Source organism: Sander vitreus, chromosome 18, assembly GCF_031162955.1.
Source record: "Sander vitreus isolate 19-12246 chromosome 18, sanVit1, whole genome shotgun sequence".
Lineage (NCBI taxonomy): Eukaryota > Metazoa > Chordata > Actinopteri > Perciformes > Percidae > Sander > Sander vitreus.
This window is the reverse complement of record NC_135872.1, coordinates 6,946,457-7,234,814: the sequence shown is the minus strand read 5'-3', so window position 1 is coordinate 7,234,814 and position 288,358 is coordinate 6,946,457. Positions and strand designations below refer to the sequence as shown.

General features: G+C 39.7%; 11 protein-coding genes across 32 annotated transcripts in view; 9 read left to right on the top strand and 2 right to left on the bottom strand.

The window, feature by feature from the left end:
* The window catches only part of map3k5 (mitogen-activated protein kinase kinase kinase 5), a 75,635-nt gene extending 5,114 nt beyond the window's left edge, over window positions 1–70,521 (top strand). The window contains exons 2-30 of the mRNA XM_078274447.1: window positions 16,886–17,025; window positions 20,102–20,125; window positions 25,298–25,491; window positions 27,670–27,838; window positions 30,384–30,490; window positions 34,107–34,277; window positions 36,213–36,325; window positions 37,849–38,008; window positions 39,060–39,213; window positions 39,403–39,510; window positions 40,116–40,168; window positions 41,085–41,180; window positions 44,451–44,532; window positions 46,899–47,032; window positions 49,455–49,582; window positions 50,362–50,498; window positions 52,177–52,282; window positions 54,041–54,198; window positions 56,232–56,409; window positions 57,368–57,385; window positions 57,979–58,156; window positions 59,746–59,914; window positions 60,028–60,210; window positions 61,433–61,538; window positions 63,442–63,682; window positions 63,850–63,962; window positions 67,627–67,748; window positions 68,024–68,100; window positions 69,318–70,521. Coding sequence (XP_078130573.1) covers window positions 16,886–17,025; window positions 20,102–20,125; window positions 25,298–25,491; window positions 27,670–27,838; window positions 30,384–30,490; window positions 34,107–34,277; window positions 36,213–36,325; window positions 37,849–38,008; window positions 39,060–39,213; window positions 39,403–39,510; window positions 40,116–40,168; window positions 41,085–41,180; window positions 44,451–44,532; window positions 46,899–47,032; window positions 49,455–49,582; window positions 50,362–50,498; window positions 52,177–52,282; window positions 54,041–54,198; window positions 56,232–56,409; window positions 57,368–57,385; window positions 57,979–58,156; window positions 59,746–59,914; window positions 60,028–60,210; window positions 61,433–61,538; window positions 63,442–63,682; window positions 63,850–63,962; window positions 67,627–67,748; window positions 68,024–68,100; window positions 69,318–69,378 — 3,680 coding nt within the window. The 3' untranslated portion in view covers window positions 69,379–70,521. The remainder of the gene's footprint in view (window positions 1–16,885; window positions 17,026–20,101; window positions 20,126–25,297; window positions 25,492–27,669; window positions 27,839–30,383; window positions 30,491–34,106; window positions 34,278–36,212; window positions 36,326–37,848; window positions 38,009–39,059; window positions 39,214–39,402; window positions 39,511–40,115; window positions 40,169–41,084; window positions 41,181–44,450; window positions 44,533–46,898; window positions 47,033–49,454; window positions 49,583–50,361; window positions 50,499–52,176; window positions 52,283–54,040; window positions 54,199–56,231; window positions 56,410–57,367; window positions 57,386–57,978; window positions 58,157–59,745; window positions 59,915–60,027; window positions 60,211–61,432; window positions 61,539–63,441; window positions 63,683–63,849; window positions 63,963–67,626; window positions 67,749–68,023; window positions 68,101–69,317) is intronic.
* Window positions 70,522–71,146: 625 nt separating this feature from the next.
* On the top strand, window positions 71,147–78,451 carry lrp11 (low density lipoprotein receptor-related protein 11). The gene is made up of 9 exons (XM_078274441.1): window positions 71,147–72,378; window positions 73,376–73,533; window positions 74,222–74,363; window positions 74,684–74,809; window positions 74,991–75,194; window positions 76,161–76,328; window positions 76,419–76,475; window positions 76,578–76,670; window positions 76,766–78,451. Exons 1-9 carry the CDS (start codon window positions 71,811–71,813, stop codon window positions 76,918–76,920), a joined length of 1,671 nt encoding a protein of 556 aa, XP_078130567.1. The 5' UTR covers window positions 71,147–71,810; the 3' UTR covers window positions 76,921–78,451.
* pcmt (protein-L-isoaspartate (D-aspartate) O-methyltransferase) lies at window positions 78,016–85,815 on the bottom strand. Of its 3 annotated transcripts, none has more exons than XM_078274444.1 (8): window positions 85,689–85,815; window positions 82,823–82,927; window positions 82,680–82,711; window positions 81,912–82,016; window positions 81,629–81,749; window positions 79,935–80,020; window positions 79,450–79,676; window positions 78,016–78,931 (listed from the first exon to the last, which is right to left on the bottom strand). In XM_078274444.1, exons 1-7 carry the CDS (start codon window positions 85,741–85,743, stop codon window positions 79,497–79,499), a joined length of 684 nt encoding a protein of 227 aa, XP_078130570.1. In that variant the 5' UTR covers window positions 85,744–85,815; the 3' UTR covers window positions 78,016–78,931; window positions 79,450–79,496. The 3 variants fall into 3 exon arrangements, with proteins under 3 accessions (XP_078130570.1, XP_078130572.1, XP_078130569.1); XM_078274446.1 differs by having other exon boundaries at window positions 79,551–79,676; XM_078274443.1 differs by having other exon boundaries at window positions 79,507–79,676; window positions 85,689–85,814.
* Window positions 85,816–86,118: 303 nt separating this feature from the next.
* On the top strand, window positions 86,119–91,730 carry nup43 (nucleoporin 43). The gene is made up of 8 exons (XM_078274442.1): window positions 86,119–86,356; window positions 86,775–86,897; window positions 87,322–87,399; window positions 88,845–89,007; window positions 89,162–89,297; window positions 89,440–89,591; window positions 89,723–89,839; window positions 91,221–91,730. Exons 1-8 carry the CDS (start codon window positions 86,237–86,239, stop codon window positions 91,448–91,450), a joined length of 1,119 nt encoding a protein of 372 aa, XP_078130568.1. The 5' UTR covers window positions 86,119–86,236; the 3' UTR covers window positions 91,451–91,730.
* An 800-nt stretch (window positions 91,731–92,530) lies between these two features.
* On the top strand, window positions 92,531–102,536 carry lats1 (large tumor suppressor kinase 1). 2 transcript variants are annotated; one of them, XR_013503403.1, is made up of 9 exons: window positions 92,531–92,718; window positions 93,686–94,144; window positions 94,827–94,935; window positions 95,538–96,982; window positions 97,601–98,183; window positions 98,915–99,097; window positions 100,117–100,223; window positions 100,304–102,184; window positions 102,350–102,536. XR_013503403.1 is itself a non-coding variant. In XM_078274353.1 (8 exons), the coding sequence occupies exons 2-8, from the start codon at window positions 93,794–93,796 to the stop codon at window positions 100,814–100,816; spliced, it is 3,291 nt and encodes a 1,096-aa protein (XP_078130479.1). In that variant the 5' UTR covers window positions 92,531–92,718; window positions 93,686–93,793; the 3' UTR covers window positions 100,817–102,536. The 2 variants fall into 2 exon arrangements, 1 of the variants encoding a protein (XP_078130479.1); XM_078274353.1 differs by having other exon boundaries at window positions 100,304–102,536.
* A 4,353-nt stretch (window positions 102,537–106,889) lies between these two features.
* On the top strand, window positions 106,890–123,734 carry rab10 (RAB10, member RAS oncogene family). The gene is made up of 6 exons (XM_078274407.1): window positions 106,890–107,591; window positions 112,571–112,631; window positions 115,939–116,077; window positions 119,506–119,595; window positions 122,532–122,633; window positions 123,477–123,734. The coding sequence occupies exons 1-6, from the start codon at window positions 107,465–107,467 to the stop codon at window positions 123,561–123,563; spliced, it is 606 nt and encodes a 201-aa protein (XP_078130533.1). The 5' UTR covers window positions 106,890–107,464; the 3' UTR covers window positions 123,564–123,734.
* A 5,984-nt stretch (window positions 123,735–129,718) lies between these two features.
* kif3ca (kinesin family member 3Ca) lies at window positions 129,719–154,727 on the top strand. The gene is made up of 8 exons (XM_078275188.1): window positions 129,719–131,764; window positions 145,949–146,050; window positions 146,575–146,697; window positions 148,677–148,795; window positions 149,073–149,189; window positions 149,510–149,618; window positions 150,507–150,652; window positions 151,637–154,727. The coding sequence occupies exons 1-8, from the start codon at window positions 130,361–130,363 to the stop codon at window positions 151,722–151,724; spliced, it is 2,208 nt and encodes a 735-aa protein (XP_078131314.1). The 5' UTR covers window positions 129,719–130,360; the 3' UTR covers window positions 151,725–154,727.
* Window positions 154,728–157,040: 2,313 nt separating this feature from the next.
* On the bottom strand, window positions 157,041–160,270 carry LOC144533070 (toll-like receptor 5). Its single transcript, XM_078274176.1, has 2 exons — window positions 160,037–160,270; window positions 157,041–159,173 (listed from the first exon to the last, which is right to left on the bottom strand). The coding sequence occupies exons 1-2, from the start codon at window positions 160,082–160,084 to the stop codon at window positions 157,305–157,307; spliced, it is 1,917 nt and encodes a 638-aa protein (XP_078130302.1). The 5' UTR covers window positions 160,085–160,270; the 3' UTR covers window positions 157,041–157,304.
* Window positions 160,271–162,959: 2,689 nt separating this feature from the next.
* dtnba (dystrobrevin, beta a) lies at window positions 162,960–192,018 on the top strand. Of its 7 annotated transcripts, none has more exons than XM_078274183.1 (22): window positions 162,960–163,221; window positions 168,252–168,303; window positions 172,916–173,007; window positions 173,134–173,214; window positions 173,602–173,815; window positions 174,036–174,121; window positions 174,439–174,593; window positions 174,820–174,919; window positions 175,055–175,221; window positions 176,847–176,971; window positions 178,321–178,392; window positions 179,135–179,212; window positions 180,589–180,676; window positions 180,895–180,974; window positions 181,335–181,448; window positions 183,601–183,697; window positions 185,283–185,303; window positions 185,588–185,741; window positions 186,671–186,760; window positions 187,049–187,096; window positions 189,414–189,443; window positions 190,547–192,018. In XM_078274183.1, the coding sequence occupies exons 3-21, from the start codon at window positions 172,917–172,919 to the stop codon at window positions 189,416–189,418; spliced, it is 1,866 nt and encodes a 621-aa protein (XP_078130309.1). In that variant the 5' UTR covers window positions 162,960–163,221; window positions 168,252–168,303; window position 172,916; the 3' UTR covers window positions 189,419–189,443; window positions 190,547–192,018. The 7 variants fall into 7 exon arrangements, with proteins under 7 accessions (XP_078130309.1, XP_078130308.1, XP_078130307.1 ...); XM_078274182.1 differs by having other exon boundaries at window positions 190,543–192,018; XM_078274181.1 differs by having other exon boundaries at window positions 162,961–163,221; window positions 180,592–180,676; window positions 189,411–189,443; window positions 190,543–192,018.
* A 5,306-nt stretch (window positions 192,019–197,324) lies between these two features.
* On the top strand, window positions 197,325–254,619 carry dnmt3aa (DNA (cytosine-5-)-methyltransferase 3 alpha a). Of its 12 annotated transcripts, none has more exons than XM_078274231.1 (23): window positions 197,325–197,537; window positions 201,567–201,780; window positions 208,066–208,173; window positions 216,703–216,826; window positions 217,229–217,266; window positions 217,458–217,589; window positions 231,126–231,326; window positions 231,969–232,127; window positions 233,547–233,654; window positions 234,167–234,314; window positions 234,506–234,649; window positions 234,843–234,887; window positions 235,737–235,816; window positions 236,677–236,789; window positions 237,724–237,907; window positions 239,779–239,863; window positions 240,557–240,702; window positions 240,903–240,993; window positions 241,164–241,312; window positions 244,436–244,521; window positions 244,692–244,761; window positions 253,632–253,765; window positions 254,537–254,619. In XM_078274231.1, exons 2-22 carry the CDS (start codon window positions 201,712–201,714, stop codon window positions 253,725–253,727), a joined length of 2,376 nt encoding a protein of 791 aa, XP_078130357.1. In that variant the 5' UTR covers window positions 197,325–197,537; window positions 201,567–201,711; the 3' UTR covers window positions 253,728–253,765; window positions 254,537–254,619. The 12 variants fall into 12 exon arrangements, with proteins under 12 accessions (XP_078130357.1, XP_078130354.1, XP_078130353.1 ...); XM_078274228.1 differs by lacking the exons at window positions 253,632–253,765; window positions 254,537–254,619 and adding exons at window positions 245,414–245,484; window positions 245,730–251,454; XM_078274227.1 differs by lacking the exons at window positions 253,632–253,765; window positions 254,537–254,619 and adding exons at window positions 245,411–245,484; window positions 245,730–251,454.
* LOC144533095 (dihydropyrimidinase-related protein 5-like) lies at window positions 254,601–284,735 on the top strand. 2 transcript variants are annotated; one of them, XR_013503399.1, is made up of 15 exons: window positions 254,601–254,688; window positions 265,267–265,381; window positions 266,847–266,996; window positions 275,422–275,580; window positions 277,475–277,654; window positions 277,912–277,980; window positions 278,563–278,607; window positions 278,687–278,762; window positions 278,859–279,015; window positions 279,135–279,276; window positions 279,673–279,815; window positions 279,932–280,139; window positions 281,595–281,772; window positions 281,865–282,893; window positions 284,415–284,735. XR_013503399.1 is itself a non-coding variant. In XM_078274236.1 (14 exons), the coding sequence occupies exons 2-14, from the start codon at window positions 265,271–265,273 to the stop codon at window positions 281,948–281,950; spliced, it is 1,704 nt and encodes a 567-aa protein (XP_078130362.1). In that variant the 5' UTR covers window positions 254,601–254,688; window positions 265,267–265,270; the 3' UTR covers window positions 281,951–284,734. The 2 variants fall into 2 exon arrangements, 1 of the variants encoding a protein (XP_078130362.1); XM_078274236.1 differs by having other exon boundaries at window positions 281,865–284,734.
* The last annotated feature ends 3,623 nt before the right edge of the window (window positions 284,736–288,358 follow it).

Genomic DNA, 288,358 nt, shown 5'->3' with positions numbered 1-288,358 from the left:
CCGCAGTTTGAACAACCAAGGCAGATTTGAAGCGACTTTTACGTCAATTTACATCGACATTTGTCACAATTATGCCCCGGCGGGAGTCTTGAGGAGATGCGCTGACAGAGATAATCAAAAGTTGCCCTCGACATCCGAAAGTTTTTAATAAACTACATCTCTGTGAAGCTATTCGCAATGCAGTCCCACCACTCTTGGCTTCGGCTCTGCATCCACACAGACCTCTGTAGTGAATTTGCAGCCATTTCCTCCTTAACCTCCCTAACTTTAGTGCAACAGCATGCTGCGTCTGATGTCATTGTTATTGTTCTTTTGCGCAAGTGGGTCAGTTCGAAACCGCAAACGGTTCACACTGGAATCTGATATAGGCCACATTTTAAAAGGTATTGTGAACAGCCAAACAAAAAAATCGGATCTGAGCAAAAAATCCGAATTAAGCATTAAGACTTGTGGTGTGAACGTAGCCAAGTTCCAAGGTCTTGTGAATTACTGGAGGTACAGCCAAGCCAATCAGCAGGCTTTGTAGGTGGTCGTAATAGTGGTGATGTAATATAATGGCGTTCAAACTAATAGGTTAACAAATGTAGATGTAGTCACAGCTAGCTGAGGCTTTTGGAAATTGACTTGCATGTTACATATATTATAACAGCTCTGAAATCAGAACCACACTGTGTATTGAAGGCATTTGTTCAGATGTTTTCTCTGCTGTTGTTTTCCTCATAGGACAATTAATTGTTTTCACTATCTGGTAGACAATAGATCTAGATCCTCCCTTGATCACACAATCTACATTGATAGAGGATCAATTAAAATAATCTGAGGTTTTGATTGATGGCTGTGTGACTTGCAGTGCAACAATGACGTATGTTAAGTGGGCTTGCTCAATGTGTTTCAAATGCCACGCTACTTTGATGTGTTGCGTTTTTTTGACGACATGATGACAAAATGACATTTTATATGCTGATGCATGTTGACATACTGATGCTGATAGAAAGACATCCAGCCAGAGCAATAACAAATCGCTTCTTTCTCCTGAAATATGACAAAAAAAAGATGAGATGGTTGCTAATGCTCTGAGAGTCTTCATGCAACGTATTTAAATTATTTCAAACCAGCACATGTAATTTGTGTGGCAGGGAATCTCTACAGTGTCTGGATATCCAGTTACAATGTTAAAATAAAGCAGTTAATATTCATCAGGGATCAGTTGTACTGAATTGTGCTTTTCCATCTGTATTAGCGGTTTGGGTGTTCGGGATGGCTGGACGATTAATTGGTCCTTTGCTAAGCCACGCCCGAAAACCGCCACAGGCCAATCGTGGCTTAGCGACCATAACTAGGCGCGGGAGGTCTGTCAAGCTTTCGAGCGAGGGAAACATGCTGAAGCGTTGTGCGTAGGGATTGTGCAAATCTGATACCCGGTATCCTAAAAGTTTGGACGGGGTGGTGGAATGTTTTACCTTCCCAAAACCTAAAACCCAAGGGGAGAAATGCCGGCCGTGGATCAAGCAGTGTGGGAGGCCCCATTCACAACTAGCTAAATGTCGACAGGATTAACAAAAAAACCTACGTTTGCTCCAAGGCAAGAACACAACACAGCACAGCATTGCTTGGAAATAATAACTGTTCTTTGTTCATAATGTATATATTTGAACGTAAAATAAGATGATTAAAAGGCAAGACGGAGGCTCACTGACATACTTTTAAAATATGTTTCAGCATTTTGTTAATCGCTAAAAATATAAGCGGGAGAATTTTATCATTGCAAAGTGGTCAGGCTAATGTCTTGTGTTTATTCCATTTGTTTTATGGATAAGCTGTTTGATTTATAATTATTAGATTATTTTCAAATTCCACTTACCCTGCTGTGCATGAACATAGCTATTCCTCAATTTGTGCGTTTCCCATTTGAATGGTCAGCGTATGAGGCGGCTCACATTATGACATGACCTATAGGCTTTAGCTTCAATTTTGATGAAATTATTCTCTAATCAGTTCTCATATTATGTTGTGGATATATCCCTCGATTGCATACTGCAGTCTCTTTTGTCTTGCTCTCTCAGATATTTCACCCGTTCTCCAAAAGTTACTAATTATCTCCTTGGGAATGTCTGACACCGGTGCATACATACTGTAATAGACGTGCCAGGCACGAAAGCTTGTCAGGCATAGCAACAGTAACTGAGGAGGGCGGGGCTTAGCGAAGGGTCAATTTAAGCTGTAGGCTTGTACCAGTGTTGATGTTTTGTGCATTGTTGGACACATGCAGCCACTTTCCTGAAACCGCTTGCGGGACTGACACAAGTCCACAGCGGCCCGCGGCGTGTATGTCCGAGCCTGTCTCCACCGCTGCCACCTGTAGGTTGTCAGATGTGTGTCTGCCTGGTGTACTCTCAGACGGACGATTTACCTCGCTGGTCCTCATCAATATAGTTTCATGTGTCACGTAGCTCTCCACAAGCAGAAAAAAAGAGGACTTAAAACGCAACTTGCTGGTTCAAAGTTAGGACTAACAAGTTAAGAAATGGATTGTATAGCCTCTTTACATTTTTATCATGCAAAAGACGTTTTTTTTTCTTTGTACAAAAAAACAAAACAAAAAAACGCAGTGTCCGTCGTCGAATCACAAAAAAATTTAATTTATCGTTATCGAAGTATAATGTGCAATTAATCGTGATTTTTGATTTTGGGTCATATCGTGCAGCCCTAGTGTTCGGTAATATCTGTGGCATTCAGACCTTTATCTCAGCAGTTGATCATTACGCTGCATTGCTGTGTAATTTACAGAGAGCACAATGGGTTTTTCAACAAGTCCTGAGCACTTTGAAAGCAGCCCCAGGCTGAGTGTTTGCTTACCTACTTGTTTTTGTGCTCGACTCCACCGCTCACTGCTCTGCCAGCAGCTTTTACTTTGTTGTAATATTGAGAAGGCTGAGAGAAGTCCATTGTTGAGCTCTGAGGTGAAGTGGTCAATCCCAGTAAGTGTTCTGAAAAGCAACAACAACATCTCTAAATGCAAAGTCAACATATTTTCTCACAGGTACGGTATAACTGTATTGCCTGCAGTGGCCCCTTAACGGTTCAATTCATCATTATAGATGTAGATTTTGACAGGTTTGAAGCAAAATTCATCTGCATGTCTTCACAAAATAGGCAGTGCTACTTACAGGGCTAGTTGGTGAACTACTGTAACAGGCAAGCTAATGGCAAACAAGCTAGCAAGCTGGGAATATGCTAACACTAGTCTGTCGAAATAGCTTTCAGTCATTTATTTCCAAATGAACGTTAATTTCATTCGATTAGGGTTATTGAAGAGGGGGTGGGGGGAGACTCTCAGTGGACGCTAGCTTGCTAACTGTCGCTTGTTAGCTTAGTCGCTAATGGGAAAATAAGTTCACAAAGTTCTGTGAACAAAACATATTTATACCATCTACTCCTGTCTTATAACTAACTGCAAACCATTTCTTTCTTCTGGAGCGGTTTGTAATCGGACAGTGAAAGGTGGAAGGTTAAATAAAAGTGGATAGAGCAAAACGGCAAAATAAGCTACAACAGCTTCCTCCATTTTGGACTGTCTAGTTTTGTTTCCTTAAAGGGCAACACTATCAAGACAACATGTCATTGGTTAATTGACAGCAATTCAAGTGTCAAAGTTCACTAAAGGTAAACTTGAACTTTAGATTTGTTGTTCTTTGATGTTTTCTAATGTATCTTTTGACAATGTCGCTTTAGTTTAAAATATTCTAACAAGTGTAAAATCTAAATTCTAATCTAGGACACGGATGTAATCCTTGCAGAGCAGGTGAGGGCCTACTATGTTCAGTGTCAACACTGCCGGGAAGCAGCTGACAGCTTCTTATTGAGAGTGTCTCGTGATTCACCAGCATAAGACTGTACACTCAGCTTCCCAACTGGGAGGCCGCGCTGCTCTGAAATCCCATCATTTTGCCCTCTGCTAAATTGTTTATCCTCCCTCCTGTTTACTCTGTATGCTTGGCTGCTGGTCAGAAGCTAGAGAGCACAAGGTCAGAGGGATTTAGCCCACAGGCCACTCGCATGGCGTCTGGGGAAATGTGACTTCACCTCTGAGTAAGAGGTAGACTGTAGGCACAATGTTGGTGAGGAAAAGTTGTTTTCATGCTGATATTTCTCAACAGGAAGCGTAGTGTGCTGTAGAGTCAACATTTGAAAGCTAACAGTTCTTCCTCATTCATTATTGTTGTGAAATCCACATTACAATTGAAGCACGTTGGTGATAAAACACTGTCTCACTCTAGCTCACTGTCATATCACATCAGATTTTTTTGCTTTGACATCTTTGCTTGCTCTGCAGACTAATACCAGTAATCCCCAACACCCCTACTGTATATGCAGTATTTCAACATTAAAAACAGTCTGTTAAGAGGGTGTTCTTCATACACGCTGAACATGTAAGTGCAGTATGCTGTCCGATAAACGCCAGGGTAAAAGGCGTCTTAAGCACTCCTCAGAAAAATGACAGGAGGTGGAGAGGCGGTGTATTAAAGCTTCCCTCTCAGGTCTTATCAAGGGTTCATTTAAGGTGAAAGGCAGCAGGAGCAGGTAGCCAGCGTATTTAGAACACAGTGGAGGGTGAGAGAGTGGCTTGTATATCAGTATCATGATAATGTACCAAAGATCAGTGGGATTACTTGTTGTGTGGTCACTCAGCTGGGAAAAGTATATCTGGAGCAGTAACGTACAAGATAAAAACCTCTTAGGCACAATTCTTTTGATTTTAAAGGAGAACAGTGTAAATAATAGAGCTGAAAAACTACTAGATTGTAGTTTTTTCCTCCTACATACATATAAACCACATTGCTGAATGCAACAAGTTCTCAGTTGAATTATTTACATGCACTCTACAGTATCTAATAAGATTGTAACCAGGTTCCAATTAACAGAGGTGGTGTTATCAATAAGTACAGTACTTTACACTACTCTTCTCACGTACGCAGCTTTAGGCTGGTTTGGTTCAGTGTTTGGATTCTGCACTTGTACCGCAAAGGTCACAAAGTGAAGCTGGTGTAAAACTGTTTGATGAAAGTAAAACATGGGTGGTTGTGGGAAGGAGAAAATGTGTTTAGAACTTACTATAAAAACTACAAGTTAAAGGGTGTTTGTTTAGGGGTTCTGTTAAGTTTATGAACCAGCAGAGAACTTTTTTCGTCTCATACTTACTCTACTGTAGGCTGCCAACACTCTCTGGACATTAACCCAACTTTTGAAGAAATTGGGTAAACTCTGGTCATTTTATGGAGTTATGGCAAATTTTTTTTTTTCCTTTTTTTTTGATAACTTAATGCTGACAGAAAATACCATGTATACATATGCAAATTTAGTTTGTAAGTAATTAAACTTAAATTGATTAATGGTACGTACATGGTTTATGTACTTAACATTGCCTAGCGTGCAAATAATATACAAATACCTTAAAATGGCATTTATGCACAAGCAGATACAGATGTACACAAGACCGAATCCATACACATATGCACATGCATTGTATGCACACATACTTACACATGCAAAAATGTATACATCTAAGTGTTTTCTAACTATATCCCACCCCCTCATTTCCCTGCCTGAGTGATCCACAGCTAGTATTGCATAGCATGCTAATTGGCACTAAACACAAAATGCAGCTGCGGTTGATGGGAATGCCATTAGTTTTGCAGGTATTATTTTGTCAAAAAGAATTAGACAATGATGACACTAGAGGAAAAGTTAAAAGAACACAACAGTCATAAGGTTTCATCATCTGGGAACATGAATACATATCGGTACAAAATTTGGTATCAATCCATATAGTAGATCTTGAGATATTTCACTGGATAAGTCAAAACTTTGACGTGCTGGTATTTCAGTCTGCACCAAAGTGAAGGACGGACCGACAGACAGACCTGTCAACATTGTCATCCCTAGAACCGTGCTAGCGGCACGGCTAAAACTCTTGAGAGTAAAGGTCAAATAAGCACAGCAGTTGCTTAATCCTATCATGTGAAGTAATTGAGTTATGGTCGAAATATTGTTAACTCGGAATCAATGCAAATTCCTGTTTCAGCAAATACTGTAAATCTAGGAGGCAAGTCGGGGCAACAGCAGCACGAGTTTCTCCCAGCGTGTTTGTCAGATGTGGATGAATTCACATTCTGTTCTCAGCTTTTTCCCCCATGGGGCCATGGCACTGCAGTTTGTAAGATCTCACAGTGTGTAAAAAGGCAACAAAGTGGAGCAGAGGTATTAAAAAAAAGGAGAACGGTACAACTGGAAGGTTGTTCTCATTTCCTGCATCATGGTTTTTTCAGGGTCGTTTCTTTAAAGCCCATTTGTGCCTAAAAATAAAGGGAGCATTAATCTCTCTGCTGGGCAGGGCATCTAAACTACAGAATAACTATTGTCTAGCATTTCCCATATTATCCTCTGGGGGAAGAGATGTATTTGGAGACAGAAATGCTCAGTTGAAAGACTTGTATGGTGCTTTTCTTCCATTCCCATAGTTGGGAGAATTCTTCCACTGTCTGTTTATACTTTGTGTGGCATGTTGGCTTCACATGTAGCTGAACCTGACTTGGAATTCATTATAAAGATGTTTGACCACTTCTAGAGACTTCACTTGTCAGTCAGTGACACACATAGTCAATATAGTTTTGCTCCAGTCCTGAATGCATTTTTTGCTACACTTTTCTCTTTTTTTCTAAGTGTTGTAAAGAAGCAAATTTAAAAAGAAAAACAGCAACTGTAAAAGTGTCATTCAGCATTAGTAATGGAGTCTCCCTTAGGGACAAACATTCTGTAGCAGTATTTTAGAAGGTCAAAACTTATATGTTTCGAGTCAACTCTAAAATTCTTATATTTGTGACTTGGGTCCAAGTCAAACTTAAAGGTACCCTGGATTTTTTTTTTTTTTTTGGGGCATTTTAGGCCTTTATTTGAATAGGACAGCTTGCACATGACAGGGGAGAGGGGGGGAGTGACATGTAGCAAAGGCCGCAGGTCGGAGTCAAACCCGCGGCCGCTGCTTCGAGGAGTAAACCTCTATATATGGTCGCCCGCTCCACCAGGTGAGCTACCCAGTCGCCCGTACCCTTGGTATTTTTTTGTCAGCACTAGTGACACTATGGATCAATATTTTGATTATCAAGGCCCTATTTTGTTCAAATCACATGCTCTACTAGCACAGACATGGGGTCAGCACAGATGTGGCTGACATGACAATTTACATGGCAGTAGTCTGGACGACAATTCATTTTGTTAAAAACCGGATAATCGCTGGAACATCCGTTGCTGCCAGATCTTTCCTCTGGATGTTCCTCTCACATTGCAAAAGTCCGTTGGTTTTGGGAAACATCAACAAACTTCCTGCTATGAAGCTATTTGCTGAAAATGGCAAGTTTTAAAGAACTTGGATTGTGCAACAAGGCAGGCCTGTTTGGTTCTTTCGGTGAATGATTAAGATTTACAAAGAATATGTCCACGGCATTTACTATCGAACTGCGACAGAATACACATGGCGATACACTGGTATGTATCCAGCTAATTTAAATAGCTCATGTTACTGTATTGTGTGTACAGTTAACTTTGTTTAATATTGTATGTGCGGGCGCCCGGATAGCTCAGTTGATAGAGCGGGCGCCCATACATAGAGGTTTACTCCTCGATGCAGCGGGCCCAGGTTCGACTTCGACCTGCGGCCCTTTCCAGCTCTCCTGTCAAATAAAGGCCTAAAAATCCCCCCCCCCCCCCAAAAAAATAAATAAATATATAAATATACACACACACACACACACACACACACACACAGTGACACACGTCAAAATCCTTAGAATAGCTTTTAATTCCATAATATCAATGCATTGGGAACACTGCACATTCAATTCCAAATTAAAACTTGACCAAAATTGATCAAGTTTGTGTTATACCTTTTACAGAAAGTGAAGAAAAAGGAGTATTAGTCTCAAGGGTTTGCTTTACTTTGAATCACTGCACTAATATTTAGTTACATAACCATTTATTTCTGAGAACTGCTTCACATCTGTGTTGCATGGAGTCGACCAACTTCTGGCACCTGTGAACAGGTATTCCAGCCCAGGACGATTGAACTACATTCCACAATTCCTCTGCATTACTGGGTTTTGCCTGAGAAACAGCATTTTTGATGTCACCCCACAAGTTTTCTATGGGATTGAGGTCTGGGGATTGGGCTGGCTACTCTATAACATCAATCTTGTTCATCTGGAACCAAGACTTTGCTCGCTTACTAGTGCGTTTTGGGTCATTGTCTTGTTGAAAGACCCATTTCAAAGGCATTTCCTCTTCAGCATAAGGCAACATGACCTCTTCAAGTATTTTGATGTATTGAAACTGATCCATGATCCCTGGTATGCGATAAATAGGCCCAACACCACAGTATGAGAAACATCCCCATGATATGATTTTTGCACCACCATGGTTTACTGTCTTCACAGTGTACTGTGGCTTGAATTCAGTGCATGGGGGTCGTCGGACAAACTGTCTGCGGCACAACATTTGCTTCCTTCCTTCCTTAAATATGGGCCATAACTGACACCTGTTTCTTCACAGAATCAATCACCTCACTAACTGAACACAACACTGCTATTATTTTGAACATGCCCCTTTCAATTACAGATTCAATTACACAGAATGAGCAGCATGCATGTCATGACTGTTGGTTTTCTATGATTTTACAACACGTACTAGTAAATGATTTGCCATGTAGAAATATCACTTCTACCAAAAAATTTGATTTGAGGTTAGTGATGTTGGCCTGATATTATTTTGAACACAACTGTGTGTGTGTGTGTGTGTGTGTGTGTGTGTGTGTGTGTGTGTGTGTGTGTGTGTGTGTGTATATATATGTGTGTGTGTGTGTATGTATATATATATATAATATATATATAATATATATAATATAATTTTTTTTGTATGTGACATTTTTCTTTTGCAAGTTCCTTCGCGAAACCAATTTCCAGATTCGCTGCCGCTGCGTCCGGAGCTTAGCGCTGCCCAACACTATTGTGATTGATTTAAAGAAATGCAAACAACCCAAGCCATGTTTTTGTGTATGTGTTGTAGGGCCAGACCTTACTCCGCAGCGCTTTGGAGATAGGTCTGGCAAGCGAAACTACTGTGGCAGTAACCGGCCAAGAAACCTAGCAGTATACCAGCAAAAGTTCAGTTTCTGGAAATTTGGAAGAAAATTAGCTTTTTCTGATTACTTTTTTTAAGGGGAGGAAAAAAATGTTTCTCTTTTCCAGTGAAGCTTGGAGACAGTAATTCCAGTCTTTTTCTGTCCTCGGTGTGGACCACGCTCTTGGGAAATCCTCCATCTGCACTACTCTGCTCCACTAACACAAGCCTCATTCCCTCCTTCTCTGTTAGCAATAACTGATAAGGGGAAAAACCTCAACAGCAACACGCCGAGGGTTTCACTCACATCTGATTCAGCTGTTTCCTCGCTGGGTCTCCATGGTTCTTATGTGTAATTGATTGTAACAAGTGTTTTATCTACTTACTGTACTTGTCCTCTTCCTACATACTCAAAGACAAATGCAATAAAACTGCAGGCCATTAAAGCTGGCCCCTGAGTGACCAGTGTAAACAGTGCTGTTGCAAAGTAATTGAAGTGCTTTTAGCATCGCAGCACAATGACATTTACACAAAAACAAAAGTGTTTTTTCACAGAAATAAAGGGTTATTAAGTAAGGGCACATACATGCACATGCAAACATTTTATCCTTCCCTTACCCTACGTGTGAAAACAGATTATGCGAAATGTGCTGTGGCCCTGTGTGAGTGGTGGAGTATTAGTACACTGTAAAACATTTTTTAAAATGATCAGCAATGCCACACAAGATGTGACTGGCTGTGTGAATAAATATGCAACCTGTTGTTTTAAATACATAGAACAACATTTAGACAAATTCAAGCTTGCAAGTTAACCTTGATTTTATTTTAACAACAGAGTGACATTAAGATCCTTCTGCGATTATAATATTGAGCAGATCTCCCCCCCCTTCCAAAAAGAGCGCTGAGAAGGATCTATTAGGAGCCAATAGACACCAGGACAAGTCATGCAGCTCTTCACTCTCTTAGCTGCTCATCGCCTTTCGCCTCCATCTCCCTTTCTCTTCTCTCTTTCTCCCCCTCAGAGGCACCGCCGGGCCTGAAGAACCTGCAGCAGCAGGCCGGTAGCTGCTGGAAGCCAAATAGTGTGCAAGAATATTGAATTATTTCCCTCCTCTGCTTTGAGCAGTAGGCGAGGGAATCAATTTAGTTTTGGTCAACAGTAGCTGTTCGAGCCGTAGGAGGTGTAGCGGGATTAACAGGACAGTGCTGTGCATGTTTTCTTTTTCCAATTTGTCTTATCTCTCGTTGGTGTAGATTAGAGATGGCCCGATACCATTTTTTGCTTCCCGATACCGATTCCGATACCTGAACTTGCGTATCGGCCGATACCGAGTACCGATCCGATACCAGTATGTCATATATTTTATTATGTTTTAACAACTGTATACTACTATCCCTGTATGGATGTGATATTATTTCTCTTTCTTTTATTATCCAGTTTGACAGTCAGTTATAACGGAAAAACAACATAAATAAACTACTTTAATGTAGATTATCGGATCGGTGTATAAACTCCAGTACTTCCCGATACCGATACCAGCGTTTTAGGCAGTATCGGAGCGTGAGACTAGAGTATCTCTAGTGTAGATAGACTTGGGTTTACTTTGAAGTGATTTCAACAACAGCTGAGGTGAGCACACGTGATCAGGTGTTTAAAAGTGTGACTGGGTGATGACTCAAGTTACTCTATTGCTACTGGCTTTACACAACCTACTGTCAACACTATGTTGGCAGGTCTGCTGTAACATTGGCATGCACTCAGCTCTGCTGTTGAATTGATAAGCAATCACGACATCTAAATGCTCTCCAGAAAATATTCAGATGCTCTGCTGTTGAATCAGGGAAAATCACAGGCACTGTCTCTATGACATTTCCTGTTTTTGTGCGGTTTGTTCCCGTAAATTCAAGATTGTTGTTCCTAATGTGGCAAGAAGCCCATCATGACTCTGCTGGCAGATCTTAAAACACATTTTAGATGTACTGTGTACTAGAGTAGTGACCTTCTTTTAGTGTATTCATAACACGGTTACGGTGCCTAGAAGTGTGAAGCATTTCCTCCTTTGGTTTGTTTTTTCCTATAATCAAATGTTTGTTAGGATTATGTTCTTTGTCCTTTCAAATGCAATGACGTTTATTAGGATTGAGCATATTATGAACTAACTCAACACCACCCCCCTGCTAAATAAGTTATTTTATTAGCCAATAATCTCTGACCTCAACCACCTCCAATTGGCCAAAACTATGTTTCTGTTAAAGGTCCCATGGCATGAAAATTTCACTTTATGAGGTTTTTTTAACATTAATAGGAGTTCCCCCAGCCTGCCTATGGTCCCCCAGTGGCTAGAAACGGCGATAGATGTAAACCGAGCCCTGTGTATCCTGCTCTGCCTTTGAGAAAATGAAAGCTCAGATGGGCCGATCTGGAATCTTTCTCCTTATGAGCTCATAAGGAGGAAGGTTACCTCCCCTTTCTCTGCTTTGCCCGCCCAGAGAATTTGGCCCGCCCATGAGAGAGAGAGAGACATCATGGCTTGAAAACAAGTGAAGCATGGCAGTTGGTCAAGGCCCCCCATCCCAAGTAAAGCTCATTGTTGGACTGGCTATAGTGGCACAGGTGCATAGCATTGGCTACAGCGACAAAGTATATTAAACCTGTTTCTAGCCCTTTAAACCTATAGTTGTTTGTCCTCTGTTACTAACAGACAAGTTTGCAACTCTATCTTTAAGCACCAAAATTTATTAAGTTATTATAAATTTTAGGGGGGCTGAGATGAAATTTTAGGGGGGCGGAAGACGGAAATCACCGTAACCACTAGCATGGCTAAAAATGACTCAAACAATGAATTGACTATCAAAACGGATACTAATTGATTAATTGACTAACCATCTTAGCTCTCGTTGACAGTGACTCCCTATGTTTGTGATGAGACGAGAAGCTGCTTGCATTACAACTGCTATATAACTGCAATAATTACTTAATAATTTATCAGCTACATGTGCAAAATGTTTTATTTATTCACTGCTGCTACTTATTATTCACACTGTACTTATTAATGTTTGTATTGTATTTATGTTGATACTGTACTTTATGTTGACACTGCACTACAATAGAACTTGTACAATCCATTTGAAACTATCTTTTTAACCTAATCTTATTTGTAACCTAATCTCACTTTACTTATTTATTATTATTTCTTACTGTAGCTGTGTTACTTTATACACTTATTGACTTGCTTTTTTCTCACTTTCTTAATGTGAATGTGAGCAACTGCAACTAAATAATTTCCCTGAGGGGATCAATCAAGTATTTTGATTAAATGATTGATTGATTGATTGATTGATTGATTGATTAAGATCTGGCATGTGTTCCTACTTTCTGGGTTTATAATATTATTGTTCAGTATGTGTGCATCTAGACTGAAACACACAATCCACACTGATGACATAGGCCACCAGTCAGCTCTCAGGGGCTTTATTGTGAGTACAAAGCACTTATGAGCTCTGCACTGATTGCTCCTGGCGAGTCTCCTGTCACTTGTGTCATGCCCTTTTCTTTTCATTGTGTGCACGGCTGTGTTCCTTAATCATCACCTTAGCCCTGCCCTGTGACACCAAACATTTTCCTTGGCTCAGATGGATTCTTGTGAAGCAGGTGAGGTTTCCAAGCAAAGCAATGCAAAATTACGCATTTTTTACGCATTTTAAAAATAAACACAACTGCAACCTTCTTTTTTGGTCAGAAATACAGCTCTGTTTTACCCCACTGCCTTTAAGTGGCCTGTTTGCATTCAAATCTCGCTGAGATGTAATATTGATAGGATTGCCCGCCAGCAGAGAAATGAGACAAGCTTATCTTTTATTCATCAGCCAACCCGTGCTGTCTGGATGTTGACATCCAGCACCTTGTTTGTTTGCAAAAAGTAAGAGCACTGAAGAAGCTAAATACTCAGGATTGTTAAGGTTTGCATTAAGGTTTGGCTTTGTGGACAAATAATTGATCTGCTTAAGGTCTAGTTAACCCCAAAAGAGTCCAAGTGTCCTAATTTTTCCAAGCCAATCAGTCTTGCTTTGGACCCAGGTGATGGCCGAACATTCAATGAACATTGTGTGTGATTGTTGAGATATTAATCGAAATGCTTCATAGATATGGAAGTAACAAGTGTTGTTAAGCAATGGTCAGCGAGTGAGGATTAAGGTGTACTTTACCTCTCCGTCTTATACGTCAGAAAGTGAAACCTAATGTGCACTCAGATAGCAGACATCCTGATGTGAAGATACTGGCTGCTCAAGAGCAAAAAAAACCTCTTGATATTCTGCATCACTGCACAGAGCCGCAGAGCTTAAAATCCCATATATCCTGTCCTCTGCCTGCTTGACAGAAATGGAAATGTTTGAAAAGGCTGATTTCTAAAGCTCATGTGGAGGAAGGGGTTGATGATGAAAACCTGAGGCCAGCAACAAGTACCTGCTTCCTAGATGAATTTACATGTGCTGATGATGAATGCGGGGAGCTGCATGGCCCCTCATCACTGACAAAAGCTCTCCACCGCTGCAACCAGCCAGACTCTGATCGGCGTCTCTCTGCAGTGTTGTGTTGGAATGAATTACAGTGACTGTTTGATGTTAACGGTGCGTTCAATGAGCATTCACATGGTTGCTTAATAGTATTAGAATATCTGAGAGAGAAAGTAGTTTTCACCATGCTGCTGGTGTTGCATCCTAATGAATGTGGAGGCTGTTTGATGAGCACAGAGAGTTATCGGAGCTGTTTTAAAGCTCCATTAATATATTCTTTTGGCCACTTGTGGGCAGGAAACTCTTGCTAACTCATGAGGGAAATATCTAATTCTTGTGCTGCTAAATGCACCATTATGTTTGCCAGATAGTTGCTAACTGTGTATGTCTGTTGTCTGGTGCTGGGGAGGAACAGTGGGTTTTCAGAGTTTTTCTCGCTTAAACAGGTGCCTGATACAGCAGGAAATGATGCGGTGAGAGTGAATCAAAACTTTAAAGTTGCAGGCTGTGCTTCTCTCACGATATATTGTCCCACTGTTTTTTGTTCTGTTGAGCCTAAAATTGACAATAACGGAAATTGGTCAGAAAAGAGCAACCTATCATCTGACTTGCTCGAGTGTGAACGAGTGCTTATTTTAGTGCTAGCTTGAAACGACCCATAAGGGGTAAAAGACACAGCTGGCTGGATCAGCATTTCATCGCTCCTGATCTCCATGTAATGTGTTTGTTGACACAGAGAGGTGGAGGGTTGGGAAACAGATGAAATACCAGGGTGCGGCGTTATCTCTGTGACTCTTTGAGCTACTATGTCATTACTGGAACGCAGCCACCGGACTGATGTGTTTTTGTTGTTATCAGTGTCTCGGGGCGGTTTCAGGGACAGCGTGTACCACCCCACCTCATGTGTGGGCCTCTATAACACTGTCATCCTTATTCTACACCTTTTGTGCGTGTGTTTATTGCCATATCAATGCAAGAATTGAGGGATTTTATGCCGTTGGCAGGGTCAAATGTATTTGTACGTTTATAGTTCAGTTCAACAGCACACATATGAATGAGCTCTTTGGTAACACAGCAGTCTGTTATGTAGGGCTGCTCGATTATTATGTTTACTGTAAAAACAGTCTAAAAATGTAATTTCCCCTTGCGGGATAAATAAAGTGTCTTCTTATGGGAAGAATCATAATCACGGTTATTTTGGTCAATATTAAAATCACGATTATTTAACACAATTACTCACTCACTTTTGGAAATATGTTGCATTTATTGAACTTAAAACAGTGAAATTTCCCGTAATACTTTTCCCGTTTGAACTTTTGTTTTTCATTCAGCACACAAGACAAAATAAGAGTTTATTGCAAAACGTAATATGCAAAATAATAGTTTTTCGCAAATACAATGTTTTTGTGATCTTTAGGAGCCGAAATCATAATCGCGATTACAATTCGATTAATTGCACAGCCCTAGTTTAATGCCACATACATATCATAATGTCATATCAATGCAAGCATTGAGGTATTTTATGCTGTGGGCAATGTCAAATGGTATTTGTACGTTATGGTTCCGTTCAACAGCACACCTATGATTAAGCTCTTTGGTAACACAGCAGTCTGTTATGCTTGTAAAAGCCCTTGGTTCAAGGCTGGGAACTCTCCGCCCCTTCAGCAGAAGCTGTAGTCCCTGCTGGTTTGAGCGACACTATTCATCCAGATCATATGCTTGAGTCCAGCTGGAGCCAGTGTGGTATTGACTGTATTTGTGTTCATAGATAGAGTTGAAAAGATGGGGTCACACCACCTTCCATCAAATCTGTTTTTCAAGAGCGTGCTTCTGAGTTAGATCCACTTGTTTCTCTGACACCAGAGTCTACAGCAGACTGCTGTGAACACCACCTGTAACAACCTGTAGTATGTGATACTGACACACACATGATGTGGCTTTAAATCTGTCCATTAACCTTTTGAGCTCAGTGTCAGTCAAGGTTGGCTCAAATGAAAGCCAGATATCAAGTGTTAGCGAGGTCTCTGATATGATACAGGCTTTACATTATGTAATATAAATTGGACAGTTGCCAGTAATGAGAAGTTTCATTGTTACCAAGTTTAGTATAATTTAGTCTAGAAATGTATTTAATTTCTAATGATATCAAACACTAAAATACACTTTTACTTGACATATTCATTCGACAATTACTGTAATTGGTCAATCAGTTAATTAAAGTTGTATTTTTGTCGGTCGACTAATTGATAAGAGTTAAGCAGCAATGGCACACTTTATACCTGAACTGCTTCTTAAATGGTTTGCTGAATTGTTTAATTATTCAAGCAACAACACTGATACTTTTTTTATTGAATCCACACGAAAATCTGTTGCTGTTTTGTGTTGTCCCGTCCCCCCCCCCAAAAAAAAATCAATTAAACCACACTGTGTATTGTAAATAATTGTGTAAGTGGCAATGACTGTAAAAAATGGTAAGTAGTTAAACAATACAACAAAATGTGTTTACTTTTAGTTTAGAAACATCTAGAGTCCCACCTCCCTTGCCTCACAGTGGTTTGGTCCACAGCTTGGCTTTCTCTATTGACTGTAAAAGGTTTTCTCCCGTTAACGGTACACAGAAGTCCGGTGGGACTCGTGGGAGAGATCGAATTGCGTCAGTAAGTAGACTGGCAAAGAACGTGCTTTCACTAGTTACAGAAAACGAGCGTACTGTAACAAAATTGTCACTCATCTGGCGAGAGCGTTTCCTATGCTGTGACAAAAGTGTTTGAATAAAACATTAAGTTGTTAAACTTTACTATTTAAATGGCCGGCTGGCTTGCTGGTTAGTTAGCTTGCTTCCTAGGAGGCTCAGTTCTCAGTTCAGCATCACATGTAAAAGTGATTTAAAGTGAATAAAATAGTTTTGCCAGCCTTCTTACTGGAGTTCCACATCTACACATATCCTCTACAAGTACAATTGTGGCTGTATTATCTGTGTTTCCCCCCCATCTATTAGATGAAATGTTCGCCCATGCTGCAGCATTCAATGATATCTTAAACAATATTGTGCTACCAACGTTGTGGCAGCAGTTTGGAAAAGGCCCTTTCCTGTTTCAACATGACAATGCCCCTGTGCACAAAGCCAGGTCCTGGAACACTTTTAATCAAAGTATTAAGTTAGAGAGCTACACTGACACCTGTACCTGTCTCTTTCAATCAGACATCGCTGTGGTGGAGATGACGGATGCCTTTCGCCAGCCGTCGCTCTTCTACCACCTGGGAGTCAGAGAGAGCTTCAGCATGGCCAACAACATCATCCTGTACTGCGATACTAACTCCGACTCCCTCCAGTCTCTGCAGGTACAGTAAGCCGTCACCATGAGCAGAAATCAGGACAATCCTGCCGTCATCACTTAAACACGTGAACCAGACAATAACTGTGGTTCACAAAGGTGGTGATTAAAGGCTATATTTAGGAGGAGGCAGGGAGGGACAGGGGATTGACAGAAATGTGATTTGCTGTCAGCGGCACATAAATGCACCAATAATTTGATGGAAGGAAATGCATTTATAAAAACCTTTTTTGAAAGTCAGCGATGGCGTGACGGTGCTTCTGCTCTGCACTTCAGGGATCACCTGTCAGTCAATGTGTCCAGTACTGTGATGTCTTTTTTTTAATATTTTATTTCTTTTTTTAAAGTTATGTATCTATAGGTACTTTATAATATCCACTAAGGAGGATTTAATTCCAGTCCTGATGTTTTCTAGCTGGAAAATTCTGATTTTACAGTTACAGACTTCAATAAAGTTTGGTGGGAAGTTAAGTCACCGCCCCAAAAACAAGTAGACATCAGTCCAGGCGTGGGTCCGGGTTTTGAAGGATTGCTCATCATTGAAATATAATCTACACTACTGCACTTGCAGATTCATATTGAATTTCTAAACATGTTTAATTTTTGAAACAAAAAAGTTTGGGTATTGTGCACTCTGGGTGGAGGTGCTCAACTTGATAACATGAGTAATGATCATCACCAGAATATCATTACTCATGTTATCAAGTTTTTTAGTTTTTTTTTTAGTGGTGGGCCGCCTCCTTTATGTAACAAAGACCACCTCCACTAAATTTATAAAAGATGATACACTGTTATGAAATAAACCACAACCTTCAAGGAAAAGAGCAGAGGCACTGCTCTGTTATAGCAATCTGTAATGGAGAGCGTCACATATTTATTCATATTAAAACATCAGATTGTTACTTTTAACTATGACCCAGAAAAAAATCTCACCCAAGACAAGTTTTGACTGAGTCAGCATACTGTATGACAACAGTGCAAGTCTCTCATAGCTCCCGTGTAACAGAGGAGACGCAGTTCACACTGTCTGACGCCCAAGCTGAACACATGTAAAGCTCCTGCTGTCGGCGACTTGTAGCAGAGGAACACTGAAGCCTTTATTGTAGGTGTTCTGTGTGGTGAGAGGGGTATTATGGCAACACGCGACCACACTGTGCAGTCAACATATAGTACTATACAGCACTTCAGTGCACATTAAATGCAGAAGTCAAGATAAACGTGTCATTAAAAACCTAATGCATAGTCTCAGCTCTATCATTTTTATATTTTTTTATAGTTAAAATTTGATTTTGGCCTGCCCTAATGCGGACTAGTACCTATTAGGAGTTCCTGTGGTTTGCTGTGGTGCCTGCCCGCCTGGCTGGGCATTCAGCTAGCTGCTCCCAACCCTGCCTGAAAAGACCACTTCTCTCTGGTGGTTTCCTCTGATCTCTATCAGGCTGCTAAATTGTTTCAAAGGGAATTCATTAATTAATCTCAGGAATTACTGTATCTTTAAATAGCTTAAATATAAATCAAGATTCTAAAGAGACCATTGTGTACTCCCATGCTGCTCATGCTTCTTTTCACGCTGATTCTTTTTCCTGAAGAATAAAAGTGGTCTCACTGTTCAAGCAGGTACAGTTTATTCTCTAATAAAATAAGACTGGAAGTAAATGATTTTCTTCATATACAAGAAGAAAGCCATTTACTTCCAGTTGGAAGTACTTGTGTGGATATTTTCAGATTTTATTTTAAAGCACAGCCAACATGAAGAAGATATCCTAATTGATTCAGATTGTAACACATCCTAAACGTCATCACAGCAATGCATGAATAGTGAATGTGATAGTGATATTATACAAACACCCATTCATTTTCACCCACCGGCAGATATGAGTAAATCTTTGTACCGTTTAATGTTAGTGAGGTGAAATGACTACTTCCTTCCTTTTTTTTTAGTAGCTTGGCTCATTGATCTGCTTTATTTAGTGTGTGATGAGAGGACTAGCACCAAAATCATCTCTGTCTGTGCTTAAAATGTGTGTGGTGCAAGTATGTGAAATGAAAGCTGGCAATCTCTATAATCCCAGAGTTGGTTCATTTTAAAGCAAATATTGTTTAAAGTGCTCATATTATACTCATTTTCATGTTCATAATTGTATTTAGAGGTTATATCAGAAAAGGTTTACATAGTTTAATTTTCAAAAAACACCATATTTTTTTCCCCCTGTGTGTTGAGCTCTCTGTTTTAGCTACAGAGTGAGGCATCGCTCTTCTGTACCATCTTTGTTAGGAGTCGCACATGCGCAGTAGCTAGGTAAGGACTACTAGCCAGTCAGAAGCAGAGTATGAGGCCGTGCTACGCTAGCAGCTAGGCGAGCATTATAACGTGTTACAGAGTGACGCACGTTAGTCACGGAAGTAAAGGCTGGACTACAACAGAGCTGTTTGGAGCAGTTTGTGAACAGTGTCTCCTGTTGGAGATGGTAAGTTCCTTTCGGGTGGACTTTGGGCTTTTTCACTTTAACGCGTGCACAAAAAAGATATATAACACAATAAAGGAAAGGGAAAAAGCCAAAAAGCACAATATGAGCACTTTAAGAGACGAGTAAAACGGATGCAAAAAGTTACTAATTTACTAAGAACTCGCTTTCAAGTGCTGAATACCTGACTTTCTGCAAGACAAAAGACCTCCGTGTGCTTTAGAGAGCTATAGTAGTCATTTTCATTGTAAGCAAAGCCTCTAGACCTAACAAACAACATTTGCAAAACCTTTTTTTAAATGTTGTGAAACCTACGTTGGTTACAGCTTGTGGTCTTCTCTTATTTGATTGGTGCATGTCTACCCTTCAAGGCGCATTCATGGCACCACTTCATATAGTGTCACAGTTTTTAACCAGAAACATTCATCAGATATTGCACAAGCAGCTGTCTTAATAAAATGTTACCGTCTCGGATATGATGTATGAATTTTAGTGCAACTGATATGTATTCTATTGTTTTATTCAGTAATACAGTGTCCAAAAAAAAAAATTGGACAAAGAAATTGGAGAAATGTTCTTGTGTTATCTCTAATTGTATTTTCTCTTTTCTTCTTTCAGGAGATAATTTGCCAGAAGAACACTGTAAGTGCACAAAGCAATTATTTTTTTCCTCGCCTTTGCCTTTCACACTCTACTCAGCCATTGCTCACACATCACACATCTTATGTGGTGCGGAGAATATGTTTGTTTTTGTTTTTTTTGTTTGTTTTTTTACGTTTAGGGAGCACGGTGTCTAACAGCTTATATTTCTCTCTTTGGCGTTTTATAAAGGTTTTCTCCTTTGCAGTCCACTTTTGTTTAGACGCTGTGATAAATGTTTCACACGGAAATATAAAAAATTAAAACATCTTATCTTCCATTTTCAAGAGGTTTTTTGTTCCTCCAATGACAGCGGTTTCTCATAAGTTACAGTGACTGTAAGTGAGCATGGGCTTCATCTGCATAAAAAGGCTCAAGCATTTTGACACTTTGACTTGCAAAAACGGCAGCATTCAAATGAGGTGCTGCTTTAAAGCGAAGGAAATCCTGTTCTTTGCTCATTCACCCACTGAAACACATTGGGTGAATATATCTTTTTCTTTTTTTAGTAAAGCCAATGCAAGTGTACTATGTTTTCAGTTGGAAATGTGCATTGTTTTACTACTGTGGCGCTGAGTAGTATGTGCTAAATACAACATGTAGAGGACAAAGCCAATAGTGTTGTCATTATAAACCACCTATTACTGTAACCCTGTTACAGTATAGTATAGAAAACAGGGATCCTAAAAAAAGGTATATGATAAATCTAGTAATTTATTTTTTTCAGTTGTTGGCAGTTTAGATTATAAAATTTAAGAGAATGGAAAAAGTACTTCCCTAAACTCAAAATGATGTCTTTAAATTGCCTGTTTTGTCCAACTTAAAAAATAATTGAATTTACAGTGTTATAACAAAAGAAAAGCAGCAAATCCTCCCATTTGAGAAGCTGCAAGTAACAAATGTTCACCATTTCTGCTTGACAGATACCTTAAATGATTAATCCCTTATTGAAATTGATGTTGTTTAATTTTCTAATTGAACAATTGACTAAATCAGCTCTCGAACAGAGATTAAGACAGAAGCAGAAGACTGATTGACGTCCAGGAGTCAATGTTCAGGACTGAGATGAAAGGCTCAGCTCTCCTAAGTGACTTTTCAGAGAGGAAGGCGGTAGCGCTGTGCTGCATGAAACATACTGATCTCCGACAACTCGTACCGTGTGCAGAGAGCTGATTATCACTCACAGTGTGCTCAATGATCTCCCCTATGTGCACTCACTCTTTGTTCTCTCTCTTTCTTGCTCCTATTAAGGCACTTCACTGCCCTCTGCACTGATGCATGTGCTCTTAGCTTGCCCTCTTTGCTGGTAAAAGTGCACTTAAAGTGTAATATCGGCAGAGTTTTTAAACATTTTCCATCCCTTTTGAAGGTATTGTAGCTCTTTTCTCTGCATGTGCAGTGATTAGCACCATTTGTTTTTACATCAGTTTTAATCAATTTCCATTCCAATTGAAGCACTAAACCTTTTCAGTTTAAAATACATTTTGAATATTGTATTAATCATATTTATACAAAAACAAATTCACACGGAAACTTTCCTACCGACTCCGACCTGCGGCCCTTTGCTGCATGTCATTCTCCCTCTCTCTCCCCTTTCATGTCTTCAGCTGTCCTATAAGAAATAAAGGCCTAAAATGCCCAAAAAATAATCTTGAAAACAAATAAAACCTTCTCTGTCAAGTGAACACACAATCCAAAGCATGACACTAGCCTGCTGTAGTCTGCTCTTAACATTACACTCAAACTTTACAATTAGCCCCTAAAATTAGAAACTAATTCATTTCTGTGAGCAACCTAGATTATAATGTATATAGACACTTTTTATTTCTAAGTTAGAGAGAAGGCAGGGACAGGCATGCTAACCCCTGCCCCGCTTATTAACTGTTGCACGGTCTCAAATATTCAGATGTCTACATACATGATATAATGCTAAAAGACATCCCTGGCAAAAAAGTTACCCTCCTCACCAGTTAATGATTCGTGTATAAGACATGTACATAATTAGCTTCATTGTACTTGTGTTGCAGGGTGAAGCTCGGTTGCCTTATCATTATAGTACTGTATTACAGATACAAATGTATTTAAATTGTGATCAGATGCTTACTGTAGAAGAACATATTTGGACAGCAACACAGAGGTTAGATTTGGCCTTGCTGTACTATTTCCTAAAAGTGTGTCACTTTCACATGAGAACGAGACAAGATTTGTTTGGAAAATGTAACACTGTGTAACCAGTTTGGCTGAGGTCGCTGCAGTTTAGACTTCTACAAACCAGATGAGCAAGACACAAAGGTGCTAACCGATAGAAATGTCATCAACACGCAGCTATTTCTGATCCAACTGATTCAGACATTTGCGTTGGTGACAGGTAATGTCTAGATAATTTCAGGTTTGCAGTGCATGTGTGAAAGGGGCTTAGGTTACTACTGAAGCTAATCAGCCGGGCATGCAAACATTTGATAAATACACTCTTTAATGCATTCCTCACTATTTTGCTCTTGTGTTTTTGCTTTTGGCAAGGCTAGAAAAAGACCTAATCTTCCAAAGTCTTGAGATGCTGAGTGAGACTCTCATCAGAGATCCACTTTAACATTTGGAGAAATCCAAAAGCCTGACAGGCCTCCTGTGCTTAGTCACGTTTACACAACCATGATTGGACAATCGCTGTTGTTTGGGGGTGTGGTGTAGCCAACAGTCAGTTGGCCTTTAACTACAGTAAGGCTACTCTGTGCTGATGCAAATGCATTTAATATCGGGTTAATAACTGTTGGAACAGTCATATACTGTAAATTAAGTACTAACATCAAGTTGTAGTCGGCTCTTTGTTTGCCTCTGTGTAGGTGGGAGAGTAGGCATGCAGCTACAACCCTCCTGTAACTGAAAATGGACAGATGGATCATCGACAAAGGCTAACAAGCCAGATGACTCACTCTCTGAACAACTGACTCACTCTAAGTCACATTCACCAGATTCCCCGTGAGCTAGTCCCGTCTCATGCGTTTCACTCGCACTTGTTACCTGTGAGCGACTAGCGGAGGTTAGCTCAGAATGACCTGCAGCCGCTCTGACATATGCATTGGCCTGTAAAAACAAACCTGTCATGCGATCCCCACGAATCTTACACACACGGAGGAGCTAAATATAGCGTCAGGATATGCAACCTGTCTGGTTACACCTAACAGAAATAGGGGTCACATGTTTGTTTATGAAAAGCATGCACCGCTGTTGCACAAGAGGAAGCAGTTTTCTGCAGGTGGCTTTCATTGCTTCATTGCCGCACCTTCCTTTCACTTCCTTTTCTATGGCAGTGAGAGCAGCAGCAGTGCGTTTCCTCTTAAGAGGCTGCATGGAAAGCTAAAACCATGACAGAATATTAAAGCCGTCAGGATGCAGCTGGGTAGCAGCCCATCCACCTTCAGATGCTCTCATGTTCTGTTTCACCTCGCATCTGACATTCTGGGAATAGATCTCCTTGAAAAGACCTCAGCTCTTTCTTGAGAATGTCAATAATGGATTTCCTGCCTCTCTCTCTGTCCTGTCTGCAAACACCACATGCACATGTTTCCTCGTTTATTCAGCAGTGGCAGGCCAACCGAAGCATCACGACCGCTGCTGAGAATAATGTGAAGTTTAAAACAACATAACCCAGATGTCAAAAATTAGAGCTGATTAAACAAAGAAGAACACTTTTAGTGCTACAACTGCAGCTAAAACTGAAACCGACAAAGAAAGGAAATTACTCCTGCATGCCACAGCTGCAGCAAATAACAAGGAAGAGCTTTGCTCTAGGTGAGCAGCTAGGTGAGATTTTCATGAGCGCCATGCTGCAAAGTGGAATATGTAAGTGCACGGCTGTGTTTGTGGTTGCAAGAAAGCAGCTCCTAGTTGGCTGTCAGCACTGGTGCAGATCTCTCGTCCTGGCTGCTGCCTGTTTAGACTGGTCCAGTGAAGACAACGCAACACAAACGCAACACAAACACTATTCTTGAACAGGGGAAAGAACTCCAACTTCCTCCAGGCAATTTGCTTCCTCCCTAAACAATGTCATCTTTTACTTTTACAGTGTCCATAAAATCAGTTGTAAAGACTGTTTCTTAAATAATTTAGATAACGTAACCTTTTAATGACAGTTTGTATTTACTGTAAATGCACACCTTGCTTCTTTAGGATACTTTTAAACTGCTTACGTTACATTATACTCACATAATAGCTCAATATGGCCAATATTAGCTAAACTACAACCACATAAGCTACTTTTAAATAACTGCATAAGCATGTTGTTAGTCTTTAGTCTTTTTGTTATATCACATTATAATTTGCAAATGTACATGTTTAAAAACAACTGCCCACGTGTGCCCAGGGCTTTGGATCAGCATGAGTGTCTTTATTAGTACATGTGCTGTCACAGAATGAGATAGAAACGGTAGTTGAAATTTTTTTTGTCATTCTGTACCTTCTCAACCTTTATGTTTTATGTATTATAATTTATAATGTATTATTATTATTATTATTATTATTATGTGTTTTAAATTATCTCTTGTAGTAATCCTTAATACAGGTTTGTTTGTAATTGGTTGGGAGGGTGGGGGGGTATGTTCTGGTTAAAAAAGGGAAAATATGTATATCTCATCGTACAGTAGTTGTTTTTTTGCAATTCAGTCATTCATTAAAAAAAAAAAACCTTGAAGAAGAAACAGTAGTTGACAAAAAATCAATTTTTTTTAAGCTATTCTGGGGCTTTTGATCGCATCACAAAATCTTCTTCAGCAGATGGAGTTTAAGTATAAGGTAGATCAAGAATGAACTTTTAAACCTGAAATTTTAAGCCAACATGGATGAGAAGTCCATGAACCTTGTGGTGAGACTGTCTTGTCAACTAGAATGTCATCACAGTGTCTACAGTAGGCTAAATACCTTAAGAGGTGAAGATTTAAATGCAGATTTCATAAAAAAGCTACTGAATGTAGTTTTATCCTTTTCCCCTCTTCATTTAATCCAAGTATCAAGTTTGTTGGATTTTCCAAATGATACACCCACAATTGGCTAAAATATTGCTGATGCCTCTTTCACACCAAACCCACAATGTTATACAAAAAGAGTCCTCTGCTGCTTAAATATACTGATATATACTAAATATACTGCTCTTTTGCCAAACAGTGTCTCTTGTATCAACAGACATGCTCAGCCAACTATGCCTTCATCCCGTACATGGTGACGCCTCACAACAAGGTGTACTGCTGTGAGGGCAGCCTGATGAAGGGCCTGACGGAGCTGATGCAGCCCAGCTTCGAGATGCTGTTGGGGCCCATCTGCATGCCGCTGCTCGACCGCTTCATCCAGCTGCTCAAAGTATCACAGGGAAACTCCCAGTAAGTATACTGAAGTGCTGACAGTGAATGGATGGAAACATACTGTACATGTTAAAGCAGATGCCAAAAAGTGTCTGGCTCACTTTTGAGCGAATGTGTACAGTAGTAGGGTTAACGTTAGAGGGTTATTTCCCTGCAATCATGAATGACCATGTTATAGCTTAAAGCAGGGCAGTCACTTTTCAGTTATTGTAAACTGGGAAACACTTTAACATTGAGAACAAAGCAATGGGTTTGGGGATGAGGAAGCAAAAAAAAAACTCTATTTGAAGCTATTTCTGCAAACAACAAGTTCCTCTGAAGGAAATGCTGCAATCACGTGGTGTCTGAATAATCTGAAAAAACAAGTTCCCAACAAAGAACATTCACATTGGGTTAATGGTATATGGTTGTTGCTCATGTAATTTGTAATATGGTATTAGGTTGTAACCTTAGTTAGTTGCTGTCCACGTACAGTGACCTAGATCAGTTAGAGAGGTTTTTTGTTAGCGTTGACCCTGATAACAAGTCGGGTAAAGCAATATTTTAGTGGTTTTAGGCAATGTAATGTTAATGGTTCAGCAACAAGTCTGGGACAAAACCGCTAATATAATGCTTTAAACTGGAAATAAATACTGAAAACGGCTATCAACCTGTTGCTCTGAGCAATACAATACAACACATCTTCTTTGTTGTTCTTTGTAAACGCACCAAAGTCATGACAAAGCATGACATCTTCGTACTGTACATGTGAAATGCCCAAAACGTTTCTGTATATCTTTTAAGCAAAGAGAAAAGGGAAAAGCAATGTTCAACTGTTTTTTTTGTTGTTGTTTTTTTTATAATCACAGAACTGTTTCTCAGCAGAACAAGCCTTTGGTTTTATTATCCCACTCTTCCTATTTTTACTCGCAGTAATTATTTTATGTAGTACATCCCTCAATGTTGACTTGCGTGGTGATCTACTTTTTTTTTTCTTTTCGTTTATTACATGTTACACAGCCTCAGTTGCTGGGGTAATATTTTAGGCATTCCTGCCAACACACGATACAGCAGCCAGTTCTCGCTCAGCTCCAGGAATAGTGACTCAGGTTTTACAGACACGGAAGAAAAACGTGCACTTTGATGAAGCTTTTGTCTCCTGCAGACCAACATGTGAAGTTATAACCAGTGAGCATAGCAAAGAGTTTTCAGCTCAGCCATCCCTGATATCTGAGTAGAATGCATTCTGGACATTGTGTAAACGAGCATGACTTCTATTTATAATAGCTAGCTTATTTATAGAAACCTACTAAGTATACATTAAATGTATTCTCCTTTTATGGCACTGAGACCTGTGCTACCTTTACTTATCTTTACTGTTTGCTGATGCCATGTTTTGGGCTGACATTGGCCTTCAATATCACCTTGATCCAATACAATGGTGAATTGGAGGTTTAATTTCAAGCTAATTATTTTTGCGTCACCATATGCATGCAGATTCCCCCCCATAACCGAACAGAGTAGGATTAGTCACTATAACTACAATAGCTGTTACATGTGATTATGTGATGTGTAATGATGATATGTTGTTGTTGTTGTTGTTGAGGCAAAAGATGATTTGGATAGTTAATTATTTAAATGTTTTAAACAATCTCAGTCCACAATTTTGTCCACTTCTGATATGATTCATTTGATGGTTAGGATGCAGTTTTTTGATTACCTGTTCGTTATATAATTGACACTGGTCATCTGGATAACCTAAATGAATGCAGCATTTTGATTGGATTCCACAGAAATACATATAACATTTTGTTATTTTTACTTTCATATTCTGGGTCTCAGACAATAACAGTATGACAATATATTGCTCACGATTATATTAATTTATTAATAACGCTCGTCTAAACGCGGAATAAAAAGTGAGAACACAACGCCACTTCTGCGTTTTCTCTTCAGATCGTTTCCGTCTAAACATAGCCTGAGACACGCGGAAAATAGCTTGTCTCCCTACAGAACGATCTGAAATGAATAAAAACTCCAATCATGTTAGAATTGCCGCCTCAAGGAGACCCCTAAAATAATTTGATTAGTATGATGTTCAGAAATGCTTATAATTACATATTGTACTAACTTTAAATAATTGAAAACTGGGCTGGTTTTTTAGATGTATTGCTTAATTCCTCCTTCTTTTTTCTTTTTTTACCTTTTCTCTCACAGCCAGTATTTCCGCGAGACCATTCTGAACGAGATCCGTAAGGCTCGGGAGCTGTACACTGGCATGGAGCTGGCTGCCGAGCTGAGCCGCATCCAGCAGCGGCTAGACAACGTGGAGTGCCTTTCGGTCGACATCGTCATCAACCTGCTGCTGACATACAGGGACATCCAGGTACACCTGCTCTGAAGTGTGCTGCCTTCGGAGAAATTAAAAAAAATTAGATCATTAATGACAATTGGTAGTTGTTGCTACCTATTGTTTTACTGAAGAGAATAGGAAGTGGATTTTACTAATTTCAACATGTGCATTTGCCAGAAACAAATCTATTTATACTGATAGAAAAGCTCCCTCTAGAAAAGCTGCCTTTGTGCTGTAAAACAACTCCTTAGTTTTTCCTGCCACCCCAGAGACTGCCCATCCTCTCTATCAGATGCTTCCTCTTGCATTGCTTCATAGAAACCATCGAGATGTCTGGAAATCAGAATGATCTTATAATTGAAAGGTCGTGGGGGGTGGGAGAGGGTGGTTGTTCTTGTTCAAGTGTGTTTGTCTGTTCTGTTGTTTTAAAATGAAAAAAATAAAATAAATTAATCTTTAAATTTAAAGATTATTTATTCTTTAATTAAATTTAATCTTCAAAAATAATTGAAAGGTCGCGAGTTAAAACCCTCACAGATGGAATAGAGGAAAACATGCACAAAAAATGAGGGCACGGTCCTAAATAAGTCTCTAAATTAATATACAACTAACATTTCTTTTCATTATTGAGGAATATGATAATTATTTTTGTGATAAATCGTTTGGCTTACTTAATGTCAGAAAATATAGAAATAAAACCATCACATTCCCCAAGTTGACATTTCTTTTTATGTCCCAAAACAGTCCAAAACTCCAAAATATTATATTTGCAATGATACATGACATGATACAAATCTTCGCATTAGAGAAGCTGTAACCAGTGAATGTTTGTGTTTTTTTGTTTGAAAAATTACCAAACTATTGATAGATTATCAAAGTAGCTGCTGATTTCAAATCTTTATGAGACTTTTGGAGGCCAACACTAACCTCTCAATTGACAAAAATATTCACTTAACCAATTAGGATGCACCTCCAGCTTCAAACCTGGTCATAACCCTGATTTTACACCCTGGAAACATGACTCTTTAGAGAGGAATATGCAGACACTTTCAGCACAACATCCCACAACGTTTCTAGGATAAACTATGAGGGTATATCAGACATTCAGGTAACCACTTCCTAAGTTCAAACAAATTGCCGACTTAGTACAGATGATCTGTGTGTGTTGCTCATTCACCGGACCATGGCAGAGGAAACCACTGTACAAACCTATTGTACTGTCAAAGTGAGAGAGAGGTCACTGCCTCAGCATCAAACTGTCAGCCTCATCCCTTTTCAGGAGTGGCGCTTTCTCAAACGGGCCATCACAGACCACCTGTGAAGAGCTCCAGGCGTAGCTTTTGGTCTGCTCGTCTTAAATCTGCCACTCTTCCCGCTCTTTAGTCTCCACATTGCGATGGCACCCACCGTCCAGATCCTCCCACTCACCATAGGCAGCGCTCAGCCTTATGAATCATTCATTACAACAACAAGCATTAAGGATGTGCTGAATTATTCAACATGCTTTGGGTATAGTGACTATGTAAGGGGCCACTCAATTATTGAAAGGCTTTTGGTGTTAAGGATACAGTTGAGTTATAGAAACTCTCCCTCTGTCCTCAAAGCAGCTCAACACCTTGATGAGTTGGGGTGTGTGTGTGTGTGTGTGTGTGTGTGTGTGTGTGTGTGTGTGTGTGTGTGTGTGTGTGTGTGTGTGTGTGTGTGTGTGTCTGTGTGTGTGTGTGTGTGTGTCTGTGTGTCATTGGTTAGGGCAGGGCAATATATTATATCGACATCGATATATGAGACTAGATATCGTCTTAGATTTGGGATATCGTGATATGACACAAGTGGTCTTTTTCTGGTTTTAGAGGCTGCATTACAGTAAAGTGATGTAATTTTCTGAACTTACTAGACTTTTCTAGTTGCCTTTGCCCACTTAGTCATTGTATCCACATTATTGGAGATAATTTATCAAAACTCATTCTGTTAATATTTTGTGAAAGCATCAATAGTCACACTATACACTACAATATCGCCACAATATCGACATTGAGGTATTTTGTCAAAAATATAATGATATTTGATTTTTTTTCCCATATCGCCCAGCTCAACATTGGTGCAGAGATGCATGGAGAACAGTCCCACAATGCTTAGCAATGACCAGCGGGGCGCTCACGCTATCCGCGCGACCCGTGAGCAGCTTGCTTGTGTTTGTTTGTTGTATGTTTCTTTTATCTTACGTTCTGAGAAGCAGTAACTGAGTTAATCATGAAGGGATCAATTATCCCTTCTGTAATTTGACTTTTAAATCAATAAAATCAATTTTTTATTGATTGCTCTCTAGGGTGTAGGCCTAAATGTAGGCTTGTGTGCTGTTATCTATGTGTGTGTTGTCTGTAGCTGCTCTTAACTAATGTCCCTTGTGGGATTAATAGTTGTTGAAGTGTGTGTGTGTGTGTGTGTGTGTGTGTGTGTGTGTGTGTGTGAGACATTGGTGCAGAGATGCAAGGACAACAGTCCCACAATGCTTAGCACTGACCATGGTGAAAGTGCAACAAGAGCTCATCAGTGTGTTCTTTACTCACTTATCGTCTAGGATTATGAGTCCATCGTGAAGCTGGTGGAGACTCTGGAGAAGCTTCCGACCTTTGACCTCGTGGCTCATCCACATGTGAAGTTCCACTACGCCTTTGCACTGAATCGGTAAGATGGCGAGCATGGCAACGTGCACGAAACAGTGATAGACCCAGTGACACTTTATCATATACCAGCCGACCTGCACATAGACACATGCTCACTGTGATACACACATGTTCAGTTTGACCGATGGGGAAAAAATAATAAAGTTTTAAGTAGGAGTTTTTTAATTGGGTGGAGGTGTTTTGATTTTGTGTCTTTTGGCATGTGAACAATGTTGTTTGACCTATTGACAATCGAACAAAAAGAGAGAGGGAGAATATGCAATTTCATAGCAGCAGTTGAGGTAGAATTTTCTCAAACTCCACTTGAAAGGAAAAAAAACCAAACATTTTTGAAGTTACAAGCAGCAGAAAATTCAGGTTCAGGGCCCCCAAGCTGGAGTGATATTATTTTTATTATATATATATATATATATATATATATATATATATATATATATATATATATATATATATATATATATATATATATATAATATGTGTGTGTATGTGCAGCTACTCTGCTCAGGAAAAAAGGCAGATGTACAACACGGAGAGGTTTTGACTGCCTGTTTCTCACCAGCTGCTTTTCTTGTAAACTTCCTGCGGTTTTCGTTGTGCAACTGCCTCAAACAGCAATAAAGCGTGCTGTTTTTTAATTTGGCAGCAATTGGAAAATGTTTCTGCAGGGTGCCAAGATGCCGCTGTTACTGTCTGGCCCATTACCAGGATGTATTGTCGTGTTTACGAGTTCAAGGCAGCAACGCTGAGACATTTTTGTGAGACAGATTCATATGATGAGTGTTAATGACAGGAGACACTCCCTCACTTTAGTTTAGAACAGGACGCCATGAGTAGAGACAAACAGCTGTGTGTCATCTTACCGAACAGAGTAGGATTAGTCACTATAACTACAATAGCTGTTACATGTGATTATGTGATGTGTAATGATGATATGTTGTTGTTGTTGTTGTTGAGGTAAAAGATGATTTGGATAGTTAATTATTTAAATGTTTTAAACAATCTCAGTCCACAATTTTGTCCACTTCTGATATGATTCATTTGATGGTTAGGATGCAGTTTTTTGATTACCTGTTCATTATATAATTGACACTGGTCATCTGGATAACCTAAATGAATGCAGCATTTTGATTGGATTCCACAGAAATACATATAACATTTTGTTATTTTTACTTTCATATTCTGGGTCTCAGACAATAACAGTATGACAATATATTGCTCAAGATTATGTTAATTTATTTAAACGTCTAAACAAGATTTTTTCATACCATTTATACTATAATAACTACAGTATATCCTTTAATATGTCTGTGTGTATTGGGTCATTTTGGCAATTACCCAATCATTTTTTGGACATACACTTTTTACGATTTATTCGTCAATGGGATGAACTGTCAAATATTGAACTCACTAAATTAGACAAAAGCAAACATTCCCATTTGGTTATTGTGTCAGTTTGTCAATTGATTTTCCAGGAAATGTACTATGTCCTCATTTATATTATTATTGCATTGTAAAAGTATATTCCAGTATTGTAAGCGTCCACCCTGTAGCTTTTCTCTGCCTCTGACCCACTTAGATGCCCTAATAATAACCTCCGTTGCCATAGTAAAAACTACTGGCATTATCTAAGATAATTGTATCCATTTTGCCCTCTCCTAGTGAACAGTAAAACGTTCCCCAATAGAAGCTGTCTTTTCCATTTAAAAAGAGGAAAAAAAGAAAATGTAATTTCTTTGACATTTGACATTTAACCAGTGAAATAACTTTATTGAAGCCTGAATACAAAATCACTGATATTATACAGTAGTGATTGCACGTTCTAAGAGGCTGCACAATAGAGTGATAAGGTAGAAAAATCTTTCTATTCTCAGTTTGAACCTGAATGCATTTTCCACTTCAAGTGGACTTGTAAAAATTCCAATGACTCTTCACCGAGTTCTGACCCAGCAGCATGCAGCCCTCGCCGAGCCCTGAGATTATCAATATTCAGCCTTAACAAACGCTTGATGATTGGTCTGAAGTAGGTGCTCTGCTTCTAAATGAATCTGCCAGGTTGAGGTGCGTGTGTGCTAATTGGCTTTAGCCTCTTGTCTGCAGCAGGGCAGCTTCAGGCATGTGAGCGTTGAACGCTGCTGGGAGCCTGACAGCAGCGAGGGAAGAATCTCCTCCATCCAAAATACCAATCTGCACTCTAAAGAGGAGAAATAGAGAAAATAGAGCGATGCATTAGGAGAGAGCAGGTCTTGTCTCCCTCTGGACCGTCTCCATGGTAATAGCTGTCAGCTCATATGTTTTATTTAACCTTCACGCTCTGGAGAGGAGCCACGCTATGTTTATATCACACATTGTGCCTGTGTGAGACTTAACTTCGCAACACCTCTCATATCTTTCTAAAGTCTGTTTTGATACGTTCATTAACAAAGCCTTATTGAAATTTCATCCCTCAAGAACTAAAACGACCCCCGTGGAATCGAGATTCTGAAGCACTTTGCTGCATAAATTAACATAATAAAGAGGATTAGGACGTAATTATTGAATGCACCTAAGAATATACAGTGCACCATTCATGCTGTTTATACTTCATTTTGTTATGCAAATTGCATTCCTTATGCTATCATGCAGCACTTTAATGTTTTTGCTTTAGTCTCAGCAACAAGTTTTTTTTCTTGTTTCCTCCTGCCAATGGTCGAGTTGCATTGTGGGGAATGTAGACGCCAGGTTTTTTTTTTTTTTTTTAATCGGTGGAATAAAAAAGACGATATCTCTGGTTCCGTTGAATCGATTTTTCCTTTTTAAACTGTCCATCTTGAGTTCAACAGTGCTATCTCATTGTTCACTGTTAAATCAGTGGAGTACTCCATTAAGGTGTTTTATAGCTCCCATTGTTGTTAAACAGGGAGAAGGCATGCCACCTGTTACCCCCTTCATGATTTGTGGAAACGCCTATAGTTTGTGTGATTATCCAAAAATGCAAAGCAATGGAAAGGAGTGTTTACATGACGCATGTTTATCTGTTTTAATGGACTGTGAAAGGTTTAAACCAGCCCTTTGAAATGTATTTGATTTTCTTTTGGAATTAGCCAGTTCTTATATTTTTATCAGTAAACACAGCCAATGTCACATTTTAAAGATTTGGGAGTAATCCACAATTAAGAAATGGACTTCCAAAAGTTTGGGGGACTTTTAAAAGAGATTAAAAAAGGAGGAAGGCCCAAAATTGATTTTAACAGAGGTCAAGATTTCCTGACACCCAAGCTCAAAAACCACAACCTACAATTCCCATAATACAATGAGTCTCAGTGGTGTCAGCTCCCTCCAGAGCATACAACTATTTCCCAGGCTGAGCACTCCACATGTCTGATGTAGAGTGTATTAGCATATATATAAATCGGTGGAGTGCCCCTTTAAAATTAAAATTAAGATGGTGTGATCTCTAACTTTTGATACGCGTTATTAGTCACAAATACCCATGACAGCTTTCCACTGACACATGCCTGGATAGATATTTTCTCAAAGCTGATTAGTTTTTGCTTCATTGCTACTCAGTCCAGTTAAAATATGACAAACTCCAATTTATCTCCGTTTTGACTCTGCACGCTGTGTGTTTGTGAGTGTAGGAGGAACCTGCCGGGCGACAGACAGAAGGCTCTGGACATAATGCTGCCCCTGGTGGAGGGCGAGGAGCAGGTAGCCTCGGACATCTACTGCCTGGTGGGACGGATCTATAAGGACATGTTCCTGGAGTCTCACTTCACTGACACACCGAGCAGAGACAGCGGCACACAATGGTGAGAGAGGATGTCAGGTGGCGCCGCCAAACACTCAGTCACACATAAATATTGTTAGAAGAAATGTTTGGGATGGATGGATGGATGCCTTTTAAAGTGACTCTCTGGATCGTGACACCCCAGTATTAAGAGTTTACTTTGAATGGTTCCATTAATAAATGAACTAAATAGCTGTTATCATAAAGGTAAAACCCTTTTTTTGTGAGAATTACAAGTCTCATTCAAGGACGGGCCACGAGTCTGCAAATGACAGCTCATTACAGCAGTGACAATGCAAAAGGTCGCACAACTTGTTACACCTTTTCAAAGCAAATGTGCAAAAGCATGAGAACAACATGCAGATGTTCCAGTCCTGTCAGCTAAAAATGAAAAGATTGCAAAACGAAGATTATTTAAGAGTTAAGATGAAAAAAAAAAGCAATGATTAAAGTTATACGGTGCTGTTAATAGCTTGAGATGCAAAATGCATTAGTTCTGCCTTGTGTCAGCAGTACAGGCTGCTGGTGGTAGTACCAGTAGTACTTCAAAGGTCAACGTAGGTATTATAAGTAGTAGCAGAGTTTAAAGGTCTTTCTCACATTTTACCAAAGAACCAAAAAGCACATACGATACCTCAACTTTTCTAATTGTACAGTTCCGCATTGCTTCCCTCAACCACTGAATGCGACCGTAGGGTTGTGGGCTTTTCACTTCAACAAAATGAACCTGCTTTCTAGTTTCAAAGGTTGTAGCCCGTCTATTTCATGTATGCATTATGTACATACATACATCTTTATAATTAATCTAGAAGAGTATGAAAGAAAATCATTTTTTCCTTTATTTATGTTTGTCCTTTTTCATTCAGAAACCACTCACAGGATAATATGGCATGTCTTAGAATGCCCCAGCATGCATTGCCTCAAAATTGTAAACTTAGACCCAGACCAAAACATACAGTATGTGAGAGGATAGTTATAGTTTACATTAGTCTCATCTTGAATAAATGTGGCTAATTTTAACTTAGACCGATCTATGCACCTTTAATTGCATGATTGAGTGTCAAGATAAATTAATTCTAATAAAAAAAATAAAAATAAAAAGTATCAAATATCATGAGGAAGCTCAGTGATAAGTTTTTTTTTTCCCCCCCAGTGTTTTTATTAAGGGGCTCAGTACTATAAACTGTTCCTATAATTTATTTATTATGAGCATTCATCCCAATGATATAATCTTACGGATCATCATTGGTGTTGCTGGAAACATGGCAGCCCTTATTTTGGAGAGTGATTTTAAGTTGAGTCCATTTGATGATAAAGGTGGATGTTCACAGCATGAGCGTGCACCTGAAAGACCTGCAGGATCTACTTGCATATGCAGATACATGCAGATGCATGTGGAGGCTTGTTAAATCCAGGCTGTTCTGATTCAAATCAGGTTATTACGTGGTTCTAGCTTGTTCGCCATTTTTGCATGAGTATTGCAGTCATATGAGCATATGGAGGCTAACAGAAGCTGACGGAAGTTGACTTAATAACAGAGCAATAATAATAACACAAGGCTCCATATTGGCTTCATCTGGAAATTGCGCTTAAGATCTCATATCTTAGTCGATTGAATATGCTGCTTGCGTTATCAAGCTCCCATCTGGCTGTTATTTTCAGTTCCATGTCACTGCTTGGCAGAGGTCCCTAATAACATTCACACCCCTTCCCTCAGCACAACAGATTGCTCATTAAATAAATGAAAATGTCTTGTTTTGCGAGGGTACCCTCAGTTGTGGTCTGCCGTTCTGTGGTCCCAACTCAATATGGCTGTAATTGTTTTTTATAACTTGAAGTGTTTCAGGAAGCTGAAGGAGCCCCATGAAGCCATCCGTTACTTCAGAGGTGCTAGGGATTTTGAATGACGCATTTCGTGGAAGTGTTTATTGAAGTCATTACTTTCTTCTCCTCTCAGGTTTAAAAAGGGGTTTGAGTCAGAGCCAACACTACACTCTGGGATCAACTATGCTGTTCTGCTCCTGGCAGCCGGACACCAGTTTGACACATCTTTTGAGCTTCGTAAAGTGGGTGAGTGGGCCCTAGATTGGATATGTCTAATTTCTTTGCAACAGTCCTTTATGATCAGCCGTATCTATCCAGGACATGTATTAGAAAAAGGTAATGAATTACAAGAAGAAAATTCGTATTTTATAATGAGCAACCATCTATGTAATTATTTATGGAACTGCGTTTTAACATCTTTCGGCCCATTGTTTTGGTTTACCGGGTCACAACCATGGCTGTATTATAAGAGCCCTGTTCATTGCTATGAGAGTTGCTTAGTGGCGCATGAAGCCATCATGGAGCCAAAAACTACCCGGCTACTTCCTGTTTAGCGCTCCTCTAACTTGAATGGGGATTAAATGATTTCTTCATGCCTCTCTTCTAGACTTTCCAAATGGTATCTGACCAAATGGATCAAATTCTAAGAGTAAAACGAGTCAGTGTGCGGGGGTTGTGACGCTTGAAAAAAAATCATCCACAGATCTATTGGCCACTCTGTTCAGTTTGCTTCAAAGCCCGGTGCACTCCTTGGGGGCCTGGTTGCAACGCCACTGTTATGGCTCAGTCTCACCTCTCTTATCAACCCAGCGTAAACACCTACGCAGATTCCTATTTACATATCCGGCAGAAATTAGTCGTGTTTCTGTCTGCCTGATTAATGCAAGTCCAGTATTCACTCTCCCTTTAGCTTTGTTTCGGTCTCCAACAACTCAGGAGGGAAATGTCTGTCTCTTAAGTTGCTAACAGCTCCACTATGTTCACTAGCTATTCGCCGAATGTGTGTCTGCTGTTTAGCTTTTTTGCTGAAAATCTGTCTCCTGCAGCTGAAAACAACTCTATGAGAGCCATGAGAGTAAACCGTGAGCTGAGAGAAGCTACATAGCTCCACAGGTGCTGAGGGGAACTGCAGAGTTTGGTGATAATGTTCTGAGTGCATCACTAAAAGTGAACCCTGTCTCATTACAGAGTCATTTGATCCATTGTATTATAAAAACATAAACAACATATATATATATATATATATATATATATACATACATACATACATACATACATACATACACACATACATACATACATACATACATACATACATGTGTATTTCCTCCTGTTACGTCCTTGTTCTTCTGTTTCTGTCCTGATATCTGAGGCACAGAGGAGCTCAGGAATGTGGGAAACAGAGCAAACAGTCCTGGGAAATCCGCCTGCAGCCACACCCTCCGTCCCTCTAGAGTCTAGACCCTGTTTTCCCCCTACGCGTATCTAGCCTCTCCAAATAACTGGTGACTGCAGCAGGACATGTAGCAGCAAAATTCAAAACTGTTTTCACCATTACCTTTAAATTCTTGCAGAGTACAATGACAAAGCAAACCTTTGTATTGCAAGTTGTGGCATGTCCAAGAAGAATATAAACTTGTTCTGAGGCCTTGTTTTGCTCCACTCTTTCCTCAGTTATCTTAAAATCTCAGTTTGCAATGACCTCTGTGGAATATCAAAAATTATCTTCGAATTGTATGAAATACCGTTAACTCTTTTTTGTTTTTCAGGAGTGAAGCTGAGCAGCCTGTTGGGGAAAAAAGGCAGCCTGGACAAACTGCAGAGCTACTGGGACGTGGGCTTCTTTCTGGGTGCCAGCATCCTGGCCTGCGACAACACCAGGGTCATCCAGGCCTCTGAGAAACTCTTCAAACTCAAAGCCCCCATCTGGTGAGAACACGGATACGCCACCCTCAGATTAGCATGCTGAAAAACACATTTTTAGACTGCATCCATCACCAACTGCGCCGGTGTCATCGTGATCTGAAGTGTAGCTCTGCTTTCCCTTGAAACCACATTGGCCATCTGTGGGCATTGTGCAAGCATTTGTTGTATTTTGCATGGGGAACAGAAAATATCACGAGGAACCGACTTTGCTCATTTCAACAGCACCTCTGTCTTTACATGGATTTCGATGAATATATCCGCCTGTTGTCGTGCCATTTTGTGAAGAGTTTAAAATGGGTTGGGATGCAAATAATTTGCTCTGTGGAAAGATCTACTTTTCCTCAACAGGAAACAAATCGTGAAACATGCAGTTTGACAAGATCACTACCTTTTTGTGACAGTGACGTTTCTTCTTACTTAGCCACGGCCAAAACCTTACCAATCCAAAAACTTTGACCTAACCTGCGAGTGTGGAGGTATTGGTGTGTATTAATGGCAAAACAGAAAATGAATCCTTTTAGAAATTAACACTTTTATATGATGAACATTTTAAAATAATGAATACATTCTATTTTCACATAACCCCTACATAGTGGAGGAACAAACTACTAGCAATACGTAATTTCAGACTTTATATCTATTCCCCCCTTTATGAGATTGTATCAGAGGTACAGCACAGTAAACTGTCGGCAGCTCATTTTTTTGCAGTGCTTAAGACCCTGCTGTTATTTATTTGTGTTTGCGCTGTTAAAACTCTTTAAGTTTCCATTAATGTCACAAAGAAAAATGAGCCCCAGCACGGAAACACAGTAATATTGTTTTGTTTGTTTCTGTGATCCTTCTTGATCTATGCTCATGGGTTTAAAACAACATAACACACATGCAAATGATCTGCCAGTAAGTTATTTTGTTTGCAGATGTTTTTTCTGATGAGAAATGGGAATTAATTAAGTTTTGTGTGGGTCTGACATTTGATTACATTACGTTTCATAAAGATTTGGATTCTGATCCTTTTCAGGGCGTATCTTCTTTTACTCTCTCTGCTTGGTTTCAGGTATCTGAGCTCGCTAGTGGAGACAATCTTGATCTACCAACAGTTTAAGAAACCTGGCGTGGAGCAGCCGGCCCCCAAGCAGGAGCTGGTAGACTTCTGGATGGACTTTCTGGTGGAGGCCACCAAGAAAGACGTCTCCTCTGTCCGATTTCCTGTAAGTGACTTCAGCCGAGGAACCAATTAAACGCAAAAGATGCAGCTTCAGGGGCCAATCAGAGGCTGAGATTTATTGGACAGCTCTGAGGTTTAATATGTTGAAACAGAAGGAAACGATTGTACATGCTCAGCAAATTTACAATGGGTAAATAAAGAAAGTAATCCGAAACATGTATCTCTTCTCCAGGTGTTGATATTAGAGCCCACGAAAGTATACCAGCCTTCATATTTGTCCATAAACAAAGACGTGGATGACAACACGGTGTCTATCTGGCATGTTGCTTCTGATGACAAGGTAGGTGTCCATCATTTATATCATCAAATGTAGAGGAAATATGATTTAAAGTCTATTAGTAAACATAGACTACTGTGCAAGGTGAAAATAATCATCATAACATAGCCACAGAAAATGCTTGTTTCTGATTGGTTGGCATACATTGCCATACCTAAAACATGTTTTTTTTTTTTTTATCACGCTGCAGATAACCATAGCATCAATAATGATGCTTGACATTATGCAAATGAGTAAACTTATTAATGACTCATCATGTTTGCCAAAAGAAGTTAACAGACGGATGATGATTGTCAGATTTTCTGTTTGGTTTTTATCTTTGGTTAGATGCTACGCTGCGATAATGGACTTACATAATGCTTCCTGTCATGAAGTTCTTTGTGTGTCTGTCTTGATTGTTTTCTCATATTGTAGTACATTATTGCTTACAGCAGTATATAAATAAAAGCTCTTGCTTATCAGAAATTGATCCCAGTAAACCTGCTACACTGACTTAATGTTTTTATAAAATGCATGTGCAATAACCAACTGCAATCAGTCTGTGTATTGATTGATTTAACCTCTCCCAGAAGCTGTTATGATGTTATTTGTTCTGATCTATCCTGCAGCACAAGGGGATCCATGAGTGGAACTTCAGCGCCACATCAGTACGAGGTGTCAGGTCAGTGTCTGCTGTCTTAAATGACACACTCATATTGAGAGAGAGAGAGAGAGAGAGAGAGAGAGAGAGAGAGAGACAAAAAAACATCTGCATTCACTGCTAACTGTAAACATGTTGTATGTGCATAGGTATCTAAGCATTGCAAAAAAGCCTTTTATCAATTGCACACAACGTGCAGATTTTAGATACTATCACTTCACCTCTCACAGCTCCAAATGGTACCAGAGTGTAGTGTTAATGGGACCATTAATAGCACAGACAGTCTACCATGGACTGTCTTCATGATGTCTTTTCTCTGCATCTCCTTTTCCATGGTCCTCAAAGGAATTCAGTGTCAGATCAGTGGAAGGCTGTGCTTGCATGTTGCTAGGGAACCGACTCATTCTCTGTGCCCACTCAGCTTGCAGACCGTCAGCAGGACACAAAAGCAGCTCTGCGAGCAACAATACGAGCACAAATACAGTTGCTTCGTTGTCTGGCTTGTTCTGCAAGGCAGTTCTGGCCTTGGCACACGAAGAATTGGACAAGCGCTCATCAGCGGATGAAAGTTTCTATTTAGTTGTTGAATTGAAGCTCCTTTGTGCAGAAGTTCAGCATCATTTCATTTGACAATTTGCAAAACAAGTTTTGTGATTGTTCCAGATGCATTGTCCCGAAACAAACTCTCATAATGATAATACTGCATACTTACTGTGCATGTCAATAAGATGCATTGTTATTACATCCTGCAGCATTTGTCACATCTACTCGGGTTTATATTTTGATAGAGTGGCCCTCCGCATGCAATGTCTTTTATTTCATACCCAGAGATTGATGGCGGATGGCATAAGTCAAGTGAAAGACCTCATTCATTCTCTGAGTCATATCTGTTGTAATGGGATCATCGTCCAACTAACTGTGATCTGTTTCTCCTCAGCATCTCCAAGTTTGACGAGCGCAGTGCCTTCCTCTACGTGCTTCACAATTCAGAGGACTTCCAGATCTATTTCTGTACAGAGATGCACTGTAAAAGGTCTGCTCTCTCTCTCTCTCTCTCTCTCTCTCTCTCTCTCTCTCTCTCTCTCTCTCGGTCTGTGTTTGTTTGACATCATTAAGCTCATAAAGGTTGTGTTTTAAACCGTCAGTAGATTAAGTGTTTTAGTATTCTAAATCTTTATTTAATGTGATGATAATGATATAATGATCTTTGCCTGCTACTTTGAAATTCATATTATTGGGTTTTATGAGCCAGTAATGGGAAAATTAGCTTACAATCAGAACACAACTGTCAAGTTGGATACTGTAATGGATACACTTTCAATAAGACGTATGAGTCTACAGCCATGCAAGCAGCTCTGTGAGGCTTTACTCAGGCACAGTGGTGCTGTATTACATTTTACAATGCTAACATATGAATCAAATTGTACGGTACCACGTTCTAGGGCAGTCTTTATTAAGTGTTTTCACTAATGGCTTTATTAATGGTTAAGCTTTATAAATCAGTTAGAAGCCATTTATTAGAAAAATTTTGGGATTTTCAGGTTGTGAAAAATCTCTGTTACTACTCAGCTTCTGGTAAATGGCTGCAGAGGATCAGACCCAAAATACAGCTGTTACCTGTGTCTGTCATTATAAACTCATGCTGGTTAGTTGTTCAAACCCACAGAACTTTATTATAAACTCTAGCGGAGATCCCATTAATCCCATCAAAGTAAGATTTTGAGCAATCTCAATAAAGAATACTGTATATATGATGGAGTAAGATGATTTTCCAGCTTTTAAGGTAATTGGGGGGGGTAAAAGGAGAATATGGCATTGTAAGGGGTGAAGTTACAACATTTAAACCCTTTATAAAGAGTGTCTTATTAGAAAGTGGTACCAATATTACAGTACAGTACTTTTTTTTTGTCTCTGAAGTAACAAATGGCCTTAAAGGTTTAAATCTTATAAGCTAATGACTGATTTCTTAATGTTAATATTGTGCTGTTTTATGTAGTGTATTTTCTGTTTTGTAGTTTTGTTGGCTACCTGCCCAGGGACAACAGATGCAAATTAGCTGCCAGCTAACTGGTGTACCCAATATTCAAAAACTATATTCGAATTGTTCAAATTCACTACGCTCAATTCGGATCTAAAGAGTCAAGTACACACACACACACACACACACACACACACACACACACACACACACAGTACAACTTGGTAGAAATTTAGAAATTAGAGAATTTAGAAAATAGAGTTCAGTGTGTTGCAAAAGAGCACAGAAGCTCTGGGGATCGAACCACCAACACTACGATTAATGAACAACCTGCTCCAACTGCCACTATTACTCACAAGAAACCCAATTATGAGTTTTATTCCCTAAAACCCAGCTGTCATTAAACCAACATTTGATTTATCTGATATATTTTTGATCATAAATATTTCTGTCAGTCTACAAAGACTGTAAAAGCTCTCCCACTGCAGTGAGTGTATCTATACAGTAGTTAGGGCACTCTTGTCAGCTCTGAAAGTAGGTGGCAAGATTCGCACCTCTCCGTCGCCACCAGCACACCTTGTTTCATTTCGACACCGTCGTGTTCCTCGCTAGCTGCTCGGTGAAGTACTGAATGTTCACACTTGTGACTCTCATATCAGACACTCCCGAGCACCAACAGCTACATTATGTGGAGTGTCAGTGAGTCATGCTGTTATGATGCTGCCTTTCTTTAATACAGAGAAACAAGAAGTGACAGTGTGGAAGGGAGGATTAGGAAGGAAGAAATAGGTGGTAAACAATTCTGTATGTTAAATGTGTTTCACTTTGACAATAGGTGCTTTCCGACCGGATAGTACTTGTACTTTTTAGAGGAAAAGTACACTTCTAAGCAGTTCTAAGAACTACTCTCCCCCAAAATCTTTTTTTCCGTTTGCATTCCCACTGGCCAAGTGGCCATAGGGACTGGTAGGAGGGGTAAGGGAGTGACACAAGCAAGGCAACGGTCTTTATAGCATCGTCACTAGACCTTAGCGCCACATACAACAACAAATGATGCTAATACTTTTCCTATATTAAATGCACGTCCATTCTCGTAGTAATTCACGTAATGTTTGGCTCAACACAGACGGGGCTTTATTATACTCGGAACAGACCCCACCTCTGCCTGCTGTGTGTGTGTGTGTGTGTGTGTGTGTGTGTGTGTGTGTGTGTGTGTGTGTGAGACGGCCAGCGAGCCGCAGGACACACTTGTGGAGTTTAACTCTGAAAAGACAGTTAACCACAGGTTCCCGTTAATCTTATGATGGACATGTGTTGTGATATTTAAACAAACGAACCGTCAACGGCAAAATAAAAGCCTCTTATTTACGAGAGCGGTCTGAGAGACCTCCAGCTCACAGCGAGGTGTCTGAGCAAGACTGGCCGAGCGACGAGCTAGAGGCCGGGGCAGGAGCTTGCTGGCTGTCGCCTCACTTCATGGAGCTTCTCAACTCCGAAAACTTTGAAGCAAATTGTCAATTCGGCATCAGTTTTCGCAAGACTGCCTATATTGGAAATCTAAACAGTTAATTTCTCGCCTAAAACGTTGTCAGAAGTGAATTTAATAATGAATAAGATGGTGAAAATTGTTAAAAATGTCCCGTTGTTGGTTGTTGCTCTGTCTGCAAGTTTCCGAGTTGGCAGTGGGCGTGACTTATAAGTTCGACCAATCAAGTACACCTAGGAAAAGGGAAAAGACCCTGCTCTGGAGTAGGAGCTAAAAAAGTACGCTACTGAGGCCAGAGGAACTCCAAAAATCCCCAAATTTTTCCTGTCTGAACACGACGGAAAAATGTTCTAGGAACGTTTAGTTCTAAGAACTGCAAAAATCCCTCCGGTCGGAAAGCCCCTATTATATACAGTGTATATATAAAATAAATTATGCAAAAAAAACACCCATGGCCAAACACCTGAGCCATCATTTCTTCTGTACCTTTTTGTAATGGGGAAATATGCTAAAGACAGGGACATACTTATTCTCTTGTTCTGGTAACATGTGCATTAATGATATAATAATAATAATAATAATAATAATAATAATAATAGATATAATGATATCAGAGTAAGAATCATATCCCTATCATTGGACCCCTGCAATGTCAAAAAACAGGAGTACCAGGCTACGGCCATGAGTCCTACCACTTCTCTTAACTGGTATCGATACCACTCTAAGCAGTACTCCTTTTTTATTTATTTATTTTTTAAATCAACTGTTCAAATACCTATAGACTCCACTGTGTATTTCTATGTTGTGTGTGATCTGTATTTTGGGCTTTTCTTTGGCAGATTCTGCGATATGGTCAACAGCATAGCCGAGGAGGCCTGGAAAGGTCCAGAGGAAGGAGACTGTGACAGCGACGCCTTAGAGGTGAGAGGACTGAAGACTATACTCAGCTATGTTTTTTAAAGTTTGATTATATATATATTTTTTAAATGTCTTTTTATGTTGCTTTAAAATGCATCAAAATGTCCTTCCTATAGTTTTAGTCACTGGTTCACCTGCACCAGAGCTAGTGGCGCACAGTTCCACTACTTTTACGTGCATATATTTACCTTAAAGCCTATGAACACCCACACGGGTGATTTCAGTTATTCTGGCTGATTAGACCTCTGCTCAGGTTGAAGGAGGGCTGGAGCTTTCATGGGAAATTAGTAGGTCACAAATCTTCATCTACCAATAAGATAACGTGTGGGTGTTCAGAGCCTTTTAATTAAGCCTTTCAGTAAAGCATCATACACAACTAATTATCTTATTACATACAGGAATCCTAACATTGTCACCATGAAGGAAATAACATTTTATGGATCTGAAAAGTCACTGGATTTTTCTCCAGCACAGATTGAGCAAAAATGCTAGGGCTGGGACCATATGCTTTTGTCTCGATTCGATTTTTTTTCACGATACAAGGATGCCGATTCAATTTATTGCGGTTTTCATTTATTGCGAGTCTAGAAGTAGTGTGATTTGTTAGTAGTGAGTATTGCAATTTTCTTTCCTTCTTTATCAAAAACAAAAGTTGAATAATACGCTTCTAGAGACAATACACTACCGGTCAAAAGTTTGGGGTCACTTAGAAATTTCCATTCCACTCCATTATAGACAGAATACCAGCTGAGATCAGTTGCATTGTTTTTTTTAACCAGGGCAGCAGTTTTCAGATTACATTATGTGCTTACATAATTGCAAAAGGGTTCTGCAATGTTTTCTCAGTTAGCCTTTTAAAATGATATCCGATTAGTAAACAGAATGTGCATTTGGAACATTGGATGAATGGTTGCTGATAATGGGCAATGTAGATATTGCATTAAAGATCAGCCACTTCTTTCTACAACAGTCGAGATCCCTTTTGCAATTATGTAAGCACATAATGTAATCTGAAAACTGCTTCCCTGGTTAAAAAAAACAATGCAACTGATCTCAGCTGGTATTCTGGCTATGGAGTGGAATGGACATTTCTAAGTGACCCCAAACTTTTGACCGGTAGTGTATCATGAGACATTTCTAAAAACAAATTGTTTTCTAAAAAAGAAAGCACATCACATGTCAGTAAGTCAGTCTGACATTTATTTCATTTGTAAAGAAGTACATAACATGGATTTTCTGCATTTTCTTCTTCCGCTCTGTTCTCGAAAAGAAAATGATCAATTTTAAAAATCACCATACAAAGGATTTTTTTCACTCTTAAAAAAACACATAACCTTTCCTAATGCTACAGTAATGCAACTCTTTTTCAAAGCACGGGTGCCAACGAATGATTAAGTTAAGTTTTGTTTTTGTGCGTTGTTTTGTTACATCCTGCTGGGTATCTGTGGTGCACTTTGCATGCTTTTTAAATGTCACAGGAAATAAGATTTGATTGTGAAGTTTCCATCAAAATAATTGCTGACAGAAAACCGTTAAATAGCTTTGGGCAAGTTCCTTTTTAGTGCCAGTGATCTGACTATTTTTCATACAGAACCAGACACCTGCTGCTGCTTCCCAGCGAAGCCTCTGGAAAAGAAAAGCTAATTACCCAAAAACGTTGCCGCACCCCTTTTTATTGACTCCGTGGCGTGGCACAGATGAAATGTCGAACAGGTTTCTCTCGAGCTAGTTTTATGTCTGTTTGTTGCAGCATAAGCGTCCTCAGCCAAAATGTACCTCTGCTTTTGTCTCTTTGTCTCTCTCTTACCATTTGTAACACAACCTGTCCTAAAACCAGGGTCTTAGCTTCGTGTAAATGATTCTGAAAGAAAAGTAGTTTTATTATAGTATTAGTTTCTTTCTTACTGAGGTTTAATCAGGAATCGACGTAACAGGTTTCATATAATCTGATTACAAAGAAAAGAACATTTGTTAAAGCGAACTAACAGATCAGTAATCAAATTTGTTTGGATTAAAAAATTGGATTTTGGATTTGTCCAACACCAAAAAAAACAGGAGCACAATGCAGTAACTGGATTATGTAACAAGAGAACAATAATCTTGCAAGGAATGGTACAAGTACACAAAAAAACATAGAAGAAAGTAGGTTTACTATTTCCAGATTTACAGGTTTAGGTAATAAAATTCCTTCAATAAAAAAAAAAAAAAACTCAGATTACAGTGTTATATTAGATTAAATTATAGAAGCCAACAAGTAAACATACATTATTTCAATATTTCAGAGAATTTGGTTAACATGAATCTGTAATCACATACTATATATCTATACATACTACTACATGAGCGCTGCATGCTTGCTGTCTCTACAGTACGACTATGAGTACGATGAGCACGGAGAGAGGGTGGTTCTGGGAAAAGGCACATTTGGAGTGGTGTACGCCGGCCGAGACCTCAGCAACCAGGTCCGACTGGCCATCAAAGAAATCCCAGAGAGAGACAGCAGGTGAGAATCTGTCCTGGTTTCTTCTCAGGAAAAGGTTTCCATGTTCCCTAATGATGGTTTCACACTGTAGTTGCAACAGAATCATTATTTTTGTAAGGTATCTGTGAAATTCCAGTGACATAATGTAATCACTCTCATGTACAGTATGAATAGTCTTGAGGTTACTTACAGGCACAAGCATTTAAGTTAGTCTGCCTATTAGTAAGACTTCACCTTACAAGGATATTTGGTATAAATATTCATGGTTCCCTGGGGACAAATTATAATATATTGAATGACCCTGTAACTCTCTATCTTACACCACAAATCTGTCCAAATTTCACCTCAATTTGAACCCAGCGTTTTGGTCTAATAACTAATGGCCAGATTTACTGTACCCTGCAGCAATGGACTGGTGAATAGTGTGAATTGGCAGGAGAAATATGTATTGCGTGGCACAGATACTTGAGTGCATGTAGGTGCGTCCTTGTGCGCATGCACAGTACAAACCGCTCTTAAAACATTCCTCCACAAAGCTCTACAGGGAACCTTCAAAGTAAGTTTCCCATCTTTTGCTATAGTGCCAACATCAGACAAAAATGCCCTATTTAATGCATTTAACCCATCCTAATTAGTTAGGATGGGCCAAATGCAGAGAATACATTTGTCATATGTGTAAATGTACTTGGCAAATAAAAGAAATATTACCATTATAACAAGATATGTCCTTATCTAATTGGCAGATTGCCACGCATTTATGTTCAGACGAGGATAGTCTTTTTTGATTTGAAGCCGGACATACTCATCAGCACTCACCCATACTTGCAAATCTTGTCTTTATTATCCAGCACAAAGATTAAAATTACAGCCTAAATGTAAACACGTGGCTGAGCTGTTAATGCCTCCTCTTGTTCAGCACTGCTGTTGAGCATCATTAAGGAGAAGTGCTGCTTTCCTCTGACTGAGAGTGTGAAGCTCAAATCAGCAGTGTCCCTGGTGGTTTCTGGTTTTTCAGTGTTCTGGAAACCACTTGAGTGACTGGTTAGTGGGGGAGCTGTGAAGGCGAACTCCCACCCTCTGACTTAAATTCCCACAAGTGTCTTTGCTTAAAACGCCTGTCTACTCATAGTTCTACAGTATATACCCACTCATCTCAAATGGCAAGACTCTCTCACAGACCAGATGATTCCACTGCCACACTTTGTTACGCTTATCACCTCAGCAAGTCAGCAGGGTGACTTTTTTGGGGGGTAAATAATTCTGAAGTGGATTGAAAATTCAAGACAGACAGAACGAGAGAGATGGGGTGTGTGATTCATGCAGAGAGCTGAGTGAAAAGAAACTGCTGGTAACCATGTTTTCAAAGCACAGAGATACCTTTTGTTCTGGTCAGATCTCAAGTTTCAGCCTCACTGTTTTTGTTGTTTCTAGTTTATCCTTTAGGCTTTCAGCATGCCATCTACTCTATATCTATCTGTCATTCACTTTAAGGAAAATACACAGTGACAATGGCACCCCCATGAGCATTCTTTCTCTACTGAATAACTTAGAGCATCAATCAATGTATTGTCAGGTTAACATAGTTGGTACATAGTCCAGGTTATTGCTGAAAAAAATTAGTCAATCAACAGAAACATTAATCTGCAACAGATCTTGGTCATTTTATAAGCACAAATAAAATTAAATTGCTTGTCCTACCTTCTTAATGTGATTATTTTCTGGTTTACTTAGACTTGATACTGAGACTATGATAGTGAAACGAATATCTTTCAGTTTCTGACTGTTGGTTGGACAAAAAGACATTTGAAGACGTCACCATGGGTTCCCAGAACTAGTGACGGGTGACTTTTAAAGACTAAATGACTAATCATTTAATGTTCTATGTATTGAGTTCCTACTAATCTAATCTTTCTGTAGGATTTTGGTTGTTTTAGCCATTATAGGTTATTGCTTAATTTTAGCTTTGTTGTAATAGTTAGGCGTTTTTGTAATGTAAGGAAAGTCATGCAATTCATCTAGCTTCAGTGCTTTTATTTTGAAGGACTAATGATGTACAGTAAGTTCACTATACTGGGAAAGGGTTCAATTGTTGAATCAGGAAATTTTAGAATGAAATTAGATTTTTTTTTTTTTCAAATTTTCAACTAAATTTATGACCTAAAATTAAGTTTTTTTTTTTTTTTTTTTTAAATGAATCATTTTGACTGACTCATCAAGAAACTTTCAAGATCCCACCAAATAGGAAATAAAGAACTGTAAAGATCTGTATCTGTAGACACGATAAATGGAGAAAATGAGAGAATACTGTTTATTTTTGGAGTGTTCAGTAAGTTCTCCGGTATTTAACCTTCTTTGTTCTATCAGCATGATATCCGGCATTGGTACTTTTCCAACCATATCTACATACACGACTGTAACATAGTGGGGTTTTTTTTTAATACAGGTACTCTCAGCCACTCCACGAGGAGATCGCTCTTCACAAGCACTTAAAGCACAAGAACATCGTCCAGTACCTTGGTTCAATCAGCGAGAACGGCTTCATAAAGATCTTCATGGAGCAGGTGCCTGGAGGTGAGACATGCTGTTGATGTTCTTATGAAGTGGAAATAGATTGGAATAGATTCAAGTGAGGGATACAAACAACTTGAAGTGTCAGAGAAAATTAGTGAGAGCACAGAATTAAATGAAAGGACAGGATGCTCACCAGGCGGCATATTCCGACTCCCAAGTATCTGTCTTAGAGAAATTCTTCAAGTGGCTGTTATTGCTTATCTGTGTATGTTTTTTCCTTCATCATTTATCCTTTCCTGAAGATAACAAATTAATACATTTGCACTGAACTAAATTGCCTTGGAGTGGATTTTTACAGTTCCAAAAATGTCAAGCAATAACCAAAAAGTTACTTCAAACATCTCACGTCAAACATCTTTTATTTTTTTATTTATCCAGGTAAGTCGATTGAGAACAGATTCTCATTTGCAACGATGACCTGATCACATTCACACAGTTCCACATTCATACCTGGAAGCTGCCCAGTACAACCACAGTCTGATCTGCTGGCCACTGAGCAGCTCCACTGGAGCGGTTGGGGTTAAGGGCCTTGCTCATAGGAAACACATTTAATCCAAAAGAACAATATTTACACTCCTACTATGTGCAACTCATCACCCAAACTGTTTCTGAAATAAATGCATAGAAAATAGTTTTCACATGATTTATCAGAAGTTTCGACATAGATAAAAAAAAATTAAAAAAACTCAGTGACACTCGTGAGTTGCAGAACTGTTCTGCTGATCTCAGGTCAGAGTAAATGTATTGATCGTTGTTGTACTTTGTCCCATGGCGTCCAGGGAGTCTGTCTGCACTGCTGAGGTCCAAGTGGGGCCCTCTGAAAAACAACGAATCCACCATCGGCTTCTACACTCGGCAGATCCTGGAGGGACTCAAATACCTGCACGACAACCAGATAGCACACAGAGACATCAAGGTGACCAAACAAGTTATTGTACAATTCATATTTTGTACCATCATAGGCTTCTTGCAGGTTCAATTCCAGAAAGGCATCATTTAGAGAATTTAGAAATAAAAAACATTTATAATGTTATAATGTGTTTTAAATTCTATGAACCAGGCTGCGTAAGACCTGGGTAGTTAGCATGAGCAGTTAGGGCTACAGTGGCTGAACAGACAGGGAAAAAATAGTGCACCACCTGCAGAAATCTAGACTTTGTCAACAGGAAATCCAAGGGTAAAGATGTCAGCACTGGCCAGAGGCCACACTGTTTGATTGACAGGTTTTTGCTCTGCAAAAACATCATGAGAAGTTAATAAAAACTGAAGATAAACAAAAGACGGACAGACTGCTCGCAACTATGACAGACTAGAGCTTTGTAAGGCAAATACATTGTATGTTTCATTACAAGTAAACTATATCTGCTTTAATTTAAAATGTGTAAGCAAAAGGAAACGTGTACAGAGGAGTAAAATAATTAAAAGAAAATGCAAAAACAAAAGACCAAAAAAGAAAAATGATAAAGCCACGCAGACACAAAACCACAAACACAGACATGCACAGACAGACACACAATAAGTAATGTAAGTAATATAGAGTAACAAATGATAGAAAATGTATAAAGAGTAGAGATTTAAAGGTTTGATACAATACAATATACTTTATTGTCCCCTTAGGGAAATTAGTTTTGGACTCAAAAGCTGCCCACATGAATACATGCCGTGACAGTTATGAACAAACAACACAGCACCAACTGTCACAACAATAAATTGCACATAAAAGTATTGCACACAAAAACATATTGCACCTGTCATGACCTGGCTCAAAGGTATGACAAAAGGTGGAGAAGACACATGTTTGCTCAATTAAATCAAATTTATTTAAATAAACAAAGTGTGAACATGCAATCAGTTTATCAGTAATGTGTGTAGTGTATGGATGTGTGTAGGTATATCAAAGTTAGAACGCAAAAGTCACTAAACCCAAAAGCCAAACAAACCAAGCAACCTTGAGGAGTGAGAGAGGAAGAGGGACTGCCCAGGCTCTCCTATTTATGGACAAGATCATCAGTCCTTATTAGCCAATCCCCAGATCCCAGCAACCAAAGGGACTTAATAGGTCTTAAGGCCTAGGAGCCGTCACACACCTAACACATATTTACCTCACCGCAGAGTAAAACACCCTGAAACTATTGCACAAGTAAGAGTTGGAGTGAGTTAAATGCTTCACTGCTTTTCTCGTGACTCTCTGTGCACAGTCAATTTGATTTGGTGTGCATGCATTCCAAGAGCGTCCCCGCTGCTCAGCGCATTTTAACATTTTCTTTCAACGGTTATACTAACTTCCATGTTTTTTATGTAAAAACCCCTCCCTGATTTATCCCAGTTATAACAAACCAACACTGATAACACTTCCATCACAGACAGTCATTAAGGTCAGTGGCCTCTTCCTCACGCGCCCTCCTGATTCAACAACACGGCCATATAAGCATCATTAGCGGCCCGTAAATGTTAATCACCTTGTTTTGACTGGGATGTCACGCAGTTTGTCACTTTCAAGTATTTGCCTGCACCTCACAATATCTCAATATAATCATGGAATTAGCGAGGGGATTGGTTGTAACAGTTCTCACGGATGTCTTTTCAATCTGCAGGGTGATAATGTTCTCATCAACACCTACAGCGGTGTCCTGAAGATATCAGATTTTGGCACATCAAAGAGGTTGGCTGGGATCAACCCTTGCACAGAGACTTTCACAGGTAGGTTTGCTCTGACCCACTGACTGACAGGCTCAATTACTTCTTGTTCACACAAACCCTCAAGAATGTTTGAAAAGTCCCATTTTAGTGAAACACCAAGAGACCAAACTTTGCTCAGTAGTGGCCAGCTGAGCAGTGACGTAACCCCGTACAGGTAATACTTGTCTTTCAGAGCAGTAATCCAGTAAGTGATATCACTGAGAATACCTGGCTGTTGCTGCATCTGGCAGCTGATTGGAACAAACAGGGAGTTACCCTGAATGGTGGAGCTCTTTCAGGAAACTGGGCTACTCCTTTTTATAGCCCACACCGATTATAAATGCGTCCCTGCCCTGTTTTTAGCTCAGCGTGTACACAAGCTTCTAAAAGCAGCAAACACTGCCCAGCAAGCTATATTTAGAACAAAAGAGTCATTTGAATTGGGAGCTGAAAATGTTACTTTGGACGGGGCTGTGATCAGTTGAAGACAGAGAGGCTTTTTCTTGCTGCTCACACAAGACCATAAGCCCTGTTTAAAGCTCTTGTAACCTGACTAGTCATTTACAATAATTGTGTCATCACTCAGGACAGACATAACTTATAATTGGGCTTAATGTAAGCTTTATTTTTAATTTTTTCATACGCTGTTGATGTCACATTTACTGACTAAAACATTTTGTGGCCTTATAACATGTATTAAAGACACTTTCCTGAGCAGTCATCTGCAATGCCTATTTTACCTTTTAGTGTCATACATGGAGCTGTTAAGTGCAAAAAAGGAGCAAGAGTATATTTATTTTTGCCTCAAGCAGAGAGTTGGACACACTTGCTTCTGCTAATGAGTTATGTAGTTTGCATTGAGATTAGTTTGCTTTTTTACTGCACATTGCTGACAGAGTCGCAGGCCATCATTTATGTATTCATGTATTAATTTACTTATTTATCAGGCTTGTTAGGTGGTTATTTGATCAAAAGAAGGCTGTTGTGGCAGAGATAGGCAGCAGCAAGGCCAGAATTAGATATTATATATAGAATTAATATAAATTGTAACAATCATAACAGATGACGCCTTAAGAACAACCTTAAAGGGATAGTTCAACATTTTGGGAAGCAACACTAATTCACTTATTGAGAGTGAGATAGAAGATAAATAGGAAGCTGTAGCCAGTTGTTTTATCTTGGCATAAAGACTGGTAACTGGGGAAACGGCTTATATGGCAGCTTAAAGAAATACTGTACTTTGACATTTTGGAAATATGCTGATTGCTTTCTTGAGAAGATTGATACCACTCTCTCTTTCTGTCCGTCTAATATCAAGCTGGAGCTAGGAGGCTATTATATATATATATCTCCAAACATCTCCCACAACATCTCTAAAGCTTTTTTAAAAATCCCTACAAAGGCTAAATTATAAAATTGACATTTCGCAGTTTTACTAGGGGTCATGGTCTAGACTATTTATTGGCTTGGAGCAGTTGCCAGGAAACTAGAAGGGACTCCAGGAAGTTATTGGTCTCAGAGCCAGAGCATCTGCAAGAAAGCAAATAAGTGTGTTTCCCAAAATATTGTTAAAGCAAAAGAGATCTGAAAGTACCAACAATGAATTAATAAAACCAACACATCCAGATCCAAATATATCTGATAACTTGACAGCCAAGTGAGACTGCATCGAGTTTCTGCAGGAAATAATTATACACCCTCAAAGTATTTTTAGCAATCCCTGCTCAAACACTGAAACTGTAACTGTCTATGTATTTATGTAAATGTTTATTTGTCCAGGCACATTGCAGTATATGGCTCCTGAAATCATAGACAAGGGTCCCCGGGGATACGGCAAGCCAGCGGACATCTGGTCTCTGGGCTGCACCATCATAGAGATGGCAACTGGAAAACCACCTTTCTATGAACTGGGAGAGCCGCAGGCTGCTATGTTCAAGGTGAGAGACAGTACGGTAATAAATTCCATGCTCCCACTGGGTAATGCGTTTCATTTTAGCAAATGGGTTGAAGAAAGCAGGTCAACATCTGTTTCTGTAGTGAAATCTTCCATAAAGTGTTGGGCAACATGGACAATGAACAGCTGCAGCTCTGACTTTGAAGTATCTTTTTATATATATATATATATATATATTAGGGCTGTCAATCTAATTAATTACATACTCTGTGATTAATTAATCGCATACGTAATTAACGGTGCCCGAACCGATACTTTTTAAGAAAGTAAAAAAAGAAAAGGAAAAAAAAGGGTACTAAACAACAGTTGGTGACATTAAAGAACGGCTTGTTTATTGCTAAGGCTGTCAGCATTGTAACCGTGTTTAATCCAGCTACTAGCTAGCGGTAGGCTAACGTTAGCTGCTGTTGAGTATAGTGTTAACTAACGTCACATGTGTGTGTGTATGTGTGTGTGTGTGTATGTGTGTGTGTGTGTGTATGTATATATAGCGCACCAACCTGTATCAAATAATGCAACGCGGCTCAATTAGTCGCGGTTCGGCTGCGACTCATCTGGAGAGTCAGCGTGTTCCCCATTTCATCACTTGCTCAGACACGTGTTTCTCAAAGCCCAAACTAAAATGAATAAGAGTATTGCAAAGTCATTTATAATTTAAACTTTATTTAACCTCAAGAACTATTAAAAGTACGTAGAGATCATACCTTAAACTTCTAACTAGTTTATTCTTATTTCCAAATGTTTCATATAAGTTTAAAGATAATATTTGTGCACAGCCAGTTCTGCACTAGACCTCCATGATTGGATCAGACATGATTTAATAGGTGTACTGTAAGACAATTAGCTTTTATCAGCCCTCAAACCGACAGTTTGACTGACGCATTCAAATTATGGAAACCTACAGTACATGCAAACCGTCAGAGCCTGGACCTTTAAAATCCACCGTGTTCACTTTGTTCATCACCTAATGCTCACTATATGCTTTTAAGAAAAGTTACTTTCCCGCGGCTAAATGAATAAGAAAAATGCCATCAAATGAAAAAATCAGTGAGTCTGGCGTCTGCACTTATCAGTTCCTTTTTATGGAAACAAAACCAGGGAATCAGCCATTATGCACCTGCACTGCGTCACCACCTGCATGCTGTAACATGATCGAGCTCAGTAGAAACTCCAAATATTGTCTATGCACGAACGCTTGTTTGAACACAAACATGTGTAGCTCATTGAGAGGAACCGTCACAGACTCCCTTATGTTTTGTTTCTTTCCAGTTTCTATGTGCACGGGGCTTTGTATGCACATTTTACACTGTGTATTTGCTTTGGGTGGAAATGTAAAGTGCACTAATGAAACATTATTCTCAGCCATGTGTAGCCCATTAAACACAGTAAAGATGTTTAAGGGTTGTCTGGACAGGATTATAGCACTCCTGTCAAAGCTGTGAATCATGGAATTTTCCATAAGATGTTGTTGAATAAAAAGGGCTGTGAATTCAAACAAAAAGGCGTATGTTACTGCGCAGAATATAACTTCTAGTAAACACAACATAAAAGCAGAAGCTGGGATCTCCTCACATTTTATTGATAAAGATCACAGACATGCAATTACAGTTGTATCACCTCTATCTCGTTCATGTTATGCCCGCACTTTACATGGTGTGTAGAGTTATATATAAAATAGTAAAACAGTGCCTTATATACTCTTCACTCATCCTTGTGGAATGTCTCCAGGGAGGGGCATCTCACTGCTAATCTTAAGCCTACATTCCTCAACAGCAACAGCAGGAATTTCAAGTGTTCTTATTGTCATGAGTCTCGACCTTTTGAGCGTTATTGCCCTGAAGCATAGTTCACTTGGTAAACACTCGCTTTACACTTACTGTAATTTGTCTCCTCAAATCAAATAATTTACCCCGAGAGCAAGACATCTCAAAGAGCTTTTCAGAGGCCATATGATCTCATTTTTATTTATTTTTTTTTTTTTAAACTTGTGTTAAAACGTGTGTCTTTTGTCTGCAGGTGGGCATGTTTAAGATCCACCCAGAGATCCCAGAGTCCATGTCGCCGGAGGCCAAAGCCTTCATCCTGCGCTGCTTTGAGCCCGACCCGGACCGCCGTGCCACCGCCCTCGACCTGCTCACCGATGAGTTCCTCACTGTCACCAGCCGCAAGAAGAAGAGCAAGAGCAACTTCACAGGTCGGTTCAGTTCAGTTTAGTTCAGCAGCTCAGAATGCCTTGTGGATGATTTTCTACTTTATTATTTATTTGGATCTCCATTAGCTTTCATGAAGTTATAGCTAGGTTTCCCGGGGTCCACATAAGGTGATAAAAATAAACGGCATTTGGTTGTACGAACCAAATACGAACATCAAGAAAGTTATGGAATAGTTATAGTTCTAGTTTTTTTTTTTTGCAGAGAGGAGCTCAGCTTAGCATAAAGAAACAGGGGGAAACAGCTAGCCTGGCTCTGTCCAAAGGTAACAAAATCCACCTAATAGCGGCTAATACGTGGAAAAGCTAAACTTTAAAAACTACAGCTCTGGGTTTTACGGCAGATCTATTTATTGGCTGGGAGCAGTGACCTCACCAGACAACTTAACCAACAAGACGCCAAATAAACAAATAGAGGCTAGCTGTTTCCCCCTGTTTCCAGTCTTTATTCAGCTTTATATTTTATTTAACAGTCATGAGTGTGGTATCGATCCCTTTCATCTAACTCTCGGCAACAAACTGAATAAGCGCATTTTCCAAAAATGTTGAACTATTCCTTTAACAGATTTGGCTTATTTAAAGGGTAAATACAAACAATTATAAAAGAAAAAGAAAGCAGTTTCCTACAATTGACCACTTATGGGAAAGCAGACCACATCTAAAGATTGAGAAATGTTATGAAAATGTTTAGACAAATAATGATCAGCCATCAGTCCCCTGCTATACTGTATCTATGGAATAGATATGTGGTTATCATGCAGCCTGAACACACCCTTCCACCGCGCTGCAGTGATGCTATCATGTGTCCTGGCAATAGGACCAAAGATAAAAAACTTGTGCCTCTCTGCATACTTGGAAATGTTATTCTGCCAGTCTTACATGGAAATGTTTTGTTCTCGGTTAACTGCTGACGCATATTTTATGTGTATTTTGTCCACCACAGCTCTGTCTCCGGGGTCTGGTGAGTTACTTTGCTCTCTAAACGTCTTCTTCTTTCAGACATATTTGCCACTACAGGGACTACTTTACAATCTGGATGTCAGTTCTGTGAAACATCTGCCTGCTTCGCTGAGGAGTATCTAGGCTACAGTTTTCTTTTCTTTTTTCTGCAAGTGGATACCTTGTCTAGTCTGGCACGACTCTGCCCTTTCCAAGAACTCAAAATAGACATTGCACACCATGACTTCTTTCTAAATTATTAAATGTCTTCATAATCCCTGTTTCATAATTTATACGCAATGGCTGTAATTTGCTGCCAGATATATCAGCTAGAGCTCTTCTCCCTAAACATGATGCTAGAGTATTATCTGATTTTTCTTTGTGTCTTTTCTGAAAAGGAAGCCAATTTTCCATTAGCGCTTTCACAAATTTCACCCTCTTGACAGCTTTAGCTCTTTTTGTAATGGAAGAACAGCTCCGACTTCCTGATTGGTACAAAAGAGCCTCCTTCTGGCCTGTACAAAGTAAACAGAAAGTAAAACATCTGATTATTAGTGTTTTTAAATGATGCAACAGTCACCTTTTGAGGCTTCTTACGTTCGCCGTGTCCTTCAGAGTACCTGCGCAGTATCTCCCTGCCGGTGCCAGTGGTGGTGGAGGACACCAGCAGCAGCAGTGAGTACGGCTCCGTCTCCCCTGACAACGACCTCAACTCCAATCCTTTCATCTTCAAGCCCAGCGTGAAGTGCTACAGCGAGAGGGATGTCAAGGGGCCCAGGTCCCTCTTCCTCAGGTAGGATCAGGTGTCTTTGTCAAAGTGAATGAGGTCACGGTGGTCTTTTATTTGTAATCATTGGTCATTTTGCTTCACCTCAGATTGACATATTGTTATCTTACTTATTGTAGTATCGATAAATACTTCGCTGATTGTCTAGGTCATGGGTGTCAAACGCACGGCCCGCCAAAGGGTCCAATCAGGCCCACTGGATGACTTTGCAAAGTGGGAATATTGCAGAGAAGTAATTAATTCCAATTCCAAATTTACCACTTTAATCTCAGAGAATATCCAAGTTCTTTTTCTGTAAATTTACGACTTTAATCTTAGAGTTTTTTCTCTGAATACTACCTCTCTCTCCCGGGTCCATAACACTATTTTATTTTCCTACAATTGCCTTAGAACACTGCCGTAGCAGAAGTCACTTGCGTTTGCCAACATCAAGCTGACAAGAAACTCTGGCAGATAAAGTTTCTGATCTCTCTCAAGTGGTTTACTGGTCTGGCCCACTTGAGATCAAATTAGGGGTATGTGGCCCATGAACTAAAATGAGTTTGACACCCCTGGTCTGGATGAAGCCCTTAGCTGAATTTATCCTAATGCAAACACTGTGTTAGTTCCCCACAATGGTGTAAATCAGTGCTCCCCATCCTTTTTAGCTTGTGACCCCTTAAAAACAAAGCAATATTTAATATACCCAAGCAGTGGATATGAATCTAATTTGGGGGAATATTTGGTATGAAAATTATCAAGTTTAAACATATTAAACAATAGTATAATGTTAAAGTTGATATCAGCTGTCAAAAAAAAACATTGGATGCACCTTGACGATTTGTATAAAAGTATAGGAAGACAATCATAATAAAAATGTAACATTATGATAAAATGTAAACATGATCAGTTATGATCAATCAATCAATCAATCACTTTATTTGTCCCAAAGGGCTATTGGTTGCTCAGCTGTGAAACCGAAACAAAAAGCACATAACACATGATAGAAATGGGTGATATAATATAAAACCTTTTTCTAAAATGTTTAAAGCACATTGCACTTTTGCTGCACCCAAAGCAAAGGCATACATTTTACATTTAGTTTTTACATATATTAAGAGCTTTACATGCATATTTGTATACAAACTATGTTCATCTTCAACCGCTTATCCGGGGTCGGGTCGCGGGGGTAGCAGCTCCAGCAGGGGACCCCAAACTTCCCTTTCCTGAGCCACATTAACCAGCTCCGACTGGGGGATCCCGAGGCGTTCCCAGGCCAAGGTGAAGATATAATCCCTCCACCTAGTCCTGGGTCTTCCCCGAGGCCTCCTCCCAGCTGGACGTGCCTGGAACACCTCCCTAGGGAGGCGCCCAGGGGGCATCCTTACCCAAACCACCTCAACTGGCTCCTTTCGACGCAAAGGAGCAGCGGCTCTACTCCGAGTTCCTTACGGATGACTGAGCGTCTAACCCTATCTCTAAGGGAGACGCCAGCCACCCTCCGCCAGCCACCCTCCGCCAGCCACCCTCCTGAGGAAACCCAATTTGGCTCGCTTGTACCCTGTAGCTGTATTAATAAATAAAATAAAATCCGAAATCTTTTCTTTTCTACTCAGCATTCCAGTGGAGAACTTCGAAGACCACAGTGCGCCTCCATCTCCCGATGAAAAAGATTCAGGCTTCTTTATGCTTCGGAAGGACAGCGAGAGACGAGCCACACTGCACCACATCCTGACCGAGGACCGGGACAAGGTGGTGGCCAACCTGTTGGAGGCCCTCACACAGGTCGGTTATGGAAGGCCCCATCAGTCAACAACAGACGGATAAATCAAGAAATGGATACTTCAAATATAAAAATCCTCAACCTTTTATGTCTTCTATCCCCATCTCCCCTGCAGGGCCCTGAGGAAAAGCTGAAACCTCAGCACATCTCCACCCTCGTGGTCAGCCTGGCCGACTTTGTTCGCATGGCGGACAGGAAAATCATCGCCAACACGTTGTCTCAACTCAAGCTGGAGCTGGACTTTGACAGCACAGCCATCAGTCTGCTGCAGGTCGTGCTGTTTGGCTTCCAGGATGCTGTAAGTATTAACAAGATAAATGATTGTTTAGAGCAGTGGTTGTCAACATTCTTTGGGCCAGCCCCCCCTATCCATTATCCAGCAGCATGTCATTCCCCCTCTCTCCCCTTTCATGTCTTCAGCTGTTCTATAAATAAAGGCCTAAAATGCCCAAAAAATGATCTTAAAAAAAAAAAAATTTTAAAAATACACCCTCCTTTCCAAAATATTGCTTCCAGCGCCCCCACCATCATCCTCTCAGCGCCCCCTGGGGGGCTGTACCACACCCGTTGAGAAACACTGGTCTAGAGGGTCAAGAAGGAATTCATTGCAGGAAATCTCAGCTATATTTAATCTTGCATCTAATCCTTATGAATTAAACAGCAAATACTCCACATCTCTCTGCGGCAAACAATCCAATGTTTGACTAGATTTTCTTCAGTTTACCTAAGGATCAGGTTTGCAGCAGTGAAAACACAGGCTGACTTTTAGGCTTTAGTTGTTGCTGAAATTCTCCTCACAAGCTGCTCATTTTCTCCTGCACCTGTAACATGTGATTTCCTGTCTATCATCCTATTCCCTATTTGTAGGCAGAGCTGCTCCCAGCCTCTTCATAAACCATGTGCTCTGAACAATTTGGTATAATTGTTGTTATTTAACATGAGCTGCAGAAAGCAGCAGGATAACCTTTTAGTGAGGCGATAAAAAGGGGAATCTGTCCTAATTGCACATTCTGTAAAAAGATAGTGCTGATCTGCTCTCTCCCTCAGAAATGCAGTTATGTAGATGAAATGACACAAGCAAGTGGTTGTTTTCATATTTGTAAGGAGTGTTGCGTAATCCTGCAAGAAGATGAAGCTCTGATGCCCCCTGTTGGTCATCAGTGCAAACAATTTAGAGAAGGAAAGTCATGCAGCTGGGAAGATTCATAGTTTGGTTTGTCGTGCAATTGTTCAAAAGTACAATAATACATTTTATGTAATATAATGAAATGTGTTAAAATATCAGCAAACATGATGCTTTGTGGACATTTTTGGTCATTGCAGCAGAAGATACGGAGGTAAAAAAAAAGAGCTTTAAAATGAAATATGCAGGAAAATAAGGGAGCATCAACTATGTTAAGTTGAATTTCAAGAATGAAAATTGTGTAGAAAGATTGTGTAAAGAAATGAATATGCCAATAATATCAAATGTATTCAGTATGAAAACGCAGTACTTTAACTATGAAACTTCACGTCGTCAGGTAAACAAAGTGCTGCGAAACCACAACATCAAGCCTCACTGGATGTTCGCTCTGGACAACATCATCCGCAAAGCTGTGCAGACCGCCATCACGATCCTGGTGCCAGGTAACATCATCAGTGTATGGACCAGATCACCTCTAAATAGGTTGTCAGTCCCTCAGGGAAGCACTGACTGTCTGATAAAAATAGAAGCTGTGGTGGGAGTTGGAAGTAATCACAGCTTTTTGTTGAATGACATGTATTTGAGTGGCTGCTGGGGATGTTCAGTGATGACAACTAAAACACTGAAATCAACCACATGAGCACAATAGAGTGTTAGCACTAGTTAGTATCCTGTGTTTAGAAGCCCACTTAACAGAAGAGCATTACTGTAGCTCCAAAGTAAGAATGGGAGAACCTGTAGCTAAGCTCTAAGTGCGACTGATGTGTAACTGAGTCTGGCAGTTTGTGTATTTTTGCAGGGGCTTACACAATGTGATGCACTCACTTGATTAAGACAATTGATGATGATGATGAATCATTTTATTTTGGTTAAAATACATGAAAGAAACAATTATTTACCACAATTTGCCACCATATCTAACCGGGTGGGTGGTGATGGCACAGTGGCTATGACACATTTGCAGTGGATATGACGCATGCCTATGGTGTGGGAGAGCCTGGTTCAATTCCCACTGCGATACAGCAACCATTGTGTCCCTGAGCAAGACACTTAACCCCTAGTTGCTCCAGAGGCGTGTGACCTCTGACATAAATGGCAATTGTAAGTGGCTTTGGATAAAAGCGTCAGCTAAAGGACATGACATGACATGTAATGTAATGTAAAAAGGAGTAGGCTGAAGCCAAGGCTTATTTTTGCCTATCCTATCCCATAATCCCTATATAATCACCCAGAAATTCAACAAAACTAAATGAAACCAAATACTTGAGTACAATCATATAAATACATTTAACAATTTATATTTTATTCAAATTACTTCCTAACCGTTTATTTAGATTTTAAAGCTTTTTTGAAACTCCATAGAGACGTTCACATTTTCATCTCATCATTAAGTTAATTTCATAATTTAACCCCCAAAATTGAAACACATCTATATTTTACATTAGTCCTCACTTTATTTGGTGCCAGAGAATTTAATTAAATACTACATGTCAGCTCAGCAACATAAACAACTTGTAGATTAAGTTAGAATCATGTTTTTGAGGACAAAAAGCTAACATGTTTTGGCGTGTTTGTTTCACAAAGCCCTCATACTGGAAGTCATGATTTTGACTATGAAGTCATATCTTTTCTGAAGTTCAATCATTGAAGGGCTTCACTAACACCAGTTTGTTTCTGATTAAAAGCTGTAATATGCAGTATTTGAATTCCTTTAATGCTACTTGTACTCAATGATAGCATTGTCCTAGCAGTCAAATAGAAGTATTTAGTGTTTGTGCAGGATGAACTGTTCACTGCCTATGATAACATTTATAAAGGCTGCAACTAATAATTAGATTTTATCATCGATTATTATTTATTAATTATATCTCACACACATCATTCATCTTTTAGTCTGTGAAATATCAGAAAAAGTGAAAAAAAAATAATGCTTGTTTTTGTTCTAGCAACAGTCCAAAACCACATAAAATTGAATTTGCAATGACATTTAAAAAAATATAAAAAAAATTTAAGAAAAGCTGCAAATCCTCAAATTTGAGAAGCTGGAACCAGTGAATGTTTATCATCTTAACTTGATAGATAACCTAAACAGTCATTAATTATTCAAATTGATCTCAGTTTTCTGTTGATCGACTAGTTAATCAACTTAAAGCTTTTTGGTTTTAATACTATTAAAGCATATTTATACATACTTGTCTGCCTGGAATCTGATCTCAGTGCGGTGTCAGAATCAATGATACTTTCCATTTGCATAACAAAAACATCATCAAGCCAACTGCATTATATCCGTCATATTGATCATCATTCATTAAATCATTAAAAGTAATGGGTTGTGTCTGTGTTCAGAGCTGAGGCCTCACTTCAGCCTGGCCTCAGAAAGTGACCCGGCCGAGCAGGAGGACGTCGACGACGACACCGAGCTGGAGAGAAACTCCACCCACCAGAGCCGGGCGCCTCTTGCCGCTCACGACGACACCGTGGTCACCTCCGGAGTCAGCACGCTCAGCTCCACCGTGTCACGCGAGTCCCATAATGCACAGCGCTCTGTCAGCATGGAGCTTGGCCGGATGAAGCTGGAGACCAACAGGTAGCCATGAACGTGTACTGTGATTTAGATATGTTCATCAGCCAGAAAGCTTGAAATTTCACAACTTCTTGTTTAGCTTTGAATGCATTTCATTAGTCATTTTATTGATTCAATTCAAAAAGAAATCCTCCTGACGTGTTTCCTCCCTTCAACTTGTTTGGCTCCAGACTGAGGGAGCAGCTGCTGGAGAAAGAGAGAGAGTATCAGGCCATCCTGCAACAAGTGCTGGAGGAGAGAGAGCAGGAGATCAGACTACTGAGGCTGCGATCTGAGCCCGCAGGTCTGGACTTAATCTAATTTACCTTTTCACACTGACTGTTTGCAACACTAGCACCACTTCTGCTGCTACTACCAGTCTGCCTTTACATTTCACAACCAGCTGTGTCTCATTGAGGCGACTCCACTGTCCATTCACAGCTGATCTGTAATCAATACATCAGAATTCCTTTCCACAGAGTAAATAACAGTGCAGAGAAATTCAAGTTTAAGTTGCATCAGACTTTTCCCCCTCCGGCTCAATAAATCATTTATACAAGTTGTGACATGAACAATGCACATGAACACACAGCTTTCTCATCGACTACTAGAGGTGCAAATTGTGTGACTTCCAGTATGAAAACCTTACACACGAGGTGCATCCTGTCTTGCTGCTGTGATATTGCTGCATCATGAAGCAATTATCTCCTTCTGCATAAAAGGTGCTGGTCAAATAATTAGAATATCATGAAAAAGTTGATTTATTTCAGTAATTCCATTCAAAAAGTGAAATTTGTATATTATATTCATTCATCACACACAGTGATATTTCAAATGTTCATTTCTTTTGTGATGATAACTGACAACTAATGAAAATCCCAAATTCAGTATCTCCGAAAATTAGAATATTACTTAAGACCAATACACAAAAAAAAAGATTTTTAGAAATGGTGGCCAACTGAAAAGTATGAACATGAAAAGTATGAGCATGTACAGCACTCAATACTTAGTTGGGGCTCCTTTTGCTTGAATTACTGCAGCAATGCGGCGTGGCATGGAGTCGATCAGTCTGTGGCACTGCTCAGGTGTTATGAGAGCCCAGGTTGCTCTGATAGTGGCCTTCAGCTCTTCTGCATTGTTGGGTCTGGCGCGTCACATCTTCCTCTTCACAATACCCCATAGATTTTCTATAGGGTTAAGGTCAGGCGAGTTTGCTGGCCAATTAAGAACAGGGATACCATGGTCCTTAAACCAGGTACTGGTAGCTTTGGCACTGTGTGTTGGAAAATGAAATCTGCATCTCCATAAAGTTGGTCAGCAACAGGAAGCATGAAGTGCTCTAAAACTTACTGGTAGACGGCTGCGTTGACCCTGGACCTCAGAACACACAGTGGACCAACACCAGCAGATGACATGGCACCCCAAACCATCACTGACTGTGGAAACTTTACACTGGACTTCAAGCAATGTGGATTCTGTGCCTCTCCTCTCTTCCTCCAGACTCTGGGACCTTGATTTCCAAAGGAAATGCAAAATGTACTTTCATCAGAGAAAGTAACTTTGGACCACTCAGCAGCAGTCCAGTCCTTTTTGTCTTTAGCCCAGGCGAGACGCTTCTGACGCTGTGTCTTGTTCAAGAGTGGCTTGACACAAGGAATGCGACAGCTGAAACCCATGTCTTGCATACGTCTGTGCGTGGTGGTTCTTGAAGCACTGACTCCAGCTGCAGTCCACTCTTTGTGAATCTCCCCCACATTTTTGAATGGGTTTCACAATCCTCTCCAGGGTGCGGTTATCCCTATTGCTTCTACACTTTTTTCTACCACAACTTTTCCTTTCCTTCGCCTCTCTATTAATGTGCTTGGACACAGAGCTCTGTGAACAGCCAGCCTCTTTAGCAATGACCTTTTGTGTCTTGCCCTCCTTGTGCAAGGTGTCAATGGTCGTCTTTTGGACAGCTGTCAAGTCAGCAGTCTTCCCCATGATTGTGTAGCCTACAGAACTAGACTGAGAGACCATTTAAAGGCCTTTGCAGGTGTTTTGAGTTCATTAGCTGATTAGAGTGTGGCACTAGGTGTCTTCAATATTGAACCTTGTCACAATATTCAAATTTTCTGAGATACAGAATTTGGGGTTTTCATTAGTTGTCAGTTCTAATCATCAAAATTAAAAGAAATAAACACGTGAAATATCTCAGTCTGTGTGGAATGAATGTATACATTATACAAGTTTCACTTTTTGAATGGAATTACTGAAATAAATCAACTTTTTCATGATATTCTAATTATATGACCAGCACCTGTACATGACCAGCTCTTACTGGATTTGATAATGAACCAAGGTCAGAATTTTAAAATGATAAAAATCTGATACCAATATATCTGTTGTTGTATTAAATTTACATTTTGACCAAGTTATGTTTATTTGCTTGTTTTAAAGGTTGCAATAAAAATGTTTGCAGCAGCAAATTTTACAGGTGAACAACTCAACTAAAGTTGAGCAGTACATTTTACTGGAAGTTAAATTACTATAAATGATAACTATAACTAAAAGCTAAGGTCAAATGCAGATGACATTTATAGCTGCAATTTACTTTGATGCAATTTCTTGCTGCATATCCAACAACATGCACATCAATACAAATGTATTGGTGTTGTAGTGAGGAGGAGCCAAACGCAGAACACCAACTCAGGTGTAGATGATAATGAAAGGGATTTATTGTAAGGGAAAAAGACAAGGAGCATTGAGTATGGCTATAGAGGGTGAGGAGGGAATGGTGTGTGTTGCAGAGATGGCTGAGGGAATAGCTGAGAGAGAGCAGGCAGGCAGATAAAGATGATCCTGAATCACAGGGACAAATCAGGATTAGACAAAGGCACAAAAAAAACCAAATGACGAGGAAATAATCAAGTATACTACATTATTGAGTGACCTGAAACATTAAATTATCACAGTAGCTGATAGAACAATCTGGCACAGGACGAATGAAGAGCCGGGGTTGAAATACTGGAGAGGTGATGAGTTGATTGAAGGCAGCTGAACAGACTGGACATGTGATGTGAAAAAGCTGTAATCAGGAAGAAGCCCGGAGAGTGTTGCCTCGGATTCCTCTGTCAAGTTTATAACTAGTGTTTAGTTTAGCTGCTTAAATGTCCCAGGATATGTGATGTGTGTTTTGTGTGTAAATATAATATATACATTTGTATAGTTCTTTTAATACAAACGTGTAGTGCTTTAGGCAATAAAATATATAAAGGGTAAATTAAAATGTATGACATCTGTACATTCTTGTCACATTCTGCCACATTGGGAATTGAAATAAAAGTAAATAAGTTGTCATGAACACTGTTGTGCTCATCTGACAGAGATCATATAAAATACAGCGCATAACAAAACAATGAACAGCGGATGCAGCTGTGCCGCACGCCATATTTAATTGCCGTTGTTTTAAAATGGCGGCTCCGGGGCGAACTCTAGCTCACCCAGTAAGAGCGTGCCCGACCTGCGGCCCTTTGCTGCGTGTCATCCCCCCCATCTCTCTCCCACCTTTACTGTATATCCACTGTTACCACAAAGGAAGGCAAAAGCCCCAAATAAATAATCTTTCCTCCGAGGCAAGGATGTCTTATTATTTTAAATGCGTGTTGCCTCCTCACGTCTCTTCCTCAACTCCTCCACTCGAATCTCCTGTGGGCGGGACAAAGACGTGAGGAGAGGAATCAGGGATGCACAAACTGGGAATTGGGGAAGGCCCAGAGAGACAGATAGGGATGCACAGGAGACACAAGGGAAAGGGAAAACACAAGAAACACAAGGCACACTTGTAATACGGCAATTTGTGATTAGCCTAAAAATCAGCACTTTGGATGTAATGGTAGAACTATGAATGAGCTTTATGTTGATTATTCAGGTGCTGTTCTTTTTCCTGTGTATGTCTAAAAGAGTCTGTTCGCTATATTTTCTGGCAGACGTCCCCACATCATCAGGTTGCCCCGAGGGACAGAGGAGTCCACCTGCAGGGAGACAGGAAGACTCAGAGATGACCAGCTGGCTGAGGCTTTACGGCGCTGACCAGGATTCCATCGATAGAGTGAGTCCCTGCTTTTACTTATAATTAGCTGGACCTTGTCTATTGGTTAACATCACACAATGACAGCACCATGGTATACAGTACCTGCTTAAATCTTTGAGATATTAGAGCTGGTGTTTGTCGTTCTGTAATTTCCGTATTCCCACAATAAAGACATTTTTTTATAAAGCCCTTTTTAAAACAATGTTCCAACTAGAATAAACCATGAAATAAAAGATAGTAAGTCTTGAACTCATGCAACTGTATCGTTTGTTTCATGCATTTTGTTTCTCCAGATACTGAATGAGGAGTACACGTTGAACGACATCCTCCACGATGTAACAAGAGATGACCTGAAGAGTTTAAGACTGAGGTAGTGAACTTTTTTTTGCCTCTGTTTCACATCTGTTTTCTGTATTTAGTCACTAAAATACATGCTGCAGCTCTCCAAATACAGGAAACACAGAAGTGAAGCTAAGACAACTATCGTTGTTGCATAATGGAGTTTGTACTGATGTATTTTCATGGTTCTTAGGTTTGCACAGGGCAACTCAGCGCTATAGTGGCAGCTTCATTTCTCAGAAATCCTTTAAGGTGACGTTAATAAACAAAACTGTAATTTCCTTCGTCACAAGCTCACAGGTTCTAAAATTGTTTACATGGGTGACAGTTTGGTTCTGGATACAGTTCTAGAAACCTACATGTGGCTCTGCTCAGGAGGTAACACTACATTTAAAATGTAGGACTGGGCACATCTGTAAACATGTTTATTAGCCGACTAATACTACAACAGTTTTCATCTCTTTTTAAATTTCTCTCATTTGTGGCAGCATATCAGCTCGTATCATATTCACATAAGAGACCAAAAAACATTGATACAAACTCCATTACTGTATGTGTAGGTTTGATACATTTCTGCTTTTGGCGCCCCCCAGTGGTTATATAAACAAAAGAAACAACACACAACAGTTATTGACTGTGACATGTTCTCCAGGGATTCTGCAGGCCTTAAAAGTCATAAAAAGCATTGAATACTGTTCCTCCAAAAAAAAAGGCCTTGGTCGGGCGCTTGGTTAGCTCACCTGGTAAAGCGGGCGTCCATATGCAGAGGCTCAGTCCTCGACGCAGCGGCTCAGGGTTCGAGTCTGACCTGCGGCCATTTGCTGCATGTCTTCCCCCTCTCTCTCCCTCCTTTCCGGTCTACAGCTGCCCTCTCTATTAAAGGCTAAAATGCAAAGAAATTGGATTATGTGCACAGAAGGCTGTTCATATCCTTTTTTGTGGAGAAATATTAGCAAACACTGACACCACTGTTAGCTACAGTAGCTATAAGAAGTTAATCAACTCATAAGCCAAGTGTCAATTTTAGCAAAAAATTAAATGAACTTTAATTAGTTGATCATTTTAAATGAATCTACCCATCCATCCAGGAATTAGTGTCATACTACTGCTGGAAAATACTGACAAAAATGTGATATAAACGCTTCTCAGTGTTTCTACTCAGTGTAATTTCTGTTAGGTACACACAAGCGGTAGCAAACAGTAAATTGTATAGTGTAACCTAACAGTCTTTTCTCTTTGTCCTGTCAGAGGCGGGATCCTGTGTAAACTATGGAAGGCCATCGCAGACTACAGGCAGAAGCCAACCTGAGGCCTTAAGTGGCGACAACCACTCAGAAAAGCCAGGTCCTTTGTCCCAACAACTAGTACTCTTTTTTCCTCTGTTTTTACAAGAGCAAGACTTTTAGGAGAGAAACCTGTGTTTGCCGTTGTGTGCACAGAGCAGCTTTCCACCAGCACAAGAAACTCTGACTGGTCTTGTCGGAGCATCTTGATCAATTTTGAAAAAAGGATTTTGGAAAAAACAACTTTGAAAGCAACAACAACTGACAAGTGCAACAAGTTTGGTGGACATTACACAGCTTTTTGTTACAGGTGCGTTAAAAATGACAATTGGTGAGAAAATCTATTGTTTAAATCTTGAATACTGTCAAAACATTTTCTCCTGTCGTTACAAGATGTACAAGGTTACAAGACGTTTACAAAACTGGAGACTGATTGTTTTGTTTTTTTTAATACAAGCCTGAGATACAAAATACTACATTCAAAATCATCTGAACTAATATTTTTATCCTAGCATCTTATCACTACTTTATTTAAATGTGTTTTTAATTTAATTGTTATGGTAATCTAAATGATGTCAGTGCATGCCCTGTTTTTATTGTATTTTGTATCCATACTGAGACTTATTTAAATTGGGTTTTTTTCACATTTCCTTTTATAATACAAATCTACATTTTTATTTTTCAGAAAAGTGTAAATATTGTGTTACGGAATAACATTTATGTACTTTACAAATACAAAGATAGACATAGTTAAATCTCCATGTGGATTGACTGTGTATATAATCAACACATGTGAAACATTTATTGTATAGTATTGTATTTTCTAGTGTCACAAATTATAGGATACAATATTCAGTTGGTATAATTAATATTACATGAAATCATTTGCTCTGTTTTTATTGTTGTACACTGACAGAATTGTGCTTATCCTGCTTGTGTAGACAGATATTTTGTTTGATATCTATGTGTGTAGATATGATCATTCAATCAGATGTTGTCATGAAAAATCTGAAATGCAAGCAAATTCTTATGGAAGAGCCTTGACCTTTTTTTATTTTAAAAACGTTTCAGAAATGGGGAACATAATCATGAGCAGTGTGTCCGTTTTGTTTCATATCAATGATTCAAGATTTATGTCTCATTGTTAAAATAAAATGTTTCATCTTGAACTGTGAAAGAAATGTGTTAGAATATTCTGTTACAAATGTGATTGGATATAGTAAAGTAGATTTGTTTTTTATTGAAAAAAATAGTTTGGTGTGATGGTTATATGAAATGGTTCCTCTACTCATAGAGAGAAAAGTCACAGCTCTACTTGTTATAAAACAATATTGACAATTGTCAAATACGTATACTATTCTCCATAGGTATTTTAAGTTAGATAAATTATGATTTTTACTTTTCAAAAGTGAAAAATGACATTACCTTTAGTAAATGCAAAACTTGGCTCTGCACAACTACAGTAGGCTAGAAAATGATACCTATAAAGGTGTTGTGGTATGAGACGGTCATGTCAAAAAGTAAAACAGAATAAACTGATTAGCAAATAAAGTAGCATAATATAATAAACTATTTCAGAGTAGCGGTAATTCCATTTTTTTGTGAAACTTGCTTTTTATTTCACAACATTTCGTAAGAAATATTGTAGTATTTACATGAGTAATCTCAAGGAGGCAATTCAATGTGCTTTACAGAGTGATACAACTGGTAAAATGAAGTTATGATACAGATACAGGCAGGCAACACACACACACACACACACACACACACACACACACACACACACACAAGCTGCCTCAAAACATTACAGGACAATAAAAAAAAACTAATTAGCTTAGGGCTACAACAAAAACAAACTGAACACAAACTATAGCTAAAGAAATAAAAATGTATCCTGTGTGTGTTGCTGCTGTTCAAACGAATATATAGGTAGTGTGCTTGTTAATAAAAGCAAACGCCAGTAGAAAGTAGAGACAGGGCGGTAAATAGAGCTAACGTTACAGGTGTGTTAGCTTTCCACTTGCCATATTTATCCATCATTGTGACGTCAGTGGTTTCTGCTGAGCAGCCAAACGTTCTGGTCTCGCCTTTATGCTCATCATATATTTTTTGTATAATTTATTTTTGATCTATGTGCTAATGCTGTTTACTTGTATCTTTGGATGTTGATTTTATAAATTAAAAAAAATAAATAAATAAAAAACGTCCTGGTCTCGCGCTCTCGGCCGTCTTCCTCCTCACCATGACAACGACAGATTTCTAGCATCGTCAGTGGACAAGCCGTAATCTCCTTCGCTCATGATTTTGCTAGCTAGAGACGAATATTGTGTAAAATACCGTGTTTTACATGACTATTACAGAGCTATATTTCATGTAGTAAGGCCATCTTTGCGGTGTGGATGCGTCGGAGAACAGCCAGAGGCAGAAGAGGGAGACGCCGTATAACTGCGTGAACAACATGGCTCTTCTTCAGCATCCCCGGCTGCTGTTGCTCGCTTGTGTTGTGCTGTTGAGCGCTGTCCAACGTATCTACACTCGGTCTTTGCCAATATCGGATCTAAAATCCCAAATATCAGGCGTGGAGGAGCTGTTGGAGGAATTCCGCAAGCAGCTCCAGCCGGACCAGACGTACAGGACAGGCGATGTGATTGACTCCTGTGTGGGCGACTTTAACGCTGTCGGGGAGCGCATCATCCGAGCCAAGGCCTCCATCGAGCAAGGGGCCACCTTCCTGTTAGCCCCGGACAGGGTGTACACCTTGAAGGACTGTCTGCACGCCTGCTGCTCCCAGCCTCACTGCACCGTGGCGGTGGTCCAGCAGGACCTGAGGCAGCCCGGGGACAGTCTCAGCTGCTACCTGTTCAACTGCACCTACAGGAATAAAAATGTCTGCTCCTTTGCACCGCAACAGGGCTTCACTACATACAGCCGGACTCTCAACACAACGCAGGGACACCTCCCTGTTACATCCAGCGGTTCAGCCAGGAGGCCCGGGGAAGGACATCCGGATGAGGTGGATACACAAGGTGGGAGATGCTGGCTTAAATCCCAGGCTTACAGACTAAGTTTTACAACAACCTAAATATTTAAAGTATTGCTCTATAGGATTTATCTTGATTTAGATGTTGTTGTTCATGCAATGTGTTGACATTATTAAAATTCCTGCAGGGCCCTTGGTTACACTTGTAGTTACCAATTTGTATTGTTCACTCGTTATGCTGGATAGTTATTAAATGTGTTATGGACAACTGATGAATAATCAATATGGTTACCCTTATAGGTAACATTTTATCCCATTCATAAATATAATAAAAAAATAAAAGCTGGATATATTTAGCATGTATCTGTTGTGTAAGGCCATATTGGAAAGGCTTATGCACTATTTAATTATATGCTTTTATAGAACAGAAATGAACCCCCAACGGTAATTTATGCTCCCGTTTCCTTAAGGTTTGGGCAAAGGTTGGTACCTAAAACTTCAGTGGGTTTAAGAAAACGTGACTGTAGTCTCAGTTTTATATCTCTAGTAAGTAAGATCATCAAATGTGATAGACTGTATACTAACTACTTATCTTTATAAAGCAGACAGGTTGAGTTAATGATTTACCTTTCAGCTTCTAGCTGTGCAAAACTAGACCAGGCCACTGAGACCAGCAGCAGGTCTTTTTATCTCAACCATTTACCAACTGTTTTGATAATCACAAAATCATATAAGCAATTTTTCAAGTTAAAAATACAATTTATTCTCTTGTTTCAGCTTCTCCAAAGTGAGGATTTGTTTTTGTTTTTATATCATTTTAAAGCAAATCTATTCTAGTTTTGGATTGTTTGTCATACAAACCAATATATCTGAAGTCGCTGTTAGCTTTTAAGAAATTGTCTCTGGCATTTTCCCCTATTTTGCGACAATTAGAGACCAAACGATTAACAAGACAGGACAAGAAAGAGTACAATTGAAATGAAGTAGACATGTAGTACACATCCTCTATATTTTCATGGTTTTTCCTGTTCCTGATTGTGCAGATGTGGATGAGCCTCCTCGCAGTGATGCTGGACAGGATGTGGTGATCCAGCTGCCCACAGACTGGGCTGTCCTGGATGGACGGGACAGTGTGGACGACCATGGCATAAACCACTATGAATGGACTCTCATCAAGGGGGATACAGCCATCAATATGAAAGTCAGTGAATGCTCATAGCCAAGGCATCTTGCAGTAAAATCATTGAATGCAGTTTAGTTTGGGTGCTCAACGTGAGAATGAAAGCCTGAAAACAAACACAGGTGATCACACAGAGTGAGTTAAGAATATATACAGGAATAGCTCTATTGTTCCTTCCAACATTTTAATTTGTGGTATGAATAGTCACTAATCACCCTCACAGACACCAATGTCAAATTGCTTGTTTGATATAGTTAAGTCAACAGGGCAGCTCGCGGCCAGGGCTCCATAATACCTGCTATACCAACAGAGATAAGAGTTTATTACGCCCAAACCTGCCCCAAGGACAGCAGAAATGTTGGAGCCTGCTCTCTGTTATCAGTTTAGAGGCAACATGTGAAACGTCTGCTACCAAAGTGTCCTACTTTTTATATAAATACTCTTTACACTGTTCATCTGTGGTCAATTTTCATCATTTTCTGACTTCAACAGAAAATAGTTAATCCACAGCAACAGTGAATCTTTTTTGTCAATTTAAAAAACATTTTTCCAAAGCCAGTAGATTTTTAAAAACTAATGATGCTGAAATCTGATTTTGTTGCCTAGCACTAACTTCTGCTGTCACTTTTAAGAGGAGACCAACTTTGGAGAACTTAGAAAGGTCATATGTGTGATTCATTCAAATCGGATCTTTTTGTATCTGTTGAAGGCGTCTCATCCAGGGCTGCTGAAGATCAGCGGTCTCCAGGAGGGAGTCTACTCCTTCCAAATGACTGTCACTGACACAGCGGGCCAGAAAAGCTCTGACAACGTCTCTGTCACTGTGCTGGCCCCAAAACACCAAGCAGAAGGTGACGTGTTCACCAAAACATAGGTCTATGTTGTGTTTTTGTTCCTTTTCAAGCTCCTTTCAAATGTATTGTTAATTCTTATGAGGTGCGATATATTGCTGGCTTTTCTTTCACATTAATGGATCCTTTACTAACTGAAAGTTTCTTGAGTTGTTTATCTCAATCATATAAAATGGCAGCACTAATGATGTAACAACATTAAAGAACATGTACAGTACTTTCACCATTTTCAATTTTTTTTAAAGATGGGACTTTGTGGTTACAGTGCAATACTGTTAAAGTATAGCCATGTGTATAGCTGTAACTTTCTGTGCCCACAGTGTGTACAGGCCTCTGTTCAAAGTACCAGTTCAAGTGTGATGATGGCTGCTGTATTGACATCACCTACGCCTGTGATGGGAAGCAACACTGTCCTGACCGCTCTGATGAAGACTTCTGCCCAATGTGTAAGAAACCCTTGTTCTTCAGAAATGTATGTTTTGTTTGTTTAAATAGTGAAGATATTTTATAATCCCTTATAATCTTGTAATATCAGGTTCAGTTAAAGGAATGCAAGAATTAAGGAAAACTTAATCAAAAGCATATGGATCTTCCCACCGTTCATTTGTTTTTCTGTAATTTCTTTAGTTGACAGCAACAGGAAATCAGTCACCCACCCTGCTGATCTGTCAAACCCTCATCGGCCTGTGGCCCAGACAGATGAGGCAGAGGATGGCTCCGTGCTCCAGACTGGGCCCAGAAAGACCATAGAGAACATTATAACACCTCAGGACAGGAGCCATGCCGCTCCTCCACAAAGTCCCACTCAACAGGAGGCTTCAGCCAGTCAAGGTAAGGTTGTGTTTGTGTTTGAAGAGCTTTATTCTCACTTACAGGGCATCTAATATCTGCACAAAGCAGTGTGGTGATACAACATAGAGTGGTAGTTTCAAATAAATGGGTGGATGGGAGTCCACAAGCATTTCTTTTACTTTATCTGTATTTGGTCAAATGTTTGCATCCCAATCCCATCCCAATATGATCCTCCATCGCTGTGTAATCAGTGCAGTATCCCTTTGTGACGAGGCAGAGAGTGTTTGTAATGTGTGTCTGGACATAGAAGCAGATGGAGGCCCTGTAGGCAGCCATTGAGTCATAGCACTGAGCTCACAATGCTGGCGAAGCCACAGGGATTCAGCATTCCCTGGGAAAGCAGCTCTTTGCCTGCGTCCCCTCTGAGTGCTGGAACAAAGCCGCTCTGTCCCCTCTGCCATCTGATCCCTGAATCAGGCTGAGACTGACCAAAAGGACCCCCATTGGTATTTTACTGCAGGTATTACACTCTCAGGAGTCTTTTCTTCATATCACAAATGCTCAGTCCCATGTCTAAATGCTTGGCTAACTAAGACGATACCACATTGTTTAGAAGAAAGAGATCAAGTATAATGGGTTTAAAAAAAATACTAAAATGTTTACTCTCAGTTGGTTGTGAATCTTGTTGTTTATGGGAATGCATTGACTCTCCTCGGGCTGCAACTTCGCTTTCCCTGTCCCTTTACAATAAAGTCTTATCTCATTCATCAATATTTTGGCCACTTGGAGGAGACGAGCTGTAAACACAGAAATGACCTATGGTGAACATGTCAGTAAGCAGTCACCTATTTACACATCCAGCAGACCTAGAGCAACATTAGCTAAAAAAAAAACACAAGTAATTTACCAAAATGCAATACATCTTTTGTACTCCATATGAGGCACTCCTAATGTGTGTCACATAGAAGGTTGATTGTGTCAGACTCTTTCTCTCCGTTGCTGTAGATCCATGTGCTGCAGCTCCAGTTGTCGGCCCCTGTAAAGGCACCTTCCCACGCTGGTACTATGACCAAAATGCGGGAGAATGCAAACACTTCCTGTATGGTGGTTGCCAGGGCAACCATAACAACTTCCTCCAGGAAGCTGACTGTGTCAGTGAATGTATACAAAAAGGTGAGAATCTGCTTCTTGCCTATTTCTTTTTTTAAATCTAATTTTATAATTGCAACAACACAAAACATCTTTATTATAAATATCTTTTAGGGCCGGCTTTCAAACCAGCAACTGTGGCTCCTCCAATAACCAAACAGACTGAGATAGGTAAAGCCACAGTGTATTTTAATAAAACTAACTACCGACATACCAGTACCAGTAAGTGTTAACTGTTTTCAAATCTAAATTGTATTTGAACCTTTCTTGAAGCTGGCCCTAGAGTCTCCCAGAGCCAAGCAGAGAGCGACATCCCTGTCTCCAAACCATTTCCAGTAATAGGAGGACATCCAGTACCAGAGTCAGGTAAGACCTAACATGAAAGTTTTGGTTTAAATGTACCTCTTGTTCTTTTTTATGTCTTCCAAATTTTTCCATACGGCCTCTATTTCATCCTGAAGGTGCAATTCTTCCTCTGGCTCTCGGCCTAATCATCACTGCACTGCTGCTGCTTATGATTGGCTGTCGTCTCAGACTTGTTCGACACAAGCTGAAGAAAGCTCGACCCCTCACCACGGAGGAGTCAGATTACCTCATCAACGGCATGTACCTGTAGCCAATCAGCCACGGGCAGCAAACAGAGCGCGCCGAGATCTGAGTAAGAAACATGGGTCACCAGAGCCTGAGCCAGGACTTTTTGAATTGGCACTCTGTTTCTTGCAGCCCAGTGTCTCTAATTTGTCCTAACTTCAGGGTGGAAACATCCCAAATCTCTTCTGTCATGAACGTTTCTAAACATCACCACACTGAACCCCTCTGACTGGTAAATCTGCTGCTGATAGATGACGCCTTCAAAGCCATTGACATATTCAGATGCTTGTGAATTCATATTTATGTGGTTTAAGAAAATCTGAATGAATCCATGATTAAAGAGTCGGCATTGCTAGTTCGATATTGATACACAGCTGTTAACATTCCCCCCAGTGACTTCTGGGATATATACAGTACAAGAGACTCTTTTTTTCCCCTTTATTAAAATGAAATCTATTTCTAAAACACAGGTTACTTTGATGCCAAACATTTTTATTTCCACTTGTGATGTATTTTTCCGAATTAGTGCTGCACAAAAATATGGTGTTTCTGCCACTGGGTGGCACTAATGTGGAATATTTGTGCTGTACATTTGATTTAAGTTAACTTGACTGAAGAGCAGAAATGTAACACATTGGAGTGCCTGTCATAGCGGATTAGCAATCAACAACAAATTATTCTTACTTTCTCAGAATCACACAAAGCCATAGCAAATTCTGTCAAAATCTATTCCTGTCTAAATGTTGTTGCATATATTTCTTTATTGAGCAAACCTATGTGGAGTATCTACTATATTTGCACACATGTATTCCCTCAAAGTGCTGTCTTTAATGTGAGAAATTAAAGTTCATTAAATATCACAAAAACTGGTGAGATCTGTTGATAAAGTAATTAACAAAAATGTAACACTTCACCTTTTGGGTTGGCACAAGCACAACCCAACTGGTGAAGCCAGTTGGGTTGTGCTTGTGGGTGTTGGGTTGAGTTGTGCTTAAAGAATCTGAACTCCTGACCTCTGTAATTCTAAAATACTTGTTCCAACCCTGCCTGCAAGACTTCATAATGAAATATATATTTAACACTAGGTTGCGGCCTGCACACAAGAGATTCAACAACAAAAGGCAGAAAAAAAAAACATAAGCATCTTTTTATTTTTCATGTGCCATTCCAGAAATTGTGAAAGCCAAATATCATCCGTCACCCCAAATAAAATGTGCTTTTTGATTTCAAGAAAACAGACATTCATTTGCTTTGTATTGTTGGGAGTTTATTTTGGCAAATCAGTGACTACCGCATTTGGTATCGGTCACCAGAAAAGCTTGCGCAAATTGCTAATGGAACACCAGCGGCGGAAAGCAACAGATCACCAGGTGGAAAGCACAGCCCTGTATGTGCACGTGTTGGTGTTATTAGCACTCAGCTCTCTTTGCAGTATGTTCAGTATGAGCCAATGTGTTGCTTATTCTATGTGTAGAATGACATAAGAGTGCTGCGCGTCAAACAGGACGTGTGGGTTACATCAGCCATTGTGCTGCCTTTGTGTGTGTGTCCTATTACTGCTGGCAAAAAGCTCATATTTTAGCAGAGAAGTCTACAGTTAGATGATCCACACACACACGCTGTAGCTAGGTGAGTTATCTATAAGTTTCAGGCTTTCCTCGTTGTTGTCCGGCGTTCCTCCTACAGTCAGCTTTGATGCTGCTGAAATGTAATACTGCAAAAATGGCTGATTGCAAATCAAATGAAAACCACAAAAATCCAGCAGTTAAAAAGAATACATAACCAAAAATATGCAGGCCTGAAAATAAAACAAAAAACAAAAGCCTTTTCCACTATTTCTGTGCTGAGCATTAAGCAGTCTTTCTCCCCAGCCCTTCTTGGCTGTCATCAATGTGATACTCTAGTCCATTGTTAGACTTAAACAAAAAGAGCACGTTTTATTATGCTTATGGGCTGTTTGACCCCCATCCAAGTTTTTTCCAGGTTCAAACTTAAAGGTGGATTATGGGCTGTCTTCTCCTCTTCAAAGTTCATCCCTGTGACAAAGAGAAGTCAAATGTCAGAAAAGGCATTAAAAGAAGCGTGACATGCAAGAAACACAACTATCCTCCTGTCATGCAAACACAAAGAGTTATCATCACAGGGAAAACGTTAAGATCACAGTAAAACGTCAAGATCACAGTAAAAATGCAAACAGGTATTGTTTTTTGTCTACATCTCACAGAGTAGAAGATCAAACAGAATAATCAGGGAGTTTGTTTTTAAAGTGTTATTAGCATCCAAATTCAAAAAGAACTCATGCTCTTGAAAACCAAGCATATGCCTTCATACTGCTGCTATTTCAGTTTATTTTGTGTTTGTGACCAATGGCTTCAAATTTCTTTAGTCAGGCAGGTTTTTAAATCGAACCAATTGGGAACAAGGGAGTTCAAACAAAAACGATGAAGGAAACGTGCAGCTAGTTGGTATGGTATGGAAGAAGCAAAAAATGTCAACCAGCAGCAAAATGCAGCCCCTTGTGATCCATTGCCTGCTCCAAGCCACACCATTTCACCTTTGCCACTGTGAGAAGGAGAGAGAGGGAGGAGGGGGAGAAGGAAGTCACTTCCACCTGGACCACTGCTTGTCTTTGTCTGTTAAAGGCACATAAATCACCCCCATCAAGGGCTTCATTTTGGTGCTGCCGTCCTCCAACTTATCATACTGCTCCAGCATCTGGTTTCCTCCCGCCGGGCCAACGGGCAAAATCAGCCGGCCGCCAGGCTTCAACTGGTCCAGAAGCTGGGAGAGAGACAAGGTATATGGATTTCAGTCAATAGCATTGTGTGATACAAGGGACCCGGACCAATATGCATTTAGAAAGACATTCCATGATTGCCAATGTAATCCTGGTAACAATCCTGAAACACAAAAATGGATTACTATATATATATATATATATATATATATATATATATATATATATATATAATATGCGTTGGTGAATTGGGATTGATGTGACCTTGATTATCAGCTCGGAAATTATTCAGATAGACTTACAGCTTGGGGGACATTGGGTGCTGCTGCGCCAACATGAATGGCATCATAAGGCGCTTCCTCAGTGTGGCCCAATCGCCCGTCTCCCACTGAAAAACACACACACACACACACAGTTTCTCCATATTGCACTTCTACTATTATTTCTGTCTACTCTGTATTTACATCAATTGCAGTAACTCATTAAAGCACTGCAGTGCTGGCAACTCTTCTTTCATGCTGTATCTCTCTGGTTAATCTATTGATCATGTTTTCAATTAGCTAGTTAATTATTTAGTCTAACAAATGTCACAAATATAGACAAGTTCCTGTAGTAAAGTATTTGCACTCAATACGTTGGTGCTGTATCAGTAACGTGACAATATTTCGAGTATGACATCTGGTTTCTTTCACAAAGTGCATCAACACTCCTGGAGATTTCTAAATATACAAGTGATATCTTAAAATAGTTTCTTCTGATATCAGCCAAACAAATATAGAATGAAGAATCTTCTGACGTAACTTCTTGACATCAAATAGTTTGTCTTGTTGAAAGTCTAGGCGCAAAAAGCTTTAGTTTCAGCCCACACCTTTTCAGTCTACAGAAAAAGGTTCATGTTGTGTTGCGTTTTCTTCTCTACTCTTTTGCTGGGAGGTATTGCCTTTTTATAGTTTATAGTAGTAGTTTCGTTTGCACACTTCTTTGTGTAAATACTTTCAGACCAAATTACAGCAGCATCCAGCAAATGTTTGGTACTTATACACAATTAATATCTAGAACAGTGGACAAAACTGGAATTTGTTTTTCTGTTGACTGACTAAACTGAGACACAAGATCACAAGGAAAAAAAAACTGAACCTGAAGTAAACGGATATGTTTGCCCACCAACACTTACAAATCTGTCAAAACTGTAGCTGCAATTCTTTTTAAATATAACAGAGCAAAGGATGATTGTCTGTTGACTGCCTACATTTATTTATAGCCTAGTTGTGTCTGCACTCCCACCCTCCCGCAGAGCAGGTGACAGTAGGTACTCAATTCATTATTTAACACTGCACAACCCTGTCTGCTGAGCCACTCTATGTTTGTTTCCCCACTAAAGAGAAGACGGCAAGGACTAAGGAGTGTTACACTGTCCCTTGTTTTGAAAGGGTCAGCTGGAAATTCTGCTATTTAGATAATTCCCAGAAAAAGACAAAAAAACGTAAATGGCTGTTACCTTTCATTTAGTCTTGCATTGCCAGACCTTCCTCCACAGTGCTGCGGAGGAGGGTCTGGCTAGTCCACACAGCATTCCAGGGATGGGAGAAAAATGTGCTCTGGTTTATTGGCATTTCTTTAAACCAATAACAATCGTCATGGGCGGGGCTAAGCGCCGGACGGAGCCACGGTGCCGCTGCAAAATAGCCTCGGGAAGGAACTTGTTTAGGTGGAACGTGTACGTTCAAAAGGTTGTTTTAGTCGTGCAACAGAAAACTCAGATTGGACAGATTAGAGTCTAGCTAGCTGTCTGGATTTACCCTGCAGAGATCTGAGGAGCAGTTAATCATAGTCCTCAGAAATCCACCGGAGTTTAGAATTCAAACATAAAGAAAGCGGAAGGTAACGGACATCCGGCTGAAAAGAGGTGCATCGGGCGGAATTTCCGGCGGCAACGGAGCAATCCCGGAAGTGGAACATTGTGGATATAGACTACCTTTCATCAAAGACATCTTACCTAGTAGCTTGACTCTGCCCGATGTTATCAAACTGGGGTCGTCTTTCTTCACGTTGGTTACAGACTCGTCTACAAGCTCTTTGATGTGATCAATTCCTATAACTTTCCCTTTAGCACCAACCTGCAAAGCACAGAGGGAGCATTTGGTGCTCAGTACATAATAACAATATCACAACATTTAACATGTTAACTGGTTGACAAGCTAATGCATCTTTCAGTTTAAATCAAATCAGAATGTCACCAAAGAGAAATTGTATGTGTTTACCCGTCATGTGTGGCTCACCATTCGTGCGAAGCAAACCGAGAGGATCCCACTGCCGGAGCCGACGTCCAGAGCTTTGGCTCCCTCATACAGCTGGTCATGTAGAAGCTCCAGGGCGTAGGCGTGCTGGGTGGAGGGAGGGGACATCAACAAGGAAACTGCATGACAACCCATCAGTCAGCATACATATTGCATCTTACGCTGCCTGTGACCAGGTAAATCCCAAGCAGTACAGCTAACTGGCCAACATCACTACTTGTCTCTTTCTGTGTCTGTTAACATTACAAAATTATCAGGTTTATTTTATTTATTTATTTTTTTAATCATTTTTCAGTTTGTTGACACTAATAATAAAGCCCTAAAGAAAATCTATGTTAAAGTAGTTTATTTATGTTCTTTTTCTGTTATAACTGACTGTCAAACTGCAGAATAAAAGAAAGTTCTGGGGCGTTCATTGTTTGTTTGTTCATGTTTCACAAAGAGTTTAACCTGAGCCAGACCGACAACAAAGATAGAAATCATATCACATCCATACAGGGATAGTAGTATACAGTTGTTAAATCATAATAAAATATATGACACACTGGTATTGGATCGGTACTCGGTATCGGCCGATACGCAAGTTCAGGTATCGGAATCGGTATCGGGAAGCAAAAAATGGTATCGGGCCATCTCTAATTGTAATCCACTAAAGATTGATGATGAGGCAAGCAAGCTTTACAACAAAAAACTGTTCACAGTTGGTATTCACAGGATGCAGAAATGTCTGAGAGTCTTTTAAATTCATACCATGTGTGGGGCACTGATGGTTGCTTGATAGCCTTTTGGTTAAAAGAGAGATTTTGTTAGTTCCTCCATCAAATACCAGACTGTACTGTATTTGGATTCCAGACTGTGCTGCGAGGCATGAATAATTACGTGAGCAGACGTACCTATTGACTGTGGCGAGTCCATGTACGGATTACACCTAGAGAAATGGGCTCGGTCTGTGGCCAGCATGACTTCATAGACCTTGTCGGACTTAATAATGCCATTTTCTGGGGATGCAAAAGAGTTTGTGTCACTCCCTATTATGGAAACATAAACAGGTACAAACACCAGGCGGGAATATATTACATAATCTTGCAGCAGATGCAAACAGGAATACATAAAAGAAAAATAACATACATGCAAGGACAGACAGAATTCAGGGATATTAGGCATTACACAGCCAATTACTAACATTACTGGTGCTTTTGGGATGTGAAATATGACATAAATACCGTGAGAAGTTATGAACCATCAGAATTGCTATCTATTCCTTTAACTCTTATGTATTAGACCATTGTGGGCAACTTTTCAAATCAATGAGCAGGACTTCTTTATGGCTAAATTGAATGTTTAGATGATTTTGTGTCACTGTGATGATGATGATGATGATGATGATGATAATTCATTGCATTAACCAAAAACAAATATTCCTGTCTGGCGTTTTAATAATATCTCAACTGATTTCTCAGAAAACAGAAAATGTATTATATCTTGATATATAATTACATATATTGTGATAGAGGCTTTTATCCATATCATCCTCCCTATGGTAATGGCACGTATTAAGAGAAAAAATGAAGAGAATAAAACTATATAAATGATGTATATGCAGGGAGAACAGTGGAGAATACTGGGACGGAAATGAATGAAACATATAAAACACATATGCATGAAGATGAAGTTGCAAATCACAATATGCACATTATGAAACACTGAGACTATCAGAGAAAATGTAGGACACAGCACACACAGCTTACAGCAGCAAAGTGTTCAAGTTTATAACCGGGTGGTGGAAGAAACTAGAAAAACGTCCCAAAAAATTGTCTTCTGAATAATCCCTCATAACTGGTTCCTGTAGCAGCTGGTGCCAAAGGCAGGAGAAGCCAACGACAGCCGGCGCTGCTCTCATTACCGTCTCTGCTCACCGCCAGAGCTATGTGCCACTTTAGGATACATACAAAGAAACCATACAAGCTGCCAGATGGACACATACTACTGATTTTGGAAATTAAAATAACCCATACTGGCAGATTTCAAGCTGTTTTCTTCCTATTCATAATCTTTCTCAGAATTCAAAATTCTTGGTGCAAGCCCCCAGGTGAAGCAAACAAACTATGTTGTTTCTAGGCTATAAACCCACTTAGTGTACATTTTGGAGACGCATTTAACACAAAACTGGTTGCTGAACTTGAAGAAGTCATGAGGCAGTCAAGGTTTTAGAAAAAAAAAAAAGAAGAAAAAAAATGCAACTGGGTGAACTAGTACTGCCTGTACTGATCAGTCCTGGTCACTGGTCAGGAGGACACAAACTATTTAAAAAAGGCATGAATTAGCATGCATCCTGAGTGTGACCTGCTTAAATTCAGTTTATGCAAACTGGTTAAATGTAAGCCATTTGTGTGTCTAAATGGGTCAGTGTCCAGTGAAGTGTTCAATCACGAGGAGCAGAAAACCAAAGTAATGACCACTTAAATAGCAAATAGCCCCTATACAGTAGCCAATTAAAAGGTTTTAACTTGAAATAAATGTCTTATACGAATGATAGAAAAAGTCAATTTGCATAATTGGCAGACATCACACGGGGATGCTAATGAACTTGAGTAAAACGCCTTTTGGTGAAAGACTATTTGACCTTTTACTTGGAAATTTTCAGCATTTTAATATCCTGCATGACACAGCTTTACATACTGTGGAGGAGCTGGTTTCAACTTCATTGAAGTCTTTTTTTTTTTCTCACCATGCACGATTTGCAACATATGGTCAATTTAATAAACAGAGACATAAAATAATATCTGCCAAGAAAGATAAAGAAAGAAGACTATGCAAATTATGCTTTCATTAAAAAGCAAATGTAGAATGACTGACCACTGCCCTCAAACCATACGGCCTTTGGTAAAATGCTTCCAGCTGAACTTTCTGTTGCAATGCTGGACTGCACAGAATATAAATAGCTCTGGTAGATACTTTATATTGAAAGTGGACATGCACACTCAAGTCTGCAGACATCATGACGTTGAATATCATTTATATGCAAGTTATCATGTCGGATCAGAACTTGTATGTTGATATAGTGCACTGAGTTTCCCTCTTAACAACACAATGCACTGTCATCTGAATGCAGAATAAGCTATGTGGCACTGATAACATTGATCACAGTGGATTTAGCACCAGATAGCAGCCGTCTAGCAGGGTGGTACACGGAGTCACTGCTGTTTTTTTTGTCAGAGCAACAACTAACTGCAGCTCACACAGCATGCTGACATTTTCAATCACTCACTAACTAAGGCACTGTAGAAACTAGCATAACACTTCCAGCTGACAGTGTCATTCATGTATAAGTAAAGTAAATGGCACAGAGGCATTGAGCTAGATAGCTGTCAATGAATGTGGGCAGGGCACTTAGCAGCGCTGCTATCGCTAGCTACAATGTCCCCAAATGACGCACATAGAGCCAGCAGGCTAATCTAACCAACTAACACAAAAATGAAACTGAAATAATCTGTGACTATAGGTAATTTGTGTCATTGTTGTTAATTTATTTTTTGCAGCGACGGAAGGCATGCATCTGCTCCACAGCGTAAACGTGGTTTGGGAAAGGGGTGGAGAGAGGTAACGCTAGGTCAACAACAACATATCACATAGCTTAGCAACCAGCTAGCTACTGCTCCTCCTGTGTTAAAACATCAGCCACCAAACTAAACCGTTTTCGGGCAACCTGTCTGCAAAGGCGTCGGTGGTGCTGCCGCCGTACAAAACATTAGGACTTACTGCGGAGGTTGTTAACAAGCTCTGCGTGGCTGGCTCCTCCAGATTTCCAGGCCATTATTAAACACACTTTGCGGAGTAAGTAGACAGCAGCTGTCAGTGCCGCGCCTGCGCCAACTGTTTTGCCGAGAAAGCTGACAACCTCCAGAGCAGGCGGCGGAGCGGCGGATACGTCACTAGACATCCAAAATGATTTTACTGCGGGGCGGTCTTTCTAACACACACCCTGATACTGAACAGTGTCATTTTAAAAATGCTTTTTAAAATATAAGCATCAGCTAAGGTTAATTGCAGAGGGAAACGGCCAGATCGCTCACTCAGTGCATAATCAGATTTGCCGCAGTAACATAGACGGTGGCCGGTAGGTGGAGTGCGACACTTGTTAATAGTAAATGTGCGAAAAGTGGCCTGATTTGATAGTATGACCTTGTTGGGACACCGTAGTTACGTACAAAGTAGCAGGCGCGTTCCGTACACTGGTTTTGCCCATGAATGCTAAGCTAACACCAGCAGTCGGTTTTTTTTAACTTAACGTGTGTGAAACTGTTTCAATGGAGAGTGTAAATGCTAAGTACGTGTCCCAGAAAATCAGTAAAACCAGATGGCGCCCTGTATCGCATTCGTCTTTGCAGCAACCAGATATCTTTGCGACTGGCTCGTGGGATAACGAGGTTGGCAAATTGTCGGTTCATGTTTTTGTAATAATAATGAGATTGCCAAACTTCATAGAAGAATCTATAAATTCTATGGGATTTTACTTTATTGACGAGCTTACACATATTGTAACTGTCAAAACACGACTTAAGACATGTTATAAATAGTAATGTGTCCTTTCGGCATGCAACCAGAGCATGAACACATTATATGAGCCGTCATGTTTAACTAACCTAATCACGTTATTTACTATTAAGGCATAAATGCTGGCTATGTCTGCCAAAATCCTGACATTGAGTGAGACAAGTGGCTGATTAGTGACTGAAGACATTTGGTTATTATGACAAGACAACTGTCAGTTGTATCGTATTCTGCTTGTTTATCGTCTTTGCTTCCCATTACAATGATTATCTCATCAGTGTGTGTCTATTATAGGATAACAAGATTTCCTTTTGGTCCATTGGGAATCATGGAAGTTCTGGCATGGACGAGGGATTTGAAGGAGACCCACAGCTTTTATGTGAACACAAGCATGATGGAGATGTTCTGGACCTTCAAGTAAGACACTCGTGGGAATCCAAGCTAATGTACCAGCCTATACATGGCACTAAAGTAAAGAATATTAAAGTTGACCTGAAGTGGGCACTTGCCAACATTTAATTTACGATCGAAGCACTGATGCAACTCTTTTTCTCCTGATGCTTAATTCAATTAGACTTTGTTTTGCAGACCAAATATAGAGGTCTTTATTATAAAGGGATGTGTCGCTATCGTATTTGTTGCAGAGAACATGAATGCACAATGCATTGCATTGTTGTACCGGGACAACAGGATCTTAAAATCAAGAGTGATGGATAATCACACTCATCAATGTAACATTTTTATTGATTTAAGACAGGATATACCAAATGTTTGTCCCTGGGAGAAAAAACATTTAACTTATAATGCCTGGGCTTTTTTTCCCCTCTGTCTGTTTTTACAGTTTTTGGACCAAGACAGAATTGTCACAACATCGTCAACTGGAGCAGTCACCATCTTCCGCCACCACCAAAACAGACAGGTACACACTGGCACAGTTATGTCTTTTAGATCCACACATTTCACATATAGTGAGCTTATCCATATCCAGTCTATTTAGGTGGGCTTCCATAAAAAAGCCTAAAGCATAGGGACCGATTACAGCCATTCACAGCAGACCTTGGGATCACTCTCGCGTTTTTCCTCTGTGCTTCACACGGATCACTTCATGGCGTTGCTGACATTATTTTACAAACTGAAAGATTTATAACATAACAAATCAAGCTAAATCAAAGCGTATTGGAAATAGAAACACTGTTAGGATTTATATTTAGGGATGGTGCATCTGTAAAGTCACTACTGTGCAAGACAAGATTTTATAATAATAATAAAAATAATAATAAGTTTATTTGATATAGCACCTTTTACAGACAAAGACACAAAGTTCTTCACATGATAAACATTTGTAAAAATATACAGTAGGATCCAACAGAAAATAAGCAAGGAAAAAATAATTGAAAGACCAATGAAAATCATTTAAAAGATTAAAACCTAAAGCCCAAAGTTACAAACATGAGTCAAAAGCGAATTTAAACTGCTTTTTAAAAGCTTCAAAAGAGACCGCAGAACGTAAGACAATAGGAAGGGCGTTCCACAGGTTTGGAGCCACCGCTTCAATGGAACGGTCACCTTTTAGTCTTTAAACGAGTGCGTGGGACCACCAGTAATCCTTGGTTAGAAGACCTGAGGGACCTGTTAGTAGTGTACGGATGGAGCAGGTCTGAGATATAAACAGGAGCCAGACCATGCAAAGCTTTATAAGTCAGAACAAGGACTTAAAATTGGATCCTGAACTTGATCGGAAGCCAATGTAATGAGTATAAAATTGGAGTGATGTGCGACATCCTGCTGGACCTGGTCAACAGACTAGCAGCAGAGTTCTGGACCAGTTGTAGACGGTCCTGGGACGACTTGCTGAGACACGTTGAAAATGGAGTTGCAGTAATCAAGCCGGGATGATATAAAACCATGAATGATCATTTCAAGCTCAGAATGCGAAACAACCACTCTAAGTTTGGCAATGTTTTTTAATTGAAAGAAACCTGTGCGGTTCAGTCATTTGATATGTTATGGTAACAAAACATGGGGAACTTTAACTCTGATTAGAGAAACATTTGACCTTAAGCCTGATTTTAGCTAGGAATAACTAGTAGGTAGACTTACCTAGCTTGACATTTGTCTTGTATTTCTGAGGCCATCTGCCTATTGTGAAAGGCATATAACAGTTACAGATCATCATGTCCTCAAGGTATGTAATTCATGACTTTATAAACCCTGATTTAACATGACTAAAGTCACATCAATAGACTAGGAATTGTCTACACAAATATGTTGCAATTTAAGGAAGGGCATGTTGGACAAAGTGCAAGTATAACATATTTGTGGTTTTGTTAATATATAAATATATGTTCTCTCTCTTGATTGCAGACAATATCAGTTTCTCAGCGCTGGCCAAGAGTGCATCGTTACCCATGTGACAACGCTCCCTGTACCGGTGTTGTGTGCAGCAGTCCTGAGATTGTTACAGTTGGTGAAGATGGCAAGATTATCGTCTTCAGAGCCGACCAGGAGGGAGTGATTCGAGTCATAGGTGAGATTAAAATGAAGCTACTGTAGCAGCACGTCTCATTAAAATGCACACAGATTTACATTTGTTAGCATACGATGGTATCTTCAGGCTATGGGAGTTAATTATAATGACTAACATGTTTTTTTTTGTTTTTTTTATGTTTAACCTTTGTTAGAGAATGCGGACAGCAGCACGATTCATGCTGTGACTTACCTGAGGACAACAGAAATTTTGACAGTGAACTCTATCGGCCAACTCAAACTGTGGGACTTAAGACAACAGAGCAACTCACCATCCCAGATTCTCTCGTTGTAAGATCTCCTCAGTTCTAACCAAACAAAAATTACATTTCAAAAACCTTTAATTTTCTGTTCCGCTCTTTCCTTAGTGCCTTTTGTATTTGGATGATGTTTTGTTTTCATGAGCGGTTATAATACGTTGTTTTCCTTTCAGGTCAGGGGATAGACTCCCTCTGCACTGTGTGGACAGACATCCGAACCAACAGCACATTGTTGCCACAGGAGGGCAGGACGGCATGCTCTGTGTCTGGGATGTGAGACAAGGCAGCACACCCTTCTCACTCATGGAGGCACACTCTGCTGAAAGTAAGATTACATTGTGGGCAGATTAATTAATTTACCACTTTTAAACATACAAATTCATTCTGACGTGGTTATATATTATATTTTTCTTTTGCAATGACTTTTTGTCATTTTTCTTTGGTTGTTCTGTACAGTGTGGGAAGTCCACTTCCACCCAACCAACCCAGATCATCTGTTCACATGCTCAGAGGATGGTTCACTGCTGCACTGGGAGACTTCCACACATTCAGACATGCCCTCCTTCTTACAAGGCAAGTCAAACTATTCTGCCTGCTATTCAGTTTAGTCAGCAGGGGGATAACAAACACTACGTATTTTCAAAAAAAGAAACTGCGAGGTGCTGCCAAGAAACGGTAGCCTGACAAGCCAGACCCACATCAAGATGTTGGGTCTGGGAACTCACCATTGACGGAGCTCAATCCGAGGGGCGGGATAAAAGGTTGTCTCTCAAATTCCCTCTGCACGCAATAGGATAGCGCTACAACCAGGCAGAGCAACGAAGAAGGTAGCAGAGCTAGTTGATAGATTAAACTTTTGCCGTATCCGGGCGGCGAAACTCCAAACACATCTTCTATTAAGAATGATTTCAGTGCCGTTCTTTGATCTTTTCTCAAAGAAAAGCTTAACTCCAAGTCTTCCAGAAGACCGCTGTTCCCAGCAGCAGCCATAAGCCCGCCTACCAACTCTATACACGATGTGATTGGCCTGACCAGAGTTTGGTTTTTCCAGCTCGCAAGCCAACGGAGAGTGCCTAGACCCCCCCTGGCTGCAAATTAAATTTACTGCCACTAGGGTGCGTCTAGATTTCTAGGCTAAAGAAACAGCATTTTACTGCAAAAAAGGCATGTATTGTAAAAGCAAAAATGTCCCATCATACGCAGACAGTGTTCACTAGCTGTGCCACGTAAGTATTATAGGGTTGAAAAGATGCAGTGGTGTTACTGTGGTTATCAACTGTGCTCATCCCCTCACAGGAGTTTGAAGTGAAGGCTTATGGGAAAAGGTGCAAAAACAGGTTGCATCTGGGTGCCTGGAGCCCCTTTAGAATCATTTCTGGTCTTTCTTTCAAAGTTAAAGTACTAACATGATGCTGCTGTGAAAGTTTAATAATGTGAACAGGTTTAAATGTTAGAGTTTATGAAAAAAAAATAGTTTTTGTCTGTTTAAAGGATAGACATAATTTAAAAAAAATTAAGTGGTAGAATGTTACTAAGTACATTTTGCTGAAGTACTTTTTACTACTTCCATTTTGGGCTGTCAGCAGTGACCTCTGGCCTCCTAAAGCAGTTACCAGATTTTATCCACAAACAGCTGCATCAGGAGTCGACAAATATACATAACAGCACAATCCTGTAATAGAAACTGAAATCTTAAGCACAGGATAGATAGATAGATAGATAGATAGATAGATAGATAGATATTAAATGTATTAGTCATCCAACCGCGGCTTTTATCTTTTGGTTGTCAGAGTGACCACAAAAACACTGAGTCAGCTAGTGTGATACAGATAACCAGGAGCTAAAAAGCTGGCATATCAACATGCTAAGGAAACTATACACCAACATAATAGTCATACAAATCATAATTAACTTCTAAAATAGTAATAGACATGGTTTTATCATTGTTTTCCAGGTGGCAGGAACAACAGCATGATATCTCGCAGTGCGATGGCCCCGGCTGGAGGGAACCAGTCTCTCATCAGCACCTGGCTCTGCGGAGACTCCAGTAAAGGCCGCCTGGAAACGACTCACATGCTGCCCAGCCAGACGCTGTCTGTCAACAGCTTGGATGTACTTGGACAATGTCTCGTTTGTGGGACTGACGGAGAGGCCATTTTTGTCAACAGACAGGTCCCAGTTTGAAAGAGTTGTTGGTGCACAGGTTAAGATGTGGATGAAGATCTGTTTGTTTTCATTTGAGCATATAGGATGCCCCCAAATACTGTGTTCGAAAGTATGCTTCTGACATTTTGGCTTTACTTGTGTATTTGTCTGTCATATAATGTTGCATACACATATGTGGATTCATCAATGGATCGAGGTTTTTGTAGATCATTCCAAGCAGAGTATTTCGACAGTACTTTTGTATGGATGTCATTTAAAACTCTTTTGAAATAAATAAATAAAAAAGCCTTTACAGAAATGTCTTTTAGTCCGTTGACAGTTTTGTAGTAGAAAGTTGAAATCCTAGGGAGGTCCTGCTTAGTTTTTTTTTATTTATTTTTTTATCGTGTCATAAGGGATGTAGCACTACCACCCCTTTAGTCCTCATTTCAATACTGTAGTGATCTCCCAGTAGTACTTCCGGTCTTTCTGTTAAAATTAAAGTCCTAACATGGTGATTTGAAAGGCAGGTTTTGTGTGCAGTTTCTAATTGGCGCTCAGTGTGACTGAGATTATCCTGTTATTAATTGAAATTGATCGAACATACACCTCCAGATTTTGATGATTTCTGAGGAACCTTTTTCTTTAACCGATTTCTTATACTTGCATGTGTGTTTTTAAATTACTTTTTAGCAGCTAACTACCATGTGTTATACTGTGGTATTATTTATTTTTTAGGATGTGCATGTACATTTATTATGTTTTATATTAGATTTTTGTATTTGATATAAACAAGATATGTCGTTTTTTATTTTATGTTATAGGGGTTTTATATTATATTGTATTTCACAATTACATTTTTGTTTGTTTGTTATGGTAAAAATGTTAGTTTCTCAATGTGTATCTGTCAGTTTGCAGGGATAGGAAAGTTCCTAAACCTATCCTATCACCGTGGAGATAGCATAGACTGTATATAGTCTATGGGAGATAGGCATAGACAGTATATAAAGGAGATAGGTCTGGCGATGCGATGCGAAACTACTCCAGAAGTTACTTTCTTTCTTTTATTGTGAAACCTACAATATCCGGAAGTGAGTTGCGTTTTTCATCGTCAAACTTGCTTGCTGTAACTGTTGTACTTGTCATTCAGACATCCCAGGAATTCAACACAACTAGGAACGAGCCAGCTCGGCACAACAAGGACATTTTAAGTTAAAACCACGTCCTTGTCGCCGTGAAAAGTCAAGGAGTACCGTTTGTGGTCAAAATAGGACAATTGTTGAGAAAAGCTGCAGCTACAGACACTGGTAAGTTGTCAGACACGACTGACTGTTGTGTTCCGAGCTAGCAGCTAGTTCGCAACCTGTTGTTGAATTAACGTTAGCAGCAAATGGATGCCTTCAACACACAGGCCGCGGAGGAGCTCATGCGCCGTTTGATTCTATGCAAATTGAATAGTGAAAACACCTGTTAGCAGCTCATGGATATTTTTGTGTTGGATATTTAGGTGAATGTGACAAACAACTTAAGCATTTCATTTTACAATACTGGACGCAAGAGAATTAACGTTAGCGTTAAAGTAGCGCTCTGTTAGCCTGAGCTGCTAACGACGCTAGCAAGTGGACGGGCTCTTGTTTTGTGAATGGCAATTAGCAATTGTATTTATAAAGTACCTTTTAATTACCCGTAAGCTCAAAGCGCTTTATGTCAAAAGACAAAATATATAAATATAAGCATAAATAGCAAACGTAACAAGGTATATGTGCAGTTTAGTGTCCCAAATTCCCCATACAATGTCCTTAATTAATTATGAACCTGCTAAACCACCTGTGCTACCCTACCCCTAACCGTAACCTGTCTCAAATAAGACCCTCATCATTTGGGACATTCAGTTTTTGGAAAATAATTTGTGACACTAAACTGCACGTACGCCAAATAATACACTATAAGCATCAACACAACAAGACAATCTACAAAAAAAACAAGTTGTGAAGAAGAATGAAGGAATAGTTTTTTCTAACTTTCAGGCTTTGAACAACGAATTCAGTTTTAAGTGAAATGGTAAAGCACCGAAACCAAAAAAAATGTTCAGCTTTAGGTTCAGATGAACTCCCAAAATTGACAGTCTGCTTCATAACAATCTTCACATAGCTAATGTTTATCTAATAGTATTTGTTGCTACTATAGCACACACCTCTCATTTGCCTAACCTGTTCGGTAACATGACATGCTCTGGATGACTGCTCATCTCACATTGTACATTCCTGTCAACAGCATGCAGATGTGAGGTCAGACATCAGAGATCTCTGCTACCCTTTGCTGCAACCCTGGACTGAGCGACATCCTCTTCATCCCCTTCATCGTTATCATACATGCTCTTACATGAAGAGAGGAGGGGAGAAACCCGAAGGATACAGACAGATGAGACCCAAAACATTCCCCACCAGCAACTACAGCGGCAACAGCCAGCACATGCTGCAGGAAATACGGAACAGCCTGCGCAACTTGTCCAGACCCTCGGACCCACCTAAAGTGGACATTGGAGGAGCTGGAAAAATGCCTCCTGAGGACCCAAGGCAACAGGGGCGATGCAGCAACCCCAAAAACCCCTACCACAAGGCCTTACAGGAGATCCGCAAATCCCTGATGCCTTTTGCCAATGAGCCCAGTACTTCCGGTCCTGAGGTGAACAAACACATGTCGTTGGAATCCCCCTGTACTGGATTTGAAGAGGTGAGAAGAAGAGATGTTTTCGTGTTTTGTCAGACAGGTTTTTGTGGAGGAATTTCATTATAAATATAACTCTGTACTCTAGAATATTAACTTGGTGCACTTTGCTTACCGGAGAATTATTTCAAAAATGAAAAGTATGCAAGGTGGAAGGACGACCTACTAAAGTAGTTTCTCAGTTGACAGTTCCCACTTTTTAAAACTAGTGCATGCAATCCAGGTATAAAGGACAGTATGTTGTGCAGTATTTTCAGTTGTAACAAGTAACTAGTAAATGTTGTAAAGTTTAAAAACATCCACACGTTCTCTGATTATAGCTTCTCCAATATGAGCATTTGTTGCTTTTGTCTGTTATATTATTGTAAATTAAATATCTTTGGGTTCATTGGACTGTTGGTTGGACAACAGGGTTAGACTTGGGAAATTGTGATTTAGTTTTCACTGTTTTCATTTGATAGACAAAACAGTTAATTGAGTTAAGAAAATATTAAGCAAATGAATCAATAATTAAAACAATTATTTGCACCGTCGTCCATTTTTATTACTTTTGAAGACTGTAAAGATACTAGAACTGTTCTGCAAAATAATACATTCTGTATAAAATGTATTTACAGTTCATTTGCATCTTGTAATCCGTTGATTGCACAAACTCTAAATGTTAATAGTACTTTTTGCCTTTAAACAGAGCAACAGGAGTATGGGGGCAGTTATAGACTTCACAGGTAAGGTAAGCTACCAGGACTCCATGAGGGAACAGATGGCCAACCCCAACACCACAGGTCTGAAACCCCCAGGTACGTAACTGTCCACTGGGACTAAATGCTGGGTTTCCTTTTTTATTTTCCATCTAGGCTTGTTCATTCAACCTTGATATTGTTTGCAGGATTTTGGACATTTGCTTAAAGAAATGACAATACGTGCTGACAAACGGAGAATGAGTCACTGCGTCATGTAATGGAAGAAGTTGAAAACGAGGGTTTTGGTTTTCATTCATAATGACAGTAATGGTACATCCGAGGAAAGACATGCATTACAGTATGTTGGCAACCATATTTTTTTAGTTTATTTGTTAAACAAAATACTGATGCATTATGTCTTACAACAAGTCATGTTACACAGCTTTGGTCTTCAAAGTATTAGCTATTATTCTGATTGGATTTAATATCATTGTACGTACCAAGTTAATAACTGAGTCCTAGAAACGTGGCTCTGGGGCGAGAGAGAGCACACTGCTCCTATGTGTGAATGCATATGTGAGAATTTTGCATATTTTATAGAAAGACCTACAGACCTGTTTATTTTAGTTTTGGATGGATGTTGGTTTAATTTATTTTAGCTATGAGGATGCAGTGCTACAAGTAATGATTGAATTCTTGCTTTTTTTTTGTGCCCATAGGAGCTCATATCCAGCAGGCTGTGCTGAGGAGGCCAAGCTGGAAAGGCTCTAAGGAGTCTTTGGTGCCTCGACACGGTCCTCTCATGGTGGATGGAATGATGTACCGCTCAGACAGCCCCGGACCACCTCCTGCCTTCCAGCAGGGTCACCTTGCTAACAGCCAGAGAGTCAATCCTCCACTGCCACCTCAGGTGCGCAGTGTCACACCTCCACCAAACCGTGGTGCCATGCCTCCTGCATCATCCCGGGACAGCAACCCACGCTACCCTGGCAACATGGATTACCTTGTGCCCCGCATCTCTCCGGTACCCCAGGGGGCCTGGCCTGATGGTTACCAATCATCAGCACCTCAGAATCAGCGTGGGATCAGCCCAGTCCCAGTGGGCCACCAGCCCATCATAATGCAGAGCTCTGGGGGGAATAAGTTCACCTTCCCCTCCAGCTGGTCTCAGAATGGCTCTTCTCAGCCAGACTACATGGCTGGGGGTAGCAGACAGCCTCCTCCCCCATACCCAGTTAACCAGAGCAACCGTCACAGTCCCACTGACCAGCAGATGCAGTCGGGAGGACCTTCATCCTCTCCCTCTTACGTCAATGGTGGAAACATCCCTCAGTCCATGATGGTTCCTAACCGGAACAGTCACAACCTTGACATGTATAACATAGGTCCTCCTCAGTCCTGGTCCCAGACTCCTCTGAACCCCAACCAGCCCCAGTCTTCCTCTGGCAATAGCAGCAACCAGGATCTGTCGCCGTCCTGGCAGCACAACATGCCGGTCCGCTCCAATTCCTTCAACAACCACCAGCTGAACAGCAGACCGTCCCACCCATCCAGCTCCCAGCCATCTGCCACCACAGTCACTGCCATTACCCAGGCTCCCATCCTGCAGCCAGTCAAAAGCATGCGTGTCCAGAAACCTGAGTTACACACCGCTGTCGCTCCTACACACCCTCCATGGATGCAGCAGCCTCCACTGCCTCCAGCTGCACCTGCTTACCCAGAACCCCCAGCCCCTGTACCTCAGATCCCTGTCGTAGCAGAAGTTCCCAGCTACCAGGGCCCCCCTCCGCCCTATCCTAAGCATCTCCTCCAGCAGCAGGCTACAGGCCCCCCTGCCTACGATCCAGGGGCCAATAAGCTCGGCACAGGCAGAGAGCAGCCCGCTGAAGAGGAGAGCAGTGGAGGCGACAGCTCCCGAGACAAGACGTCGGAAAGCCCCGAAAGCACCGCAGCGACAGAGAAGGAGAAGAAACAAATCACAACATCGCCTGTACCTGTCCGCCGCAACAAGAAAGACGAAGAGCCGAGAGGGGAGTCCGGAAGGGTCGCGCTGTACTCACCCCAGGCCTTTAAGTTCTTCATGGAGCAACATGTGGAGAATATCCTAAAGAACCATCAGCAGAGGATTCGGAGGAGGAAGCAGTTGGAAAGTGAGATGCAAAGGGTGAGAATTTCAACAACCTTAGTCGCATCTTACATTTTCTTAATGAATTGTCTGTAGTTATAAAATCTATTTCATGTTTTCTTATCTTAAAGGAATACCTTTCACTCTTTCCAAACTATTTTTCCTACTATCATCACTGTATTATGGGTTTTTTTTTATGCTGTTCTATTTTTCTTAGCTGTTCTTTCTCTTCTTTTCTCTCCTTGCTGTCACTGACAGCTGATCTAAAAAGGTAAAGGTATCTCTGCTGTCCTGTGACACAGAATAGTCCACACACATCAGTTATTCAAGTAAGCTGTTGTTGAGAGACTGGTCTTGGTATTTTAAATGTGCTACATGCAGCATGTTGGCCCCAGTGGCTAAAGGAAATGCATGGTACTCCATATCACTCATCATGTCACAGCTTGTGTATCTTTTGTTTTGCACTAAAGTGATGATTAACACGTGGAAAATACAGTACATTTGCACTAAAAAATTATTTTAATTTTAATTTTGCACTGGTTTCCTTTTAGTGTTTCCAGCTATCTAACCATGACTACATGTGTGTTTTTATGCAACATTTGCAATTTTGAGATGGTGTGGGTCATTAAATCACTGTTGACTCTGTCCTGTGCTCAGGTGGGTTTGTCTTCAGAAGCTCAGGAGCAGATGCGTATGATGCTCTGCCAGAAAGAGTCCAACTACATCCGGCTAAAGCGAGCCAAGATGGATAAAGCCATGTTCAAACGAATCAAGACCCTCGGCATCGGAGCATTCGGTGAGGTGTGCTTGGCCAGAAAAGAGGACACGGGAGCACTGTACGCCATGAAAACGCTCCGTAAGAAGGACGTGCTGCTGAGAAACCAGGTGGCCCACGTCAAGGCTGAGAGAGACATCCTGGCTGAGGCAGACAACGAGTGGGTGGTGCGTCTTTACTACTCTTTCCAAGACAGGGACAACCTGTACTTTGTCATGGAGTACATTCCTGGAGGGGACATGATGAGCCTTCTCATCCGGCTCGGCATCTTCAAAGAAGAGCTGGCCCAGTTCTACATCGCAGAGCTCACGTGTGCTGTGGAGAGTGTCCACAAGATGGGCTTCATCCACCGAGACATCAAGCCTGATAACATCCTTATAGACCGAGACGGACACATAAAACTCACTGACTTTGGCCTTTGCACTGGCTTCCGCTGGACACATGACTCCAAGTATTACCAGAGTGGTGGGTATCACTTTTTTAATATCTGAACAGTTCATACAAAATGTTAAATTCACCCACCAATCTACAAAAAAGGCCTGGATTAAAGTACTACCTGTAGTATAATGGCTCGTGGTGAATTCAGCATTTCAACAATATTATTTTCATTAGGTTAAAAAATAAAATTACAACATGGCTGCTACTAACAATTATTTTCATTATCAATTCATTTGCGAATTGTTTCCTTTAACGGTATAAAATGTCAGAAAAAGGTTAAAACATGTACATCACAATTTCCCAGAGCCCAAGTTGATGTCTTCAAATTACTTGTTTTGTCCTAACGGTTCAAAAAATATTAAATTTACCACCATAGAAGACTAACAACCAACAACTTGTTTGGGGAGATTTTTCTTTTCTTTTTTTGGAGCTCTGCCGCAACCTGCCAAGAATACATTTCTCTGCTGCCTTTTAGAATGAAAATAATTAGATATTTGACTTTTGGCAGTTTCAGTCCAGAAAATAAACAACTAGCTTTCAAGAATTTAAATTCTTCACCATACGCAGCAACAAGTCATTCGGTGAATATTTTGGAAATCATGAAAATGCTTAATGCAAGGACCATATCAAATTGTTTAAACCTGGTATTTTTAAATGTACACCTGCTAAATAACACCTGCTATTTTTATTCAGTCTGTCAAAAAAACACACTGCTGATCAGTATAATGAGATAATTAAGCGTTGTACTTTGTGTCCAGGTGACCATGTGAGGCAGGACAGCATGGACTTCAGTAAGGAATGGGAAGACCCGACCAATTGCCGCTGTACAGACCGTCTGAAGCCTCTGGAGAGGAGAAAGGCCCGGCAGCACCAGCGCTGTTTGGCACATTCACTGGTGGGGACGCCTAACTATATAGCACCAGAAGTGCTGCTGCGAACAGGTACAGTGGCTCACAGCTAGGGCTGCAACTAACAATTATTTTCTCGATTAATCTATTCGTTGTTTGGTCTATAAAATTAGCCTGACAAGCCAGACCCACATCCAGATGTTGGGTCTGGGAACTCGCCATTGGCAGGGCTCGATGCAAGGGGCGGGATAAACGGTTGTCTTTCAAATTCCCTCTGCACGCAATAGGATAGCTACAACCAACCAGAGCAACGCTAGTTGATAGATGAATCTTTTGCCGTTTCCGGTCGGCAAAACTCCGAACATATCTTCCTTTTTTAAGAATGACTTCAGTGCTTAACTCCAAGTCTTCCAGATTCCAAAGACCGCTGTTCGCCAGCAGCAGCAGCCGCCGCCATCTTCTTTGTTTTCAAGTAGCAGGGAATTCACGCGGAACCGTCGCAACTCTGCCGTCATTATGTTAAGCCCGCCCACCGACTCTATACACAATGTGATTGGCCCGACTAGAGTTTGGTTTTTCCAGCTCGCAAACCAACGGAGAGTTGCTAGACGACCCTGGCTGCAAACTACATTTGCTGCCGCTAGGGTGCGTCTAGATTTCTAGGCTACTGTAAAACATCAGAAAATTGTGAAAAATGTCGTTCAGTGTTTCCCGAAGCCCAAGATGACGTCCTCAAATGTCTTGTTTTGTCCACAACTCAAAGATATTCAGTTTACTGTCACAGAGGCGTGAAGAAACTAGAAAATATTCACATTTAAGATGCTGGAATAGGAGAATTTCTTTAATTTTTTTTTTTTATTGTTCAAATCGATTATGAAAAGTAGTTGGCGATTATTTCAATAGTTGACAACTAATTGATCAATCGATTAATCTTTGCGGCTCTAACCACAGTTAGGTGTACTGTGGAATTTACCTTTTTTTTTTTTTTTGTATCATTTTGTGTGACTAAAACGTGAAAGCACACTTCTTAACAAAATTGACTGGAAACTTTAAAACCCTGCTGAGAGATGTTACTGCAGTGTGGTTGAAAAAAAAAAATGTATCTCCTCTAGGATACACCCAGCTCTGTGATTGGTGGAGTGTTGGTGTCATCCTGTATGAAATGGTTGTTGGACAGCCTCCCTTCCTAGCGACCACACCCCTGGAGACACAAATGAAGGTATGTGAAGCACCTGCAGTGGAATGTAATGCACCCAGACTGTATTGTTTATTATTGCTGTCTCCACTGTTGAACACCAGGTGATAAACTGGAAGAGCATGCTGCACATTCCTCCGCCAGCCAAGCTCAGCCCCGAGGCGTCAGACCTCATAGTGAAATTGTGCCGCAGCCCCGAGGACCGCCTCGGCAAGAACGGTACCGATGAAATCAAAGCTCATCCTTTCTTCAAGACCATCGACTTCTCCAGCGACCTGCGGCAGCAGATGGCGCCGTACGTCCCCACCATCGCTCACTCCACAGACACCTCCAACTTTGATCCCGTGGACCCGGATAAAATGTGGAGCAGCGACAGCGGCGGCGAGGACGACCTCAACGACACCCTCAACGGCTGGTTCCGCAATGGCAAACATCCCGAACACGCCTTCTACGAGTTCACCTTCCGCCGCTTCTTTGACGACAACGGCCACCCGTACAGCTGCCCCAAACCCATCGAGTATGAGGGTTATAACGAGGACGAGGCGGACTCGGAGGGTCCGGTGCAGGAGGCAGCCGGGAGCTCAGCGGCTCAGGGCCGAGACTTGGTCTACGTGTAGCGTTCGAGGCCAGCTGAGCTCCCTGTACATAGCGATTACATTTATAGAGGGTGTTTGTGTGTGAGAGAAGGGGGAATGCAACGGTACAGCATTTAAACCCTTGAACATAGGAAAGTATGTTTGTAGGAGAAGTCAGAACACTCTGCAGCACATTAACAGGCTTTGATATCGAGACTATAAGTGCACACTACAAATTAAAAGAATAGTTAGGCATTCTGGGTAACATGTTTATTTGCTTTCTTGCCAAGAGTTGGATCGATACCACTCATGTTTGTACGGTAAATATGAAGCTGCAGCGAGTCAGAGGCAGAGCTGGGCAAGTTGTTTCCCCCTGTTTCCAGTCTTTATGCTAAGTTAAGATAACCAGCTTCATATTTACCTTACAGACATGACGGTGGTATTGATCTCCTTATCTTACTCTCGGCAAGAAAGCAAATAAGCGTGTTTCCCCAAAATGTTGCTTTTATGTGTGAAAGGTACACTGTACGATGTTTTGCTGCCTGAGTAACAGAAAGCAGAAATAAAATCAGGGTGCTCTTTTTTGATGACATCGCAAACTCCCCCTAAAGCCTTAATTTATTTAAGAAAATTGTAACTGGTGATGCTAGTGTAGATGCTGTTTGAGTGTGGGAATGTTTGTTGTTGGAATTTACATTTATTGGTTAAAAAAAAAAAGTGTCTTAATTTATATTTTAATGTCTGTTGCAATGGGGATTTAGTGTTGTGACTCATAGAAATTTGCAGGGATAAATTGCTCTAATTATTCATTGCTGTGCCTTTTTGATTTTTTTTTTTTTTTTTTTTTTAATCTTTCACCAAATATAAAGAGGATTAATAATCAGACTGGCATTTTAAAAATGAGAGTAGCAGTAGCTGATTGAACTACAGTAGGTGTTTGTTTTATTTTTCTAATTTATACTTAAAATGTATTTATAAATTAAGTTGTATACAGTTGATGTAAATATTTTTCTCTTCCCTGTCAGCTGATTTTTGATTTTTATTTTTTTTTTTCTTCCTTCGGGCAGGCCCTCGTCACTGTCTACTGCTGCTGCCTTCTGTTGATATGTGTGCTTTTCTGTCTCATTCACCCAAAATACGTACAAACACTTAGTCTCCGAACGCTGATTAGATCTCATTATTTTTGCTTGTCTCTCAACCAAAGCACTAAATAGGTGGGTTTTGACTTTTTATTTGCAATAACCCACGTTTAGAAAAACAAAGATCACAAGACCATGAAATTAGTTTTTGTGGTGTTATTACACTATCAACCAGAAATGCCTTGCTTTTAGGCACCTAACCACTTCACCCTACAGTACTCTACGTTGTGTTTGAGGATCTGAGAGAGGCTTAAAATCCAGCTCCTACAAAGTAAGTCTTATTTCCTGTCTTTAAGAATCACTACAGCATACTGTCACGTGTTTCTGTACTGATTTGAAGAAAGAAAAGCTGGATTGATGGACCGACGGTGGAGAGAACTGCTCTCCATCACATATGCTGTTTTTGTAACCCGCTGTACTTTTTGTGTGTGTTTAGGAAGAGATCTCTGAATGTAGTTCTGGACTCAATGGTGACCACTGGCATTCTGCACTGGTTTTGTGTTTTCATTGTAAGAGAGAGAATTTTATTTTTGTGTACATTGTTGCTCTGAACGGTTCGGTACAGGGAAGAGAGTGATGAATAAAGAATATAAAGAACAAAACATGTTTTACATGCACACAAACCTTGCTGTATTGTTATTAGTATCATAACAAACTACCGGGCTGGTGATTCAGATTAGGGCTGCAACTAACAAGTATTTTCATTATCAATTTATCTGCTACAGATCTGTATGTAAGATGACATCTGTAAATGTCTTGTTTTGTCCAACCAACAGTCCATAACCCAAAAATAATCACATTGGACAAAGAAAATGTCCACATATTCACAACTGAAAAGATGAAACTGGGGGATGTTTTGTATTTTTATTTAAAAATTGAGGATAAATGATAAATCGTTTATCAAAACAAGTTATGAAAACAAGATCAGTTTTCAGAATTAGTTTCATCCTGGATTTTGTCAGAAAGGTCAAAAGTTTAAATAACACTAAATATCTATTATAGGAGCACTGTTTTGATATTTTGTGTGTATAAATGAATGTACACATAATTCAAATAGTTTATACATTTCAGCATAGAAGATTAAGCAGAATTGGCCTACTCTGTTCTCCCTTTTGCTGATAGACAACTACTATTCACACTAATTACATCTGAATAAGATCACCAGAAATGTTATGTCAGCTTGTTTAGAAACTTTAAAATAAAACACAACGGCAAATAGGAAAACAGAACAGCAAATATGAAAACACTTCAATAAATCATAAAACACGACAGCAAATCGGAAAACACGACAGCAAATATGAAAACACGACAGCAAATATGAAAACACGACAGCAAATACGAAAACACTTCAACAAATCATAAAACAACGGCAAATAGGAAAACACGACGGCAAATAGGAAAACACGACAGCAAATATGAAAACACGACAGCAAATAGGAAAACACGACAGCAAATATGAAAACATGACGGCAAATATGAAAACACTTCAACAAATCATAAAACAACGGCAAATAGGAAAACACGACGGCAAATAGGAAAACACGACAGCAAATAGGAAAACACGACAGCAAATAGAAAAACACAACGGCAAATCGGAAAACACGACAGCAAATAGGAAAACACGACAGCAAATATGAAAACACGACCGCAAATTTGAAAACATGACGGCAAATATGAAAACACTTCAACAAATCATAAAACACGACAGCAAATATGAAAACATGACGGCAAATATGAAAACATCATGGCAAATAGGAAAACACGACGGCAAATAGGAAAACACTTCAACAAATCATAAAACAACGGCAAATAGGAAAACACGACGGCAAATAGGAAAACACGACAGCAAATAGGAAAACACAATCGCAAATAGGAAAACACGACAGCAAATATAAAAACACGACAGCAAATAGGAAAACACGACAGCAAATATGAAAACACGACAGCAAATAGGAAAACACGACAGCATTAACTTCTACCGGAAAAGGTAGGGCCTATCTAGTAGAGGACGGACCCTCCTGATTGGACAGACGGACTGTCTGTCTTTTAACAGGAAGGAGAGGTGAAAAACACGGAAAAGCGCCTACTTTTAACAGAGAGACAGTCTGTCCAATCAGGAGGCTCCGTCCTCTGCTAGATAGGCCCTATATTTTCATATTTGCTGTCATGTTTTCATATTTGCTGTCGTGTTTTCATATTTGCTGTTCTGTTTTCCTATTTGCCGTTGTGTTTTTCTATTTGCTGTTGTGATTTGCACTTCAGGGCCACCGTAGCTTTGGGGGAAAACCATGGATGTATTAAGAGAACGGGGAAAACTCATAAGGGAGTTTGCAACTTCCTGGGTAGTTCAAACATACGCAGTAATACATAAAGTTTCCATACTGATAAAAGCTTGTGTTCAACGTGAAATAACTGGCACACAGATCACACAGTCATAATGAAGATAGTTAAGGTTGTTCCTATGACCTGCGGCCGCCAGGGGGCGCCACACAAAGACAGGTTAAGTTCCCCAGACTGAGACAGTAGGGACCTACATACAGTCTATGGTAGAGACCTTTGATAAAGTTAAGGTTAACGTACACTAGCTAGGTTAACAGCAGTTATCTATAATCTGAATCATGGCGATCACAATGTTGAAATAAGCCATCGTGTATAAATGTACTTAAGGAAGAAGAAGAAAAAGAACTTTATAAATTACATTTTTTTTCACTCAATTGTTAGTTAACATTACACACAGGCCCGAAATACATACACATCCACAAGACCTATAACCTACATGCACAAATGAAGAGATATCAGAGTGAGAGGGCTGTACTGCCCATGGATAGGCGCCCCGAGCAGTTGGGGGTTTGGTGCCTTGCTCAAGGGCACCTTGGCACTGCCCAGGATTTGAACTGGCACCTCTCCAGCGACCACTCCACGCTCCATACTTGGTCTGTAGCTGGAGAGGTGCCAGGCAAGCGCAAAAGTAGCTAAATTAAGAGTACTCACAATGCAGAGTGACGGTCTGTTATAGGCTTATGTTGGATCATTATTATTGGTAGCCTATTAACATGTTAGTGGTAGGCTACTTTGATATTGGTGTTGGTCATGGTGAGGATAATTTCAACTTAGGCTACTTCATATAGACTTTTGGTAGTTTAATATGTAACAATGGATTATATTTGTTTTTATATTGTCTGTGAGTTTGGTATACTATACCACCTGTGCAAAATGAATTTTCCTTTGGAGACAATAAAGACTATCTATTTTTGAAACTGACCATAAGATTTGTAGCTTGAACGAGGGAATGCTAAGCATTCTTTGCTTGAAAAATGATTTAAACAATTAATCGATCGACATGTCGATTGATCAATACTTGTTTCAGCTCTATTAAAGAATAAAAATTGGTTTTGATTGTTAAGTAAAGCAACTTTTTTTCCAAGCTAAACAATAAAACGGTTGGGACATACTGCTGGTCGAGTGATCAACAGGCATGCACTGAACTGAACTGTTGCTCAGTTACCCAGTTACTGTATGTGTTATTCCCCCTCTCTCTCTATCGCTCTCTCCCTCATTTTCTGTCACCTTTCAACCGTCCACCATTGATTAAAGGCAAAAATGTCCAAATAAAAACCATAAGGTCATCTGGTTTAGTCAAACAGATTCATGTTAAGCCATGTTAACCCTATCACAGCCAGAACAGTGTAGATATCTGAGTGGTAACATTAGTTTCTGGCTGTTTGGGGGAGTGTGAGATGAACCCTGGGGCCCCATGCAGCAAAATACAGGCATGCATCCTGATTAGGGAGGATTTTTGGGTTAAGACATGATTTATTGGCATAACAAAGATTTCTTAACTGTTGAAGAGACAGAGAGCAGCACACTTAAAATGTGGGCTAAAATAACAATTAAGCTGTTCTTCATTAATGACACCTTAAAGTAGGCCTATAAAGAAAACCTGTGAGCTCACTTCTGCTCTGTATCACCTTTTTTTTTTAACCTCTGTTAACATCTGTTTTAGGCTTTAGGTTTCTTTAAATCATTCATTCTCTATATCTTTCTTCCTTATGGTGTGGCAAGTCCGTACTCGGCAGTAGAGAGAAGGGCATACTCAACATTCCTAAGGAGTGTCTGAGAGTCAAACTACTCTGACAGGCGGAAGAAGGAAAGAGTCTCACACACACACACACACACACACACACACACACACAGTCTGCCCACATTAATGTTGTGTACATGCAGAAACTCTCGGTGTTTAGACGTGTGTATTAAAAGACTTTAGAGGATAAATGTCCTCACAGTTCACATGGGCAGAGGATGTGGGAAACGCCCGGAACTAGCACAGAAAATACTTATATATGACATCACTTTGCCTGACTCACAGCTTAGGATAATCACCGCATAAAATGCCAGCTTGCCATGAAAACTGAAACACACCCCGGCTAAGAAAGATCCGTAAGAAACCGGCCGCCATATTGGCTCATTAGATACGTTTCATTCAGGGAAGTAATTGGAGCTTTGAGCCTAAATGTCCGAGTACTTACGCAGTAAACATTTGCCCTTTCTGTCAATCTAAGATACGCCCTTTTACCTTTCGATGTGTGCAAGAATAGCCAATCACATTAACGTGCTTAATAAAATGACAGCAGCGTCGACCAATTGGAGGTGTGGATTTTGACAGAAGGGCGGGAGAAAGGCGTGTCTGCTTTCTGCATTGAAATCAGATCTTTAAGTTAAGTAACAGTAGCAATACTACAGTGTAGAAACTCTGTCAGCTAAAGTCCATTTAAAATGTTACTTAAGTAAAAGCACAAAAGTATGAGTATCAAAATATGAGATACTTAAAATACCAAGTTTACTTCTTGATATTTGCAAGGATAGCCAATCACATTAGAGTGCTTAATAAAATGACAGCGTCGTCGACCAATCGGAGGTGTGTATTTTGACAGAAGGGGCGGGGAAAAGGCGTGTCTGTGGGCCTAGGGTGTCGCCGTGGTGGCTCCCATTCGAAGGCGACGGCGGTCGTCTATATTTCGGTTGTAATCTCTCCAGAAGAAAAGTGAAATAACTCAGAACAGACAGCAAATTGAACAGACTTTAATGTTGAGATTTCTTTCCAATTCTTCTCGGTCGAGCTTGTGACAGGGCTCTGGAATGACGGAGTGTGCCGAGAATTTGAATTAGCTCGCAGTCAGTTTGAAGAAAGAGTGAGTGTCGGGGTAGAGAGAGAGAGAGAGAGAGGAGCCATTTTGTCCCGACTGTGTGGGAGAAAAGAAAGAGTGGAAAAGAGGAATCACACGGGAGGAGATCCTATTTTTGCTTTGGGTTTTCATGCTGTAAGGGGGAAAACAGTCGGGCTTGGGAAATATAACTTCTCGGGCACGTTATTTAGGTGGTATTTAGCCAAACTAGCTTGCCGAGCTAATCAACAAATCCCAGATTGTTAACAGTTCACAGTCAAGAGAAGCGGGGAAGGTTGGCTAAGAAGCTGGCTTAAGACTTCACATAGGCGTGCTAGGCTATCCGGTTTTTTTTGTATCTTGTCTGGGTTAACACAAGCTGTTTTTCAATGGCGAAGAAGACGTACGACTTGCTGTTCAAGCTGCTTCTGATCGGAGACTCGGGCGTGGGGAAGACCTGTGTGCTGTTCCGCTTCTCTGACGACGCCTTCAACACAACCTTCATCTCCACCATAGGTAAGAAGACCCAGGTGGCCACAGATACTGGATGGCCTGTTGTTACAGATGTTTCAGATTTTTGTGGCACCGCCATCCGAGGTAGTTTGACAGCTGGGAGACTCGCCGGGACTTTCTCCTGCAGCTGGAAATGGTAGGCAGGACATATTTGGTTAGCCCGTGTGCTATCAGCATGCATTGACGTTAGCTTCTCTCCCCCTCGTTTCCTGTCACCTTTCAACCATCCACCATTTATTAAAGGCAAAAATGTCCAAATAAAAACCATACGGTCATCTGGTTTACAGTTAGTTGTCAAACAGGTCAATGTGACAGTCTTTCTCCTTAAATGTGCATATCGCAGCCACAACAGTGTAGAGATTTGAGTGGTAACGGTAGTTTCTGGCTGTTTTTGGGAGTGTGAGATAAACTCTGGGGCCCCATGATACAGAAATGCATTCTGATTAGGGAAGACTTTTGCGTTAAGACATGATCTAGTGGCATAGCAAATGTGTCTTAACTGTTGGAGAGACAGAGAGCAGGGATACAATTCAAAGATGGGCTAAAATAACAATTAAGCTGTTTCTTTAAGCTAATGACACCCTAAAGTACTTCCTAAAGGCAGGGCATATTTGGTTAGCCAGTATGCTATCAGCATGCACTGACGTTAGCTTCTCTCCGGGCCTGCACAGGTTAGCTGGAAAGCTACTTGTGTAGCTTTATGAGGTCTTAGCTATCCCCAGCCACCCGTGTTTCAAAAGACTTGGATAACAAAACATGATTCTTATTTCGGTTTAGCCTGTCATCAATGGTGTAGGTGCCAGGGGAATTGCTGTCATGGCACTTGACCCAGTGACTAGTGAGCTAACGAGGCTAGCACTGGGTAGCAGTACAGGGCCGTGTTGCTCTTACAAAAGCACAAAAAAACTGTCTCACCATATAATTGACAGGTGTTTACATCTCAATAGCAATGCATATATAAGTATATGGATGTGTCCCTGTCATGTCATTTAGCTTAAGCGGTAAGAACTATCTGGATCCTTGTTCAAAATGCTAGATGACACGAAAGTCAAGCCCCTCAAAAGCAGTGACAAGGTTTGTGGCAGCAAGTAAACCAAAGTAGCAGTAACTACCGTAATATAGAAATACTCTATTACAAGTCCTGTCTTCAAAAGTAAGTAAAAGTACACAAGTATTATCAGTGAAATTTACTTTTAAGTGTCAAAAGGAAAAGTACTTATTATTCAAGATGGCTTGGTTTCAGATTGTTGTAAAGTTATATATTTTGTTGCTGGTCTAGCATTACTGCTTAATTACTGTGTAAGCAACACTTTAAGAAAATCATATGATTTGTACTTAGAATCTGAATTTGTAATGTAACTAGTGACTAGCTGTCAAATAATTGTAGTGGAGTAAAACTACAATATTTCCCTCTGAAATATAGTGGAGTAGAAGTATAAAGTAGCAGAAACTACTGAAAAAATACTCAAGTACCTATAACTTACTTTCCATGACTGCTCCAAAGAGAACCGTAAACAATTCATCATGGTGGCATCATCAGCTTTTTTTTTTTCTTCTCTGTCCTCTACGCATGTGCCTTACATCATGCTCACATGAGTCAACTGTCAAGCTATGTCAAATCCCTGCACGGCCCAAGTGAAGGCTCCATTTATTCCTGTTGCTTAAGACCAGTGCTGAGTAATAATGTAACTTAAGACGTGTTTTGATGAACCAGATGAAGCTGACTGTTTGCAATGCACTGCCGTCATGTCCTTGATCTCTTGATTTAGCTTTAATTTCAAACCCAGCTTTTCCGCAATACAACTTTTTGTATTTGTGTTTACAACTTGACTGTATGCCTAAGAACACACAAGCATAATGGGAGACAGTGTTCCCAGTGGCATCCAGGCCAGATTAGATTTGTTGAGGTGCAGCAATCCACAATCATTCTGCTGCAAAGCTTGCTGTCACACTTATGTGTTTGTTTATGGTTTGGTTTTTCTGCCTTTGCTTTTTCTTGCAGTTGGCCTATAGTGTGTTGTATAACGGTCTCAAAATGTAGTCAGAGTGGAAGCCACCATGCCAGAGCTCTGGCAGTTTAGCCAGTTTAAGAGAAGGCTGCGTGATGATGGCCAGATGCAGACATACAGGTTCTTCAGCAAGGAGCAAAAGGTCAATAGGGACCTTTTGCTCCTTGCAGTGGTGTTTTCCCTTCCAAGTTTGGAAGGTATATCAATGCCTGTAACTAAGTGTTTGCAGCAACTGCAGGTTTTTTTCCTTACATTTAAGGAAAAACTCAACATAATCAACATACTCTGTCTACCCTTAAGCAAAACTTTAAAATGATCTCCAAAAGAACCTGTTTCACATCAAGGATAATATGATTGACCCTGCTGAAGCGATTGTGTGGGTATCCATAATATAAATATGCTCTGTGTCTTGTCTAATTTATCAGACAACCTCGGTAAACATAGGGCAAACTTTTAGGTTAGTGGACAAGTTATTTAAAGTATCAAGATGACCAGAAACGGGGATAATCATAGTACTTGAACTTGAACTGTCCGCAAGAGTCATTGCAGTTACTTGGTCTATGAAGTGCTCACTTGAGGTGTTCCCACCTCAGTTTGTCTTTAAAATATGGCAAAACCTCAGAGATACTGGCACGATACCGATATTAGGAATCACAAACCCAACATAATTTTACTCATGTCAGGATGTTCACTAAACAGTTTTCACAGGTTCCCCTCGAGAGCCGTCCCCTTAAAACTACAACAGTCATGAGCTTGTCTCAGCTTTTTCTTTTTTTTTTTTTCTTTTTGTCCTACATCTGTATTCAAAACAAAGCAGCATGCAACGTGATCAAAAGTTAAGGATATGGGGTAAATAATATCTTAGCACACATCATATAATCTAGACTTGTATTGGCCAGGGAGCTCTGATTTTTAACAATATACAGTAAATAGAGGAATACCAACACAAGCCTTCTGGTGTGCAATGATGTACCTTTTACTTTTGTTGCTATGTAATTAGTAGGTTCATCTTTTTGCCCGGTATTTTTGTTGGCTGAATAGTTGCAACAAACTACTTACGTAAATGCATCATAGCACTGTAATGCATAAAGTACAAAATGTACAGTCCAAAGTTTGCAAACACTCTACCTCTTCACTTAAAAGGCTCCACACATAAATCAGGTACAGCCCTTGATGTCAAAACTGGAAAGTCTTAACAAACGGAAACCGAACTTTGTGAAGGACCAGCAGAACCAGGACATGTGAAACAGGAGTGTGTTCTTCTTCTGACACAGTACTCATACCTTTGGAGACACAGATGCACAGCTGCTTCTCAAAATACCCCCACTGGAAACCCCCCTCACTCATCCTCATTTCCAATCTCTCTATCTCTCTCTGCCCATCCTCCTCGTATGTTTAATTTTATGCATATTAAGAGTGCTGAATTAACATGCTGTTGCGATCTAAAATCTCTTTCCACAACACATCATGAGTTTTGCATGGAAACTGGCGATGGCTACAGTGTAATTCATACTTGGGGAAGGAATGGTTCCTCTGGGGATTTAAAAAAGAGAGCCAACCATAAGCCATGTACTCTCTGTTCAAGACTTCCAATTCTGTTGAATTGTGCTCGTTTTTCCAGTGATTGGGGAAATGTGCGATTGCACAGTGCACATATTTTCTTGACAACTTTCCAGTGCACCTCATCAGGGAAAGGAACCGTTTTACTCCTCGCTAGGAGGACTTCACTATTGCGTCAATCCCTGCTGAGCTTGATTTTTGAGAACAAAACTTTTAGCAATAGTTGCCCTCTTTTACCCTTTGCATTATGCCCAGTATTGAATTGCTCCTGGTGGATGTTTTCAAGGTAGTAAGTTGTGTCTTATCTGCAGAAATCTTTCTCATCTCTTTGTCTCTCTTTGTTTCTATCCAACTCTATCTCTCTGTCCCTCCCTCCCTCTCTCCGGGGAGTGCATAATATTCAGTGAGTCACACATTGGCAGCCAGTTCCTTCATTATTCTATGGCCCTGCTCCACCTAGAGCACAGCTGTTTCATGGGACTTTTTAACCAACCACAATTTCTGACCAGAGCTGAACTGACAGCTCCCTATTTAACTGAAAAAAACTATTGTCCAAAAAGTGTCAGTCAAAGATGATACTCCTACTAAACCTTAGTAAATATTGTGAAAACAATAACACATTAATATCGCTTGTCTACATTTCATTTTTGCGCCTTGGGAGTTAGTTAGCTGCAGCTAGAAGCTGGTAGTGACTATCTGCATTTTCCAGTGTTGGAAATAATGATTGTTTTCATTATCGAGTAATGGATCAGTTTTTTTGTCAACAATTGTTCTTGATAATTGAGCGATTTACTCACTTTTCAAGCAAAAGATACCAAACATTCCGTGGTTTCAGCTTGTTGAATGAGAGAGGGTTTGCTGCTTTTCTTGATGGAAAACTTAGCGGAGCGTCCTTGTATCAAACGTAATTAAACTCAATCCGAAGCCCAACCAAAATGGAAACTGAAACGAGTCTAAATAAATAAGTCGGTTTCCACATTCGAAAACATGCACACATAGGAAAAACTGGTCAACTCTCCCACCACAGCTTGTCTTCTCATTGCAACATCTGCCCAAATGCTCGGACCAAAAATAAAAGTCCCTTCAAATATGCACAATATCATGTTTCTAACCAGCTGCATTTAAGCACAGGTTTTACAGTAACAAGGTTTATAGCAGAGTATGTAAACATGTTCTCAGTTTCCCTGTCTTAACCTGATTTTGTGTGGGTACCCATTGTTAGCCAGCTGCTGATCCCACAGCTGTGTGCTGATGGGCTCAAGGTCTGGGCATTGGCACTGCAGAATCCGGAAGAGATAATGTTATTGTCTCTCTGATGGAAACACTCTGTCTTCCATTGTCAGTGCTTCATTTGGTAGTTACTTGTATTTTTGGGGGATGTGTATGCTGATTTATGTTTTCTTTTGTTTACAGGAATAGACTTCAAGATCAAAACTGTTGAATTACAAGGAAAGAAGATCAAACTACAGATCTGGTGAGTCAATGGACTGTTTTGAGGTTTAAGTTTGTATACCCAACTTAAGGTTGTGTGTTTTGGAGGAGAACATGGCTGAAAAATCCAGACATTGTGACAATTATCTTTTAAATTTCAGCCTCTTCTGTTTGTGCCTTGTTATATCATAGTGAAACATCTGTCTGACCTACCCTCCCTCAAGCCCATAAATATGCAAGAACAGGAAATGGTCTGCTGCAGGGTTATCATTGTAGACTACATAGGGTTGCAAAGGGGTGAACATTTTCCGGTAAATTTCCGGAAACTTTCCATGGAAAGTTTACCTGGGGTATTACTATGGTTAGTGGGCTATACAATTAACACACATAGGTTAATACTAGCAATGGGTTATGTATTACTATCTCAAAAAACAACAGAAAAACTCCCGTATTTTAAAAACTCAATGTTGGCAAGTATGTAGTAGCCTATGCTGATTACTGTGTGCGTCATTGACGAATATAGGGAGGACATTCAACTGAAGTTGCATTAAATCAGGTTGTTTTAACCAAGATTATACTGCAAGATGTTTTTTTGTTTTTTCCAACTACATTTAAGTTCCCTGTTATAGACTAACAGTATTATAACAGGCAATATTAAAAATATCCAGTTTATTCCCATTAATTTGTGTTTATTCCCATTAATTCCCATGGAAAGTTTCCAACTTTTAAAATTCCCGGAATTTTGCAACCCTAAGTCTACAACAGATGATTTTCCTCAACTGACATTACTTGATTCATTATTTGGTGTAGCTGGATATGATGTCCTTCTTTTGTCCAGACAGCAGTTCAAAGATATTAAATAATTTGAAGTTTAAATTAATCAATGAGCAAAATTGTTGTAGATCAATTTTTATGTTGTTTGAGAGCCAATTGTATATGTGCTTATTATCAGCTTATTCTTAGTGAAAGAATGAAGAAGGAACAAAGATAAAGTCTCTTTAGAGCATAGTCTGGAGCACATCACCCGCTAGCAAATTATCTTCATTTAATAACTTTTTCCAGTCTTCATCAAGACTGTGAGATGCAGTTTAAAATCCCAAGAGTTAAGGTTGTTTTGTCAAATTACAGAGTCAGTAATGAACTTCCACACTCAATCAGAGTGGTTAGTTTTACACTTTATTCAAGCTGCAGTGTGTGGGTCGATACACTGAAATGCTGACTGAAATGTTCATACATTTATAGTGTTAAATAGATCCAAACGTCTTCTAAAACAATACAACACACAATTGTTAGTCAAATGTTACTAGTTCAGTACACAAAACGTGTCTGGCATTTTTACGATAAGGGGAACACCTCCGCAGACAGAAGCCTATTCGTTCAAGACAAAGTAATTCATCGTTTAGCAAAAATGTCGCCCAAAATCAACTGTTTCTCAAATGTGAATACTTGCTTATTTTTTTTTTTTTCTATGATAGTAAACCAAATATGTCTAGATTTTGGACAAAACAATTCAACCCCCTGTGGCTGATGATGTTACCCTCCAGATGGTTTGTTACACAGAACCATCTGAGAAGCTGTCATTGGAAACTGTTTGGGAAAGGGCAGGCACTTCCAAAAAAAAAACCTGGCCGGTGATTGGAGGAACCATCGGTCTATCACATCCGCCATTTGTTGTTTTGATCAAACAGTCGCAGCGGTCGTTTACTGCCCACTCATCCTGTGGTTTGATAGTAGATAACAATAAGCACCAGCATATTAAGGATCTGTAATTTGCAAGTTTGTAAAGTTATATAGACCTCAACAGTCCCGCCCACAGCCGACTCCGGAAGTAAAAATCCCATTGATTTTCTCCATGAGGATTTAGAATATCAGTCATAATGTCTAAACCATCCGAGGCAGACTGACCCCCGAGCTACGTGGTTGTGAAACGAAGGTTTCTGCTTCTGTAGAAGCTAGAAGTCCGTATGAAATCAACCTTGTTTTAAGAAAAACTACACTACCCACAATCCTAAGCGTAACAGCAACGTCTCTGATTGGTCCAAGTCGCTGTTACCATAGAAATGTTTACCCGCGAACGGCTAGAACGAGCTTCTACCATTGAAGTCTATGATAGTATATTTCTGTAGACGGTCTTGTACCTTTTGCCTTTTTTGCCGTTTTTAAAATGTTTTTTTGCGCCGAATCAGTTATGCTCACTATTCATCTTGTAGCTGGTTGGCTCGGTTCCAGACTTAAAACCTTTTATTTATTTATTTATTTATATATATATATATATAAGCAATTTTCGAAACGTCAATGAAACAATTGAATGGGGGAAAAACACTTCCAGAGACAGAGCCGAAAAAAAGTGGGCGGTCACTGTTGAGCACTATTAAAGGCTCTTCTTCTGTAGCCCCCGTGACTTGTGCATATATACAATTCTTAAGGGATGTGTATAACCAAATCTAGATAATAAAATAATATGCCAGCTCATGTGAAACACATAAGCTGACGTGATTATGATGGGACCCGAGCCTTGATCACATTTGGCCTGATAGTGTCCATTAATCCTCGTCTGTGGCTGTAGGTATTTCAGTCTCTTGTCTACATCACGTTTTCTCCTCTTCATGTCCAAGCACAGCTATTATTTTGAACTTGATAGTGAAACAAGTAGTTTAAGTGTAGGTTTGATTTGCTCATGTGAGCTTGGTGCTCCTGGGCTTCCTCTCCTTTTCTGTATCAGCAGTGAAGGAATGGATGTTGGCAGGGTTTCCCCAGATATGAAAATGTCATAGTTGAGGTGCATGCTAGAAGTGTGCGGAACATGGTTAGCCTGCAGTGGATTTTAATGTTGCGTTTAACAGGCTCAACTTGACTTGTGAGGCTTACCAGGCTTCTCAAGTGTAATCATACTTGTTTAGTCAGAATTGTGCTAATGAGGCAAATACTTTAATGTACTTTTATCAGCCTCTTTTGATGAACAAAGGAATTGCAATACTTTGACTTATAATTCACGGTAACAGGCACAAAAATGAAGTCAAATGTTCACAATTGAGAAGAAGCAGTCAGTTACAGTAGAGAGCAGACATTTAAAACCGATGTATCTGTAAGCTAAATAATATTATATAATACTATTAGTTGCTTCTCTGGCTCAGAGAAAACGTTTTTGGACATTTGTTGGTGATATGTGTTGTGATTTGCATTCATGGAAAGCGAGAAATCTGCAGATATTTTATACTTATCCAATTTGTGCTGTGATGCAGTTAAAATCTGACTTACAGAACCATTTGTTGTTTGGGATAATGGTTGGAATGAATACAAGAAAACACTGAATACAAACAAATAAAATCTGTGTGTGTGTGTGTGTGTAGGGACACAGCGGGCCAGGAGCGGTTCCACACCATCACCACCTCCTACTACAGAGGAGCCATGGGCATCATGCTGGTCTACGACATCACCAATGCCAAGAGCTTCGAAAACATCAGCAAATGGCTGCGTAACATTGACGAGGTAAAACTCTCTCTCTCGCTCTCTCTCTCTCTCTCTCTCTCTCTCTCTCTCTCTCTCTCTCTCTCTCTCTCTCTCTCTCTCTCTTTCTACACAGAGTCCATATCCTCATGTGAATTTATGTTGCTGCCTAAAATCTTATCAGATATGTTAACAGGATATTTTGTGTTGGCACTCCTTTTTCATTTATTGTTTTATCTTTGGCTTAATGACAAAGTGACATAAGTACTTGAAGCCAACATTGCCAACTAGCTGGCCGATCTGTGAGCTGTGTAGCAGGAGTGTGACTAAATTGACCCTTCGCTAAGCCCCGCCCTCCTTAGTTACTGTTGCTACGCCTGACAAGCTTTCGTGCCTGGCACGTCTAAAACAGTATGCATTTACCGGTGTCGGACATTCCCAAGGAGATAATTAGTAACTTTTGGAGAACGGGTGAAATATCTGAGAGAGCAAGACAAAAGAGACTGCAGTATGCAATCGAGGGATATATCCACAACATAATATGAGAACTGATTAGAGAATAATTTCATCAAAATTGAAGCTAAAGCCTATAGGTCATGTCATAATGTGAGCCGCCTCATACGCTGACCATTCAAATGGGAAACGCACAAATTGAGGAATAGCTATGTTCATGCACAGCAGGGTAAGTGGAATTTGAAAATAATCTAATAATTATAAATCAAACAGCTTATCCATAAAATAAATGGAATAAACACAAGACATTAGCCTGACCACTTTGCAATGATAACATTCTCCCGCTTATATTTTTAGTGATTAACAAAATGCTGAAACATATTTTAAAGTACGTCAGTGAGCCTCCGTCTTGCCTTTTAATCATCTTATTTTACGTTCAAATATATACATTATGAACAAAGAACAGTCATTATTTCCGTGCTGTGCTGAGTTAGCTAGCTAGCTAACATTAGCGTGTTCTTGCCTTGGAGCAAACGTAGGTTTTTTTGTTAATCCTGTCGACATTTAGCTAGTTGTGAATGGGGCCTCCCACACTGCTTGATCCACGGCCGGCATTTCTCCCCTTGGGTTTTAGGTTTCGGGAAGGTAAAACATTCCACCACCCCGTCCAAACTTTTAGGATACCGGGTATCAGATTTGCACAATCCCTACGCACAACGCTTCAGCAGGTTTCCCTCGCTCGAAAGCTTGACAGACCTCCCGCGCCTAGTTATGGTCGCTAAGCCACGATTGGCCTGTGGCGGTTTTTGGGCGTGGCTTAGCGAAAGGTCAATTACATCCGCTGAGCCAGATGTCTGTTTCCATCTGGCTCATTGAGGGAAAACCAGAGCACTGTTGTACCTTGTGAATATCTGTGGAACCAGAAATTCACAGATCCACAGTTCAACTCCAGACAATGACTACGTTCACATGCACATAATATTCCAGTTTTTGCCCTTATTCAGAAAAAGATGAAATTCCGACTAAGCTGTTTACGTGGCAAATGAAAGTGAATATTCAACTAATATTCCCCTTTACATGTAGCCGTGCAAAATAAGATTTTTTTCGAAGTTTACCAGCGGTGGCTGACTTGTTGGACCGTGCGAACATAGCCTCTCTTTTATTCCTTCACCCAGGTTCTTGAAAAGGTCGTCGTAGCGATGCCACCGCGTATACATATACATACATATGCAATGACAATAAACTATCTATCGCCTATTAGGTCAGTGTTAGAGGTTACACAACGCTTGAGTACTGTATGAGATCCTTAAATGTATGTGTGTGTTAGGGGTTGCTCAGAGAGGATTTAACAGGATCTGTGAGGTACAGTGTTTGGATCTTTATTTTGTCATAATGGATAGAAGTCCATAAGGCCAAGGAAGTTTTCCTCTGTTTTAGCCTCCATCTCTTCATTGTTTTTCTATGTTGGTGCATCTTTGCTTTGTATTGTGTTTTTCCACTACGTCCTAACTGTTGATCTCAGTAGTGATTCTTCTTATTATGTGATTAACCTTTTGGGATCAATGCCAGATCCAACACATCAGATGAATTACTGTGACTGTTTTTATTCAATAGCTCACATTATCCATCTTTGTTATTCCTGGGTGCAACAATAGACTATAACATTGCGACACATGATCAGTATGACGGTGTCACGCTCCTGTGGGTGAGACTGGCAGGCACTGGGCTTGTGTAGAACGCTTTCTTTTAAATTGTCTCACCCTCGCTGTTGAGAGCTTTGAGTCCGGTCAAGGAAAGGAAACACAATGCATTTCCTGCAAACTAAGAACTCGACCTTGCTCGTGTTGCACTTCTGTGTGTGTGAAAGCTTGTTGTTGACTCCAGAGAGCGCTAAAATGATGTGGAGATGTCTGCTACTTGGAGAGTATTGTGAGTAGTGGATTCCAACCTTCTTATTTTTGGCTAGTAAACCCTCAGAACAAAGGGATATCTATTTGCGACCTATCGTGCACGATTGCATGTCTATGAGTTGTGACCCCTTCAACCAACGAGTGATTTTAGTTTTATTGTTTATTTTACAGCTGCAACGATTAGTCGATCGGCAGAAATTTTATCTGCAACTATTTTGATAATCAAATCATCGTTTTAGTCATTTATTTCCCCCCCCCCCAGCTTCTCAAATGTGAGGATTTGATGCTGCTCTTCTGTCATACATGATGGTAAACGGAGCATCTTTAGGTTTTAGACTGTTGGTTTGACACAACATTTGAAGACTTCACTTTGAACTGTGGGAAATGTTAACATTTTTCACTACTTTCTGATATCTTATAGACAAAATAATTAACCAATTATTGAGAAAATAATCTGAAGGTCAATCGATCCAGCCCTAATTTATTTTTAATCACTTTTTACAGGAGGTAAAATGATCGGCGCTGAAACAATTAGAAAATTAATCAGTTGGCCGATTGACAGAAATTACTCTGCAATAACTTTGCAATCTTATTGCTTAGATCATTTTTTAAATTAAACAACAAAAAAAGCATTTCTCACTCTTGTCTGAATTTTATAGACCACAAGATTCATCAACATAGTAATAGTTAAGTAAACAGATAATAAAACTATTTGTCAGTTGCATCCCTAATCCCATGAAATGCTTTATGTTGTTTTCCTATCTTTTAATCATCTTGCGACCCTTTTGCTATATCTTAAGACCTGTTGAGGACTTGTCTTGATGACGAAGTGGGAAGTAGAGTTGTCGTACCAGAGTTGCCAACCAGTTTGGCATTTGTCATATAGGCAGCTGCATAATCTCTGCCCGGTGGCTATTAGAAGCTTTAAAATGTTAATAGCTAACCTGTTTATTACCTGTGTTTGTGTGTTTCAATTGGTCAGTTAGCTTGTGGGATCATGTCCCAGTGTAGAGAGGGTGAAATCAGAGATGAAGCAATGTTTAATGTTGCTGATATGGAAAAAAAAGGTAATCTGATAATCTACTCTTTCTTCTTTATCTTTTTCAGCATGCAAATGAAGACGTTGAGAGGATGCTGCTAGGCAACAAGTGTGACATGGAGGACAAGAGGGTCGTACCAAAAGCCAAGGGGGAGCAGGTAGGATGGTGCAGTCATTCATCATCAGTGTGCTGCATTTTGATTGGCTGAATTGTTACTGCTACTTTCCAGATACAGTGGTGTTCATACGTTTATGAACCCATGCTAAGTGCTAAGTTGACTAAAAAGAGGAATACAAAAAAATCATCTTTTGGAAATTGATCTTAATGCCTTTTTAATTAAGAAAATTAGGAAAAATCCAACCTTTAAGGACACCAATTTTCTTTGTGAATGAATAATGTATCGTAAATAAATAAATGTTCTTCCTTACAATACAGGGGGCATGGTTGTATTTCAGTTAGCCTAATAGCTGGTTTGATTTGCATTGAGAGATGATTTTATGGAAAGTACCCCATGCCAATCTCTAGGTATGGTGAAGGGTATGTGATGATGTGGGGGGGCTATTTTAATTCCAAAGGCCAAGGGAACTTTGTCAGGATCATAGTATCCTGGATCCATGAAATAACTGGCCTTTAAAAATAAACATCTGCCTGCCTCTATGGGAATTTAACATAGGGGTGTACTTACTTATGCCCCCTGTATTTTAAGGAAGGACATTTATTTATTTAAGGCATTAAGATCAATTTTTTTTCTTCCTCTTTTTAGTCAACTTTAGCATGGGTTCATAAACTTATGATCACCACTGTACATGTTCGGTTCATAGACCTGTCCATTTAGTCCCCTCCCGTTAATTACACATCAGTCCCATCTTTTCACTTAGAAAACACAATATGAAGTCGCAGGAAAGCAGCAGGATAGCTAAAAGAGAATACCATAATGTTTATTAAATACATAATGTAGGGAGAATGTGTTTTAAAATAAGGCAATGAAACTGGTGAAAATAGTTTGAAAGCTTTTTGAAGTCGCTTGTGAAATGTCAGTTTACACCCTACCCTGTAACAGTGCCTCCTTATAGAATGTACAGTACGCTGCAGTTTGTCTTTGCATGCCGTAAAGGCTTACATCTACTGTAACAACTCAGCTGGTGACCACAACTACTCAAACAACATTTTCTTCAGACAAAAGCCATCTAAAATAAATAAAGGATACATTTGATTTAGTAGGCCTATTGGAAAAACGAGTTATGGTACCACCCCACAATGCAGGTACACAGTTGTTTCTCTCTAGAAAGCAGCTGGTGCAGTGTAAAGGTCAGAGAATAACTGAACTTTGGAGACGAGCTCAGAGGATCAGGGCTGAGAAATGTGAGCCTCTTTACTGTCCTAACAAGTACAGTTGAGGTTTCCTCAATCCTGTTATCTTACTATAAATGTCTGTTTACGTAATGAATATGAGACTCTAATTATATTTGAGCCTCCAGACACATTCCAGACCTGCGTTGCAAGACCTAATGGGTCAAGTTGTCAAAAGTTGTAAGGGTTTAAACTGGTTTAAATACATGCTTAGACAAAATACTGCATTATAATGAGTATGCAAAATTGATAATATTTGGTTTGACACTGAAATATTGTTGCAGCTAGTGCTGGATGTTTATAGCTGAAATGAATTGGATGGCTTTATTTTTAGGGCACAATCTTTACAGCTTAAGGAATTACTCAAACTGAATGTGGGCTTTGTGTGTATTTGAAAAATAAAAAAGCTGTGTATTTTGTGTTGAGTGGGCTCGCTTGTGTAGTAACAGTTGTAGAAGAAAAATGAAGAAACTTCACCACTTGCAGTGCTGCTTACACAGCATAGTGACTTCACAAAACTACAACATGTCCATATCACTCATAAGGACCTCAGGAAGAATAGCACCTGCAATGCAGGAGCTAATGAGGATCCTAAATAAACAAACAAACAAACTAACATGGGAGATATTTCCATTTTTATAAACAATTTTTTCGCCCGCTTCAAACAATGTCCGAGTAAAGACGGACATCTACGCTAATGCAAATACCAAGGCTGCTATTTGTGATGCTGCGTTTGGGTTGTAACTCAGTCAGTTGGAGCCTCTGCACACCTCTGGTACTTATGTTATGTAGGAGATGACATTGAAATATGGTGACAAAATTTCTTGACACACATGTACCTTATTTCGACACTAAACAAAGCCTGGAGGTATTCAAAAAAACTAGTAAGCAGGACTTTTCATTAAAATCTAAATCATGAAGATTTCAGTCATACAAAATATAAATGGAGTCACCTAGCAGTACAATGTCTAAGGTATGAGTTTACCTTAAAATGCAACATATCTGAAACAAAATGGGATCTACATATCCAGGTTTCAGCACCAGGATTCAAATGATCTGGAATTGCAGTGATCACCTGCTTCTTTTCTTGCAGTCTGTTAAAACATGTGCCTAAATCCTTGTATTTAATGTATTTGTGCAGCCAAATGCACAGCTTTTCTTCAGTATTTAAGCAGCTGTATTTTTCCCCTCGTGTGAATGCACTGATAGCAGATGGGGAATGTTTGCATATTTTAGTGACCGCGGTGACTGCTGCATTCGGACATCACTTACTGTCCTCTATTAGTATATAAGAGTTTGGTCACTTGATGAAATGTCCAGTACAGTGCCGCCCAGTCTCAAGCCTGACCTGAGATCTAATCAACCAGAACAAGTGAAAACATCTGTGTGGTGCCTTTTTAGAGCTTTGGCTCGTTGTACTATAGCAAACTAGCAGGGACTGGTCAGTCTGCAGATTTAGCAACATCAGATGCAGATCTGCTTACTCATACAAGGTGTGTGTGTGTGTGTGTGTGTGTGTGTGTGTGTGTGTGTGTGTGTGTGTGTGTGTGTGTGTGTGTGTGTGTGTGTGTGTCGTGTGTGTGTGTGTGTGTGTGTGTGTGTGTGTGTGTGTGTGTGTGTGTGTGTGTGTGTGTGTCAGCAGTGATATCTGATCTCTGTTCTGCGCACTTTATTTCGGGACTGAACTTTCTTAAACTGATGCCACACTCACCGTTCTAACTCGCCCTGCTTTCTTCTCCACAGATTGCGAGGGAGCACGGCATTAGGTTTTTTGAGACAAGTGCTAAGGCCAACATCAACATCGAGAAGGCTTTCCTCACGTTAGCAGAAGACATCCTCAGAAAGGTGTGTGTGCATGTCAAGAAACATGAATGCTGTACTTGACTTGTTGATATTTGCTGGCACTCCGGTATAAATTAAATATTTGTTTATTCATAGTATTCATATTACTTTCTAAGTAGCCATTTTATAGCTTTGCTCCATGTTGGCTAACTTAGACTTCAGTCAGATGCAAATTGTGATGCTAACTGTCAGTGTATGTAATCTAACTGTGATGACCACATTCTGCCCACTTTAAATGGCTAAACGAACACTGCTGGATTTATTACCTTAAACGTCTACAACATAAGTTGTCTATCAAATTAAGAGTTATATCCTTGTCCTTTGAATATTTCCTATTCCTATTTGTCATATTTCCAAACCATCAAAGAAGCAAAAAGTGTGTGTCCTGGTCATAGTTTAGTTTATTGTCGGATCCCCATTAGCTGTGCCCTTAAGCTTCCTGGGGTCCACAGTGTCGGTCGCACTGGACACAGTAGATGAAGTCGTACCAGCGTTTGGTTCAACTGTATTCAGCAAAGTGGAACTCCTCTCAGTCTTCGACTGACGAAATGAGGTCGGACTGATGGTTTGAATCACTTGTCACTCATTCTCTACACTCAGTAGTTTACTCTATAGCGAGCAGTGAAGTGGGATTCATTGCTGTCATTTTGCATCATCACTGGCGGTTTTAAGTTACAATTTTTTAGGAAGATTGAAATAGACAAAACGGCTAATGTCAAGGACAACAAAGCTGAACAAAGATAGGTAAATATTTATGTTTACCTATCATGTACATGCACGTAGGTGGGGGAAAATGGAAGAAAGTATTTTACAGGATGTATTTTTGTGTGCGTTTTTGTTTGACAGACGCCTGTAAAAGAGCCCAACAGTGAAAACGTCGACATCAGCAGCGGAGGTGGAGTCACAGGCTGGAAGAGCAAGTGCTGCAGTTGAACAACTCCTCAGTCTCACTTACACAAACACATGCATACACACAAACGCACACGCACACGCACGCACGCACACACACACACACGCACACACACACACACACACACACACACACACTCTCTCTCTCACACTCTCTCTCTCACACTCTCTCTCTCTCTCTCTCTCTCTCTCTCTCTCTCTCTCTCTCTCACACACACATTTAACTCTAACTCTCTAACCTGTCTCATGAGTTTTCTTGCACACTGACACTCTGTCTCTTTATCAGAATAAAACAATAAACCACTTCACTCATCTAATCTCCCTCCTCTCCCACCCTCCACCATATTCTTCGGCTCGCCGATGATGATGATTTTTATTTCTGATAAAAAGAGAAATCCAGTCGCGTTTCTTGTCATTTATTTTAAAAGTTGTAAAAAAGAAAAAAAGTGTGAAAAGACAAGCTCATATTTTCACATTTCTTTTGCCTGAGCTCACCTGGTTGGACACCCTCACCCACCCTTTACCCCACCCTCACCCACAGCACTCACCTGCAGTCAGAGGAAATAAAAAAGAAAAGAAAATTAAACATAAAAAAGACAAATGTAGGATTAACATTTTGTACACTTAGTGGATTTCTGTTGTCTAACCGTATTTGGTCATTTACAATTTGTTACCAAGTGACAGAGGTGTGGCTAGCTCCTTTTGTATGTGGGGGTTTATTGTGTCCTGTGCCTTATATGGAAGACAGGGGCGGGACTGTGTGGTGGGCGGAGCCACATCCACCCAATGAAATTACAGATTAATATTCTGTAGGTTCAGGCTCCCGCGAGGACGCTGAACTAAAGCAGAAGCGTTTGAATTTCTCCTCCAGCCAAGAGAATAGCATTATACAGTATGTCCTGTTTATTGATGTTTTATTTTTATTTGTATGATTTATTTTACTTTTTTCCCTTATTTGGGTTGATTTTTTTTTTTTTTTATTTTATTTTTTTCCTGCATGCAGATTTCTTTGGGTTGGAAGCGTTTCTGTAACCATGTGTAACGTTTGCCATTGGGTAACGGGGCGGGAGGTACAGAAGTTCTCTTTGGAAATTCAAACAGTTTTGCAGATCCATTAAAAATAAGCTTGTTTAAGTTAACTTGTTTGTCATTAATGATGTGTGTAGTTTGATGTGTCCATTATGTCAGATCTAAAAAGAACTGTCTGTGTTTCCATTCTGTAGATTTTTAAACATGCAAGTTTGGGAAGTTTGTGTCCTGAAGAGGAAACCACATGGTCAAGAAAAGGCTGATTATGATTCTGAGTTGATTTTCAAAAGTTGAAAGTCAGAAACTATCTTTCTTGTACTATTGTATTTCAGAGCACAGTGGAAGATGGTGGCGACTCTTTATTTGGGGTGATCTAATTGCTCCTGCACATTTGTTGATCTTTGACAGGCAAAGTAGACTTCCAACTGTCCAGTGAATAGGTTTTTTTTCAAAGCATACATTTTGACTTATAGGTGGAAATGCACAGCCATGATTAACATTAAAGGTCCCATGGCATGAAAACTTCACTTCATGAGGTTTTTTAACATTAATATGAGTTCCCCCCAGCCTGCCTATGGTCCCCCAGTGGCTACAAATGGCGATAGGTGTAAACCTTGCCCTGGGTAACCCCTCAGGATGGCAGCAAAGATCACAGGCGTTGCGCAAGTCTTTATCTGGTTTGAGGTTGAGGTAAAAAAAAAAAAAAAAAAAAAATGTGCACATGTTAAACAAATTATGATAATACACTAGAATATATAATGTATACAAAAGTCTGTATAAAAGCTATATATATTTGTTCTCGCTTAAAATTGTAGGCAGGCTACTTAGTAGGCCAAACCTGTGGCGAAATGGAGATATTACATTGTATTTTTACTACCGGAACCCGCTGTGGGCGGGACTGTTGAGCTCTATAAGGAGGAAGGTTACCTCCCTTTCTCTGCTTTGCCCGCCCAGAGAATTTGGCCCGCCCATGAGAAAGAGAGAGAGACGTCATGGCTTGCAAACAAGCAAAGTGGCAGTTGGTCAAGGCCACACCCCCTCCGTTCAACTTGCCCCCCCTCTCTCTCTCCTCCTGAATAGCATTTAAAGCTACAGACACAGAAATGGCACATCCTAAGTAAAGCTTCACTCATATCCCGCATATTCCATCGCATTTTTTAAGAAAACAAGCCGCATAATCAAGGATTTTTTCCCACAACAATCACAAAAAAACGTCGCATTTTTCTGGAAGGACTGACTAAGGCCTATATAAAAGCATCCAAAAAGCAGCATGTCATAGTACCTTTAAGCTTGGTCTGTTCCATTTACCTAGTGAGTCAGCCATGGCAGTGATCTGGCATGCACAATCCCAGGACCCTGGCACAGGCTGACAGAAGTGGAATTCAGCTACTGTGTCTTTAATGAGTATTAGAACTGTGCTTGTCTATCTAACCTCTTCGTTTAGATCACGTGTCCTGCAAGGCTGGCAGTTAGGCGTAAAAGCAGATGAATGGTAAAAAAATATGAAAGAAAAAGTGACGAATTTTCAACTTCTCCAAAGTTTAGTAAATGTCTAAATTTGAAGTGTTTAGCCAGACTTCCATCTTCTGTATTTTATCTTCAGTGAAAAGGTGGAATATGATAAATTGCAAGTTATTAATACGGTGAAAATTGAGTCAAGTCCCTTCACACTGTTAGAGGCAGCCTTGTGGGAAGCCACTGATATATAACAGTTACAGAATAAAAATGTTTTCAGATAAAATCTTATTACCAGGAGACATGCTGTTAATTAATAGTGAGTTGAACTGAACTGATGAATTAAGAGGATTTTAATGTCATATTTTTTTTATTTATTTTTTTACCATCTTTGCTCTTATTTAAAGAAGACAAGAAGAATAACATGTTTTTCAGGTGGGAAATGTAAAACAAATTACTTTGCTTTAGGGTCCGATTAACACCTGATGTGAGGTAAACAGAGAGGAAAATGAGTTGATCTACAAGTAGAATTATACAGCCATAAAAAAAAGTAAGAGCACAAAACCATGGCATGACTGTGCTGTACTGTCTGGACTAAAATCAACTGGAAAACAGTCTGCCTCAGCAACTGTTAAGATTGCATGAAAATATCTTTAAAAAAATCCCCAAACACACTACTGTTCTGTTTTGACATTGAGTCGCTCTACTTTAACAGTGGAATAATGTCAGCATGCAAACTAAAATCACTCAATGTTATTATTGTTAGGCGAGTGAAGAAATCTTAGTTTTCATACAATTGGAGTCAACCAGAAATCAATTTAAATCGACTAATAAAAGCTGAATAAAAGGCGTTTTTCGGATTTCTTGCAACGTTGCATTTTGGCGCTTGCGCAGTTCATTACTACATTCTTTAAGGCGGAAATAGTTCACTTTAAAGTTTGTCAAAGCGAATTCTGGTACAAAAGCGAGGTTTACTGTTCACTAGCGATACAGTATGGTTATGACATATAGTTGTGGTTTGTTGTGCCTTGTTTTATTATGTTTAGCGTACTACTGGTGGTGATGTGTGTTATTTGCGGAAGTGTCTAGAACTACAGGCATATACCGCGTAGTGCATGACGGGAAGACATGGTCTATAACCCGTGTTTTGAATGTTACGTTTCTAAAGCACTTTTACACCAGACATACCGAAAATATGAGATTGTTTTGATTTGATTAGTTGGGGTTCAATCACATTCACTTCTACGTATTGTGTCTGTATTTTAGCGTCTCAACCATCACTGAAAACAGTTCCTTCTAGAAAGACGTTGGTTCACCCAAAGCGAGGAATAGACATTGCACTAAGGCTATCTGACCCGTGCGATTTCTCCAAATGTGGGACTCGCGACTGCATAGTTTGTGGTAGTGGGTGACTGCGTTCGCGCTCTCCCTTGAGAAGATGTGAATATGAAGGAAATTATAAGAGTAGCCTGAAGATGGTGGGGCGTGAAAAGGTGCCGAAGACAATTCTTACAGCGCACATACGGGTATAAAGCATAGGAAGTATAAACGAATGGACCAACAGATCCCGTTGCTCTGGACGGAGACCAGTGAAGGCCATTAGAAGCACTTTTCCGGTGATGGCTGAGCGTTACTGCGCAGCCTCCAACTGAGAGAGACGACGTAAATGTGCCGTGAGCAACCTGTCTGAAAGTTGTAAGTCTTCTGGTAGCTGTGCCAAGAGAAATCTCAATCATTCCGAATATTGCAGAGACGGAGAGCGTAGGTATATGTGAGGAGACAACATAGGCACAGGCTAATTATTGCTAACTAAAATGCTAGTTAACATTAGTAATTACACTTAAACAGCTAATGTGAGACGAAACTGCCTGCGCGCTTCTCCTGTACTATACGGTAATTTCCTCTACTATGCGACTGTAAGTCGCGTGGTTATGACACAATCGTTAGCCTATTTTTTACAAAAACGTCTGCTACGGAGCCATAACATGAGGTACAAGGTAATGGAGCCTTTTATACATTGTCGTGTTTCTTTAGAAATAAACAATGGACAAATAGAGTCTTTAAACGCTTTAGATGTAAAGTTATTCGCTGTCAAAGTGGCGCCAAAATGAATGGCAGTCAATGGAATGCTAACGGGAGGTGATGGCTTATTAGCATCAAAATGGCGCCATAGGAGGTTCGCGGTCCGAGAAGAAGCTTAGTCTTTGGAGGTGTTTTAAAGGTGGGATACATGCCGTAACTTACAAGTTACTTTGTTAGTGTTATTAATATAACCCTCACATATTTAGTTTAATTTAATTCATTATCAGCAAATCATGCTCTAATGAATGTGAAATCATAGTCCTCACGGCTCATTGTTGTTGGTAAGACAATTGTGAGGATGTTCTGCTTTTTTTTGTCATGATAAACTATTTTATATGGCCTGTGTTTTTGTCCTAGCTTTAAAAGCCATGGTTATCTAAATGGTCACTGTAAAGCCTACATCAGCATTAATGCACAACGTTGAAAGAATCATATTATAAAAAGGGAAATGTTGGTATAGTTTTCAATGGGCATCACCCAGAATACACCTCAGTGTCTCCTCCTGCATTGATTGGACACGGTCACGTTTGCTCAATATGAATCTTCTGGCCTCATTATCTGTGTGCAGGTCACTGTGTACGCCTCATTTCACCAGGTGGCGCTGTTGTATCATGGTTAAATGCTTAAATAGGAAGTCTAGTAATGATTCATTTTGCATTTGGCCCCCTTGTCCTCAAGTTGTCCCCAGTTGTATAAGAACTTGTGGGAGACTCTTCAAAATATGGTGATTAAAGAGGATCTTACAGGTGGAATTTCTTACTAAATTTATACTTCACGTCTCCTGGAAATGAATATTATATTTAAAATGTGAATGCAGGATTGTATGTGTTTTACAAAACATATACAAATTACAGCAGTTTTAAGATTATTAATAAGGTCAAACACTGGCACACAGGCATCTAGTGGACCATAAACCCACTGAAAGCTACAACTCTGCATGTAGGCCTAGAAATAACTCCGTTAATAGAACAAATAGAAGAACGAAAAGGGTTTTCTTACCAGACAAACATGGAATTACAACCAGATTAACATCTTGTTATTATAATGTAATGTAATGTATAATGTAGCTAACGTTGGAAGCAGGAAAAGAGAGAAAGTAGTCAACATCAGTTTTATTTGATCAATCACCTTGTTACCGTGAATATAATGCACTGACAGTATAGCTTATGATGCATTGGACCACTACTAAACTGATACTATATAGATATTTTATATATGTTAGAAGCCTTTAACATTGTTCAAACTCAATGAGCCTTTTTGTCAATTCTAGAGGAGAATACAACGTTTCCAAAAATACTAAATATGTAGGCCTATTTGGGAAGAATGTCTATTCATTTAGCAAAAGACATCTAAAATATGATGCAGCCATTAAAACGAAAATAAAGAGCAAAACTACTGTTGGAAACTAACTTTAATTATAAATAAAATGACTCCAATTGTGTAAGAATCAACATTGTAAATTGTTTTTAGCCATAAAAAGACACACATGTTGCAATTACAGCTGTCAGCTGAACAAACAGTGGGTCCAGGTGAGGAGTTGGTGGCAGACTTGGACAAGGATCAACTCAACAGTGAGACGAAACTCCATTTCCCATGGTCCTTTGTTCTACTCCGCAGTGATGTGGGGTGTGGTGTTTGAATGACTGTGTGTGTGTATCTGTACTTGTGTGTCTATGTGTGTGTGTGTGTGTGTGTGTGTGTGTGTGTGTGTGTGTGTGTGTGTGTGTGTGTGTGTTGCGTACAGGAGGGGAGCTTCGTCTCTACGCACAGACCGAGAGCCGCAAATCTACCTCGGAGCATCAGTGAGCGGGGGACCGGAGGATGAGGCACGGCGGTGTGTAGCGGATCTACCGGGCGTGTAAAACTAGGACGAAATGAGAGTGATATTTGAACTGGCATTGTTGGATTTTTTTCTCGCCGTGTGAATCTGGACGTGGATCTGCAACGGAGCGTCGATCCAACGCCGTGAGAGCTGCTGACGGTCTGTGTGTTTGTGAGCTAATATTACCGACACTAAGGAAAGGAGATTAGCCATAGTGGCATTTCATCATTTGTGCTGGTAATTAAAGGAGTCTGTTTTATTAGGCACTGTAGCTATTTTTCTTAATGATATAATCAAGAAACCAGACTCAATTATTGATGTTTAAAAAAAAAAACCAATGGTTACACAATTCCCAGGCAGACAGGAGGCTGATTAAAGCCATCATTTAGATTTCCAGCAAATTTTGTTTTTGATGATATAAAAGAAGCCAGTCATGTCAAAAACTAAGAGCAGTGAGTCAGTGAAGGTGGTAGTTCGATGCCGTCCTTTGAACCGGAAAGAGGAGTCCAATGGGCCTGCGGGGGGCATCGTGCAGATGGACCTGCGACTCGGACAGGTGATCCTCCGAAACCCGCGAGCCTCAGCCAGCGAGCCCCAGAAAACATTCACATTCGATGCAGTCTATGATGCAAACTCCAAACAGCGAGACCTTTACGATGAGAGCGTGCGACCGCTGATAGATTCGGTGCTCGCAGGGTTCAATGGCACCATATTTGCGTACGGACAAACCGGAACTGGGAAGACGTACACCATGCAGGGGGCGTGGTTGGACCCAGAGAAACGGGGTGTGATCCCCAACGCTTTCGACCACATCTTCACACACATCTCCCGCTCGCAGTCTGATAAGCAGTACCTGGTGCGGGCGTCCTACCTCGAGATCTATCTGGAGGAGGTTCGGGATCTCCTCGATCCCAACCACGGCAACGCCAGAGCCCTGGAGCTCAGGGAGAATCCAGAGTCTGGGGTGTATGTGCGCGACCTCACATCATGCGTCTGCAAGAGCATCAAGGAGATCGAGGAGGTGATGAACGTGGGCAACCAGGCGAGGGCGGTTGGGGCGACAGACATGAACGAACACTCGTCTCGGTCCCACGCCCTGTTCTTGATCACAGTGGAGTGCAGCCAGCCTGGGCCAGATGGGAGGAAACACATCCGGGTCGGCCGCCTCAACCTGGTGGATCTGGCTGGCAGCGAGCGCCAAGCCAAGACAGGCGTCCAGGGCGAGCGCCTGAAAGAGGCCGCCAAGATCAACCTTTCCTTGTCAGCTCTGGGGAACGTGATCTCAGCGCTGGCCGACGGGCGCAGCAGCCATGTGCCGTACCGGGACTCCAAGCTGACGCGGCTGTTGCAGGACTCTTTGGGCGGGAATGCAAAGACTGTCATGGTCGCCACCTTAGGACCAGCCCCCCAGCACTACGACGAGACCCTCACCACCCTACGTTACGCCAACCGCGCCAAGAACATCCAGAACCAGCCCAGGGTCAACGAGGATCCCAAGGACGCTCTACTGCGCGAGTTCCAGTTGGAGATCGCTCGCCTCAGGGCCCAGCTCAACCACAGGAAGTGGAGGAGCAAACAGAAGAAGGAGCAGGTGGATGGCGAGGGCTGGGAGGGAAACGGCGATGAGGAGACAGAGGGTGAAGAGGAGGTGGAGAAGGAGGCAGAGGAGTATGTGAAGCTACAGGAGCAGCGGTTGGAGAGGGAGAAACAGGACATCAGAGAAGATCAATTCATGTTGGCCGAGGAGAAGCAGAGGCTCCTGGGAGAGAAGGAGAGGATGATGGGAGATCTGAGGAAGGAGCAAGAAGCCACCGAGCAACTGACCGCCAAGTACAAGGTGAGAGCTCGAAACTGTGAGTCCAGTCAGTAACTTCATCCATTAATTCATTCATTCATTCTTCACAAACAGACAGCAAATATAAACATGCACAGATTCAAATCTCATAAAAACCCAGTTTAGGACAAAACAAACAAGAAAATTACCCATAATGCTCTTCTCTGATTTAACATGGAGGCCAGTTAACATCCATCACCATATCAAATAATTATAATAATCTGAATGACACTAAAGGTTTTTACAGCGAAAAAGGCTAATTTTCAGCTCCATGTTCTTAATGAACCAAACCCTCATGATGTCATCTCTCTCTCTCTCTCTCTCTCTACACACACACACACACACACACACACACACACACACACACACACACACACACACACACACACACACACACAGTCCTGGAAGTCAGATGAGGGACATGTGGTCTGTGGGATTATCATGTGTTATAATCTAATGATCTGTTATTAAGGGACAGTATCAATGGGAGATTTATATCTAATTACATCTCAGTGTGTGTGCAACATATCAGGTATTAGTGGAAAAAGTAACTCTCTCTCTACATTAAAGGGGCCCTCCAGAAATTCGAGTAAAGTACTTCCAAAGTCTAGGAACTTGGAGACAAATAAAACAAACTATGTTCAAAATCGATGCAGCAGAGGCTGAGATACTCCGACTTTAAGTCCTCAGTATGGATCCACTTGATCAAAAAACTGGATCCTACAGTTCCCATAATGCCACTCGAAGGTGTCTTTTCATTTGTCCTTACCTGCCTGGTATACATCCATTGTTAGAATCCATACCCCGAATTTGTAGCGCAAGCCTCCCAAGACCTAGCCAAGATGACATCATTATGACCCTGATGACATCATTGTGACTCATTAGGGTTTTAAGAGGTAAAGTAGCCAGAGAAGACATTATACAACTGAGTTCACAGGCTGAGTTGTACTCCTCATGAAGAGTTAGCCTATCATCACACAGAAAATTGGTTAAATGCCCCTTTAAGTCCTTATTTTAAAATAGTAACGTCCTACATTTGTGTGTAAAGTCTTTTATATTTATAGGTCAGTACATTCATTTAGCTGTTCCAGGTTTTCAATTTTCACTCTTTTTCCAACAAACAATAGTTTACCACGCTGAATACGTAATGACGATTATCGTTGCATTCAAAGCGCAGTTTATTTAAAGGCCCTGAACACACACAGGTGTTTCTAGTTAATGTGGCTGATAGGACCTTTTCCAGGACTGTGTGGGTGTGGTTAGACTGAGTGATTGACATCTTCCTGAGTCCACTGTTACTGTTGTTGGACCTGTTAGGGCGGGACAAATAACACCTTTGTCATCCTCATTAGTAGAAAGAATTTGTGACCTAATAAGTTCCCATCAAAGCTCCGGCCCACCTTCAACCTGAAAAGAGTCTAATCAGCCAGAATAACTGAAAACACTTGTGGGTGTTCAGAGGCTTTAATTAAAAAAGGGATTCCTGACAGTGTCGATGCTCACGCTCTTACTCCATCACTGCAGCTCAGAATAACATAAGGCAACTTTGTGATGATAATTGGAAATAAAAATGATACCCACATTGTACCCACTGCTTGTCTTTTATTAGAAATCTAATCCACACAGTGTTAAATAGCTTGATTATAAATGAAACATTTCTGTCAGATAGAACTTATCGTCAGGCATTAAGTACTTTTCTTCTCACTGTTTTTTTTCTCTGCTTCGGCATCAGAAACGTTGCATTTGCAACAGGTGCATTTGACCTGGTTGAACATCACTTTTTGCTGTAAACGTATCTCCCGGCAGGTATCATCGTTTCATGTCATTTCATATTAAGTACTTCACTCGGGGTTCTGATTACAACCAGCTTCATGATACAGGCTCACCCTGTTAGGCTTAGTGAAGCCAGATAACCCAAAGAGAGCCAGACTAAGTTGACTAGGCTAGGCAGTTATTGGGTGCAAATATTCAACAACAACTAATCTCAATGTAAGAACTAGTGTGTGTGGCGAATTTAGTGATGCTAAATCTCAACCTGGTAAACATTTACGATTTACTAGGTTAAGTTTAACCTGACTCCAGCACCAGTGGTTCCAATGACTGGTTCTGTGTGTGTGTGTTTGTGTTTGTCCCTGCTGCCCTTTCTCCACAGTGTGCTCGGGTGGCTTATATGTCCAGACAGGAACTGGTGACCATTGTAGCTTAAAATGTCAGTTCTAAAATGTGCCATACTCTCTCACACACCACACACAGGCCGCAATCAAAGACCGAGTCAGAGCTGCATTAATTACTTGCTCTGGTTCATGGGCATAGCCAGTCAATAAGTCATGCATGCAGAATGACTCAGTGACTACAGTCTATAATACTGGAGCTGCAGTCTGAACCATCAAACATGGGACACTACTGGATCAGTTTACTGAGCTGCAGAGGCTATAATGAGGGGAAATGAGAGGAGGAAATAGATATTTTCAGCGTCACTTATATGGGAACAATAGAAGGGCAAGTGGAGGTTGTACTTGAAAGAAAAATGCCTGCTAGTATCCTCTTTTTCTGTAATCAATTTGGTGATGTTTTGTGTATTTTAGGAGCAATGAAGTGTTATGCTTTACATTTTTATTGTTTGTGCTTTTCCCGCAACCTACCAGAGTGCCTTTAACAACTCCCAGAGCCGAGGTGTGATGGGTAATATACAGTCTGTGTAGGTGGTAGTGTAATAGAGAGAGAGAGATTTTCCAGTTTAGAAAAGGTTACAGTCAAACCCATATCTCAAAACACAGCATGCATTGTGGTCTATTGAAGCCGCTGTCAGTGGACAACATTGATCTGTTTGCCTACTTTACAATGGATTTCTTGCATGTAGCACTGGGAGAAATGGTTGAGATTAATATAAAATAACAATAATATTTATAATATTGACGCACAGTATATCACAATGTGGCAAATGTATAGTAAATCACAAAAAAACTCAAACTAAGAAAAACAAATTATGTACATTTTTAGTCAGTTTGCTTAAAATAATAAATTTGGAATACCTTTTTTTTTTTTTAAACATCATATGATACATCCATCACAATGTGTCATGACCCTAGGTTTAGTTTAGTTTTCTGTTTTATTTTGTAGGTTCGCTTCTTTTGTGCATGCAAGAGAATTAAGGCCACATGTGAAAAATGTATTTGAATTCTGAGTTTATAGTCAGAATTCTGACTTAAGCCAACATGAGTGTCCATAGTGGTGCATTTGCAATTTAATTTATGTAATAAATGCACACTACAGCACACTGAAAAGAAAAGAAAAAAATGACAAAAGTGTTGGAGTGCATAAGCACATCCTTCTTCTGAGTGAAGGTACGAGGTCTGGGAAAGTCCCATGAGAAAGAGCTAATGTATATTCTGATGCTGTGCCCTTCACACTGAGTGCCTTCATGTACGTTTCTGTGTGAGGCTTCTCATATTTCTTCCCATCACGTTTTCCTCCGAAGCGCCGTGGGGCTAACGCTGTTTTGTGCTAAATCGTATAAAATCTTCTGTGATCACACAGAAGAGGGTCTTTGTGTGTGTGTGTGTGTGTGTGTGTGTGTGTGTGTGTGTGTGTGTGTGTGTGTGTGTGTGTGTGTGTGTGTGTGTGTGTGTGATGCTGACTGTGTGCTGCTGAGTGATGTCACTGATGTCAGCAAAAGTCCTTCTTGTTTCCCCCCCGAGGAGGAAGATGATTAAGGACAAGAACTATTTCCTGCCTTTGATACATCGGTCTGTTGCTGTTGGTTGCACTGGCTGACTGCTCCTTCATCATGATGAACATGGTCCTGTACTTTATTTTGACTCAATCCCACATACACCGTCCTGCAGCTTTGAATTCTCACTAAAACACCAAATGTGTATTAATCCACCACTGAAAATAGTCCCCAACAAACACAACATGCATTCCTGTTTGTGTAATGTTGGCTAAGAAATACAATTACAAGCTGTTTTAGGAAATTACCATGTCTTTTTTTTATATATATATATATATATGAAACAAAATATTTGCGTTTACACCTATTGAAAGAAATTGTAGAAAGAATGTTCTTGAGGATGAGAGCCACAGCTGGGAAAGTATTGAGAGACGGACTAACACATTGTATATAGAACAACACTAACCTTTAAAGTGAAAAAGCCTTTTTTAATGTGTACATTGGGGGGATAAAACAGAATCACCAGGCACATGACGCATGTTTTGGTCACAGGTCAATTTTAGATGATTAAGACGTGGACAAGGAACCCTTTATGTCTATTTGAAGACTTCTGCTCAGTGCTATTGTCACATTTCATGCTCTAAAATCAGCAGGTTATGCTTGTAGAGTTTTCTCTCTCTCTCTTTCTCTTCTCTTAAAAACTGTTTTTAAATATTGGATTTTGGGCCTTTTCTTGGTCTGGGAAGAATTCTGGGTAAGGTTATTGTTTTATTTCAATGAATAATTATTCAGATGTTCACATTACATCATACAGTATAATCATATAATATGTTACACAATATACATAATAATTCATCATTAGGACGTCACTGTGATCCTACAACATTTCCAGTCTGATCAATCAGCCATGGCCCAGCTTTTCTCTGATTGGCTGAGAGTGATATTAGCCCACCAATCACAGCTCGTGGCATGCAGGTTCCATTTCTCTCTCTGCTCTGATCACCTATGAGACCAAGGTTGCTAGGCAGAGCAGGGGAGAGAGTGTGTCTGGCTGGAAACATGAGCTCCATATAACCAAATACAGATAAAAATCAGATTGAAACTCTTCTCCCTTTTCCCTCCTTTCACTCTCTCTCACACACACACACACACACACACACACACACACACACACACACACACACACAACATATGTAAGTAGGTCAGGAAACAGCCTTGTGAAGCTGTGTTGGGTCAGCTGGTGTTTCTGCAGGGTGCTGTTAGCTAACTGGCCTCCAAGGTGTAGCGCTCCATCTGTGCATTGTGTGTTGTAATGTTGATGCAACTGTTGTTCAGCTGTTGTCTGCTCTGCTGGAAGTGCTACCGGTTTTAATTTACATGCGGTGGTGCGAGTATTCAAAGCCTTCAGTAAAAAGTATCAATATAGTGTGAAAATACTCTATCACAAGTACAAGTCCTGCATTTAAAATCTCACTTAAGTGTAAGTATGTAGGCTTAGTAAACTTAACGAAGTTGTTTTTGTGCCTAAACCTAACCAAACTGCAACTGTTACCAAACGTCAACGAGTTGAAAACACTCCTGTGGGTCGTATTAGTACGGTAGGAATAAACAAGCTATATTTTTGTATGGTTTGGAGAGGACTTGTTGTTTCTAGGGCACATAAGAGAACTCATAATTTTTTTAAATGTCCCAATAACCTCACCAGTTGTACTTGTACTACCCCGTAATGTTCCTCACAATATCTCTCTTGAGTCAGAATTTTTATCATCTTAACACTCCAGTTTTTAATCCGTTAGCTCTGGCATCGTCTGACCTAACACGTGAATAAGCTAAGTGTATCTTTTAATAGTGTTATGAAACAGGCAGGTATCAGTACAGTCACTGTTGAGAGCTTCATTCTGAGCAGCAGCTTCTCATAAAGAGGCTGCTGTGTCCGACCCTCCAACGGACTATTCTTAGATCCACTTTTCTGGGTCAAAACTGTAACATCTCATTTCTTCTTACTGTCTCTCATTACTCTGTCTCTTGTTTTAAAGTGCTCATATTGTGCTTTTTGGCTTTTCCCCTTTCCTTTATTGTGTTATATATCTTTTTATGCACATTATAGGTTTACAAAGTGAAAATGCCCAAAGTCCACCCCAAAGGGACTTACCATCTTCCAGAGAAAACACTGTTCACAAACTGCTCCAAACAGCTCTGTTGTAGTCCAGCCTTTACTTCCGTGACGAATGTGCGTCACTTTGTAACACGTTATAATGCTCGCCTAGCTGCTAGTGTGGCACGCCCTAATACTGTATCTGTAACTTACTAGCTAGCAGTACTTACTGCGCATGTGCGACTCCCAACAAATATGGAACAGAAGTGAGATGCCTCACTCTGTAGCTAAAACAGAGAGCTCAACACACAGGGTGAAAAGAGGAGCTGCAGCAATGTGCAGTACAACAAAAATATGGTGTTTTCTGAAAATTAAACCACATAAACCTATTCTGGTACAACCTCTAAATACAATTATGAACCTGAAAATGAGCATAATATGAGCACTTTAAGTGTCTGTATGTAGGTCCTAAGAAGACTTAAAGCTATCTTAACGTTAGACCATGCTTTTATTTTGTTAATACATCTAGGTTACATATATAATGATAGATCTGCATCTACCTGACATTAGGCACCTCATTTAATCAATGCTTTGTTTTTCCGTCACATTTTACTTAAGTTTTTCTGTTTCTCTACCTTCTTTTCTGTCTCTATTTAAAGTAATTTCTTATACGTGTCATTCACGTGGGGTTTATTAAGAACTTTTACTTCCCCTCAACCTGCCCTGTCTACTACTTAGTTTAAAAATGTTCTGCTTTTCCGAGAATACATTTTCCCCAGAGAAACGGCACGGTAAAAATCTATTTCATGCATCTTAAATTAAAAATCTGATGTTTAAAAATATCACAACAAATACTTGCAAATTTGGATAAAATTGTAGATTTAGTCTACAGGTCTAATGTATGGTAACAGCAAAATGATATTAGTAGATCTAAAGAGTGTGAATCTAATAAACTGAGAATGAAAATAAAAACCTTAAATGGCAAGCTGCCCAGACAAAGTCTGTGTGGGAAACACTGAGCTATTTATCTCTTATTTATTATATCATATTATTATATTTCTTTTGTAAGAGGCCGAACATAGATGACAGAAGGAGGTTAACTCGGCCTGGAGCAGACGATAATTAATTCTTTAAAATAAAAAACAATTATATATACTATTTTTACCATGAATGCGTCTTCCAGTCTTTGCTGTCTTTTGTTATTGGAGGAAATTGCATTAAGGTCTTTCCTACATCCTGCCAGCTTAAGTTCAGCCAATCAGAAAGCATCGTCAACAACAATGCCCAGTAACACACAAACACATAAATGCACATTAGGGTTAGGGTTAGGAAATTAACCTATCCAATGCAGTCATGGAGTCACAGGTTCCCATGACAGGATAGACATGTTTTTAATGTTCAGGTCAGCAGCTGTGCTGATGTAAAAGAGGCATGAGAGGAAGAAGAGGAGGAATGACTCAGTGAGTCCAAATGACATTCAATCACATGAGAGACGACAGACATTAGTCTGTTTCTAGCCATCCTTGCAGATTGATGTTTCAGTCACACACACACACACACACACACACACACACGCGCACACACGCGCACACACACACACACACACACACACACACACACACACACACAAAAATTACTGTTTATATAGCTGACTTCCTGTCCAATTAGAGAAGGAAAAAGAGAGAGAGAGAGGGGCAGGCATGTGTGTGTGTGTGTGTGTGTGTGTGTGCGTGTGTTGGCTAATGAACAGAAAGAGCTCATCGCTGCTCTCCATCTTTCAACATGGAAGGCTGCATCACTAAAATATTGATGAATCAACGCTGTGTGTGTCCGTGTGTCTCTCATACAAGGAGACAAACAAACACACCATAAAAATCAAGATATGAAATATGTGTTTATCTTATAAGGAAAGGATGGATGAGAGATGTAATATTTTGTTTATGTAACCACTGAAGCCTCATAAAATATACAAAACAATTATTAAACCCTTGAATAATTTATTTAGCCATTTTACAAGGTGTGTAAAGACTACAAAATTTGTTAAAAACTAAACTCCAATTTAGCATTGCCCTCCTAAAATACTGTCAGACTCACGATGGACTTCTTTTTTTTAATAATGATGCAGCAGAGCTATTGTCTTTTTTACACCACAAATTCTTCTTTCTGGTCAAAACCTGGTGCCTACATTACCCAGAATGCAACTCAAACCAGCAACAGTTTGGGGCAACGTCATCAGTTGGTGCTTTCCAAAACTGTTAAAAATCTGCATCGCTGTGGTTAAAGTTTGGTTAGGTTCAGGCACAAAAACAACTTAAAGGACAATTCCGGCACAAAACGAACCTAGGGGTTAATAACAGATTTGTACTCACTCAATCGTTCTTTGGGACATGTTTTCATGCTAATCGAATGAGTTTGTAGCTTGAAACAAGCTCGCGCGGACCGCTGATTAGCTTACAACGCTAGTATTCTGGGCACAGGGAAAGTAAAAACAAATCGCTATTTATACCATTAAAAAGGCTCAAATATCTCATATACAGGCATTGGGAGCTACTGTCTATCTAAACTATCTTTTTAATAAACTGTCTATGCACTTACAATGTTCTCAATGCTTCGGTTAACATTTAGGGACCCTCATTATGCTACCGTTGAAGTGTGGTGATATTTTGAGCCTTTTTAGTGGTATAAATAGCGATTTGTTTTTACTTTCCCTGTGCCCAGAATACTAGCGTTGTAAGCTAATCAGCGGTCCGCGCTAGCTTGTTTCAAGCTACAAACTCATTTGATTAGCATGAAAACATCTCCCAGAGAGCGACAGAGTGGGTACACATCTGTTATTAACCCCTAGGTTCGTTTTGCACCAGAATTGTCCTTTAAGAGCTTGCTTTGACTTGAAAAAAAGTAATTTGTTAATGTTAGGGGACCTTTGTCAACATGATTAAAACAACTACTGTACTTAGTAAGGCTAGAGAACAATGATGGTCATCATGGTTAAAATAAACCTATCATTGGCTGTTTGTAGGAAACCGAAACCAGACTCTCTCGTGTCAGACTCTCTCGTGTCAAATCCAGCGTTTTCTTGATCCATCCAAACCGCTCTGACCTCCTCCGTTTGTGGATTTGCAGCTCTTCAACAATGTCACACCATTTCCTCCTTTGCTTCTCACGGACAAAGGCTTTGTCACTTGGACGTAAACATGCTGTTTTGGAGGCATTTGCTGAAACGACTGATGCCGTCGTCTTTCTTTTTTTTTAAAGATTATTTTTTTGGCATTTTTAGGCCTTTATTCAACAGGACAGCTGAAGATATGAAAGGGGAGAGAGAGGGGGATGACATGCAGCAAAGGGCCACAGGTCGGAGTCAAACCCGGGACCGCTGCGTCGAGGAGTAAACCTCTATATATGGGCGCCCGCTCTACCAACTGAGCTATCTGGGCGCCCAATGCTGTCATCTTTCATGGGAGAAAAGTCTTGAATTTCAACTAATGTCACCTTTTAACTAAATCTGTATATTGTAAACAGTTTGTTAGAAGCTACAATATTTACCAATGCGGTAACTCTTTACTAAATGAAGTCAGTAGAATGAAACAGAAACATGCACTTTGAGTTTCTCTTTTAAATAAAATAGAATAAAAGGATGTTTTTCAGGTTAATCTGGGTTAATTCTGGTCTTATGTTGGGATCTGCTGATTGCATGTCACTTACTGGATCTCCCTCGTGTGTTTAGTGGATGCAGGAGATGACCGACAGTGAGTGAATGCTAATAAGGTTTTAGGTTTTACGTTGTGGCTGCTTAAGTGTTTTTTGCATCGACCAGGACTGATGTGAAACAGATTCTCAGAGACGACCTGACCTTTGTTCTCTTTTTTTCTACGTCTGTCTACTTTCCCCTTCTTCTTCTTCTTCTTCTTCTTCTTCTTCTTCTTCTTCTTCTTCTTCTTCTTCTTCTTCTTCTTCTGTGTCTCTGTCTCTTCCCAGCAAGCTTCCTGTCTCTCTGCTGCACACAGGAGAGCTGTTGCCGTCACATTGTATTTATAACCTGCTTGCTCCCAGCAGGCGTCTGGCCTCGCTGTGATTGGCTGGCTGATGCGGATGAGCCAGCTCAATATGCAACACTTCCCCATTCTCTTCACTTTTCCCATCAGGAAATGGATCAGTCACAGCCAAAAGAATTTGAGGAGATTATTTACATACACTCACAAATATGCAGGCTGGCACACACATGCACTCACAAGCTCCAGGAAAAGTGTGATGCATTTATTAAATGCTTCAGTGTGCAGTCTCTGCAGCTCAGAACCTTGCAGGCTTCCATCAACAATCATGGAGGAAACAAGAAACAATGAAGCCTAATGGCTACTTTCTGGTGGTGGTACTCCAACATACAGCACACCACATACAACAACACCAGTCAAACATTGGATAGGTTGATTTCCTTTGAGATAACTAAATTCAAAGGTGAAATGAAGTCAATGCAGAATTCCGTTGAGATTGAAAGTTAAAGGGATATTTCACCGTTGGAAAGATGAATATATCTTTAAATTGGGTCACTTATGTAGTAGAAATGTGATTTTTTTTTTTTTTTAGAAATTAGTGCCTTCTAGGCCGAGAAAAGCCAGAAAATGTGTTTTTGGCTCATGTGAATGAAAGACACCAAATCCCAGAATGCACTTGCTTCGCTGCTTTAGAATCCACTCCCAAGCCACGCCTACTGTTTACAGACGGACAGACAGTGAGACAGTCAACTCAACTGAAGTGTGTTTCAACCATATACACGAAATGTTTCACCGTAGTATAGCTAACACATAGCTACTAGCATTAGCGCTTGGTGGGCTGTAAACACTGAGTATAAACACAGCCGTAAATTTGCATGGAATGGTGGCATTTAACAGTCACAAACTCCACCAGCATTTAGCAGTTAGTTGGATACATTTCCGCACCAGTCCGTGTTAACACAGCCCACCTCCACTAGTCTTACCCGGCGACAGAGCAGCAGGCCTGGTAGCTGGATAGTCCGGTACACTGTTGTTCAGCCATGTTTCCACAAAAACAAAAACACAGCAGTCTCTGAAATCGCGTTGGGAGTTTTGTTGAAGTTGGATGTAGTCCAGTTTGTTGTCTAATGAGGGGACACTTGCAAGCAGGATTGATGGAACAGGTGGCCGGCTAGCGTTAGCTTTCCACCTAGCTAGCTCTAACTCCTGCACACCGCATGATGCAAAAATCGTCGTTTTCCGTCATCGGAAGATTTTTTCTAGACCCACAATACAGAGATCTCTCGTCTCAGGGGGACATGAGGGAGGGAAGCACGGTCATTTGAAAATACTACCGTGTTTCTACTGATACAAAGCTTAATGCTAAATCGGTGAAGTATCCCTTTAATAATGAAACAACAGTTGACAAAACCATCTCACCTGTTTAGAGCTTTCGATCTATGATCTTCCTCAGCAGATGGAGTTTTCTCAGTTGTCAGTTTTTCTGAGCACTTGAAGGGCTTCTCCTTCATGTTATCTTCAAACAACAAGGTTCATGTAGTGGTTGTTCTGTGGACTATCCTCCACATTTAAAGATTTGGAATTTGAACAATGCGTGTGTTGAATAGACTTAATATTAAACACAAGCTGTAGTTCTGTGTAAAAGGAACCAGTTGAAATTCTACGTCATAGTTTTATGTTTTTGTAAGGTTGAGGCTAGTTAAAGTACTTTTATTAACTTAATTACAACGGCATATATTATTCAGAGTAAACAAAGATTATTTTTTTAGCCATGTAGCATCATCCTCCTGCAGCTATAAGAGCATTTCATGATATCAACAAGGAATGATGGCTAACAATACTAGCAAAGTGTTTTTTCCACAAAGTTCAGAAAAAGAGAGAACACTCCTGTGGTTAAAAAATATTATTATTGTCATGAATTGTATTTACAAAACTGCTAACGTGAAGCCTTCGTCAGAGCATGATGTTCAGCTTTTCCCTTAACCTGTTAAAGGAAAAAAAAAACGTTGCCGTTTTTAAGCACTCAAGCGCAGAACAAGAGTACAGAAGCTGTTTTTAGGATAACCAGGGGACGTGTGTTCAATGCAACCAAACATTGTTTGATTTTAATTGGATGTTGCTGCATTTGTGAATTAATGTAATTGGTGTTGCGACACAGTTTCATGAACCCAGTGAGACTCACAGTGGATGTTGTTATCTTTTACTCAAGTTACAACATGAATATGCATTTTCTTCTATCTATCTATCTATCTATCTATCTATCTATCGATCTATCTATCTATCACTAGATAATAGCATGATGCGTGTGCTTGGTGAGTCACTGAGTTGAATGTAAAGTGTCAAGTTGTCCATTTAAGTCGTAAAAGCCTGTATGTAAAGGATTCATATTCATCCAACCAGCCTATCAGGGGGGAGGCGGCGGGGTGGGGGGGGCATGGGACGCATGAGAGAGAAAACCTGTGACATGAATAAGCCCTTTAATGAAGCTGAAAGAATATGACAAAACACAAAGAGCAGCAAACCAGGCAGTCTCACACACACACACACACACACACACACACACACACACACACACACACACACACACACACACACACACACACACACACACACACACACACACACACATATGACACAAAGACAGCTCGAAACAAAGAGTCTTTCTGCTGGAGACGCATGCTCTCTGAAGGACTCCACTGTACTCTCTGCATGAGTCTGAGTGTGTGTTTTGGTGTGTGTGTGTGTGTGTGTATGTGCCAGTATAAAGAACGTATAGGCTGCACAGTTGACACACACACACACACACACACACACACACACACACACACACACACACACACACACACACACATACTGTATTTTTGTATAAAGTCCTGACACTGGAATGTGGCGAATACAAAATGGCCGTGGCCCCTGTTTGCCCTTATTGGGCCCCTTTTTTCTCTCTTTTTTTTGTACATTTTCTTCATCCCATTTTCTCTCCCTATCCCCAATATCTCAGTCTTTCTAATTATCTATATGAACTTTAAATTTCTGCCATCAGGACATACAGTATATCATGTGTGTGTTTTTGTGTGATTCACCTTTAAGACAGATTGCATCACTGTGGCCTGAGGTCCTTAATTTCCATGGTAGCCAAAGGTGTTGTAACCAGAGGCATGACATTAAAATGATTCTTCATCAGACACACGTGTTATTAAATCTGCAGCTTAGATTTTAAAACGTAGATAGAACTAGAGGCAGAGAGAGCGAACCTCACAAAGGCTACACAATGCTTCAAACTTAATGATAGAAAATGTGTAAACATTATTAATCTGACAGAAACAATAAGTGTGTAAACGTGACAAGTACTTTTTTTTAATTTTAGAAGTGCTTTAGGTCTTGAGAAGTTAATGTTAAATGCTAACATCAGCATGCTAACATGTTCACACAATGCCAACATACTGGTGCCAAGCAGCTGTAATGTTTACCGTGTTTTCATCGTCTTAGGTTAGCGTGTTAGCATGCTAACTTTTTGTAATTAGCAAAGTACAGCTGAGGCTGATGTTATGTTGAATGTATGTTATAACGTTTGCAGGTATTTGGTCATAAAGCAAAGAATTAGACAAATTAAAATTGTGACCTGATGATGGCGTTAGATGAAAGGTTAAGAGATAGTCAAAGTTATTATAAATCATTGTGAGGGGGACTTGAACATCTGCACTTTATTTCATGGAACTCCATCCCACAGTTGTTGAGATATTTCACAAAATAAGAAGTCTTTGACCTGCTAGTGGTGCTAGATGAAAAGTCAGGAGATCACCAAAGTCAGTAGGATTTATTCTCTGAGAAACATGAGTGTCTGTACAAAATTGCATGGCAATCCATCCATCAGTTGTTGAGATATTTCAGTCTGGACCAAACTGGTTATGAGACACTTCTGAATGGGATTTGTGTTCTGAGTCTGAAATGTGAAGCGCTGCAAAGTTTTAGCCGAGCTCAGCTTGTTGTGCAATGATGTCATCATGGATGTTAAGCTTCCCACGTCCAGCTCGGTCTGCCTCATCAGCACAGTGTTCGCACACACACACACACACACACACACACACACACACACACACACACACACACACACACACACACACACACACACACTGCAGTTGTTTTGAAAGGATGATCCGAGGCTCATGCAAAAGAAGAAGGGTTTCTGGTTGGTCTTTACATCCGTAGAACAGAAGGAAGTGATGTTTTACAGAGTTTCTGAGATTCATCGGGTACTTTAGTTAAACATTCACCGAGACATAACTGTTAGATGTCCACATGAACTTAGTTTGACCTCAAGAAAGACAATCAATCCTTGTCCTTGGAGCTACGGACAACGTAGCTGCTAAAAGGACACAATACGGGTTCGTCTTCATAAATATGAATCCATATATTCTTTTTGTTTTTCTCAGGCGATGGAGAGCAAGCTGCTGGTTGGTGGAAAGAACATCATTGATCACACCAACGAGCAGCAGAAGATGCTGGAGATGAAAAGGCACGAGATTGCTGAGCAGGTAAACCTGTGTGCGCGCTTATAGAAATAAAGAACAGAATTCAAATGTCTTACATGACAGTAAACTGCATCTTTCTGTTGGATACTCCTGAAAAATAAGGTTTTGTTGAACTATAAAGGATGTATGTTTGTTCATTTTAGTTGTTTGCTCCTGGTCTCATATATCTGCCCATATCAAGTGGTATTTATTTTGTATTATATTTTAGCAGATGTTTTCCTACATAATACAGCTGCACAATGCATACCTAAGCTTTTTTAAATGAGTAAATATTTGATAACTGACTAAGTCTACTTAAAGGAAATATGATTTCCTATGTATTGTTTTATATTTGTGGAGAGGAGTGTTTGTGTGGAAAGGAGTAGGTCAGCCTCCCTTCAATTGCAGCATGAAATACTGAAAACACTGACGTTCACTTGCAGTTTTCAACAACAGAACTTTAGAGTTAAGTTTAACCTGTTACTGTGAATGCAATGGAGAGAACAAATGCAAACGACAGAAAGGTGACTTTTAATTCATGCTTTCAGACGCGTAGGGAGAGGGAGATACAGCAGCAGATGTTGGTCCAGGACGACGAGACGGTGGAGCTGAAAGAGACTTTCACTTCTCTGCAGCAGGAGGTGGAGGCCAAAACCAAGAAACTCAAGAAGGTGCTCAGATACTTCATGTACATCTACATATTTAATTCTGAAAAGAATCGTGTTTACACAAATTCACATACATGCTCATTGATACATGCAGCAAATGCACACATTTTTATAACCAGAAGACATACAGATATATATATATATTTTTACATGCACACACATTTCTTTTTTGTTCCTAATGTCAGTATATCCCTCTTCACCCCTCTTTGACCCCTGACCCCTGACCTGGATCCTAATGACCCCCTGCCTCGGACACATGCTCTGTTCGGACACACACTTAAATCTCAGTACCTCAAGGTTTGTCTTGCCGTCCCCTCCTCTTTGCTGGACCTTTTCCCCCCTCCCTTCGCAACTCACTAATATCGTCACTTCCTATCTTGGGCCTCTTCACTCTTCCCATGCTAACCTTCTCAATTTGTTTTCCCGTCCTTGTCAAATTGCTCCGGATCTTCCACTAAATCCCTCCGTCCAAACCCTAAAACAACACTCCGAACCTTTTATACACTTCTCACTTCACTCATCTCGCTTCCCAATCCGTTGCACGACCAACAGGACTAACCCCAAGTGTGTGTGTGTGTGTGTGTGTGTGTGTGAATGACAATGTGATTAATGATCCTGCGTTGATCTTTGCTCTCATGATGCCCTAACGTGTGCCATGTACCCTTCTCTCACTGCATGGTGCCGTCTCTCTGAGGAAAATAAGGATAAAGATTACATTTTAAAACTGTGATTTCAGAACTCAGAGGGCTCTTGTTACTGCTGAACTTTTTGCAGTTGGAAAGGAGTGGTTGATAATAGTCATGGAGCCCTGCTTAAACCTACATTGTGTAATTTTTTGAGTTCATTCTTAGCAAAAACCCCTTTGTTCTTTCACAAATATGTGCCCATTCATGTGTGAATTACTTCCACCAACTAATCAAAGTATTCTCATAAGCGTAGAATCTGCCATTTAGAATCATTCAGAATACATATATAAACATGGATGTAAAAAAACAAAAATCAGCTTTGTAAAGGCGTTGTCACATTGCTAGACCTCAGGGATACACAAATGCGTTCTGGTGAGAAACACTGTATGCAAACAGAAATATTTATTTGTCTACAAGAAAGCGTGTAGCATCTAGCAAATCTAGCAAACCTGCTGCACGCCACGACAAAGTGAATAAAAGAATGTAGACGCCGTAACTGCCTCTTCATGCATATACATCCGTAACTAAACTATACATGCAAACCTACGCTGTAAGTATCTATAGCGGGACTGCGAATTAACCCTTTTGTGTCAAGTATAAATCCAGCTTTAGTTCCAAAAAACTTCATTTTAAAAACTACAATAATCACTTTCTCACAGGCAGTGCTCGGAGAACATTTGCACTCATGTTTTGAGTTGATAGTAAACTCTGAATAAAGACGAAAAATGGCTCACAGTCTGAACGCAAGGAAAGAGTCAACCACGACATCAGAGAAATACCCTTGACTAATGTAGCATCGTGCCCTTGTGCATTGGTATTTTTTACATGGGCCATATTTCTGTATTATTTTGAGCATTTTTTTGCATGCTAAGAAAGAAGCAGCCACATGATAGAGTTTGCTTCTCACTAATCAGATTCCTCCCCAAAAGCTTTACACTCGCAGTCAAGTTCAAGCTGCAAGCAAAAGAACTTGAACTGCAGTGTCATCTTTCAGGTTAGCTATACCAGGGCTACAGTCAGGATTAGCCTACTTGTTTAAAGCCCGTGCAAGTCAAAGCATGAACCGTGTGAAAGCGCAGGAGGAAAGAGGAGGAATGAGCCGGAGAGAGGGAGGGAGGGCTGCCATGTTGCTGTGCTCCTATTGGATGTCTTTCTCTCCAGACACAAGTGCCTCCAGTGCTGTTGCTACGGGCAACCAAGCTACAGTCCATCAACGACTACACTGCATCTCTCCTCCTCACCCTCTCCGTTTGTCTCTCTCTCTCTCTCTCTCTCTCTCTCTCTCTCTCCGTCTAGTTGTATGCCAAGCTTCAGTGCATCAAAGCGGAGATCCAGGACGTGAACGACGAGCACGTGAGGAGCCGACAGGAGCTGGAACAAACTCAGAACGAGCTCACCAGAGAGCTCAAGTTCAAGTGAGTCCAACAAACGTGCAGAAGAGTTCGCAGAATCAGCAAATATGCCTGGATGGTTCAGCTAACGCATCAGATACGTACATGCTTCATAGGAATGTCATTTTTGCAAACACTGAGAGATGCTGAGAGAAAGGCTCTTAAGGTGTGAAACAGGATCAATTTATTTTATGTTCGAACAGAAACAAAAGTGTGAGTAAAAAAAGAAACAAGCGCACAATTCAGACACATTGCAACTCCGCAGACTTGAATACAAACCCTGTGTGCTCTGTGCATGCAGGTATCTGATCATAGAGAACTTCATCCCTCCAGAGGAGAAGAATAAGATCATGAACAGACTGACCTTTGACCCCGAGGAGGATCAGTGGAAGTTTCAGCCTCTTGTTCCTGCTGAAAGGTCAGTGCGGTCTTTGATGTTGGGATTTTATTCCCATTTGGGCCATCAGGTGGAAATAATTGACTCAAAAATGTGTTTCATTTCAGTCAGGATTCAGGATCTTTTGACCATCCTGCTCTATGGTTCTCTCGCTCTTCCTCTCTTGTTTCTTTCCTGTCATCCTCCACAAACTGACTTTTAAAGTGTCCATGTGGTGCCGTACACAACTGGAGAGAAAGCTCCAGTTCTTATATATTTTGTAGAAGAGCTTCACGAATAAGCATTTGGCCTTTTCAGCGTTGATTTGTCATTGATCGCCCGCCCTCTCTTCCTCTATTCAGTAAATCGTCCCAGATGAAGAAAAGGCCATCATCTGCAGTTGGATACAAACGACCAATCAGCCAGTACGCCAGGGTTGCCATAGCGATGGGAGGTCACTCCAGATACAGGGTAGGTATGAGTGTGGGTGTGGGTGTGGGTGTGTGTGTGTGTGTGTGTGTGTGTGTGTGTGTGTGTGTGTGTGTGTGTGTGTATGTGTGTGGGTGTGTGTGTGAGTGGTTCTGTCGTTTCTCATTAGGAACTGAATGGATGTGGTTATCAGCTGTGCTTAATAAAACATTTCTGATATTGAAAAAAAAGGCAGGACAATACATATTATATAACGGGGGGTCAACCCTTGTCGTATACAATATATCCCCCCACCCCCACTCCGTTAACACTCTTGGTTGCCGGTGCAAGAGGCATATGTTACATTAACAAAAACGGGGATTATTCCTTTGTTTCACATTGTTAAAAAATAAATAATGATAATCTGTAAAGCGTTTTTTAAACAAGAAGCACAAAGTGATTTTCAGAGTTAGGAAAAATAAGGAGACTGATAGGAGATAAGCAAGATGTAGAAGGCAGTAATCAATCATACAACATATTAATCTGTAGAAAATGGGGTTTAAAATGAGATCATAAAAACGGAGACAGTGGGGGCGGCCTCTAGCTCACCCAGTAAGAGCGTCGGCGCAGGGTTCAAGGGCCGAGGAGCCAGTACAGCAAAAGCCGGACCACCCTTACTGTAATGTTTAACCAGAACAGAAGATATTAGAAGTTCACTTTTATATTCTGGCGACTCATGCAAAGCCTTGTATGTGACACTTCTTTAAAATGAATCCTAAAATAGATGTGATGTGTGAGATACACCTCCTTTACTGGAGAGCAAGGTGGAATTAAATCAGTGTGACCCAGATGGTACACAGTTATTTGCCACAGCTCACTGTGTGTGTGTGTGTGTGTGTGTGTGTGTGTGTGTGTGTGTGTGTGTGTGTGTGTGTGTGTGTGTGTGTGCAGGCTGAGAACATCATGTTTCTGGAGCTCGACATGACTCCTCCAAACACCGCCACACTGGATCGTTCGACAAAGTCGGAGTGGAACCAGATTCACTCTCTGGACAACTCGCCCACCAAGGACAGAGGCGTCTGCAAGTCTCGCTCCTGGTGAGCCTGAACCCTCTGAACCAAATATTATCCCAATATTATCTCCTAGTATTAGCTGTAGTATAGCCTCATCACACACACAGCACTGCTGCATATGTTGGCAGATCTGCGAGTAAAAATGTATTGTTTTATAGGCTACTTAAGCTTTTTTGCTTTTCAGACCATTATTTTCTTAATTCATTTTATTGCATTTTCGTCTTTTAATCTAATTTTTTTAACTGTTAAATATCCTGCTCCAGTTTGTATCTTCAACACGCCTCTTTATTGATCACATTTGAGAGATCTTTGCCAAAAAAAGTCTTTTCGTAAGAAGTAGTAGAGGCGATGTTTGCCAATATATCCTGTTGGAGAATATGTCAGCCGATAAGAAACTGCAGAAAAGATGAAGCCAAATATATATTTTAAATGTATTTTTTAACTATAAAATGTCTCGCTCAGTACATATGTTGATCACAATCATTTAAAAACTAATTTAGCGGTTTTTAGCAATGTGTTTATGTGAATATATGAATATCGGCTGTTATTTTGTTATGTGTTTTCGTTTCCTTTGATTTATTGATATTATATTATTGGTAGTAGCATGAAACATCCAGTATCAGTCAGGCTGTAGTATCAAGCAAATATTATCAGATGTTTTTTACTCTAAATATCAATATTTATTTTGGTAGTAGCCAGTTTCATTAATAAAATTCATCCATTATGATTTATAGTATCCATTTCTACAAATACGTCTTTATTTGTTATTTGGAAAAGCTGCTTTTACTGACCTGTGTCGGACTAGTGTAAATGGTTAAGAGTCGATGCATCTGTAAATGGGATTATTGAGGATTAGCCACACCCTCTCTAAACAGTCCTAATTTCATGGTTCATCTCTCATTTGCTCAGCAGTCTGTAATTGATCAATATTGCTGGATAATCTTATTAACCTGTGTCTAATTTAAAGATTATACATTATCCATATTTTGATTTTCTTACTTTTTGCAGGTGCCAGACCCCAAAATCCATCACTTCCTCTTCTTCTAATGTTTCATTGGCAGCATGTCACACTGCCACACCCATGACGGCACAGTAAAGCTTTAGTGAAGAGGATTTTTTTTTATTATTATTATTGTTATTTATTTTTATTCTTTGGCTTTCTCTTGCTTATTTTTCCTCTTCCTCTTTTGGCCAGTGATCTTCTAATAGCCTTCTACAGCTGGGATACAAACACACCTGTGCTGAATCCTCTGGAGAGGTGAAAGACTACATTACAGTAACAGTCGTTACAGTAACAAGGACGTGATCTACAGGACAGTACACTAAATGAGCTGATGAACCTCAGAAACTCTATAAAACATCACTTCCTCCTGTTCTTCCTTTGCATGAGCCTTTTAAAACAACTGGCTGCTGTGTGTGTGTGTGTGTGTGTGTGTGTGTGTGTGTGTGTGTGTGTGTGTGTGTGTGTGTGTGTGTGTGTGTGTGTGTGTGTGTGTGTGTGTGTGTGTGTGTATATAATAGGGCTGTATGATTGCCTGTTTGTGTGTCTAATTGTGACCGATACGGATCTGAAAGCTCACACACCGCTTGAACCCCTGTAAGATATCAGTGTACATATTCATGTTTTTGGAGAGTGTTTCGGGGCAGGGTTGGTAAGTTTACTGTGTTAAAGTAGGAACAGTTAGATAAGAAATGAAGATAGAAGAAGAAGAAGAAGAAGAAGAAGAAGAAGAAGAAGAAGAAGAAGAAGGCAGTAGAAAATATTGATGTATGATGTGTGCTGTTGTTGGTCAGATGAGGTGCTGTGAAACCTGAATGATGACCTTTATCACACCTGTTGTCTCTCATTATTCCTCTGTGTGTTGCCCAAAGTGTCATGATTTAAAAAAAAAACAAAGCCTAAAATATAATAATCTCATTCAAGTGAAGATAGTGAGATCTAAAAAATCATTTTACTGGGATTTTGACTGAGAAACACACATGGCCCCACACACATTACACTTAAATCAGGAATCAGGACAAAATAACTCTTTTAGATCATTGTCCAATTAGTAAACAATGGTAACTGTAGTAAGAACACTAATTGAGTGTGAATGTTCCCCCTTGGAAACAGAAAAAGTGTTAACTCAAGGTCCACTTACTGTCTTTTTTCTGGAGCTGGATGGAGATTAGATCCATAAAAGACCATAACATGTGGTTAAAAGCTCAGAAAAAAAGCTAATAATTGGAACACGACTAAAGCTGTCCCCCTACATTACCATAAAAACACTTTAAAGACATGATTATGATTTAAACACAACCAGCTTTTTCCTTTTTGTACTCAAAATGTAAGAAATAATGGACTCAGTGGAAAAAATGACTGCTTTGCCTCCACCTCAAACTTATTTTCACTTATCAGGAGTCTCTCCTCTGATTGGTAACCAGCTAAACATTTGTTAAACAATAAACGCACAAAAACACTTTTTTTTTGAATGACGATGATACTTTCGGTAAAAACTTGCTTCCCTGCAGTTTAATTAGACAATGTTTTTCAGTCATCTGATATCGATCAACTACGCTTGTATGTTGATGATGAAGATGAAGAGCTTCATTCCCACAGCAGCTGCTTTAAACATTCAGGTTGGGTACACAATACAGCAGGTATTGAATATACTGCCTACATACAGTATAACAGGTTGACTGTTGAAGTTGAAGTGCACCTCAGTATCCCGTTGTTTAGACAGCAGTCTGCAGTCAGGTGTGCACAGTTTAGTGTCACTGCAGTTCTTTACTTCCTAGAGGTGAAGAGCAGCAGACAGTGGGGGTCAGACAGACTAATTATCACTGTATTATTGATGCAACAGATCCAGTTGCAGCTGAACCCCCCTGATAGATGTAAGAGAGTACAGAGCAGCCCTTCATAGTGTTTAGAAACAACATTTATTACCAACGTGCTGCAGATCTTTTTTTTTTTTTTTTTTTACAGTACTATATATACAATACATGAAATTATTCCCTTTGTGTGCAAAATGTTTCATGACCAAAACATGAAATTATATCATTGATAATATCTGATAATATGTCAGAAATGTACTTGTGGAAATTCACAAAAGTTAATTGGGATTTCATTCCTGGAACATTTTAAAGGTATACAACATTTACTGCGACTTGCTCATTCTAGGGCCACAAATACGGACAAAACTATTAACAATTATAATTTGTTACATTTATTTCTAAATGTAAAAAAAAATTTTTATCACAAGTTCCCAGAGCACAACGTGACGTTTTAAAATTGTTTTTTTTGTCCGTCCAAGAGTCCAAAACACAAAGATTTTTGATATTTTGACTTAAAAGATTGCCTCAGAAAGGGCTTTATTCACACGTACTCTCAGCAAATACAGTAGCCTACTAAAATGATCTATCAGTAATATAAACAAAATGTGAGGGGGATTGGTTAAAATACTTTCTGTGATACAAATTGGAGTCAGAAGCTGTTTTTCAGTGAATTTTAGCCGTGTTCAGTGTCTCAGCCGTTTACAGCTCCATACTGAGAATTTCATGTGTTTAGTCATCGGTTTCTGGGTACATAATTGACCCAGTTTGTTATTTGGAAAAAAAAGTGGCTTTAAATGCTCTGAGGCTTAATTAAAATGTGTCGAATGGAGATTAAAATACATGCAACTGTAGTTATAATGAAGTGAAAGATTCACCACTGATGTATGGAAGAAGATATTGTACATTTCAGGGTGCTGTTCACAGATAAAGACACTAAAATATTGATGTTCAAGCAAAAATTCGAAACATTGTTGTCTATAATCCTGAAAACAGCTCCTTTAAATGTTTAACTGCTGAATGCTGTTTAGTCGCCGTGTGTAATGCAGCATCTGCATCAAGACAGTGATACAACGATGAACGTGATTTGCTTAAATAATTTAGAAAGTGGTTATTGCTGTCTGTTTTTCAGTCTGTGTTGCCTCTTATATTTGCTCATTTAGAAACATGTTGTCATATTAGTCAGTTAAAACATTCATGTACGTTTCCTGTCTGTGTCAGGGATGTTAAATATTGTATAAATGTGTGTGTGTGTGTGTGTGTGTGTGTGTGTGTGTGTGTGTGTGTGTGTGTGAGGGGTGTGGGGGCTGTGGGGAAGGAGGGAGGATGTCGATGGAAGAGGGGGGGGGGATGGACGGATGGATGCAGGGATCCAAAGACAACCAGGAAGTGACTGTGGAGGAGGTGGGTACTGAGCCTGTTTCCATGGTAACCTGCCAGTTATGGGTGTAGGGATGGGGGATGGGGGGGGGGATGTGTATCTATATGTATGTAACATGGTGGGCCAGTCGAGCTGAGCTCATGTCTGACTGACAAAAAAAAAAATCAAATAAAGATGCTGTCACAGGCGCCTGCTTGTCGATCAATTATGTTTAAATACCTTTTAATCAATATTTGTATATTTGTTTCAGGTTATTATGTGTGTGAGAGATCACACTCAGGAGCAATACTATTTCATTTAATTCTGTTTTATTAGGATCCCAGAAGCTGTTCTTTCTGGTCTACATTACTGCAACGATCACAATACAAACCACAAATCAGACACACACACACACACACACACACACACACACACACACACACACACACACACACACACACACACACACAGCACTCTCAGTCTTATGAGCAGTTGAAGTACAGCAGGTCTCTTCTTCTTCAACCTTCCGCCTGTCGACATTGAATATTTAATGAGCAGAGAGCATTTTTTATTTCAGCTGCACTCCAAGTTAACATCAGATGATAAACAACACTGAACATAGAATGAGCTCTGTTAATGTTCACATAGAATAAGCTCTGTTCATGTTCACATAGAATAAGCTCTGTTCATGTTCACATAGAATGAGCTCTGTTAATGTTCACCAGTACAATTAGGAAATAATGGAGTTAATCACAAAACAGAATCCTATTTTAAACTAAGAAGATTGTGCGTTGTTATTTGTCAAAAACACTTCACTGACATTGAACTGAACACTGTTATTGTTAATTCCCCATTTAACCCCCCTCAGCACCAATCAGAGCTATTTATCCATCTAATCATTGTGATTCTTAATCCAGCTCCATTTTTATAAATCCATGGATCCCTGTTTATCTTTCATTTATCAGAGGCTGTGTAACTAAATGCTGCATTGCTGCACACTTATCCCAGCTGGGAAAAGTCTGGTTGTCATTGTTTTAGAGGTATCCATCATTTGAAAAGCAGCACCGAGGACAAAAGTCAGTGGTTACTAACTGGGCTGATGCTGCCCTCTGCTGTAAGAGGAGGAAACATCCTCATCATGACTCTGCTGCTGTATGAGCTCAAACCTCATTCTCAGCCATAAAACACAGTAACTGTACACACAGTAAAAAACAAACAATGGACTGAAAACCTTTTTGCCAGTTTTGATCAAATAAATCACTTAATGTCACAATTGTTGCCTCTAGTCGTACAGATTCATGTCTGTGGTTGTTGTGCATATGAGAAGCACAAACACATTGTTTATCATATTTTGAACCTGATAACTACCAATCTGTTTACATTTGCTGCTGTTAAATGGTTAAAATCATTTTTATTGTACAGGTTTAATATGAACTCAGGCTGCCTTCAATTGGTGCAGAAGAAATAGATTTCGGCCACACAGAGTGAAAACGTACCCATCAGACACAACTGTAGTGTCAGATTAACTACTGTCAGTGTCACTCTGTAAATGTAATGCAGACTTTACATGCTAAATTATGCATGAATGCATGTCTGCTGGTGCAACAAAAAGCTGGTGTAAGTGTGTTAAAGAGTGCAGTATTGGTACAGTCAGAGAGGGTGGGTAACATTCTAGTGACAAATTGATAGACAGCCCTTAGTTATGAATTAGTGATGTTTCCATGCAGCACACATACATGGAGACGACTGAATGGTTTAATGAGTGTAAATGTTATGTGCGATGGCCTTCAGATCTCAAACCAGTTGAACACCTACACATGTGTATCCAGCCTAAATCTAGAAACAGGTCATTCGTCTATCCAGTTTCTACTCCAGCTTTCAGTGCTCAGGCTCCCAGCAGCTTTTTGGATTATCATACAGCGCCCCCTGCTGGTATAATGGAAGACACACACTTTTTAAGCTTGAAAGGATTTTCATTAGTTCCATTATTATTTGTACTTAACTTGAGTATTTTCATTTTGCTTTATACTTCTCTACATTTCAGAGGGAAATATTGTACATTTTACTCTCCTAACCTCGTTGATGCAAATATGTTTGTACTTATTTAAGTAAAACGTTGAATGCGGGACTTTTACTACACAGTGGTATTGATACTTTGACTTAGGAAAAGAATCTGAGTACTTCTTCCACCACTGCTAATCTGTGATGTCTAAACATAACATCAACAAAACAAAACCTCAGTCTTATTGATTCTTTATTGAACCCTTTAAAAAATGATTTTTTTTTTTGCTCACATACACACAACTTTAGGATGTCTGGAAATGAATTAAAAAAAATTTTTTCTGAGATTACACATTATCTTTACAAGCACATAACAGATAGATTCAGATCTTACAGAGAACATCGTGTAATAACCTCAAATCAACATTACATGTCACTTGTGTTTAATTCCTTATGATTTTCTAGGTGTCACCCTGAAAGAACACTGCTGTTCCCTTTTAGTTGCTAGTTTGCTGCAAATCTAACAAGAGGAACATTATAGAAAGCAGGGGGATATTCACATCTGAGCTCCTCAACAGGACTCAGGAAGGTCACATTGGTCTTGTTCAGCCAAGTCAGGAAGCTCTTCAGGTTTGAATTGCAGTGAAATCGGTTCATTTTCAGGTTGAGGGCGCTCAGAGAGCGAAAAGCAGTGGGGTCGGGGGAGGCTATGAAGTTGTTGGAGAGGTTGAGTACTTTGAGACTTTTGGGTAATACATCAGGCTGAAGGTACGTCAAGCTGTTGGATGAGAGATCCATCTCCACTACTGAGGTGAGACTCTTGAAAATGCCCGGAGGAAGAAACTTCAGCGCGTTAAAGCTCAAGTTGAGACTAATCACATGTCCGAGATTGTCAAACAGATTCAGGCATCTCCCCTGAGACCAGACAGACTGCAGGGAGCAGCTGTGAAGATCCAGAGTTTGGACATTATTCAAACCAAGTTTGGAAGGTTGTCCACTGAGCGAGCACCACCTGACTGTGTTTCCTCCATAGGAGAGATGCTGGAGGTGTTCCAGTAGAAACACGAAGGTGTACAAATCCCCCAGGTTTGTTAATCTGTTGTCCTGAATGTTCAGATGTGTAATATTATGTGCAAAGGCTGTGAGTCCGCTCACTGACGAGAGCTTATTGTCATTCAACAAGAGATAATCTAAGCTTGGGAGAGATGCAGGGAAGCCAATGTTTCGAAAAGAGTTTCCTGTTAGATACAATGCTTCTAATTTGGGAAGTCCACTAAATGAGCCAACACCCAGAACACCAATGTGATTGTAAGACAAGTCTAACACTTGCAGGTTTGTCAGAGAAGCAAAAGTGTAAGAATGGATTTCCCCGAGCAGGTTGTGTGACAGGTTGAGTATTTGTAAATGTCCCTGAAGACTTTCAAAGGCATTTCTGTGTATCTGATTCACTTTGTTCTGGGAAACATCAATGATTGCAACGTCTTTCAGCAGACTAAAAAACCCCTGTTGCAATGCAAATATCCTGTTTTTAGACAGATCCAAAGTGTGGACTGAACTGTCATTCAGACCCTCAAACATGCTGCGGTCTGGATCAGGGAGATTATTGAATGAAAATCCTTTACCTAAGTGTCCTGACAGTTTGAGATGGGAGATTTTAGTCCCCTTAATGGCTGTGAAAAGCTGCTTAAAATGACCCACATTAAACCCGATGCTGGACAGGTCGAGTGTCTGAAAGGACATTCCTCTGAAAGGATTCCCACATTTCTGCCAGTCAAAATGTATATCGGACATGAGCTTAAGGTGAACAGAGTCCAAGTTCAGAACCTTGAAGTTCTTTCCCTGAAAACCAACCAGATCAGACTCACATATTCTGTCAATATTGTTCAGCTTGAGATTCAAAACTGTAAACTTAGTCATGTTTGCAAAGAACATTGAAGGCTGGAGTCTCCGTATCTGGTTACCAAAGAGGTCAAGAGTCTCTAAGGAGGACAGTGGCTCCAGATAGTTCTCCTGCAGTATGGACTCTTGAAGCGAACAGTAATCCAGGTAGAGATTCTGCAAACCGGACAGTCCCGCAAAGGCCTGCGGCTCCAGTTGAAGGCCGACGTTGAAGCCGAGCAACAGCCTCCTCAGGCGTCTTTGCCCGCTGAAGGCGTTGTTCCTGATCACAAGACGGGCATACTGTCCTCCAAGGTCCAGCTCCTGCAGCTCCTCCAGGCCAGACAGGGAGGTGGAGTTGATCTCACTGATGCGGTTCAATTCCAGGTACAGGTGGGTGATGTGGGGAGGGAGAGGAGGAACCCAGCGGAGGTTCTTGGAGCCACAGTTGGCTACAGAGCCCATAATGAGGCAAGATGGAAAACAACCCGGCACCTGAAAGAGAACATTTCAAAAATGTAAGCGGATTTATTTATTTCAAAGTGGAGTAGTGATCATTTACCACTTACTTACCACTTGATTTTTTTTGAGTTGTATATTATCTTTTCTGCTCAGTGTAATGTTTGCTTAATTAAAGCACTTTCAGTTTTTGCTCAAGAAAACACTATTGCAATGTGTATTTCAGTGCACTCCTTACTCTCTGATATAGTAAACACCAATATTTGGATTTTGGAGTGGGTAAAGAAAACAAACATTTTGATACACTAAACAACACAGATAACGGTTTTCATGCATTAGTAATGCCTAATCAAACATTTCTAAATTGAAAATAATTATCAAATGATATTTCATCAATTGAATTTGCATCATTATGAAGAGCCCACACAAAACATTCCGCAACCTTTACACCAAAGACAATTAATCCTTCCTCTTTTTGATTACAAATGCAATACATTGTTAAACATATCACCACTTCCTGTTGATATGAGTTCCTTTTTGTAATGGAAGACTTAATAGCATCTGCCTACAGTCCATTTTGTAATACTTGGTCTGTTAGTCAGTGAAATACTAAATAAAGATGTATCATTACTCTTTCACTTGTATGCAATTGTGTACTTTTGTATACAACCCTAATATAAAAAAAAATCTTTTAGAAAAAATCTTCTCCACTGTATTTCCCTCGAAAAGATCTTTATTTTGCTGTACTGACAAACATTGTCAAACACTTTAAATTAATTTTGTATTCAAGAAAGTTCTATACAAATTTGACTTGTCTTAAAATGTTATGCTAATTTCTATTGACAGAGTTTCAGTATAAACACAGTGTCATTTTAACGTTATGTTGTATTTTGACCTACCTGTAGGAAAACACAGATGACAACGACGTGAAGACCGAGCGTCCACATCTTCACACTGCTCACCAGAAGAAATCCAACTCTTAATAATATTAGATGAAATAATGCTCCCGCCTCTGCTGCAATGTAGAAATCGGAGCACTATTCTGCAGGAGTTTCTGCTGGCAGTGCTTTTATCTCTGAGTGTTTGAGTCACTTGTTTTGAGCATTGCATTGATCCTTCAGTGTAAACATGACGCTGGATGGGATTTCCCTTTTGTTTTGCCAGTTTGACATGAGGAAGGAAAGTCCGCCAGGTTTGTGTTGTGTAAGTTATTTAGATTTTTGTTTCTAACATTGTATCAGTGGTTGCATAAATCAGTGATTCTCAAACTTTTTCATGTCAAGGACCTCTAAACTGAAACAAATTTGACCATGGACCCCCATTTGATAAGATTCTGTCCCAGGGTCCCCCATCTGATAGGATTTTTGCTTTTAGATGTTTTATTACAGAAAGTGTATGAAACCCATGGGCAAACTAGTCATACATTCTGTCATTGTGTTACTTATGGATGGAATTATACTGAAAATAATGTATTCCTCTTTTTGCTGGGGACCCCGTGGAACCTGGTATACCCTTTAAGGACCGGGTCCACTGGCATAAATGCTTTAAAATGTCAATTATATAAAGATTTCAGTGGATAGTTTTAATGTATCAGACTTTTTGTTCTTAACAAGAGGAGGAATACTGAAAAGATGAAATGCTTTACCATAAATACATGTTGCTATTAGCCTTTAAAACCCAATTTCTGTCAGACACAAAATTGTGATGTAAAAATCTATGAATCTTGTATTTGTTGGAAACATGTTCTTAATTTCTTTGCTGTTGTATGAACATTTTTGATTGAGATTTGGTAGAGTGGAGACTTCTTTTGACATGACACAAGTAAATAAGATTGAGAATGTATTTACATGAATACATTTGCTGATATTTTCAGGAGGGGTATTTTACTTACTATTTTCTGGCTTTGATTCTATTTCTGATTATTTTATTATTCATTAACATGTTACCAAATGCTTCTCTGACTTTAATAGAGCCTTTAATAACTTAGTTAGTTAGTGCATTAGTGTCAATGTCAATAATTGTTACATATGAGATGTAAAGCATTTTTGCATGTTGATGACAATGTTTTAGTCACAGAATATGTTAGAAAACATTTTGATTTTGCGTAATGTTTCCTGTCATGCAACCAAGAAGAACATTACTTCAAAGAAACGCATAATTCACAATTTTCTAAAAGGCTCTTCCTCTTTCAGATATTAAGACTTTCCAGGACTATCCATATGATAAACAGTTCTCCCTTTTTGTAGATATATTATATAGAGTAGTTAGGTTAGGCTTGTTGTTCTGTTTAGGAAACTGTTCAGCCAATTAATGACCAAATTAGGTAGCCAACTGTATGATAGCCAATTATGGTTGTTTCATTTTCATTGTAATATGCCTGAAACACTGCAGAGTGCAGCAGTGTGTGTGGTTTGATCACACAGGGCTGGTGAATTTCACAACCTCTGGAGAATGAAGGTTTGTCAAACAGAATACAAAGAGGAGAGACAGAGATTGACTGACATGGTGGCAATAAACTTACTGCTTCTCCCTTTAAGGAATGGAGTACAATAAGAAAATGTTACTTTTATTTTAGGAAGTAAAGACATTGCATCATCAGTAGCGGGAAGTAACTATAACTACATTTAGTCAAGTTACATTAGTGCAATTTCCATTTTCAGAGTATTTCCATTTTATGCTTTTTATACTTCATTACATTTCAGAAGTCTAGTTTTCTCACAGACCACTTGAATTACAACATGCTGAAAGATTATGATGGATTTTTTGCCTAAAACAAATTGCCTACCACAGCTTTAAAGTACAAAAAGTAAAAGTATAGCTACTCATTATGCAGAATGTAATGTAGGCTATATTAGCCTCTATTACTGAATTAAGTAGCCTACTGATACATTCATGTGTGCATCACTTTAATGTTGTTGATGTTGCTTTAATGTAAAGGTGGAGCAAATTATTAACTACTGTGTAGCCTGTAGCCTACTGTAGGGTAGATCAATATAGTCTTATCTTTATCCATAATAATACATCAGAATGTATTTGTTGATTAGCCTATATTTTGTTATTATTATTCTGAATCTGCTAAATTAACTTCAACTAAAGGTATCAAATAATTTTAGTGGAGTAAAAAGTAGGCTACAATATTTCAATATTTCCCTCTTAATCGTAGTGGAGTAGACTAAGTATCAAGTAGCAGAAAATGGAAATACTCAATTGAACACAAGTACCTTAGGCCTACCAGTACAAGTAGGCTACCTCAAAATTGTACAGTACTTGAGTAAATGTAACCTACATAGTTACTTTCCACCACTATTTTTGAAGTAGTTTAGCTAGATAAAGTACAAGTAACATTAGGCCTATGTCGAAACTATGCTGTGTAATGTAGCCTACTTTCCACCACTAGACTCAATGTAGTAAACTTTACAATTCAATTGTACTCAATTCGGCTATACAAATACGTGAGTAGTCTAAATGTACTTTAATACTGTCCAATTTTACCATCTTAAAAACACTTGAAATATTAATTTATATTAAGATAACATGGGATTAGGCTAGCATAAAAATTAAATAAAAGTTTAATTTTCCGGTCGTAGCGGTTATTATGACGTTTAAAAGAAAACGTTAACTGTTGGAAGTTGTAACGGTTAAAGCAACTTATAATATAGTTAGCTAACAGAATTCAACGCAGACTTATTTGCCATGAAAAACAAGCTAGTTAGCTAGTGTTACCAAACCAGAACTGTATTAATCAATGAGTAACTTTAATTAGTTGGATTTGTGTCAGCGGCACACATCGCTCACTGTCACCGGGGAGGGGGCAGGACGGACCGAAGAGAGAGGAGTGACTTTCTTTCAAAAATACAGCAGCAACCGGTACAACAGCAGCGGGTATGGAGGGTGTGAAACATGGTTCACTACGGAAATAAATAACGGGACCGGACGATATTATTTAAACCAAAAAAGAGGAGGGCGCAAAACACGGCGAAAAGTGGACATTTCAAGAAAGAAGAAACTGGGTGAAGTCAGAGTACCACACGTTTCAGTGTTGATGTTGGTATTTGGCCACGAATACCTGCCGAAAATAGTCCCGGTGAGTAGCCAGACCCCCGTTTTGCAGTCTGTTAAGGGATTAAGCATAGTCACAAAGACACAACTTCTTAGGTCTTAGTTGGTGTAGCTAGCTAAATCTGACTTTTATTGTAAAATTTAATCTGAGTTTGGTGAGTTCAAGAACACATTCATTCGGGGGAACAAGGTGAACAGGGAGTTAAACTTTTCTGCAATATGGCCGCTCAGATGTCACACAGCTTCCCAGAAGTAACGTTAGCCAACGTTAGTCAGAATTAAAATCAGCTTTGACTCAAGTCTTTTTGAAATCATGGCAGCTCAAATACCGTTGGAATACTGTAATTAAAAGTGTGTCTAATGCGGTGTCCCTCTCTGTCTTGAGTAAAGTCAAGCCTACTTTTCAAATCAAAACTACTTGGTGTTTGATTTGTAACGGTAGTGCTGCTTCAATGGGAAGAACGTTATTCCATTCAAAAATCTGGCAATTTTACGTTACCTGGCTTATTGCCAAACAAACAGGCTTTGTAGAACATAACTTAATACTTCTTTGAAATCGTTACTGTCCACTGTGAAATTCGGCACACTATATGTTAAGTGGCTCTCATTAAGGCTTAGTGGCATGCATGTATGTTCAATTAAAATGCAACAAGCTGAATGGAAACAGAGGATGTAAATGTTAGGGTCTGATCATAAATCATTTCATCTGAACAGTTGGGTGAAATTAAATGGTTTAATAAATTACAATATGCTTTAATGAATCATCAGCAGTCCAATAAATCATTGTATTTAATCTGTGGGGTCAGCTGAAATGATTTATCACACCACAACTTTAACAACACCTGCCAGAGTGTTATCGGAGACGGCATATTCAGCTAGGGCTCTAGCAGAATATGACAGCCCCACCCCTACACAAAATGTGTTTAAAGCATGTATAAACTGCAGCTAAGGATCAAACAGCAAATAATCGTCAAGCTCATTAACTAACAGTGCAATTATAGGGTAAAGTATACAGGCAGGCAGGCAGTGCAGGCAGGTTTCAGACTTTTGAAAACTGTTGCCCTGTGGAGGAAACTAAACAGAGAGGGATGGCAGTAACTGATGGGCTGTGTGTCTCTACATTTTCCCTGGTAGGTGCTTATTGTGTGCTTTCATTTAGCAGTGGGTGATTTGTTTACATTTTTAAAATGGCAAAACAAGAGACCAAAACAAATATTAACTGCCCCGCTCCCCCCCCCCCCTGCACATGATATACATATCTCTAAACACGTTTATAAAAAAAAGCGTAGTATTTTATCTAAATGTACCTGCAGATCCTCTGAGGTTTCTTCATACTACCATCCCTTTCATAACATTGCACCTCAGTGTCTCCATATGGAAAGATTTTAGTTGATTTACAGTAGTGCTGAGTTGTGTTACTGTCTCCACTGTGGGTGGCGAGATAATAGTGGTTGAGGGGAAACCTATGATTAGCACAACAGTCATTCCTATCCAGCCTCTAGTTTATATAATTTCTTGTGATTTAAATTATAGTGAAATTGAAGTATTCCTCATGTTGCAGTTGGATGGACTTCAGAGCGCTCTACTCGTTTACTGTTTGCTATGTGTGATACCTCTGTTAGCTTGTCTTCCGACCTCTGAAATCTTTCTTAGAAACTTGCAAGCTGGTTGCACATATTGTAGAGTATTTCAGGTATGTCAGGCTGCAAGTTCAGCGTAGAAAAATCAAACATTTCTACCCTGTTATGCACTCTGGTTTCTTGAGGACAGTAAACACAACTTTCGCTTCCTGTCTCTTTTTCTTTCTTTTGTCTCTTTCACCATCTCACTTTCTAACTCTTTCCTTCTTTTCGGCTTCTTAGTACATCTTGATTTCTCTTTGCGCTTCTTCACATCTTTTTCCTGTAAGCATTACTCTTTCTCTCTTTATTATTTTTCTTTCTTTGCAATTGGCATGCCCACCTGACAGCTCTCTGGGCACACCACCCTCCCCACCCAAAAGCCGGATCTGTTCAGGTTTCAATTCCAGACTTAAGTCTGCTTTGGTTGCAGCCACAGGTCTAGGATTTGTGGAAATGGACGTGAGAGGAATCTGATAATAGGACACACATGCCATGTTCACAAAACTTAGTACTTTCAGTAAAACAGCACTGTGTTACTGTAGAACAGTCAGTAGGGGGAATGTTCCTTAATGCTAGGTGTTATGGTTTATTTTAAACATTAGAGTCCATCTTGGGTTGTTGGGTGGAATAGGAACATGTTCTTTGGTACAGCTTTCTGGACCTGTGAAACCCTCCACAACAGACTCCACCATGTCTCAACCTCAGAACACATTATAACTTCTGACTTCCAGTCCTCCAAACACCCTTGGCATGCTAGCTGTCCATCTCTGATATGTAACCAGAGATGTGTTGCTTCTGTTTTTACCTGCCTGGTGACAACCCCGGGGTCATGCCTGGTCGGTCGGGCTGTCTCTTTGGCAGCACAGAGGTCAAAGGTCAGGAGGGAGAGATGGGAGAAGCAGGAAGAGGCTTTTGCTTTCGGTTCAACCTGCTTGTAATCAATTCAGTTGAAAGTGTTTCTCTGTAGAAAAGAGGCTCTAAGAGGAGTTTAGGAATTTGTTAAAGAAGAGTAATAACAGTTAGTTGCAGCCCCCACCATCATGCAACATACAACTTAAGTCTCCATTGATACCCAGAGTACCATTACACCTACTAGGAATACTGCTATACAAGCATCATACCAGGGCTGGATTACATTGACTGGACCAAATCTGAAGAAACCTCAGCTAAAATTGTACCGCTCTTTGTTTAACACCTAGTGTCAGTTTAATTGGACTCAATTTTGTCTAAAATGTTTCAGGGCATTTGAGACCGAGGCAAACCACCGGTGACGCAGTCAACTCTTCAAAATGCCCAAACTACCAAGGTTCTCAATTTTTCTGAAACCATAACTTTAAAAAAAAAATTAATTCAGAAAGTTGCTGTGGAGCTTTCAGAGGGATTTGTGGTTCCGGCCAGCGAGCCTCATCTGTTTCGTGTGTTACAGTAAAGAGACGTTTAGAGGTTAAATGGTATTTCAGCAACGTCAATGTCTAAAGTTGCAGCATACTGTAATATATCATGTATAACACACACACACACACACACACACACACACACACACACACACACTGGTCAGGTCCTGTCAGGGCAGACAGTGAGAATAGCTAGCAGCTGCAAGTGGTAATATGGTCATGCAGCATGCATGGTGTGTGTGTGGTAAACACCCTCTTACCCCTCTTTAGTACCACCTCGCCTGCCTGATGCCCGTTTCTGTCTTGTATTGGTGTTGTCGCTGTGTTGCTTCTTCTGTCCAAAAACACTTTAATTTCTTGATTCACAGCGGTGAGTTGAGTGTGTTAATACAGAATATTTTTAAAGCCTGTAGTTTGCATGTTTTAGAGTAAATACTAAGCGTGTGTGTGTGTGTGTGTTTAATGCACAGGTGCACTGGTTGGGTGGTCTGCACTGATGCGACACCCCTCCTACACACAAACACTGTGAGGGAAAAAAAGAATTAAAGGTTGAGACTCACCGTCGTCAAATTTGCTTGCATGCAGTCAAACATTATTACATGAGTATGTGGATGTGTAGTACTTTTGTAGAGTATAGAGCTTACTGCAGCTAATGAATATCATTAAATATATATCAATGAGTTAGACTATAAATTGCCAGAAAATAGTGACAAATAGGGACATTACAAGTCCCAGAGCCCAAAGGGACATCTTCAATTACTAGTCTGTATCATCAACCATGTTTACTCAACAAGTGGGACACTGGGGGACATTTGAAAATACAGCTAAACATATAGCGACAGGTTGACAGTTTTCAGTGCGATGATTAAGATCACATGTGACATTTGAGATTAGTAACCAGACGCAAACTGGAACATCATTCTTGTAACTGATCTGTCAACATGTCCTGTGATAATGTGATAGAAAATGGCACATTTTAATTGAACTATTGGTGTAAAGTATAGCGTTGTGCCAGTGTTTTTGTCTGTTAGTTGTGGCAGTTGAATTTCTATCTCTAATATAGTGAAAAGTTTACTGTATGCATGTATCAGCTGTTTCGATCTGTCTTGCTAGTGACACTTGCTGCCAGGATTTGACGGTCTGCCTCTTGCAGTTTGTCTTGATTGGTATTCAGGCTTCAGAAAGTTTGTTCATATCCAACTCTCTTTAGGTTTTCTATGCAGTCACACCCATTTGTCAAAGCTCTGTATGAAATCAGCCTCCTTCATGCACAGAAATATAATGCATGTGCAGAAATAGCCCTTGTTTTGTGGTCATTGTATCCATGAGGCTTGAGTTAGACTGCATTTGTGGGGCAATATTTAAATTCTTTGTTGTGTGTGTGTCATTGTGTGAATTCATTATATTTTGTTTAGCACTTTGCAGCTGTTCAGCATTGGCTATAAATGTATGTATGTGTGTGTATGTATGTGTGTATATATATATATATATATATTTGTGTGTGTGTGTTAAAAAGAAGAAGAACATGGTTTTGATTGATCTTACAGTTTGAATACCCTTAAATGTTCCATAAAATTTGACACGTTAAACAGTAACGTGATTTGGCAAGTTTGACTGTAGCATTAGTAGAGCGAGTTCTTTGTGCTATGTTGCAATCAGATGGCCTAGTTTTGATATCATGGTTATATTTGTAATGGCTATCGGCTTATATAAAATCAGAAAAACCTGCAATACACCAGTCATAAATTGAGTTATTGATTAAACATAATGGATAAAAAAATGGATTATTACAGGATGTTCAGTTGTTTAGGTGAGCTACAATCAGGGAGGACGAGAATTTCTTTATAACGTAATAAAAAAAAAAATGTTTGCAAACATGTGCACAGGTCTACTGAGTGTGTAGGAGAGTGTGTACCCCACTGATTGTGTTTAGTGTGTGTTTATATTCGTGTGTCCTCTGCTGTCCCCAAAGAGCCTTTGGCATGGTTGTCTACAGAATGAAAAGACTATTCTCTTCTTTCTCTGTGTCCCTCTGCTAGACTCTGCTTTATTGAGGCTCCTCTGTCCTGTGTGACCCCCTGACACATAGAGGTATGACCACACACACACACAAACTGAAAATCTAAGCATTCAGCAATGTTTTTTAAACCCTATCTTAAGCCAGAAGTTAGTGAAAGACTGAGTGTATCTCTGTGTGTATTCAGGGCAGCGTGTGCTGTTTGTGTATTTGTTTCCGTAAAGCTCAGCAAATGTCAGCCATAATAAAACACCATGGTGCAACAGAGCAGTGTGCATCACCACCCACACAAGCAACACACATGCAGTCAGCTGTATATACCTCTCTACTTCCGTTTCCTATTCTTTTTGTCTCTCCCCCTTTATACTTTACTTTCTATAGCTAACTTGAACCAACACTGCACAAAGTAACTCGTCTGTTAGTCATCAGTCACATTAACTGTAGAGTTTTCACTGAGTGTGTGGAGGCTTTTTTTCCCCATCGGAAATCAGGAACGCAGTTGTTTTGTGAACAGAGCTCTTTGTCATTATCACCACAATTTATAATCCATATTGAGTAGGGGATGTAACTTTGCATCGTGAATTGGTTAAATGTGTAAAGATTACAAGCGGTTGAGATGAAAAATTAATCCAGGGTTCATACGTTTTGAAAAAACCTGGAAGTGTTATGGAATTTGAAAAATGCAAATTCCAGGCCTGGAAAGGTTTTGGAAAAATAAAAAGACCCAGAAAGTCCCTCTGAGGGTAAATTTAACACACATTTTTATTCTTATTGTGTAATGTCGACTGACATTTTCAGGAATACATAGTCATGGAAATTTGCCAAAAAGTCATGAAAAAGTATTGGTTAAAATGTATATGAACCCTGTTAATCACGATTCCATTTTTAAAAGCCTAGGGCAGGGGTCTTCAACGTTTTTTAAACCAAGGACCCCTTAACTGAAAGAGAGACGGAGCAGGGACCCCCTACTATATATATTGTATAAAATGAAGTTGCATATTAAACTGGGCCTACAACAACGTGTAGGGCGGCCTAAAGCCTTTATACATTTTTGTTTTTGCATAGAATACTAAGCTATTAAAATAATAATTGTTGGCATGATTTCATTAATCACGTTTTGATGTTAAACAAACATTGAATCCTTTGGATTAACTGTATCTGTGGATGGCTATCTTAGTGGCTAGCTTACCTATAGGCCAGTAAGCCTATCACAAATAGGCTGATTTATATTTGCTAATAATATGTTGGATTCATGTTAGGACATTTAGATTTTTCAAAAAATTACCAATAATTTGGTGGCCCCCCTGCAGTATCTCAGAGGACCCCCTAGGGGTCCTGGACCCCCTGTTGAAGATCTCTGGCCTAGGGCATGACGTAGTTAACATAAAGCAGGTAACGCTGGCCTACCATTAGCTAGTAACGTTAGCTGGCTTAAACGCGGTTAAAATGCTGACAGTTAAACGATGTGAAGTGTGTCTGTATTTCACTGGAAAGGATTCCAGCAACGGGACGTACAACAGTCTGCAGCTAAAGACACAGAGCAGACTAGCTGCACTTGAGACACCATGCTGCCGGATAAACAGTTGGGAGTGTTGCGTTTGGGTCCAGCTCCGTAAGCCTGTGTTGCATTCAATGTTGTTGTAAAAATACCCTTCTGCCATCTAGTGTTTCTTCTTTTTGTCGTTTAACAGCAAATGACTGGTGAAAAAATAGTTGTTATAGTTATTACATTTTAAATAAATGGTTTAAATTTGATATATAAAAAAATAAGTTTTAGCGCTAAGTAGCAAACATTAGCATGCTAACATGATAAACTAAGATGATGAATATGGTTGCAAAGTCAAACAAACAACAATATATGAAATTCCACAGCTTTGTTTTTTTTATTATAATTTGTCATCATCCCCCTCCGTCTAGTTTAATGAAAAATGGCTCAAAGCCTACTTTTCTGTAGAAGAGGCAAATGTAGGTCTGACTTTTGACACACAACCCATAAACCAAAAAGTCAGTAATAAGAACTGTAATAACGTTATCGTAATGAGAAACAAATCATTTTTTAACTTTTAATTGAGATTAGAAGGAAAGTAGCAAGGACTTTATCCTTTTTAAAACTTTGTTAAAAACAAAGCTAATTTAAGCCTAGAACTGTTAAGCATAATGATGTATGTGTAATATAATATTTCACTCAGCCTATATTTTATTGTTTTGAGTGAATTTTGGTTAGGTAGCTGCAGGTGCACCATTCATTTATGAGGCAGGGACCTGGGGAAAAGTCTGTTTGATTTGGACGTCACTTTCTAAAAACAATGTTTGGATCTATTTCCTGTGACCAACCTTTGTACTCCGAGCCAGTGATTGGGAAAACGACAGCCAAGCTGTTCCTGGCCCTCTGACATAGTTGGGGGTAATTGCGGGAAGGATAATTATATCTCAGATGGTTTAAAGCTTGCAGAGTTAAAATAGGAAGCAAACCTCACAGACCAAATGTTCCTCCATGTCAACTATACACCGACAGACAGACAGACAGACAGACAGACAGTGTCTGTCTGTTAGTTAGTTAGTTAGTTAGTTAGTTAGTTAGTTAGTTAGTTATCACTAAGGCCAGGCTGGAAATATCAATTTCCTCACCAATGGGAGTCCAGTGTGGTAACTGGTGACCTGGGGAGACTCTTTTTTTGGCTCACGTAACATACAGACAGCTCGTGATGAAGTTATAATGAGCGACTATAAACATTTTCAGCAACAAACCTTTCATTGACTCACATGCATCCACCTGTTCAGCTGCCTTCCTGTATTGCTGGCTGTCCTTTAAAGGTATAGTTCACCATTTTGGGAAACGTATTCGCTTTCTTTCATCTTCAATCTCTGTCAGAAAGCCAATGAGAGTATTTCCCCAAATGCCGAACCAATTGTAACATTAGATAGTGGAAGGTAAAGATGTTTCAGAATTAATCGCCAACTATTTTAAGAATCAATTAGTTTTTCAAGCAAAAAATATTTCATTTAAATGTGAATGTAAAACAAAAAAAATGATGACATCACCTTAGGCTTTGCTAAATTGCGGTGGGCATTTTTCACTATTTTCTGAAATTTTACACACCAAAAGATCAGTCGATTTATTGAGAAACTAATCTACAAACCAAGTTGGGAATTAGCGTATTTGTTAAGCACCAGTAAACAATATAATAAGGCCTAGTCTATCTTGCTTATAGTGGCAATGTCCGAAGACTACTGCCCAATCAGAGCTGCATAATGTCCAATATCTGCTTGGTGCTAAATATGCCCAAATGCTTATTACTTTCACCAGATCTATCTGTGGATTCCAGTTTTACAGTGGATACAGTCGGGTAACATGAGAGATGTCCTCTGACAAAGGTTGTCTAGTGTGTTTCTAGTGTCTTATTCAAGGGCACTTGGAAGGAGTGGCATAAGTTGTCAAGAGAGCACATTTGGGTTAGAATAAAGAAAGTTACACTTGACTAGCTGGTATCAGCAGCCTTAAGAGTGAAACGGCTGTATAAAGATGTATGGGAATTTAAGAGAGGGAGAGTGTCTCTGAGTGTGAGAGAGAGATTGACTGAAAGGAGGAATCCTTCTTTTGTCTAGATGAAGCATGAAGTCTCCTGGGAAGCTTTTAAATCCTCTCTGGAATGTGTGTGTGTGTGTGTGTGTGTGTGTGTGTGTGTGTGTGTGTGTGTGTGTGTGTGTGTGTGTGTGTGTGTGTGTGTGTGTGTGTGTGTGTCCACATTTAAGGAATGCAAATATTTGTGTGTGTCTGTGCGTGTTTCAGTTTTGTGGGATTGTACAACTGTTACCATGGCGACTGATATCCTGTGGTGTTTTCTTTGTCACCTGACAGTGGTTGACAGCTAACTTCCTTTCTCCATTTCTTTTTTCCTTTCTTCCTTCATTTTTTTTTTCATCCTCCCCCCCCCCTTTTTTTTCTTTCCTTCATTATTCTTCTGTCTTTCCTTTCTTTTCTCCATTTCTTTCTTTTCTCCATTTCGTTCTTTTGCTCTTTGCTCTTTCTTTCACTCTTTCTTTTTCTCTTTATCTCTGTACCCTTGTTAAGTAGTCTAAAATGCCAACCTACAGATCACATTTCCTCAGCTGCTCTCATTATTTGTGTTTACTTACTAAGCACTCAGCTCATCCTCTGGTGGCCCTGAGTTTTGACTCTGAGCCGCCTGCCTGCCTGCCTTTAGTGTGTGTGCGGGTGGGTGTGTCGGTATGCATACACTAGACCTCTGTGTAAAAATAAAAGTTACAGTTACACAGACAGTGCCTCGTTTGTTTGTGTATTTTCTGGCCATTATGTCACTTATGAGTATCCCATCCCAAGTTTTTTTCTGAACTTTAAGTCACTTTTTAAAATGTTGAACAAATCATATCCACCAGAAACCTATCAGAGAACATTACAAGAATTGATTGCTGTTTTTTTAAATAATTTATTTGTCATATTTCCTGTAAAAGACCAAAACAGAAATGCACTGAGTCATACAATCGTACACCGTACATGAGAGAAACAAGATAGTGACTGCAGATGAAAAAGAGGTTTAAGCTAACTCTGCTACAATAGGCCAAATAGTTTACATGGTCCCAAACAAGCAACTAGAAATGTTTTGATGTTTCTCAATATGTGTATGGAAACCCAGGAGTTTTTCTGCTGTTTTGTGTTTTCTGCAGGATGGTGATGGAGGAGGGGGGACAGAGAGACAGAGGGAGGGGGACTCCAGTGACAGCAGAAGCAGAGGGGAGACAGATCCTCGTAGAGCTTGGTGAGTAACTCTTGACCCCTAATATAAGACTTGCATGAGATTGTAATGAGCCTAGAGATTGTTTTTCCATTCCAGATACACAATCACCCAGCAGAGTTTGTAAATGTTTTCATCTTTTCGTCACAGGGGAGCAGAACTTGGATGCCATTTGTCTCTCTACGTATCGAACAGCCTGCAAGCTCAGATTCATACAGAAGAGATGCAACTGTAAGTCATCCCTGGTCTCCTTCAGCATGGGAACATTGGTTACTAAGAAAATGACATGGCAGTTTGAATTTTGTCTGTTGCTTCTTCTTTGTGGAAATGCTCTCTAGTGCAGTTTTAACACTTCAAAGTGTAAATACAGAAATTTCCTTGTCAAATACGTTTGTGATATACAAAAAAATATTATTAAAATGTCACCGATGTCCCTTTTTAAATCAGGTTACCTTTTGTTGAAACAATTCAATTTTATAATTTCAAAATACTATCACAACAACTGTTTTAGTTTAAATGTTTTAGTTTAAGAAAAGTGGGAAATATTTTTAAACTACAATAAGCTTTTTAAAATCATTATGCGGGGATATTTCACCGACTCGACTTGTCTCGTTCCAGTGCATCTGATCGACATATACAATGTGATTGAGGCGGTGCGGGACGCTGGTCTGAACGCTGTAGAGCTGAACGCCGGCATCTCTGTGACCAGACTGGAGAACTTGGTGTCCTCCCTGTTCAACCAGCTCAGCAAGCGCCTGCCCACCACACACACCATCAACCCGCGAGAGAGCACCGTCCTGCTAGTTGAATTTATACTGGCCGCCATTGACGGGTAACTAGAGAGAAATCTGTGGATGCTTAAGATGGAAAATTGTGTTGTTGGATGCCTACAGCATACATGGCCATGTGTGATAATGTCACATATATATATATATATATATATATATATATATATATATATATATATATATATATATATATATATATATATATATATATATATATATATATATTCTGTTCTACAGTGTGATATGTTTTTATGTTTGTCCCAGTGAGCCTGACAGCCGTCTGACGGTGCTCTCTGTGAAGGCGATGCTGGCCATACTGTGTGGAGGGAAACTGGTAGATAAACTCCGCTGTAAGTACCAGTTAATACTTAATACCATTAGGACTGACATGGAACCTGTTACAGGTCTATCCTCTTACATTTCTCAGAAATATTTTAAACATTCCCCAGAAAATGGGCATGATCGTACTGATTTCACATGTTTGCTTTGGGGAGAGAAATAGAAATAGTGATAATGAAAGCATAACAGGAGCAAGAGTTTACATTTTGTGTGTGTGTGTGTGTGTGTGTGTGTGTGTGTGTGTGTGTGTGTGTGTGTGTGTGTGTGTGTGTGTGTGTGTGTGTGTGTGTGTGTGTGTGTGTGTGTGTGTGTGTGTGTGTGTGTGTAGATATTTTTTCTCAGGTATCGGACTCCAGCGGTGTGTTGGTACAGTCCAAGTTTGATGGTTTTCTGAGGGAGGCTCTCAAGCTGCCCACCGCTGCACACGAAGGCCCGTCCTTTGGCTACACACACACCTTAGCACGCTCATGCTTCCCACAACAGGTTCGCTCACACACCTCATCCATCTGTCCTTTTATTATATAGATTTATTTCATAGTTGTTGTTTTTTTGCCTGCATTTTCTGATAATGGTATTCTGTTCTCTACAGTGTTTCTGCAACAACTCAGTTTCTCCTCACATGATTATAAAAACTGAATCTGATTCTAATGGTTCATTTTTAGTTTGTGTTCCTGAAGAGTTTTGTCCTTTTTTGTTTTTGTTGATGTAGAAGAGGGTGATGCTCAACATGTTCCTCGATATCGTAGCTGACCCTCCTCCGTGTCTTGTCTGGCTGCCTCTCATGCACCGCATGGCCAACGTGGAGCATGGTACACACACACACACACACACACACACACACACACACACACACACATAGATAGATATAAGATAACTTGTGAGACTTGTTTGTCATGCAAAGCTGAAACTATCAATGACAGATTATGTCTCTCTTTCTCTCTCAGTTTATCATCCCGTGTCATGCTCCTACTGTCGTGGCAACAGCATGACGGGCTTCCGCTATCGCTGCCTCCGTTGCCGTGGGTACCAGCTCTGCCAGAACTGCTTCTGGCGTGGCAATGCCAGTGGCTCTCATAGCAACCAGCATCAGATGAAGGAGCACTCATCCTGGGTAAGACACTGTGTGATTACTCATTCATCACACCAGGGGGCACTGCGCGTGTTTGTGCTCTCTTGGACCTCCTTCTTCAATAGGACCATTATTAATTTTTGGGTACTTGGGAAGTAAGACGTAACATGACATGACATTTTGTCTGGTCCTCACTTCTTCAAAGAGATGTTTTACGGTTAAGGTTAGAATCTGGATTAGTTAACTGAATAAACTCTAGACAATGTATATATGTATTCATGTACAACATATAACAAAACTTGCGATTATCCCTCATTTAATCCGGACAAGGAGTCAGTAGCCAAACAGAGGTGTATTTCCACCGACATATTTTTGAATATTTTTCTCATTATGATGTATTTATTTCCAAAAATAGGAATGGAAATATCACAATCCCATAGAATTACAGAAATATTCCAAAAACTACCCTAAAGGGGGAAAATGTTTTCAATGAAGAAATTATGTATTAATAGATGGAAACATGGTTATTGAATTATTCATCCCCTTGGCATCATTTGTCTTATTAATGTTTAAGAGGGATAAAAATGACAGTTACTGGAAGAAATCAAAGATGACGTTGAATCTCTGACTCAGCGTTCTCATTCCATTCCAGCAGTTGTTAAACTCCTTGCTACATTACAAATTCAAATCCATATTGGCATCAGGATCATTTTCAAACAGCCATAGCATCAGCAGTGGGAATATCGCAGTCTGCACTCAGCCGTATCATAGCACCAGTACTTAACGCTTTGCTACAGCGCAATTTACGGTATAGTGGGCGGAGAAAGGCGCTGATTACCCGATGACCTGCGGTCTGGTAAATACGACGTAAGCTGAAGTATCACAGCGTGTGCTTTCTGCGGGTTGGCCATGGCGCTGATAACGCTACATTTGCAAATGTACATACATGAGGGCCCAACCATCTTCTCATCGCAGGAAACTCATCCTAATAATCCTCTGCAGACTTTACATATAGTTACCAACAGGATTCAGTTTTGGGGCTCTATTTTATTCTCCGTTTATCTGATTCACTTCTCCACACTTTACTCTTAAAAAAACAGTTGCATCATGTCTCCTGTCTGCTTTGATGAAGTATGCTGCATTGCTGTGTTAAAAAATTAAATCAGAAACTGAAGTCAGAACTTTGACGATTATTGTCTTTTAACTTGGCACATTTGCGACATAGGGGATAAAATGTACAACATAGATTAAGTTGTTAATTAGATTTTAATATTTTTCACCTGCCTTCGTTCACTCTAATCACTCAGCCAACGGTTTGTTTATCTGTTTTATTGCATTAGATATACTGCCTGGGGCCGATTTAATTGGATTATGTAAATAATAGTACATACATAGTCATGTACATATGCACATATACATACATGTACTTGCATATAAAACGGGTAATGAATAAAAAAGGTTTTAAATTGCTTCAAAGTTAAATTTTTTTTTATATTTCCTTGAGGAGTTCAATCCTGCCCTTTTAATGCAGTTAACATTGCTGCAGAAAATTCCTGGGTTACAAAAGTCATACAGTTTATGAATGATGACCTGATATCTCTCTCTCTGTGTGTGTGTGTGTGTGTGTGTGTGTGTGTGTGTGTGTGTGTGTGTGTGTGTCTCTGTAGAAGTCATCAGCGACAAAGCTTGGCCGAGCCCTGAGCAGGACTCTGGGCTGTGTGTCCTCCAGAGAGCCCCCTCATCCTATTTACCCAGAGGAACCTGAGAGGACCCTAAACCTCTCCAATATAGTGTAAGACCTCACAACAACACTAATGACTGACACAAGGAATGGTCCATTTAAAGCAAGCCTAGGTAGTGTTGGAATGAAGAAATGCCACATTCTTTGTCATGAAAATGAAAAGTTGAATTTGTAAGGATGCCGCAACAGTCTTAATTGGCTGTGTACAACCAGGGCCTAATGTCAGCTAATGCTAGCTATTGTGTGTCTTCTCAGCTTGTCTTACATGTATGGCACGTTTTAGCTATCACAGATAAACAGTTCAATGATTTTATGATATGGCGCTGTGGAGATAGGTCTGCCTATGTGAGACTAGTGGCATTGTAAATAGCACTGCTAGATCAACTAAATGGATGGAAACATTATTGCATGGTATTTCTAGAGTCAAGGTGATGGAGGTAGGCCTTAGCAATGTGGATGAAATAAGAAATTGTTAGAAAAAAACAACGTATTTTGTTTTTTAATTACAACCAAAAGAATCCTCAACAACAAACTTCTTTTGATGATATTGGCATTCCTCTGAAAGACTATAAACAATAAAACCGAATTATTGCCCAGCCCTTTATGTAAGTACATACAGTGTTGTTGCTGCATAAGACATAAGTTAATGTTCAGGTGGACAGTTGAAGGGTTTTGTAGAAGCTCTAATAGGAATGTTAAAACTTGCCACTGAAAATGGTAACTTTTCATTACAGAAAGTTAAACATTTACTACCAAATCGCAGACTCTTGGCCTAAAATAACATTTAGGTCTGTTATCACTGATACAGTTACACTTACACAAGAAGTTCAGATAACACGAGACCACAAAAGTCCCACCTCTATAGCGAGCCACTTTGGTTGCTCCGCCCCTTGTAGTGGATCCACACTGTTTGATTTTCCAACATCGACAGACTGGGTCATTACAGACCTCCAAGCATTGGGCACATAATCAGGCTAGGTAGACTGCATTAGCACAGATGTGAGTATGTTCATGATGATGCTGTGTCAGGTTTATTTCTCTCACAAACATTATTTTTTCTAATGTTTTGTCTTTTTTCTGATACCTCTGGATCTGCATTCTTTCTTCTCTCTCTGTGTCTCTCTCTGTGTCTCTCTCTCTCTCTCTCTCGCTCTCTCTCTCTCTCTTCTCCCCCCCCTCTGGTGATCTTTGCCCTGTCTGTGTTTGCTCAGACTAGTACAATTCACTATTGCATGATTGCACTCAAAAGCACGTGAGAGAGAGAGAGTGTGTGAGTGTAAGAATGTGTGTTTTCTGACAGGCAGGATTTTGTGTTTAATGATTTCATGTTGTTATCCTTACTCTGTGTTTACACTGTTGATAATATGGGTCTGATACATTGTGTGTTTCTGTGTGTGCAGCCCCTCTCGCCCCACTGGGAACAGCAGTGAAGCCATGTTGCTGTCCTCATCAGTGCCCGAGTCCTCCACAAGGTAAAGACACCAGTTTATTGTTTGTGGTATTTTGTTCTGTATATAGTAGTAATAGATCTGGAGTTTAAAACCACAGGTTACATCGGTAAATACTTGGTTGAGTCAACATGTATGGGTTAATAGCTGGTCTTTGTACTTTTCACTTTTTTCTGACATTTTGTGGAGCAAATGATTAATCGGAAAAAACTATTGGCACATTATAGATATTGAAAGTAATTGTTAATTGCAGCCCAAAAGTGAACGGAGAATTAAACAGATGGCATTTTAAGAAGAAAAAAAAATCAGCGGAAATGTGTTGGATGTCAACTTTTACCTTGTCGAAAAAGAAAATTTCGACGGATTGCTTACCGGATTACATTTTTCAGTTTTTAGTTTCTACTTTGTAATGTTTTCTTAAGTTAGACATTGAACACTCATTTCCATTTTGAGAAACGTTGGAGGACTGAAAACACCAAGGTCAAAGGTGTAAATAGGTGCAGGATTTTATTGCTCCAAATTATGATAGTCTGATATGATGTGTTTTACAAATGCATTACATTATATTACCAGACATTTTCACTGTAAGCAGGGTGAGCAAAATGACAGCAATACATTGTGCTGAGACATTTAAGAAATTACCTTTTATTGTTTGAAAATAAATGAAATATGTTGAGCTATATGTGATATTTAGTTAATGAGAATACTGTACATTATAATCTGAATAATTTAAATTCACGTTTATTTCTGTTTTTCTCTCGTCCAGTTTGGCAGCCGCTCAGCGTATGAATGAGGAACACGCTCTGATCGCTGCGTATGTGAATCGCCTCCAGACCACCCCAAGGTGAGAGTGCAGTACAGATAGACCTGAATTTAGTCAAAGTGCTTCCAAATTTGATTTTGTATCTTATTATTATTATTGTAGTGAAGAGCAAAGATCAAGTAAAAACAAATGAAATCAATGTGTAAATCGTCTCCAAGCTGTTTGTTTGCAGGATGTGCACTGTGTCTCTAGCCTACACACGATAGGCGGCAAAACCGCTTTGTGCCGGCCGTTCCATTGGTTTCCTATGGGGAGGGTGCCCAACTATGCGCGGCGCTACCCCTGGCGTTGCGCAACGCTTGGATTTGCCACTTTGTGCTGCGCTCCAAGTTCAAATTATTTCAACTTTGACCTAGTTGCCGCTGACCTTTCGAAAGTGCAACCAATGAGATAACAGCATGTTGTTACCTAGCAACGGGAAATAGCTTCCTTGCTACCCTTGATGGCGTTTACCTGCGCTGCGCTTTGCTCTCTGCGCTTGGGTGCAGATCGGCAGAGAGCAAATCGCGTATCATGTGTAGGCGGCTTTAGGCCAACTGATTTAAATGTCCCATGGCATGAAAATGTCACTTTATGAGGTTTTTTAACATTAATATGAGTTCCCCCAGCCTGCCTATGGTCCCCCCAGTGGCTAGAAATGGTGATAGGTGTAAACCGAGCCCTGGGTATCCTGCTCTGCCTTTGAGAAAATGAAAGCTCAGATGGGGAGATCTGGAATCTTACTCCTCATGAGCTCATAAGGAGGAAGGTTACCTCCCCTTTCTCTGCTTTGCCCGCCCAGAGAATTTGGTCCACCCATGAGAAAGAGAGAGACATCATGACGCAAAGTGGCAGTTGGTCAAGGCCACACCCTCCACCCCCCTCCTCCTCCTCAATAGCATTTAAAGCTACAGACACAGAAATGGCACATCCTCAGGAAAGCTCATTGTGGGACTGGCTCTAGTGGCTGTAATTCTGCACCAAGGCTGAATTTCGGGAAGAGATTTCAGATACAGTATTAGGGGACCACTAAGGTCTATATAAAAGAAACTTCAGATACAGTATTAGGGGACCACTAAGGCCTATATAAAAGAAACTTCAGATACAGTATTAGGGGACCACTAAGGCCTATATAAAAGAGACTTCAGATACAGTATTAGGGGACCAATAAGGCCTATATAAAAGAGACTTCAGATACAGTATTAGGGGACCACTAAGGCCTATATAAAAGCATCCAAAAAGCAGCATGTCATAGGACCTTTAAAAACGGTTGTCCACAATCAGCTCTTGGGGAAACATTTACACCCAGTAAATGAATAAAGAATGGGAAGAGTTAAACATTTAAAAAAAAAAAAAAAAGATCATTAGTTTATGGTGCTGTGAGTAAGTTGCTGATTGTCCTGCTCTCTGTGCGTCAGTAGTGTGGACAGTCCCAGAAGAGAAGATGACGAGCACAAACTGATCGCCCGCTACACCTCCCGACTGGCAGAGACTGACAGCACAGGAGTGAGTCAACAGCAACGTGTTTTTTCACACACAGTAAACGGCTAATACATAAAAACCACAACTAAGTACTTCTGTGTTACGTATACATAGAGCTCTGACGCACAATTGTGCGTGGTCTCTCTCTCTCTAAACTTAGACCATCTTTTGGTTGTTAAATGATAAATGGTCATCACACAGTCAGTGAGCTTCAGTAACTCAGTGTTGTCTGTGTCTTTCAGGTGATACCTAACCGGAGCATCAACTTTGATGTGAACAAACAGAAGAGGGAGCTCATTGCTCAGCTGGAATGCAAAAACAGGTAGAAATGTGTGAATAGCGGATGAGTCACTAATTTTAATTAACTTTTAGTTTGACTCATGCTCTTGTAAGTCTGTCACGTTGTAGTTGTATTTGTGACTTTATATATGCAGTAGGATTTCAGGTGTCCCTGTCTGGTGGTTTTACTGGCCCAGTTTTTCCCCCCGTTTAGAGAACAGTGGTCTTATTTGGGGGGGAAATTGGAGAAGTTATGCAACTTATTCCTCATTCCTCCACATAATCTACAAAAGCCTGCGGAAGTGTTTAGTGTGTTCTTGCCCTGTCTTTTCACAGTCTGTTCAGTCATGTAGTGCTCCCCCAGCCTTAACAGTAGCTTACCAGTATGTTTTTCATTTCCCAGAGAGATCTTGGCAGAGATCAAACGTCTCCGTGTAGAGCATGACGCAGCGTGCCAGGCCAGTCCGGGGAAAGGCAGCACCAACCCGACTCTGCTGGCCGAGCTCCGTCTGCTCAGGTACTGTAAACACCGGAACTGCCCAGGAGATGGGTAGTGTGGTCTCCTGCTGCACACACATACTATAACGACTATTAGTTTTTTTTGTTGTTGACATATCCACAGAATTGATGCCCAAACATAATTTTAAAAAACAATCAAAGTTTGCCAGCTACCTTGCGTTTTCTACATTGTGTGCCACAGTGTCAGATTTGACGGGAAATCTGCCGCGTTGCTTTGCAGCACAGAGGGAGAGTGCTTTATGGCAGATGGCGGTGACAGATGGTGGAGTTTGAGAAAAGCCAAAGTAAAAATCTCTTCCAACATGTTCATGCTATTTCTACAAAACAAAATTCCAAGGGAGAGGAGTGATTTAAAGCAATAACAATTCTGCTGGAGAGAGAGAGTTGCAGTAAGGATGATGGAAGGATACTAGTGGTTTTAAGTGCTACACAGAGCAGCTTTAAATCCACTGATTTGTATTTGATTGGTGCATCTTTTTTCTTCTTCTGATGCTGAAAGTTTTTGTTGGTAGAAAAATGCCTCAATCGCAGTCATGGATGTGGCCACTTAGTGGCGCCAAATTCAAAAGTTTTAAAATTCTACAACAACACAAAATGTCCCGTTTCTTTCTTTGTAAGTGGTTTTGACTAGAATATTGAAAACAAAATGTGATGAATGGAGCATGTTTCTGATTTGGGACTAAATTATATGAAAACTGAAACAACCTTAATAACACACAATAGCTAATTCCCATAATTCAAGGTAACTACACTCTGTTTTATTGTAATATGTTAAATGCACACCAATTTTGTACCCTAAAATGTCCAAGTCTCCCTTCCCTCTTCACAGCTCAACGGTCGATACTGTAACTATTTATATGTGTAAATTATAGTCATTATCAGTAATATCTCTATCTGAATGATCCGATGGTGTCACCTCTTTGAACTTGCAGTCATGGTAATCTTTCTTATCATATCCTTGATTAAGATCTTTTTTTTTTTTCTTAAACTTTTTGTCAATCTTACTGTTAAAGCTTTAATTTGGGATCATAATGACTCAAATCTGGAGTATACTGCATAACTGTTGTCTGACAGTTTGCTTATTTACTCATTTTTCCTAACGTGAGGAGAAGGTTAAGGAAAAGAAGGAAAGCTTCTGCTTCTTGTCCCATCCAGACCACATACTGAAGATTGTAAACACCTCTCTAGTATGATGTTACGTGTGCTGACTCTTACATCTTGGATTCTTTTTGCTGCCAACTCACTGTAAATAGTAAGAATTTATCAGATGCGGTTTGGATTCAATCTGCACTTCTCAAAGTCTTTAAAGGCCTTGGTGGTCAACACTAGAGCGTTTTTCAGCAGATCTAAGTGCACGATGAACGTCCCTGCTGCTTCTGCCATCTGAGAAACAGTATACATCAGACTTTATGGTGTGTTCTCAGAGGCTCATGGTGTTCTCATGTTCTGGTCAGCTAGTTCTTTCACATCTCATCTCCACCGAGTCTCCTCTTCAAACCCTGTAACAACTGGTCACTGAGAATAAATGCTAAGGCTTTCTTACGCTGTGTTCCTTCGATCTTCAACCATTCATGCTTCATTCAATCTGATCGCTCTACGATTTGCATTTTCTCTGGAAATGCTCTCACCTTCTTCTGCTGTTTGGGGATCTCCCAGGACCCTTTCAAGGATGATCTCATGCTCAAAGGCCTACTTGATTAAACTGAGTCTCTTATTTCGCTTACCAGGCCACTTGACAACTGTCTGTAGAAGTGTAATGAGAGAGAGAGAGAGAGAGTGTGTGTGTGTGTGTTTTGGCAGTTTTCCAACTGTGTTTTATCTACTCATAAACCTCATGGTACTGTACCAACCAAAAGTAGCTTGGAATGGAATGTGTTAAGGCCTACCTACATTTATGCTATGCTATGATCTGGCTAACAGAAAATGGATACTGTTTATGTGGCTTCGTGCAAATTAATTTGTACCAGATCAAATCTGGAGATGCATGACCGGAGTTTAAAGCTATAGTGCATAGTTTTCTGTCTTCCCCATGAGGAATTCTAAGTAATGACAACAAAACTGTTGGCGCGTCCACATGATACAAGCCTTCTCTGATCACGCACAGCCACTCTTGTTCTGTGACAGTAATGGAGGGTTGGTGTGTGTTGCAGACAAAGGAAAGATGAGCTGGAGCAGAGGATGTCATCTCTGCAAGAGAGCAGGAGGGAACTGATGGTACAGCTCGAGGGATTGATGAAGTTGCTCAAGGTCACACACACACACACACACACACACAGACTATTGTTTTCAGCATGGTGTATTGCCACACACTAGAGCAGTGGTTCTCAACCTTTTTTGTGCCAGCGCCCCCCTATCCATTATCCAAGTCCCTAACCGCCCCCCCATCAAATAAGATGTAGGCTAATTGCCCCGAATATTAATGATTACGCCCTAATATTAGGCCTATTATTGTTGTTACTAATGTTATCAAAAATAATCAATAAATCCTATCATTGAATGATAAACAACATATTTATTAGTTTCCCAGGTATCAAAAAAGCCATGTGAATAGAAATTATATTTACAGGTGTAAATATATTTACAAAAAAATGCAACCCTTTGACATTCAATTTAAATAACGGCAGCCAATCAGAACGACTAGATATGTAACATTCAAACTTCAATTGGGTATTACAAACACTAACAGTAGCCAATCAGAAACGGCTAGCAATTTAACATTCAAATCTATTTTTCATTCACATCTAAATCTATAATCGAATTGTTCCAACGGAAAACAAGCTGGCACTTATCAAGGGGTAAAAGCAGAAGGATTTACTTCTGAATGGAAATACGTTTACAACCTTTGAAAGTTAGTGAGAGCCCTTTGTTGATGCTTAGAAGAGCATAGGTTTGCTATCGCCTGTCTTGCGAGTAAATAGCAGAAAAAAAACGTTTGGAGAAACGCAACACCACATCGCGCTGCGTTTTGAGGAGGTGTGAGAATCCCGTACAGTAAACAGTAACATCACTGCCTCTATCGCTTCCACAAGACCGTTTTAAAACACCAAACACAAGCCCTGAACTGCCGGGGAGTTTGTGAAACGGCTAAATGTTTGCCAGACAACAAATTACAGTCGATGTCTCTCGCTCGTCTCTTTTCTTTCTCCGTGAAATGAAGCTGCCTTCAGGTGCAGTAGGAAACCTTGTGTTATATAAACGATCTGACGAAAAACTGTTACTGTGAAATATAAAGTCTACTTATTAGACAGGCTACATTTTTTTTTAATTTTTTTTTTATTTTTTTATCTGAGCGCAGCTTCACGCTGAAGTACAGAGCTCATTTAAGATGTGTCTTTGACGTCCCGTTTCCATGAAGGCAGCACCGAGCTGCGACAAACAAAGCTGACAGAAACACAGAAGAGAAGAAGAGTTATGATACACTGGCAGGTTTTAATGTAGCAGACCACTGTTTTTTGCAAGTAGTTTAAAGTGTAAACATGTATTGTTATTGTGAATGTTTGGTTTAAACTAGCTTTCAAACAAACACCCCTCAAGGACCAAGCACCTCAATGCCCCCCTTTCCAAAATATTGCTTCCAGTGTCCCCCGTCATCCTCTGAACGCCCCCTGGGGGGCGGTACCACCCCTGTTGAGAAACACTGCACTAGAGGGCAACGTTTTCCTTTTTTCTTCACACTTCCCTGCCTGTCCTCACTGTAACAAGCCTCACTTTTCTCTTTGCTATTTCCTCCTTAAAAATTTCACCCTTTTCCAGCTCTGACTGTACCTGACCTCTTCTTTTCCATCCTTTTCCTCCCCATTTGTTTTCGACTGCCCATGTTGTGGCCCTGTAGGATGAGGAACAGCGACAGGCAGTAAGTTTATCCCCCTTATGTTAGACTCACAATGGTGGTAATGTGGGATTGAGCCCTTATTTCATGCAGAAACTTAAAATGTCAAAAATAAGTCAACTTTACACGCAATGGAGAAACTGCTTAATTTTTCCAATCGGGACCTAAACACTCACCTTTTTTCCAGCAGTTACCAGAAATTTTATTACATTGTGGAGGTGATGTCAGCTGCAACAAAAATGACAAATTAGATGTCATAAAGTCATAAATGATGATGTGCAACAACCCCTTATAAATCCATCTCTTAGGCGCAGGCGGCTGGCTCTTCTCACGCCTCTCCTTCTCGACCGAGCCCATCAACCGTCCGCTCCGTAGGTGCTGCATCTCCCCAGGCTCACATGTACTCTCCTCAAGATTCACTCGCTGGGGTTGGTGGTGACGTACAAGAAGCATTTGCCCAAGGTAAGTCTTACACAGAACTCACAGCAGGGTAAAAAAAAAAAAACACATCCATAAAATAATTATTGTTTTTATGGTCTTGGTGGTTTTATGGTTTTGGTTTCGTATATTGTCTCAGGTTTACCACTCTGAGACAATATACGAGAAGGTATTCATCGTTGGTCCTTTTTTCACCTCTTTGAGACACAGGAGTGATGTTTCTGGTAGGATTTATTCTTGACCTAACAAGGTTTACATGTTGTTCCACCACTTTTACTAGCAGCTCAACAACAATTTCCCTGTTAAGAGTTTTAGCTTTCACATATATAACCGAGTATATGATATCACATGAGTTGAAAAAAATCTTCCATACAACTGCTTGTCTAAATGTTTTACTTGTAAGTGATGAATTTAAATCAAGCTATACATTTCAGGTTTGCAGATGAAAGGTCTAACTCTTTAGGATATTGGTATTTTAATGCTGGTTTCACCTTCATGGTGTGCTGTAAAACCTGTAGCCTGTAATACAAACCACTTGACAGGAGCTAATCGTTTAAGAAGTAGCCCATTTGTCATAGGAAATCCTGTGTCACAATAAAATAATTTATAATGTTACACAAGAACACAAATGCACCACATTATCAAAACTTGGTGTAAAACATGAAATCAAATCACAAATTTGTCTCAACGGGCTTAAAAGGTGGTTTAAAAAAAGGCTTGTCCTAAGCTATACAGTTATTTTTTAATTCTGCTCTACTGTAGAGACAAGTTAACTTTTAAATGTGATTTGCTATTTTGCTGTATCGGTTAAATAGCTTTTTATAGCTTTAATTCTGCATTAGGTTTTTGAGTTTGTTATGATGTGTAACCCTAACCTCAAAATCGGAGTAAATGTAATCTTTGTACTGCGACACACAACATTGGATCTTTTTCCTCGCATCTTTCCATAACAGGTCCGAGAAGGAACCTGAGGAATGACCTTCTGGTAGCAGCCGACTCCATCACCAACACTGTGTCCTCACTGGTCAAAGAGCTCCACTCTGGTACACACACACACACACACACACACACACACAAACACACACGATCATATATACAAACCCACACTTCCGTAGTATCCTGCAGAGGTTCTTTTGACATATTTGTAGCTTTGAAATGATCTACTTTTCACAAATTTGTTTAAAAATATGTTTGATGTTTATATATTTGGGTATAAAACGGATCAAGAGTGTCACGTTTGAATTCTTTTTGTATAAAATGTAATTATAAATCTAAGAGTGCTGAAGTTTTGGTCCAACACATGTTGACACATTACCCTCTTTTCTGACCAGATGATGTTCGGGAGGAAGAGGAGAGATTGCTAAATGGGAAGGATAGAGGTAAGTTATTGTATGTCCTCAGTACCTCACGTTATCTTTTCACACTGAATTACTATCCTCTTTTTCACTCGCTTCACTTGCTAACAAAACTTCACACTAACATAATCCTTATAATGCTTAACCTTTGCATAGGGACTCCCATGCGTTGCTTGACATCGGTCTCAGTATTGCTTAAAGCTTTAGTGCGTAACTTTTTGATATTAATGAACGTCCGTTACATTCAAGCCATTGCCAAATGAGTTGCTACAAAGCTAATTAAGACTATCAGCTCCACGCAACTCTCTCTGTATTTCTCAGTATGACTATGTTCAGAAGATTGTGTCGTCCGGCGACTTTCCCGCGCAGAAGCTCGAGTAAAGAAAATTGCCTTCTCTGAAGAGTCCATCATGTTTTTTAATTCTCCGTGTCCTCCTTGGCTAGCAGCAACTGCGTGGAGGAGGGGTGGGGGCGCGTGCGCAATCACGGAAGGCTTGTATCATGTGGATGCGCCAACAGTTTTGTCATCATTACTTAGAATTCCTAATGGGGGCGACAGAAACTACGCACTATAGCTTTAATTAACACATCTAGACCCAGATGCAAGTAATCAGTGTTTTTAAAATGTTCTCTTTATCACGCAAAACCAACACCAAACAATAAAATAACATGATAAATAAATATAAATAATAAATTAAGTAACATAAAAGTCTGCCATTGACTCGACGCTTCCTTTTTTAGAGGGTTTTTTCTGAAAGTGTTCATGTAAAAGGTCAAGAACTGGAGAGATTTTATAGCTGAAATCAGATTATATTTTGCATGGTTACTCATGGAAAATCATTTTTGATAATGAAACAAGAAAGCACAGAAATGTGATCTCATGACTTTTCAGAGATCATCTCTCTAGGGCATGAATGAACTTCTGGCTCTCTGATAATGATGTTTTTTTTGTTTGTATTGCCGGCATTGTGAAGGGGCAAAAACGGGTAAAACTATTAAAAGACAGTGGTGATAATTCAGATACTTCACTTAAGTGAAAGTAGCAATAACACAATATACAATTACTCTGTTGCAAGTAAAAGTCCCGCATTCAAAATTCTACTTGAGTAAAAGTACATAAGTATTACCTACAAAATGTACTTAAAAAATCCAAAGATGCTGAATGGCACCCCCAAGGTCCTGAAAGATAATATTTTGTGCGCACAGGTTATTATCTTTTAAAACAAGATAAAGAATAGGCATTTTTCAGGACTTCAGGAGCTCTCCTGTTAGTTTTGTTGCAGGACAACTTACAACTGTATCATTGCTATTGGTGACCTCATTTAAATCATGAGCAGGGCTCAACTCCATCATGAACCTATTCAGCCACATAACTGAAAAAACCTGTGTGAGTATGCAGCGCCTTTAATCTATAATAATGCATCATATCATATCATGATCATATGTTTCGTATATAAAATCAAAGTAACAAGTGACTGTAGTTGTCAGATAAATGTAGTAGAGTAAACATTCTATATTTTCCTAATGTAATGGAGAAGTACTATGATTTGGAATTACAAAGTAAATACTAATAATACAGCATTGGCTGCAGAAAAACCTCAGTCGTAGGTGGAATACATCAGTTAGCTAATTTTTCATAAAATATATTAATATACTGAACTGTATGACCCCTTGAGTTTATTGGAGATAATGGAACAGTCTCTTTTTTTTCCCTTTTTTTTTTTTTTTAAACACATGAAAGTTGCTCTGGCTTACATCGTGAGGTATTTAGAAGACATTTAATGCACTTGTACTTGCGGCTTTTCCTGCATGTCTTTCTGTGTCTGTGAGACCACGTGCACAGTCTCTATACGACTCCACTTATTCTCCAGGTGCTCTCTCTCGTCTGCATTGCAGCAAGCTTCATAAATATGCCATCTCATTAGCCATGCTTTATGGAGCCCCTCCTCTATACAAGAGGACCGCCTGCAGAGACGAAGCAGTGAAACTACTTCCTGGTCTGCTCACTGAGCCCAGACCAAACACTTATAAGAATACTAACCTGCAGTACTAACCCACCGACGCCCGAACAGCCAGACAGACAGGAGGCCAGGGTTCAGCCCCACCGTTCAACACAGTTAAGTCTTAACGTTTAAAGATAAAATACTACGTTAGACTGTCCACAAAGTTTTCTCTCTGGACTCGGTCAGTTTGTGTAGCACCTGCCAAGTACAGCCACGTTTTATGTTTCTATGCTAAGAACTGGTCTGGTTCTTATTACAGTTTCTGGCAGAAACCTGTAGCACTTTAGCTTCACACTGCAATGTCCTCTGCTAACAAACCTTCTTTCTCTCTTTAGCAGGTTAAAATGATCGCAGGACAAACAAAAACGGTAAGTGATTTAGTTTGATCGCCCTTTTTTAATTACATGATAATAAACACTTAGTTTTTTTAATAGCACAACAAAAGATAACTATTTAGTTAGCAGATACCAAATATTCAAAGATGAAACTACTACTCTCTTCCCCATTAATTACTTAATAGGCAGGTTAGAAACGTTTCAGCTTTAGAACAAAAAGGCTGCATTCACGTTTTATGGGAAAAAGTGAACGATTTGATGACTCAAAGCAACAACTTGTTGATGCGTTTGAACTTGTTTGCACAGGCCTTCAAACGGCCGGTTTTTGGTTCTTCCTGGTCAACTTTTGAAGCATGATATTTTATTTGCTACTATATTATATATATTAGTATATATTCTACTATATTTGCTGTATACGCAGAGAGAGAAAAATTCTGTAATGGTGTTTACCTTTTGCAAACCAAAGTAGAACATGCTTGTTTGCTCTCTTTCCAGGAGTTAGATGAGAAGTTTAATACCATTTTCATGTTTAAATACCAAACTGCAGCCAGTTAGCAGGAAGACTGGAAACCGGCTCTGTCTAAAGTTAAACGTGCCTACCAGCACCTCTACAGCTCACTAATCAACGCGTTCTATCTAATTTGTGTTGGTGGTGGTGTCCAAAAACTGAACGTAAAGACAACCTATTGTGATGTTATGTGCCTGACTATCTCTTGGCTGGGGGCAGTAACGTCATGAGGTCTTGTTATTATCATGAATAGGATTCAACAAAAGAGGTATTTTGTGTTAATAATAAATTAGGTTTAGAGGTTTAGAAGGCAGATTTTTTTAAACTCTTGAAAGAGCCAAGCTAGCACTTTCTCCTCGGTTTCTTTATGCTAAGCTAAGCTAACCGGCAGCTGGCTCCAGCTTCATATTTCCCTTTAAGACACGAGAGTATTATTAATTTAATTCTCGATAAGAAAGCGAAGAAGTGCATTTCCCAAACTTTCGAGCATGACATGATAGTATGTGTGTGTGTGTGTATATATGTATGTATGTATGTGTGTGTGTGTGTGTGTATATATATAAATAAATAAATAAATAAATAAATCTGATCAGTTGTCTGACTGTTCTGTCACTTTCTCCACAGGCAGAGTGATGTTTCATCAAAGCCAAAGAAGACTGACCCTGCTGGAATTGAAATATATCTTCTTATTTTAATCGTTAGTCAATGGGGGTTAGAGCTCCACTGCCAATCAACCGATCGCGATGCTGGACACCAAACGACCGCTGGGTTCCTACTGATGTATAGCTGTGATTCTGTGTGTGTCTTGTCACTGTGGATTTACTTTTGTTTTGATCATGCATAGCTAAACGAGGAATCTGAAACCTACTGATTTATACTGTAGCATGTGTGTGTGTGTGTGTGTGTGTGTGTGTGTGTGTGTGTGTGTGTGCGCTCTGGTTTTAGAGGGGTCAAGTAAGTGAGAGGGACACCGTGAAGAGATAGAAGGATGTGTTTAGGAAATTTGTGAAGGATAGTGCAGGAACGTTTCAGGAAGGAGATACAGGATGTAACCACAGTGGAGAGAAAAAGTGGAAAAACAGAAGAAAGTCCAAAATGGTGAGAAGTGAGTTGTAACGTTTTAAGTTTCGGCACTGTGTGCTTAGTATTTATTGCTTTGTTTTTGATTTTTGACATTTATTCATTCAGTTTTAGTGTTTGTGTGTATGTGAGTGTGGTCCGGCCCTGCTGAGACGATAAGCTTTAATGGGACATTTCCTGCTGTATATCAAGCCCAGCCCAGTGTAGGGTGGAAAGCTGAAGTCCTGGTCCAGGTGTCTGAAACCTGGAAGAGGTTAGTGCCATGGGTGCTGGTATGACAGCAGCTCAGATTATCCAGGCCTCTCTGTGGCTCTCGGTACTGCAGTGGGACTATACAGTCGAAGAGGAGATACCTGATTACTGTGTGTGTGAGGGAGAGAGAGAATTTAAAACCATTTGCTTCAACAGTGTAGAGTAGCAAAGTGTGGGGAAGTATCCCCCCCCCCCCCGTTAGAAATGATCTTTTAAAGGGTGGTTTGAAGGAATGAGGAAGAAAGGAAAATTAGTTTCACGCAATTATATTTATATTTTGTCCAACTACATCTAGCAACCCAAAAATCTTCAGACTGGTTTCTGTATACAAATCAAACATAACCCAAAGTGAGTTACTGAGCTCCAATCAGGTCAGGTTGATTTATTCTCATGTAGCAGATGTGAAATAATTTCATCAAAAAATATTTTTCAGGGTTTTGGTTTCGGCTCATGAGAAGCTGTATATAACTGTTGTACATTTTTTTTTGGATTCATTTTTTTTTCTTTTTTTTTTCTTTTTTTTTCTTTCAGACTGCACCAGCCCTCCACATTGTTTGACTGACAGATTGCATCTGTGATGATCACATTTTCAGATTGACTGTGTGCATGTGTGTGCGTGTGCGTGTGAGAAAGAGAGAGATTGAGAGTGACTGACAGGACAGACGCGTCCTGACATGAAACTGTAAACCCAGTCAGCTCTGAACCTGCCTGAGCTGACGCTGTGAGTGAAAAGTGTTTCATCTGCAATAAATAATATTTAACGTAAAACTCCTGTCTCTGTGACTGTTAGTATTAACCCCCCCCCCCCCACTCCCGGACACAAAAGGCTGGGCAGCAACAGTATGTGATGTTTGAGTCAATACAATTTCCACTACTATGTCAGAGCACTTCCATGACCTTAACATTTGATTCCCTCGTGTTTTCTATTGTACGTTTTTGTTATGTAAGTGTACAGTTTGGCAAAACAAAAATATCTGAGTTGGAAACTACTCTGCTGTATTCCTGGAAAGTGACCGATGTGAAAAACTTCCTTCACTTGGCAGAAATCAGAAATACAGCATTTCTTCTAATGAGCAATACATGGAAAACTAGAAGAGCACTCAGACAGTACCCCCCTGCACTAAAAATGTATTCAATTAATATACAATTCAAGTAAAAGTATGTTATTAGCTAAATTAACTCAAACTATCAAACATAAAGGTACTCAGTTCAGAGTAATAGCACTGTGTTACACTGATATGTATTATACTATTATATTATTAATGCTAAATATAATTTAGCTGTTGTTGAAGTGGAGATAAATTTGACATTTCAGTAGTAACGTTAGCTGTCAAATTCATGCAGTGGAGTAATAAAAGCCTACAATATTTTGTGTGAAATGTAGGGGAGTAAAAGTATAAAGTGGCATTAAATGTACCTCAATTTGTACAGTTCTTGAGTTAATAGTAGTAATTGAGTAGTTAGTCATATTCCACCACAGCAAACATCAGATCATCTTTGAGACTGTCTCTTTTTAAATAGGAAATTAAACTTATAAACAATAGAAATGCACTGTTGCTCAATTCTATACAGCTACAGCAGCAAAATGTATGCTACGAAGTATCAGAAGTACTCATTTAAAATGGCCCCATTCAGTGTAAAATAATACAGTATTGGAATATTACTGATGCAGTAATGGGTAAACAGCATTATTTTGTTCAAGTTGGAGCTAATTTTAACTTTATATAATGTTTAGGTATTCTAATGTATGATGCTTTACATTTAACAACTGATGATGTAGTATCCAGCTGTGAAATAAATGTAGTGGAGTAAAACGTACAATATTATATTTAGAGTAATATCTAAGATTTAGACTTTGTTAATTCTACCACCATAGCCTTTTTCATCAATACTGATCACAATAGGTGCTTTCCGACCGGATAGTACTTGTACTTTTTAGAGGAAAAGTACACTTCTAAGCAGTTCTAAGAACTACTCTCCCCCAAAATCTTTTTTTCCGTTTGCATTCCCACTGGCCAAGTGGCCATAGGGACTGGTAGGAGGGGTAAGGGAGTGACGCAAGCAAGGCAACGGTCTTTATAGCATCGTCACTAGACCTTAGCGCCACATACAACAACAACAAAGCAGCATGGAGGAGGCCGTACATGGCCAGCAGTGCCTGCACCTCCGCATCAGTCCACTTTTCCGAGTTCCGCATTCCGTCCATTCTCGTAGTAATTCACGTATTGTTTTGCTCAACACAGACGGGGCTTTATTATACTCGGAACAGACCCCGCCTCTGCCTGCTGCGCTGTGGACGTGTGTGTGTGTGTGTGTGTGTGTGTGTGTGTGTGAGTGTGTGTGAGTGTGTGTGACGGCTGGCGAGCCGCAGGACACGCTTGTGGAGTTTAACTCCGAAAAGACAGTTAACCACAGGTTCCCGTTAATCTTATGATGGACATGTGTTGTGATATTTAAACAAACGAACCGTCAACGGCAAAATAAAAGCCTCTTATTTACGAGAGCGGTCTGAGAGACCTCCAGCTCACAGCGAGGTGTCTGAGCAAGACTGGCCGAGCGACGAGCTAGAGGCCGGGGCAGGAGCTTGCTGGCTGTCGCCTCACTTCATGGAGCTTCTCAACGCCGAAAACTTTGAAGCAAATTGTCAATTCGGCATCAGTTTTCGCAAGACTGCCTATATTGGAAATCTAAACAGTTAATTTTTCGCCTAAAACGTTGTCAGAAGTGAATTTAATGATGAATAAGATGGTAGGAAACCTAGGAAAATGGAAAAAACCCTGCTCTGAAGTAGGAGCTAAAAAAGTACGCTACTGAGGCCAGAGGAACGTAAAAATCCCCAAATTTTTCCTGTCGGAACACGACGAAAAAAGTGTTCATGGAACGTTTAGTTCTAAGAACTGCAAAAATCCCTCCAGTCGGAAAGCCCCTATTAATCTCGGGAGAAACAAAACCGAGCCAATGTTTTTGGTCATAACCCAGTTTCTATAAATAAATACACAATGTGTTTTCCTGTCTATACGACTTTTAAAACTCCCCCCTGATTTATTGTCCTCATTAGTATGGATGAGCAGCTCTCACGTTTCCCATGAGCTTCCTTCAGAGGTCACGATGTGCGTTTGTGAGTGTGTGTATGCAAGGTGGGGGGTGTAAACTATAGACTGAATAAAGCTCATTGAGGTTGTCTGCTGTTGGTGACCTCACTGACTGCTATAAATATAACCCCCCCACCACCCTCTATACTTACTGACACAGTGCAGTTATGAGCCTGTTTATTAGGGATCTTTACACTTTCAAACTAAGTTAACCTTGTTTTCTGGAGCAAAAATCAACTATAATGCCATAAAAGTCAATTTGATCTCATTAAGTGTCAATTATTTTAATAATCAACTAAAAAAATTGAGTAATTTATGAAGTGGAAAAAAAAGTTCCGACAGAAGCTTATTAAATGTGAGGATTTGCTGCTTTTGTCTGTTTGATATCGTTGTAAATAGGATCATTTTCGATTGTTGGGATTGTTGGCCAGACAAAACAAGCAGTTTGAAGACATTACGTCATTTTTTTTTAAAACATTTTTGAGGCTAAACTATTAAAGCTGATTGAAAGAATAGACAGATTAATCAATAATGAACATCATCGTTGGTTGCAGCCTCGGTAAGAGTGACTTTATCCACCTTTCTGTCTCTAGATGTTGGTAAACAGAGAGACCACACACATTTCTACATGTTTTACACTGAATCCACACTTCAGTATGAGTTAAAGGAAAATACAACTCATGCATCCACTTAAATACTGTAATATTCACAGCATATCAGGAGTTACTTTGTCTAGTTTTTTAAGATTTTCCCACTTGCCCTCAGTCTGTCTAATCCGCCTATACTACATTTACTGCTTTTCCTATCTTTCCTAGAATATTGTGTACACAGCTGTTAGCAGAGCAGGTTTCAACTTGTTGCAGCATGCTTCAGCTTGACCTGTTTAGGAACCTGTGGAGAAAGGAGACTAGAAGAAATGAACCCGTCTAGCAAGACAACGGGTACATTTGTTGCATTCACTTGGTTGTAGGTGTGGACAGGTAAGGTAGAGAAAACAGGAAAAAGGAACTCTTTGTAACGGTAACTGTGTGTAACACTACATTTGAGTCCAAACCCTCTCTAACATAGCGGTTCCCTACTATTATTTAATCATAACATTATTAAAAAGATAGGAAATAAGGGAGAAAAAACAAACAACTGTATTTGCAACACAAATCAAGTTACTTTTTTCTGACTTGTGTCAACCTGTCTGTATTATGAAACTGGAATGTTTTACCTTTTTAGGCCTCTACAAACTACTCAAATAAACAAATCTAACAGGTGAACTGTTTGAAACTCAGAGATTTGCAACCTGTGACGGGGGGGGGGAGTAAGTATTGGTTCAATTTATAGATCACATTTCAAAAAAAGGGTTTATGCTCAGACTTGACCCTGACCTGTAGACAGATAGGACAGTTTGCCTCTAGGCTGTAGACATCAACTATACTGCATATTGTTACAAGAAGCTCATATTACCCTTTCCAGTAAATATGAGCATGGCCAGACACCTGAGTCAATCATCTTTACTGTAGTTTCTGTGAACAGATATTGTCGAAAGCAAGATTATTTTAAAATCACTGGCACTGGACGTTATAAAACACTGGCATTGAACATACTTGGAGGTTTTGCAGAACGTTTTTGTACGGTGATAAGGTTGGATATGTTTAAACACAAAACAATGATTTCCCTGTATGTTGTAACAGTAACAACTTAACAGTACTTTTCTGTTAGCAACACCACGTGAAAACAACTTTTTTTCCCCCCTAGTAATTAGTTTAAACTAATTTAGGAATATATGCCATTTATGCACAGCCTCAGCTGAATTAATAACAGTCGAAAGTAGATTTGATGTCTCTTGGTAATCGAGCCTTAATTATGTGTTTCTGTGAAAATGTCACAGAGTTTTGGGTTTTTAATTATTTGCCCTCAGGCAAAAATGAGCTGCAGGCCCCTACTGACGCCGCATGTCTCCCACTATTTGTATGTGTTTTCGGAATTTGTTTACTTAACTTAATTAAGCACTACATTTATTTCAGAATATGTCCCATGTAAGTACAAGATAAACAGAAATAACAAGGCTTAAAAACTAAATTCTAAACTAGATTCCCTACAGGGCAGTTTCACGGCTTTGCCCGGTTGGTAATTAGGGATGTTGATTCTCAGGTTTAGGGTAGTTATGTAACACTCAATTCCAGATTGAGCAATATCAACCATACTGACCCAAATATTAGTAAACGTAGAACATTAAATACTTCCTTTAGGCTGCTCCTGTCAGGTTGCTGGAAGAAGTGAAAATTATTTGATTTCTGGTAGTTTTAGATTAGCATTTTGGAGCTCCTCATCATCTGTGACACCAGATTTGACTCGAGGAATTTATATTAAAACATGTTACTGTACAAGAGTGTCAGAATGAGTTTCCTAAACACTGACAAACTCTAAAAGATGCACTTTAAACTGACTTAAAACTTCTAAACGTAGCTTAGCTAGCCTAGTGACAATAAGACAACAACCCATAATGCAACAGTCTTTGTAGGAGGCACGCTTTCCATTTCAAAAAGAATATCTGCTGTTGTGAATAATACCGTTAATCGTCTAGTTCTCGAATTGAACCCATGTTTTTTTAACGTACTTTCCAGAAAAAAACCCTAACCCTTGTCTTATTATATGTCGGCCAATATGGTGTTTTTATTTGTTTATTTGTATTTTGTTATTTTTATTGATTTGGCTGTGTTTGCAAATCAATACTTAACCTGAACTTGTTTGAAAGTTAGATTTAAGTTATTTATTTCATGGCAATATATATTTTAGCTATAGCTAGTTTAAAGTCTGCATACTTCTGCACCTGTCTTCACGTGCTTAAGTGTGTGCGTGCACGTGCGTGTGTGCGTGCACGTGTGAGCGTGCGTGTGCTGAGTCTATGCTGTAGACTTTAGGACCCGGCAGAAACTTTCTCTCCGGTGCGGCAGCCTCTGCGGCTCGTGAGAGAGCGAGCAGGCCGGTTGGTGAGAGAGAGAGAGACTAGAGAGAAGCAGGCGGGGGAGCGCGAGCCAGCAGCGGAGAGAGAAGACCCGGTAGAGCGCGAGGAGGGAGAGGGAGAGAGAGAGAGAGAGAGAGAGAGAGAGAGAGAGAGAGAGTGAGAGAGCGATATCGAGGGTGAACGAGAGGAGAGAGAGCGACGACCGTCACGGTCCGCGTGCCTGAGGGACGGACGACACGGTAAATATAAACATTACATTTTGGCTCGTGAACGCACACCGGCAGCCGTTAAGTTGAGCTACAGTCATCTCCTAAAGTCATCGCTTGCGCGCTCCGGAGCCAAACCGTCGGTTCCGTTTTAGCAGATGATGTGCGCGTGAAGACAGAGCGGTTCGTGCACGGGGCGAGTGAACTTGGTGAGTTATTTTGTACGGTGTGAGGAATATCACGGCATCCGGACAACCGTTATGTAACGAGTGTGGGTTGTCCGGTGGATCGTACCTCCCGGCTTCCCCGACACCAGCAGGTAATGTTAAACCGGAGCGCACCGTCCCCTTCTCCCAGCAGATGCAGCCAGACACATCAGCGCGCGGAACCGTCGCCTCCGCGGAGAGCGAGCGGGCGGGCACGCGCCTGCTAAGGTTAACGAGTGCATTCGGTCTGAAACGCGCCCCCGTGTGTGTTTTTCACCTGACCCAGTAAAGCTTATCGGCGTTACACACTCAGACACGTGTCTCTCACCGGCTGCCCGCCCCGCACACATCCCCACCGGGATTATACGCCGTTTATGAGGGGCCGTACGGTAAAGGCCGCGTGAGGTCGCTCCCAATATTAATTGTCATAAAGCTCGGCTCTGTCAACTGTCAAGCTAGCAGGGAAACTACGACACTTCCGGCGTAGACTTTAAAAATAAAAGTCTCGTTTCACAACGCGTTAAACGCAAACGTCTTTGCCGATGCTGTAATAAAAAGATGTTAAGTGTGATCACAGTGGTATTGTAGAAGTGATTCATCAATGGTGTAGGGCTGCATACCATACCATAGAACTATGTAGCTGCAACTAAACATTATTAGCATCACAATATCCCATTGTCCAAGGTGACATCTTCAAATGTCTTGGTTTATCTGCTCACCCCAACGTGTTCAATTTACTGTCACAGAAGACAAAAAAAACAAAACAGGAAATATTTATACCGAACCAGTGATTTATGGATTTTTTTCTTCTTCTAAAAAAAGATGGCTTAAACAATCAATTATTACCAAATAGTTCCCTATTACTTTTCTGTCAATCAGCTAATCCATCCATTGGTTAACTGTTTCAGCTCTGATATGTTGTGATCTCTTGTTTTGAGTTCATTTAACTCTGTATTTTTTCTGTGAATTTTGGGGGTTTAGCAACATGTGTGGAGTTTAAATTCAATCAACAAAATTGAACACATGGTTGGTATTGTTTTTGCTGATCCATTAGTCTTAAATGTCACCACTTTTAGGCCAGCAATAAAAAAAAATAAAAAAAAGGATTTAGTGTTTCCCAATTAGAATTGTATTCCTGGCAGTGTGGAGAATGTTTTGAAACAGTCTTGGGGACATACATCTTTCAGAAAACATAGCTGAATAAGTCAACCATGACAAATCTATATAATAAAACATTATAGAGACTTAATTGTTGTTGTCAGGTCAACATTTTCTGAGGGTTAGGGAATGATGTGTTGGAGGAATTGGACTCATGACCTTAGATGACCTTATCATTTTTTTTAAAATCCTGGTTACAGCCCAAATGGAAAGCTTGAAAACTGTTAAAAGCCTTTAAGAAGTGTTACTCTGTAGAACAGCACCTGTATATGTGTAATGATATCATAATTAGAATATGAAAAGTTCAGAAATAAAGTCTCTTAAGCATTAATACCCAGCTCTGTCAATAAAACACGACTTTATTGATCTCTGAGGAAATTCACATGTTACAGCAGTACAGAAGACAGGATTAGAGGAAAGGAAACAGATAAAGAGCTATTTAAATTCAAAAAATAAGACAAGAAATTATATAGTTGATGCTTTTATCGTGTAGACCGACTTCCCTTTCTTGTCACTGCCTAACTCTCATTACCTTGACATATCTCTGAAGCTTTTTCTCTGCGCAACCATTTCTCCTCCCACCAATATAGGCTTCTGCTTGGGCCTTTGACTATGGTCTAATTTAAACCTCTGCTGCATGTAGACTGAAACAATTTAAATCAGTGTGTATAGTCATGCTAGGAGTAAGAGGTGTGTGGGTGACCTAAATGCGCAGAACTTGGAGTCGTTGGTTGGCCTGGAGCCTGGAGCTCATGCAGGGAGCCCCTGAGGGTGTGGGGTGGATACTGTACACCCATTTCTACAAAGTTTCCACTGGTAACCCTGGCCGGCTGCCTGTTGTCTTAACAGTATGGTGATGTAAGGCCACAGCTTGAGGAGTGACATACTGTACAGCACATCCTGAAGAAAGCCAGACCAATTGGCTGTACTCACCCTGTGCTCAAATCCAAATCACTACTGAGATCCAATTTTCTTGATTGTGATCAGTATCTGAACAAATCACACTCCTGAAGTGACTCGCAAAAAATACAGACCCGATACACAAAAACTTCACGAGTAAATATGTTCAATTCAGGCTTTATGGCATTATTTATATCACAATGTGCAGCTGAGCTATGGCCAAGGAAAAATAGTCAAATCAGTTTCAGTTATTTATTATATTATAGCCCAAAATCACAACTCTAAAGAAAAGTTGGGTGACCGGTGTCCATTAAAATCCTATAACAGAACATATCAAACAAAGATCTATCTGGTCAACAGTTTAACCACTGATCCAAATCAGTGCATATGATTTAAATGATTTTAACCTAAGAATCACTGCGTTGAAATTAGTTTGTGGAAATTGAATTAGTTGCAAATTAGCAGGTTGCACATTTTTACCTGATCTTGAGGGAAATGTGTTCAAATCAAATATTAATACCTTTAATGTTTCAGGTGATATAATGCTTACATGGTGTCTATTCCTATGTAATGCTAAGTGACACACAACAAACGGTGACAGAATAATGAATCTGCAGTGTGTTCTGTACCTAATGGTACTTAGTAGTAACAAGATACTTACATAGAGCAAAGAGAGTGGGAGGAACCGGCCCCACAGCTACATTTGCCCAGAGCCCCCGAGTGGCGTAATGCGGCCCTGCATAGTTATAGTACTTTTACTTGATGCTGCATTACGAACAAACTTTTGTGAGCATTTGCACACAGGTGACATTGTTTTTAATAAGCCTCTCAGCACAAGTTTGATAATAGACTTTTTGATATCCTGATATAGAAAATAACTGGTATATCAGAACACTTATTGTGTATTTTTGCTTGCTGGTCACAAGCTTTTAAATATATGTACGTTTTTTTTCATGTCAGATCTACCGGTATTCACTGAGCAACCAACTTAAGCGGTAATCAATAAGCAAGCCAAAATCTGAAAGCGCACAAGGGAAGATACGCAAAGAACAAGTGTTGAAGTGGACCCTGGTAGCCTTAAAACACACCCAGGGAACTTTGTTGCATGCCATCCCCCTCTCTCTCCCCAAGTTCCCTATCTGTCTCTACTATCTGCAAGCAAAAAAAGGCCAAAAAGTTGCAGCCCTAGACTATGAATTGGGGTATGCATTGCCCAAAAAATCAGATACAGTATGATTAATAGATTTAGGACCAAGTGGCCCAAATCAAGATAAAAAATGTCAGCTTGAATGTGATTTTTCCCTGTCATTAAAAACAGATTTTTTGAGGGAAAATAATTATATTTTGGACACGTTTACTACCTGCAGTTTAAACGCAGCCATTTTGTCTAATGAAACAGGACAGTTTCATCCAGCAACATCAATCAAATAGTGACAGCCATGTTGAAAGCTGCCCTGATTCCAGAAAATTCCTTTGAGGACACCTGTTGGTGTGTGTGTGCGTGCGTGCGTGTGTGTATGTGTGTGTGTGTGTGTGTGTGCGCGTGTGTGTGCGTGTGTGCGCGTGTGTGCGCGTTTGTGCGCGTGTGTGTGTGTGTGTGTGTGTACAGTTCGTAGAGACACCTTTACCTTTACAGCCTTAACCTCAGGGCTGTGTGGGTTGGTGGGAGGATGAGCAAGAGGTGGATAGACTGAGGAAGAGAGAAAAAAAGATGACAATAATACTTGACAAATTTCCTCTTACAATATTCCCACTCATGCCATGCTGTGTGTGTTTGTCATTTCTCCTTCTTCTTTAGGAGAAGGGGAGGACTGAGTCAGCGAGTGATCGTCAGACAGACAGACAGACAGACAGACAGATTGAATGAAGCTGCACCTGGTGCTTCTGAGGGCCTTTCCCATGTTTTGATTTGCTTCATTTTTTACATTCTAAAGCTCCCAGCCATGCCGTCCAACAGTCCTGCAGCCGCTGAACCGCCCGAGACACCAGAGAACGACATCACCAATGATGTGGTGAGAGAGAGAGATTGTTGTTAATATACAGTGGGAAGTAATGTATTACTGCTATTCCAGCTATTCCATTAATGCTTCGAGCACAATTACTATTACAATTACTAATGTTATGTGAAAAGTCTTTTACTTGATTGAAACCAGCTCTACCACAATGGGGGAAATACTCCGGTAGCCATAAAAGTCCTGCAATCAAAATTTTTATGAAGTATTACAAAGTATGGAGTCAGGATTGTGCCAAAACATTGCTGTATCTTCAAATGAATGCTTTCACAAAATGGAAAACGATAAATGTCGCAGCAGGAGACAAATGACTCGTTAGTCAAACATATGTGAGGATTTATTTCGGGGCATGAATGTATTTGTGTATTTCTGACCATATTATCAACTGCATGTATTGCGTATATTTGTTGTATGTATTGAGTTTATCTGTTTCTTTGACATGAAAATGTACAGAAAGTATCTGTCTATCCAAAACGAAAAGTACAATTTAAAAGTTTTAGAATTCATCTTTTCAAGAATCAAAGACCTAATGATTTGTTTATAAATAAATTGTAACGCAAATATAATTAATTCATTTACAACTCCTTTTTGAAATGTATCACTTTTTTGATAAGTGAATATTAATTTATTAGAACTAAACAATGATAATGTGTATAATTGGCCCAGTGGCCCTTTCCAAACTCTATAAAAGGTATCAAGTTCATTACGATGATTGGTTCCTTTCCGAGTTACTGATGCCTTAACTTACAGTATAAGCAGTGTTTCAGTGTCGTACAGTAAGTGCAGTTGTGATACTGATGAGTTATTTAAATTGTGCCACGCCATCAATTTTGCGGAGCTCGTTATGCTGTTACTACAGCCGTCTGATAAATGTTTTCGCATAAACCAAGGATACTTCCCTCTGTGCATAGTGTTGTAAATGGAAGTATAACTACATAAAAAGTGAAATACTTCAGTACTAGTACTGAAAATATGCACTTAATTAAATACACCTATGACTCTTACCCCCACGTACTACTAACATCTCAGCTACTTCTACTGTCACTACCATTACTCCTATTACTGTTATTATTGCTACTTCTATTATTAGACTTATTAAATTACTACTACAGGTATTTTTGCAGGCAAAGATATTATTACAACCACCAGCACTTTTACTACAGCTATCATTACCACTACCACTACTACTTTAGCTCGCAGTTGAGAGCTTATTTTAGCCAAATTACACAGAAAATCTGGCAGGTAACACTGTGTGTGTGTCTGTAATAATTGAACTTACAGTTATTCATTTACATTCACTTTAGGCCTTTCTGCATTCCACACACTCACCCGACCACATGCACGTGAGACGAGTACAGGGTTTCGACTCTAAAAGTCTTACACAAATGAGCGCACACACAAACACACACACACAGTCAGTCAGACATACTCAAAGTGAAAAATGGCTCCTTTCATTTGCTCCCCCAGAGCCCAGGGCAGCCCTCGTAAATCTGTGAGAAGTTTGAAGTTCATTCTATAGTGCCGCTATGTAAAGAACCGTCTTACTCACTTACTTCCCCATTCACACACTGGCAAAGAGCCAACAAGTAGGTTTCCCTTATAGAGTTTGTTTTTTACTATAAAGGTTGTTGTGCTTTTTAACTTCCTGAGACTTAAACCTAAACTCTTAAAGAGTAAAAAATCTGAGTGAGTCTCAGAGTTTGAGGACAGAGAGGAAGACATGGCAGGAGATAGAGAGAATATAGAGGTATGTGAGGTTTGACTCGAGTTATAATCCATTGCACATGACAGAAGCAACTGTTTAAATGATAACGATAGAAAGACATTTATGTGATGATGTTCAGAACCTGTAGTTGTATATCACCTTTTGTAGACCTGTAAAAAAAAACTTACAAAAGACTTTACGCTTTTCTGCTGCAAAAGATGATACATAATCACAGGCATTTATATTATTAGCTCAAAAACTTTATTCAACCTTATGTGAGCACATACATTCTACCATTCTTTTTTATGTCTTAAAAATTAAGCACTGCCCACTTTCCTTTAATGCACCAATCACAGCTGAAGCGGAATATGTAGCATCCTGATCATATGGACACAAACGTGGTTGTTTTATTCCATCTCCAAAGCCTGAAGGCTACAGTATGCTTGAGCAAGCTTCACTAGCTCCTATTATAGCCTTGACGCAATTAATTGTACAAGTAGGGATCTCTTCGTAGGGAGGGAGTTGGGAACCAGTGGGTTGGGAACCGGAGGGTTGCTGGTTCAAGTCCCCATACGGACCAAAGTATGTTGGTGGACTGGTAGCTGGAGAGGTGCCAGTTCACCTCCTGGGCTCTGCCAAGGTGCTCTTGAGCAAGGCACCGAACCCCCAACTGCTCGGGGCGCCTTTCCATGGGCAGCCCCATCACTCTGACATCTCTCCATTAGTGCATGTATAGGTACTGAGCATGTGTGTGTAATTCAGGCCTGTGTGTAATAACAACAGAGTGAAAACACTGTAATTTCCCCTTGCGGGATTAATAAAGTATAAATTATTAAATTATTATTATACTATAGAGTTTCAACGAATGGTACACTGCTTAAGAGAGAAGTTCAAACACTGCCCTACTTTGTCACCCCCCTGTACCTCGCACATCACTGTTTAAAATTGGCACCTTGTCTGTTTTGGAAATGTACAGAAATAATGGAACGCAGGACCCTGATTTCAGACCTGAGACCATACAATAAGCACTTTGTGTTAAGCATACGCAGCCTTACTGCCTTGGCTGCCAAGTGCCTGAGTAGACAGTATGTGCTCCAAACCACAAAGACACTTTGAAGATGGTAAAAAGATGTGCTGGGGGATCTGTAAAGGCAACACTCGATATTCTGACTGTGAGCACGGTGTTGTTTATTCTATCTCTTAAGCCCAAGAAGGCGTAGTTGTCGCTATATTGTTAGACTTGCTTAACGGATGTACATTGCTGGGATAAAGCCTGACATTCAGTACGTCTCTTCATGCCGGATGTCCCTCCCCTCTCGCTATCTCCGCTATCGTGACATAGCGCCACCCAGGACGGGTGTGATTGGCTTTTGACGATAGAATTGCGATAGAACTACTGATGTGTTTAAATGTTGTGAATCGTACGGAGGCTAGATCTAGAACAAATGAAAGTGTAGTATTTGTTCTGTTGACAGCTTTGTTGACTAACAAGGTGGGTGGTGGATCCAAAGTGAAATACAGAAAGAAAGCAAAAGAGAAGGGAGATAGAGGAAACAGGAGAGAGAGAGAGAGAGAGAGAGGGGAGGATGTCGGGATGGGGAGAAAAGAAAGAGGACAAGCTGTCTGCTGCTGATGGGATCCTCATCTGCCCGCCTGGTTTGCAGTCTGGTTGCTTAGCAACTGCAGTGGCCTAAAATAACCTTCCAGGAGACAGAAATAGACCGAAGATATACAGATTGGCCAATGGTTTGTGTGTTGACATATTTTCTTTTTTTTTTAAACCATGTTTTTATTCAAGAAAGGTAAAACAATACAGATCTAATCATTTGGTTACAGTGTCTTGATTTCTGTTTTTTGTTTGAAAATCGATCCCATCCCACCCACATACTGCCATTACCAACAAAACAAAGCGAGAGGAAAAAAGGTTGACATCTTTTTTTAAAGGGATTTGTTTTTTGTTTTTCGCTTTATTTTTTACTTCATTATACATTGTTTTGGTACTTTCAGTACATGATTGAGTTCACGTGTATTGTTTAATGTGTGTGTGAGACACAGGCATATGGACAGCACACTAGGCAGACAAGGCGCAGGGCCATTACCTCGTTCTAGGCTGGTTGCTATGCTGATCGTCAGGGAAGTGACATCAGAATGTTTAGTCAGCACGGCGGCCCCGTCGGAGACAGTTGCTAAGCAGTTTCTGCACCTTAGCAACCACTCCATTGTCACAGTTACAGAGGGTCCAGCAGAAGAAAGCGATAGAAAGGGAGGAAGACATTAATGGAAACACACTGCAGCGTACAGAGTCAGGTCATTCTCATTATAGCAGAAAAGAGAGTCAGGAAACGGCGGATATTCATTTTTAAACTAAACTGGACAGTCTTTCCTGTACACACAACAAAGGAGTGCAGCAGAGTACTGTACACAACAATGTTCTTACAAAACAACAATATAACACACGTAGTGATGCAGATAAGAAAGTTGCAGTTGATATAAAACAGGTGGAAGCAGCTCTCAGTTTTAATGCTTACAGTCTGAAGTACAGTAGGACGATTTGAATATGTCACACAGTATCACAGTTTTCCGATGTGCTGCCTCCCATTCATTTAATCCTGCATAGATCATCTTCCCTCTGGTATCCTAACCAAGCTTTGAACAAGTTGGGCAAATGAACATTTAAAGCTGCCTTGTTCACTTCAACACTACAAGAGTCTAATGGTCTCTTGACATCTATTTAATTTCTGCCTGAGGCAGCAAATCACAAAAAAAGGGAGCTCAAATATGAATAAAAAGGCCTTTAATTAAACTCATGCCTCCTATCTTAAATACAATACTCTGTACTGTAAGAAACAGGCATTTCACATGATGAATGTTTTGACATCTCAACTAAAGATGCATCATGTGTTGCTTATTTTATTTAGATCTTTCAGATGTCCTCTTGGGTCCAATAAAAAGTTTGCACAGACCCGAGACTCTCAGCAACTCAAATCTTGCCCAGAGGCGATGTAAAAATAGAAAGTGAGAGAATAAGTGGATCTACCCAGATATTACTATTGTGTTGTAGAGAGTAGTTCCACAGCTCAGAGAAAAAAAGACTAATGTCTAATCTGATTGTGAATGATATGATATTTTGGTACCTTGTGATTTGTGTATGCGGGGGTCTCTACTCAGAAATCTCTTCCTCTCAAGCCTCTTATCTCTATATTGGCTCTTTTTGCATGCATTAATAGCTTATCGTTATTTCAATGAAACAAGAAGCACCGACCATCATCAAGCAAAAGTAGTTTGATATGATATAAACAAAATGAAAGGTGAAGACAGAAAGAGATGTTATCTTAGCTACTATAATCTCTTCAGGTGAACTTTCTGGTTTTAACTTTGCCTTTGAGCCACTAACTGATTCTAGTCGACACAGGTGCAGCATGCTATTTTTATTTTATACTATATCACTGTAAAATACACCGCTGTTATTCTACAACTTTGCTATACCACTTTGTCTCTGCTGTAACCAGAGCAAAGAAACCAACAGCTGAGATGAATTCATTTAGCTTCACTTAAGGAATCAATATCAGGCAGTGTAGGAAAAAGGTATAATGTTATCAAGGTTTCCACCGGACCTTAAATAATGATCTAAATTTAATGTCTTATTTTTTATCTTCTAGGAGTTTTTGGGCTGCGTATCCGCGCTTAGAGTAGACCACGTTTTCTGTGTGTTTTAATAAACACAGTTGGGTTAAATGTCTGCAAACATATAATTTACTGGTTTTTGATTTTTGTATTTCACCCATTTATAGCTTGAGAACTGCTTTGTTCAATCTGAACTCGGTTGGGTTTGGAAATCTTTGTTTTTTAGTGTAGTTCGTTTTTAAATTGGTCTTCAAATAAGCGTCTTCTAGTAAAAAAGGTCACACAAAGTGTGACATTTGGCGTCATAAAAAAATGCAGATTCCAGTGTTTTCCCTAGCTTTGTGAAAGACCTAGGTGCATGTATTTGGCGGGGGGTTTTGGCGTCCTTCCTCAGATTTCCCCATACATTTTGTGTCTCTTTGTGGGTTTTTGTGGCTCTTGGTAGTCGTGTTGTGTCTCTTTTTGGTCATTTTTGTTTTCTTTGGGTCTCTGTGGTCATTTGGCGTCTCTTATAGTCAGTTTGTGTAACTTTTGTGGTAGTTTTGCATCTCATTTTCACATAATTTTGGGCCGTTATTATTACCATATCAGTGTCTACAACGTTGGAAAATCTAGAGCAGATCATAAACACTCAAAAAGCTTAAAGAAAAAACTTCAAGCTAAAGAAGTCCAACTACAATCATTAGATCTTAGAAAAGTCTATTAGTTACATTCATTCGGCTTGGGGGCTAACCAAAACCATATAATGGCAGATATAACCCTGGATGCTAGTTATTGTGTGCTATCCTTTATTCATTTTATCCGGTTTTCTAGTCACTGCCCTGGGGTGTTTCTCTTAACCACATCTCCCTGAATCATTGTTGCTTTAATTCCACCTCACTGCTGACATTAATTATAACTTCATACAGTCATTCGATTGATTCAGTGTTTGATGTTGCCTCTCTGTTATTATCCAGAATGAAGATGGAGCAGACCATGACAGTCCAGAGGAGGGGACACCAGCGAGCCCTCGCACCAAGCGTAGAGTGGGTCGTCCTGGCAGGAAACGCAAACAGCTGCTTCCTGTGAGTACTGTAATTATGGCCTTTTATACTCCACACTGCTGCAGAGTGATTGATTACTTATTCACCTATACAAAATCGCTCAGTCTAGCCTGAAAAGGTATGTTAAAACATGCGCTGTTTCAAGGAACACTTTGCTTTATATTTATGCATTCACACCTGCGAGCTGCTGAGTGGCAGTTAGCTGACCGTTTTCTAATGACACATAAATCTGAGGACACACTTACTGCATTAACAAGTGTCACATTTGAGTGTGTTTGTCAGATAATGTGACAGAGCACTTGCCTTCTCACAGCAGCTTTCATTGGTTTTTCTTCTGCTTTTCTTCTGCTTTGTGTCTTAAGAACAGGGATTTCCCTCCACATTGACTGTTTTGCAGGGCCAAACAGTCAATATAATAGAATACAATAGAATATACTCTCCCTCAACATGTAATGCTAGCTTCTTTTTGCTCAGAATTTTGTCATAATTTTCACTTGTCAGTGTGGCTCCATCACCCACATTTTCCACGTACTTGCTGTTTCTACTTTGCTTAAAGTTGAAATTAAAGAAAAACTATGATTTATTAGAACTAATGTAAAGAACCTCTGGCCTTAAGTTCTTTTGGTTATGAAAGCACTATACTCACCAAACTAATGGCTAAGTTTGCAGAAGAAGAATGTGGCAACAGCATTACAAATAAGTAAAACAGAGCAACATGCAACAATCAGACAGGAGAAAAATCTGTTAGATTTATTTGGAAAGGAAAAGAAATATATGCGACCAGGACACCATAAAGTAAACCTCCACCACAGTTGAACTTCCTGGTTTAACTTTGACCTACCATACTTGCTAAAGTTGTGCGCCCTCATGGTTTTTTTTGTGTATATTACCTGTATGATTGTCTTATCTCCCATCTTTGTTGTTACATTTTAGAACAAACTACATATAAACAAGATCACTACAGACACAAGTTAATCAGTTCTGTATTTATATACCAGTCACAAATAACTTTTTATATAGACAGACCAAACCCAACTTGATCTAACTCAACATTCATTCAAGGAACAAAGTAAAATAGCATGTTGGAAAGAAAGCTAGCTCATGTAGCTCAATGTCTCAATGTCAAGTTGCTCAATGTCTGTGTAGTGAGAACTTTGATGGATCACTGGTCACCAATCTTTTCAAACAATAACCAGCATCGATCTCAGGTATATAAACTATAGAGTGGCAATGATGGGCCGAAGGTGAAGTTCATACCATGATTTTTCTACTTTGGAAATATGTGTGTTTATGAGCAAATGTTGTGTTTTTTTCTGCTGAGAAAGTAGGGAACTGAGTACTGTTACTTTTAAACAAGGTGTAAGTGTTACTTCCTGTGTGTTAGTTTGACTTCTGGGGGTTTGAACTGGCAACCTTCCAATCACCTTTAAGCCAGCAGTAATAAGCTGGGAGTGAGCTGCATTATTTCTGTAATGACACCAGACTTCGGGTCTGTGGCAGCTCCTCTCCTCCATGTGTCTCGCTCCATTCATCCTCTTATCGCTCACTGTGTGTGTGTGTGTGTGTGTGTGTGTGTGTGTGTGTGTGTGTGTGTGTGTGTCTTTGTGGTGACTGAACTCTGTGGTCGAATCAGCAAGTCAATATTGCTGATCAAACAACTCCATACAGAAAGGAATACAGAGTAGACTACTGTGAGAGTGCGTGTGTGTGTGTGTGTGTGTGTGTGTGTGTGTGTGTGTGTGTGTGTGTGTGTGTGTGTGTGTGTGTGTGTGTGTCTCTGTGTGTGTATTCATGTGTGCAGGAGAACAGGTCTGATCATGCTTTGATGTCTGAGCTCTGACAAGCCAGGCAGGATTAATGTGGGTCCTGTCACACACATACACACACACGCAAACCACATAAGAGTAGCAGTAGAAGTTTTAATAGTAGTAGTAGTATTGATAGTAGTATAATAGCAGTTGTAGTAATAGTTATAGTGGAAATATAATAACAGATGATAGTACTTGTAGTAATATTAACGTTTATAGTATGGCAGTATTATTACATCTAGTAGTTGTGGAACATACTTATAACAGGAGCCTCCTGCCCAATGAACATTATGTTACCCATTAAAGCATGCACGCACCCACGCACACACACACACACACACACACACACACACACACACACACACACACACACACACATATACATATATAGTGAAGTGTATCCAGGAATAGAGCCATTGTGTGGAGCTAAGGGTGGAACTGTCAATGACATTAACTATAGAAAGCAGAGAGGGAGGGAGTTCACTTACTCATTCACCTCCATCACAAGTAAACACACACACACACACACACACACACACACACACACACACACACACACACACATTTCCACAAAATAGGCTACTTGCTACATGTATAGGCACATATCACTACAGTAATGATGATACTTTCATGGATAAGTGGATTAGCTTCATGGTCCTTAACTAATTCAAGCTAACATCCTTTTTCCTTTCACGCTCTTTGCTTCTTATGTTTTCTGGCAGCTGTTTAGTTTTTTTTTTTGCTCACTCACAAGACTGTAAGTAAGGTGTCGGTCACTTCCTCTTTCTTCTTTCCTTCCTCCCTCGCTCTTTCTTTTTTTGTTGCCACCAGAACCATGTGTGGAGCAGCTGTTTTTTTGTTTTTGCATATATGTGTGTGTGTGTGTGTGTGTGTGTGTGTGTGTGTGTGTGTGTGTGTTGCGCTTGTGGCTTTTGTTTAAACATTTCAGAATAGTTTAAAGTACAGTAGGACTAAAGAGATATTTCCAAACATTTATGTAATGCTTTTACATGAAATCCCCAACCATAGTCAGTTGTGATGTCAACTGATATAAATAATGACACTTTTTACCCTAAAAGCTAGATTATATCCAGACTAAAGCTAAACTATAATTATTGTAACTGTAATGTGAAACCCAAGATCTGAGGCGTGACTTGATAGCCAGAGCTTTCGATTTGATCTTGGCATTTATGCAGCTTAGGCTGGTTTCTTTTGGTGTTTTCCGTTTTGTCGCCCCAAACCACAAAGGTCACAGAGACATGCTGGAAATTGTGGTTGTGTTTGCAGAGTTCCACAAAAAGTGTCATGACTTCCAGGTCGTACATAAAAATCTAACCTTCTTGGGCCAACGCTGCAAGTAACCAAGCTCGTGTTGAAGTTCTGTATTAATCAAAATGTCCTCTGGTGTTACAAACCACACGGTTTCCAACAAATGATGTAAACTCAGGTACTACAAACAATGTAAAAACATTGAATTAAATCATCACAGTAATTCAGTCTTTTAATGAAAATGAAATCTACTATAAATGTAGTAAAACATGTTGGTTGCTAAATTGAGTGTCTGAGTGTGTCAGCAGACATTAAAATCTGTTTATTGCAGCTCCCAGGTCCTAATTGGACACTTAATTAGTGCTTTAATTTAAGGCAGGTGCACTCAAAAGTAGTTGACAGTGCTGTTTGTAAGAAAGCATGTTGTCTGTGAAAGCTGACTAATGAGAGTCATTGTGATTGTTTCCAGTTGATGCATAAGTCAAACATTTCCTACTTATACTTATTCCTCATTTATATGTTTATTGCCATGTAAATAATATATAGCTACTCAACCAGCAATTCCCAAATACTGTATATGGTGTTTAAAAAAATATAAATATATATTTCTTTGTTTTGTTCTTTTTTTTCTTCACACAGCTACCTTGGGCTGTGGGAAGTTATTATTATTATTGAAGACATTATATTTTAAAGACAAAACTATTAATTGAGAACATAATCAATAATTAAAATAATGGTTAGTTTCAGCCCCAAAGATACAGCTGCCAGTAAAACACTAGACAATTCAACAGCACCACAAACTGCAGCCTCCAAAATTACCATACTGTTGAATCAACATCTCTTTAAAACAGTTTCAACAAAAACTGAACTAATATATATATATATATATATATATATACATATATATATATAACCTTTATGAAGGTACTGTAGGATTTATTGCAGTGTTGTATTCAACCGGCTACACGTGATCCGTGTCGAAACCGCGAGGTACGGTGCAAAGCAGGTATACGTCATCATTTCATCTGGAATTGGTTGCGCCTGGAAAGGTCAGCGGCAACAATGTCAAAGTTTAAATAATTTAAACTTTGAGCACAGCGCACGGCAGCAATTTCAAGTGGTGCACAACGCCAAGGGTAACTCTTCCTCCGAGTTGTCTCCACCGCTTTCCCCATAACAAAACAAAGGCACAGAAAGCGCAGAGCGGTTTTATCATGTGTAGGCAACTTGAGTCTGCATTAGTTTTAACTAGGTGTACCTAATGAACTGGTGGAGTGGAGTTGAGTTGAGATGAGATGAGGTGAGTGCATAAATTTGCGACACCTGTCCCCCTTCCCTTTTTTACTCTTAAAAGAAGATGAAGATAATCAAACCTCTGTAGACAAAACAAGGAAATGGTGAAAAAATTATATTTAGAGATAGAAATCTTTAGGTACTGTATATGCTTAAGGATCTTGTTGTACTGTTTAAGTAAGGTTGTCGGCTTTATCTTTATTTGCTTTTGAGAAATAACTTTAAAGGTCTTATGACATGCTGCTTTTGGATGCTTTTATATAGGCCTTAGTGGTCCCCTAATACTGTATCTGAAGGCTCTTTTATATAGGCCTTAGTGGTCCCCTAATACTGTATCTGAAGTCTCTTTTATATAGGCCTTAGTGGTCCCCTAATACTGTATCTGAAGTCTCTTTTATATAGGCCTTAGTGGTCCCCTAATACTGTATCTGAAGTCTCTTTTATATAGGCCTTAGTGGTCCCCTAATACTGTATCTGAAGTCTCTTTTATATAGACCTTAGTGGTCCCCCTAATACTGTATCTGAAGTCTCTTTTATATAGACCTTAGTGGTCCCCTAATACTGTATCTGAAGTCTCTTTTATATAGACCTTAGTGGTCCCCTAATACTGTATCTGAAGTCTCTTTCCCAAAATTCAGCCTTGGTGCAGAATTATAGCCACTACAAGCCAGTCCCACAATGAGCTTTCCTTAGTGTGTGCCATTTCTGTGTCTGTAGCTTTAAATGCTGTTGATGAGGAGAGGGGGGGGCAAGGTGGAGGGTGGGGGTGTGGCCTTGACCAACTGCCATGCTTCGCTCATTTGCAAGCCATGTGTCTCTCTCTTTCTCATGGGCAGGCCAGATTCTCTGGGCGGGCAAAGCAGATAAAGGGGAGGTAACCTTTCCCCTTATGACGACATATAGGGAAGATTCCAGATCGGCCCATCTGAGCTTTCATTTTCTCAAAGGTGGAGCAGGATACACAGGGTTTACATCTATCGCCATTTCTAGCCACTGGGGGACCATAGGCAGGCTAGGGGAACTCATATTAATGTTAAAAAACCTCATAAAGTGAAATTTTCATGCCATGGGACCTTTAATATTAGATAGCTTAAAAGCTCTAGCCTATGATCTAGCAAATAGGAGTAGCTACTTTGGCCAACATGGCCACAGCAGCTATCCCTAGTAATACAAGTGTTAGCTAGAATAACTGAAGCAAGCAAAGGAAATATAATTCAAAACAGATAAGAAGTTTTGAGCCTGAAGGTGAAGAGCCCAATAAAATGATGCAGAAGTTAACAGTCCTCTAGAGGCTGTTTTTTTTGTGTGACTGACATTGATGTAAAGCAGGTCACGGTTCTAGCTAAAATATGTTCAGTATAGACAGCAGGTCACGTCCAAAACGTAATCTGGACAAGATTCATGGCTACTGTGCTGTGAACTACTAATAATAACTAATAAAAAACAAACATATGTGTTACCCCCAAACAGCTATAATACATTTTGGCCTATCATGAATTTATTTGCTCTATTAGGTCAAAGTGACTGCTTATTTGATTATTTTTGGTGCAGTATTGTTTTATTGTTTGCTACAACCTGTTCCCTCTTCAACCTCCCCTAGGGTATCATCAAAGTTTTCATTCAACCTAAAAACTGCCCTTGGTTGGACTGCTATACTGTGCGCACAGCTTAGGTTTGAGTCAGTAGAGTCAGGTACTTTCCACACTGTCTGTCATTCAAGATCAAGATAGATGCTGAGAAAAGAGGAAGTGCTTGAGTTGTTTGAAAAGATGAAAGACAACATAACCCACCAGTGTGCATGCAGGAGGTACTGTCTGTGTATGTGTGCGAGTTTAACTCTTAATTACGTCTACTGTCAAATGCAGTCTGCACCTGAAAATGTCTTACAGTTTGATGTGTCAAATTCTCTTACTACAACTTTGAAGCTGCATTAAGCAATATCTTTTATAGTCACACTAAATCAAAGGACTCTGTAATGTGAATCAACACTGTAGTTTGCCGCCTGCAGCCGCATCCAGGTCATAGTTTTGCTTCACCGGCCCAAATGAAACCCAACAAATGCACCTGCTCTCACAAAAGGAAGTGTACAACCAGCTCAAACAAGCCAGTTGTACACTTCCTGTTTAGCGCAAAATGGCGGGAGAGGCGAAGTGGCTGAAGAACGTCGAACATATAGCAATCCAAAGACATCCAGATATTTTTCTCAGGAGCTGAATTGAATTTACATTCAACATGTGGCCAAAAAGATGACTGCAAGTCCAGATTCCTCTGTTTCTGCTGAATGTGTAAGTAGTCAGTTGTTTGCTTAAAAGTTAGCTGTAGGAGCTGATAAAGTGTCAGTCTTTTTGCCTCATAATGTAATGGTAAAACATTGCTTAATGCAGCTTTAATTTCATTTTGGGGTTAAAACAATACATGTTAAGACCATTTGTCACATCAAGGGCACACGATGGTATTGCATGTGCACAAGATAGACACTGGTACTGGTGCACTCATTTTAATTTAATGTTAAAGAAACTTCCATCTTGGTTAAATCATACCATTATGTTTGATTGTTTTATGCGCACCATTTTAAAATTCATGTGAGCTAATTTATTGCAGCAATTAGGTGTCAACAATTAATATTTTTCAAAGCTGCTGGTTGATTTTTACATAGCAAGTTTTACACTGATTTCAACAACTTGACTTAAGTGGTTGAATTTAGTTGACTGTTTTGATTTATTTAGTTTGAATGTGTTGTGTATTTTATGTTTCCTGCAATTTATTGAGATTAATGGATGACATGCTATAAACGGAAATATCTTTTGTATCTTTCCAGTTAAGTCATTTCACATTTGTTTCAGCAGTTCATTTCTCAATGTGTTGTCCCAACTTCAAGTGAACACATGCAGCTTCTCTGCTAATAATTTGAACATTTAAACATGTTCACACAGTTAAAACACACTTTTAATGAGAGTTGACAGAGATTTAGTTGTAATCTTGTTTTTATGTAAAGCATATTTGAATTATCAAAGCAATATCTGCTGCCAGCTCTGTAATAAAGTGCAGTATTGTTAGTTAAAACACAAAAATGAAATTAGAGCTGAAGAGCTCATCTGTATGGAGATTGGATACATTAAAAACCCTGCTGCCTTTTAGAGCTTGATCCTGCATTAACTTTCAGAACTTGGTTGATCCAGTGCCAAATAAATGGCCTATTGCATGCTCATAGCTATTTCTAATTATTTTACAAAAGGTCAAGCACACATTAAAGCAAAATATACATTTTTGTTTGTAGGTGGGATGTTTTGGGCACAAAAAAAATCCACCTGTGTATCAAAGCCTTGTTCTTGTTTAAGTACCCAGTGTTAGAAGTGTGTGCTGGTGTTATTATGTTTGTCCCAAGGCCCTTTCAGTCACCTTTTGTGTTCTCTGCCTTTTAACGGGCCTTCTCACTTGCTCATTATAGCCTTTGTGGGCTTGTTAGCGCTAGCTAGCATTAGCACAGCCTTTGAGCTTGACATTCACCCCTGCTCTCCAGTTATTAACTACCCATCTATAAAATGTTGGCCTGTCAGCGACACACACATAAAAAATCCTGCTGGCCTTTCAGAGCGGAAACATAATCAGAGTTTCGCATCATTAAAGCTTGTGAGCTAATGGATAAACCATTGAATTAGAGATAGGAGTATACACAGAAGATTGTTTGAGTGCATACTTAAACAAGCTGAGTACTGTCATCTCAATATTTTGCAGTATAATTACAATACATTTGTTTGTTTTTTTAGAGTTATTTTACATTATATGTAATTTTAGCATCATTCAGCACAAATAATTTTTCCCACATGTGCTCATTAGTCATTAGGACTGTTAACGACATCAATAGCAATCCCCATCTCATCTCATATGTGTGTGTGCGTGTGTTTGTGTGCGTGTTAATTGGAGCTTGGGGTGTTTATTATACTGATTCTATACAGACACACACTGCTGGACGTACCTGCTCTGCACTGTACTAACAAGGGCAGACTAATAGGTATGTGCTTGTATTGCAGTAGCTCTTTGATTGTGTGTGTGTATGCATGAGTTTATTGTGTATGTGTGTGTGTGTATGGTTATTATGTTTGTGGAGTCCTTTGATGAGTCCAGACGAGGGCCAGCAGCAGTTTTCTCAGACCTAGACTGTGCTCCGTCTGTTTCCCAGGAGATGGCGACCTCTGATCCCTGTGCAAACGCCCCTCCAACCCCGCCTGAGGAGCCGGAGCCCTCCCCCTCCCCTCGCAAGAAGCGTGGGCGTCGGAAACTAGAGCAAACCGAGAAGAATAAGGGTATAGATTTAATACAAAGTCATATACTGTAATTATTAATATAATATGACTTTGCCTAAATATACATTAATTAAAATTGATTTACAAAAATATATATAATAAAATATAATTACAGAAACCTTTTATTTAAGGTCACAACAGCTAACTTACTGACATTTTAGATGCTTTAAAGATGTCTAATTTATAAAAAAATAAATAATAATAATGTCTTCAAGAGAACTTGTCAGTTTACATGAAATTTTAATAGTCAAATAACTTCCAGATTGCAGTGTTTGAGGGCATTTCGACTTTGAATATGGATGCCGGGGCAAAGTGATGAAAACCATGACTTTACCTCCTCATTAAACCTCTTGTTAAATCTGTACAAATGGGCCATTTCCTGTAACTTTTCTTCTCCTGCAGACGAGCCAGATGACAGAAACTGCGACTCCCCCAGAGAGGTGAGAAACCAGTTGCAACCCTACTTCGGATGGGTTTTTTTTAAATCAAAAATGAAGAAAAACCTTCTCTCATAGTACAAGCAGATTTAAGAGAAAGTATATAACATTCTTTTGTGTGTGTGTGTGTGTGTGTGTGTGTGTGTGTGTGTGTGTGTGTGTGTGTGTGTGTCTGTGTGTGTCTGTGTGTGCAGGGTGAGACTGGCAGGCTGCGGAGGAGGCCAGTCCCCAGAGTGACTTTCCAGGCTGGAGATCCATACTACATCAGCAGGAGACAGAGAGAAGAATGGCTCAGCCGCTGGAAGATGGAGGTGGGAGAGAAACAGGTCTCTGTCTGTGTGAATTTATAGCTACAGTCGCATGGAGGCTTTTATTTTCTTTGGAGCCCAATCAGCATAAAATGCTTCAAGTACACACCTCAATCAGAATAAACTGGGCTGGATTGAAAGATCATAATTCTTTACGTAAACTACGGATTACAATTTAATTTTTGAATATCTGTGTCCTACAGTATATGCTGTAAAAGTCTAATTGGCTGACATACTGTATCTAGCTTTTGAAGTGGATCTGTAGATGGGTGCTTTGTATTGTAAAGCAACCAAAATACAGTAGAAGCTGTTTGTTTGCTCTGTGTAGTACTGAGTAGTCAAGTAAGGGGAAAATCAACATTCCCAATAGAAGTGCACTGCTTTGTGTTGGGTGATATCGCTAAACATTTTTATGATTAGCAGTTCAATTTCATGTGTCAGGGCACTCTCTATATATATATATATATATATATATGCTGTCCTTTTGTTCAATGTTCATTTTACTCTAATAAAATGAGAGAGCAGTCATAAATATTAACTACTGAAGATTATTTGTGCTATTTAAAAACTGAAGTGAATTCTGCAAGCTAGTTAATAGGGGTGTAATGATATATCGATCTGGATCGATATATCGATTCAATGATCAAAGATACAATATCATTGATGCAAAGTGAAAATATCAGCTGATACATATACATTGTTGCCACACACTGCTCAGTTTAAAGCCATGCTGTCATTGCTGCCACCGCTGCTGTTCATATAGCATTTCAAAAGCTCCACCTCCACCCCAGCATCCACCTATAGGCTCTGAGTCAACCTTCCCTTAGGGGGTAAGTTAGTATTGTAGCTCCCCACTACCTCCTAAACTCTGTGTTTTCTTGTCGGGAAGCATTCATTCTGTAAATTCACATATAATCTATTCCAGGTGAGTTGGCTGAATGAACTAAGCTTTCCAAGAGGTATAAAACCCAGTCAGTGTATCTGCAGGTCTTAGAAAGATTGAAGTCAAGCAAACACTGTCACTATTGTTAGCTACTTTAGCTAGGAAGCTCATCAGCTCATAATTAGGCAATTGTCAGTTTTAGCAAAAACTCAAATGAACTTGGTTAATCCATCCATCACTTTTACACTTCTTATCTGGGTCCAGGTCGGGTTTTTTAAATTCATTGTATCATTGGGAATTATTGTAATATACTGTTGAGAAGCACTGGAAAAACTGTGATATAATTCTTGGCCATACTGGTTTTCCATCATACTTTGGATAGTTTGATTGTGAAACAAGTATTAAATTGCATTCTTTGCTGTATCAAAAAAACCTTAAATTTAACTTGGTCAAGCCTGCAGAAACCCTGCACAGTGAAATAATATATTTCTTCATTCAATTATTGTCATCGTCTTTAGTTCAAGTGCACTTCCCCTTTCATATTGACAGTTGTTTGGTGGCAGTGACATTTACTCAACACTCGACACAGTGAAGTGACATTGGAAGTGAAAATGGGACTTTGCCTTTCAGTGGCTGCAGAGCCCTGTCGTGCACCATTTTTTTGTTGTTGTTGAAGGAACTTTGGTTGATTTTGACATGCATTGCCCTTGAGTGCACGAGTGGTACATTTCAGCACTTTAACATTGTTGAACAGTCCTGTCTGAAGGCCGTAGCTACCATTGAGGCCAACAAGGTCATATGCTTAGTAATGTTTCTGATATTTGTGTGACTCTGATAACTGATATCTTAATAATGAGTTTTGGGAAAAAAATAATAATAAATTTGGGTTATTTGGGGATTTAGTACTCGCCAGCAGAATTACATACCTGTAGAAAAAGCTTTGAAACAACATTTAAATAAATAAATAAATAGGGATGCACCGAATCCAGATTTTTGGGGTTCGACCGAATACCGAATCCACTGGTTAAGATTCTGCCGAATCCTACTCCCATCCTCAGTCCATTAACACAGTAAACACATAAATGAAGTAAACAACATCCACAGCCATGTATTTTTCATTTTATTTTTTTTTAACTGTAAAAAAAAAGAATAGGCATCATTATGCCAGGATTACAAGTTGGAAAAACTATTTTGACCATTACCATAGACCTATGTTTACCAGATCTCAAGATCCAATCAATATCCAATATATATATATATATATATATACGTATATATATATATATATATATATATATATATATATATATATATATACATATATATATATATATATATATATACGTATACATATAAACATATATATACATATACGTATACATATATACATATATATACATATACATATATATATATATATATATATATATATATATATATATACATATATATATAAAAGTAGGCTACTAATGGTCGTCTGGTTAACACAAGTTTTTAGCTGCGACTGTCCTTCCTTTGCCGTACCTGAAGTTGCTGCATTTTGGCTGCTGTCTGTAGATTCCTTCATGCACAACTCATATTCTTTCGGATGTTTCATACGCAAATGTTTTAACAGCAGCGATATTGTTGAGGGTCCTTGCCAAAACGAGACAAATTGGCATTGCAAATTGAACTTGTAGCTCGACTTGAATTGCCTTCTTTGGACTGAAAGTCCTGCCAAACAACACTTTTTCTGCTCACGAGTTCCATTTTCACTTTCTCACAGCCTACTGCATTGAATGGTCCACCTATGTAAACACCTTCCCGTAATCAACGGTGGCGTCATTACGTCGACCAGCGTAGTGCAAGCGCAGGGTTCGGTGGAAAAAAAATTCTTAGGTTTGGCAGAAACCGAACCTCGTCAAAAAGCCCAATATTCGGCTGAATCTTGGATTCAGCTCATCCCTTATTTATAGGGATGCAACTGAATCCAGGATTCGGCTTAAACTGTGAAACTGTGAAAAGAAATGTTTGAAATACTCATCAACATAGTTTTCGGCAGCAGCAGGCTGCTGTTTTCAGCAAAGAAACCCACTGTACACTAACTTACCTGCTCAGCACCAAACAGACAGTGGCAAAGTAAGAGCCAGATATTTCCCTCAGGAGTTGGTGGAGACCAAAAACAGAGCTAAAAGAGAGTGAATTACTGGATTTACATTCACCAGGTGGCCAGAAACACGAATTGAAATGAATGATAATGTTGGATGTGTTAATGAGCAACTGTTTACTATCAAGTTCACCATAACTGAAAATGTGATAATGTCAGTGTTGTGTTAACAGCTTGTTCTGCAAAATGATCACTTATTATTAGTTACATTATTCTAGGATCATAAGAAGAGTAAAAAAAGATTTGATCACATTCATGCACATGTAAAATATCTGTGTTGAGAATACACAACAACACACCAGAGAAAATACTGTGCTTCTATGCAGTAACCTAGTGAGGTAGTGTGTGTGTGAGTAAATGTCTGTAGATGCAAGAAAGTGTGTATGAGGAAAACGTAAAAGTGAAAGACAGAATGACTGAGAGAGACAGGATGTGTGTGTGTGTGTGTGTGTGTGTGTGTGTGTGTGTGTGTGTGTGTGTGTGTGTGTGTGTGCGTGCGTGCGTGCGTGCGTGCGTGCGTGCGTGCGTGTGTGGGGTCATGAGAGAAAGAGAAAGTCATTAATGTTGATTGACAGACTGTGCTGGCTGAAACACACAGGGATGTACGAGTGCGTGAAGAAAAGCAAGAGTGTGTGAGAGGAAGAGAGAAAGGCTGATAGATCAATTGAGCATGTGCGACTGCAGTTTCCTATTTCCTTTTTTTCAAATTGTTCTGTTTTAGTCTGTGTTTGATGGACACAAACAAAAAAGCTGTTTTGTTATTATTCGGGTGTCAGTTTGTTAAGATCCATCACAGCTGAGCCTTGAATATACGTATATTTGGACAGAGAGAGAGAACGAGGTGAAATCAGTGACAGAGAGAGTGAGGTTAACCAGTTCCAGGTTTCTGCCTGTGTGTGTGTGTGTGTGTGTGTGTGTGTGTGTGTGTGTGTTTGCTCTGTCAGTTGAATTGCAGCCAGCTGTTAACACACCCATCAACATCCCATCTCTCTGCTGTCTGAAAGAAACCTGGTAAACTCTGCAAATCTTTTTCCAATTTTGGGATTTAAAAAGAATCTGGCATCTTTTCACCTAATGTCTAAAGTTACAACCAAGAAAATAAATACTGAGTACTGAGGGTATAGTGTACTGTATATATTAAAGGGTGTATTTTTTTCTCCCTTTAGAAAAAAAACTGCCGTAACCTCACTTTGTGCTGATTGAATTTAGCAAGTCACACGTTGTGCAGACTCTTAACTGTACACATAATCTCTGAAAAGTTCTGTAACAAGATCTGATCAATGGTGAACGATTACAAACATAAAGGCACCCTTACTTTTGAACCAAAACAGTTTACATACAGGGTTTGTCATCAAAATGCATCTTGTGTTTCCTTGTTCCTTGCTAGCGCTCCTCTTCTTTTCCACCTCCTGCAGGCGCTCGTTACTACCACCAGCTATCAAGTGTTTATGGCTGCAACCAGTGATTATTTTCATTATTGATTAATGTCCTGATTAATCAACCAATTGTTTTGTCCTTAAAATGTCAGAAAATAAAATGAAAAATTGTTACTTCAAATTGTTAATTTATGTGTCTAACCAACATCCCAAAAACCCAGAAATATTTAATAAACTGTCATATACGACAAAGAAAAGCAGCAAATTCTTACGTTTGAGAAGCTAAAACCAGTAAATGTTTGACATTTTTGCGTGAAAAGTGACGAGTTGTCAAGATAGTTGCAGAATATTTTCGATCAACTCATCCATTACTGAAATCAGCAAATCATTGCAATTCTGGTTAGCCTGGGAAAACCCTGACGAACTTCCGGCAAATTTGAGATTTGCTCTGCAAGTCAGTCTGGCCAAGAGCCCATTCAAGCCCATTTCCAATTTTTCCAAATCGAGGCACCAATCACAACCGTTGAGGCGGGCTTTACACGATGACGATAGCGCAGCGACGGCGAGCAGCTTTTTGTTTACGTTCAACATGACGGCCACCGAAGCGCAGCAACCCGTTGATGCCGCTGTCGCTGCTACATCACCCGGATCGTTGGTCTGATTGGTTGAAGGACTATCCAATTGCGCCCAGAGGCATTTGAGCGGCATCCGTTGGTGACGCCCCTTTGGAAATGAATGAACCTTCCCCAGACCCACTCTCAGTTACAACTGAGAAGGGTCTGGTGTCAACCAGGCTAAATTCTGGTTGCTTTATGACCACTTTGGGACCATAACGACCTTTATATGTTATAGGTTTTTGTGATTGTTAAGGCCAATTTTTGCTTCTGCGTTAATTTCACGCTGTAGGTACGTGTAAATGTGGACCCTACGCCGTAGCCTGACGTGCACCTAATAAAAAATGTAATTGCACGTCGCAGCAACGCAGACCGCCACAACTGTGATTGGTCTGCTCAGCCGTGGCTTCGTAGCATCGTATTCCCCCCCGACTCATTTTACGGGTTCTCCTTCTCCATAAACAACATGCAATCGAGGAGAGGGTTAACTTTTCCTGCTACAGCTTTCCCACCGTGGTCAGAAAGCACAGGGGAGACACTTTGTCTCTCCCACTACGCCTCCAGAGTCGTTACTCGCGCCGAAGCTAACCCCCCCCTCCCCCTAATTATCAGAGTAGAAAAGAGTTAATGTTCCTCTTTATTTCATACATTTAGTATATGGACATTCAGTCAGTTTCACTTTATTTTTCTTTCTGTAACTATAAACTGTCTCGTGTGACGTGCTGTGTAAATCGGTTTCACAGTAAAGCATACTTTTTTTGTGTGCACGCCTGTGTGTATGTGAGGTCATGAACCTAACACATCCTATTGCCTTTTCAACTCTGAGGCTTACCTAACCTTTGACCTCAGTGCATGTACACACCCCATATACACACACATGTAAACACTAGCCTGGATTTGTGTGTGTGTGTGTGTGTGTGTGTGTGTGTGTGTGTGTGTGTGTCGTCATCACCCTTAAACCCCCGGGGCTACCAGACAAAACTCTAAACCACAGCTCGCTGCGCATGTCTGTGTGCTGTTGAAGTTCACCTAAACATCTGTTAGGTGAAGGAGCCAGTAAATCACACACTTCACTGTTGTGACCAATCAGCAGCGAGGGAGAGGGTAAAGAAGGCTTGAGGGCGAGTTTAGCCGTGTAGACAGACAGAGAGGAAGAAGAGAAGGAGGTGTGAGAGAGGGAGACAGACGAAGAAAATGACAGAGAGAAAGAGAGCCAGAGAGGAAGGGTTGCAGTTGCAGAGCTGCCATGTCCAGCCTGTAAGTCATTTTCTTTTCTTTTCTATGTGTGCACGTGTTGCAGAGAATGCCAGTGTGTGAGGAAATGAATGCTTTGTTGCCAGCTGTTTCGAAAAAGTTATTTCATGGCAAGTTTGTGTTAATGTTAGCTGAAGTAAAATGGTGTTAAATTCAGTTTTTTTATGCTTTCTGGTGGCTTTCTGCTGCGTGCTTGAACACATGGGAGATCTCAGTAGTTAAACATCTGAAAGAGAGTTTGATTAGACTGAACAGAGGTCATTTTGGTTTACTTTCTGTTTATTTGGAGGAAGATGGGAGCTCAGATAAAAGTTAGATGTGTTTCCCACTTTTCCACTGCCAGCAAAGACATGCAAATTAATCCTTAATATGTAAACCATCTAACACCCGCCCCAACCTTTTTAGAGTTGCTCTGACAAAATGACATGCCCAAATTTATCAGCTTTAACTCAGGATCTGTGAGGGAACATTGATTTTTTTTCTGGATGTAGCATGGTACAGCTGGACAGAAGGACAGTGGTCCCCAACCTTTTTGGCTTGTGACAAAACAAAACAACCTATACATGTGACTCCTCGTCATCGATTGCATACAATATGTCTACCAGTTGTGACCTCTTCAACCAAAGATTTTATTCCTTGTTTTAGAGTCCCAACAATGTAAAATGATGCAGTTGTTTGCAAGAAAAAAGCAGAAGATTAGAGGTCTGAAAAGTAAGCAAGTTTTTTCCACATTTTTTATCTTCTGTTAATCATCTTAAGACCCCTCATACTTATCTTACTAACACTTGTGGAGCTCCTGACCCCAATTTGGGAACTACTAGTATAACATACAGAAGTAAAAACATTTCTTATTTATTTGGGTTTGGGTTTTAACAAAAATCATTTTTGAAAAGTACTTCATGCACGGTTTACATCAGGTTTCGTATTCTTTGTTGTTGTCCAGATGCAAAAAGGCATTTTTTATTTCTTTATTTCATGACCAAGTGGCCACTTTTGTCTGTTTACCTCCACCATTTGCTCATTAAAGAGAGGTGTTGAAGCAACATTTTGCAGCGTTTTCCACTCTTCTACTTACCAGAAAAGTGATAAGTAGTGAGGCAATATTTGAACAACACCACCAGGCCATCAAATTATTACGCTTAACATCATATGTTTAACATCAGAGTTGGTATTGCCCTTAAACAGCCATGAGACACTTGTTGTTAAGGCCCTTTTTACGACAAGAGAAATTATTTATTTCTTTTTCTGTTTTCTTGTTTGTTGATTTTGATAAAAAAGCTGTGTAAATTATTACTAAATATGTTAACCAAATCACCAACTTATTACGCTGCAGTGTTAACACCAGGCATGGTTTGTACTTAAAACAGCCATCAGACACACATTGTTTGATGAATTTTATCACAAAATGTTATTTTTTTTCTGTTCACTTTGGTTGGATTACCGGTTTAAAATATTCCCACTGTTTGGAAATGCACGTAAATGGCTTCCTAATATGTTAATAATTAGAATATAACACCAAGCTACCAAATCATTACGTTACTATTAGGTCAGACATGTTGGTATTGTCCTTAAACATTCATCAGACAAATGTTGTTTGGTTCATTTCATTATAAGAGACCCCCTGGTCATCGAAAATCATTGATTGTCTTTCTTAACATGTTCCATTGCTGCGATCGATGCTAATGAAAGAGCAGTCACTTGCTAGTGTGAAAGAGGGTCTTTACTGCGCCCTTAATGTGTGTGTGTGTGTGTGTGTGTGTGTGTGTGTGTGTGTGTGTGTGTGTGTGCGTGTATGTGTTGAGCAATGTTGGGTTCATCTCGAGGTCAGGGTCAGTCACGCTTATAAAGGGGGGTGTGGTTTTAAGAAATGGCTCATTGGCGAGGTCATGGGGTGAGGGGTCAAAGGTCAAGGGGGCGGCACTAAGAGTGAAAACACTGACCAGGCCACGGGGTATATCAAAGTTCACAGTTGTAACTCACAACATTACAACCTCTCTGTCTTTCTGCCCCCTGCAGCCTTTATTTGTCCCTCAAATGCTGCTGTTTTCTTTTGCATGCTTTGATTTTCATAGATCGCTTTTATCTATTTCAGCAAAGAAAAACTTGTATATGCCTCTGCATGTTTCATACTATGTGAGACATGCAAGATATCTGCATGTTAGTGCTTTTGTGGTACAAATTGGCACGACTGAAAATATCCGCCGATTTTAGCTGCTCACCGTTAAATTGGTATTTGCGCAAATGTTGGCAGAAATATGAAACAAGATATTGCCAAATGCCAAAGATACAGTACGCTCAAATTTTCACCATAAAATTTTAATATAGAATAATAACCCAAGAAAAGAAGAATCAAATTAAAGTGAATCTTATCATCTTTTTGTTTATGTTGTCAACTAAAAATATAAGTCATTATTATTTCACCTATTAAATATCAATGTATAGTATACAGTATTGTTGGGCTCTAGTACAAATATAAACTGTTTCTCTGCACAGTCCTTTCTAAAACACATTTTAAACTGATTTGAATAATCCCTCAAATGCAGTTATCATTCTGTTTTCTAGTTATTTAAGTCTGCTATGCTCTTTATAATGTTTCATTAATAAATAATAGTATTTATTAAGTGAGTTTTAAGGCAAACACAAAAGCCTCTGATGTGCACAAATTAGCAAAAGTGCACACAGTGGAAATAATTATATAAAGCATGCACTAAGTGGTTGTAATATGTCAAATGCTGGTAGGTAATGTGTTTAGCTGAACAGTTGGCAGTATCAGGCAACGGTTGAGCATGGTTGCCTGTAATTTTGGCTCTATGTCTATCTGATTTTGCACAAGTCAGTCTTTATCAAACAGACTTGATTAAAGGTGGCAGCCAGCCTTTGCGGGTGCTAATACTTTGCGTATGTTACAGCTACATACAGTATGTCTGACTTTTACTCTGTGTGTCCTTTTGTTGGATTGTGCGAATCTGAAGCTTTGTTTATAACAAGTAGTTTTAATTGTCTGCTCAGTACCCCTAACTGGTAGCAAACACAACATGACCTTTGGCAGCAGACTTAATGTTTAAACCAGAAAACATTCTGCACCTTAGCACAAGAGTTGAAGCCTTCCAGTTTAAATTATGTCAACTGTCCTAATTACTGTACTTTTTATAGATTAGTAGGTGATTTAAAATCTCACTCATTCTCCAGCTTAGTGTTCAGAATATTCATTCTCAGTAGGAGGGACACAATTTCTTTTTATTCTAATTAGAAACATTTTAAAAAGGCAAAAAAATAGTTACAGTTCATTATAGACACTATTTTTGTTAATGCATCTAAAATTGTTATTGATACTGAAAAATGTATAATTTTACAGCAATTTAAATATAATCAGACAGTAGTAATAAGAGCAGCATGCTGTTTTTCTTTTTCTTTTTTTGATTGCATGAAGCTGACCCTTTTGAGTTTATTTCAGACCACAGAAACCTGAGCAGATGAATACAAATTTGTCTGTCATCAGTGAGTCATCCGCATCCCTGAAAGCAGCAAAGCTTTCTGATGGAGTGTTTCAATCAGCTGATGTTGCTAGGCAACAAACACAGTTTCATTCAGTAGGCAGGATTTTTGAATGATATCTCATAGCAACACGAGTCACGTCCAAGTCTTCTAATGAGATGATCCGGTCTGGATACTGACAGAAATGATCAAGTTCCCTTCACAACAACAACAACCACGTTTGGGTGAGATGAGGTGAAACTCAAATGATTGCTGCAGGAAAATGTGGTCCTTGATGTAGAAAAATACTATATTTACTAATACATCAATGAAAAGTATAAATAAGAAAATAGTAAGATGTGTTCAATGCAATTCAATTTAATACAACTATCTATCCCCACAAAGGCAACACAGCTACAGTAACAAGTTCAAGAGTAACAACTCTATATGTTAAAACAAAATCTATAACAAAAATCTATGTTTAAAAAAAATGTGGAATTGGTAATAAATACATTCAAATATAAATATCTAAAAAAAAAACATCCATTGTGTAATGAAGCTGTACAAAAGCTAATCAGCAATTGCAATGCTGATTTTAAGTCTTAAATGAAAATGAATTCTAAAATGAATCAAAATCAAATATTAGCAACATAAAAGACTTCCAAAATGGGAAATACATGCAGCATACAACTTGAAAATTTCAAAGCAAAATATACACTAACAAAAAGTTAAGTAAGTTCCTTACTATAAACAGATTCTATACAGTAAATACTACATACTAATCCTCATAGTACACTGTTTTAGCAGTTAGTACATGTACAACCAATCAGACTTCAGTCAATCTGTGGCTTTGGGATGTCATTGTCAATTAAACTTTACAAATAGTAATTTGTAAGTTGTAGTGAGTTTTATTTTATAAAATAAGATCTTTTTTGTTTCGCAAACCGTTTCATTTCACCACCATCCACAATTCATTTAGTATTTTCCAGCTGTAAGCAGCTTCTCCATTTCCTTTGTGTATTTCCTTGTGTCAGAATAGTGTTTGTATATAGTGTAATATTTAGTATGCATACTGTCTAGTTTGAGTATACTTCATTTTGTCACTGTTTGAACGCACTACATACTCAAAACCTGCTTACAGTTTGAATGAAGTATTGATCCCCACCGATACTTCAGTTTAGTTGTAGGAAGTAAAAGTCCAGACTTCTCGTTCAGGCATCCCAGATGTTTTAGAAACTAGTGAAGACATGTGGAGTTTACCTTAAAGTGTGTGTGTGTGTGTGTGTGTGTGTGTGTGTGTGTGTGTGTGTGTGTGTGTGTGTGTGTGTGTGTGTGTGTGTGTGTTGGTCAGTGTGTTTGTGTGTGTGGTCTGTCTATGATCCATGTAACAGGCTGATTAGGATTTTATGAGGTCAAAGGTCAACAGAAGCGGAGGAAAAGTGAACTTGTGACATCAGGGTCAAACAGAGGAGAGAACTGTCAAGACCCGACACTCTCACTTTTACTGTCTCACTTCCACTTGAATTTATGCCACCATCGCTGCCCTTCCTCCCATGTTTATTTCTTCCTTTCTGGAGGAATTGTTTCACACATTCAATACATTAGATGGTGGTTTTCAGTCTTAGCTAGACTGGAAACAAATTGGTTTTCTCCAGTATTGAAGAAGAATGTTTTTAGGTTATGGAAATGATCTGGAGGAGTCGTGGGATTTTACATCTGGGCTAGCCTGGGAAAACCCTGACGAACTTCCGGCATTTACATTCAAAATGACGGCCACCGAAGCGCAGCAACCCGTTGATGCCGCTGTCGCTGCTACATCACCCGGATCGTTGGTCTGATTGGTTGAAGGACTATCTAATTGCGCCCAGAGGCATTTGAGTGGCGTCCGTTGGTGATGCCCCTTTGGAAATGAGCTGTGAATGAAGCTTGCCCAGACCCACTCTCAGTTACAACTGAGAAGGGTCTGGTGTCAACCAGGCTACATCTGGGCCACAGTGAGATTCTTGCAGTGTAATAACCAGTGAGGTCATGATTATTTGTTAAATTAAACTGCTGCTGTGTTTCTACATCGGATTTCCCAGATATCGCTTGTCAAACAAAAAAATATCAGCAGTACGGTGACTTTTATAATAATAATAATAATAATAATAATAATAATAATAATACATTTTATTTATGGGCACCTTTCATAGCACTCAAGGACACCTTACAGTTAAAACAAGCAATCTTCTTATCTTCTATTACTGATGGCTATTACTGCTTATCAGAGCTTACTGTAGTATTGCACTATTGATACACTAGGTCAAAACAGTATTGCAGTATAACAATTAGTGATAGTTGTAGAAAAACAGAGTTTACTTTGCGCTGCATCTTCTCTCTGTCTTCTTATCTTCCACTGAACATGCTCCACTGTCTTTCCATCTGTATTTTATTCCTCAGTCTTATAATATAATCCTATTTACTCTTCTCTCTGTCTCTCTCCTGAACCCATTGAACTTCCCCCTAACCGCGCCCTTTCTCCCCACTCACTTCCTGTTTAGAGGAACAATTAAAGGACTGTTCCTACAGCCGGGGGCACTGAGGCCTTGATCTAGAGCAGCCACTACATTAGCTGGAAAGACCCACGTAAATCCTAAATTATATAGGACCTCCTTGAAAGACAGCGTTTGTGCCTGTAGAGCAACAGGAGTAAAACAAAAAGGTGATGATAGATGAACATATGAGGGGACGATGCCCTCAGCAGGCATTAAGTCAGACACGATCAATGACAGTAACATGTAGTGAAGACAGACTGGAGCTGATATGATAGTTACAATAGATACAAAATGATTATTCAGTGTTGAAACTTTGCCTTTACCTCATCCTTTACACATGTAGGTTTGATGATCATATGTCGGCATAATGTTGGCATCTAATTAAAACACATACCTGCGGATAAACTGACAGCTATGATGCAGTTGACTGTTTACATACTGTACATTAGATTAAATTAGATTCATTGCACGCTGTACACAGTAAGTACCAGTACAACGAAATGCAATTTAACGTTTAACCAGATATTGCAAATAGTTGCAAAGTAAATAAACTAGAATTTAAATAGCTATTAAAACACAAAAAAATTAAAACTTTGTCCCATAATCTGCGTTAGGAAGAATATTGGATATCAACTGGATACCATACCACACTCACATGCAGAATAAAAAAATGAGTAATCTATTATCTATTTGTTATCTAACTGTATCAGCTCTGGTGTAGGAGGAGGCTAAGTCATGCATGTGGGGGCGTCTTCCCCAAAAGAAAAATTTGACAAAGAGTCAGCTATAAATGGTGGAGTGTAGTGAGTGTAGGCAAAAGTGACATAGTGCAGGAGTTAGTAGTATAACAAGGACATTTGTTTGCCTTGTAATTACCACAGATAAGTAAAGAAATGCCAAATGAGTGTTCCCACAGCAAGAGTTTGTTTAGGAAATAAGTTCCACATTAGAGAATAACAGAATTAATAGAAACCACTTGAAATGAAAGTCAGTGTGTTTTTTTTTCAAATTTTCAATTAGCTCTTAGATGATTAATGGGGAATTATAGCCTATTAAGCTTGAGTGCTAGTCCCATGGTAGCCATGCTTGTGTAGCCTTTTATTGTTTTTTGCTGTAGTTAACTTTACCTTAGCATGGCGTCAAATAGATTTCAGAACAGGTCCAACCATGATACAAGGATAGATATACAACACAGCAAGGTGAAAATAACAGACACATGTTCAAATAAAAATAAAAAAATAAAAATAAAATGGTCTCTGTTCTTCCCTCACAGGCAGAGCGGCGTGCGTACAGAGAGGCGGAGATGAGCATGATGGACAACCTATCAGAAGGCGACTTTCAAAAAGAGGAGTCAGCCAGCCCTGCCCCTCCCCATTCACAACAACAAACAGCCCCCGCCTCGCCGACGGTTGCCGTGACACCGGAGCCAGTTGCTAGGGGAGAACGGCCCCCGCCCAGGGAGATAGAGTACCAGGTAAGATGATTAATGGATGAAAAATTACTATTTATGTAATCTAATAAATCAATGTAAGATGCATATGTTAAGAGTTCACCAGTGGAGAAAATGTACAAAGCCCCAGAAGTCCCAAAAAAAATATATATTTTTTTTTAATCTTGTACACACAAAGTAATAATTTGTGACCCCAAGTTACTATCATGTGCACACAAGATGAATATAGTCTTTCCGGAGTTCAGGGACTTCATAGAAATAACATATTTTACTCATTGCTTTACTTGTAGAAACTGAACCAATAAATTGTGTTTTAAAGCAACATTTGGGAGAGGTCCAGAGATGAATGGCTGATGTAATAAAGTAAAGGTACAACAATCTCTCAAGGCCAAACATAGTCAAAGCACAAAATATTCCATTTTAGGCCTATTTCCTTTTATTACAACAATAAAAATTAGACACTAAAATTCTGTAAATGTTTTAGTTTGTAGCTGTGTTTAATGTGTTGCAAACTATATTTACATTACTTGAGACATTATTGTAAGTTGTATATGTGTTATTATTGGAACATAGAAGATTTGCCCTATTCATTAGCTGCTGAATGTATGTATCATCTTATATCATGAGTGCAGATTGAAACCGGACTTGTTTTCTGTGTGCTAACAGGATGGCCGAGGTTTTGGCATTGGTGTTCTGGTGTTTGGGAAGCTGCGAGGTTTCTCTTGGTGGCCCGGCAGGATTGTTTCCTGGTTGATGAGCGGCCGAAGTCGAGCTGCAGACGGAACTCGCTGGGTGATGTGGTTTGGAGACGGAAAGTTCTCTGTGGTGAGTAGTTTTATTTAGGAACCCCTAAATAAAATGATTGAATGCTGGTAAAATGTGTGTTTAATCTCCATCTGAGTCACAACAGATTCTCAGAAAGTTCTCCCACAAAGAGTTAAGGGAGAATGTCTGTTGTTGTAGTTACAGTTTTTAGGTTTATTCATGCAATAGTATGATTTTAACACGCCGAGCCCCACTATTTCAATGTTATGCTTTTATAGACACCAGAATACTGTCCCAGTTAAAGCATGTAAAAGCTTTTCACATAAATGTTACTTTTATTCTGTTGTTAACATCTTAGTGTGGAAAGATCAATTTTACACTTCATTTATTCTTAGCAGAAACTTAGGAAAGTAAATATGGTTCTTTACTTTGATTTGATACAAGATTTTTCCTTTTCATTTTGCCTTATTTCATTTTGAAATTAGAAACCCCCATGAGATGTGGCCGGGTTGGCTCAGTGATAGAGCAGGCACACATACAGTGCTCATAAGTATTCATACCCATGCTAAAGTTGACTAAAAAGAGGAATACAAAAATCATCTTTTGGAAATTTATCTTAATGCCTTAATTAAAAAAATGAGGAAAAATCCGACCTTTTAAGGACACTAATTTTTTTTGTGAATGAATAATGTATTGTTAAAAAATAAATGTTCTTCCTTAAAATTCAGGGGCCATAATTATGCATACCCCTATGTTAAATTCCCATAGAGGCAGGCAGATGTTTATTTTTAAAGGCCAGTTATTTCATGGATCCAGGATACTATGATCCTGATAAAGTTCCCTTGGCCTTTGGAATTAAAATAGCCCCCCACATCATCACATCCCCTTCACCATACCTAGAGATTGCCATGGTTTTATTTCAGTTAGTCTAATAGCTGGTTTGATTTGCATTGATATGGCTCTTATCTCAGTTAGCTATTAGGCTAACTGAAATAAAACCATGCCAATTGGATTGGATTTTTCCATTTTTTTTAATTAAGGCATTAAGATCAATTTCCAAAAGATGATTTTTTATTCCTCTTTTTAGTCAACTTTAGCGTGGGTATGTATACTTATGAGCAGCACTGTATACTGAGAGGTTTATGCCTCGACGCAAAGGTCCAGGTTTCAAATCCGACCTGTGACAATTTCCTGCATGTCTTCCCCCTCTCTCTCCCCTTTCTCACCTGGCTGTCCATCAAATTATGGCGGAAAAAGCCCAAAAAATTATCTTAAAAAAAAAACCATGAGACAGAAACCATCCTGCACCAAGGCCCTTTGCCTTTTGAGACATATTTCCTAAAAAGATACGTCATTCCTGTGGCACATAAAATATCCTTAATTAAGGATTTCAAGGACTTGTTGAGAATCTGTTTAACCAGTTTTTTCTCCAATAATTTCTGGCTCTTCCTTTTTCATTAGAATTTCTTTGTTTTACAGGTTTGTGTGGAGAAGCTGATGCTTCTGAGCTCTTTCTCATCTGCCTTCCACCAGCCCACCTATAACAAACAGTCCATGTACCGGAAAGCCATCTTCGAGGCTCTGCAGGTAACCCACCCTGAGTCATTTTTGAGGGCTGATAATTGTATTTTTCTGTTGCTAAACTTATTGCATTTCTCTCTGGATAAAATCCAACTTCTAAAAAAACAATATAAAAATGTGCAGGTTCGAAAGGTCATATTTTACTCATTCGTTTCTTATGAAACAAGATCTGCATTTGCATTTGTGGAGGTGTTGTTCTCATCTAGCTCTGCCCACAATTTATAAGTGGGCACATGTGGGTACATCTCATATTTTTGTGGGTATTTTTTCGATCCAGCAATGCTTAGTTTTAAGCAAATAATACAGAACACATGGTCATTTACTTCTTCCATGGCAGGTTATCATTCACTTGAATTTCCATAAAATTATAAACAAGCAATGAAGGATTTATAGACTAAAACCTGCACTTATTTTTCACTTTGCTACTTCATGTACAGCCATAATTACCGTATTTATCCTTCCTACTTATCGTGTTTTTACTGTTTGTGTACTGAACTGTGTGTTTATTTTGTGTCTAGGTGGCCAGTGTACGGGCGGGGAGGCCAGTTCCTTCCTGTGATACAAGCGATGATGCAGAGGGGGTGGACATTCAAACCAGACAGATGATAGAGTGGGCCATGACCGGCTTCCCACCCAATGGTCCACAATCACTGGAACCTCCAGAGGGTATACACACATTTAATTTAATATAACATTTATGGGGATGAACACATCCCCCCCTCAAATTGGAACAGGGGTTGTAGGAAATTAAGATGTGTTCAGGTGTGTGAACTGTCCAGTGTCTTATTTCTCCAACATCACACAGTCATTGTGACTCCCATATGATATTAAAGACCAATGTTCTTATATCGCCACAGAGGAACAAAATCCATATAAGGAAGTGTACCCAGAGATGTGGGCGGAACCTGAGGCAGCGTACACGCCTCCACCCGCCAAGAAACCACGCAAGAACTCAGCTGAAAAAGCAAAGATCAGGGAGGTGATTGACGAAGGGACCAGAGGTAAACTTGTATTTCAAAAATGAACCTACAAATATATATATATATATATATATATATATATATATATATATATATATATATATATATATATATATATATATATATATGACTGACTATGTTTTGTTTTTACGAATTCTTGGTACCGGTATCAAAATGGTGTGTTGATGTGTTCTTACGTATTTCTTTGATACAGAGAGACTCATATGTGAGGTCAAAAAGAAGACCAGGAACATAGAAGGTAAACGTTTTTTTTCAAGCATTCAGCCTTTGACTTACACAAATATTTTATACAGTGTGTTTACTCAAGGTTTACTGGCTATAGAGTTGATTAAAAATTCATTCTCATCACCTGCCCCTTGTTACAAGTAATATTTTAATGGCTGTTAAATAGTGTTAACAATCACGATTTGTCAAAACCTTAATATAATATCCATTTAAATGGGTTGGAAAGGTGTAAAACCATTCAATATAAGTCCTACATCATTATTGAAGAAAATATTATCTCTCTGGAGCAATAATCTTTTGCAAACAAAATGTCATTGCCATCACAATACATACAGAGTTTTTTCTCTCCATTCTCAGCCAATACAGAGGATAACTTTGATTGCATCTTGAAATGTTATTAACCTTGTTTATTCACTGTTATCACATTATAAGTTGTTTTGTTCCTGTTTAATACAGATATAAGGCCAATTAGGGTCCATTTAACACATTTTGCATCAGTCAAAGAGAGCAGCGCCTAAATTGAGTTTCAGTGTACAGCTGTTCCAAGTGTTTCTGTAGCTCAGTTTTGTTCTTGCTTACATTTTTGGCATTTAGCCTATTCATTTATGCAGCAAGAGATCAGCAGCCGAATAATTCACTGGTGGACTGGAGTAAGGACATCCAAAATAGATTATAAGATGGGAAGTTATAAATCAAAGCACCTAAAAGTAATTATTGAGTCTTTGTTATTGATCATAAGTACATTGTAGTTATTTGGGGCAGTCAAATTCTTACTTGTACCTTTTAATGCCTCCATTGATGTAATCAAAGGGCTAAACAAAGTGTTAAATATAATATTGTGATCATATCTGTGTTTGTTCAGATATCTGCATCTCCTGTGGAAGCCTCAACGTCTCTCTGGAGCATCCTCTCTTCTTAGGAGCAATGTGTCAGGGCTGCAAAGTAAGAAACCTTTGATCATCTGAATGCACTTTGGGTTGGGCGACAATTCAACATTATTATCATGGAATTGTGTGAAATTGATACAATCATATTGTCAGGTGATTTTACAAAATTATTTTACAAAAACATTTTTACAATTTTTTTTTTGTCCAAATAAATAAATCCAGCAAATTACAGTCAAAAACAAAGTGAGTTACTGAAGTATCATGCGTAAAACTGTTAATTATATTAAACATCAGTTTGATGATTTTACATCGTCATATTGATATTGGAAACATTTTCTTATTGGTATTATGACATTAATTTCAAATGCATCACCCCAGCCCTAGTAATAATGGATATATTGATACACACAGGAAGTTAAATACATGTACCAAACACTATCTGCATACAGACTAAGGCTACAACTAATTACGACTACGAAATCCGACTATTTTTATTTTTAATTAACAGATTATGCATTTTGTCTGTAAAAAATTGCGAAAAATGTCCGACATAATTTTCCCTAGCCCACGGTGACCTCTTCAGATTGTTTGATTTGTTAGTCCGACAGCCAAAAATGCTAAATATATTCAAATCACAAAGATATAAAACAGAGAAAAGTCTTAAATCCTCACATTTGAGAAGCCGAAACCAGAGAATATTTTACTTTCAACTTCAACAAAACATTAGAACAACACATGTCTCAGCTCCTGTGGAAGTTGCACTTTGAAAGCAATACAATCTTGTTGAATATTGGTGACGCCTGTGATACAGTATTACACAGACACATGGAAACAGTAGAAACACCAGATTTCATAGACAACATAGACACACTCCATCTGTGCCTCTCTTCTGATTCTGTTTTGTTTCTCTGGCAGAACTCGTTCCTGGAGTGCGCCTACCAGTACGACGATGACGGCTACCAGTCCTACTGCACCATCTGCTGTGGAGGAAGGGAGGTGCTCATGTGTGGCAACAACAACTGCTGTAGGTCAGTATAAAACTGTATATAAACACTGTCGGGTTTGGGATTGGCAAGCAGCTTCTACTTGTGGCCAGGACAAGGTTTTGGATTTCACATCGACACAAACAATTTACCCATAAATGTCAAAATGGGATGTATGGCTCCTTTCATTGGCAATTGAGTCAGCCGATTCATGTGGAGCCGATTTATTTATGTAAATATACAGTTTATTTTGACAACCAGGCGCTGACCTCATCTCTGCACACATTCAACAGCTCAACACATTAGATATTGGGAGTCATGCAGTGGAAGAAGTTCTCATACCTTAGTAGCAATACTACATTGTTAAAATACTCTGTTACAAGTGAAAGTCCTACATTAAAAATCTTACTTAAGTACAAAAGTATTAGCATCAACATATACTTAAAGTACCAAAAGTAAAAGCACTTTTGGGTACTGCTGGGTAGCTTAATACATAAAATATCATAATTTGTTAGTTGATTTATATTTTGTATTAATAACCTGCAAAGTAACAAATGTTGTGTAGTTTGTAAATGTAGTGGAGTAAAAAGTACAATATTGGCTTCCAAAGTGTAATGGATAAGAAGTATGAAGTAGCATAAATGGAAATACAAGTACGCTAAAAAAAAGTACATTTCATATACTTTACAGTTACATTGCATTAATTGAGTCATGATAATAAACATCATCCCAAAACTGCTTCAGATACTGAGCACAAAGCACCACCTACTATGTAAGGAAATATTATCTAGCGAAATTAGAAGATCAGTCCACAAAATAATTTATGGATATTTGTAAAAAGAAAATTACAAAATCATAAGCAGTAATAAATACACAGGTCTCATAGTGTGTGTGTGTGTGTGTGTGTGTGTGTGTGTGTGTGTGTGTGTGTGTGTGTGTGTGTGTGTGTGTGTGTGTGTGTGTGTGTGTGTGCACGCAGGTGTTTCTGTGTGGAGTGTGTGGACCTGTTGGTCGGAGCCGGCTCGGCAGCGGCAGCCATCAAAGAAGACCCGTGGAACTGCTACATGTGTGGGTCCCGGACCGCCTACGGGTTACTGCGGCGACGGGACGACTGGCCCTGCAGACTACAACACTTCTTTGCCAACAACCATGAACAGGACTTTGTGAGTCTGACAGTTGCCTTGTTTCCATTCATTTAATTCCTGCTCTTTATACAATATATAGTCACGCTTTGCCAGATCTTCCTCGACAGCGCTGCAAAGGAGGGTCTGGCTAGGCCACACAGCATTCCGGGATGGTTTATTGGCATTTCTTTAAACCAATCACAATCGTCTTGGGAACTTGTTTTGGTGGAACGTGTGTACGTTTAAAAGTTGTTTTAGTCGTGCAACAGAAAACTCAGATTGGACAGATAGTCTAGCTAGCTGTCTGGATTTACCCTGCAGAGATCTGAGGAGCAGTTAATCATAGTCCTCAGAAATCCACCGGAGTTTAAAATGCCAACACAAAGAAAGCGGAAGGTAACGGACATCTGGCTGAAAAGGGTGACATCAGGCGTAATTTCCGGTGGCAACGGAGCAATCCCGGAAGTGGAACGTCGTGGATATAGACTATACAATATATAACACATATTAAATTATTATAAAGATAACAGTTTTCTTGAAAAGGAGTTCACGATACTGTTTATAGTAGTACAGTATAGATATGATTGTAATTTGCATCCACAAAGTTTAATGATGAATTACATCAATGCAGATAAAGCCTACTTAAATATGGAGTAAGGAGTGTGTCCCTAGAATAGTTAACAAGTTTTATGTTTTTCAAAGAAATCTCTTATATATTGATACATTATAAAAATGCTAATTAAATTGCCTTCTTTTTAAGAGAGTGGAAAAACTATTTCAATTTTTTTCTTTGTCAGTGTAGAAATACTCTGTTACAAGTAAAAGTCCTGCATTCAATATCTTACTTAGGTAGAAATACTGTTTTATCATCGCAATATACTAGCTATAGTACCAACATTAAAAAGGGCTCATTATGCAGAATGACTTTAATGTTGCAGCAGGCGGAGTATTAATAATTTAAATCTGCAAAGTAACTACAAACTAAAGTTAACAAATAAATGTAGTAGAGTAAAAAGTACAATATTGTCTTCCAAATTGTAGGGCAGTAGAAGTTTAAAGTAGCATAATGTGTACTAATTAAAGTACAGTACTTGAGCAAACGTACCACTGAATGTGACAAAGGTTCCCCAGCAGGTATCATCATGTTTCCAGGAACATTAGAGTTATGTGGTATGCGTCAAATTCGTTTTTAAAATAATGGTTAAAAATAGAAATAATTTCTATTTCCATTATTGATATCATTTAACAACGTGTCTGCTTATCATACTTCATATCTGGTGACACACTCCAGACTCTCCTACTTCTATATTGACCTGTACTTCTGTACTATACTATACTCCATTCCTTCTACAATTACCCATTATACCAACCTAGTCCTGACAACGGGCTATAAGTCAATTAGTTGTCGTAAATTTGATATATTTGCCATCCTAATCTAATCTGCTATCATAACCTTGCTGAAATACATCACAGTTAAACGGGAAAATATCTGGAGATCAGTGATGCTTCTGTTCTCGGGCTCGTCAGCTCTAAATTATCCATGGAGGCCAAAACACATCAAAACAGAACATGTTCACATTCAATTATTGATGTTCTTCAGCCAGACTTCGTGCCAAAAGATCAGATCATCATCATGAATAAAGCTGATGGGTTATGTGCAGCTCTCTCTACATACTGTAAAGCTTAAAATGTATCTAATCTTGTTTTAAATGAATTCGAACAACATAAAAAAGAATAAACAAAAAAACTTTAAATTCAAGACACAAAAGTAAATAAGTATATATAAAAGCAAGAATAAGCCAAATAAATAAATACTCTTGTCCAAAAAGGAGTAGGAAGAAGCAAAATGCTTTTTCGGGTCCTACCCCTTTTCATCAATGTCTTTTCTTCCTTTTAATTCTCTCTTTTAGGAGCCAGCCAAGTTGTATCCTCCAGTTGCAGCAGAGAAGAGGAAACCAATCCGAGTTCTCTCCCTGTTTGACGGCATTGCCACAGGTACATATGTGGAGCATGATTATATTCATTATCGAATTAATCTACTGATTGTCTGTCAGTCCACCGCTTTTTGTCCAGACTGAAATATATCTACAACTATTGGATGCATTGTCCTAAAAGTTAATTTAGCATCATCACTTAAATGTGTCTAATACTCTGGTTTGTGACATAATTCTTCCAAAACTGGATTGACATTCCCGTACATCCTCAGCTGATCTTTATGTTTAGTGCTAATTGGCAAAAGTTAGCATACACGCTAAACCAAGATGGTAAACCCCTGGTGACACCTGACAACCTAATACCATTAAAGAAAACATTGAAAATGTCCCCAGCACAAGTTTCCAAGGCCGAGAGAGAGGCTAGAACTGGAGAATTTTTATCGAATAAATGACTTAAATTATTGATTTATTAAAAGGTTGTTGCTGGCTAATTTTCTGTCAATAAACTAATCAATCATTCAACTAATCATTTCAGCTCTAGATGTCTGTGAGACTGTAATAGAAACTTTGAGGAAAAGTAATTGTTTTTGGTCTCAATGCTAGAGTAAAGTAGTTATTTTTGCAGTGAATGCTCCCACCGTTTTTAATCTTTATTTAACCAAATGAATGTGTGTGTGTGTGTGTGTGTGTGTGTGTGTGTGTGTGTGTGTGTGTGTGTGTGTGTGTGTGTGTGTGTGTGTGTGCGCGCACTAAGGTCTGTTGGTGCTGAAGGATTTAGGCATGCAGGTTGACAAGTACGTGGCTTCTGAGGTGTGTGAGGACTCCATCACTGTCGGCATGGTCCGACACCAGGGTCGCATCATGTACGTGGGTGACGTACGCAACGTAACACACAAACATGTAAGTGAAACTTTGTTTCTAGGATTCAAGGCTGAATAAATTGTCATGTGTAACATTGTGGAGACATTCACACATCAAAACACACAAGATGCATTATGTGTAAATTTGTAAATTTCTTCTTACATGCTAGTTGATTGTTTTTGATTGTTCTACTTCTTCAAACTGCTTTTTAACCCTTCTTTCTGTGCTCATGCTGTTAGATCGAAGAGTGGGGACCATTTGACCTGGTAATAGGAGGAAGCCCCTGCAACGACCTCTCCATAGTCAACCCTGCAAGGAAAGGCCTTTTTGGTAAGAAGCCATCTTCAAATCTGTCTGGGTTGACAGTCCCACCAGAGTAAATTAAAAAACTTGAAGGGACCAAGTGAAATTAAATATTAATACCACAAATGCTCAGAGGCACTGAATGTTCTTCGTGTGAAATGAAATATGGACCCTGAACTTTCTCTCTTTTCCCGCAGAGGGAACCGGCCGGTTGTTTTTCGAGTTTTACCGTCTGCTGCACGAGGCTCGACCAAAAGCAGGCGACGAGCGTCCGTTCTACTGGCTGTTTGAGAATGTGGTCGCTATGGGAGTCAGCGACAAACGGGACATCTCCCGCTTTTTAGAGGTACAGGGGCATGAACACAGCCACGACAGTTATAAAATACATACATATACATAAAGATTCCAATCAATCACACACATTTAACAAGTGTGTGATGACTGAAGCAGGAGAGAGAAGAAATATAAAGTCCCAGGCAGATGCTCTATGTCGCTGCTCTGTCAGGAAATGTAAACCACCCACCTTATAATGCATTTTGACTATAGAGCGTTTTTTAGATGCTTAACGAGGCTTTTTATAGCCACCCAAAAAGTACCTACAGCAAGCAAAAAACGGGCCGAATACATCAAACAGACTGTACGACAGCAGGGGAAACCACAGACTGTCCCATTCACACTGACCTGGCAGCTTTGCCCCACGCCCACCCAATACACACACACACACACACACACACACACACACACACACTACCCTCCATCTTAACGGAGAATTCCGGCCAATTTTTACGTTAATCTTGATCGCTATAAATATGCGTGTACTTTCGTTTGAAAAAAAACCGACCCGAATCGGTGTAGGCAACACGGAGTAGCTGCAGCTACGTGTACAAGCTTCCACTGAGCTAAAACGGCAGTTGTCAGGGCAAGTTTTAGAGTGCCTTTGTGCCTCTTAACAGACACAAAATGCAATTAAAATGTCTGTGCAACATGAACAGGGCCCTAACGTGACAACATGCGTTTTCAACTCAGACATTGTTTTAATTCACCTACCCTGTCTCGATTCTGCTGGTAGCTAGCTCGCCCTGTTAGCTGCTAGCTGCCGTCCGTGATAAGTGTGTTCAGTCAAAATATCACGCAGCAGTTCCGTGTGTATTTGTACCTCATCCATTTTGTGTGTGATCGATCTGGTGTTGTAGGAGGCTTGGCAGTGTCTATTTGTGTGGTAGTTTTAGCCGCGTTAGCAGGCCCAACCGTCCGGCATCCTTGAGCTACAAATACACACGGAACTGCTGCGTGATATTTTGGCTGAACACACTTATCACGGATGGCAGCTAGCAGCTAGCAGCTAACAGGGCAAGTTAGCTACCAGCAGAATCGAGACAGGGTAGGTGAATTAAAACAATGTCTGAGTTGAAAACGCATGTTGTTGTCACGTTAGGGCCCTGTTCATGTTGCACAGACATTTTAATTGCATTTGTGTCTGTTAAGAGGCACAAAGGCACTCTAAAACTTGCCCTGACAACTGCCGTTTTAGCTCAGCGGAAGCTTGTACACGTAGCTGCAGCTACTCTGTGTTGCCTGCACCGATTTGGGTCAGGGTTTTTTCAAACGAAAGTACACGCATATTTATATTTATAGCGATCAAGATTAACGTAAAAATTGGCCGGAATTCTGCTTTAACTTGTTTAACTTATACAGTTAAACATCATCTTGAGCAAATTGCCTTTCACTATTTGTTCCACTTAAAGCTATAGTGCGAAGTTTCTGTCGCCACTATGAGGAATTCTGAGGGCCCTATTTTAACGATCTAAGCACACGGCGTGAAGCGCATGGCGCAGGTGCGTTTAGGGCGTGTCCAAATCCACTTTTGCTAGTTTGACAGCGGAAAAAAGGGTCCATGCGCCAGGCGCATGGTTCAAAAGGGTTGTACTTAGTGTCTTCATTAATTCATAGGTGTGTTTTGGGCGTAACATGCAATAAACCTATCAGAGTGTCATCTCCCATTCCCTTTAAAGGAACGCTGACTTATTGGGACTTAGCTTAGCTTATTCACCGTAACCCCCAGAGTTAGATAAATCCATACATACCCTTCTCATCTCCGTGCGTGTTGTAACTCTGTCCGAAGGCCCCACCTGATCTACAGCCATCTTCTAACCGTATATAAACTGGGAACTATATTCTCAGAAAGGCGAAGCATTGCTACTCTCTGCTCGGGGCTTCTCAGGTGCTGCAAGCATATCACTTCGCCCAAGTAGCAGAAGTAGCAGTGCTTCGCCTTTCTGAGAATATAGTTCCCAGTTTATATACGGTTAGAAGATGGCTGTGTCTCATGTGACCTTGTTATTTGTACATGCTGTGACTATACAAGTCACAACATGTAAATAGGAACATGTTGGCGTTATTTTGTCACTTATTTGGAGTAGTAGGCTAGTTGGAACCTGTTACGTCCAGGATCTGTGCTAGGCTAAGCTACCGGTGGGGCCGTCGGACAGAGTTACAACGCGCACGGAGATGAGAAGGGTATGGACTTGTCTAACTCTGGGGAAAACAGGAGCTGCAGCAATGTGCAGTACAACAAAAATATGGGTTTTTTTGAGAATTAAACCATGTAAACCTATTCTGGTACAACCTCAAAATACAATTATGAACCTGAAAATGAGCATAATGGCCACTTTAAAATAACAATGAAATGCTGCGCTATTGACTTTAGACCAGGTTTTTGTTGGTCAATGGCGCGATTACTTCCCGCTGCCTCAAGATAGCAATACGCCAAGAATTCACCTGAACACACCTCCCTGTAAGACCAGCACGCCCATGGGCGCAAAGATGGGCGCAGGTGCATTTGTTATTTAAACGACGCGGGCGCTGGACGAGAAATTTACAACTGCGTCGGTCTTAAACTAGCAAAGACACTTGCGTTGGGCTTTGTGCCGTGCTGCGCCGGGTGCAAGATAGGGCCCTAAGTAATGACAACAAAACTGTCGGCGCTTCCACATGATGTGAGCCTTCCGTGATCGCGCACCACCCCCACCCCTCCTCCATGCAGTTGCTAGTAGCCAAGGACGACACGGAGGGTTATAAAAACACAATGGATTCTTCAGAAGAGGTAATTATCTTCACTGGAGTTTCTGCACGCGAAAGTCGCCAGACGACACAATCTTCTCAACATAGCCCTACTGAGAAATACAGAGAGAGACGTGTGGATCTGATAGTCTTAGCTTTGTAGCAACTCATTTGGCAACGGACGTTAACTAATATCAAAAAGTTATGCAATAAAGCTTTATTATTAGGACAAAACAAACATTTTAACAAACTGAAGAAAAAAACATTTTTAGCTTGTGTAAAAAACATCAGGGTCATCATATGATAACATACAGAGACCTATAGTATGACACTTGGAGGAGTCTTCCTCTCAGACAGGAAGATGTTCATATTAAATGAAACAGAAAGTAACCCTGCTATTCCACTTCAGTGTAACCCAGTGATGATCGATGCCAAGGAGGTCTCTGCTGCCCATCGCGCTCGCTATTTCTGGGGAAACCTGCCAGGCATGTCCAGGTGATACACACACACACACACACACACACACACACACACACACACATCATTGTTAGGATCAGTTTACTTTCAGTTTACTTGATTACAAGTCTGACTTTTTCATCAATATATGAAAGCTGAATTAAAAGTGATGATTTAATATTTTGTCCCCTTTTTTATCCATCTTCCAGACCTCTGACACCCATGACGAATGACAAGCTGGACCTACAAGAGTGTCTCGAGCACGGGCGTACAGCCAAGGTATGGTGGATACCTGTGAGTGAGTGAGTGTGTGTGTGTGTGTGTGTGTGTGTGTGTGTGTGTGTGTGTGTGTGTGTGTGTGTGTGTGTGTGTGTGTGTGTATATATGTGTGTGTGTGTTTGTCTGTGCTTATTATCATATGGTATCTAATAAGTTTTTGAAGTAAAAAGCCAAATGTGGAAAGTATTTAAATTCTATTTGATAAAAAAGAAAAAAAAGTTGGGAATTTGGCCGACAAATTAATGTCAGTGGTGTCAAATAATGAACTGATATGCCTACAGCATCTAAAAGTTAATGTCCAGGATATATTGAAATAGAAAAATAAGAAATCTGTACAGTATATATTTATTATTATTATTTGTACTGCGTCTTATTCCTGCTACTGTCTCACCTTTGCTCTACCAGCAAGAGGATTTGTCAGTTCTTTAGCAAATAATCATTTGTTACCGTTGACTTTTTCATGATGCATCGTAGAAAGTTGCTGTACAAAAAGGAGGATAGCTGTAGGATTAAATAAGGGTTTGTGTGTGTCTGTCTGTCTGTCTGTCTGTCTGTCTGTCTGTCTGTGTTGTTGTGTGTGTTTGGGTTTGGATGTTAATTCCAGTTTGAGAAGTTGCGTACGATAACGACACGCTCCAACTCTGTGAAGCAGGGGAAAGACGAGCATTTCCCCGTCTTCATGGACAACAAGGAGGACATCCTCTGGTGTACTGAGATGGAAAGGTACAGTGGTGTGTGTTTGTGTCTCTGCCCCTAACTCCCATTTGGAATATGTTTGTTTCTGATCTTGCTTTTAGTACTTTATTAACTTTGTGTACTTATGTATACGTTTTCTATCTCTTGGTGATTAATTGATTATAATAATAGTTGCTAATTAACTCTCTGTCAATCGCAAATCATTTATTGACTTATTGTTTCTTTTAAATCCAATTCAAACTAAAATGATCAAATGTTGTGTGTGTCTCCAGGGTGTTTGGTTTCCCCGTCCACTACACCGACGTGTCCAACATGAGTCGTCTGGCCAGGCAAAGGCTTCTGGGACGTTCCTGGAGCGTCCCCGTCATCAGGCACCTCTTTGCCCCGCTCAAGGAATACTTTGCCTGCAACTAGTCACGCACCAACTCTCTCTCTCTCTCACACACACACACACACACACACACACACACACACACACACACACACACACACTGTATGTATACAATATACAGCTACTGTAGTACATGAAGGTTGGCTGACACAGGATGACACAGATGAATGGAGGGAGATACACACACACACACACACACACACACACACACACACACACACACACACACACACACAGTAAAGGACTGCTTCCCTAGACCCCATGTAGACCACTGGCTGACTTTAGTCCCCTGGTGCTACCTTGCTGATTTACAAACACACATACACACACACACACACACACACACACACACACATACTGGTGCAGGTTTTCTGTACTTTGTTCACAAGCAAACTTCCTGTCCAACCTTGAAACCGGTGTCTTCTGGCTTTACTTTGTTATAGCAGCTGGAGTTCAAACCTCCACAGTGCGCAGAAATGACAAAGATGCCTAACATTTCAGTTTTTTAACATCTCTCTGAGTATATTAACACACCAGGGAATCCCTCTTAACTGTAACACTTAACTCTATTCCTGCGTAGTGACAGTGCTGCTGGTGTATTACAGTGCAAAGAACACAAATATACAAACACACACACACACACACACACACACACACACACCTGTTAACGTTCATGGTGCTGGTGAGGCAGTGATAGATTCCAAATGGTGCCACTTTAATACAACACTTTTAAAGTTTTTGGTGCTCTTGGAGACTTCAAGTCTCTGCATGTTTCAGTCGCTACAGTTTTGTGTCCCTAACTTAGTTCACCCAAATGCTTACAAGCAGGTGGAGGCAACACTAAGTCAGAGAGGTGGATTTTTAAGATCTATTTATTTGTCAAATTTAGTGAGAGTGTGCAAAGGAGCATCCAGCAACTATGATCAGATAGATTCATATGAAGCTTTCACTAATGTGACTGACTACAACTAAATGATATTGGAATTTGTTCTGTTTACTTGGTGGAAAAGCTGCTCTGGAGTTAGAAATAATTAACAAATAAAAACAAAGGTTTTTGTGGAAAAATAACACCAAAAAAGTCTTCATCGTCCCCTGAGGAAGACCACTTTTGTCTTAAATGCTGTCAGTAATTTGCGCCTTATGAAATACTGAAATAAATGAGTGAATTTTCGGGGATGCCACAGCAGTTTGAGGTTATTTTTTTCTTTGTTAACCTGTATTGGTTACAGAATCCCCACTAGCTTCCAGACAAATATACGTACATGGGACAAAATCTAGACATTGACAGAAAAAGAAATCAAAATGAACAAGAGGAAGATGAAAACATATTTAAAGTATTTTAAAGTTAGTTTAAAATGAGACTAATTTTGATACAAAATCTAGACAAAATAAGAGACATAATAAGTGATATTGATTAGCATGTTTCTTCAAGAATATACTTTTTTAAGTAACATCTGAGCCAAGATCATAATGTAAAGCCTTGCAACTCATCTTTAGTGTTTGGAGCGCCCTCCAGTGGGCAGAGAAGCAGTATGAAGAGAGTGCATAACAAGGACACACACTCATGATGGGGTAAAACAATCCTATTAGTAGTCACTGGATTAGAAACATTGTAAAACTAAAGACAGAATAAAGTCGGCTTTTATACTTAATACCTACCTAGTGCCACGTAACTTAATGAAGTTTCGCTTTAACAGTGTATTATTTCTTGGTGGTTTTTGCAATATTTTAGTCAGTGATTGTACATCAAGGTCTGTTAATGTCTTGGTGAATATGCTGTGATATTCTGCACACTAGAGGCATCTTAAGGGTTTACTCCCTCATGTTTAGTATCCGCTGGTATGCAAAACTTACTTGATAACATTTGTAAAAGTGCTGTTGTATTGCATTGGTTACTGTTAGCTGTTGCTCAAATGACTGTGATGTTCATCTTAATAGTGCAAAGTTGGAATAATACTGTATGTCACTTTAGTAATCACGTCGCTTTCCTGATAGAGGCTGTAGCCAGAAGTTGAGGTTGGATGTTACAGGTGATGTCTGCATAAAGTTAGTCCCAGTAAACATACTGTACCTGGAGAGTAGATGTCATACTGTACTAATGTACCAAACCTTGGTCTACTTAATGGGATCATTTTGTTAGGTTGGCAGTGAAAAAGGACACTATTTTATTATGTTGATGTACTGGAGGGAAGTTTCTGTTCAGATAATCTTTAGACAAAGTCTGGCAAAACAGTTTTACTATGAAATGACCACATAAGGTAGTATTCATGTAGCCTGGTTTGTTTTTAGCCATCATGCGAGTTGTGACCTTTTTGAAGATCATGAATACCTGCCAACATCATTAAATGTGCTATGTGAGTTTTCTTGCTATTTAAGGGATTGGAGATTTTAACTTCATTTTAAATAAGATATATTTATTTTTAATGGCACAGTCAAGTACACACACACATATACAGTCATGTGGTTTTATTTCAGTTAGCCTAATAGCTGAGCAGTCAACTTTCGCAAGGGTGTCCTAATTTTTTCACGACTATATATATATATGACTCTAGACTACACTGCATAAGGTCTGCTGTCTGGATTTTGTGTCAAAATCTCAGTTTAAGACCGCTAGACCTTCCTCCTATCCCTCAAAAGCCACTTAAGAGGGTTGCTCCAAAAACGATCAATCTTCTCCTCCACCCAACGAGTTTTAATTCGTCCAGTGAGATTATTTCTGCCTCCAGAGCAGCACTGCCTCTGAGAAACATTGAACTAAACTAACGGCTTTTTAAGGAGTTCAGTGTCGTGCTCATCGCAACATTTAGAGTAAAAGGAGGAAGTTTGGTGAAAAAGTTCAAACTTGTCACAGTCTACCTAATGCAGTTACGCTCCTACTTTGCTTCATAGAGATCCAAAATGTCCTCCAGTTTTATCGCAGCCACATCCACTGAAACCAGAGGCAGACCTGTACTCTGTAGACACTATGCTGGTTTTCTACTTCCTATGACTGAAACAGATAGCCCTGTATAAATAACAGATACTTCCTTATATCACACAGATACAATTGTACCACCTGTTTCTGGGTGTTTCTTCTGCCTTTCTGCCCAATGCATGCTGGGAAAAACTCTGTGAACTTGAATAGGAATAAGCAGGTGAAGAAAAATGGCTTGTCATGAAATAAAATGTTTCCAAGACTACAATACACACAGACAATATGTGTAGAAGTCCCAATATACTAATGTTTTATTTAAACAGGGCTGTCTTTTGAGAAAACATCAATTTCAGTCTGGTGCTTTTGGTCCTCAGGCGGCCATCTTTTTCCAGGAAGCCTTCCAATCCTCTGACCATCCTCAGACACTAGCTAACAACTGGACACATGCAGTCTATGCTGACACACACACACACACACACACACACACACACACACACACACACACACATGCACAGTTATAAAAACCAACAATATACCAGCAGGTTCAACGTTTTTTCCATTATGTTTACTTTCCATTTATACAACCAACCTTCAGGTGTTTTATAAACTCTTAAAACTCTTTTTTACAGTGCTCTTGCAGGTTACACACACACAGACACACAGACACACACACAGACACTTGCTGGAAAACAGTGCCGACTTTCACGCTTTCTCTGAACTCCTTTCGCTACAAAACATCAACACACATACACACACACTGTGTTTTTGCCGGCTGCCTGTTGCCATCAGGCTTCCCATGGCGCTGCCAGGTGTGACATCATCACCCTGCGTCGCTTGGTGCTCCCAGACCCTTCACCCAAAACCCCCCAACTCCCTGAACCCCGGGTGCTGCATGTCCGTCAGTCAGTGTATTCTCCGATTCCATGTTAGATTAGGGAGTAATGATAATAATAATCATGGTAATAATAATTACAATAATAATCCGTTATTGTGTGTGTGTACTGTTCCAGGTTGGTGCTCAGTTCAGTTCAGTCTCAGCCTAGAGGGGAGAGAGAGAGGCTAGAGAAAGCATATATTAAAGTTAGTATAGTGACTTGTTCTATTGTATCCAAGGATGCCGGAAGAAATTGTTAAGCGGATGAGCTGAAGGAAACTCTCAAACAAGAGCGAGTTGAAATAACACAGAATGTAGGGTTGTAGAAGAGGCAGGTGTAGGTGAAACTATCAAAACGATCTATCAATAAATACCCACAAATCATACCCAGTAGAATCTGGGGAAAATGGATAATAATTTCCCCGTGTTAAGGCGAAATCCAAAGTTCCCAGTTGTTCCCAAAGTTTTGGTCAGACACTCCTGAAGGCGAGATCATCAACAATATAGGAAAGCAAAAGAAAAGTCTTCTACATAAAATTAGGCTTGCATTTCCTGGTTTCTTCTGAAATATTGGACAGTTTTATTTCTAAGGCTGCAAGGAACAATTATTTTCTCGGTTAAAAAAAAAAAAAAAAAAAACGTCAGCAAATAGTGAAACATACCGATATCAAGTTCCCCCGAGCCGAATGTGAGGTCTTAAAACAATTTATTTTGTTGAACCAACAGTCAAACCCCCAAACATATTCAGTTTACTATCATGGAAGACATAGAAGAAACCAGATAATAATCACGTCTGAGAAGCTGGAGCCAGATAATTTTTTTTTCTTTAAAACATTATTTTAAATGATAAATCAATTATCTGCTTTAGTCTTCCATTTCCACACTTACAAATCATTCAACTGAAACAATCTGAGAAGGGAAATTATTCAGCACAGAGTTTGTTTTGTTTAGTTGCACATGCTAAAATCAATGCATGCACTGTATCTGATATCTGAAATCTGTCCTCTGCTTGAGAGATGTGGGAAGATGAAGACATGAAATGCTTCCCCATCTTTGGATGTTATATCTTATTATAAAGTATATATTTGGAAAACATTAATATCGTAAGAAGTTGAGTTTTCTGAAATCAGAAGTTTGAGTGTGGAACCTGTGACGAGGGGTGACAGCCAGCTGTTTTTTAAAGTCTCACAAGCCAAAAGGCTTCAAAAGCCAAAAACCACCGGCTCAAAAGCAGAACTTCAGCTCATTTCGTGTAATTTCAAAATCTGTTTGAGAGTGCAGTCGGAACAAAAAAGCGAAAGAAATGGAGATGCTATTTTTAAACGATGGGTGACAAGGTGATGATGTTCCTGTTCGCCCATCAACAGCTTTTAGGTTGAGTGATGCGCTGTTTCGAACACTGATACACTTACAAGCACATACACACGCAGAAATACATGCACAACATGTGCATTAACACGCGCGCACACACACACACGCAGAGATACATGCACAACACCTACAAATACAATGCTGTGGCGCATGCAGACACTCATCTCATGGACTAAAGGAAAGATGAGCTTTTAGGAAAAAGGAGGACCTGGTGGTGTTTCAAAAGGTGCTAAAATTTTATCTGAAAATAAGAAAAATATATTGTTAGGAGTATAAATCAAGTTTGTCTTTACAATGACTGTATTTAAGTTTGTCGTAGTAATGAAAGGCACTATTATTATTTTACTCTTGTATGAATATGAACTAATTAAAAAGGCATTTTAACTTTGTACTTGAACAATGTAAGAAATGAACCGTGAATAAAAAAAAAAGGACTGTTTCTTGTGATTTAGTCTAAAGGCTCAGTGTTATCTACCTTCAAGGGTGTAACTTTGGGTTCAACATTTGGGTGGGGTTGAGAGAAAATTGAAATTTTGAGCATCAAACACTTCATTTCCTGCATTCTGGTGATTTTTTCTGCAACAATTTGTGCCTTTTCTCAATCAATTTATGGTACAAATGTCTTTATTTATGTAAAGGAAATTATAATAAGTTTTTTAGGGTGGGGGCCAGTTTTGATTATTAAGGGGGGTTGTAACCCCCCTCCACCCCCCCCTGTAAATTTCACCTATATCTACCTTTATGTCAGTTAAGGGTGTAACTAGTCTTTTTCAACAGCTTATTCAACTGTCTTTGATGTCAGTTTCCTCTGACACAGTTTGCTGATATCAAATCAACACAATATCACTCAGCATTTTCCTCATCTGTTGTTACTCGGTGTGGACACACATCAAACTCTTGCAGGTGACGGTTTGTCACCTTGTGAGAGTTTGTTGAGGATAGCAGGAGTTGGCCTTTACGCCAAACTCTGCCTACTCTTAATAACTGACATAAAAAAATAATAATTGAATTTAGAAGTCATAGTTGTTACACCCCTAATATCAGTGTATGTCTGTGTCTGTCTTTAAACAAGCTAAAGCCCAGTGGTTCCAGTGTGTTAAAGAACAGAATGGATTGAAATATGTTAAAAAACGCTCTTTTAAGTGCTTAGGAATGTTCTAATTTACCATCACGTCGATGATGACAGGGATGTTGCGGGTACTTCTTATGGACAGCAGATGTATCTCGGCACTGTTGCTAAATGTGTAGGGCCCTTTATTGACAATAGGTTTAGCTGATTAATACTGCCAGCAGTTCTCAAAACAACCATGTAAGGTAATTGCAAGTACAAGTATACACACACACACACACACACACACGCAGGTCGCATCATGAATAGGGCTGCACAATTAATCGCAATTGTATCGAAATCGCAATATGGGCTAGTGCAATATCGAAATCGCACTTGGGCGCAATATTTGTTAAAGGCAAAATATGTGTCAAACCATTCTGAATGAAGTATTGTGGTGCTGCAGAGACGTCCCGGCCTTCAAATCATATCCTACAGACTACAGAATAAAATCTTTGTTTGGTACAGATCCTCGCAAAAATCACACTATAATCATTTTAATGTCTTTCAATGTTAATAATTTTCAATGACTGAGAATAATGATACAAAAACGATCATTCCCTCCAATATCGTGAATCATATCGCAATCGCAATATCAGTCAAAATAATCGCAATTAGATATTTTCCTCATATCATGCAGCCCTAATCATGAACTGCTCATTACCTGTTGCATAGTCTCACATTGCCAGAGCTATCTCCACAGTGCTGTGGAGTAAGGTCTCGCTACACTACAGATACATTCCAGGATAGGAGAAAAACAACCGCTCTGGGCTGTTTGCATTTCTTTAAACCAATCACAATCGTCGTCTTGGGCGGTGCTAATCTCCAGACGCAGCAACGGGGGGCTCTGCAAAATGGTCTCGGGAAGGAACTTGTTTTGGTGGAATATTTGCACCCCGCAAAAGAAAACACGACAAACAATATTAAATGAAGTTAACTGTTCACATAATACAGTAACTATTTCAATTAGTACATGGTTAAAAGTTATTTGCTCTCACCAGTGTATCGCCATGTGTACTCCGTCCACAGCAATCCCACCAATCGGTCCCAAAACGTCCCAGTTAGAGAGGAAATGCAGTAAACATATTCTTTGTAAATCTTTACAATCATTCCCCAAATGAACCAAGCAGGCCTGCCTTGTTACATGATCCAAATTTTCTTCAAAACTGGCCATTTCCAGCAAGTAGCTTGCTAGCTCGAAGTTTTTGTTGTTTCCCGAAGTGAAGGGATTTTGAAAACGGCAACACACAGAGAAAGGAAGGTGAGGGACGGATGTCAGGCAGTTATCCTGAAAATGCTTCCGTTGATCCAGACTACCTGTTGCATGTTCCCTCCAAGCTGTTACAACACAAATGATTTATAGTACGTTCATACTACTAAATAATATTCAGTGACATCAGAAATGCTGTGGATTTTTATCTGCAGACAGTAAAATACAGAGGTTGTAAATGATTCATCATTTGACACAGGTTGTACAATCCTCTGTTCACATTGCTCTCACCTTCTTAATTCCCAGCACAGCACCAGTCAGCCGTGCTGCCAAGAAGGAGGGCCCTGTCTCCATACTGTGGTCCTTCAGCCCCATATTGCTGCCTTCAAGTTCTCCTTGTAAACTCTTGTGAGTGGAAGCGCAGCATTCAAGTGCTCCAGGTCAGAAATGTAACATAAGAAAATTTATTTTCCGTGCAGTGTTCCATCTTAAAGATCAGTCAGTCAGTGCATCATTTACTTTGTGATGCAGCAGTGTCTTTGCAAATGAAACAGCAGAGGAAATTCAATGTTTTTGACTATTTAATGCAGGGTTAGTGGAGGGTACCTTCATCTAATTTTAGCCTCCTGGTTTGAAATTGACTGACAGAGTTAAATATGTATTCTATGTAGTTTACAGAATACATCATTGTAAATCCTATCAAAATGATAAATGTTTACTTTAGGTTTTTTTTTTATTGTCTTCTTATAGAGTTCAGCAAACGGTAACAGTATGTGGGCCTCCAAAGCCAAACTGGATATTGGACAGCATGTGTTGCTGGTCATTACAAAATACTATTAACTAACTTATAAGATACGATTTTATTAACCCCCTGTAGGAAATGCACGTTTCAGCAGCACACTAGATAAACTAAGAGGTAAGAATAACAACTATTTGGGAATGATTTAAATGAAATGAATAGCCTTGGGTTTATAGTTTACATTCGCATCTATCTGCACGTTACATATTAGATTTAGTCATAAAGAACATTCACAATTCGTATAATCAGTTGGATTATAAACTCATAATGTACTAACAGAAATAGTTCCGACAGCATTTGAAGGCAAAATAAGTCTCTGTAGGCAGGAGACACGCCCCTGTCTACTGAGGAGAGAAGACCCCATCCGCTAGACACATCTCGTCTCCTATTGGTCTGTTTTACCGTTGCTCAGATTCAAGCGGCTCCTGATTGGCTGCTGCCGGACTGTCGGCATTAAAGCATCTGCGGCTCGCGCTGTGCCAGCTGTCCTCCCGCACTCGGCTAGTGCTGGGCAACGGTGTGAATCTCCTGCTGAGGAGGATCTGTGAATCTGGAAATAAAAAGGTAAGAAGCAAAAACATATCGTAGAAAATTAAGGTGGCAAGGTTTATTTCATAAAATCTAGTAGTGGTTGACAAGCATGGAAGGACATAATCATCAATATTCCTATTTAGACTATTAAAATGATTGATTGTATGTCGTCTAACGGTAACGTGAATAACCGTTTATTTTCCACTATGTAGCCTACATTAACGTTAGCTTAATATCAAGAGGTTTTCTGAGTTTTTTGTACCTTATTTTCTCATTTTCAGTTACCCAATGGTGAATGTCTCACTCTACATCGGAATGGAAATTAATGAATACGAATACTGGATAATATTTTAAATGACACTGTATGAATATCACATGACGCTAAATCCGGAGAAACATTTATGAAGATTGGTCGTATGTTGTAAGCTGGCTAGCTGTGTGTGTGTGTGTGTGTGTGTGTGTGTGTGTGTGTGTGTGTGTGTGTGTGTGTGTGTGCGTGTGTGCGTGCGTGTGTGTGTGGCCGTTATTTAAGTCTTATATTGTTGTATAGGTATTCTGTGTTCTGCTAAATATATTGATTCACAGTAGTGATGATGATGATGATGAGGAGGAGGGAGTCGTCATCCATAAACGAGCCTACTGATGCGTGCGCGCGCGTGTGTGTGTGTGTGTGTGTGTGTGTGTGTGTGTGTGTGTGTGTGTGTGTGGCCGTTATTTAAGTCTTATATTGTTGTATGTGTTCTGCCAAATATATTGACTCACAGTGGTGGTGATGATGATGATGAAGAGGGAGTTGTCATGCATAAACGAGCCTACTGGTGCTTGTGTGTGTGTGTGTGTGTGTGTGTGTGTGTGTGTGGGGGGGGGGGGGTGAGAACATAATTTTAATTAAGGTGATCTGAAAGTGTTTCACCTCCTCCTCTTTTGTATTGAGTTTTTTTTTGCATGCAGACCTGCTCTGGTTTTGCGGATCAGGCAGAATTGAGGCCTTCACACCATTTGGTTTAAGGATCCTCGAGGGTGCTTTAGGGGGCTCCAGGCGTCCTCAGTGCTACACAATGAAATGAATATATTAGACAGCATCCTAATTAGATGACGTAACCTGTTTGCCTACAAATGATGTATTCCATTAGGGTTGCATTTATTCAGCTGCATTATCGTTTAGTCTGTAAATGTTACAATAACTATGGATGCACAACACACATGGATAACATGAAGTACAAGGCAAGGCAAGGCAGCTTTATTTATATAGCACATTTCAACAACAAGGCAAATCAAAGTGCTTTGAAAACATTAAAGAGCAGTAAAAAACAATAAAAAATATAAAAACATAAAATAGAATAAGAAATATGAAATACAAGTAACAGTGTTACAGTTACTTAAAATAAGTAAAGTCTTTAACACAAGACAAAACTAATCCTCACATTTGAGAGGATGTAATAAGAAAATAATTGCTTCAGTTATTTGGTAAATGGCAGCATGTAGATCCAGTCAGTAAGAGGGTTTCTGTGTGGAGTTCTGCATGTTCTCCCCATAATGGCTGTGTAGGTATCCTCCGACTGCTTCAGTTTCCTCCCACAGTCTAAAGACGTAATAAAATAATATCTTGAGGGGAGGACTAATAACATTACAAGGCAAAGCAGAGTTTCTCTTCCAGCTCCATGATACAGACACACTCAGTCGCAAATCACTGTATGTGTTGGCACTGTCAACTTAGCAGTCAACATTTAGGCTACTGTAATTGGGACTATTGTCAGTAGGTGTGAATGGTGTCTGTCTATATGTGATAGATGAGTGATGTACCCTACCTCTGGAACCTGCAACCCTGCAAATAATTAGGCTAGAGGTCGTCTGTTTATCGACAGAAGTATAAAGTAGCAGAAAATGAAAATACTCAAGTAAAGTACAAGTATGTCAAAATTATACTTGAGTAAATGTGTTTGGTTACATTCCACCACTGACCACTTCTTTCAAACCATATATAGACAGTGACATATTTCAATCAACAAGAAAAAAATGGCATATTGTCATATTTTGAGTGTGGCTCTATCACATGAAGTCCTGGGGTCAAATTCACAAAATCTTTTCCACATGGTGGATATAGATAATGGCTCGATGGATTGGATAGAACACAAAAAGTCTTAAGGCCGTTACAGACCAACCAGACGGCAGTTGGACTGATCAGTCTCCCCGAGTTGGTCAAAAAAGTGCCTCGGAACACACCGAAGCGACGAGACGTAATACGTCTCCATAACAGCAGGCGGCGCTAATCTGAATTGTCACCCAAAAAATGAAAACCGGCAGCTGATTGGACGAACGAGTCACGTGGGTCTGGCTGCTGCTTCCGGATTTTGGATTTTTCAACCGGCCATTAATAGCGACTCATTCAGAATACGATCTCATCTTGTACTAAAATAGTTCACCGAAACGTGTTTCTGAAAACATTTTAAGGGAGAAATAGGCCATGCAGTTGCTGAATCTGTCTTCATTTCAGATCGACAAAGGTCAGTTTAAAAGATTTTCGTCAGATTTTGAGAAGCTTAGTCACGGTCATCCCGCTCGTCATTTCCGGGTGAGTCCCGACTGCCCTGTCTCCGACTGAGCACGTCAGGTCGGCCAAAATGAAGGCCGACAGCTCCTCCGACGGACAACGGCACGGAACACACCGAACAGACTCGAGTCACTGACCTCGCCGGACTGTCCAACGGCCGATTATCGGCCCGGTGTGTAGCTGCCTTTAAGGCCTCGGTACGCTCGAAACAAACTAGTTTGTTTGTACTACGTTTTGTTTGACCACGTGTAAAGGCAAAAATGTTTATAGTTTTCGACACTAGAGGAAACGCTCTGTGGTCATGTAAAATAAAAAGGGGTCACGATGAATGTGCTTAAGAGATAATAATAATAATCTGTTTGTTCTGAAGTTGATCTTTGTTGTTTGTGGCACAGGAGGAAAGGTCAAAGGTCAGTCAGAAGTTTTTTTTGATAACTTTCACAAAAATATAAAATTACAGCGGGATAAAAGAGTGCATGTAGAGAGGGAGAGAAAGAGAGAGAGAGAGAGAGATGGCCCTAATTCTCTGAGTGATGGCCTAGTTAGTTATGCGACCGCTGTTGTTATTGTCTGTTTATCTGTGTGTGATTCACTAATGGCTTATTCATCCATGAACCTCCAGCAGCACCCACAACTCTAAACCTCTCTCTCTGTGTGTGTGTGTGTGTGTGTGTGTGTGTGTGTGTGTGTGTGTGTGTGTGTGTGTGTGTGTGCGTGCGTGTGTGTGTGTGTGTTTGATGTCTATTTTTATCTCCGATTGGTTGTAAAATTGTCCAATGCACATTTGTCCTGGATTTTTAAATAGCTTAGTGTTTACACCTAAGGTTCACACACACAAACACACACACACTGGCTCACAAGGTATTAACCCACACACACACACATATTGACTCTAACACACAAACACACACTGTACGTACCGCTCCTCCCCGTGGCAATTACTCTCCAGATCAGGCAGGAGTCAGCAGCTGTCTACTCCTTTCTTCTCACTTACAACATGCATCACACACACACACACACACACACACACACACACACACACACACACACACACACACACACACACACACACACACACACACACATTTCCATGCCACACATGTAGCCTGCACTTGCTCAGAAACAGACATCTGAGTTTGTCAGCAGCTCCTATGTCAAATTTAAACTGTTTGCATGCAGGCTATTTTGAAAAATACATTTAACTTTTCTTCATCACAAGATGGAGATGTTATTCCTTATCCTGCTTTTTGTTTTGTCTCTGATTGCAGCTCTGCCTCTGTTGATATGATTTAAGCATGCACTTATTATTCATTTGTGGTTGTTTTAGTTCAGTTTTTAAATTAGTTCATAGATTTCAAGGTGCTGTTGCCTCTCTTAGTTTATGGAAATTACTCATTTGAGGTTATAAAAGCATAGGCATTTCTAAGAATTTTTAAGAAAGCATTAAGTTGAAGCTCAAAATGTGACTTCTTCTTAGAATATATAAATATATATATCTCACATTTTGAGCTACAATTATATATATACTGTATATACGGTATATACATGTATATATGAATATGCAACTTTGCCATTAACGGTAAGCAAAACAAATGAAAACACAGGGTAAACTTTAAAGAAAGCAATTTTGTCTTTAATTGTATTTCATATTAGCTTTTTAGTTCACCTTTTTGATTGAGTGTGGTTTTTTCATAGTTGTTTGCCATAGTAGATGTTTCCTATAGTTTTGGTGTTGATTTTCATTGATGACAGCAACACTACAGAAACAGTTTGATTCCTCAATGAAAGAATCAGAATCTCTTTTCTTGTACAGTATTGATTATGATGCAGAATCAGTTCATACCTGAAAGACTGGCGTTCAGGTTTTTCATAGGAAACTGTGAAGTGGCTGTGAAGTGTGTCTTCTTGTTATCAAAGCATGTCTGACGATGTGACTTGTGATTCTGTGGACTAAATCTTCCTGCTGCTCCTCATTCATTATTAATTAACACCCCCCATAAAAAAGAAACTGTCTGCATGGAGAGAAGTCAGGGTGTGTCTCAGGGTGTAAGATTTTTATCTCCGATTGGTTGTAAAATTGTCCAATGCACATTTGTCCTGGATTTTTTAAATAGCTTAGTGTTTACACCTAAGGTTCACACACACAAACACACACACACTGGCTCACAAGGTATTAACCCACACACACACACATATTGACTCTAACACACAAACACACACTGTACGTACCGCTCCTCCCCGTGGCAATTACTCTCCAGATCAGGCAGGAGTCAGCAGCTGTCTACTCCTTTCTTCTCACTTACAACATGCATCAACACACACACACACACACACACACACACACACACACACACACACACACACACACACACACACACACACACACACACACACATTTCCATGCCACACATGTAGCCTGCACTTGCTCAGAAACAGACAATGTCATGTCAAATTTAAACTGTTTGCATGCAGGCTATTTTGAAAAATAGATTTAACTTTTCTTCATCACAAGATGGAGATGTTATTCCTTATCCTGCTTTTTGTTTTGTCTCTGATTGCAGCTCTGCCTCTGTTGATATGATTTAAGCATGCACTTATTATTCATTTGTGGTTGTTTTAGTTCAGTTTTTAAATTAGTTCATAGATTTCAAGGTGCTGTTGCCTCTCTTAGTTTATGGAAATTACTCATTTGAGGTTATAAAAGCATAGGCATTTCTAAGAATTTTTAAGAAAGCATTAAGTTGAAGCTCAAAATGTGACTTCTTCTTAGAATATATAAATATATATATATCTCACATTTTGAGCTACAATTATATATATACTGTATATACGGTATATACATGTATATATGAATATGCAACTTTGCCATTAACGGTAAGCAAAACAAATGAAAACACAGGGTAAACTTTAAAGAAAGCAATTTTGTCTTTAATTGTATTTCATATTAGCTTTTTAGTTCACCTTTTTGATTGAGTGTGGTTTTTTCATAGTTGTTTGCCATAGTAGATGTTTCCTATAGTTTTGGTGTTGATTTTCATTGATGACAGCAACACTACAGAAACAGTTTGATTCCTCAATGAAAGAATCAGAATCTCTTTTCTTGTACAGTATTGATTATGATGCAGAATCAGTTCATACCTGAAAGACTGGCGTTCAGGTTTTTCATAGGAAACTGTGAAGTGGCTGTGAAGTGTGTCTTCTTGTTATCAAAGCATGTCTGACGATGTGACTTGTGAGTCTGTGGACTAAATCTTCCTGCTGCTCCTCATTCATTATTAATTAACACCCCCATAAAAAAGAAACTGTCTGCATGGAGAGAAGTCAGGGTGTGTCTCAGGGTGTAAGCATATTGGTGTGTGTGTGTGTGTGTGTGTGTGTGTGTGTGTGTGTGTGTGTGTGTGTGTGTGTGTGTGTGTGTGTGTGTGTGTGTGTGTGTGCTGAAGCAGCTGGTCAGAGGGTGAGTGAGAAATGCTGTCTGGTGTGTCACTGTCTGTCTGTGCAGCTTTCTCTCTCTGGCTGGCTTTCATACCTGCTATGACACAGCAGAAAGCCAACACACACACACACACACACACACACACACACACACACACACACACACACACACACACACTAGAACTGCACTCAAGAAGTCTAAAATAGATCTGTGCTTTTCAGCATGGTGGTCTTTGAAGTTTGAATTTTTGGATGCAGTTAGTTGAGGCCATGCCTGCATATGACAAAGTCATCAGTTTTTGGCAGCTTCCACATTACACAAGCAAGCAATATAAATAAACAAGTAATCTTTCCAATTTGATTTTGACCTCCGGTCCCTAAAAATACTTTTCAAAATCTCCAGAGTGGATAAATCAGAAACCACCAGTCTTCTCCTTTTCCTTTAGTGTGAACAGGGAAAAGTAACCAAAAAGCTTTTAGTATTAGTCACTTACTCACAGATACATTCAGTTGTTGTGTCGCAGTAATCTAAGCACACTGACACACCAAGCCGACCCAAAGAACTGGCTGGTCCACTCCTCATGACACCATCACATCACTTTGCATCACGTCGCGTGCCTCATAACACCTCATGTTACGTATGTCCTATATCGTCCCCTCAGTCGCCTCATGTTGCATCACATCACTTCATGCCCCACATCATCTGTAAAGAAATCGGTTTCTAATCCAAAAAACAAAATGGAAGGACAAATGCAACGTGTTTTTGTCGAAGAAAAATAAGGCATTTAGTGGAAAAAGAAGCAGAACTACGCTATCACCGATTCACCATGCTGGACAGTGGCTGATTAGAGCCAACACCCCCCACACTTACACTTTCACACTTTTTTAAATTAACAATTTAAATGTATAATTGTTTAATTGTATTTGTGAGTATGAAAGGTGTCAATGTCCAGAATGTCAATCATATAAGTTTACTTTAATTTCTTTTGGCTTACAGTCCTCACAGACACACAAAGCTCCCAGTGTCCTGTGCAGAGGTCTGTTTAGTCAGCGTTCCCATTCCCACACGTGCACACACACACACACACACACACACACACACACACACACACACACACAGTCATCAGTGAGCTGTTTGTGTTCTGACAGAGCTGACTGGAAAATAGTGACAACAGCAGCTTCAGCCTTTAAATATCAGTAATAGAGGCCAGCATTTTGTGTAGACATCTGTGTCTCTCTCTCTCTCTCTCTCTCTCTCTCTCTCTCTCTCTCTCTCTCTCTGTCAACTTCACTATTTCATTTTCTCTCCTACTCACTTGTTTTCCCTCGTTTCCTTAATTCTGCACAAGACAAAACCTTTTGCTCACGTGAACAAATACAAACTACTGTACTATGGTGACATTTTTAACATGACTGGACAAAAAGAACACAACAAACACTGCATGCCATTTGTCCACTAAATGTAACTGATCAGTATCATCCAAAGCATTTGTTGTCATTTTGTCTTTGCCAGAAACAGGTTTGAGTCTGTTTATGTTTTGTATTTATCTGGCAGTTACTTCAGGATTTAGGATTTAGAATTTAGGCAGGCTGTGTTTATTGCGTGAGAGAAACTGGTTTCAAACCAACCATATTCGAAACTAAAAAGCCAGAAGAACTCAGTTAGTCCCTTGGTTTAACAGAAGGCCGGCTGAAACTGTGACCCTCCACTGTTTCCAATATGTTTCCAGTATGTTTCTTCAACTGTCAAATCAGTCTTAGTGCGTTAGTATGCTTCACCATACTTTTACATGCAATTTTGTGTGTGTGTGTGTGTGTGTGTGTGTGTGTGTGTGTGTGTGTGCGTGTGTGTGCGTGCGTGTGCGTGTGCGTGTGTGTGTGCGTGTGTGTGTGCGTGTGTGTGTGCGTGTGTGTGTGTGTGTGTTTCTCTGTATGCCTTTCCACTGAAAGCACTCCAGTTCCCATCTCCTGGGAAACCAATCTTTTATTCTGGCTGTCAGGCCTTTAGGGCACTCCCCTCATCACCACCACCACCATGTTTACCACGATCACTTTATCTTTCATCTCTGCACAATCATCCCCTTGTACTCTTCCTCTATCTATCTATCTATCTATCTATCTATCTATCTATCTATCTATCTATCTATCTCTTTTTTATGCCTTCTTTGCCCCTCGGTTTTCTCTGAGATTGACTGGAGTCTGAACTGGTGCCAAATGAGTTCTGTTTAGTGCTGAAGCAAAATCAGAGCAAAGCCACATAGTATCAATGTTTTCTTATAAGTAACTGCTCTTATTCTCTTCTTGAATAATCATATATTTCAAAAATCACTCATCCCGATCACTGAAAGACCTTTCTCATCCTTTGAGCCTTTTTAGTTTCATCTGGTTGGGCTACAAATTTCTCTCCTCATTATTCTGTTCACTGTTCTCTTTCTTGCCCTCCTCTCTTTCCTTTCCTTCCCTTCTCTATTCTCCTCCATCTCTTTGAGTTTGATTCTGTGTGACTGGGAGGCCATTGTGCCCTGCCATCAAACACATTGCATACAGCCATCCATGCAGAATACACACACATGTACACAGAGGGATATTTGTAGAAGAAGCTCTCAGTTTGTTGATCCCATTAGACTTGCTAACAATGCTTTTTTCAATAATTATCTGAAAGTATCACAAATTGGACCAATAGCTGGTTAAACCTTTTTCATGTGCAATATACTTTGACTTTCAAATATGTAGATTTTCATAAAAACACAAAGATCTAGCAAGCAGTCATACAAATCCTTCAGAATTTATTTTCTATTGGTGTAGGAATTTGGAGGTGTAACTAAATCCTAGAGTTCAGGCCAGAAACAATATATTATTCTTATCTTTGCAGGTTTTGAACAAGCAGCCAATACTGCAAATTCTACACAATACTCTGCTTTATTGCTGTACTTATAAAATGTGTAAACTGTTTAAAAATGAAACATCAGAAACCTGCATTGAAAAAGAGTCTGTGAACATTTCCCAAAGCACATAAACTGAGTGGGACATGTACTGTAAAACAACCTGAAATTACCATTGCCCTAAGTTATTATTATCTTTTTTTAAAGGAGGGGGCAGGGACAAGATCACAAATGCCACCAGGCATTCACTTTGAAAAGTGCTCATTGTGCAAAATGCCTGAAATTAGGTTAATTAGATCCATATTTTTTTTAACAAAAAGCCCTGTAGGTCCATTCAAATTCACCTTGCTTTACATCGTTGTAGAACGCAGTGCAAAAAATAGTGAAAAATGTCCACAGCTGGAACAAGGGAATGTTTGCTTAAAAAAAAGTAACTTAAACAATGTATTGACTTATCGATCAAAATGTTATTAATCATTTTTGGACTAACCATTTAATTGACTAATGGTTTCAGCTCTTGTATTCATTATAGCAAGTCCTACCTGTCCACTAAAGACAAGTTATATTCCATTCCTTGTCTTTAACCTTTAGTAGGGAAATTGCAAAACAGTGTAAATATTGTTCATTTAAAACCAGCTTTCTTCCTCCAGTATGTTTCTTTTTATGAAGCTGGTAAGATACGTGGGCTAGTTAGTAAGTAAGCAGGTATTTACTGTAAGAAGCCTCTACTTTCCATCAGTCAGTGCAGAACTCTTAGAATCTGTTATATTCCCGCAGATACTGTAATAGATTTGTAAATTATGGACCCTCTGCTCGCCTCTTAATATTTCATAGACCAAGCTGATGCACTAAAAGCTTGGAGGAGGTTTTCCGTCTCCAGAGACAAAAAGAGAATATGTGTCAGAAGGTGTAACTCAGCCCAAAATAAGAAGACTGGTGTTATTATGCATGATTGTCCCCTTGTGCTCTGGCAATCAGAGACGGCATCCACTTTAGATTTGTTGTGGCAGGACAATGAAAAAGGATCTTTAGAAAGGCTGGGCTCCTGCTGCTGACTAAAGAGCTGCAAGGCCAGGTTTCTGAAAAGAAATCTTCTCCTTGATTGTAGTTGACATTGTCATATAAAACAAATTAAATACTGAATAGGAAGGATTTCTCCAGTATGGTAGAGATTTTCTTAACCTCAGAAACAACATATGCATATTTATATAACAAAAGAAAATGCCTCTTAATGTCCACTTACTAACTTTTTTAGAAGCGTTTAACCTCAAATTAATTTTTTTTCATTTTAGATCATCATAGAGCACTGGGACATTTTTACTTCAACAACTTTCCCTCTCTGTCAGGACTAGAACTGGTTTTATTGGCTAATTTTGATCTATCTCCTCTCAAAAAATACCTAAATGGCTAAATCTCCCTGTTTTTTTATGCAGTATCTCTCACAAATGGATGACTCTTGCTGAAGTCAAGACTGGGAATGAAGGCGCATGCAATGTTTTTTTTTTTGTGGTGAAATGCGTTTGTGCACAGCAACATTAAACAGTCTTGTGGAAGGAGTGATCAGAGCTGAAAAAATGAGCCATTTCCAATTGGGCTGCCATTCAAACATGACAAATGAGTCATGCAGCAGCATTTTCTTGGTAATCTTCAGTCTGTACAGTACAGAACTCTGTGTTCATAACATGATCTACATCTTTGTAATGTAATATTGATTTTAAATCCATTCTATTGTTCCTCTGGTAGGACTATGGCTGCCAACATGGGGTCGATGCGTATCCTCATTAAAGGAGGGAAGGTGGTCAATGATGACTTCACCCAGGAAGCAGATGTCTACATTGAGAATGGCATCATTCAGCAGGTAGACCACATTTACATACACATGCATTTTTACTCTATTCCATACATTAAAATGTATGCTACATCCTTGATTTTTCTTTACAGATTTCTGTCTTTCATGCACACATACACACACACACACACACACACACACACACACACACACATGCACGCACGTGCGTGTGCGCACACACACACACACACACACACACACACATGCACACTTTGACCCACATACTCGCTGTCCAGTGTATGCCCAGCTGTTACTGTGACTCATTTCACAATAATACAGTATGAAGAGAATAAACCACTGAACTCTGTGGCTCTACATGATGATAGTGAACGCTGTACTTAGGTCACACTAAGTTGTCATGGAAATAAGCATTGGTGATTCATGTGAAGAGGATGCATTTGACTCAGAAACCTGGAAAGCTCAGCTGTACTTCCACTAAAACACTCCACTGCCATGGCAGCACATGAGCTTTTTCATGCACTTTGTTGATGCTTATTTCCATCAACAGTATTGTTGAGAGTATCGTGTCCTCCTGTTAACAAATCAGGGTCCAGATATTACCATTACGTTGTTCTTCAGTTTTAATAGCTAAAATAGTATAGTAGCTGATCTGAAATAATTATTTTAAGAAGTTTTTAGGAAAAGTTGTTCTGTATATTATCATGCAGATACATTTTTTCATATTGCTAAAAAAATTACCATTTAATGATGGATAACATCTAATTCAAGAACTTAAATTTAACACATGCTACGTTGTTTATTCTGATTTGCTGGTATTACTATTAATATCCAAGGCATTATATTGATGATTATACACAACAGAGTGTCCAAACAATAATAAAATAATATCTTGAGGGGAGGACTAATAACATTACAATGCAAAGCAGAGTTTCTCTTCCAGCTCCATGATACAGATACACTCAGTCGCAAATCACTGTATGTGTTGGCACTGTCAACTTAGCAGTCAACATTTACTATTCAAGCATGAGGAAGAGATAAATGTGTGTACCAGATTTTCACAACAGTTTATTCAATACATTTCACTCAAAAGTTGCAACTGTTAAATACCGTTAAAAACCGTTAAAACCGAAAAAATAATGTTTTTTGTATGAACACGTGCAGTCTGTATCCAACATTTGATCTGCAATAAACATATTTTCAGAAAGAAAAAAAAAATAAAGTTGCTACCATAATCATGATATCTATTATATTGGGATGGTTTAGTCCGGACCAAACCTAATAATCAGAATTAGGCACTTGCTATGGCCATGGTATAATGTGCCATGTAAACCTGTCTTAACCACAGAACCATTGATTGCCGCTCTTTAATATGACCACTCAGTCTCTGCTCATAATTTAATGGACTGCATTAAAAGTACATTGACCGAAACACCAATGTCCTTAATAGTCATTATATATTCTGTGGTTCAGGTGCATATTTATAGACTTAATTTGCTTGTGCTCTCTGTGGCAGGTTGGAAAGGAACTGATGATACCAGGCGGAGCCAAGGTGATTGATGCCTCTGGAAAGCTGGTGTTGCCGGGTGGAATAGACACCAGCGTGCATCTGCAGCAGACTTTCATGAACGCCAGCATTCAGGATGACTTCTACAGTGGGACAAAGGTACACAAACACACACATGACTGTGTTATGACGAGGCTCGTCAGCATGCCTGTGATTAAACACATTTAGAAACCAGAGACAGCTGTCATACACATACATACTTTCTCTCTCTCTCTCTCTCTCTCTCTCTCTCTCTCTCTCTCTCTCTCTCTCTCTTTCTGTCCCGTCTACATGCAGATCTTCACCCTGCATTCAGCTTCATACGTTCATCAAGACTAATGACCACATGTGTTCTCACACCCAAACAGCTGTCAGGTTGAATGCAAAGACTTCTCTTTTTACACACACACACACACACACACACACACACACACACCTGTTAGTCTTCGTTCGTACAGGGTTTATTAGTTCATTTCCTATGGATGCTCTGCATTTTTTCCACTGAGACTCAGAGCAGAGTAGTCTGGTTATCACCAGACCAAGCTCAATCTTTTAAGATTGAACATTAGTCTGGGGAGTCTGCTCTGTATTTTCTCTGCACAAGAGGCGTGATCAACGGGCGTAGTTCAAATGACTCTGTACGCAATTGGATAGTCCTTCAACCAATCAGACCAACAATCTGGGTGACGTAGCAGCGACAGCAGCATCAACGGGTTGCTGTGCTTCGGTGGCCAGCTTGTTGAATGTAAACAAGAAGCTGCTTGGTCGCTTCTCTATCCTCATCGTTTTAAACCCGCTAATAGCACGCCAGGTGGATAAGCCAGTTAGTGATTGGTTCCCGCAAAATTGTGAACGAAAGCAGGATAGATAAACGTACAGGTTTCCAGCCTGAGCTGCAGGGCGAAATAAAAATCGCGCGGTTGGGTGGGGTTTACCCAGTCTAAGAGCAGAGAGGATCATTTATTAATTAGGAGACTTAAATATTCAAAAGGAGTGTAATTGTTGCGGTACGTGCTGGAGGATGTTGTGGACTGTTTTGATTGTTGTTGCCTGAAATGTTTTTATCACTTGGGGGGTGTAAGTCATGGTCGACCACTGGGTGTATGATGGTCTGGCAGTCACTGTACATAATGTAAACTGGGAGCAAAGACACATTGACAGAAATCCATTTTGTAGCCTTGTCTAAAAAAAAGTCAATGGACTAATGTTCCTTTTTATATGATTTTCTTGGTGAACTACGTCTAACAATTACATTACATTACAAAACAGTTACAAAATAATCATTGAACCACTGGGTCCCCAGAACATGAGTTTATCTACAGCTGACATATGCCAGTGGCAGTTTATTGTAACCATTTAAAAACTACTGTCAGCAAATATTTCCTTTGCCTCATACAGCTTGTTTTTTTGTATTCATTAGTTTGTTTAACAGGGACAATACATTGTTACATACTGTATTATCCCCCAGTTAAAGTATTTATTATATTTTTTGCACTCTTTTTTGTCTTATTTTATTTAAATTACTTTACCTTGTATAATCTTTTTCTGTTTTAGGCGGTGTGCTTTTCTTTGCCCTTAACTCTTAAAGGTGCTCTAAGCGATGTTGGGTGACGTCACTTCTTGTTGACGTTCGAGGTATTGTCAAACAAAACGGAGGCTAGCTCGCCCCTCCCTCCTCCTCATCCCGTCCCCTCCCCCTCCCTTCCGTGCTTCCTGAAATATGAACGCGTCATGAACGCGCATTGTGGAAGTAGCCTACGTGCTAACGCTGCTGCGGTGATGGCTTAACCAACGCCTTCTGGTCGGTTATTGGCTGTTATTGTTATTGGCATGTTTCGTGGTGCAGGTTGGCGCAGTTTGTTTTTGTTGCCGTTTGTGGAGCCTGGGCTGTCTACAGAGACCGCGTTTTTTTTACAGTGTTCAGGGTACAGGCAGCTCGCGGATAGTGAGGAGATGTTTGCTGTATGTGACAAAAAATGTTGTAGCCTAAAAAACGTGTGACATCGCTTAGAGCACCTTTAACTGTTTTTACTTGACTCTAAGAGCCTGCACATTAACACTGCCTGGACTGTTTGGTATGCACAAATTCCTAAAACTCCTGAATCTTAAATCTTGACTAAGTCTGACATATAAGTGCGAGAGTGTATAAGTGTACATGTGTACAGTTTGCATATGTGACCAGAGAATCCATTCAACAGTAATTTAAGGCTAACGATGTACAGTAGGATTATAATTGCAGAACTTGCAAGAAATTTTGAAACAGTAAATTGTTCAGCCCTACACTCCAGTGTAAATCAGCTAGACTAGATTTTGTGGTGAATGATGTTACCTGCAGGGACTTTGCAGTGCTGTATCTCAGTGAAATGAGGTCTGAGTGTGATGGAATGTCAACTGAAATGGGGTGAGAGGAATTTGGGGGGATTGAATCAACCGTATGCCAGCTTTACCCCAGCAACCCCACCACCCCAACCCCCAACCTATACCCACTGACCCAGCTGCCATGGCAACTAACCCCCGCTGGAAATCTGTGTGTGTGTGTGTGTGTGTGTGTGTGTGTGTGTGTGTGTGTGTGTGTTTGTGCATGATGACAGTATTGTGTGGTCTCTATGGTGAAAGGGTTGCTGTGGCAACGACTCGTGTGCAATTGTGATGAAACCCAAAACTATTTTTTTTCTGCATCCTCATCCCTCCCTCCCATCATTTTGTAACAGTTTGTTCCCTCTCACGCTTTCCTTCCTTCCTTCCGTCCTTCCTTCCTTCCTTCCTTCCTTCCTTCCTTCCTTCCTTCCTACTCTCTTTCCTCCCCCTCCACTGTTGCCTCTGCTTCACCCACTACTCCCCTCTGGTGCAGACTCACTCTGACCTGCAGCAGGAGGGCGATTTATATAACAGGGTCGACTGGTAGGGAACACACAATGTAGAATCCTGTTCATACAGACATTTGTGCATCTTGTATTGAGGATTTGTGTCCATTTATGGAGCAGTATGCACCTAATACTCCAAGACAAATTCCTTGCAAGTGCAAACTTGCTTGGCAATAAATCTAATTCTGATTCAAATATGGAGCTGTATTGTATGTACACTTAACATCAACAGATCGAATCCCAGATGAAAGAATCTCCTCAAGTAGATGTTTTATTCAATATAAGGGTATAAATAAGTATCCGCTGCTCAACGACTTATTTCAACATTGGAAAAAAAAAATGTAGGCTGGTTTTAACCCAGTATGTGCCCTGAGTATAAAGACCTTTCATTATTTCACAGATCTCCTACGAGACAGGAAGATGAGAGTTGATGAGTTTTAGCTAAGTTGCCGTAAGAATTGTTAAATGTAATCATTTTCTGGGCTTTAGTAATCAAGCTGAAATGAACAGTTTTATTTTCAATGGTAGTATAGGTTTCTGTGACACAATGAACGTCGTTTGTTTACCCACTAGCATGTAACTAAAAGAAGTATAAATTCAGTGAACCTGAACATTTTGCTGGTTTTTGGCTTTGAGCAAAACCACTTGGATGACAGCTATCTATTTCAACTAATTTAACATTCAGTACATCACCTGAAAACCCTATTTAGCATTTACATTACATGTGATTTAGCTGACGCTTTTATCCAAAGCGACAGTGTATATGTCAGAGGACGCACACACGCCTCTGGAGCAAATAGGGTCTTGCTCAGGGACACATTGGTTGATGTATCGCAGTGGGAATCAAACCCAGGTCTCCCACACCAAAGGCATGTGTCATATCCACTGCGCCATCACCACCCGTATATTTTGTCATAATTGCATTTCCACCTTTGCAACATTATTTAAACTTTTTAAACTCCAGACTAAAACCTTAAACCTCCATAACACCGCAACAATAGTTGTACTATTACAGAATACATTATACTTGGACTTAAGTTTGAGTCTTGAAAGTGCAGTACTGATCAATCATTTAGATGAAATTAGAATTTGCGATTTACTTCCGTGGATGAGATCTGATTTGTTCATAAACGACCAATATTCAGCTAAAATGGCAGACCAGCACTGCATCTCTCCCAGCATGCACTTTTATGTCACTGCAGGCAGGAGAGGGAGATGAGGAATAGGGAGAAGAGTAGGAGGGGATGAAAGAAGGTGTTCAGCTGTAATGTGAGGTGTGAGAGGTGCTGATAGAGGCTGATCAGAGAGCTGCAGTGGTAATCTGTCTGACACCGATAGCCTTTCCCAGAGTCCAACATACAAAGATCTTCTCATCCTCTCAGATCAGCCATGTCTCACCCACACTCAGTCTCTCCCCCTCTCTGTCTGTTTGACTTTCTTTTCAGGGGATTATCCTCACAGTTGGGGTTGGGTGTCTTTAATAGAGTGGGGGATTCATAATAAAACACTGTTTGGGGTTTATGTGTCACCATCCACTTTAGCTGTGGTGTCAATGATCTGTAATATGTTTAAGGAGCCATCTAGATGTCTTGTGAAATCCTACTTATATGATAATATTTTACAGGATTATTTGGATTTTTTCCATCTTGACTTCAAATATAAAATGCTGTTGGTATGATTAAAATGTGTCTGGTCACAAACCTGAAATGATCGATTTGGGCTAAAAGAATAGCTGAGGTTGTTAATATTGAAATGTCTAAAACTGCATGATAGATCACTAGTCTAGACTGGTTTCTACACCATGTCTTTGAAATGATGGTTTCATTTTGCTCAGCAACATCGGTTACAAACAGTTTCATCAGAACAATACTGATTATGTATTACAAACTGCCTATCACTGATGATTTGGTACGTACTTGTTCTCTAGCAGATTTGTAATGTAGAACAGTCTAAATTTAGATGTTTATTTGGTGTATTAAAATATGCAGCCTTAAAAGAAGAAACAGGACAAAGATGAAAGATATTTCACCCTGCAGACAGTTTCTTTTTTCCAGCTTGGCAGAGTAAAGCCTGCTGCTGGCCTCCACAACCCTCACACTGATGAAAATACAAGATGATAATGTTCAGTATACTCTACATACACATATGGTTTGATGAAGAAGCACAAACCAGGACTTTTCTCCCTTTAGCTCTTCTCTTACACTGTTTCTTTCTCTTTTTCTGCTCACACAATCCCTTTTTTGAGAAGTGTACTGGCAGTAAATCTTAATTAAGGCCATGCAGACAGTATAAATCCCACAATCCCCAGCTGTGTCCTTGTCCCCTGATATCTCTCTCTCTCTCGCTCTCTCTCTCTCTCGCTCTCTCTCTCGATGCACACACACATGCAGAGACCTTCGATGCTGACTCTGCAGATGATTCTGACTTGTTACTATGGTAATTGGAAACCTGATAGCTCATTGGCTGGTGGAGCTGTCACTCATGCATCAGTGTGACCATGCATCAGGCCCCTTCCCTGTCTGTGACTTGTCTAGACACACCTGTTTTCCTGTTTTTTATGTGAGCTGAAGATAAATTAAAGAAAGTCTGTAGGGACTGGGCATGTTACAGAAGCAATGTTATTACCTCTCTCTGTCCATTTCCTATTTCACAAATGATTGTTGCCTGTTTTCCCATCACTCCTCAGTGCAATATCCCTGTTAGAAGATATTGAATGGGTGACTGTTGGTGCAATTTTGGATGGAGAAAGGAGGAAGAGGAGGAGGAAGAGGAGGAAGAGGATGGGACATGCGACAGGCATGGCTGAGCAGTATTTGTTGTCATGGCTACACAAAAGTGCATTTACCATTCAGCCAACTGAGACGAGTCACTGCAGACCACTCCCTTTACTTCACTACTTTGTCTTCCAGCCTTCCTCTCATTCTTTTCTTTCTCCTCTCTAACATTCTCCCTTTCTTCATCAGTCCTTTCACATCCTCTTGTTTTTCTTTTCATATCTCCTGTTTGTCTTTTCCAATTTGCTGCTTTCTTGGAATTGTTTTGAAAAGCAGAAACATTAAGATTGGTTTGTTTTGGAAGAAGTAGCTAGAGTTTGAATTTCTAATTTTGTAATTTATTTGTAAACCCGAAACATAGAGAGGGTTCTCTAGAGGGAGCAAATAAACAACAATAACTGAATGCAGTCAAATGGAATATGACAGGTTTTTTTTTATATTGAAACTATAATAAGAACACAGCCCTATTTCATCTTTATTAGCTGATTTTAAAACAGATGCAGACTGAACAGAATGTAGAATCACTTATCTTTCCTGGAAAGCTATGTAACCTAGACTTTAGGTGTATGCAGATAAAGATAGAGGAAAATTTGCTGGCATTGTAGAAAAAGGTAGATTTTTACACTCAATAGAACATTACTTTTTTTTATTAAGGATATTTATCAGAGTGTAAGCAGTTAAGTTTTATTTCTGTTTTATGCCAAACATTTGGCCCATTCCATATGGAACTACAAGACACCGCTATACATATACACACACAGTGGGGCAAAAAAGTATTTAGTCAGCCACCAATTGTCTATATCTATATATATAGATATACCGTGGGGCAGAAAAGCATTTAGTCAGCCACCAATTGTGCAAGTTCTCCCTCTTAAAAAGATGAGAGAGGCCTGTAATTTTCACCATAGGTACACTTCAACTATAAGAGACAAAATGAGAAAAAATCCAGAAAATCACATTGTAGGATTTTTAATGAATTTATTTGCAAATTATGGTGGAAAATAAGTATTTGGTCAATAACAAAAGTTCATCTCAGTACTTTGTTATATACCCTTTGTTGGCAATGACAGAGGTCAAACGTTTTCTGTAAGTCTTCACAAGGTTTTCACACACTGTTGCTGGTATTTTGGCCCATTCCTCCATGCGGATTTCCTCTAGAGCAGTGATGTTTTGGGGCTGTCACTGGGCAACACAGACTTTCAACTCCCTCCAAAGATTTTCTATGGGGTTGAGATCTGGAGACTGGCTAGGCCACTCCAGGACCTTGAAATGCTTCTTACGAAGCCACTCCTTCGTGCCCCGGGCGGTGTGTTTGGGATCATTGTCATGCTGAAAGACCCAGCCACGTTTCATCTTCAATGCCCTTGCTGATGGAAGGAGGTTTTCACTCAAAATCTCACGATACATGGCCCCCATTCATTCTTTCCTTTACACGGATCAGTCGTCCCTGGTCCCTTTGCAGAAAAAACAGCCCCCAAAGCATGATGTTTCCACCCCCATGCTTCACAGTAGGTATGGTGTTCTTTGGATGCAACTCAGCATTCTTTTCCCCCTCCAAACACGACGAGTTGAGTTTTTACCAAAAAGTTCTATTTTGGTTTCATCTGACCATATGACATTCTCCCAATCCTCTTCTGGATCATCCAAATGCTCTCTAGCAAACTCCAGACGGGCCTGGACATGTACTGGCTTAAGCAGGGGGACACGTCTGGCACTGCAGGATTTGAGTCCCTGGCGGCGTAGTGTGTTACTGATAGTAGCCTTTGTTACTTTGGTCCCAGCTCTCTGCAGGTCATTCACTAGGTCCCCCGTGTGATTCTGGGATTTTTGCTCACCGTTCTTGTGATCATTTTGACACCACGGGGTGAGATCTTGCGTGGAGCCCCGGATCGAGGGAGATTATTAGTGGTCTTGTATGTCTTCCATTTTCTTATAATTTTTCCCACAGTTGATTTCTTCACACCAAGCTGCTTACCTATTGCAGATTCAGTCTTCCCAGCCTGGTGCAGGTTTCTGGTGTCCTTTGACAGCTCTTTGGTCTTGGCCATAGTGGAATGTGACTGTTTGAGGTTGTGGACAGGTGTCTTTTATGCTGATAACAAGTTCAAACAGGTGCCATTAATACAGGTAACAAGTGGAGGACAGAGGAGCCTCTTAAAGAAGAAGTTACAGGTCTGTGAGAGACCTGTAACTGATCTTGCTTGTTTGTAGGTGACCAAATACTTATTTTTCCCGAGGAATTTGCAAATAACAACAATGTGATTTTCTGGATTTTTTTCTCATTTTGTCTCTCATAGTTGAAGTGTACCTCATGATGAAAATTACAGGCCTCTCTCATCTTTTTAAGTGGGAGAACTTGCACAATTGGTGGCTGACTAAATACTTTTTGCCCCACTGTATATCTATATCTATATATATATATATATATATATATATATATATATATATATATATATATCTATATATATATATATATATATATAGATATATATATATATCTATATATATAGACATATATAACAAAGACATCTTCCAGCATGTACAAAACAAACATTTTAAATAGATTTTACACTGAGCATACTGTAAGAATAAAGAAAGGAAATGCTAAAACTTAAACTAGCTAACTTAAATGTTTTGTACATTTTTAAATAGCCAAGTCAGTCTTTGTGCATCATCTGTGTTTAAAAACAAAACAATTTACACAACAAGTAACAGGAAGACTTTATAATGATGAGAAAACAGTTCATAAGGAAGGACTATTGCTTATTGTCACCAGGACAAACAGTGTCTGTGTGCTTCACAGTGGAATCATTGTTGTCGCCTCTAATCAGTCTTGTTTCTCTTTGTCTACCTCCCATTTTCTGTCTCCCTCCTTCCATTCCATCCTTCCTTCCTCACCTCACCCAGGCCGCACTGATGGGTGGTACCACCATGGTGATGGCTCTGGCCCTGCCTGAACAACACTGCTCCCTGCTGGACGCCTACGAGAAGTGCCGAGCTCTGGCCGACGCCAAGGCATGCTGCGACTACGCTTTGCATGTCGGGGTGACTTGGTGGGGGCCGAAGGTAAGGCCCAAAGAGGTGTCAACATGTAAGGTGTACCAGGACCAGTGAACAGCATAGAAACACTGTATCTTTATCTTTTATAAACAGATCAGGTTCAGGTTCGATTACTTTATTGGTACCCGTAGGTAAACTAGGTTTACAGGCTAATAGGCAGGACATCCTTAAAACTTTGTAGACCGCCACATAACATGCAACACACAAAATATTAAAACCTATAAAACAGACAGTAGAACATGGATAAAAAACAGTACATGACCACATTGACTCGTGCAGTTATATGTAGAAATTCTACAGCTAGTACATGACCAAGGTGCTTGTGCGTTGTGTGCAAGTCATTTTACAGTTTGTTTAACAGAATGACTACAAAACTGTTGACAAAACTGTTTTTAAATCTTGTAGTTCTGCAACCAGGGACTATTTAGCCTCCGTCCAGAGGGGAGATACTGGAATTCCCTATTCAAAGGCTGTACGGGTGTAGGCTATCTTCTAAGATGGCCATAGCTATCCGCTGTAGTTGTTTAGCATACGCATATCGTTCTTTCCTGAGTTGCTCCTTAAGGTTTTATTCTCACTGAATGAAAAGTAAAGCAGCCAAACCATTTTCATTTATGGGTGAAATGTGTACTGACCTAGATTAAACCTTACATGAAATAGGTTAACACACATGCTCACTGGGCACATTAGGCAGATTCTATGAGTCAACGTGCCTCATTCAGCCTGTGGCTTCAATAGCTGTGCTGGATCATCTGCTGACTTTGTGCATGTGCCACATCTGATTAGATATAGTAAAATGTAAAATCTTTATTTTTTATTTATATCTTTATTTATTCTTTATTTTTAACTTAATACATACTGTATAAATATACTTATACTTATATTGTTTGTACCTATACTTATATTGTTTAATATTCAATCTAAAGAATGTGTGACGTGCACCAACAACACCAAAACAAATTCCTTGTATGTGTTAAAAAACGTACTTGGCAATAAAACCCTTTCTGATTCTGATTTTGATGTTTAACGCCAGATTGTCTAAAATCTATCTGTTAACATCCTTGTAATACTACGATGTAATGGCAACTATGGCTGCAACTAATAATTAGTGGCATAGTCAATCAATCTGGTAGTTATTCTCGATTAACTGATCAGTTATGTGGTGTATTAAATGTCAGAAAATGTATTAAAAATGCCTATTCCAAATTCCCAGAGCCCAAAATTATGTTTTCAAATGTCTTATTTTGTAAGCTCTGCATAGAGCCCCCGCAGAAGCATAAATCCCGCTTTAGTCAACACTTAATACTACTACTGTATATTATTTTAGTGATGTTATTGCAGCTATGGAAGTATATTTTATTTTCAGAATATCCCTATATCCCACAGATTTTGACAAGTGTTAGAATTAACAATAAACCAGAACTTAACATGTCCACCTGCCATCATCTGCATCATCAAGTCGGTTATATGAAGGAAGATATTACATATGCAGTACTTTTTTCATATAGCCGAAATGATTAAGTATTCACCTTTATTTTAATTTTGATGACTCCTTTTACTGCAGTATAGTTAAAGTATTTTATCTGCGAAACGCCATATAGTTCTGCCTTTTTGAGTGAATTAAATAGATTTTTCTATGTGGTGAATGTCTCTGTGGGACTTCTGATATTCACCAATGTGAAAACAATGTAATCTCATTCTGGCTCATGTCATGCCCCGTATAACAAACACACACACACACACACGCACACACACACACACACACACACACACGCACACACACACAGTTTCTAATTCCCTCCATGTCCACACTCACACTAGCTGAAGCTCTCTTCCGTCTGCCTTTGCCAATACAAACCAAAGCTTTCTCCCTGACCCCTGACCTTTGTACTGTGATCAGGTCCGTAGCGAGATGGAGACCCTGGTGAGAGAGCATGGAGTGAACTCTTTCCAGATATACATGGCATACAAAGATATGATGATGCTAAGAGACTCTGAGCTCTATCAGACGCTGCAGACCTGTAAGGACATTGGGGCCATCGCTCGCGTCCACGCTGAGAACGGAGAGCTCGTGGCAGAGGTGCGCATCAAATAACCACACGCATATTTCTCCATGTTTTCCTTTTAATACAGAGATGTTCAGCACAGTGAAAATGATTTTTTTCTTTCTGTGATGAAATTGAATTCATTGTTGAATATTTTTATGCCTGACATTAGCTATTTTGTAGACTTAAGTAATAACATTTTAGACGCTGTAAGCATCTGTATGTTAATATTGATAAAACAATTACGTAATTAATTGAACTTATGTTGAAGTGTATGTGTGTATGTTGTTAGGGTGCCAAAGAGGCTCTGGATTTGGGCATCAGTGGACCGGAGGGCATTGAGATCAGTCGACCAGAGGAGGTACATTTACATCGGAGGTTAATTCATATCGGTTAATTCTTTTTTTTTCATATAGATATTGTCCTGCTAAAGTTATGTGAACAGGAAGAAGATTGGAATTTCTGCACTTTGTTCCTTTTTGTATCCTTAAAATGTTGATAATAAAACATTTGTGAATTTAAGAGTATTAAAGTTATTGTTTTCATCACAATGACAATTAGGATGGGAAATGGAAGCCTGATTTTGACAAAACTTGAAAGGATGATGAGTTCTGCTGCTCAATTTGACATTTAAAAACAGTGACATGCTGGATGGAAATGCTATTATTAAAGGTAAAAATGCTCATTTTGAAAGGAATCAACCATTTAAAATTAATTTGAAAGGTGATACACGAAGATCCAGCTTTCCTTACTAATTGGTCTACAGTGAAATGTACTGTATCATTCCCATAAGGATGAATGAGCTGAACATGACCACACCCATATTGTAGTTTCTTTGGATAGAAGGTCGTGATAAAGAAAATATAAATAAATAAATACAAACCAACACTATGAATGTCTAATGAGAACTAATAAGAACAAATCGTTGTCTTATTTTCTACAGCTGGAGTCTGAGGCTACTCACAGAGCTGTCACTATCGCTAACAGGGTAAACAGACGCATAACCAGATTTTATTATTCTGTCTGTGTGCTGGTATGTCACTGATTAAATGTATGCCTGATTGCAGGCTCACTGCCCGATCTACCTGGTGAATGTGTCCAGTATTTCTGCTGGAGACATGATTGCTGCTGCTAAGATGCAAGGTGAGAAAGATATGACAGTGGTGATGACATAAAGAAGATGAAGATGATCTTCTTGTAACAAACTACTTTTGTTTTTTTTCTGTTCTGTCTCGGCAGGTAAGGTGGTCCACGCAGAGACCACAGTAGCTCACGCTGTGCTGAACGGGATGCACTATTACCACCAGGACTGGGCTCACGCTGCCGCCCACGTCATCATCCCTCCTCTCCGTCTCGACCCCAACACACCTACCTACCTCATGGGCCTGCTGGGCAAGTATGTGCTCAGTACAGACATAAGTGTGCCCCTAAAAGTACTGACATCAAGGATTTTTATCATACAGGTCAATGATTAGTGATAATTTAGATTTGTAACAATGCATATCCTGTTTCTAGTGACTCTCTGAGTGTCGTAGCATCAGAGCACCGTCCATTTAGCACCAAGCAGAGAGCTTTGGGCAAGGAGGACTTCACAAAGATCCCTCATGGAATGTCTGGAGTCCAGGACAGGATGAGTGTCATTTGGGAGAGGGGAGTGGTACGTACACATACACATACGAACCTGCAGTCAAGTTTATATGTGTTATAATGCATGTATCTTAGTGACAGTAACAGGAAGAAACCATGTCCATCGCCTTAGCTTTTGTTGCAGAGCAGCATCTTCAACTACTTTCACAATATGATATTATAGTGAGGAAAAAAAGTCATATTAAAACAGCTTTGGAAACAAATGTGTAGGTTGTGATTTTATAAAGCAATATGCACAACAACTACAGACAACTATGGAAATATTCAGGTTTGATGCTTTAGAATAGAAGAATAGAATGCCTTTTATTGTCACTATACACATGTACAACAAGATTAAAATTACAATAATAAGTGTCGGTGCTGCCAGTGTTATCCGTGTCCATTTTCAATACATTAATGCCTGCAGGTTACGGGAAAAATGGATGAGAATCGTTTTGTGGCAGTGACGAGCTCTAACGCTGCAAAGATCTACAACCTGTATCCACGCAAGGGTCGTATCATCCCCGGGGCTGATGCTGATTTGGTGGTCTGGGACCCGGATGCAACGAGGTACGCAGTTATATTTACAAGATGAAGATGTGGCTCTCAAACACAGATTACTCATTTGTTGCTTGACAGAGTGCAGAACAAACACACTGGTATTAATGTTTGTTCTGTCTGCGCAGAACGATCTCTGTGAGCACTCAGGTGCAGGGCGGAGACTTCAACCTGTACGAGGGGATGCGTTGCCATGGTGTTCCCCTGGTCACCATCAGCCGAGGACGTTTGGTATGTGAGAACGGTGTGTTCATGTGTGCCGAGGGATCCGGAAAGTTCTACCCTCAGCGCACCTTCCCTGACTACCTCTACAAGAAAATGGTCCAGAGAGAAAAGGTTTGTTCGCTTTCATTCATTCCAATCATCACTTTATAAATACTGAATCAAAAGGTTTCTCAAAAAGTTAAGTAGTTCTGACGCCAGGCTTCATGTTGTGCTTTGCTGTGTCTGCTGACAGCCAACCTACTGTAAACACACCCATCATATTGTGTCTACTGCACTGATTTGACAGTCTATATAAAGGATTTAATGCTCCTGCTTTTTCTCTGTGCGCTGACACTGTTTTTCTGCTGCTGCTGCTGCTGCTGCTGCTGCTGTCTGCTAAAAACTCCACCCAACCTCTGCAGGGTTTCTGCTCTGTTTTAGCTTAACTGATGGTTTACACTGCTAACTTTATGGGAATTACTTTTGTATTCTTTCTGCATTTCATGTATGTCATATATCAAGTTATTTATATATCCCCCAATTACACATGTATCTCATCCCATGGTTTTTGTACTTAGGGCTTGAATAATTTATCACTGTTTATAATAGTGAAATTCCAAATTTTAAAGTACACGCTGTAGTTACCTTTTACTTTTTACTTAAAATGCTCTGAGCTGTGCTCACTGTTAGAGGTAGCCTGGTTGACACCAGTCTGGGGAAGGTTCATTCACAGCCCATTTCCAAAGGGGCATCACCAACGGACGCCGCTCAAATGCCTCTGGGCGCAATTGGATAGTCCTTCAACCAATCAGACCAACGATCCGGGTGATGTAGCAGCTACAGCAGCATCAACGGGTTGCTGCGCTTCGGTGGCCGTCATTTTGAATGTAAACAAGAAGCTGCTCGCCGTTGCTGCGCTATCGTCATCGTGTAAAGCCCGCCTCAACGGTTGTGATTGGTGCCTCAATTTGGAAAAATTGGGAATGGGCTTGAATGGGCTCTTGGCCAGACTGACTTGCAGAGCAAATCTCAAATTTTCCGGAAGTTCGTCCGGGTTTTCCCAGGCTATTTTAGATGGCCATGTTTAAAGTAATCCCTGGATATTTCACAACAGAAATGCAACATATTTGGATGCATAAAGACAGACTATCTGGATCACCTTAAACTGGTCTGCTCCTTCTTTAGATATTTAAATATGGATATTTTTCAGTCAGAAACTGTAAAAGCCAAAAACTACTTTAGTCTACTCTAGAAGATGCTCCTTAAGATCAGAACCATAACGGCCAGGTCAAATAAACATGTTGTCATCCCCATTTGCAACTCACAATGAGAGTTATTAATAGGACTATTTTTTATATTTATAGTACTTATTGTATCTTTACTTAATATCCTCTTTAGCCAAGAACACCAGATGATAATGTTTTTATTCACATTCTTTCATGAAGAGGTTTAATTTTTGAACCAATTTCAGCTGAACTTCTGATGACGACTAGCATTAGAAATGGTTTAAAAATCCCAAGCATCCCAAGCCTGTATCTATGTGTGTACAGTATTTACTCTTAACCGTTCACCTCCTCCCTGTTTCAGACTCAGACTTATAAAAGGGTTGACAGGGATCCCTACTGTGGTGATGTGGCCAAGGTGGCAAACACTATGAAGAAGGAGCTCGGTTTGGGCCACATAGACGGAGAGGCGTCCAACAAAGCCTGTCCTCGCGCGCACCAGGGAGTCCGAGACCTCCACGAGTCCTCCTTTAGCCTCTCAGGTAGGCTGGTATCAAGCTAATAACATTGCGGTTGTTTTGTAAAAAACCTTCATAACTGTTTTGGTGATTTGGTCGTTATGTTCTTCTCTCAGGTTCTCAGGTCGATGACCACATCCCCAAGAGGTCCTCGGCCCGGATCCTGGCCCCTCCTGGCGGTCGCTCAAGTGGTATCTGGTAATCGCTGCTGCCGGAGCTTCACCCGTCCGAGCCTCCTTGTTTTGTATTATTCTGCGCAACCAGGAAAACTGCACTGATTTTCAATCACAGGACTAAAGTAAAGAGAGGAAAATGAATTGAAGCACACTGATGATCAGTGATTTGCCAAAGTGACTTTTACAAATTTAATTTGTGTCTTAATTGGAGTGACTGACCTGAGTAATAACACGAGAGTGAAGGGCTACCTATGAATTTAAAATGTTTTGCCAAATTCAAGCTGATCATACTAACATTGACAAAGTCTGCTCATTACCACCCTGCTCGTATCCCGCGAAGAAATGCAAACTAAACAAGCTGTGAAAGCTCAAAACCAGTACAGTTTTTGATGGTTTAAACTGAAGTAATGTCGACTGAATTATTTAAAAAATAGTGGAACTGGATTCAGTGAAATATCTATTATACCCCTGTCATACACACACACACACACACACACACATATCCAGTACACTGTAGACACCATAGCTTTAGGCTCATATGAAGATGTGTGTGGATTCTGTTTGTGATTAAACACCCACTGTGCTCGGCTTCCTGCAGCACCGTGGGTTCCTCTAACAGTGTTTTTATTTCCAATGGGTGAACTGTGCTGTGTGGTGATGACATCCAACTGCTTCAAACACTGTGTGATTTTACAGCTACACTCTCTAAATAGAGTCAGACCTGACCCTATCCATCCTTATATTTTCACTGCCTCTGACTGAAACAACACATATTCCAGAAACATCCTGCCTCACCTGCAATAGCGCAGGGTCTATAGACTGAGTTACAGAATTATACAACCTGTGGCCTGCTCTGGGATTATAACTAATCTAAATGTAGTCCTTTCTGTCGTGGAAGCGTGGTATTTATAGACCTTGCCAAGTACTACTGTAGAAGACTGAAGAGAAGTCGGTTTCTTGAAGGGAAGAGTAAGTGATTTAAGGTTTACAGTGGGGATAACAAGAAGGAAAAGCTTTCTGTTTCTTTGCTGCTGATGATACAGAACACAAGAATAATGCTTTGATTGGTGCCTTCTCATACACTGGAGAGATCACTTAGAGCTTTCTGAGTGAAAACAGGAGCTGCTAAAAAACACCAGGGGCCTCATTTGTCAAAATGTGCATAAAACAAGCGTAAATCCGTGCGTAATAGATTTCCCATAGGCATAAGAAAGATTTAATTAAATTTAAAATGAGCATGAACAGGCTCATTTACATAAAGAAAAAGTTATGTATCCTCAATAACAGCTCCACGAAGCGTTTGAGTGTCTTTCTGCTTATTGTTGTGCTTTTACAGCCCACAGCTTTACTGTTTTCACTGTTTACGGTTCACTCTCGTTGCTCTGTTTCCTAAACTCACCGTATGTACACAGAGCCCTTCCAGCTCCAATCGACAGACGGACGGACAAAGTTAGCAACTAGCCAGTGAAGAAAGTGGAATATTGAGCAGCTAAGGAGATGAAGAGGAGTTTTCCCTAATGACCTGGTGGAGGCCGAAACAGTGTTAAAAGGAGAGTGAAAATAGGACTTAGATTAACCATTAATGCAGCTTTAATGACAGACTATTGACTATTTGAAAAATTTAGCAACTAAGAAAGAAAAGGACAAACATCAGAGACACTGGGGTTGAGATATGGCTAAATAAGGTTCAACAAAACCAGAAGGTTTCAAGTGGCTTGTCCATAAGACCTTCATTTAAGAGCAACAACATTGTTTAATGGTTTAATGGTTTAATTTAAGTATGCTTACATTTGCACAGTTTACGTACAAAATTGTCCGTATGCACAGTTGATAAATGAGGCCCCAGATTGCGCATAGAGGGCCCCGAAAAGTTACCGTAATAAATGACATAATGTTGGGTTTCAGTAGTAGTATTTTGAAAGTAAACTTCCTGTTTGTAGGAAAATACAAGGGATTTATTGTTGTAAGAGCAGTGACTCTCCACAGAGCAGGACGATTGAGTTGCACAGTCTGAAGAAAACCACTGATCCTTCACTTCCTGATGATGTCTCATTCCTGCCTATCAGTATATTTATACACTACCGGTCAAAAGTTTGGGGTCACTTAGAAATTTCCATTCCATAAAAGTATTCTCGACTGTTGTAGAAAGAAGTGGCTGATCTTTAATGCAATATCTACATTGCCCATTATCAGCAACCATTCATCCAATGTTCCAAAGGCACATTCTGTTTACTAATCTGATATCATTTTAAAAGGCTATCTGAGAAAACATTGGAGAATCCTTTTGCTATTATGTAAGCACATAATGTAATCTGAAAACTGCTGCCCTGGTTAAAAAACAATGCAACTGATCTCAGCTGGTATTCTGTCTATAATAGAGTGGAATGGAAATTTCTAAGTGACCCCAAACTTTTGACCAGTAGTGTACATGATCACGTCTTCTTGTCTGTGAACTATATATTTAGGATGTTTGTTTGTTTTGTTTTTTAGCTGAAAGAGTAAATGTGCCAATGTGAATCACCTGTGCAACACCCACACCCATGCATGAAGAGCACCCCATAGAGACGAAGGAGTTAAATCTCTCCACAGGCTCACAACAACTGGTGCTGTTTTTTTACTATTGCCTACAACAACGTTATTTAATTGTTGGATGGTTTTGTTGTTTTGAAGGCACTGTGACTGGTTGTGTGTTTGTAGATTCTTGTTGTGTTGGACAGTGAACCTGTTGAATCTGTAAGTGGCTGCTTGTTTCTTACCACATGATAACAGCAAAAATAAAATGATAAGAAAAATATCAACTTGATTCTTTCTGTGTCACTTTTTTGTTCCTAAAATCCCTCAAAAGGTTTGTGGTCACAGTTTTAATATGTTAAAAAAAATGAAGTACCGGTAATTGATTAACACGTAATAGAAAAATCACAATAAGACGATATGAAACTCTTCATCTAGAGGGAAAATGTTTTGCACAAGAGGCTCTGTATACATACTAACATACATGCTGGCCTATATGTACTACAATATGCATACTAAAATAAAAAGAGTGAAATGAAAAAATTAGTAGAAAATGTAAAAGAGATGTGCAGCACAAATGAGGATGCAGCTGCAACACATGAATGAATGAAAGTAGAGGGTAGCAATGACATTACAAGCATTGAAAGGTGCATCTGCATGAGAAGCCTTGGCTCCCTGATAAAAAAAGTAGAGATTAAGTAACAAAATAACTCATTACAAGGCAAAAATCCTTGCAAAGCATAGTAAAATAAATACATAACAATAAAGTTGTATCTGTGGTAGCCTGCTGTGCTGAACCATATGACCTGAATATAAAGCTGACGTTAAACATACACTGAAATACATTGAACTACTTAAGTAAGTAAAAGTACCTCAAAATAACAGATTACAAATGACAAAAGTACAGTACTTGAGTAAATTTACTTAGTTACTTTACAGTCAAAAGTGTCCGGTATACCCGCTGCAGCCGCCTAGTTGTGCACCAATGTGACGTAATTTTTTTTTTGCAATTTCTACGGACTAGAAGAAGAAAAGGTAAACAACGGCAGAACTGGCAGCAGCCTTGACGTCAATGTTTTGATTTGATTCAATGACCTACTGCGTCGGATCAAGCCTTTCATTCACCATAAAAGAACTCATCTTAACCCAGTACGTTTACAAGAGAGACTTGCAGTCACACTGAGAGTCCTGGCATCCGGTTACCCTCAAACTTGTCCATGCCTCCTGTTTCTGCTTTGTCGCATGCCACTGAAAAAAATAGAGTGGTGCCCGACCTCTGGTCGCGGACTCAAAATCCTGGCGCACCAGCGAGATCTTCGTCATTTTGACGTCACATTGGCGCGCAGCAGGTCGGATACGGCGACTGTAAAAAGGCCAATACACATCCAAATACTGTGAAGTGACAGCTAACTCATTTATAGACTCAATCAACAATTGTAAAGTTATTTCCGCAGAGGGATGCATGGGATTATAACATCTCCAATGATGAGGTTTTAAAAGCGATTGATAGTCTTAAAAATAATAAAAGTCCAGGGTGTGATGGTATAACCTCTGAGTTCTATAAAATGTTTGACAAAGAAATGTCCCCCTTTTTGCTAAATGTTTTCTCAGAAAGCATTCATAGTGAAGCTCTTACAACAAGTATGACTCAAGGTATCATCACCCTGATTCCAAAACCAAATAAAGATATGAAAATTTAGAGAACTGGCGTCCGATCACACTGCTAAATAATGATTATAAAGTGTTGGCTATCATATTTGCTAATAGATTGAAATACGTTCTGGACTCTATCATAGATGAGTCACAATCTGGATTCATGAGGAAACGTCATATTGCTAACAATGTTAGACTGATTTTGGATGTGCTAGACTATAACGATCTTATCAATGATAATAGTTTTCTCATGTTTCTTAATTTCTATAAAGCTTTTGACTCTCTTGAAAATGGCTTTATTTTGAAAGCTCTTGATAAGTTTGGTTTTGGTCACTTTTTTTTGTAAAACTATTAGAACCCTGTATAAGAATGGCAATATTGCAGTAAAATTAAATCTTGGTACATCCCCAAGGTTTAATGTGTCTCGTGGGATTAAGCAAGGTTTCCCTATCTCACCCTATTGTTCCTAATAGCTTCTCAACTCCTGGCTCTTCATATTTCAAGCAGTGCCTTACAAGGACTCTTAATTGCGGATAGGCAGATTATAATCAGTCAACTTGCTGATGACACCACACTCTTCCTGAAGGACGCCTCCCAAATTCCTCTATCAGTAGAATTAATTAAAGGTTTCTCGAAAGATTCTGGTCTTCACTTGAACTTAAAAAAGTGTGAACTTATGGCTATAAAAGATCGCTTGGTGCCCTCTATACATAACATCCCTGTAAGAGATCAGGGGCCTGTACTACGAATCAAGATCAACATGCCCTGGATTTATTTCAGTTACCCGGCTTCACCTAACCTAACAATCGCGGTAATAAGCTGTGTCACGACGGTGGTTAACAACTAGTTCAATCAACCCAGAGTTTCCCAATCCAGCGACACGCGCGTTCACATAAAAGAGGCGGTGTTTGCACAGCATGACCAATCGCAAACATCTACCAGAGCCGCATATTTTACATAAGAAGAGCAAACTATAATTCTACATAAATATGAAGAACACAGACACAGTTTTACAGGCAAAACGCAATACAGTCGCTGCTTCCTAAAACAGGAGGAAAGCTGGCAAAAAATAGCCAACGCTGTAAATGCGTAAATCACAACGCTTATTAAAGGTCCCATGACATGGTGCTCTTTGGATACTTTTATATAGACCTTTCGTGGTCGCCTAATACTGTATCTGAAGTCTCTTTTATATAGGCCTTAGTGGTCTCCTAATACTGTATCTGAAGTCTCTTTTATATAGACCTTAGTGGTCCCCTAATACTGTATCTGGAGTCTCTTTTATATAGGCCTTAGTGGTCCCCTAATACTGTATCTGAAGTCTCTTTTATATAGGCCTTAGTGGTCTCCTAATACTGTATCTGAAGTCTCTTTTATATAGACCTTAGTGGTCCCCTAATACTGTATCTGGAGTCTCTTTTATATAGGCCTTAGTGGTCCCCTAATACTGTATCTGAAGTCTCTTTTATATAGACCTTAGTGGTCCCCTAATACTGTATCTGAAGTCTCTTTTATATAGGCCTTAGTGGTCCCCTAATACTGTATCTGAAGTCTCTTTTATATAGACCTTAGTGGTCCCCCTAATACTGTATCTGAAGTCTCTTTTATATAGACCTTAGTGGTCCCCTAATACTGTATCTGAAGTCTCTTTTATATAGACCTTAGTGGTCCCCTAATACTGTATCTGAAGTCTCTTTTATATAGACCTTAGTGGTCCCCTAATACTGTATCTGAAGTCTCTTTTATATAGACCTTAGTGGTCCCCTAATACTGTATCTGAAGTCTCTTTTTATATAGGCCTTAGTGGTCCCCTAATACTGTATCTGAAGTCTCTTTTATATAGGCCTTAGTGGTCCCCTAATACTGTATCTGAAGTCTCTTTTATATAGACCTTAGTGGTCCCCTAATACTGTATCTGAAATCTCTTTCCCGAAATTCAGCCTTGGAGCAGAATTACAGCCACTAGAGCCAGTCCCACAATGAGCTTTCCTTAGGATGTGCCATTTCTGTGTCTGTAGCTATTGAGGAGGAGAGGGGGGGGCAAGGTGGAGAGTGGGGGTGTAGCCTTGACCAACTGCCACTTTGCTCATTTGAAAGCCATGATGTCTCTCTCTCTCTCTCTCTCTCTCTCTCATGGGCGGGCCAAATTCTCTGGGCGGGCAAAGCAGAGAAAGGGGAGGTAACCTTCCTCCTTATGAGCTCATAAGGAGCAAGATTCCAGATCGGCCCATCTGAGCTTTCATTTTCTCAAAGGCAGAGCAGGATACCCA

What these genes read in the sequence shown, in the direction of transcription:
- lrp11 (XM_078274441.1), top strand. Translation starts at nt 71,811, where the DNA reads ATGGCTCTTCTTCAGCATCCCCGGCTGCTGTTGCTCGCTTGTGTTGTG. An exon ending in GGAGGCTTCAGCCAGTCAAG is followed by an intron (nt 75,195 to 76,160) that starts GTAAGGTTGTGT and finishes CCGTTGCTGTAG; the next exon opens with ATCCATGTGCTGCAGCTCCA. An exon ending in AACCAAACAGACTGAGATAG is followed by an intron (nt 76,476 to 76,577) that starts GTAAAGCCACAG and finishes CCTTTCTTGAAG; the next exon opens with CTGGCCCTAGAGTCTCCCAG.
- LOC144533070 (XM_078274176.1), bottom strand. Translation starts at nt 160,084, where the DNA reads ATGTGGACGCTCGGTCTTCACGTCGTTGTCATCTGTGTTTTCCTACAG. An exon ending in TCATCTGTGTTTTCCTACAG is followed by an intron (nt 159,174 to 160,036) that starts GTAGGTCAAAAT and finishes GTTCTCTTTCAG; the next exon opens with GTGCCGGGTTGTTTTCCATC.
- pcmt (XM_078274443.1), bottom strand. Translation starts at nt 85,743, where the DNA reads ATGGCCTGGAAATCTGGAGGAGCCAGCCACGCAGAGCTTGTTAACAAC. An exon ending in GCTTGTTAACAACCTCCGCA is followed by an intron (nt 82,928 to 85,688) that starts GTAAGTCCTAAT and finishes TTGCATCCCCAG; the next exon opens with AAAATGGCATTATTAAGTCC. An exon ending in CGGTTTGCTTCGCACGAATG is followed by an intron (nt 81,750 to 81,911) that starts GTGAGCCACACA and finishes TGTGCTTTGCAG; the next exon opens with GTTGGTGCTAAAGGGAAAGT.
- rab10 (XM_078274407.1), top strand. Translation starts at nt 107,465, where the DNA reads ATGGCGAAGAAGACGTACGACTTGCTGTTCAAGCTGCTTCTGATCGGA. An exon ending in GGCTGCGTAACATTGACGAG is followed by an intron (nt 116,078 to 119,505) that starts GTAAAACTCTCT and finishes TATCTTTTTCAG; the next exon opens with CATGCAAATGAAGACGTTGA. An exon ending in CAAAAGCCAAGGGGGAGCAG is followed by an intron (nt 119,596 to 122,531) that starts GTAGGATGGTGC and finishes TCTTCTCCACAG; the next exon opens with ATTGCGAGGGAGCACGGCAT.
- LOC144533095 (XM_078274236.1), top strand. Translation starts at nt 265,271, where the DNA reads ATGGCTGCCAACATGGGGTCGATGCGTATCCTCATTAAAGGAGGGAAG. An exon ending in TCATTTGGGAGAGGGGAGTG is followed by an intron (nt 279,277 to 279,672) that starts GTACGTACACAT and finishes TAATGCCTGCAG; the next exon opens with GTTACGGGAAAAATGGATGA. An exon ending in AAATGGTCCAGAGAGAAAAG is followed by an intron (nt 280,140 to 281,594) that starts GTTTGTTCGCTT and finishes TCCCTGTTTCAG; the next exon opens with ACTCAGACTTATAAAAGGGT.
- dtnba (XM_078274179.1), top strand. Translation starts at nt 172,917, where the DNA reads ATGGTGATGGAGGAGGGGGGACAGAGAGACAGAGGGAGGGGGACTCCA. An exon ending in GCCGAGCTCCGTCTGCTCAG is followed by an intron (nt 181,449 to 183,600) that starts GTACTGTAAACA and finishes TGTGTGTTGCAG; the next exon opens with ACAAAGGAAAGATGAGCTGG. An exon ending in ATGAGGAACAGCGACAGGCA is followed by an intron (nt 185,304 to 185,587) that starts GTAAGTTTATCC and finishes TCCATCTCTTAG; the next exon opens with GCGCAGGCGGCTGGCTCTTC.
- lats1 (XM_078274353.1), top strand. Translation starts at nt 93,794, where the DNA reads ATGAAGAGAGGAGGGGAGAAACCCGAAGGATACAGACAGATGAGACCC. An exon ending in CACAGGTCTGAAACCCCCAG is followed by an intron (nt 94,936 to 95,537) that starts GTACGTAACTGT and finishes TTGTGCCCATAG; the next exon opens with GAGCTCATATCCAGCAGGCT. An exon ending in CTCCAAGTATTACCAGAGTG is followed by an intron (nt 98,184 to 98,914) that starts GTGGGTATCACT and finishes CTTTGTGTCCAG; the next exon opens with GTGACCATGTGAGGCAGGAC.
- nup43 (XM_078274442.1), top strand. Translation starts at nt 86,237, where the DNA reads ATGGAGAGTGTAAATGCTAAGTACGTGTCCCAGAAAATCAGTAAAACC. An exon ending in CTGGCTCGTGGGATAACGAG is followed by an intron (nt 86,357 to 86,774) that starts GTTGGCAAATTG and finishes TGTCTATTATAG; the next exon opens with GATAACAAGATTTCCTTTTG. An exon ending in GCCACCACCAAAACAGACAG is followed by an intron (nt 87,400 to 88,844) that starts GTACACACTGGC and finishes TCTTGATTGCAG; the next exon opens with ACAATATCAGTTTCTCAGCG.
- dnmt3aa (XM_078274225.1), top strand. Translation starts at nt 201,712, where the DNA reads ATGCCGTCCAACAGTCCTGCAGCCGCTGAACCGCCCGAGACACCAGAG. An exon ending in ACTGCGACTCCCCCAGAGAG is followed by an intron (nt 217,267 to 217,457) that starts GTGAGAAACCAG and finishes CTGTGTGTGCAG; the next exon opens with GGTGAGACTGGCAGGCTGCG. An exon ending in TGGAGGTGGGAGAGAAACAG is followed by an intron (nt 217,590 to 231,125) that starts GTCTCTGTCTGT and finishes CTTCCCTCACAG; the next exon opens with GCAGAGCGGCGTGCGTACAG.
- kif3ca (XM_078275188.1), top strand. Translation starts at nt 130,361, where the DNA reads ATGTCAAAAACTAAGAGCAGTGAGTCAGTGAAGGTGGTAGTTCGATGC. An exon ending in AACTGACCGCCAAGTACAAG is followed by an intron (nt 131,765 to 145,948) that starts GTGAGAGCTCGA and finishes TGTTTTTCTCAG; the next exon opens with GCGATGGAGAGCAAGCTGCT. An exon ending in GGCACGAGATTGCTGAGCAG is followed by an intron (nt 146,051 to 146,574) that starts GTAAACCTGTGT and finishes TCATGCTTTCAG; the next exon opens with ACGCGTAGGGAGAGGGAGAT.